This window comes from Dendrobates tinctorius, unplaced genomic scaffold, assembly GCF_039654945.1.
Source record: "Dendrobates tinctorius isolate UK_male_01 unplaced genomic scaffold, ASM3965494v1 ptg000004l, whole genome shotgun sequence".
Lineage (NCBI taxonomy): Eukaryota > Metazoa > Chordata > Amphibia > Anura > Dendrobatidae > Dendrobates > Dendrobates tinctorius.
This window is the reverse complement of record NW_027361672.1, coordinates 6065483-6353840: the sequence shown is the minus strand read 5'-3', so window position 1 is coordinate 6353840 and position 288358 is coordinate 6065483. Positions and strand designations below refer to the sequence as shown.

The 288358-nt window shown below is 45.7% G+C and overlaps 1 protein-coding gene and 1 long non-coding RNA gene across 2 annotated transcripts; one reads left to right on the top strand and one right to left on the bottom strand.

The window, feature by feature from the left end:
* Positions 1-114541: 114541 nt before the first annotated feature.
* On the bottom strand, positions 114542-118117 carry SOX4 (SRY-box transcription factor 4). Its single transcript, XM_073566118.1, has one exon. The coding sequence runs from the start codon at positions 117756-117758 to the stop codon at positions 116601-116603; it is 1158 nt and encodes a 385-aa protein (XP_073422219.1). The 5' UTR covers positions 117759-118117; the 3' UTR covers positions 114542-116600.
* A 3317-nt stretch (positions 118118-121434) lies between these two features.
* LOC141080736 (uncharacterized) lies at positions 121435-260400 on the top strand. The gene is made up of 3 exons (XR_012229045.1): positions 121435-121528; positions 212607-212672; positions 260180-260400. It is a non-coding gene; the product is annotated as an uncharacterized lncRNA (long non-coding RNA).
* The last annotated feature ends 27958 nt before the right edge of the window (positions 260401-288358 follow it).

The following is a 288358-nucleotide window of genomic DNA, read 5'->3' as shown; positions in this document are numbered from 1 at the left end:
TATCTTCTTGAGATAGTTATTCACCAGTCTAATGAAAATTAGTTCAAAGAGGTTGTGTGGTCTTAAGTTACAAGTCTGCAGTCACTTTTTGTAAAAGAAAAGAAGAGAGCAGATGTCTAAGTTGTAAAAAAAATTAAATTGTAATAAAATGTTTTGAGAAGTTATTAAAAATCTGTTCTCTATAAATGAATGGGTTGCGGCCTTTACATGTATTTTTGCAACAAATCTGGTAAACGTGAATATACCCTTATATATACTGCACAAAAAAATAAAGGGAACACTAAAATACCACATCCTATGTTACAGTGTTCCCTTTATTTTTTGAGCAGTATATATGCCAGTATTCTCTACATGCCATACAGAAGGATAAAGCTAATTATACTTTGTGAATGGGAAATTGGAAGATGAATAACAGACCCAACTTTAATCGTTTTTAATATGACCCTATTGCAGCAAAAATTGAGAAGCTCATGACCAAAATATATGGCAAACAGCAAGTACTGTAATATGCTGGTTATTCTGTAAGGCCAGGTTCACACAAGTGTATCACAAATAATCAGAGTTTCATCCAGAAAACTCAGAAGATTTTCTTCTCATTTGCCATCCATGTGCTGATCAGTCATATATGATCTTATACACTCTGAGACATATACTGCAGCCCGCACAGTCTTATTCTATTGTTCGGTTACTTGCTTTAGAATAAAAAATAATTACATTTCACTATTGTAAACTGTAATAAACATCCCAGTATCATCTTTAACTTTAAATTCACCTATGTTGCTGAATTGCAGCTCACCCTAAAAGCATAGTTCAGTAAGAAAAAATGCTATATATGTACTAAATTAGGCAACTTAAAATTCATCTGTGGAATGTACCCGAATCTCCAGTCCTAAGCCCCGGTATCTCCTCTTCTGGTATTTGTCCAACACAGGATATTCTTTCCAGTATCTGCAGGTAACTAGAGATGAATATAAAAGGCCTAGTTGTTTATTTCAATAGCCAAGCCAGCCCCCTTCTCTGTACATGACCATGTATACACAGAAATGAGCACTGGCTAACCTTAAGAAATGAGCAGTTAGCCCGCCCCTTTAACATACAACTCTGGTCGAGTATCAATGCAGGAAACACTGTCCTGTGCGGGGAACAAAACTGGAAGAAGACCTGCTGGGAAATAGGATTGGAGCTGAAAATCAGGGCACCATTCAGACATTCATTTTTAATATTAAGTTGTATAACTTAATAATCTTAGTACATTGAACTGCATCTTTCTATTAGCTGGACAGCCACTTTAAAAGGGAACCTGACAGCAGGATTTACCCCTAAGGCTAGTCTCACACTAGCGTTTATTTCACGCAGTGCACGGCGCCGCTAAGCCCCGCCCCCTGCCGGCTCCCTGCCCGCCCCATCCAGTCATCGCCGCCTACTATCGCACATGGACGCATGCGATCTGCGCACCCTATCTTTAGCATAGGGTGCGCAGATCGTGCGCTGGCCGTGCGCTAGTAGGATTTTAGCGTGTGCTGCGCACTTTTGAAGGTGCGCCCTTGTGCGCTGAACGCAGCATGTTGCATTTTGGCGCGCTCGGCGCACCTTCAAAAGTGCGCAGCGCATGCTAAAATCCTACTAGCGCACAGCCAGCGCACGATCTGCGCACCCTATGCTAAAGATAGGGTGCGCCGATCGCAGGCGCCGCTGTGCGCTAGGAGGCGGTGATGACCGGATGGGGTCAGGGAGCCGGCAGGGGGCTTAGCTTTGCCGTGCGCTGCATGGAATAAACGCTAGTGTGAAACTAGCCTAAGGCTGGAGTCACATTACCGTATAAGACGGCCGAGTGCTATGTGATAAGTACTCAGTGTTATTCTATAGGGCAGCCCAGGTCTGCGATTACTTTCTCATGCTGAATCGGCACGAGAAGACAATTGCTATTGGCAGCGAGACTCGGCTCACTTGCACCCATACAAGTCTATGGGTGCGAGTGAAACATCACACTGCACTTGAATATCACCCGAGTGCAGTGCAATATATGCCAACGCCGACAGCGAAGGAGATGGAGAAATTACTTTCTCTGTCTCCTCCGCAGCGGTGCTCCAATCCTGTCATGTGAGAGGATCGGGGTACAGAGCACTGACACTCGGCTCCCACTCGCAGCAGAACAGCATAACGCATCTGATGTTCTCGCATCCTATGCCATATGCTGGTGTGACTCCGGCATAGCAACAAATTACAGCGCTGTGCACACCAGCCTCACTATTCACACTAATTAGACCATGCGGTACCACAATAGATTGCTGAATGTAATAAAATACTGAATTTACAATTATACTGACAACTTTCACTTACTTGTAACATTGGGGTTGCTAGAAACCACCACTGCATGAGAAATACAGCCCTGTAATTAGCTAATAGAAGTAAATTAATCTTGCTGTCAGGTTCCCTTTAAGGCACATGGACAGGATCACTTTTTGGAAACTTTATAATAATAATAATAATAATAATCTTTATTTTTATATAGCGCTAACATATTCCGCAGTGCTTTACAGTTTGCACACATTTCATCACTGTCCCCGATGGGGCTCACAATCTGAATTCCCTATCAGTATGTCTTTGGAGTGTGGGAGGAAACCGGGGTGCCCGGAGGAAACCCACGCAAACACGGGGAGAACATACAAACTCCTTGCAGATGTTGTCCTTGGTGGGATTCGAACCCAGGACCCCAGCGCTGCAAGGCTGCAAGGCTGCAAGGCTGCAGCGCTAACCACTGAGCCACCGTGCTGCCCCACTTTCAGGGAAACTTTCAGGGAAAGCAGTAGTAAAGTTAGGAATATACAATAAAGGGGTTGTCCAGCCTTAGGCTATGTGCACACGTAGATTTTGGTCCTGCGGATTTTTCCGCGGAGATTTGGAATAATCCGCAGGTAAATTCTCAGGTCAAAAGACCTGCGGTTTACCTGCGGATTAGCCTGCGGATTAGCCTGCGGTTTCACACCTCTACAATGGAGAAGGTATGACACCACAGCGGAATCCGCACAAAGAATTGACATGCTGCGGATTTGAACTCGCAGCAAATCCGCGTGGAAAAATCTGCAGCATGTGCACAGCGTTACAGTTTACCATTGAAAACAATGGTACTGTACAACGCACCTAAATCTGCTGCGGACCCACAGAGCCTGAAACACTGCGGATCCGCAGCAGAATCTACACCGTGTGCACATAGCCTTAGTATAAAAGTCTGTAGTTACTCTTTGTGACTGTAGACTTGTTAATCCTCACTTTGTGCACACTGTGTACTGTGAGGATTTTCCGGTGTCGGCACCTGAAATGGGCAGTCATAAGACTGCAAGTATGTGATTTATATACTTCCAGACAGCCACATTACAACTAGACATGTCTGACCTCATTCAATACACTTGCATCAAGCGAGGCCCTATGCATCTAGTTGGCTTATGACTGCTTGTTTGTAAATCGCATGTTTGCGGTCACATGTTCTCTCACTACAGGTGCCAGCACCGGTAAAGTGCAGTACTGATGATGTGAGAATTCACAGGTCTGTTGTTGTGGCGCCCCTGAGGGTCCAGTCGCCACAGAGGTACTGCACCTCAGCCAGAGGTGTGGTACCCCCCTCTCAGGTAAGGAGGGGCACTACCCAGTACCCACACACTAGCATCCAACACCACACCACTCCAGGCCACGGGATCAGGGCAGACCCTATTTAGGGAGGGCCCCATCTCAGGCTGGAGGGGGAACTAGGTAGAGGGTGTGGGTGGAGGAAGTAGATAAGGGTAGGAGACCTGGAGAGAAAGTTGACAGTTGGTAATGGAGAGTTGTCATGGAAACGGGAGTCTGTTGGAGCAAGTGTCAAGAGAGGAGAGAGGAGTGATGTAGGGGTTGGAGAGGGGCTCCAGGGAGAGAGAAGGGGTCCTAGGGGCTGGGGAAGTGAAGAATCCACTTGTGGCACCCGAATCCACGCCGACCGTAGTCAGGTGGATGGACCAGGTCGCAGTGGGGACCGGCCCCAGACTAGTGGAGAGACTTTAGGACTTAGCTAGCTAACTGAGGCTGTAGTAGCTGTATGTGCGACAGCCAAATCAACACACATTCACTAAAAAGGCAGCCACATAGGATCAAAGGGACCAGGAGGCCATCGCCCGACAGGACCTGAGGCTGCTGGCTTGGGACTCTGTGTGTGAGGCGCAGGGCATGAGCCAGCGCAGAGAGAGATGACCTGAGAAGGTACACAAGAAGGGGGTCCCGTAAAGTGTACCCAAACTACCCAAGAGCTGGCTGGACCACCGACCTGGAGGACTCAGCACCTGGCTGGTGATTGTAACCTAAAGACTGTGAGTAAAGTGTGAAGATTGCACCCTGCTGTGTCCTCAGATTGAGTCATAATTTTTGTGATGCAACAGCGATCTCACCAGCGAGATCGCTGTATGTGACACTGACCAGCGACCAGCCCCCCTGCCGGTATCGCTGATCGTTGTTGGAATGCCCTGGACATTTCTTTGATCGCTGGTCTCCCGCTGGCCAGCACGCATCGCTGTGTGTGACAGGCGGGAGACCAGCGATCAGTGCGCTGGTAACTAAGGTAAACATCGGGTTTCTAAGCAGCATGCGTCACTTAGAAACCCGATGTGTACCTTAGTTACCAGCACGCTGATGCAGGGAGCTGGTAACCAAGGTACACATCGGGTTTCTAAGTGACGCGCGCTGCTTAGAAACCCGATGTGTACCTTAGTTACCAGCTCCCTGCATCAGGCGCTGGTAACTAATGTGCACAGCGATGCCGGGCGCTCGGCGTCACTGGTGCTGATCGCTGGTGAAGCTGTCTGTTTGACAGCCCACCAGCGATCATGTAGCAACTCACCAGCGATCCTGACAAGTTGATATCGTTGTCGGGATCGCTGGTGAGTCGCTATGTGTGACGGGGCCCTTACTGCGTCACCTGCCCTGTACTACAACAATTACCATTATCAAATTAACCCTATAACTGCCCTGGGGCCCGCTCTACCCGTGGAGAGCTGTAACATCTCTGCTGTGTCACCAACCGCCCCAGTGGACCTGAATCGCAGCGTCGGCCATCGGTTGTCAACCGCCATGGGTGGCGCCACGACTTAATCCCCTATAAACTTTCCCTCTTAGATTTTATTGGATGCCCTGGGCCACGGACCGGATCACTGCTGCCGTGACATCCCCTGAAGAACAGTCACATACAGTGACTGCGGACTTGTAGCCTATGGCTGGACAAGTTTTTTTTTATGGATTCCACTGATTTTGACAAAATCTGTTAATTGAACACCCATGGAGACAGTCCAATGTGACACATCAGGCTAACCATGTATCTCTCTTTCCAAACATGATTTTTTATGCGAGACCCTATTTATCCTGTTGGATGGTTGTAGGGGAGACAGCACTTTGTGAGAGCAGTGGGCTTATGTGCCTTTTATAACATTAGTTGAGCACATCCAGGAGGTGACTGGAGGACAAGGAAATGTCTTTGCTATTAGGCAATGTTTGTATTGCTTACTCATTAACCCTCTACAAGTGAGAGCAGTTTTTTTGTCTGGTGATTTGCACTTGATTTGTGATAGCTCCACTGAGCTTTTAAAAGCTTCTAAGGTGTCACTTTTATCTGGCAGCAATGAGTCACTGCAGAGTCTGCCTTCCATGTATTAATCACCAAATAATTATCAGATAGTGAGCAGAATCCTGTACTATATCTAGAGGACAAAGCTGAGAAAACGTATTTGTATAGTTGCCGGATCACTGGCGGTTATTACCTTCCTGTGACTGCCAGTATTATTTCATGAACCCATTACAGGATTTCTTTTTTTTTAACTTCCTTGCTAACAAATAAAGTTGCTACTTGGTGACCAGACACAATTGTATGTTGTAAACCTGTTCTTTTAGCTGCTCCAGCATTTACACTGAAGCCAGGCTTGCCAACTATTCAGATATTCTAGGACATTCCATAAAAATGGTCTGTTTTTTGCTGTATCCGTAAAAAAAATTGAAGTTGTCTGTGATTTTTTTGAAGCAGTTTTATTTGACGGTAATTCTTATCGTTTTTCATTTACAATGAATGCAGCTGATGTCTTCTTATCAAAATTATGGGCTGTAGATAGAGATCACTTATAATCATAATGATTTATTATGGTTTTCCAATGTGTCCATAAAAAGTATTGTCTGGTCATCATGAGTTTTTGATAAGCTGTCCAGAAAAAATAAACGGTCATACTGACAACCCTGACCCAAGCCTATGTTTTATTATGTATGAACTAATGGATCCATCATTGTGTCCCTGATCCTATTTTCACATAATTCTAAAAAGGGGTGGGTTTTATGCAAAACGCACCCAGAAGTGGTCATGTTGGCGTTGTGCCTAGCTCTTTTGGTAATGTTACAGGGATTTCTTGCAGTGGAGCTGAAATGTCTCAATATTGACCTGAGACATAGATTCTCTCTCCTGAGAGAAATGGGTAGATTATACTACTGACTCTCAGATCAAACTCAGATCAGAGTTCGATACAAGTGTCAGCATAGTGTGATCTATCTCTCTCAGATGAGAGAATGGTAGCACACTGTGAGGAGAAGATAGAGACCAAGATTTCTCCATCTTCCCCATTCTCTGAGTCTGCAGAAATCAAACTGCACTTTGATGTCATCTGAGTGCAGTTCAATGTTTTCAACGCACCCATAGACTTAAATGGGTGAGTGACATCAAAGTGAAATCGCAGCTTCCTGTGATGTTTTTCACTGACAGATTCTTTCAGTGAAAAGAATTCGGCATTAGCACTGCTGTATTGAATAAAATCGGTCCCAGTGCTATCCGATAAAACATCGGATAGAACTCATTCGATGTAAACGCTCGTGTGAGCGAGCTCTTAAAACATTTCTAGACATCAATGATATGTAAATCAGTAATGATATGGGCAATACCATAGTTTACCATAGTATTAGTCACTACTTATTGGTGATGGTGATCACTTGAGGCTTCCCATATCCTGTGCCAGAGGAACCTTTGGCACTCCAACTTGAGATGCAGATACATGTCCCACAGTATAGTGCTTACACCCCATAAAACACAGTTTCATACATTCTGCGCAGGGCCCAGACAGGGTATTTTGGTGCCCTACATAAAAACAGTAAAGTTTGTTCAGCTCACCCCTGGTCGGTTCCCATGGAACTCAGAAAACGAAGCACAGGATCGCGTCTTTGCCAGACGCCAAGAAGGACGGTTTCAAGTGAGGAGATCCAGCTTGGGTAAAAATAAAAATGCTTTATTTCCATCCACTAAAATGGTAACATCGCTGCAAAGACATACTCAGCCAGGGATACTGGAGGAAGAGTGCCACATAAGGAACTGAACACATTTTGAGGCAGCATGGTGGCTCATTGGTTAGCACTGCAGCCTTGCAGCGCTGGAGTCCTGGGTTAGAATCCCACCAAGGACAACATCTGCAAGGAGTTTGTATGGCCTCCCTGTGTTTGTGTGGGTTTCCTTCCAAAGACATACTGATAGGGAATTTAGATTGTGAGCCCCTTTGGGGTCAGTGATGATAATGTGTGCAAACTGTAAAGTGCTGCGGAATATGTTAGTGCTGTATAAAAATAAAGCTTATTATTAAGATTATTTCGAACACGCTATGGGTTGTTAGACTCAGTTTTGGTGTCCTAGGCAGAAGAAGCAGATGGAAACCCCCCACATGAACCCTCATCCCCCATTGTAAAGGAATGGGTCAGAGACTAACGCATCTGTCCCCTCCGATGGGTCAAGTAACAAGTTCTAACGACCACTGTTTCACAAAAAAAATACCAACAAAAGTAAAAAAAAAAATGTGGTGCACTTTAGAGGTGAGGCTCAAAAGGGTGTTTGTTTTCAAAGTTAGATATGGAATTATTCATTGCTTGCAGGCCATTTACACAATACCAGAGAAAAATAGTGATATTCATCCCTGACATCCTATACTTTAAATGTCAGAACCAAGGACAGTCATGGAAAGTAGTATTACTTAATTGTAATGGAGGCCATTTGGTTTCAATTAAGGTTGTGTTATTTGGTGGATGCCCCAATGGAAATTAAACAGACCCCACTATAAAGGGATACAAATGATGTTTTTATGTCCGTCATGCAACAAATACAGCACTTGTGCTATATTTCTGTATGGATAGTGGTTCTGGTGACATATTCATGTACTGATGGTGATTCCGGTCTCGTATTCCTGTACTAATGGCTGTCGTGGTGATATAGTGATATCTTCATGTGGTGATGGTTGTTCTAGTGCTGTATTCATGTACTATTGATGGCTCTGGTGATGTATTCACATAGAGATGATGGTTCTGGTGCTGTGTTCATTATCCGGAACCATCACTGCATGAATGTGAATCTAAAATCATCATCAGTACATGAATACATGACCAGAGCCATAAACAGTACATAAAAATAGCACCAGAACCTCATCAGTAAATTTATAGGACAATAGAACCACCATTAGTAGATAAATGCATCACCAGAACCACTGTCAGTACATTAATGCTTCACGAGAACCTCCATCAGTTCATGAATATCTCAAAAGAACCAACATCAGTAAAATGTACAACACCAGTACCATAATCAGTACATGAATATGTCACCAGAACCACCATCAGTACATGAATATATTGCCAAGGTTAATACAGCAATCAATTGTAATGTCAAGTAAGGCCCATATACATTTTGTATCTAATGAACCCACAACTCCCAGTATGTCCTTAACAGTATTAAAAATGTGCTGGGAGTTATTGTTATTATCAGACCATACAGAAACCACAATACTGATGAGAAGTAGTCAGTATCAACAAGTAAACATGTACATCCAAGTACCTTTTAGTGGACATTTTCTCTGATCAAGTAGTTTCTTTCTTTAGGTCTTCATCTTGTCCAGATGCTATGGTGACTTTTCACACCCACAGCTCTTTCCTGCACACTACCCTCTTCTCCGGTTTTCTGCAGCACATCCTGACACAGTGCCCTTTAAATAAGAGTGTTATTAAAATGCCCTCTGCATAAAAATATTTGTACATACTATGACCTAAATTAGCCTTCTAAGGTATATGACCTCCATACTGTCTGCCCTTATGAGGTACACCAATCACACTGTCCTCCTCAATGAGGTACGGTATAACCACTCCACTGTCTGACATTACCAACTATAACCACCCCACTGTGTGTCTTTATCTGCTAGAACCGCCACACCGTCTACCCCTATAAACCACAGCCTATACCATGGCTGTCCCCTCTCCGCTATTTTCCCCTACACTCTATATAGCTCCACACTGTCCCCCCGCCACGCTAACCTCTTTCCATACCATTCCCCATTTCATCCTGTGCCCTTTCCATATTCATACTGTGCCCCTTTTTCACATTATATCTTTATTCTGCCCACCACGTTGTCCTCTCCAAACTGTACCCCCTCCTTACACTGTCCTCCTCCACAGTATGATGGTCACCACAGCTGCCATACAGTATAATATCCACAACAGCCCCCAATATTCACTATGATGTCCATGACAGCACCCCATGCAAGTCTAGCCATGATTAAGGAGTGACTGCCCAAACATGTTGGTCCTGTTCACATCCATGGCCTGTCTTATATTCATACCTTTTTAATTCAAGGAATAAATGTGAAGTTTTAACAAATAAAAGGACTTCTATTTTGCTGGAAACTCTTTTCATCCTGTATCAGTAGCACTTATTTAGACAGACTGAGCACTTTGGGCTTATACAGTGAGTGAATCTAACAACCACCATAAACATATAAATCATGTGGATGCACCCTTCAATGTGCATTATAGTAAACAGTGGTAACGTTGATGGGACCTTTTCTAATGCTGAAACAGCACAGAAAGAGGACTTAAAAATCCTCCAATAATAGAAAACAGCAAAAGAGCAAAAAGGTTTACCCGTCCAGCCTCCAGACAAATGCACTATCAGGATGCAGTGGACCAATATAATTAAGATGGCAACACAGGTGCAACAACCGCTCACAGCCTACCAATACATGGAGGGGGGCGGTTGCCTGGTATATTAATGCACAATAAAAAACTTGTATGCGGTGCTGTTCACACTATGGCCATGCACAGCATCCAGGCCAGCCTAGTAGTGACACCCTTCTATTAGCTAACTACTAGGCTGGCCTGGACGCTGTGCATGGCCATAGTTGGAACAGTGCATTTGTCTGGAGGCCTGGACGGGTAAACCTTTTTGCTCTTTTGCTGACCTTTTCTAATGGCAGCTTAAAATAGAGCGATGTCTTCTTCTTGACCTCACAAGTCCTGTCGTGTAGGAATCTGAGGATACTGTGATGGGCTAGTCCAAACCTGATGGCAAACCCCATCTGATGTAACATGCCAAGATATTTATTGAGGCATACTGACACACATGAAGGACCAATACATGTATGTATGAAGCTATAATACAGGCTTTGGTATGAGGCCTCAAGTATTTCTTTCCTCCACAGGCTTATTTTTATGTGTTTATCTGAATGATCCTATTTGTGACTGTTTCTCCTCTAACCACTATCTGAGCTGTCAGCCTGACGATTTATTACAAAGCAGATCTGTCCATTGCAGGCTTTTTCTACACTAGGTCCTGTATGTAAATGATGTTGATGTCCAGGAATCAGATTTGAATACCTATTCTCATCTTGCAATTCTATTGCACAGTCAAGTCTATATCTTCAGCTTGTGCCTTTTGTACTGGTATATAAAAGTAAACATTTGCATCTATCCATTGCTTCTTATCAATGTGTCAAACACTTTCCTGCTAGATTTGTATAACGTTTTTTCTGAGCTTGTATGTTTATGCAAAGATCTTTTCGTGGTCAGAAGGTCTGAGCGTCAATGCATGTCTATGAACAAAATTACACTAGTCTCTGTAGTCTACATTTTTAGCTAATAAGATAGTTCTAAGGGCGCTTTCACATTGCGTTTAGGCACACACTCGGTGGCCCAGTAGGGGCATATGTCCCCTGCCAAACGGGATTCGGACACATGTGCCCAAGGGGCCATAGACTATAATGGTGCTGGCAGAGCTAACATGTGCTCTGCCGCACATCATTTTTAGGTGTGTAGCCTACCGGAGGCGAACTCTCAGATGCAGTCCAACTACAGTAGGCGAATACCCCAGAAAATGATGCATGGCAGAGCGCACGCTCCCTCTGTCCGCACCATTATAGTCTATAACCCTGTTGATGGATCGTCAGAATCCCGATTTGCATACATAAGCCCCGACTGGGTCATTGAGCGTGTGCCTAAACGCAATGTGAAAACGCTCTAAAATCTGCAAGAATGTAACCTTTAACCCCTTCACCCCCAAGGGTGGTTTGCACGTTCATGACCGGGCCAATTTTTACAATTCTGACCACTGTACCTTTATGAGGTCATAACTCTGGAACGCTTCCATGGATCCCGGTGATTATGACATTATTTTCTAGTGACATATTGTACTTCATGTTAGTGGTAAAATTTCATTCAAATAACTTGCGTTTATTTGTGAAAAAAACGGAAATTTGGCAAAAATTTTGAAAATTTCGCAATTTTCCAACTTTGAATTTTTATGCCCTTAAATCACAGAGATACGGCACACAAAAAACTTGATAACTAACATTTCCCACATGTTTACTTTACATCAGCACAATTTTGGAACCAAAATTTTTTTTTGTTAGGAAGTTATAAGGGTTAAAAGTTGACCAGCGATTTCTCATTTTTACAGCACCATTTTATTTTTAGGACCACATCACATTTGAAGCCACTTTGAGGGGTCTATATGATAGAAAATACCCAAAAGTGACACCATTCTAAAAACTGCACCCCTTAAGGTGCTCAAAACCACATTCAAGAAGTTTATTAACCCTTTAGGTGCGTCACAGGAATTTTTTTGAATATTTAAAAAAAAATGAACATCTAACTTTTTTTCATAAAAAAAAACATCAGGTTCAATTTTTTTTATTTTACCAAGGGTAACAGGAGAAATTGGACTGCAAAAGTTATTGTGCAATTTGTCCTGAGTACGCTGATACCTGACTTGTGGGGGGGAACGACTGTTTCGGCGCATGGCAGAGCTCAGAATGGAAGGAGCGCCGTTTGACTTTTTCAATGCAAAATTGGCTGGAATTCAGATCAGACGCCATGTCACATTTGGAGAGCCCCTGATGTGCCTAAACAGTGGAAACCCCCTACAAGTGACCCCATTTTGGAAACTAGACCCCCCAAGGAACTTATCTAGATATGTGGTGAGAACTTTGAACCCACAAGGGCTTTACAGAAGTTTATAACGTACAGCGGTACAATTAAAAAATCATATTTTTTCCACAAAAATGATCTTTTCACCCCAATTTTTATTTTCCCAAGGGTAACAGGACCCTAAAAGTTATTGTGCAATTTGTTCTGAGTACGCTGATACCCCACATGTGGGGGTAAACCACTATTTGGGCGCATGGCAGAGCTTGGAAGGGAAGCAGCGCCATTTGACGCTTTTGGCTGGAATTGAGATCAGACACCATGTCGCGATTGGAAAACCCCTGATGTACCAAAACAGTGGAAACCCCCCACAAATGACACCATTTTGGAAACTAGACCCCCTAAGGAACTTATCTAGATGTGTGGTGAGAACTTTGAACCCCCAAGGGCTTCACAGAAGTTTATAACATACAGCCGTACAATTAAAAAATCATATTTTTTCCACAAAAATGATCTTTTCACCCTCAATTCTTATTTTTCCAAGGGTAACAGGACCCTAAAAGTTATTGTGCAATTTGTCCTGAGTACGCTGATACCCCACATGTGGGGGTAAACCACTATTTGGGAGCATGGCAGAGCTCGGAAGGGAAGCAGCGCCATTTGACGTTTTTGGCTGGAATTGAGATCGGACACCATGTCGCGATTGGAAAACCCCTGATGTACCGAAACAGTGGAAACCCCCCACAAATGACACCATTTTGTAAACTAGACCCCCCAAGGAACTTATCTAGATGTGTGGTGAGCACTTTGAACCCCCCAGTGCGTCACAGAAGTTTATAACGCCCGGGCGTGAAAATAAAAAATTTGTATTTTTTCCACAAACATGATCTTTTAGTCACCATTTTTTTATTTTCCCAAGGGTAACAGGAGAAATTGGACCCCAAAAGTTGTTGTCCAATTTGTCCTGAGTATGCTGATACCCCATATGTGGGAGAAAACTACTGTATGAGCACACGTCGGGGCTCGGAAGGGAAGTAGTGACGTTTTGGAATGCAGACATTGATGGAATGGTCTGCGGGTGTCATGTTGCCTTTGGAGAGCCCCTAATGTACCTAAACAGTGGAAACCCCCCACAAATGACCCCATTTTGAAAACTAGACCCCCTAAGGAACTTATCTAGATGTGAGGTGAGCACTTTGAACCCCCAAGGGCTTCACAGAAGTTTATAATGCCAGGGCATGAAAATAAAAAAATCGTATTTTTTCCACAAACATGATCAATTAGTCCCCAATTTTTTTATTTTCCCAAGGGTAACAGGAGAAATTGAACCCCAAAAGTTGTTGTCCAATTTGTCCTGAGTACACTGACGCCCCACACGTGGGAGAAAACTACTGTATGGACACACGTCGGGGCTCGGAAGGGAAGCAGTGACGTTTTGGAATGCACACTTTGAGGGAATGTTCTGCGGGTGTCATGTTGCCTTTGGAGAGCCCCTAATGTACCTAAACAGTGGAAACCCCCCACAAATGACCCCATTTTGGAAACGAGACCCCCTAAGGAACTTATCTAGATGTGTGGTGAGCACTTTGAACCCCCAAGGGCTTCACAGAAGTTTATAATGCCCGGGCATGAAAATAAAAAAAATCGTATTTTTTCCACAAACATGATCAATTAGTCCCCAATTTTTTCATTTTCCCAAGGGTAACAGGAGAAATTGGACCCCAAAAGTTGTTGTCCAATTTGTCATGAGTACGCTGACACCCCATATGTGGGAGAAAACTACTGTATGGACACATGTCGGGGCTCGGAAGGGAAGCAGTGACTTTTTTTTTAATGCAGACTCTGATGGAATGGTCTGCGGGTGTCATGTGCGTTTGGAGAGCCCCTGATGTACCTAAACTATTGAAACTCCCCACAAGTGACCCCATTTTGAACACTAGACCCCCCACGGAACTTATCTAGATGTGTGGTGAGCACTTTGAACCCCCAAGTGCTTCACAGAAGTTTATAATGCTCGGACGTGAAAATAAAAAAATCATTTTTTTCCACAAAAATGATATTTTTGCCCCCAATTTTTTATTTTCCTAAGGGTAACAGGAGAAATTGGACCCCAAAAATTGTTTTGCAATTTGTCCTGAGTAGGCTGATACCCTACATGTGGGGGTAAAACACTGTTTGGGTGCATGGCAGAGCTTGGAAGGGAAGGAGCACCATTTGAATTTTTCAACTCAGAATTGGCTGGAATTGAGATCAGACGCAATGTTGCATTTGGAGAGCCCCTGATGTGCCCAAACAGTGGAAACCCCCAATTCTAACTCCAACCCGAACCCCAACACACCCCTAACTCTAATCTCAGCCCTAACCCTAGTCCTAACCCTAACCCTACCCCTAGCCCTAACGGAAAAATGGAAATAAATACATTTTTTTTATTTTATTATTTTTCCCTAACTAAGGGGGTGATAACGGGGGGTTTGATTTACTATTTATGGCGGTTTTTATGTTTGGCAGCTGTCGCACGCTAAAAGACGCCTTTTATTGTAAAAATAGTTTTTGCATCACCACATATTGAGAGCTATAATTTTTCCGTATTTTGACCCACCTAGTCATGTGAGGTCTTATTTTTTGCGGGGCGAGTTGACGTTTTTATTGGTACCATTTTAGGGCATGTGACATTTTTTGATCGCTTTTTATTCCGATTTTTGGGACGCAGAATGAACAAAAACCAGCGTTTCATGAATTTCTTTTGGGGGAGTGCGTTTACACCGTTCCGCGTGCGGTAAAATTGATAAAGCGGTTTTATTCTTCGGGTCAGTATGGTTACAGCGATACCTCATTTAGGTCATTTTTTTATGTTTTGTCGGTTTTATGCAATGAAAACTATTTTATATAAAAATAATTATTTTTGCATCGCTTTATTCTGCGAGCTATAACTTTTTTATTTTTTCGCTGATGATGCTGTGTGGCGGCTCGTTTTTTGCGGAACAAGATGACGTTTTCAGCGGTCTTTTTGATCGCGCGTTATTACACTTTTTGTTTGGCGGTATGATAATAAATCATTATTTTTTGCTTCGTTTTTTATTTTTTAAGGGGTTCGCTAAAGGGGTTAATGGGACAGTTTTATAGGGCGGGTCGTTACGGACGCGGCGATACCTAATATGTGTACTTTTATTGTTTTTTTTTTATTTAAAAAAATGGATTTATTTGGGGGAATATTTTTTTTTTTTCTAATTTATTTGGAGATTTTTTTTTTAATTATTTTAACAGTTTTTTTTATTTTTTTTAACTTTATTAAATAGTTCCAGGTGGGACATCACTGTCCTGTGACAGATCGCTGATCTGTCACATCACAGATCACTGTGACAGATCAGCAATCTGTCACAGGCATTGAAGACTTCCTCTTGCCTGCGCTTTGCAGGCACTGAGGAAGCCAGCTTCCTGCAGGCCCCTGAAGGCCCCCGTCGCCATCTTGGATTCGGGGGCCTGCAGGAAAGGAGCCCCCCGCAGCAGCGCTGCACATTGCGCTGCCGTGGGGGGCTCAGGGAAGCACGGAGGGAGCCCCCTCCCTGCCGATGCTTCCCTTTAACCCGCGGTACACCGCGATCGTGTTTGATCACGGTGTGCAAGGGGTTAACGTGTCGAGGCGGTCCATGACCACCCCTGACACATTGTGCTGGGTGTCAGCTGTGATAATCAGCTGACACCCGGCCGCGATCAGCGGCGCTCACCACGTGGGCGCCGCTGATCGCGGTAGACGTACTATCCCGTCCATGGGCATAGGGGCCCGGGTCCCATGGACGGGATAGTACGTCTGATGTCAGAAAGGGGTTAAGGCCATGTGCAAGGCCTTAACATGGCTATGTTATGTACAGAACCTTAAAGGGGTTTTATGGGCCCATAATATTGAAAAAAAAAAGCTAATGGTATAAAAAAACAAAAGGAATAATACTAACCTTACCAATCCTCTTCAGCTCCTTTGCCAGCATTTCAATTGTGCCAGACTATGATTAGGCTAGTTTCACACTAGCGTTTTGAGGCACAGCGCACGCTCGCCGTGAAGCTCCGCCCCCTGCCGTGCCTCCTCCGGTCAGCCAAACGCATCGTGTTACATTTTGGTGCGGCCGGCGCACCGTCAAAAGGACGCATGTGCCAGCAAAAGCATACCTGCGCACGGCTTGTGTACCCAATGCTAAAGATAGGGTACGCAGGTCGCATGCAGCGTCATGCGCCCATAGGCGGAGCTGACCAGAGGAGGAGCGGCAGGGGGAGGAGCTTCATGGCGAGCGTGGGCTGCACCTCAAAACGCTAGTGTGAAACTAGCCTTACCCAGTTTGGGGCAATGATGTAGTATGTTGATATGTGACCACTGCAACCAATCATTGACTGGCAGGAACCAACTAGAAAAAATATGGCACAGAGCAACACGGGATTGGAATTCTGAGTATGACTTTTTATTTTATACCATTGTACAGTGTTTGGAAAAGATTTAATGGGTCATGAATGCACGAGGCCTCTATATGACTCCGATTATATACATAGGCATTCAGCTATTTTCCTATCAGAATCTGTCATAAAAGAACATTACAGCCTGTTCCATCAGACTGTGTATGTAGTGTGGCATTTAGCAGAGTCTGGAGTGTGTGTGGCAGAGTCAGTGCTAAGGATCTCTAGAGGTTCTGCGCACAAGACACTGCAATATGCAGGAGCAATAATGGAAATATGCTATACACTACAGTATAAATGCTGCACGCCATGTATGTCTGTTTGGTACTGTAGAAGTTTGTAATGTGCAGAACTAGCATTTTCATTTCTTATCTCCTTTAACAAGGTGTACATATTTAATCAGTATGTTAATGTATACAATGTTTAGATGCCTGTTTTTTTTTTTGCTGCAGTGTTTGCATGTCTGAGTAAGTATGATTAAATAACCCTTATTAAGATCATGCAGCAACAATGTACATTGGGGGAAAATAAGTATTTGATCTCTTGCTGATTTTGTAAGTTTGCCCACTGACAAAGACGTGAACAGTCTATAATTTTAAGGGTAGGTTAATTTTAATATTGAGAGACAGACTATCAAAAATAAAATCAAGAAAATCGCATTGCATAAATTTTATATAAATGTATTTGCATTTTGCAGTGAGAAATAAGTATTTGATCCCTCTGGCAAACAAGACTTAATACTTGGTGTCAAAACCCTTGTTGGCAAGCACAGCAGTCAGACTTTTTGTAGCTGATGATGAGTTTTGCGCACATGTCAGGAGGAATTTTGGTCCACTCCTTTTTGCAGATCATCTCTAAATCATTAAGATTTTGAGGCTGTCGCTTGGCAACTCGGAGCTTCATCTCCCTCCATAAGTTTTCTATGGGATTAAGGTCTGGAGACTGGCTAGGCCACTCCATGACCTTAATTTGCTTCTTTTTGGCTAAATGTTTTGGGTCATAGTCTTGCTGGAAGACTCAGCCATGACCCATTTTTAATGTCCTGGCGGAGGGAAAGAGGTTGTCACTCAGGATTTTACAGTACATGGCTCCATCCATTCTCACATTGATGCGGTGAAGTAGTCCCGTGCCCTTAGCAGAGAAACACCCCCAAAACATAATGTTTCCTCCTCCATGCTTGACAGTGAGGACGGTGTTCTTTGGGTCATAGGCAGTATTTCTCTTCCTCCAAATACGGTGAGTTGAGTTAATGCCGAAGACCTCAATTTTAATCTCATCTGACCAGAGCACCTTCTCCCAATCACTCACAGAATCATCTAGGTGTTCATTGGCAAACTTCAGACGGGCCGGCACATGAGTTTCCTTGAGCAGGGGGACCTTTCGGGCACTGCAGGATTTTAAACCTTTACGGCATAATGTGTTACCAATGCTTTTCTTGGTGACTGTGGTCCCAGCTGCCTTAAGATCTTTAACAAGTTCCCCCCGTGTAATTTTAGGCTGATCTCTCACCTTCCTCATGATCAAGGATACCCCACGAGGTGAGATTTTCCATGGTGCCCCAGATCGATGTCAATTGACAGTCATTTTGAATTTCATACATTTTCTTACTATTGCACCAACAGTTGTCTCTTCTCAGCCATCATCTTACTTATGGTTTTGTAGTCCATTCCAGCTTTGTGCAGGTCTTTGATCTTGTCCCTGTCATCCTTATAAAGCTCTTTGGTCTTGCCCATGTGGAAGAGGTTAGAGTCTGACTGATTAATTGAGTCTGTGGACAGGAGGTTTTTATAAAAGTGACTATGTAAGACAGCTGCCTTTAATGCAGGTAATGATTAGGAGCATCTAAGGCTAGCTTCAGACTAGCGCATTTTACATGCAGCGCACGGTGCTGCTAAGCCCCGCCCCCTGCCCACCCTGTCCTGTCATTTCCTCCTACTATCGCACCCTATCTTTAGCATAGGGTGCGCAGACTGTGCGCTGGCCGTGCGCTAGTAGAATTTTTGCATGCGCTGCACACTTTTGAAGGTGCGCCGAACGCACCATGTTGCATTTTGGTGCGCTCGGCGCACCTTCAAAAGTGCGCAGCGCACGCAAAAATCCTACTACCGCATGGCCAGCGCACGGTCTGCGCACCCTATGCTAAAGATAGGGTTCGCAGATCGCATGCAGCCGTGTGTGATAGGATGAAATGACCGGACGGGGTGGGCAGGGGGCGGGGCTTAGAGGCGCTGTGCGCTGCATGTAAAATGCGGTAGTCTGAAGCTAGCCTAACTAGCCTGTAGGAGCCAGAACTCTTAATGGTTGGTAGGGGATCAAATACTTATTTCTCACTGCAAACTGAAAATAAATTTATATAATTTACACAATGTGATTTTCTGGATTTTATTTTTGATATTCTATCTCTCAATGTTAAAATTAGCCTGCCCTTAAAATTATAGACTGTTTATGTCTTTGTCAGTGGAAAATCTTACAAAATCATATACTTATTTCCCCCACTGTATATCCATAGTCTCATTGACTATTAATAGAGGTGCAGATTATTTTAATATAACTGTTGTTGTGCAGATAACTGTACATATTCTGAGTATCATTACTCCACAACATGATGTTACCAATTTTTTTTAGACTGACTGCATAGAGGAAGGGTTTCCCTGAGGAACCAAATATATTGCCCTGAAAAGCTTATAAAATGTTCTGAAAATATACAAACATACCTCCATTACTGCATGCCATGCAATCCATAGCATTAAAACTGAAGGACCTGTGGTGGAGGTTCTTGACTATTATGCATCTGCTTCAACTCCAAGGCCAGGCTCTGTTCCCTTCCCTTATGGTTTATGTTCTTTGCTGTGCCCTATGTTGGGCTTCACAGTTTACCAAACGAAGTCCTGTGACATCATCAACCATGACCGTTTAAGGTCCACTTAGACACAGGTGTCTGACCATTAATAAGTAAGCCTGATGTTTGTGACCTTCTGCCTTGAAGTCTGTCTTACTAGTTTACTCAGCAGGAATTCTCTTTTCAATCTCCTGTTTGCTTTTACAATATATATTTGCTTCCTGGTCAGACCTGTTGATTAACCCTTCGTCTGTTGTAGGCATAACAAAGTTCTCTCTAGAGACTGTTCACATTACTTTAGTCACTGCAACAGAGTATATCTTCTCCATAAACAAGTTTGCCTCCTCATCTCTGCTGCTAATGGCTATACATTGTTTCCTTATTAACCCCTTGTTGGCTGAAAGTATTACGAACTTACCTCTGGACAAGTTCACAAGTAATGCTGCTTTTATTCCTGGATTATTTATACATCTTCAGCTCCTCTGCTTGTCTTCAACCCTTGCTCTGTGTATTTTGATGTGTCTTGTTCCACTGCTTTGCCTTCTGTCTTGGTCCTCACTGTTCAACATGTATTCACGCGGCCTGACCTGTCACTTAGTGAATCCACATTACCTAACTAACATCTATATGGATAAAGGCTAAAGATAGTAGGGTATTTAATAAGTTCTAGGCTGGGTTCACATATGTCTGTTGCAACAGGCTCTGTTTTTTGAGCCTAATGCAACAGAACTGATGTAAAACATGCTGCAAAAATGCATCGGCTGCCATCAAGCTTTTTCACCATTTACTGCTGGTTCTGTGCCAGATCCCAACAGTATATAAAATATTGTGATCAGGCCCCCAGAACAGTACCCAAAACTGTGGGTATGATCATATTGCAAACAATGGGATCAATTGGTCCATTATTTTCCATACAGCATTTTTCTTAAACAATGGATGAGAACAACGACACAGTACCAGCCACGTGTGAACCCAACCATAAAATAGAATTGTAGCTGATAGATCAGACAGATTTCTGTCTGCACAGTTGATTTGTTCATGTGAAATATAGTTTTTACTCCTGGTTTTATGACTTTATATGCAAACTGAAGGTGATCTTGAGAAACCTACTGTGAATATGCAAAATACAGCAACAGTCTGTTCTGCTAGTAACTCAAAATAGGAAACAGTCATGTTCGCTCTGGAGTGGAAACACCTGTAAGGCATTCTGCATGAAAGCAGATGAGATAACTACATAAAGGGTAAATCATAAAGTACTTGGCTGCAAGTGAAAGTAATGATCTGCCTGTGTCTAACCGAAAACATTATTGAAGACAAAAATATGTCAGACAGGAACTCGTATCCTCCATTCTGAAAATCATCCCCAGCTCCAGCAGACAAAACTAATATACAGTTGTGGCCAAAAGTATTGACACCCCTGCAATTCTGTCAGATAATACTCAGTTTCTTCCTGAAAATGATTGCAAACACAAATTCTTTGGTATTATTATCTTCATTTAATTTGTCTTAAATGAAAAAACACAAAAAAGAATGAAGCAAAAAGCAAAACATTGATAATTTCACACAAAACTCCAAAAATGGGCCAGGCAAAAGTATTGGCACCCTCAGCCTAATACTTGGTTGCACATCCTTAAGTCAAAATAACTGCGACCAGCCGCTTCTGGTGACCATCAAGGAGTTTCTTACAATGCTGTGCTGGAATTTTAGACCTTTCTTCTTTGGCAAACTGCTCCAGGTCCCTGATATTTGAAGGGTGCCTTCTCCAAACTGCCATTTTTAGATCTCTCCACAGGTGTTCTATGGGATTCAGGTCTGGACTCATTGCTGGCCACCTTAGAAGTCTCCAGTGCTTTCTCTCAAACCTTTTTCTAGTGCTTTTTGAAGTATGTTTTGGGTCATTGTCCTGCTGGAAGACCCATGACCTCTGAGGGAGACCCAGCTTTCTCACACTGGGCCCTACATTATGTTGCAAAATTTGTTGGTAGTCTTCAGACTTCATAATGCCATGCACATGGTCAAGCAGTCCAGTGCCAGAGGCAGCAAAGCAACCCCAAAACATCAGGGAACCTCCGCAATGTTTGACTGTAGGGACCGTGTTCTTTTCTTTGAATGCCTCTTTTTTTCTCCTGTAAACTCTATGTTGATGCCTTTGCCCAAAAAGCTCTACTTTTGTCTCATCTGACCAGAGAACATTCTTCCAAAATGTTTTAGGCTTTTCAGGTAAGTTTTGGCAAACTCCAGCCTGGCTTTTTTATGTCTCGGGGTAAGAAGTGAGGACTTCCTGGGTCTCCTACCATACAGTCCCTTTTCACGCAGATGCCGACGGATAGTACGGGTTGACACTGTTGTACACTCGGACTGCAGGGCAGCTTGAACTTGTTTGGATGTTAGTCGAGGTTCTTTATCCAACATCCGCACAATCGTGCGTTGAAATCTCTTGTCAATTTTTCTTTTCCGTCCACATCTAGGGAGGTTAGCCACAGTGCCATGGGCTTTAAACTTCTTGATGACACTGCGCACGGTAGACACAGGAACATTCAGGTCTTTGGAGATGGACTTGTAGCCTTGAGATTGCTCATGCTTCATCACAATTTGGTTTCTCAAGTCCTCAGACAGTTCTTTGGTCTTCTTTCTTTTCTCCATGCTCAATGTGGTACACACAAGGACACAGGACAGAGGTTGAGTCAACTTTAATCCATGTCAACTGGCTGCAAGTGTGATTTAGTTATTGCCAACACCTGTTAGGTGCCACAGGTAAGTTACAGGTGCTGTTAATTACACAAATTAGAGAAGCATCACATGATTTTTCGAACAGTGCCAATACTTTTGTCCACTCTCTTTTTTATGTTTGGTGTGGAATTATATCCAATTTGGCTTTAGGACAATTCTTTTTGTGTTTTTTCATTTAAGACAAATTAAATGAAGATAATAATACCAAAGAATTTGTGTTTGCAATCATTTTCAGGAAGAAACTGAGTATTATCTGACAGAATTGCAGGGGTGTCAATACTTTTGGCCACAACTGTAACTACAATATTTTGAGGTCAAAATTTTATGTTTTCATGCAGATTTTGCTGTGGATGCTACAAATGGATAAATTTATGCCACAAACCCTAAAACAAAATATGTATGCATGTATTGGATCTGAAAATCTGCAGCATGTTCTCAAATTCATACATCACATTTGCATGTAATTTTATTTAAAATCTGATATCTAATGCTTTTAGCAATTGATGATGTGAATCCTTTACTATGGCTTCTAACAAGGGGCTAAGGATATGTTTCCACGGGGCGTAATCCCTGCGCTTTGGACGCAGCTGATACCCCGCTTCGCCCAAAGCGACGCCCCCTGTTGAACGCGCGGTGATCCCGGATGTGTTCATTAAACACATGTGGAATCACCGCATCCTATTGAAAGACTGGGTTATTTATCTTGTGTAGACGGAGTGTTTCCGCAAGATAAATAGACATGCTTCCGTCTATAAAGACTCGCCGCATGTCCGGTTATGCAGGGCCGCCGGATGCGGCCGTGCACGCATAGTGGAGACGGGATTTCATGAAATTCCCTCAACTATGCTCTAACATCTGGACGCTGCAGATTGGACGCTGTGGCTGTACGCAGCGTCCAATCCGCAGCAAATACTGATGTATTCCGGCCTGTGGAAACATACCCTAATAGCTGTGATATTGGCAACTTGCCAGACATTGCATTGTGTTCCCATAAGAAAAACTCCCATACTTCATAATGATCAGCTTAAAATCCAGGTGATCATTACCAGACTGGCTGATAAAGTGACTACAATGAAGGACTTCATAGATGGATCAATCAATTGTACACATGAAAATAAGAATCATTGCAATACAATGTATCCTATCAGAGAAATCTGCTTCTTTCTCCTCCTGGACTGATCATGCATTCTCAATATTCTCAGGTTACAGTTAAAATCCGTCTTTAGTCAGAACAGACTTTCCCATTACTGAAATCGGAAATGGCAGTTGCTGCCCACAACATTCTATGGAGAGTGGAGGAGGAGGGAGGATCTAGACATAGACACTCTGCTGCAAGTTCTCCTGAAACCTCAGCAACACTTAAAAGTGTATTTATTTCAAATTTCCATATATATAAGCATTGTTTAATTTTCTTAGATATTACATGAATACATGGACTACTACTTACTTATTACAGGGTATTTGCTCATTTTGTTTTTAACAAAAAGCATAAAAGCCATCCCACCAAGAGAAGGTGTATCCAATTGGGACAGTACCTAGCTGTTATACCTAACTTTTTTAACCCCTTCCTGACATTGGTTGTATTATTCCGTCCATGTGCCCTGGGACTTAATGGCCATGGACGGAATAGTACGTCATACGCGATCAGCTGCGCTCACGGGGGAACCCGGCTGATTGCGGCCAGGTGTCAGCTGATTCTCACAGCTGACACCCGGCACTAAGTGCCAGGAGCCGGACATGATCGCAGGGTTCCGGAGCTGGCAGAGGGGCTGACAGCCCCTCTGCCTTTGGATTGGGGACCCCGCGGGATGACGCAGAGTCCCAATCGCTCCCATGGTGAACTGATGTCATCATGACGACATCCGGATTACCAGAGCTGAGAGACTTCCTGTCATGCACAGTGCATGTCAGGAAGTCTCTGAGGTCAGTATGCACAAAGTGCAGTGCTGACAGCTTATATGGCATACAGATCTGAATGCCATATAAGCGATCAGCCTGCCCAAAATGAGTGTCCCATAGTGGGACACAGTGTGAAAGTAAGAATGAAAAAAAAAAAATTGAATTCATTTTAAAAATATTAAAAAAAATAATAATAAAAAATCAATATTTATTTTATCATTGACTCAATATTTGAATAAAAAAATCTCAACAATAAAAGTACGCATATTTAGTATCGCCGCGTCCGTAACGACCCCACCTATAAAACTAACCCACTAGTTAACCCCTTTAATGAATACCATTAAAACAATCTTACCACCGAACAAAAAGTGGAATAACATGCGATCAAAAAGACGGATATAAATAAACGTGGTACCACTGAAAACGTCATCTTGTCCTGCAAAAAAACAAGCCGCCATATAGCTCCATCACCGGAAAAATAGAAAAGTTGTAGCGATGCAAAAATAATTATTTTCTCTATAAAAGTTTTTATTGTATTAAAGTGCCAAAACATACAAAAAATTATATAAATGAGGCATCGCTGTAATCGTACTGACCCGATGAATAAAACTGCCTTATCGATTTTACCACACGGGGAGCGGTGTAAACGCCCCCCCCAAAAGAAATTCATGAATTGCTGTTTATTGTTCTTTCTGCCTCCCAAAAATCAGAATAAAAAGCAATCAAAATAAGTCATGTGCCCGAAAATGGTACCAATAAAAATGTCAACTCGTCCCACAAAAAACAAGACTTCACATGACTCTGAGCCAAAATATAGAAAAATTGTAGCTCTCAAAATGTGATGATGCAAAAACTATTTTTTGCAATACAAAGCATCTTTTAGTGTGTGACAGCTGCCAAACATAAAAACCCGCTATAAATAGTAAATCAAACCCCCCTTTATCACCCCCTTAGTTAGGGAAAAATAATAACATTAAAAAATGTATTTATTTCCATTTTCCCATTAGGGTTAGGGTTGGGGCTAAAGTTAGGGTTAGGGTTGGGGCTAAAATTAGGATTAGGGTTGGGATTAGGGTTAGGGTTGGGATTAGGGTTAGGGGTGTGTTGGGGATAGGTTTGTGGTTAGGGTTATGGTTCGGGTTGGGAATAGGGTTAGGGGTGTGTTGGGGTTAGGGTTGGAGTTAGAATTGGGAGGTTTCCACAGTTTAGGCACATCAAGGGCTCTCCAAACGTGACATGCGTCTGATCTCATTTCCAGACAATTCTGAGTTCAAAAAGTCAAACAGTGCTCCTTCCCTTCCGAGCTTTGCCATGCGCCCAAACAGTGTTTTACCCCACTTATGGGGTATCAGCATACTCAGGACAAATTGCACAACAACTTTTGGGGTCCAATTTCTCCTGTTACCCTTGGAAAAATGAAAAATTGGGGGCGAAAAAATAAGATTTTTTTATTTTTACAGCTCTACATTATAAGCTTCTGTGAAGCACTTGGGGGTTTAAAGTGCTCATCACACATCTAGATAAGTTCCTTAGGGGTCTACTTTTCAATATGGTGTAACTTGTGGGGGGTTTAAACTGTTTCGGCACATCAGGGGCTCTCCAAATGCAACATGGCATCCAATCTCAATTCCAGCCAATCTTGCATTGAAAAATCAAGCGACGCTCCTTCCCTTCTGAGCTCTGCCATGCGCCCAAACAGTGGTTCACCTGCAAATATGGGGTATCAGCATACTCAGGACAAATTGTACAACAACTTTTGGGGTCCAATTTCTCCTGTTACCCTTGGTAAAATAAAACAAATTGGATCTGAAGTAATTTTTTTGTTTAAAAAAGTTAAATGTTCATTTTTCTTTAAAACATTCTAAAAATTTCTGTGAAGCACCTGAAGGGTTAATACACTTCTTGAATATGGTTTTGAGTACCCTGAGGGGTGCAGTTTTCAGAATGGTGTCACTTTTGGGTATTTTCTATTATATAGACCCCTCAAAGTGACTTCAAATGTGATGTGGTCCCTAAAAAAAATGGTGTTGTAAAAATGAGAAATCGCTGGTCAACTTTTAACCCTTGTAACTTCCTAACAAAAAAAAAATTCTATGTTTTAAGTGAATGAAAATTCAGAGTCGGAAAATTGCAAAATTTTGGCCAAATTTTCTTTTTTTTTTTTTACACATAAACGCAAGTCATATCAAAATTTTTTTTGCTACTATCATGAAGTACAATATGTCACAAGAAAACAATGTCAAAATCACCAGGATCCATGGAAGCGTTCCAGAGTTATTACCTCATAAAGGGACAGTGATCTGAATAGTAAAAATTGGTCTGTCATTAACATGCAAACCACCCTTGGTGGTAAAGGGGTTAATTACATGTACTATTACTATCCACTTATAACAACATAGGCTCTGGCTCATTTTTTTGGTCTTCCCTTTTGGGCCGTCCATTTTATTAATATAGATTTCCACTGATGGGTGGCTGCACAGTTGGGGCCCAGCCCTTCTCTGCTTTTATCTATCTATTTGGACATCTGCTGACCCATAGTGAGGTAAACTACAATAATTATGTACCGTCCTGATTGGGTACACCTTATCGATGTGTGATGGCTTTTATGATTTTTTTAATCAAAATATTGTTGACTAAGTACCCTATTTTATTTACAAGCACTATTACAATTCACTTATTACAAGGTATTTGCTCATTTGGATTTTATCTTGGTTTCTGTCTGTGAAATTGCCACAGAGTGAATGCACACCTATGCATTGCACTTATTTGTAACATTTGTAAAAAAAAAATGTCATAATAAAGAACTCACAAAAGTTGAGTGTGGCACTAGAATAATACATCCTGTTGTAACAAGTCAGTGAAATTTCTTCCCTCCTGAAATTTCATGATTAACTATGAGTGGTATAATTAAACAGTGGAGGCAACTTAGCCAAGATGTTTCAGAACATATAAAGTTACATGGCACCGTCACAGAGTGCTGAGACCCATAGTGCAGAAAAGTTGCCATTGCTCTACTGATTCAATAACTGCAGAGTTTTAAACCTCCTCTGCCATCAACATCAGTACACAAACACTGCGCTGGGAGCTTCATGGCATGTATTTCAAGTTGCTTGCATGCCTTAGATCACCAAGCATCGATTGGAATGGTGTAAAGAAAGCTGCCATTGGACTTGTGTTCCTCACCTTTACAGGCACAAGCATCTGACCTGGTTCATGTCTCCTATGGCTGCCTACCTTTGCAGGATCATTATCATATATACTCATGTATAAGCCAAGTTTTTCAGCACTTTTCTGTGTGCTGAAAACGCCCCCCTCGGCTTATACACGAATCATTGTCCCAGAAGCCGGCGGGGGAGGGGGAGCGGCAGAGCAACGGGTCACATGAGGCAGGAGCCGGCAGCTGTGGATAAAGCCTGTGCCCGATGCTAAAGAGAAATGAATATTCACTGCACTGGTAATGAATATTAATTTCTCTTATAGCGCACACAGTTACAGCCTTAGTTGCCGGCTTCCAGCAGCTGTAAAAAAAAAACAAAAACCTCATACATACCTTCCTTGCGTGCCCTCGCGGCATCTTGTTCGGCTTCAAGCAGCTCCTGTGGCTGGGTAATCATGTGTCCCAGCTGAGTGGAGAGAGGTGAATATTCATTATTTTAATGAGCAAGGACATGTGATCATTTGGCCGCAGTAGTTGCTGGAAGCCGGAACAAGATGCCGCGAAGGCGCGCAGGGAAGATAAGTAGGATGTTTGTATTTTTGTTTTTTTTATGCTTTTCTCATGGGGGCCATGCATACAAGGATAGGGATGTGGAACCATGCATTCAACGTGTAAGGATTCCGAAGTTTCCTTTGTGCCTGCTCGCCCTTATCCAAGATGGAGTCTTGTATCTCGCCTTGTCATGGCATTTCCTGTCTGTTCTGATTATTTAAGTCTGGGCCGTGTGTTCCTCTTTGCCTGAGTATTTTGTTGCTGTTGGCTCCTGAGCTCCTGCCTGTCTACTGGTGGACTCCCTGCTGCTGCTGTTCATTACTCGGTACTCTGCCTCTCCACGTTATGCTGACTACAGTCTTCTGTGCATCTTCCTGATGCTGTCTGTGCTTAACTACTGTCTGGACTTCTAGTGTGTAACTATTCACCTCTGGATCTGCTGTGGCCTGTAAAGAATTCTGACATCACCATCTCTTCTAGGCCTGTGTTTGTTGGCCTGTGGTACTGGACTTGTGCCGGACTTTCAGCCTAAAAAGGTACATATAGTGATCATCTCCTGTTGATGCTACTCCCGTATAATGCTGGTCTTTTACATTTAAGTACCGTGTGCATTTCCACCCATATGATTGCTGGACTTATACACTTTAGTGTTGTGTGTGTGCTCATTCATAATATAGCTGGACTTCCTTATTAATCGCGGTGTGATTACTCTCATACTTACTGCTGGACTCCCATGTTTAGTGCCTTGTGCACAACTGCTAGAATATTGTTTTGGATTTTTTAATGCAGCCAGAAATAATATAGACGTTTCGGCCTCACTGGCCTTCATCAGTAACAGACTGCAGTATAGTAGTTAATTGCATTCAATGCGATAATAGAAGTGACACCATAGTCATTTTAAATGTGCCTGGTCATGCACTAGGCGCTGCGCATGGAGCCTGTATCAAATAGTACTTGGGTGGGTGGGGGCGCCGGCGTGCAGACATCAGCGACGCAGTATCCACTGCTGGTCTGAAGGCCAGTGAGGCCGAAACGTTTATATTATTTTCTGGCTGCATTAAAAAATCCCAAAAAATATTCTAGAAGTTGAGTGCCAAGTTTTCTTTATTTCCATGTGTGGTGTGAGGCCCTACTTGAGCACCTTCTGAAGTTGTGCCTACGGTGTTTTTCCTTGTGCACAACTGCGTCGTATTACTGTTGGACTGGTTTATATTAGAGGTCGCTCCCCGCTCTTCAATTACGCTGGACATTTACATATTGTGCTGTGCATTCGTTACTGTTGGAGGAAGTGCTCTGTTAGTTTTGCTTTACTTGCATCATTCTATATTGTACTGTGTTTTCGTTACTATTGCAGGAAGTGCCCTGTTAGTTTTGTTTAACTTGTTAATATTTGCATCAACTTTGGTCTCAGTTTCGTATTATCCCACGCAATCAGATTCTGTAGTACCCATATAATTGTTACACAATGATAGGATAAGGAGCCATGCATACAAGGATAGGAATGAGGAGCCAATCAGACAAGGATGGGGGTAAGGAGCCATGCATACCAGGATAGGGATGAGGAGCCATGCATACCAGGACAGGGATGAGGAGCTTTGCAGACAAGGACGGGAATAAGGAACCATGCATACAAGGATGGGGATAAGGAGCCATGCAAACCAGGACAGGGATGAGGAGCCATGCATACAAGGATAGGGATAAGGAGCCATGCATACCAGGACAGGGATGCGGAGCCATGCATACAAGGATAGGGATGAGGAACCATGCATACCAGGATGGGGATGCGAGGACAATGCATATTCGGCTTATATTCGAGTCAATACATTTTCCCAGTTTTTCGTGGTAAAATTAGGTGCCTTGGCTTATACACAGGTCGACTTATACACGAGTACATACAGTAAAAACAAATTAATCAGCTCACCAATCCACTGAAAGAAATACTTTGGTTTCCCTATAGTAGACTGCTATCCTGCAGGAACCATTTCCTCCCTACAAGTCCCAGTTTGCATACATTGCTGCTATTAACCATTTTGCCTGCAGACTGCATTTCTCTGATTAATTGAAACCCTGCTGGAAAATAACTGTTTCCAATACTCTCACTGTTTCCATTTGAATCGCCATACCTGGCTCTGCTGCATCTGTGCTACCTACTCATGTTTTATGTCTACTATCCTCAGCTTAGAGAACTCACCTCACAATGTGAGCCCTTAACGACTCTGGAGTAGTGTGAAACAAGTCCTATGAAGTGATGAATCTCAATTCTTTATTTGGAAGACTGATGAAAGAAATTGGGTTTGACAAATGCCAAGAACATTACCTGCCTAACTGCATTGTGCAAACTGTAAAGGAGTTACTTACACATAACAAGACATTTTGGAAAATTGTATGCTTCCAAGCCTTTTTCTGCTCCCACATGACTAGGCCCTAATGCACAGTCCATGGTGAGTTTGTTTGGGTTAGTCAAGTTATTGTACATCACAATCCTGTCCTGAACCCTGTCAAATACCTTTGGGATGAACTAGAATTTAGATTGTGAGCCAACATCCATCATCAGTGGAAGAGAAATGCTCTTCTAGATAAATGGGAAAAATAACCACCGACAAACTTCAAAATCCTGTAAAAAGCCTTTTCGAAAGCGTGGAACCTGTCATAGAATGCAAACGAGAGAGCTATTCCATATTAATGCCTGTGAATTTAAAAAGAAATATCACACAAACTGTAGTGTTATGTGCAGAAATCCCAATAGTTCTGCCCACGAAATGCACACGCTGTAGCTCCCACACATACGTAGATGCATCATAGCAAATGTAATCTTCTATAGAACTTATTCACACTTGTGTATGTTAGCTCCATAGTCTGTCTATGTGGAGTAGGTATTAGAAATTAATATTTCCCATACTTTATAATAGTCAGTATGTTCCATCAGATACCATAGACTGTACATTATGTTTTGCGCCTAAATATTTTGAGTGTGAAACTATAAATGGCAACCATAGATTTCTATAGATCTCTTCTATACCTGCTTCTAAGTCATTTAGAAATAATTTAAGGATTCTGTATGAATCTGACAGAAAAACAAAAAATGTGGAATGCAGCATGAAACCCCTCATTACAGAGCTATTTCTCATAAAAACTGATGGCTATGGTCTCTATAAAGGAAGAAATTAGCTACTTGTGAATGCTAAAGGTACTGTCACACTTAGCGATGCACTAGCATCCCGACCAGCGATATGACGCTGTCAGGATCGCTGGTACATCGCTAAGTGGTCGCTAGTGTGCTGCCACACAGGCAGATCTCACCAGCGACATCGCTGGGGACGGGGGTCGCTACTTACCTGTCACACCAGGCGATCCTGCGTCCTCCCGCCCGGCTCCACGTGTTGCTTGTTGTCACAGCAGGAAGCGCCGCAGGAAGCTGACAACGAGAAACAGTCCAGGACGTTCTCGCGCGATCAGCGATAAGCAGCGGGGGAGCGGGTTGTAGGTAAGTATCAGACACAGCGATATCGCTAGTAATATCGCTATAACGTCACAAGTTATAGCGATATTGCTAGCGATATTGCTTAGTGTGACATGCCCTTAAGACTGAGCGACCTGAGGACTATTGCCACCGGGACTACAAAGAGTGATGAAAGCATCCATAAAGATTACCTTTAATGCTCTATATGAGCCAGAACTTGGGACAGTGTCTCCTCTAATATCTTCCAATAGAGTTGGTGTAAATTGATTAGCATGTCCCATTCCATCATCTGTGAAAGTGGTCGGTAGCCGCTGCATGGGAGAGGGAGTACCGCCTCTATCATGCTGACATCCATGGCTCCTCTTTTGATTAGCCTTTGGTGTGACGTCATCATTGTAATGTGATGCACATGGGACAGGCCGGCTAGTCGAAAGAAGAGCTGCGGACGTCAGCAGGTAAGAGTCGGTACTCCATCTCTCATGCAACGGCCACAGACTACTGTCATAGATGATAGAAAGGAACATGCGAATAAATGGGCACCAACTCTGACACTGGTTTTTGAACGCTGTGTATGAGTTAACCCTTGGTCAGTTTCCAAAGTCTGTCTTCATAGGCTCAAATTGATTTTTTATGCGTATTCATAAAAAATGTAGTAATAAAGCACTGTGTGCAGAAGTCTTAAAGCAAAACCCATGTGTAGCAGACTTTTTCACTGTGGTTTTCACAACAAATATACAGGAAAACCTTCTTGAGTTACCTGCGGAATATCCATGAATTTTACAATTGCACAGGGTAAAATCCGCAGTGAAAATTTGCAACAAATCTCTAACAGCGTTAACACTAAATTGCAGCACCAAACATTTGCATGATGAGAATTCACCATGAGTTTAATCTGTTCCAACCCTTTACATGTAGTCATGTAATCTCCAAGAATAACACAGATATTTTATAGACACAGATAACATTTTACGGTAATCTTATTCTTATGTAGTATCACAAGACTTACAGAGATATAAATATTTACATTTCCCATTATACAAAATAAAAGTTAAATTATACTTTAGAATAAAAAGACGAACCATTTAATCTCTTTATATATGTACATAAAAAAAATACATAAAAACTGACACGTTCCCATCCTAGCAGAAGCATCTTCAATTATAGCAGCACTTCCTTGTGATCCCTCGATAGGGTATCCATGGAACTTTTGGTAGACTGAATCAATAATTACCTAAAGAGTAGACCTTAACCCTCCGCTCCCATCATCTCCATGGCAACCTGCAATTCAGAAATGCAAATGACTGGTTGTAAATATTTGAAACAAAAAAGAGGCCAGGTGTACAGATACGGCAATAATCACAGAGCTAAATCTGGAAATACTTAAGAGTTTCCGTTTCGAAATTTGGAAGTTTTATTTTAACTGATTGAATATTCCACATAATTTAGGAAAACACATTCCCGGGCATAATATGTGTATACAGCTGTAGAGTGAGGTAAAGCAGAATTTGTGGTATGAACAGAAATCAACACCTTTCTGTACGTAAGTTTTACAATTTTATCTCATCACTTAAATTGAATTTAGTGGCATAAGAAAACTGACCATTCTATCTAACAGAACATGTCCATGCCATGCAAATGTCGGGAGCTTCCAGGTTCCTCGACGCAGCGCATGATTCACAGATCGGGCACATCTGTGGGGCGCACAGGTGACACCTTGCCTTCCTGGCTAATCATAAGCCGAGACTGAGGTCCCTAAGGGTAAGGAAATGTGTGCAGTTTTTGTGAGAACAGGAGTGAGAACTGACCTGGACCATGCAAGATGGCGTAAAGGAATCCACTCATCTCCAATAGCCAAACCTCTCTTCTTCTTCTATACCCAAAGTTAAAACATGACATGAAATTATACATTTCTATGAATCTTTTTTGTGCATCTTATCAGACATTTTGATAACACCTTGCCAAGAGAGTAAACATTTTTAACCAGTTCAAGATCGAGCCATATTCCCCCATTCTTGTTAAGGAACATTTTTTTAGTTTTATGCACTTTTAACAGCTGTAAATGTTTTTCTTGTTCAGATATTGAAATAAATTGTTGCCTCTTTTTCCCTCGATACATGGATCATGATTTTTATGTCATTTTAATATATTTTTTCTTGCTGATATTGGGGAAAAATATAAAGAAAAATAGTCTACACATGTCTAATTTTCACACTTTTTTTCAAGCACAAAGGACAATTAAACAATGTTTTATATTGCATTCCCCTTTCTGTAAAAATCATTCTTTTATATTAGACATTTTTTGTACTAGGGCGTGGCTAGAAAAAGTGCTTTGGGCATGGAGTTTTGCAGTGAATTCTCTTTGCTTTACTTAATTTTTTTTTATTTTGCTATTTAATTTATCATTTATTTCACTTACTGTGCCCCCTCTCCATCCATGATAAGGGTTGCATGTGGCATTTGGACATATTAATACATACTTTTAATTGCTGATTTCTTCTGTAACTGGGGCCAGAGAAATTCAGCCTCTTGCTTAAATAGCAGAACTAACTGAGTCTCCTAGGACCTAGCAGCTAGACATGGTATTAAACCTCTCTGCCTTTTTGTGGGGAGTCAGCTGTGTCTGATAGCTTGCTCCCGATTTTGCACAATTGTATGCAAGCAGCTTACGCTGCAGTGATTTTTAGGGCTTCAGCTCAGAGTAAACGGTGGACCGACTAGATGTTTAAAGTCTAGCTGCAGTATTCGTAGTTCTGAAAGTAGTTAAAGTGTACTTATAAAGTTAAATTTGTATTACTAACCTTATTTCTTACAGTGATAGTGGGTCGCCCTCCCAGGGCTGTGGGGTACTCAGCACCGGGCCGGTCTCTCAGAGGGGATTGTCACAGCAGCGGTGACCCAGTCCATGGCCGTGGGCGCCCTTGTAAAAGGGGTTGAGTTGGGAATAAAGTTTATAAGTGATTCGTGACACCACCTGTGGTGTTTGGCAATAGAGATGTAAGCCGACGCTGCAGACAGATCCTCTGGGACAGATGGTGTGGTGCAGCAGTGATGTTATAGCCCTCCACAGACAGGGCTGTTGGTCCCAGGGCAGTGTAGCGGAATATTTAGGAAGAGGGTGCAGTGTTTGACACAGGGATGTAGCGGTGCTGAGGATGTTGCAGGAAGGAGGCAAGGACACAACAGGGTGCAGTTTCTTTACCTTTACTTGGCAAACGCAGTCCAGGGTCCTGGTTACAGATGGCACAGGAGCAGGCTATCCTGGAAGCAACTCAGGGATCTCTCTATCAGATGGGTTGTGTAGTCTCCTTCCTAGCGCTGGCTTGAGGCACATCCAGTACTATGTTACACTGAAGTTCCTCCTTCTTATCTTCTCTTAGAAGTACCTCATATGGCAGACAGCTGTAGCCCTCTATCTCTCTTGGCTCACCCGTTGCTGTTGTGCCTCCGAGTCTTAGTTGGGAATAGAGCATTTACAGCTTCCTATTCCTCTGGTTTCTGTTGCAGGACCTTCAGTATCCATACAACCGTGGAGACCAGGCTCCAGATCATGCGCTCTCACTGGGAGGGAGCTCTCTATCTTCAGCTCAACCTCCAGCTTCTCTCCACACGTCTACACTCGTTGCCCTCCTCACACTAACTGACTATTTCCCTTCCCGGCCCTCAGAGCGCGCTCCTCCCCCAATCCTGGTTCAGAGCTCCCTCTGCTGGCCTGGAGTGGGAACTGTGTTGCATGACATGGTTAACTTACTTAACGACCAAACCAATTTTTACAATTCGGACCGCTGTCACTTTATGAAGTTATAGTTCTAGAATGCTTCAAAGTATCCCACTGATTCTGAGATTTTTTTTTGTGACATTGTTCTTCATGTTAGGCTGGTTTCACATTAGCGCATTTTCAGCGCGCGCACGGCCGGGGGTAGCTCCGCCCCCGAGCCGGCTCTCTGCCCGGCGTGCCCGCCCCTTCCTTGTAGCGCCGCCTCCTAGCGGACAGCGGCGCCTGCGATCGGCGCACCCTATCTTTAGCATAGGGTGCGCCGATCGTGCGCAGGCCGTGCGCTAGTTGCGCTTTGACCTGCGCTGCGCACTTTTGACGGTGCGCCGTGCGCGCCAAAATCAAACTTTTCGGATTTTGGCGCGCACGGCGCACCGTCAAAAGTGCGCAGCGCAGGTCAAAGCGCAACTAGCGCACGGCCTGCGCACGATCGGCGCACCCTATGCTAAAGATAGGGTGCGCCGATCGCAGGCGCCGCTGTCCGCTAGGAGGCGGCGCTACAAGGAAGGGGCGGGCACGCCGGGCAGAGAGCCGGCTCGGGGGCGGAGCTACCCCCGGCCGTGCGCGCGCTGAAAATGCGCTAGTGTGAAACCGGCCTTAGTGGTAAAATTTCTTTGAAATGACTTGCGTTTATGAAAAAAAGAAATTTTGCAAAAAATTTTGCACCTTTAAATCAGAGAGTGGTGTCACACAAAATAGTTAATAAATAACATTTCCCACTTGTCAACTTTTCATCAGCACAATTTTGGAAACATTATTTTTTTGGTTAGGACATTATAAGAGTTAAAAGTTGACCAGCGATTTCTCATTTTTCCAACAAAATTTGCAAAAACATTTTTTTAGGGGCCACCTCACATTTGAAGTGAGTTTGGGGGGTCAATATAACAGAAAATACCCAAAAGTGACACCATTCTAAAAATTGCACCCCTCAAAGTGCGCAAAACCACATTCAAGAAGTTTATTAATCCTTCAGGTGCTTCGCGAGAACTAAAGCAATGTGGAAGGAAAAAATGAACATTTTACTTTTTTCACAAAAAATTGACTTTAGAACCAGTTGTTTTATTTTGACAAGGGTATCAGGAGAAAGTGGACCACCAAATTTGTTGTGCAATTTCTCCTGAGTATGCCGATACCCTATATGTGGGTGAAAACCACTGTTTGGGCGCATGGCAGGGCTCAGAAGGGAGGAAGCACCATTTGACTTTTTGAACGCAAAATTGTCTGGAATCAATGGTGGCACCATGTTGCATTTGGAGACCCCATGATGTACCTAAACAGTGGAACTCCCCCAATTCTAACTCCAACCCTAACTCCAACACACCCCTAACCCTAATCCCAACCCTAACCATAACCCTAACCCTAGCACACCCCAACCCTAATCCCAATTCTATCCAAAACCCTAACACTACCCAACCCTAAATTTAGCCCCAAACCTAACCCTAGCCCCAACCCTATTCTTAGCCCAACCCTAACCCTAGCCCAACCCTAGCCCAACCCTATCCCTAACTTTAGCCCAATCCTAACTTTAGCTCAACTCAAATGTAACCCTAGTAGAAAAATGGAAATAAATATTTTTTTAATTTTATTATTTTTACCAAAGGGGGTGGATAAAGGGGGGTGATTTAGTATTTTTTTATTTTGTTCACTGTGATAGGGTCTATCACATTGATCAAAATTAACAAATAGAAAGAATTTCTTATTGTTGCTGGGCGCCAACCAGCAGATCTCAGCAGGCACACTGCGCATGCACCCGCCATTTTCTTCCCAGAAGAAGACGCCGGCAGCAGAGGGACTTCACAGGGGGATACAGGGACTCCAGAGGTACCAGGAAGAATCACATCAGAGGAGAGAGAAATTAAATAGGAAACCGGACTATATTTTTTTTTGCAGTTGCTGTTATTCCATGAATAACGGCGATCGCAACACCGGGGTGGGTATTACTTCCTAGGGGGAAAATGTGGGCAATTTCTTCTAGGGCACTTGCATAGGGAATTAATATATTCTAAAGGTTTGTTTTATGATCTAGAGGGCACAAGGTACCACATAGTAGATGAAGTAATAGGGACACATATGGCAGCAGTGGCTCAGCATTGAGGTATCAGCTGGATGACCATCTGTCAGTTTAGGACAGACAGAAAATACAGGAAAAGAGAACGACTCCACCAGAAAGAACATCCTCTGTAAGTCACTATCTGTAACTGCAAAGTGTGAGATATGGGAAATTGATATCTAAGTGATATCATTTTGATTTCTGATGGAATTCACCATCAAGATACAGTTTGGCCCAAAATACTTGCTTCATACCATTCAGCCCCCCTCCCTTGGCATTCATTCCCCAGGATCAGTGTTTTTCTTTAATTAGACTCCAGGAACAAGCTTTTTGAAGCTCGGTGACTAACAATTAACACCAAGAAAAAGCTGCCTCTCATGGTAGACTGGTCAGTCGCCTGCGAGACCACTTTTCAAGTGCTCAAGACCATTTCCTCCAGTTTTCCAGTACTACAAGCTGCTGACTTTGCGCGGCCGTTTATAGTACAGACCAATGCCAGGGACTTTGGCCTCGGTGCCGTGCTCAGCCAGGTCGATACCGTGGGCCAGGAGCATCCCGTCCTGTACCAGAGCAGGAAGCTATTGGCAAGAAAGGTGGCCTACTCCACAATTGAAAAGGAGTGCCTGGCAATTGTGTGGGCCCTGTAGCATCTGCAGCCCGACTTGTACGGGCATCCCTTCATCGTGGAGATGGACCACAACCCCCTCAGTAGGTTGCACATGGTCTCCGGGATGAATGTGAGGTTGCTGCGTTGGAGCCTGGCGCTCCAGCAGTACCAATTCTCCATTCGCCACAAAAGGGGCATGAACATGGCAACGCTGATGGGCTATCCTGGCAAGCAGAGATTGCGAGCGTGCGCTTGAGGAAATACATGAATGTGATGTCCCCATGTCCCCTAGTGTCTTCTAAAGGGGGGAGGTGTGAGATATGGGAAAATGATATCTAAATAATATAATTTTGATTTCTAATGGAATTCCCCATCAAGATACAGTGTGGAGCGAAAATACTTGCTTCATAACACTCAGCCCCCCTCTCTTAGCATTCGTTCCCCAGGATCAATGTTTTTCAGTAATTAAACTCCAGGAACAAGCCTTTTGAAGCTGGCTGACTAGCAATTAGAACAAGGGTGTGAACTCTACCACAGCTACAGCAAATCTGGATTCCTTTGTCTAACTAAAGCACCACAGGTCACAGCAAGGCTGTGAGGTATTGAATCTGGAAAATGACCTATAATAACAGAATACAGTATTTCTGAGCCTAGCCGAGCACATTCTCAGAACCGGAATTCCTTCCCCCACACGTCCATGCCCAGGAGCCGCCTGTAGACCCCTGTGTTATGGAGTTATCAAACATAGCTTCCAGGAATTACATACAATAGGCATTTGGTCTCCCTGAGCAGATAAAATCCAACAGAATCCAGTGGCACCGCTGCCGATTCATTCAGACCTCTGGGCGGAAAGTTATGGGCCATCTACGGTTCTGCCAGGAAAATCATACTCTCAGATATGGGAGGAGGAAAGCAGCCCAGCCCAGGGGTGGGCACAGAGTGAGGAAGAGAACAGCCTAGGAGAAAAGAGGCAGTTCCTCATTTTGAGCTTAGTTTTCTACTGGCAGGAGGATCCATTAGCTGACACGGCCAGGAAAACCACATAACTAAGATTTGGACCTGTAATCCATCAGTGCCTCCCTGTGGTCGCATGCTACATAACACGATAATTGCAACCTATCCTTGTACTACACTCTTGACTGTATACCTGTATATTGTTCTTTAAATATATGCCTGTATACTTCTAGTGCGCCTTTCGGCGATTAAATATAAAATTAATCTTGGGCTGCTCTTTTATCTCGATACATGAAACCCTACGTCCACACTCTCTGCTGGTTATTATATGCTACCCGGGTTGGTTTCTGACCTGATATAAGCCTGCTGACGGACAGGGCTTATTTCGAACGAGGAACTGGTGGCAGCAGACCGTACTGTTTTAGTGAGGAACTCTGGCAGTGACGGCCATGAGATTTATATATATATCCCCAGCCTGGACTGGTGATATATATCCCCCCTCACTGGGAGCGCCTCAATAACTCGTACCTTTCCGGCGACTATTTGCCCTCAGTGCAGTTCCCTGACTGACCTGGGGCAAGTGATGGCGCCAGAGAACCGATCCCTGCTGGGTCCTTCTCTCCCCTCCCCCGAGGTGAACAAAATTGACATCCCCTTCCCCTGTGCGAGCACACACTGTATTCTCTATATGTTCTGCAGGACTGGTATCTACCACTATATGGTCACCATACGGCAGTAATATCAGTGTTGGTCATTGCATAAAGATTTTTGGAAGAGGTTCTCCTACATCCACTATTAAGGCTCGCTCACTCGAGTGTATAACACGGCCGAATGATATCTGATGTTTTATCGGATAGCACTAGGCCCAATGTTAGACGATGGGGCAGTGCAGATCAGCAATTATTTTCTCATGCCGAACTCTGATAGAGTGTCATTTGCATAATCGGCCCAATTCTCTCCCTTGAGAGAACAGACAGCCAAGTGACTCTAGCCATAGGGTGCGCCACGGTAGTTGTAATCAGGGTTACCTGGTTAGGGCCCCACTCAGAAGTTTCTCTCCCCTGAACAAACCCCTAGCTACCCCTCTGGGTCTGCAACAAAAACTTTTGCAGTCACAATTTTTATTTTCAAATCTGACTGATAGGCCATTGACACAAAAGTTTTGACATTGCTCTAGGATTCAAAAAAAGGCCTTGAGATTTACTCTAGTACTTAGTGGTTTTCCAAATATAGAACATGAGGAAGCTGAGAAAATCTGCAAAAATTTTCAAAATGCATATTTTGGCAAGGCGAACCAACTATTGTTAGTGTGTTTAATTTTTCCATGATAACAAAAAGAAATGCAAAGTGATCCATTTTTATCTATTGTTGACAGACTGGTATGGTACTGTTATTAAAAATGCAGCAGTAATCTAAATATTGTTAGTTCAGAATCACTGAGAGAGACAAGCTCCATGTGTGTGGTCTACATTGTATAAACAGTATATCACTTTATCATATAATTTGTGTTTAAATCCCGCTACATTTTTAGGAGATATTATTGCAGTCAATGAAAGAAAAAAGTTTAATGTCAACATATAGAGGCTACAGATCTATCCCAACCCATCCAAGTAATAATATACATACGTAGCTGTATCTGCCATTAGTTTAGGATAAGAGAAATATTTGTCTGCGCCAAATAAATGCCCAGGCCCATTTCAGTGGGTTATGACTAGTCAGGGCAAACACATGGGCATCCAACAGTGATCTTGAAAAATGTGAAGAATTGAGATGTAAAGGATATCACAGAGACGCAGAATTTTTCATTGTACACTTCTATATGATTAGGCAGCCCCTATATCAAGAATAAAAAAAAAGAATTAACTCAGCATATTTATAATTTTATTACCAATGATTGCTTAAAAAGGGTTTTGTGTTATTATAACACATCTGGTAAACTCTACTGTATATTCCAGCATGATAGGCTTTGGGGAGCACTGAGAGAGATAAGAGTACTGTATAACCTGATTAGGTTAATCTGGTCACTCTTTGATAAGTAAGAAGCTACAGTGCAAATCTGGTTTGGAATTACAAGATCAAAAAGGACACAAAACAAAGATGCATCCTCTCTCTTTTTATTTTTAACCTCTATGCCGAAGTAATCATGAGGAAGCTGGAAGATCAATCAAGTTTCGGAGTGAAAATAGGCAGAAGAGCCAAAAGCAGTCTGAGGTATGCAACCCTGCTGAGGAGAAATTTAGAAGAAGCTGATCCTGAAGCTGAAAGAAGAACTTGAGAAGATAAGACTTTATCTACACAACAAGACCCCAATCATAACTAACACCAATGAGGAAGTCTATATAAACATCAACAATGAAAAAATAGAGGTCCTTGACAACTTCGTTTTTCTTGGGTCCTTCATGGTAAGCAAGGAACAAATGCACGGACGTCTCAGTCACCATCAAACAAAGACTAATAACTGCAATGTATTCCCAACTGTGACTTATGACTGTGAGGTGTGAATACTCGGCGAAAGAAGACAGAAGAAAAATTGATGTCTTTGACTTGTGGTGTTGAAGGAGGCTTCTGCAAATTCCATGGTCAGCTAGGATCATCAGCAAAGATAAATTGGATTTGCAGATATTCTGACCTGCTGATATCCCATATAATAAATCCAGATCCAGACCGAAAGTACATGCCATCTTTCTTTATTCAGTCAACGCGTTTCAAAGTATTACAGAGTTCTTCATCAGGACTTCTTCATCTTGTCCTGATGAAGAAGTCTGTAGTACTTTGAAACGTGTTGACTGAATAAAGAGAAACCATATGTACTTTTGGTCTGGATTTGGACTTATTATATGGGATACCAGCAGTACAGAATATCCGCAAATGCTCATCTGTTTTTTCCCGTTCTGATGATCTGTTGGACATGCAGCCGCTTGATTTATAAGTGATTGAAATGTTGTGTATGCACAACTTAATCAGGTTAGTATAACCTTATTTAAAAACCTTTATCTCCCTTGATTAAAACCTTATTGCGCTGCCTTTTTCGTCCTAGTTTTATTAGGATCACCCAATAAACTATTCTTGAAAACATAAACCCAAAATTAAAACTGATCTATTTTGGATGTGATGAGGACAAATTCATTAGAAAAGGAGACAATCAGAATGGACAGTGGTAAAAGGACACAAGGAACACCAAAGACATGTTGGCTGAATACCATCAAGATTGACACAGAAGCATGGTGGGAATTAGCCTGCATGCGATCCAAGAGTCGGACACGTTTGAATGGATATAGTAACATAGTAACATAGTTAGTAAGGCAGAGAAAAGACATTAGTCCATCCAGTTCAGCCTATAAAATTCTGTCAGAATAAATCCCCAGATCTACGTCCTTCTAAAGAACCTAACAATAACTGTAAGATACAATATTGTTACGCTCCAAGAAGACATCCAGGCCTCTCTTGAACCCTTCGACTGTGATCGCCATCACCACCTCCTCAGGCAGGGAATTCCAGATTCTTACTGCCATAACAGTAAAGAATCCTCTTCTATGTTGGTGGAAAAACCTTTTCTCCTCCAGACGCAGAGAATGCCCCCTTGTGACCGTCACCTTCCTTGGCATAAACAGATCCTCGGAGAGATATTTGTATTGTCCCCTTATATACTTATTGTTAGGGCTGAAGGAACGCACCAAATTATAAAATAATAGTAGGTGCGCTCGCAGCCCGGGGTCCACCGTGCAGAGGTGGTACACTGCTGCTAGGCAATGGCGGAAGAATAGAGTGGTGTAAAAACAGTCACACGTGGGTTACGTCACCCAATGTGAACAGGTGCGAACTCTGTTAATGCACAGAGTCGCACAACCGTGGAACGTAGATGCCGGAGCCTGTTTAGCTCACAGAGCCCGGCTAAAAGAGCACACAGTGTACGACCACAGAACTCTACCCCAAGGACTCAGAGTTAGAGTCCTTCTAGGCCCACTGAGTGTGCAGCGTCGCTGCAGCGAGCGCCGCTATAGACGCTGACTATGAAGTGGAGCACGTGCACTGAGGCGTGCCGAGTCCCTGGTGAGGACTGATGCCTGACTCAACCTCTGTCCTACCTACACCTAAGCCTGGGTGCTAACAGGCTAGGCTGCACAACACATGCATACCAAGGGTAGGGGTTTCTTCATGAGTCATTCACCAGAGACATTCATACGTGCATACATCACTCACTCCACATAGTCTGTAAATACAGTCTATCCTAGCGCATAGCCGAGCGGCCATGCGAACCTTTAATAGCCACGAGCATCCGGGACCTTCCTGGCTTCTCGGATGGGCCAATCTGAACATGAGCAGGACCTGAGCACGTGACCTTCGATCTCCAATGGGAGATCACTCCACGTGCATGCTCAGTGGCCTGACATGGGGACGTAGTCCCTGGGGAATCTCACTGCTGAGCAGCATGTATTGCCATAGATGTGCCAGAGGTGGCAGCAGCAAGCAAACCCACGGAGCTGGTCTGGGCAGAGCGCCTGGACGGACGAGTTTGCTGAGCAGCCTCCTCTGCGGCTGGAGAGGAATGGGAGACCGCTGGAAGTAAGGCTCGAGATTCTCGCTGTGCAGCGTCAGAAATCCAATGCCTAACATTACCCCCCCTCCTAGGGCCCCGCCTCACTCCGCTCAAATTCCGCAATGAAAAGAGGAGCGTGGATGTTCTCCACTGGCTCTCAGGTCCAAGCCTCTGGACCATGACCCTTCCAATCCACCAAGTAAAACTTATTGCCCCGCATCATCTTGCATCCCACGATAGCATTGACCTCAAACTTGTCTGATGACAGGTCTGATGTCCCGGCAGATGGCTCAGAAAACCGGGACATGTGCACCGGCTTAAGGAGAGACACATGAAATGTGTCCGAAATAGCCAAGTGTGGTGGAAGAGCCAGGCGGTAGACCACAGGGTTGATCTGCTTGAGGACCTTGAAAGGGCCAATATAGCGTGGTGCAAACTTAGAGGATTCCACCCGCAGCCTGATGTTTCGAGCAGAGAGCCACACTAAGTCGCCAGGAGCGAAGGTCAGAGCCGAGTGCCAGCGGAGGACCTCATTCTCTCCTTGGAGGCCCGGATAGCATCCTGCGTGCGATCCCAAATGTCACGTACCTCCACCGTCCAGTCTGCCACCCTAGAGGCGGTGGACGACACGGGCATGGGCACAGGGATGCGCGGATGCTGGCCGTAATTTAAGAGGAATGGGGTCTGACCGGTGGAGTCGGCCACAGCATTGTTCAAGGCGAACTCCGCCCATGGCAGCAAGGGTGCCCAATCATCCTGCCTGGCCGAGACAAAATGTCGCAGATATGTCGCCAGGGTCTGGTTGGCTCTCTCAACCAACCCGTTCATCTCGGGATGATAGGCCGAGGAGAGATTTAGCTCTATGCTGAGCAGAGAACAGAGCTCTCTCCAGAACCGAGATGCAAACTGAGGACCCCGGTCGCTGACAATCTTATCCGGCATGCCGTGCAGGCGGAAAACATGTTCAATAAACAAAGCTGCCAGGTCCCGTGCCGAAGGTAGCCGAGAGAGTGGTACCAGATGCACCATCTTGGAGAAATGATCGGTGACCACCCAAATGACGGTGCTGCCACTGGACTTGGGCAGACCCACCACAAAGTCCATACCGACCATCTCCCAGGGCCTGTCAGCAACCGGCAGAGGGTAGAGTAACCGAGAGGGCTGATTCTGGGAGCAAGAGATGCACGCCCGTATATAGTCCCTGACGTAACGGGCCATATGCAGCCACCAGTACGTCCTCACCAGAAGCTCACAGGTACGTTTGGTCCCAAAATGTCCACCCAGCCTGGATGAATGAGCCCAAGAGAGGACCTCTGGTCGCAGATGGACAGGGACAAAAGTCTTGCCCGGAGGTACAGACTCGTGGGCGACAGGAGCCACGGTCCTCAGGCTCTCAGACGGGACTATCAGCCGAGGCTCCTCCTCCGATGACACCACGGATTGGGAGAGAGCATCGGCCCGGACGTTCCTCTCCCCAGAGAGAAAATGCAGGGTGAAGTGGAAATGGGAGAAGAACAAGGACCATCTGGCCTGGTGAGAATTCAGCCGCTGGGCTGTTTGTAAATAGACCAAATTCTTGTGGTCGGTGAACACCTGGAAAGGGTGGTGTGCCCCCTCCAGGAGGTGTCTCCACTCTGAAAAGGCCAACTTCATTGCTAGCAACTCCCTGTCCCCAATGGAATAATTCCTCTCCGCCAGTGTGAAGGTCTTGGAGAAGAAGAAGCATGGGTGCTTCCGACCTTGCGAGTCCTTCTGGAACAGGACCGCTCCAGCACCGACGGAAGAGGCATCCACCTCCAGAATGAAGGGCTTATCTACAACGGGGTGATGTAGAATGGGAGCGCTAGTGAAATGGGACTTATTGGAGAAGGCCTTGGAGACCTGTTCCGACCACAACTTGGGGTTTGCACCCTTCTTGGTGAGGGCTACCAAGGGTGCTACCAAAGTCGAGAAGTGGGGGATGAATTGGCGATAGTAATTTATGAACCTCATAAAGCGCTGCACCGCTTTGAGAGAATGAGGTTCCTGCCAATCCATCACCGCCTGTAGCTTGGCAGGATCCATGGCCAATCCCCGGGCGGAGATGATATAGCCTAGGAAAGGCAAGGACTCCTGCTCAAATACACACTTCTCCAACTTGGCATAGAGGGAGTTTGCCCGCAGGCGATCAAAAACTTTGCAAACATCTCTCCGGTGGGAGTCAATATCTGGTGAGTAGATGAGAATATCATCCAGATAGACTACAACCGAGGTGGTAAGCATATCCCGGAAGATATCGTTCACAAAGTCTTGGAAGACGGCCGGGGCATTACAGAGGCCGAAGGGCATCACCAGGTATTCATAGTGTCCATCCCTGGTGTTAAATGCCGTCTTCCATTCGTCCCCATCACGGATGTGAATCAGGTTGTAAGCCCCCCGCAGATCAGGTTTGGAAAACACTCTCGCTCCCCATAGCCTATCAAACAGCTCTGATATCAGGGCCAGAGGATACTTATTCTTAACGGTGATGGCGTTAAGACCCCTGTAATCAATGCAAGGATGTAGTTCCCCGCTCTTCTTCTGGACGAAGAAGAAGAATCCCGCCCCCGCTGGTGACACTGACTTCCTAATGAATCCTCTTGCCAGATTCTCCCAGATGTATTGAGACATGGCCTCTGTCTCCGGGAGAGATAGGGGATAGACTCGACCCTGGGGAGGCTCAGCACCAGGCAAGAGGTCAATAGGACAGTCATAGGGGTGATGCGGTGGAAGGGTCTCCGCCGCCTTTTTGGAGAACACGTCCGCATACTGTCGTTAGTGTTTGGGGAGCGAGGAGAGATCTGCGGGAACCTCGGTGGAGGCAACCTGAATGCACTCCATCAGACATCTACCCTCACATGATTTACTCCACCCAATAATCCTCCCTAAGGACCACTCTATATGGGGGGAGTGGTACCGCAACCAGGGGACCCCTAGAAGTATCTGGTCAATACCCTCGGGCATGACGAGGAGGGATATCATCTCCTGATGAGATGGAGCCACTGAGAGTAACAAGGGGGAGGTCTGGTGGGTTATCTGTGAGGGTAGAGTGGCGCCGTTCACCACTCTGACGGTGACTGGTGTAGACATCATAACCAGGGGTATAGCGTGCCGTTGAGCGAAGGCTGACGACATAAAATTGCCCTCTACCCCGGAATCCACGCAAACCTCCACCACCAGAGTGGATGAACCAAACCCAAGTGTCCCCTTAAAGGACAACTTGGAGGAAATCGCCGAGGATTCTAGTGAACCGCCTCCTACGGCCACTAGGGGCGAGCGTCTTCCCAGCCGCTGTGGGCACTGGTTGACAAAGTGACCGGACTGCTGGCAACCATGACAGACCACAGGGGCTCGAGCGGGCCAGGGCCTGGATCCCTCGCGGGAAGCCCCCTGACGCTCGGACGCCCGATCGGGAGATTCCAGAGGTTTAGCAAAACTAGGTGCCAACCTAAACCTCTGCCTACACTGGGTCCGCTCCAACCTTCGCTCGGCAAAGCGAAGGTCTATACGGGTGGAGATGGTGATAAGCTCCTCCAGTGTAGCAGGAATCTCCCTGGTGGCCAGAGCGTCTTTCACATGGCCAGCCAAATCTCTCCAGAATGCCGGAATGAGGACCTTATCTGGCCACTCTAACTCCGAGGCCAGCGTCTGGAACTGGATGGTAAAGTGGCTGACCATGGACGAACCCTGTGACAATGCCAGCAGCCAGAGCGCAGTGTCATGGGTGACTCGCGGTCCCTGGAAGACATGCTTCAGAATGTCCAGGAATCGAGAGACACTCTGCACCACATGATCACCATGCCCCCACAGCGGTGTGGCCCACTCCAAAGCCCTGCCCGACAAGAGGGAAATAATAAATCCCACTTTGGCCTGCTCAGAGGGGAATCGTGCTGCCAGCAGCTCCAGCTGTATCGAGCACTGGCTCACGAAACCTCTACAAGAGGCACTATCACCGTAGAACTTCTCGGGCAGTGGGAGGCGGGACAAAGTCGGGGCAGGGATGTCATTGGTCACATGGGAGACAACCTCTCTGGCTGCCTGAACAGCAACCGCAGTAACATCCGCAGCTGAGGCTGGACGCTCGAGAGCCGCCAACCTGCCCTGCAGCTGCCGGATGTACTGCAGCAGTCGCTGTTCGTCCGCCATTACTAGCCAGACCCTGGCGCTAGGATAATGTTAGAGCTGGCGGAACGCACCAAATTATAAAATAATAGTAGGTGCGTTCGCAGCCCGGGGTCCACCGTGCAGAGGTGGTACACTGCTGCTAGGCAATGGCAGAAGAATAGAGTGGTGTAAAAACAGTCACACGTGGGTTACGTCACCCAATGTGAACAGGTGCGAACTCTGTTAATGCACAGAGTCGCACAACCGTGGAACGTAGATGCCGGAGCCTGTTTAGCTCACAGAGCCCGGCTAAAAGAGCACACAGTGTACGGCCACAGAACTCTACCCCAAGGACTCGGGGTTAGGTCCTTCTAGGCCCACTGAGCGCGCGGCGTCGCTGCCGCGAGCACCGCTATAGACGCTGGCTATGAAGTGGAGCACATGCACTGAGGCGTGCCGAGTCCCTTGTGAGGACTGATGCCTGACTCAACCTCTGTCCTACCTACACCTAAGCCTGGGCACTAGCTGGCTAGGCTGCACAACACATGTGTACCAAGGGTAGGGGTTTCTTAATGAGTCATTCACCAGAGACATTCATACGGGCATACATCACTCACTCCACATAGTCTGTAAATACAGTCTATCCTAGCGCATGGCCAAGCGGCCATGCGAACCTTTTATAGCCGCGAGCGTCCAGGACCTTCCTGGCTTCTCGGATGGGCCAATCCGAACACGAGCAGGACCTGAGCACGTGATCTTCGATCTCCAATGAGAGATCACTCCATGGGCATGCTCAGTGGCCTGACATGGGGACTTAGTCCCTGGAAAATCTCGCTGCCGAGCAGCATGTATTGCCATAGATGTGCCAGAGGTGGCAGCAGCAAGCAAACCCACGGAGCTGGTCTGGGCAGAGCACCTGGACCGACGAGTTTGCTGAGCAACCTCCTCTGCGGCTGGAGAAGAATTGGAGACCGCTGGAAGTAAGGCTCGGGATTCTCGCTGTTTAGCAACAGAAATCCGACGCCTAACACTTATACATGGTTATTAGATCGCCACTCAGTCATCTTTTTTCTAGACTAAATAATCCTAATTTTGCTAATCTCTCTGGGTATTGTACTTTAGTTCCCTGATCCCCTTTATTAATTTTGTTGCCCTCCTTTGTACCCGCTCTAGTTGCATTATATCCTTCCTGAGCACCGATGCCCAAAACTGTACACAGTACTCCATGTGCGGTCTAACCAGAGATTTGTACAGAGGCAGTATAATGCTCTCATCATGTGTATCCAGACCTCTTTTAATGCACCCCATGATCCTGTTTGCCTTGGCAGCCGCTGCCTGTCACTGGCTGCTCCAGGTAAGTTTATCATTAACTAGGATCCCCAAGTCCTTCTCCATGTCAGATTTACCCAGTGGTTTACCGTTCAGTGTGTAATGGTGATATTGATTCCTTCTTCCCATTTGTATAACCTTACATTTATCATTGTAAAACTGCATCTGCCACCTTTCAGCCCAAGTTCCCAACTTATCCAGATCCATCTGTAGCAGAATACTATCTTCTCTTGTATTGACTGCTTTACATAGTTTTGTATCATCTGCAAATATCGATATTTTACTGTGCAAACCTTCTACCAGCTCGTTAAAAATATGTTGAAGAGAATGGGTCCCAACACCGACCCCTGCGGTACCCCACTGGTCACAGCGACCCAGTTAGAGAATATACCATTTATAACCCCCCTTTGCTTTCTATCACTAAGCCAGTTACTTACCCATTTACACACATTTTCCCCCAGACCCAGCATTCTCATTTTGTGTAGCAACCTCTTGTGTGGCATGGTATCAAACGCTTTGGAAAAATCAAGATATACCACATCCAATGACTCACGTTGGTCCAGTCTATAGCTTACCTCTTCATAAAAACTGATTAGATTGGTTTGACAGGAGCGATTCCTCATAAACCCATGCTGATATGGCGTTAATGGATAGAATCAGAAATCAGGTGGAGCTGTTTTTCAAAATGCTGAATTAAAAAACTAGATGACTAGTAAAAATAGATGGCATAACTAAATAATACAACTACCCAGGGCCGAGTATGGGGCACGATCAGCAGAGGGGGCCTGCATCGGGCCCCGTCACCTCTACCCATCGGGCCCCACTGCCACGCCCCCAGCGGCAGGATTCTGCCAATCAAGTAACTGAACCTGCGTCTAGGACACAGGTTCAGTTACTCTATTGCCGTGCAGGCCGACACGGCAATAGTTAAAACCGCCAGCCAATCAGAGGCTGGCAGCTGACGTTAGCGCACACGTCGCCGACGTCTGATGTCATTATCAGTCGCTGGCGGGTGTGCGCTTTCTGGTTGGGGTGAAGATCACTCGCCACTGGAGCGCGGCAAGGTAAGGAGAAAGTCGGCAGGATGGAGATGGGGCAGGATTGGAGACACTGGGGGCAGGATGAAGACACTGGGGGCAGGATTGGAGACACTCGGGGCAGGATTGGAGACACTGGGGGCATGACTGGAGACACAGGGGGCATGATTGCAGACACTGGGGGCATGATTGGAGACACAGTAGGCAAGATTGCAGATACAAGGGGCATGATTGGAGACACAGGGGGCATTATTGGAGACACTGGGAGCATGATTGGAGACACTGGGGGCATGATTGGGGACACTGGGAGCAGGATTGGAGACACGGGGCAGGATTGGAGATACAGGGGGCAGGATGGAGACATTGTGCAGGATGGAGACAGATGGGGCAGGATTGGAGACACGGGGGCAGGATTGGAGACACGGGGGCAGGAATGGAGACATGAGGGCAGGATGAACGACATGGGGGCAGGATTGGAGACAGGCCAGGATGGAGACATGGTGCGGGATGGAGACAGATGGGACAGGATCATGGGACAGGATGGAGACAGATGGTGCAGAATCATGGGGCAGGATTGGAGACACGGGGCAGGATGAAAGACATGGGAGCAGGATTGGAGACACCGGGGGCAGGGTTGGAGACAGATGGGGCAGGATTGGAGACAGATGGGGCAGGATTGGAGACAGATGGGGCAGGATTGGAGACACGGGGGCAGGATTGGAGACACAGGGGCAGGAATGGAGACATGAGGGCAGGATGAAAGACATGGGGGCAGGATTGGAGACAGGCACCAGGATGGAGACATGGTACGGGATGGAGACAGATGGGACAGGATAATGGGACAGGATGGAGACAGATGGTGCAGAATCATGGGGCAAGATTGGAGACACGGGGCAGGATGAAAGACATGGGAGCAGGATTGGAGACACCGGGGGCAGGGTTGGAGACAGATGGGGCAGGAATGGAGATAGATGGGGCAGGGTTGGAGACAGATGGGGCAGGATTGGAGACAGATGGGGCATGATTGGAGACAGATGGTGCAGGATCATGGGGCAGGAAGACAGATCATGCAGGATGGAGACAGATCATGCAGGATCATGGGGCAGGATACGATGGAGACACATCGGGCAGGATGGGGAGATCATATGGGGCAGAATGGATACTCATGAGGGCAGGATGGGAGAACATATGGCTGAAGCTGTTATGAGTGGCGGAAGACACTAAATAAAAAATAAAGTGCCTTCGCCTCTCGGGGTCCACCGTGCGGTGGATGGAATAACCGCTGCTAAATGAGGCAGAGCACTAAGGCGGTAATATGCACAGGGTTTTAGCTGCACCCAGAGCACTGAAGCAGAATCTGTTATATGCACAGAGCTGCAAACAAAAGCATAAATAACGCTGAGTGTTATGAATGAGTCACCGTAGGAGGCAAAAACAGAAATACTAGCTAAGTCCAGAAAACCAGAGAAGTTGGCAGCTATCGGATTGCAGACCCCTGAACCTAACAACAACAACTAGCAGTAGCCGTGGGGGGTTCCTACGGTGCCCTAGACCCCTCGATCACAGCCGAAGAACTAAATAGCCTAGAGACAGAAAGGGAAATCTAAACTGCCCCAGAGCAGACCCCAAAGCAAAAGGCAGCCCCCAACATATAATGACGGTGAAGCAAGATGAAAAAACACTCACACAGATAGAAAGATAGGCTGAGCAAATGATGGGGCCCAAGCTAACTAAATAGGACAGAATAGAAAAGCTGCTGTCTGCAATCCGCCAAAACCCTCTCAAAAACAAGAGCCAACAGACTGATAGGGAAAAAAGCCCTGAAGACGCTAGGCTTCAAAAAGACTATATCAGTACTCAGGTATTATCTGAAGACAGAGCAAAAAGGAATTCAGCTCACCCAGCAGGGAAAGGCAGAAATCCAGAAAAACAAGGCGAAACAAAAGCAAAACACAAATGCAAAAAGTAGAGCAGAAAACTTAGCTTTTGAGGAGCAGGAATCAGACTGGTCTCCAAGAATCCCTCAGAGTAATCACCCGCAAGGCAGAAGGGCGTCGGCTGCCTTATATCCAGTCAGCAATCCCAGTCACCCAGTCATCATCATTCTGCTCAGGTGCTTTGTAATCTGCCTCACTACCTTCCTTCACCAGAAGAGGGAGTTCATCAGACCTCAATGATGAAGGGGAAAATGAACTCACAACAGCTGAGTCTGTTAAGGGTCACAGACTTCCAGCGATGCAGATACGGTATTAAAGGTCACAGAAGTAGCCTTAAACACCAGGACTACTCCTTCTAGACCTACCGTAAAAATAGGATGCTGAACGTCGCAACTGCGAACGACCGACAGGCTGCAACCGCAGCGCGGCGTGAACTGAGCCGCAGAGAAAGCACCGCTATGCTGCAAGCGCGATGCAGGACGCTAGCTGCTGGCAAAGATGAAGCTTGTGCGCGCTGGCGCTGATACTGGCTGATGCCCAAACACTCACACAGACGTATTATCAGAGGGAAGGGGTTCTTAATAAGTCAGTCACCAGTCCAAGCATCCATCACCATACATACAGCAGCCGTATGAAAATACTAGCGCATGGCGGAACGGCCATGCGCACTTTTTATAGCGTACGGGACCTGCCGGAAATCTCCAGGTCTCCAAAAGGAGCCAATAGGATCTGGAGCAGGACCTGAGCACCTGACTCCTGAACTCCAATGGGAGCTCGTCCTGTGAGCATGCTCAGAAGATGGCACAAAGGACTTAGCCTCTGGAGATAAATGTGAGAATCTGGATTCCTGCATAGGCCTGGTAGAAACCAGATTCCTAACAGAAGCCAGGCATTAAACACACGAGAGTCAGGATGGGGGATATTATTACCATAGGGGCTAATTAAGGGATATTATTACTGCAGTGATGTATTTATTTTATTTTTTTGAGTATACTGTTCTAAATGGGGTTGGCGGTCCTGTTACTGTGCAGAGTGATACTATGTTGCCTTTTTTCTTCATGTGGTGTAATGTAGAAGTTGGGAAAAAAATAAGTAATGTGTTCTGCAAGCGGAGCTCTAGATAACTGTGTTATTTCCTGCAGAGACGAGCCCCGGCTTGAAGAAGTAATGGCGGTCTGTGCTGGATGAAAGATGAAAAGCAAAGATGAAGGTCTACACCTAGAGACGTCACTGGTGAGTCAGTGTGTTAGCTATACACAGACACTATACACTGTATACTATATACAGAGGTCCTGTGTATAATGTCACCAGTGATCACTGTATTACCTATACATTATATACAGAGGCCCTGTGTATAATGTCATGAGTGATCACTGTATTACCTATTGTAACAACCCTGCTGGCATCACTGCATGGCCTTCCATCCCCCACACACCAACTTACTCACTGCTCCAGGCCATGCTTTGAATTCTGTCTGCTGCTGGCTCCATGCTGTGTGCCTCTTGCTTCCTGCCTGCTCTCTGCATACTTCCTGGCAGTGTGCATAGGAGGGCGGCGCCGGCACTCTGGTTCTTATGGAATCAATGTGCACCTGCCTAATGTGTCCCTGGCCAATTACCAAGAGGCCTCTAGTATTTAGGGCAGCTTCACCCAGTGGAAGCTGCCTGAGCAATGCCTTTACTCAGTGTCTTGCTGCTGAGTTGCCATGTCCTGTCCTGTGTTTTGCCTTCTCTGTAGGCTTGATTCCTAATCTCTGTATCTTGTACCTGTCTGTCTGTCCTCCTGGTATCCTGGGCTCTGTGTCCTTGTTGCTAGCCTTGCCTTGTACCTGTCCATCCACCCTCCAGGAGGCAGAATATCCTTATCTCTGTGCTATTGCTCCTGACCTTGTTTCATACTTGTCCTTGCCACCCTCCAGGAGGCAGAATATCCTGGTCCCTGTGTCTTTGTTCCTGTTCCTTGTCTCGTACTGTTACCTTGTCTGAAATCAGTTCTACCTCTGTCTGTCAGTCTCCTTGTCTGTAGCTCCTTTCCCTGCTGTGTCTATCCTTGTGTCCTCGTCGTCTGCCTGTGCTCTGCAGTCTTGCGGCTCTGCTTGCTCTGTACTATTGCGGCTCTGCCTGTGCTCCGCACTCTTATGGTTCTGCTTGCTCTGTACTCTGGTGGCTCTGCCTGTGCTCCACACTCTTGCAGCTCTGCTTGCTCTGTACTCTCACGGCTCTGCCTGCGCTCCCCATTCTTGCGGCTCTGCTTGTGCTCTGCACTACTGCGGTTCTGCTTTGTTCTGCCTCTGCTGCTGCAGAACATCTTGCTGCTAACTGCAGCTACTCTCCATAGCCTTGCAGTTCTTCTCCAGTGTGAACAGGACCAAACCTGTTCCTTCATAACCTTCTATATTCCCATCCTTCCCGTACCAGTACCTGCACCTCCTGTGGGAACAAATCTTTACCTATTCCATAAACTACTCCATCCTGTCCATGTCCCTGTGTCTTCCCAGTCAGCCATGCCTGCCTGCCTGTGTCTCAGCCGTGCCCAGCCTGCCTGTGTCTCAGCCGTGCCCAGCCTGCCTGTGTCTCAGCCGTGCCCAGGCTGTCTGTGTCTCAGCCGTGCCCACCTGCCAATGTCTCAGCCATGCCCGCCTGCCAGTGTCTCAGCCGTGCCCACCTGCCAGTGTCTCAGCCGTGCCCACCTGCCTGTGTCTCAGCCGTGCCCGCCTGCCTGTTTCTCAGCCGTGCCCGCCTGCCAGTGTCTCAGCCGTGCCCGCTTGCCAGTGTCTCAGCCGTGCCCGCCTGCCAGTGTCTCAGTCATGCCCACCTGCCTGTGTCTCAGCTGTGCCTGCCTGCCAGTGTCTCAGCCGTGCCTGCCTGCCAGAGTACCAGCCGTGCCTGTCATGCTCGCCTGTCTGTCAGTCGCATCTGTCCTAGTGTTCTGTTCCCCAGTGGGATCAGTAGCCACAGCCAGACACCACCCTGGCAGCTACCTGCTGCACAAGCCTGATGTCACCATCAGAGGCTCCAGTGTTGTGAGTTCATTTTCCCCTTCACTACTGAGGCCCGAGGAACTCCCTCTTCTGGTGAAGAAAGGTAGTGAGCCTGATTGTCAAACACCTGGGGCTGATGATGATGACTGGCTGAGTGGAGTTAATGACTGGATATAAGGCTGCTGACGCCCTTCTGGCCTGCGGGTGATTTCTCTGTGGACTTCTAGGAAACCAGTCTGATTCCTGCTCATCTAAAGCTAAGATTTCTGCTTTGCCTTTTTGCATTAGTGTTTTGTTTTCCTTGCTTTTCTGGATTCTGCCATTCCCTGCTGGGGTGAGCTGAATCTCCTTTTGCCTGTTGCTCTGTCTTCAGAATATTCCTGAGTACTGACATAGCCTTTTTTGAAGCCTAGCATCTTCAGGGCCTTTTTTACTGTCAGTTTGTTGGCTCTTATTTTCATAGGGTTTTTTCACGGATTGCAGACAGCAGCCTTCCTGTCCTTTCCTATCTAAGCTAGCTTGGGCCCCATCTTTGCTCAGTCTATCTTTCTGTCTGTGTTTTTTTCTTTCTTCTTGCTTCACCGTCATTATACATGGGGGGCTGCCTTTTGCTTTGGGGTCTGCTCTGGGGCAGTTTAGATTTCCCTTTCTGTCTTTAGGCTATGTAGTCCTCCGGCTGTGATCGAGGGGCCTAGGGCATCGTAGGAGCCCCCCACGGCTACTGCTAGTTGTGTTGATAGGTTCAGGGGTCTGCAATCCGATAGCTGCCAACTTCTCTGGTTTTCTGGACTTAGCTAGCATTTCTATTTTTGCCTCCTACGGTGACTCAATCATAACACTCCAATGAAGACCGAGGTAGCTGCATTAGTTATGCCCCTTCCAGGGTAGTCTGGTTTGTGGCACAGTGGGTCCACAACCCCCTAGCTCGCGCCAACAGTGCCAAGGCACTTGCGTGACACCTATACATTATATACAGAGCTCCTTCATTGATCACTGTATTACCTGTACACAGACACTGCATGCTAAGTACAGATCTCCTGTGTATAATGGCACTTATGGTGATAGCATTGTGTTTTTTTATTACTGATCAGTATTGTAGTATTCAGTCATTATGTGTTGGCAATATGTGGTCTGGTCATGGTGCGGTGGTATTTATTCCTTGTCTTCCTCGGTCTACTGAACCACAGCAAGACCTGCTCTACCCTCTCCTACTGTATCCTCACCCATCCCTGTAGACTGTGAGCCCTCGCAGGCAGGGTCCCCTCTCCTTATGTACTTTTGTGTCCCTTGCCTTACACATGTTTATTATACTTGTCTATATTTCCCCTTTTCACATGTAAAGTGCCATGGAATAAATGGCGCTATATAAATGCATAATAATAATAATAATAATAATAATAATAATAATTATGATGTGATATTATTTGGTCACTGTGGTGGTAATATGTGGTCTGGACATGGTGTGTTTGCTAATGGTGCGGTGGTATTTGTCCCTTGTATGTGATATTATTGGTCATATTAAAAATTGAAAAATAAATAAAAATATACCTAAATTATACCTAAATTTTTGCCAGTGTATATATGCCGATACATCCATTGAGTGGATGAATGTCATCCGCTCAATGCCGACTTTTATTTCCCATTGACTTGCATTGGGGTCGGGTTTCGGACGAAACTCCGACTTTTTTTGCTCTAGTCGGACCAGTTTCATCTGAAACAAATTTTGTTTCATGAAACCCGATCCGACCAAAGTCGCTCAACTCTATTGAGCACCCCTGGTCAAAATTACTGTTCTTGTGAACAGTTAAGCAGGTTGATGGTGAAAGAACTCTAAAAGGCCTAAAGTTAAAGATAACACATTTCCTTTCCATTTTAGGCAAAATATATATACATTTTCAACTTTTGCATTTTAAAAATTACAAAAAGGAAAATGGGCCGCTGCAAAGGTTTGGGCACCCTGCATGGTTAGTACCCCCTTTTTAAAGTATCACAGCTTATAAATGCTTTTTGTAGCCAGCCAAGAGTTCTTCAATTATTTTTTGAGGGATTTTCATCAATTTCATCCTTGGAAAATTCTTCCAGTTCTGTCAGATTCCTGGGTCATCTTTCATATGCACTGCTATTTCAAGCTCTAGCCACAGATTTTCAATGATGTTCAGATCAGGGGACTGTGAAGGCCATTGTAAATTCTTCAGCTTGTGCCTTTTGACATAGCCTATTGTGGAGTTTAACTTGTGTTTAGGATCATTATCCATTTGAAGAAGACATCCTCTTTTCAACTTCAGCTTTATTACAGATTGTGTTATGTTTTGCATCAAGAATTTGTTGAAATTTCATTGAATTAATTCTTCCTTCTACCCATGAAATGTTCCTCATACCGTTGGCTGCAACGCAACCCCAAAGCATGATTGATCCACCCCCATGCTTATTGGTTGGTAAGATGTTGTTGTCCTGAAATTCTGTGCCCTTTTTCTCCACCCATACCTTTAATCATTGTGGCCAAAGAGTTCTATTTTAGCATCATCAGTCAACAGGACTTGTTTCCAAAATGCATCAGGTTTGTTTAGATGCTATTTTGCGTACTTTTTGATGCTAAATTTTATAGTGAGGATGCAGGAGAGGTTTTGTTCTGATGACTCTTCCATGAGGGCCATATTGGTGCAGGTGTCTCTGAACAGTAGAACAATGTACCACATTTCCAGAGTCTGCAAAATTTTTCTGAAGGTCTTTTGCAGTTAAGTGGGGGTTCTGGTTTGCCTCTCTAGCAATCAAATGAACAGCTCTCACTGAAATTTTGCTTGGCTTTCCACACATTATTTTGATCGACACTGTTCCTGACATTTCTCAAATACATTTCAAACTGAGGAAAGGGCAACTTGAAAACGCTTTGCTCTTTTGTTATAGTCTTCTCCTGCTTTGTGGGCATCCGCCATTTTCATTTTCAGAGTGCTAGGCAGCTGCTTAAATGAACCTATGGCTGCTATTTTTTTGGTACAAGTTAGAGGAATCTGGGTTTTTATAAAACTGGGAAATTTGCATCACTTGGCCTTTCCTTGATAGTGAATAAGCCAAAATCCTAACAGGCTAGGCTAAGGTATGAAACCTTGGTCAAACTTAACTGAACACACAAATCTCCAAAGGTGCCCAAACTTTTGCATGGGTCCATTTTTCTTTTTGTAATTTTTCAAATGAAAAAATAAGGACCATATATAATTTTTTTGGCCTAACATACAAAGGAAATGTGTCATCTCTAACTTTAGGCCTTTTAGAGATCATTTCATCTTCAACTTGCTTATCTGTTCACAATAACAGTTATTTTGAGCAGAGGTGCCAAATCTTTTACATGCCACTGTACTGTGTAGACATTGTCAGATTCTGTGCAGAAAATTCAAATAATGGATTTTTTCTTTTTTTTATAACTGTACATTCAGATTTATAAAGTTATTATCAGTATGTCAGTATTCTGGTGTTGAGAATAAACAGCACATTTATGAAAGCCCTGTGCCATTTTTTTCTGACACATGCAGCTGTGTTTGAAAAAGTGTGCAAGGTTTCAGATTTCCAGTAAATGCAATTAATTTATTAACAGACTCTGACATTGAATTATCTACATAACTTCACAACATTGAACAAAATAGTCCAGTGTTAATAAATTGGACAATTTCTGCATGGGGATAGGAGCTGGTTTTGATAAGTCACCCCCAATATGTTGGTGCTTTCTCTAGGTTTGTGCGACCTTGACTGAAAAGAAATGCCAATGCTTTTCTTTTACAATGAGGTCTGGGTATAATCTACCTTTGGACTGGAATGGATGACACACAAAGTATACTAAAAATACACTAACTCAAGACTGATGTCACCACTTAGCTCAATGATCACCCACTTTACTCACACTTCAGCATTCATTTCTGAATAAGTTACCTCTCTTACACATTATCACTAACACAGACTAGTTTTGCCTTGCTTCCTCTCTGATATTGAGTTACATTTTTTAAATGACTCTGGCTTAATATGAATAAAAAGTACCCATGAGGATATGTCTTGACTTCAAAAAATTAAAGGCATTTATGCGCCAGCACTATAACATTTGAGTTTGGGATTACACTATGGCTTATTTGTAAAATATGGAATGATAGTCCTCAGGGGTGCGCATAGTGCTGAGAGGGCACCAGAGCCAAGATAAAAAATGAAGTCTTCTCTTCTGATGCTGGTAAACATCACAGCAACTTAAACTACCTAAAAGAGAAGAAGCTATTGCTTCTTTGGTCTTATCTACTTTGTAGGATTACACATTGTTGTGCATATGGAGAAGGGATCTTTGCAAAAGCTTCTCATGCTCCTTTAAAATTAAAGATGCCAATCTTAGATGAGTGCATCCTCTCCACGGTCCCATAGTAGCTACATGGACTGCTTATATATTGTACATCTGCACCTGAGATTTTGAGGTGGGACATAATACTACAGTGATTATGAAGAAGCATTTATTGTACAAGAATAAAAAAAAGTATTTGCAGTTGTTATACTTGTTAAAGCTGTTATACATTCATGCTCCCCAAACCACAGACAGAATGGATCAGAGCATGGCTGCATGATTGCAGCCAGGTATCTTCTCTGAAACTCTCCGGAGTTTCAGAGAAAACCTAATTTAAAGTTTCGGACGGTGATCATAGGCAGAGATCAGACTTTGTGAGCACCATCTTTTGACGGATTCTCCCTGCATTGCTCTAGTTGGTTGACAGATCTCTCTCCATGTATACACATGGGAGAAACTGGTAACTCTGCTAGAGTGGTGTAGTGGGAAGCCATACAGAGGAGGTGCCACACTAATTTCATCTCTGCCTAGGGTCATTATCCAGAACTTTAGCTCTGAAGTAGCGCTTTAAGGCTAAGTGCCCAAGTTGCAGAAATGCTGCGGAAATGTCCACAGCATTTCCGCAACTCCCTGTCGCGGGTAAAACGCATGCGGAGTTTGCATACGTTTTCCCGCAAAACACAAGCATTTTGCAAGTGTTTTTAGCTTGCAGAATGCTTGTGCTTTTCCAAGCGATTTGAATCATTGCTTGGAAAAGTGATTGACAGGTTGGTCACATTTGTCAAGCATGGTGCTTGACAAGTGTGACCAACTTTTTACTACTGATGATGCCTATGCAGCATCAATAGTAAAAGACAGAGTTTTAAAAATAAGAAAAAAAAAAAATATGTATATACTCACCTTCTGGTGGCCCCCGGTCTCCTCAGCGGTGCACGCGGCGCTGACGGCAACTTCCATTCCCAGGGATGCATTGCGCAAATCACCCCAGATGACACAGCGGTCACACGACAGTGATGTCATCTGATGTGATTCTCGCAATACATCCCTGGGAACGGAAGTTGCCGGCAGCGCCGCGTGCACCTCTGAGGAGACCGGGGGCCGCCAGGTGATTATATCCATATTTTTTATTTTAATTCTATTTTTAACAGGTATATGGTATCCAGGGCATGGAGGAAAGTCTCCTCTCCTCCAGAGCCTGGGTACCATCCACACATGAAGCGTTCACTTCACGCATGGTGGGCATAGCCACGTGTGTAAAGTGAGCGTTTCAATGCAATCCTATTTCGGCGGAATCTACGCGATTCCGCAGAAATAAAGGACATGCTGCGGATTTTACCGCTATGCAATTCCACAGCGGAAAAATCCTCAGCATGGGCGCAGCAACTGTGAATCCCATAGGATTGCATGGGGATGCGTTTTTTAAGCATTTTTTATGCGTTTCCGCTGAGGCAAAAGTGCTGCAGAAATGCATAAAAAACCCAATGTGGTCACACAGCTTTAATGTAAGCTTCCTGTCCCTCGTCATATACTCACCCTCCGGCATCTTCACCATTTTTCGGAACAGCTCCATCTTGGTAGCGCAGCTTCTGACTGGCCGGAAGTCAGAAGTTACATCACTAGAGCTTAGTGCAAGTCTAGGAGAGTTAAACGAGGCTCTCGTAGACTTGTATTGAAAAGTGACCACAGCGCTGCTAAATGAAACACAGGTGCGACCGAAAGGTCGCATTTCACAGGAGACCGATGGGAGCGACACTAGAAAACGATATTGGCGGCGGGAGGTGAGTTTGAAATAGGGGGCAGGGGAATTATGTATAAAGCACCACTCCGGCGGTGCGATAAAAAAACAACTGGAGTGGTGCTTTAAGTATTAATAAAATATTTTATGAAGTATCCTAACCTATTGTGTAGTACTGTCATCTGTAATTGATTTTAATTCATTTCATTGTTTGAAAATTTAAATTACCAATAATACTAAAAAATCCAAAAACGTTATTTGAGGTTGTGAACCTAAGGCCTCTTTCACACTTCAGCTATTTGCATCAGTTACAATCCACCAAAAAGACAGACAAGCGGATCTGTTCTCAACTGATGTGAACGGATGGCACGGGATCCGTTTTTAGACGGATCCTGAAAATGAGGAAATTTAAAGGAATGTCTGGGAGAGAGAGAGAGAGAGACCCCCAGACAGAGTTTGGAAATCTTTGAGGATGTTGACGGACACTAACATCCTGGCGGATCCTCAAAACAACGGATGCAATGGACGGCAATCAGTCAGGATCCGCCAATAATGAAAGTCAATGGGGGAAAAAACGGATCCGCAAAAAAAATTGCGGATCCGTTTTTTTTCAAAATTGGGGGATCTTGACTGATTGTCAAAAACGGAAGTGTGAAAGAGGCCTAAGCTGGATAGCAGGCATTGCATTTCATCCATTATTATCACACAGTGGAAGCAATTGCTTTTTTACTTTATTGCATTTGTTTCCTGATGTGGATTGCCGATATGGCACGTTATCATATTAATGTTTATGTTGCTTGTATTCCGCGGACAATTTTGATAGTCTACCTATGTCAAACAATTAGTTCATTAAAATTCTGGCTGGGTTAAAAAATAAATCAATTTTCTCTCCCGGTCACTGAGTTATCTAAAATAAGCAAGACATCAGGCACTGATAGGTTCAGAGTTTGTTTGCTACACTGGCACTGTGTGACACATTCCCTTGTGTGAATAAAAATTGATTCAGAGGAGACAGGCAGCGTAAACATGTTTTCTACACTGGCTACAGTGGCTTCGAATCCATGATTATATATATATAATATCTTAACTTCAGCATTCTGAAAATGTTTGCATTTTGTATCATGGCCAAATAAAACAAATCTTTATTTTTTTCCGGAAAGCGATATATTTTCTCATTGAAAAAGAGAACTTTCCATATATTGAGTCCCAGCTTTTGGGCAATCGTTACTCAATAAATTATTTATTTCTTATACCTTTAATAGCACCAACATAATCTGCATTGGAAATACCAGTCTCTATATTTGATGATGTTCACAATCTAATCTTCCTGTTTCATACACTCTAAGGCTTTGTTCACACGTTGCGTTTTTGCTGCGTTCTCCTCTGCAGGCAAAACCTGCTCTCTTGGCAGTAAATAAGCTGCTTACAAAAAGCAGGTTTTGCTGCTTTTTTTTGCATAGTTTATGTTGTATCTTGTGCATGCTGATAACGTTTAGTGCCCCCCCCAAAAAAAATCTTGATGCAACATCCCTAACCCCTTAATGACCGCCGATACGCCTTTTAATAGTGGCAGTTAAGGGTACTTATTCCTCAACGTCGATTTTTAACGGTGTTGAGAAATAAGGTTATAGCACCCCTCATAAATAAACGCAAGTCACATCGAAGAAATTTTACCACTAACATGAAGTACAATATGTCATGAAAAAACAATGAATGCTGAAGAAGAAGTGACATGCTGCAGTTTGCAAAAACGCAGCAGTTTTCCAAATCAGTCAGGAAAAAAGCCCAGTGCATGTACATGAGATTCTTGAAATCTCATAGTTTTTGCCGGCACTGTAAAACGCAGCTTAAAATTTGCATTAAAAAACGCAGCAAAAATGCAATGTGTGAACATAGCCTAAGGGTGCGTTTATAGCACACAACCTGCAAATCAAAAACAATCACCAATCGGCTACATGTCTGCTGATTGGCAGTAGTTTAATAGCCTGTTTGGATATGTTGAACACATTTTCAAAGTGATTCTGTGCACAAAGGATGTACTTGTTAATGACCTACAGTGCTGTACCACAGGATGATGTGCTGCAGGGAACGGTGATTTTTAAGCACGCTTACAAATCAGTTCACCCAATGAAGGAGTATTTTGCTTGTTCATCAGGTGATAACTCCCTGCTTAAACTTCATGTGATTATTAGAAATTGAGCATTCGTAGGAGCACTCATTCCCAATAATTATGCAGTGTAAGAGTATTCCTAGGATTGTTCATTCCTAATAAGCCTCCACTATAAATGCACCCTAAATAGCAAGTAAGTTTTTTTTCTTTAGGGCTTTTGCCATGACAAATATAGATTCTTACCTTAGTTGTACCTTAGTTGTTTATGTAAAATTTAAAAAAAGACAACAAAACAGAGCTTGTGTAATATATTTAGACAAATTAAAACACAAAGCAGAGGTTCCCAAAGGTAAGGTGCTCAACATTCATAAGTGTGCATGACAGGATTGTCAACCAGCCAGAAATTCCTGGACAGTCCGTAAAAATAGGGCAATTTTTTTCAACTACCCATAAAAAAATTGATGCATTCATGATTTGAGGTTGGAGAAATCTGGACAGGTTACTATGACTGTAAGGCCGGGGTCATACTTGCGAGTGCAATGTGAGAAACTCACGCGAGTCTCTCGCATCAATTCCCGGCAGTCCCGCCGTCACTTGGGATCGGAGTGTGCGGCTGCATGTCTTTCTATGCAGCTGAACGCTCCAGTCCGAACTGCCTGCGGCACTGCTGGGTATTGATGTGAGAGACTCGTGCAAGTTTCTCGCATTGCACTAGCCCAAGTATCATCATTTAACAGTTCACAGTGAATGCAACTGATGTTTTTGTTTCAGATTTATGGTCTGCATATATGTATCTCTTATAATCTTAATGATTTATTTTGTTATTCCAATGTGTCTGTAAAAAAGGTTGACTGTCTGTAATTTTTGGATAACCTGCCCAAAATAAATAAAAAATCAAGTTGGCAACCCTGGTGTCTGACCATGTTACAGGTCCTCCCTGTCCTCTCCAACAGCTGCAGGAACCATTCCTTGCAACCAGAAAAAATGTAAAACCTGTCCATTTATAATGACCACGGACAAGATAAAGATCCCCAACTCACATCAGGACTACAAGATCCCAGGTATGTTCAGCTGCATCACATCTAATGTGGTGTACTTAATTATTTGCACTAAATGTCCTACTGGGGGTCTGTATGTGGGGGAGACCAGGCAAAAACTGAGAACAAGGATGAATTCTCATCGCCACACAATAAGAGAAAAAAGAATGGATCTACCTGTGGCAAAACATTTTTGTATCCCTGGTCACAGCATCATGGACATTAAATTACTTGTATTAAAAGGTTAACTTCAAGTCTCAGAGAGAGAGAAGAATCTCTGAGTACAAATTTATGAAAACCTTCGACACATTCAGTGCAGATATTAATGTGTCGCATGGATTTATGTCTTTTTACATCAATTAAGGAATTTGCCCCTCAGACCTTCTGGGGTCATCACAACACAGAACCAGACCGGCAATGAGAGGGCAATAAAACCTTCACACTGCTTATCTATGAACTGCTCCAATATTTATGCTTATCTCTCTCCCACAATGACTATTCCACTTCACATTCTTTGTCTTATCTATTGAGTTATTTATGTGCTGTCTTGTGTATAAATATGTTATTCTTCAGATGTTGTATTAGTCTAGCCTGATGAAGAGACCTGCGTAGTCTCGAAAGCTTGCAATTTGTTACCATCTTTTCAGTTAGCCATTAAAAGGTATCAACCACTGAGGACTCTCAATTCTAAATATTCTTCTAGCCATACAATAGTAAGACCATATGATTGCAAATATGGGATTTAATTCACCTTGCACTGTTATGGGTTGCTATATCACCTTACTATGGGGTGTGGTATTTTCTTGCATAAAAGCAGTATTGAGCAATTTTTCAATACCGGTTTCATATGTGGCTCTTTATCAAGCCACATCCTCGTTGATTGACTTACACTGTAGATTTTTGTACTTTAATCTGAATAACATTACCTTAAAATGTCCAAATATTTTAAAGATGTATATTTGTGACTGCATCCGTTGATAAATTTGTTCAACATGGACAAGTTAACTAAAAATATATGTCAAAAATCGCATTTTTCTGATGGGACTTACCTTCCCGTCATCTGCCTTACATGTATGGCGTGGTGATCACAAGGGCTCACTCCAATTGCTAGAACGATCAAAAGTGGGTGTCAGTGCTATATGGGAGATGACACCCTACGGCAACGCCCAACGATCAGTGCTAGCACAGATCGCGCACGATTAACCCCTCTGATGCTGCTGTCAATATATGCTGTGTGCCCAAATAGTAGTTTTTCACCACATATGGAATATCAGCGTACTCAGGAGAAATTGCACAACAAATTATACAATCCATTTTCTCCTGTTACCCTTATGAAAATGAAAAACTTGGAGATAAAGTAACAATTTTGTGGGAAAATTTCATTTTTTCATTTTCAATGCTCATCGTTATAAAATTTTGTGAATCACCTGTGGGTTAAAGGTGCTCATCACACCTAGGTAAATTCCTAGAGGTGTGTAGTTTGTAAAATGGCATTACATGTGGGGTTTTTCCACTGTTTAGGCACATCAGGGTCTCTGAAAATGTGACATTGTGTCAGCTATCTATTTCAGCTAATTTTGAGCTCCAAAAGTCAAATGGCGCTCCGTCACATCCGAGCCCTGCTACATGCCCAAACAGCAGTTTTCCTCCACATATGGAGTATCGGCATACTCCGGAGAAATTTCTCCTGTTACCCTTGTAAAAATGGAAAATTTGGTGCTAAATGAACATTCTTTTGAAAAAATGGCTTTAATTTCAGTGAAGCTCCTAAAGGGTTAAAACTTCCTGAATGTAGTTTTGATCACTTTGAGGGGTGCAGCTTTTAAAATGGTGTCACTTTTGGGTATTTTCTCTCATGTAGGTCCCTCAAAGTCCCTAAGAACTGCTTTGTAAATTTTGTTGGAAAAATGCAAAATTGCTAATAAACTTTTAACCCTTCTAACTCCCTAGAAATTATGTTTAAAAAAAAATGATGCTTATGTGAAGTAGACATATAGAAATGTTATTTATAAATTACTTTCTATAGTATAACTAACTGGCATAAAGATATAAAAATTAAAAGTTTGAAAATTGACAAATTTTCAAAATTTTCACTAAAATTCCGATATTTTCACAAATAAATGCAAAAAAATTCTACTTAAATTTACCAGTAACATAAAGTACAATGTTTCATGAAAAAAATAATTTCAGAATCACTGGGATTCATTGAAGAGTTCTAGAGTTATTACCACAAAGTGACAATGGTCAGAATTGTAAAATTTGGCCTGGTAAGGAAGGTGAAAACAAGCTTCAGGGCGAAGGGGTTAAATAATAGACTTTAGTTCTAGACATGCTTTAGAGAAGAATTTTCAAAATAAATCTCATGTAGTAGTCACTGAAGAGTGGAATAAAACTTTTTTTTGTTTTATTTTTTAAATTTCACCTTTATAGATATATTAGCAATCAAAGTATTTGGTACCTGACCTAATGCTTTCTGTTTTGTTAAATACAAGTGGTTGTTATCAGATATCAACTCATATAGCGAGAAGTACAAGCCCTAAGTGAAAAACATCTAATAACACCCACCTAAATTTAACTCAATAGGTGCCAAATAATTTGCTAATATCTCAACAACGGAGGAAAAAAAATAAATCCTGTGTCCAGTTCATCATGTAACATTTGGTGGAAGGTCCTCTTTAAGGTCTAACTGCCTTGCAACTGAAACCTGTTTTTTTCCCGTGACAAAATTGTCAAAATATAAAATGTGCCGTGACTCAGAGAAAACCGGTAATAATTTTGGACATCGGCCTTTCTTGGAAGAAGATTTTAATATTCTGAGTACTTAAATAGGGGTATTTTCTAACAACGGTGCAATACCCCAACTACAAAAAACAGGTTGTTAGCCAGGTGCCAAAAATCCCAGATTGCCCTGCTGAACCTTCAGTAAAATTGTTATAGTCACTGCCGGCTTACTGTATTCTTTCTGTATAGATCTGTATTAATCTTAGTACACAGGGCCTCCAAAAAAGGACCACTGTAGAAAAACAATTTTGTTGAGTGTGTTCCTGAGTATTTCTCTCAAAGTAAAATGTCTGCATCCTATTTAACTTGACAAAGATGTTTAACAGTAATTGCTTAGGAGAATATATTTTTGACTTGTCTAAATGGGACTAGAGCAACAGCCTAGAGTGCTTTCAGAGCACTTTTTACAAAGCTGGTCTAGATTTTAATACAAAATCTGCTCTTCTTGAAACATAACTGCCTAAGCTAAGTAGTTTTTCTTGAAGCCAGCTAAGGATTTTTTCAACCTCAAATAGGCACAGTCTGGCAATAATTATAGCTTCTTACCTTAAAGTAGCCTATTTAATACAGATAACTTTGTGGCAGACAGACGACACATCAGACAGCCTTATATTTCACAGATGAATGATAGAACATTCATCATCAATATAATATTTTGATGTTAAAAATAGATTGAAATAAGGTCTTGAAGTGCTTTATATTTCCTAGTGATGTTGTTTCTCATGTGAGCAAAAGTCTTTGAATATTTTTTAATATAAGAAGGACAGTTTGCAGAATTTAAAAATGCATTTTTTGTGCAGAAAAATATAATATTATACTATTAAATAATTGAAGTATAAAATACACAATGTAAAACATACAATGTACTATATACAGTAATGGCTAAAAGTGTTGGTACCCTTGACACTGTTCCAGAAAATTAAATATTTATCCCAGAAAATTATTGAAATTACACATGTTTTGTTATACACATGTTTATATCCTTTGTGTTTATTGGGACAACAAAAAAATGAGAGAAAATGGGCAAATTGGACATAATTTCTCACAAACCCCCAAAAATGAGCCGGACAAAATTGTTTGCACATTTCCAAAATTGTGGGTAAACAACTTTGTTTCAAGCATTTGATGCTCATTCAAATTCACCGGTGGTAAGAAACAGATGTGGGCAATATGAAAATCACACCTGATACCAGGTACAAAAAGGGAGAAGTTGACTCAATCTTTGCAATATGTGTCTGTGTGTGCCACTTTAAGCATGGAGAACAGAAAGAAAAGAAGAGAACTGTCTGAAGACTTGAGAACCAAAATTGTTAATAAAATATCAACAATCTCAGGGTTGCAAGTACATCTCCAGAGACCTTGATGTTCCCTTGTTCATGGTGCACAACATAATCAAGAAGTTTACAACCCATGGCACTGTAGATAATCTCCCTGGACGTAGCTGGCAGGAAAAAATTGATGAAGTGCTGCAACACAGAATAGTCCGGATTGTTGATAAGCAGCCCCAATCAGATTACAAAGAAACTCAAGCTGTCCTGCAGGCTCAGGGTGAACTGTGAACTATACGTCGACATTTTAATGAAATGAAACACTATGGTGTGAAGAATGGGGAAATTTAATGGCAACTTACAATCCTCCTTCAGCATGTGTAGCTGTAACAGAACAATTGGCTCTGCAAGTGGTCCAGCTACACCAGCTCCTATCCAAGCTCATACAAGATGTCCTCCTGTGGAGCCAAGCTGTGTAACTGATTTGTCTAGTCAGAGGGGAATTTCATGAAGAGATTGAAGATGAATATAGAGTTATCGTACATCCTAGCCACACACCAGCTACATTTTCAAGATCTCAGGAATGAGTTGAATGCCTTCCAGGGTCTCGATCTGTTCTAGCACCCCAGAGTGGGATGATATGCCCAACAGCTAGCAGAAGCCAGATAGACAAGCTGCGTTTGGTTTCCAAGTGTAACAGGGGCCCGGCCAGATCTGATGGTGCCAGAACTGTCAGCGACTGACCTTTCATTGGAAAGTTATGAATCTTCATAGGCTTTGAGAGTTTAGCTTCAAACACCCAGGGGAGGGAGATGAGACCCACCTGCCCATGCTTCCCTCTCCATGTCGGTGGGTGTGGGAACTTTGACTATGTCATCTCTGCAAACAACCAGGACACTTCAAAGCCAAGTGTCCCCAGCGCCTGAAGGACCCATCCCTGTACCAGAAACTGTCCACTGTTTTGTTTGTGAGAGGGGGTGGTGGGAGGTCCCTTGACAACTTTTAGCCCATCACCATAGGCCAGGCCATGGGACTGTGGAACATCGGCACTGAGATGACTCTAGTGTGGCCTGAGCTGGTGTCCCCACAGGACAGCTGGACAGCTGCAGAGAGGGAGCATGCAAGTGAGGGCAGGGCTGTCTCAAGAGAGGTAGGGTTCCTAAATAAGGCCTCATTGCAGGATTCCTCCAAAACTTGGATGTCAGAGGGCAAGATTAGTCAGTCTGGACTAGCATCTTGGTTGGAAGCAGTGGGGTAGTGGGCAATACCATCGGTGGTAAGGCTTCACCCCTTCTGACCAAGTGGATGCCAAGTCAGGGGGAATTCAGGAGACAGATCCCGGAGAACTGACAGAAGATGTGGCAGTCTCGTCTATTCTAGCCAAGTCGAGTCAAGGGTTTCAGGCGGTGTTGGAAACTGACAACAGCCTGATACCTCTAAAGGAGCAGGCAACACAGCCTCCTCACACTCAGATTTCGAGCGGGTGGTCTGGGACCAAGGGCGGTTGTATCTGGTAACAGTCCAGCAGGGTTCACTAGAGGTGTGGCCTAGGGACTGACAGTGGTACCAAATCCATTCAGGGAAGAGTTGTTGAGTATTGCACACATCTAGGCTGGACATCTAGGGATCACTAAGACAATAGCCATGCTAGCCCAGCATTTCTACTGGCCAGGGATGGGGGCCAATGTAGCTGCCTACTGCCATTCGTGCGACACCTGTCAGATGGTGGGGAAGGCGGGGTGGTGCCCCAAAGCCCCACTGGTAACTCTGCCCATTATTCAAGAGCCTTTCAAGAGAGTGGCTGTGGATATGGTTGGTTTGATGGCCACTCCCAGCAACTCTGGGAAACGCTTCTTACTGACAATAGTTGACTATGCCACCCAGTCCATTCAGGCCAACATGGTGTCTATCGCCTTACTGGAGATTTTCTCCCAAGAGGGTTTTCCCCAGGAAATGCTCACAGATCGGGGGACCCAGTTCATGTCACAGCTGATAGAGTTCCTCTATAAGCATTACTGGAGATTTTCTCCCGAGAGGGTTTTCTCCAGGAAATGCTCACAGATCGGTGGACTCAGTTGATGCTCAGCTGATGGAGTCCCTCTATAAGCAGATACAGGTGCGACATCATGGTGACCAGCCCATTGCACCCACAACGGCCTGTGCAAACGGTTTAATGGTGCACTGAAGCAGATGCCTAAAATGTTGGTTGACTCCCAGGGGCGTGACTGGGAATGGTACCTGTTACACCTGCTATTTACCTACTGAGAGGTTCCACAGGCCTCAACGGGGTTCTCCCCTTTGAGCTCCTGTTCGGATGACATGTGCGGGGGCCCATAGCTTTGATGAAAAGGTCTGAGAAGGAGACTTGGCCAACCCTGGAGGTCAGTCATTGAGTATGTCATGCGCTTCCGTGACAAGATGCAGGCCTTGTCGCAGCTGGTGCACGTAATATGATGTCACTTCAGACTGACCCGAAGCGATACGACCAGAATGCTTGTGAGGACCTACCACGTGGGTCAAAAGGTATGTGTACTGGTCCACGTACACCAAGGCAAGATTCATTTGACCAGGGAAAGCTACTACCTTGTGCACCAGCAGCTTAATGCCTTAGAGCACCTGGTCAACCTGGCTCACGACCAGGGAATGGAGAATGCAGAAGGCTTTCCATGTGAACATGATGAAGGCACATCATGAACAGGAGGCCTTCACCCTCCCCGTATGTAACCTGCCAGAAGAGGGAGAGGCAAATACCCTCCTGGATATGCTCGACCAGGCTAGGGAGAGTGGGACTATCAGGGATGTGGAGGTTTAGAGCTATGTCTAGTTGGACCAATGGTCCCAGCTGGGATTTGTTCAGCAACAAGCCCAGAAGGACAGAGTTGGTCGTCCATCATGTGGACACCAGGTATCACCCCAATCCGGCTTTCAGCATATCGGGTCTCCCTGGAGGTGCAGCAGCACATGAGCTAGGACATTGATAAGATACTGAAACTGGGGGTCATCTAAACGTCCAGCAGCACTTGGGCCTTGCCGATACTCCTCGTTCCAAAGACTAACCGAGCAACCCATTTCTGTGTGGACTAAAGGGGATCAACGCTGTCACGATCACTGATGGGACCCCCTTACCATGCATCGATGACTTGTTTGATCAGTTGGCCAGGGCCCAGTGCCTGACCATCATGGATCTGAGTGATGGATATTGGCAGATTCCTCTGACCGGCGAGGCACAGGAACGCTCTGCCTTTACCACCTCATTCGGACTGTACAAGTCCACAGTGAAGCCATTCAACATTAGGAATGCCCCTGCCACTTTTAATCGGATGGTCAACACGCTGCTCAATGGACTTGAAGGTTATGTGGCTGCATAGCTGAACAACATTGCCATCTTCAATCCCACCTGAGAGGATCAGCTAGAGCATCTGACACAGGTGCTCGGGGAGATCCACCAGGCAGGCTTGACCATTAAGCTAGAAAAGTGCCACCTGAGCAAGAGTGAGGTCCACTTCCTGGGATACCGAGTAGGCAGGGGGGCTCTGAAACCGTAGACCGGGAAATTGGATGCCATTGCATCCTGGCCCACTCCCAGGTCCAATAAACAGGTGATGTCCTTCTTGGGCACCTCTGAGTATTATAGGTAGTTCATCCGTCAGTATAGTAGCCTTGCGAAGCCCTTGATGGACCTCAGGAAGAAGCTGCCTTCCACAGTTATTTGAACAAACGACTGTAAGACAGCCTTCCAGGCACTGAAGACTGCACTGTCCAGCTTCAACTACAAGCAGCCGACTTCACAACTCGGTTTGTATGACAGACCGATGCCAGTGACCTTGGCCTCGGTGCTGTGCTCAGCCAGGTCAACTATGTGGGCCAAGAACACCTTGTTTTATACCTGAAAGCTCATGCTGAGGGAGATGGCCTAGTCGATGATGGAAAAGGAATGTCTGGTAATTGTGTTGGCCCTGCAGTGTCTGCAACCCTACTTGTACGGACGACAATTCTCCGTGGGAATAGACCACAACCTCCTGAGCTGGTTACACACCATAACCAGAATAAATGAGAGGTTGCTGTGCTGTAGCCTTGCACTCCAACAGTACCGCTTTGTCTTTTGCCACAAGAGGACAACGCTGATGGGTTATCCTGAAGTGGGAAGGTTGTGGATGGGCACGCGGGGGAACATCGGAAAGGGCTGCCCCTAAAGCTCTTTAAAGGGGAGGTCTGAAAAATGGGGGAATTTAATGGCCGCTTACAATTCTCCTTTAGAACGTGTAGCTGTAACAGGACGCCTGGCTCAGCAGGTGGTCCAGCTGCACCAGCTAGTATTCAAGCTCATAAAAGATACCCTCCTGCAGAGCCAATACTTTGTAACTGCTTTGTCCTGTCAGAGGAGTAGTTTCATTTCATGTAGATATGGAAGATAAATATGGAATTATTGAACGTCTTAGCCACATTATGACATTTTCGAGATCTCTGGAACAGGCCAAAAGACTTCCAGGGTCTCGATCTGTTTTAGCACCCCAGGGTGGAGAGATATGCAGAACACCTAGTAGAAGCCAGGTAATGAAGTCGTGTTTGGTCTCCAAGTGTAACAGGGGCCTGGTCGTATCCAATGGTGCCAGATCTGGTGACAACTGACCTTCCATTGGGAAATTATGACCCTTCATAGGTTTTGAGAGTTTACCTTCAAACACCCTGGGGAGGGAGATAAAGGCTCTCCCAGGGGCAAAAATGGGGTGGCCAACCAAGGGAATAAATGCTTGTGCAATAGCATGTGCTATCTCTCTGTCATGCTTTCTATTCACTTCTAAAGGGTGACACATTGTGTAAAGTGCTGAAAGGAACTGAATCAGCTGGCAGCCTCATGTGGCCCGGCACACATGGTCGAACATCAAACTGTTAATTGACATGATTCATCTGCTTATAAGTTTTGTACTATCACCTGTACTCACATATCTGACCATTGTATATGGATAATCATTGTGTATTGTTATGATAGAGTCACCGTAGGAGGCAGACACAAAGAAAGAAGCTACGTCCAGAAAACCAGAGAAGTTGGCAACTATCAGATTGCAGACCCCTGAACCTATCAACACAACTAAAAGTAGCCGTGGGGGGTTCCTACGGAGCCCTAGACCCCTCGATCACAGCCGGAGAGATAAATAGCCTAAAGACAGAAAAGGAAATCTAAACTGCCCCAGAGCAGACCCCAAAGCAAAAGGCAGCCCCCCACATATAATGACGGTGAAGCAAGAAGAAAGAACACAACACAGACAGAAAGATAGACTGAGCAAAGACGGGGCCCAAGCTAACTATATAGGAAAGGACAGGAAGGCTGCTGTCTGCAATCTGTGAAAAACCCTATGAAAATAAGAGCCAACAGACTGACAGTGAAAAAGGCCCTGAAGACGCTAGGCTTCAAAAAGCTATGTCAGTACTCAGGAATATTCTGAAGACAGAGCAACCGGCAAAAGGAGATTCAGCTCACCCCAGCAGGGAATGGCAGAATCCAGAAAAGCAAGGCAAACAAAAACAAAACACAAATGCTAAAAGGCAAAGCAGAAAACTTAACTTTAGAGGAGCAGGAATCAGACTGGTTTCCTAGAAGTCCACAGAGAAATCACCCGCAGGGCAGAAGGGCGTCGGCAGCCTTATATCCAGTCCGTGACTCCACTCAGCCAGTCATTATCATTAGACTCAGGTGCCTGATAATCAGGCTCACTACCTTCCTTCACCAGAATAGGGAGTTCACCAGACCTCAGTGACGAAGGGGAAAATGAACTCACAACAGTGTATATAGTGTATTGTCTAGTGTGCCCTTAAGGTGATTAAATATATCCTTTAACCATGGGCTGCATTTTTATCTCGATCCACGAATCCACACATCTGTGTTCTCAGTTCTAACTTTCAATGCATTAAAAGGTTTCTGGCCCTATATAATCTTGTTACCAAACAAAGGAAAAAATGAAGGCAGCACTCCATAGATATTAGTGAAAAAAATGTGGTTTTATTTCAAACCCACATGGCGTGACAATTTTTCAGCTCACACTGAGCCTTTCTTAAGCCTCATTACTAGATATCTAACAAGAAACTAGTGGCAGTACTATAGGGCTGATAAGGTTGAGTTCACTGATCCTCTCACTCCCCTTGCCACCTTGGGCCCTTTTGGACAGGGGATATTTGTATAAAATCATGCCGTCAGGGGCTGCCGAATGCAGTTTGGTGAAAGTGAGAAAACTGTACCACGTGAGCCCTCTGACGGAATAGTGAAACTGCAAGGTGCAGGTTAGTCACATGTGGTGGCAGCGGTGGGAATCTGCGTGATCTCTCCGGTGTCATCTTTCACAGCATGAGACCCAGGAGGACCCCACTGCTGACATAGAGACATAGAAATGCTAGACTGCAGTTTGCCAAAATGTATGTAAGCCAAAATCCTTCTGGGAAAGCATCTTGTGGACTAATGAGATCAAGAAAGAGCTTTTTGGTAAATCACATCAGTCTACTGTTTACCAAAAACAGAATGAGGCCTACAAAGAAAAGAACATAGTACCTACAGTTAAATATGGTGGAGGTTCAAATATGTTTTGGGGTTGTTTTGCTGTCTCTGGTAGTGGGTTCCATGGCTGTGCAAGGCATCATGAAATCTGAAGATTATGAAAAGATTTTGGGCTGCAATGTAGTGTACAGTGTCAGAAAGCTGGGTTTGCACCCTAGGTTTTGGGTCTTCCAGCAGGACAATGACCCAAAACATACTTCAGGAAGCACTCAGAAATGAATGGAAACAAAGTGCTGAAGAGTTCTGAAGTGGCCAGCAATGATTACAGATCTAAATTTCATTAAACACCTGTGGAGAGCTCTTAAAACTGTTGTTGGGAGAAGGCACCCTTCAGATATGAGAGACCTGGAGCAGTTTGCAAAAGAAGAGTGGTCAACAATTCCAGTTGAGTGTTGTAAAAAGGTTGTTGATGGTTCTAGGAAGCAATTGATTGCAGTTATTTATTCCAAAGGGTGTATAACCAAATACTAAGTTCAGGGTATCAACTATTTTGTCCGGACCATTGTTGTGGTTCTGGATGAAATTATGCCCAATTTGACCTTTTTCTCTGTTTTTTTTTGTGTTGTTCCAATACACATGAAGGAAAAAAAACATGTGTATAACAAGGCATGTGTAATTTCAGTAATTTTCTGGGAGAAATACTTCATTTTCTGGAACAATTTCAAGGGTGCCAAGTAGAGTTGAGCGAAACGGGTCAGTCAAATTCATAAGTCGCCGACTTTCGCTAAAGTCGGGTTTCATGAAACGAAACCCGACCATAGCGTGAGGTCGGCCAGGAGGTCGGCAACCAGAGCGCCAAAGTCGCGTTTCAAATGATGCTTCCAGCGCCCTTTTTCAGCCAATGATGGAGGATGCACACTGTGGGCAACACGATGACATGGGCAGCGGTCACCACCATCTTTGAGAAGGGCATGCAAGTGATTGGCTTGCTTTGTGTGGCATCACAGGGGCTATAAAAGGGTGTGCACGCCGACCGCCATCTTACTTCTGCCGATCTTAGCATAGGGAGAGGTTGCTGCTGCTGATTCAGAATAAGGGAGAGCGTTAGGCAGGGAAGAAGAAAAAAAACTGCTTCTACTGGTAGCGAATTTTCACTGTACAACACAACAGTTTGTGTGCAGTGACAGGGGAGGCTATATTTTTGTGCATCAGCTCTGTTGGTTATTAGGCTGCCTTATAAGGCTCCCTGATAGCTGCATTGCTGTTTGCACACTGCTGTGCAAACTGCTTTTTTCAAAGCAAAAATACTTTTCTTCCTCTTTTCTGCATAGTTACCAAGCGTTCATTTTTCCACACTTTTGTGTGCAGCAGTCCTGCTTATTAGGCTGCCTGCTGCCATACTTGGACTGAGAGCATCATTGTCAGCCTCCTAAAATCTCTAGGGAGATTCAAATTCTCCTCAATACTATATACACCTTGTACTTTCTCATACACCAGCCTATTTCAGCCTGTTACATTGAGGTGTAATCTATAGTGGGCCTGAGATAATTGTTCAGCCTCCTAAAATCTCTAGGGAGATTCAAATTCTCCCCAATACTATATACACCTTGTACCTTGTCATACACCAGCCTATTTCAGCCTGTTAAATTGAGGTGTAATCTATAGTGGGCCTGAGATAATTGTTCAGCCTCCTAAAATCTCTAGGGAGATTCAAATTCTCCCCAATACTATATACACCATGTACCTTGTTTTACAGTACCATATAGCTGGTGTTATTTTGGGTACATTTTCCCAAAAATGAGGAAGTATGATGGAAGAGGCCGTGAAAGTGGGCGGGGGTTGCCAGCTGGTACTGATGGTGGTGGTGGTGCATCTGCTGCTAGTGGCAAAAGCACAATACCACCTAAGGCAGGAGGTGTCGAGCCTGTGTCATCGTCTGGCTCCACCAGGCCTCGAAGGCTCCCTTTTCTGGGAGTAGGTAAACCACTTTTAAAGCCGGAGCTTCAGGAACAAGTTTTGGCTTACATTGCTGACACAGCCTCCAGCACTATCGCCTCCTCTTCTGAAGTTTCAACAAATAAAAGCACTGAGTCGTCAGTGGAGGCTCCTGGTCAGGAACAACACCTTTCCTTGTGTCCTTCACCCCTACCAAAAGTGAAGGATGCGGCAGGCCACACTACAGATTACTCCATGGAGCTCTTTTCACATACCATGCCTGGGTTATCAAGTCAAATCGTGAATTCCCCAGTCCAAGATGAATCTGACATGGAGTGCACTGATGCACAGCCAGTGCTAGATTTTTCTGCTGGTACATTCACTCAGAGCACTACATTGTCCTCGCAGTGTACTGAGCCAGAATATGACCCTGATGAAACTCAGGTGCCCCTTCCTGCATACTATACCACCTTACACGGTGACACAGAGGAAGGTGCAGATGAAAGTGCAGGTTCCTTGAGCAGGTGGGGGGAGCATACTCATGGGCGATGGCTCTGGCACAGGGCCCCTCATAGTATGCAAAAGTGTCTCTGCCGGTGGGAGGGCCCACCCGCCGTCAGACACACCGCCGTACTATGAGGGGCCCTGTGCCAGTGCCGTCGCCAAAGAGTGGGCCCCCCCCCCTGCTTGCTCAGGATCACAGCACTTGCAAAGTTGAAATACTTACATCTCCCTGCTCCACAACCGTGACGTCTTCCGCGTTTCCTGACAGTGACATTCTGGTCAGAGAGCACGATGACATCATGTCTGTACACCCTCTGCCTAAACAGTCTAAGTGCAGAGAGATGGAAGATGGGGGACGACGATGAGTCCAGAGTACAGGGATTCCCTAGCGAGGAGACTTATTTAATTGTTTTAAAGGTTGGGAGCAATTTTTGGGGAGCACTATACTCTGGAGAATGATATATGGGGCCCACCATACACTGGAGCATTCCAAAGGTAGACATCAGACACTGGAGCAGCATTTACAGGGCCCATTATACACTGGAGCATTAGAAATGGGGCCCATTATATATGGAGCATTATTTGGGCCCGTAAGACACTGGAGCATCATCCATGGGGCACACCATATACTCGAGCATTGTAAATGGGGAAGATTATATATGGAGCATTATTTGGACCAATCGTACACTAGAGCATCATCCGTGAGGCCCATCATATGCTGGAGCTTTCCAAATGGGGGACATCTGACACTGGAGCAGTATTTACAGGGCCCATTATACACTGGAGCATTAGAAATGGGGCCCATTATATACGGAGCATTATTTGGACCCATAAGACAGTGGAGCTTCATCCATGGGGACCAACATATACTGTAGCATTATGTGGAGCTCATCATATACTGTATCGAACATTATATGGGACCAGTGATTCTGTATGGAGAAATATATGGACCTCATTACTCTGTATGGTGCACTATGCGGTGGCCAAAATACTGTATGGAGTAATATACTGTCCGTTTTTGGAGTTATTGGAGAATTTAAAATGGATATCAGTCATGTGATGTAAGAAGTATTTTTCATTGTACTATACCGCTATTTCTCTGCCGTATCAGAGGATCATGAATTGTGGCATGTGTTAAAGGAACCCAGTGACACTCTTTGGCGCTGGGCCCACGAAAATCTGGAGCCAGCCCTACTCCCCCACAACTGTAGCCAAATAACCCCCAGTTTTCAATGCCTATTATTATAAAGTAAATTAAGGTTGACAAGCTTAAGTAATAAGAATTGATGTTTTTGGCATTAAAATGGGCACTGTAGGTGTGTTTCCTGTCCTCCACTCACTGCCAACTTTTCTTCCCCATTGACTTGCATTGGGTTTCGTGTCTCAATCGGCCTTCGACTTTTCGGCCAATTGCGTTCGACCCGACTTTTGTGAAAGTCAGGTTTCATGAAACCCGACTCAACCCGAAAAAAGGAAAAGTCGCTCATCTCTAGTGCCAAAATTTTCTATATGCATACATTGTGACAAAGTCACTGGTAATGTGCTGGAGGGGGAGATATATTTCACTATGCCTGATGGCATTAGTGATATAAAACCCAGAGTTTTTCCAAAAGCACACTAAGTGTTGGGAGAAGTTACCGTATATACTAGAGTATAAGCCGACCCGAGTATAAGCCGACTCCCCCTAGTTTTGCCACAATAAACTGGGAAAACTTACTGACTCGAGTATAAGCCTAGGGTGGAAAATGCAGGAGCTACTGGTAAATTTCAAAAATAAAAATGGATACCAATAAAAGTAAAATTATTTGAGACATCAGTAGGATAAATGTTTTTAAATAGCCATATTGACTCAGGAGTCCCATATATTGCTCCATACAGTTCATGATGACCCCATAAATGCTCCCTACAAAATACACCACATATAATGCTGCACAAAGGTTAATAATGGCCCCATTAGGCCTGTTTCACACTTCCGTTTTTTCAAATCCGTCAAAATCCGTTGGTTTCCGTAAAAAAACGGATCCGCCATTTTTTTGCAGGATCCGTTTTTTTTGTCCCATAGACTTCCATTAGTGGTTACCGCGGATCCGTCAAAAAAACGGATCCGTTTTTTTAAAAACGGATCCGTTTGCATCAGTTTCCGTCAAAAAAACGGAAACGGATCCGTTTGGCGGACACAAAAACGGAAGTGTGAAACAGGCCTAAGATGCTCCATAGAATAATATGTCCCATATGCTGCTCCATAAAGGTTATGGCCCCATAAGATGCTCCATAGATTATGCCCCATATGCTGCCCCATAAGATGCTCCATAGAATATGCTGCCCCATAAGATGCTCCATAGATTATGCCCCCATAAGATGCTCCATAGATTATGCCCCATATGCTGCTCCATTGATTATGCCCCCATATGCTGCCCCCATAAGATGCTCCATACATTATACCCCCATATGCTGCTCCATAGATTATGCTCCCATATGCTGCTCCATATATTATGCCCCCATATGCTGCCCCCACAAGATGCTCCATATATCATGCCCCCATATGCTGCTTCATGGTTTATCCCCCCATATGCTGCTCCATATATTATGCCCCCATATGTTGTCCCCATATGCTGCTCCACATATCATGCCCCCATATGCTGCTCCATATATCATGCCCCATATGCTGCCCCCATAAGATGCTCCATACATTATGCCCCATATGCTGCCGCTGCTGCTGCAAATAAAAATAAAAAAATGACATACTCACCTCTCCATCGCTGAGTGCCAGGTGCCGGTGTCGCTGCTGCCTCAGGACTCGGCACCTGAGACATTCACCTGTCCTGCGTCCATCGCTGCTCGCAGGCCGCCGCTGTCTGCCATGTCATCTGTCAGTGATGTTCAGGCAGCAGAGGGCACGGCACGCATTAGCCATGTCACCATGCCCTCTGATGTCTGATTGTCACTGACAACTGACAAGAGGACACATCAGACAGCAGCAAGCACCGTTGGACCGGGCACAGGTGAATTTTGCCTACTTACCCCGTCCTGGCTCGGTCTCTGCAGTCCCATTCTCCCACGGTCTCCCGTCCTGCCTTCAGCGGTCACGTGGTACCGCTCATTAAACTCATGAATATGCGCATATTCATGAGTTTAATGCGCGGTACCATGTGACCGTTGAAGGAAGGGAGACCGTGGAGAAGCAGGGGGCTGCAGAGACCGAGCCAGGACGGGGTAAGTATGATCTGTGACACCCGCTCCCCCTCCCCCGCAGACCCCCAGGTATATGACTCGAATATAAGCCGAGAGGGGGACTTTCAGCCCAAAAAAATGGGCTGAAAATCTTTGCTTATATTCGAGTATATACGGTAAGTTATTTTGCATAATGGGCTGGCTTTTATGTGGACATCCATAGAGCAGATGGGAGGATGTCCACCTTATTTCCACCCCAGGGTGTGGTCTGGGACTTAGGTAGCTGGCCTCCAAGGGCAGCAGTGTTCAGTTTCTAGAGAGGAATACTCCAGAGAAGTTGTGCTGGAACCAACCTGAACAGTGTGTGTTCTGCTAGCAGTGAACTAGAGGAACCCCGCTCTCAGGACTGTGCTTTCTGCTACCTTTTTTTCTTACCTGTTTTGCCCAGAGTGTTGTATTTGTTTTACTATACCTTTTATGCTGTCCATAATAAACCAAAGGAAGGTCTTAAAGCCGCAGTCTTCCCGTGTCTACCTCCCTGTACAGCCGAGTGAACCGTTCTACCACATTATATACATAAGGTATAATATATACAGTGTATGTATATATATATATATATATATATATATATATATATATATATATGGAAACATTTTAACGTTTCCATATCAGTAACATGACTATTAATTCTGTGATTTCCATACTTTGATGGCTTTCCCTTCTTGATGTTGCAATTACAACAATATGTTGAGGAGTGTGTGTATTTATATTGTACATAATTTTTACACGGTCAAATGGTTGTCCAGCCTTAAAAAGACATTCTCATGCTATTACATTGCTATAGTTAGTTAGACAGCATGAGTGTCAGGATCCTGTCAGCGCCGGCGTGCAGCCTCCGCTGAGCAGGGACTCACCCGCAATGTAGGGGGGCCCGGGGTCAGGTACAGCCGGAAAGTACAGATACACAGGACCTGTGGACGCTGAAGTTTAGCAAGCAGTCACAGGACCTACGGTCATATGACTGCAAGGGGGCGGGGCTTAGCATCCTGCTTTCAGAGATGGCAGGACACTATACAGAAATACTCAGAGTCAGGCAAAACGGAGGTCATACACAGAGATATCAGTAAAGTACCCGGGATGAGACAGAACGGATAGTCAGGGCCAAGCAGAAGTCAAAACCAAACAGACATAGAAGGTACCAAGCAGAATCCAAAGCAATATCCAGAAAACAGACCGAATCGTACACAGAGAATCAAGCAACCAGAACACAGCACAAGCACACTCAGGGGTCACCACACAATACCAAGGGTGAAAGTATAACTGACGGGATGGGAGCATCCTGAGGCTCTAAGAAGCCTCTCCTAGAACCAGGGAGAGGCTACAATCACAGCCCCAGGTGTGCAGATAAGCCTGCACTGGGATCACAGCCTTTAACCCCAGAAATGCCAGTCATCAGCACTGGTTCCAGACATTAACCCCATGTGTGCTAGTCAAACCTGCACTGAGATCATGACAGTACCCCCCTCTCAACGGGGGGCCTCTGGACCCCCAGGCTTGCCCGGGTACTTAGCATGGAAAGCCCGCACCAGGTGATCAGCATGCATCAACCGGACCGGTACCCAGGACCTGTCTTCCGGTCCATATCCCTTCCAATGAACCAGGTACTGTACCGACCGCCATACCAACCTGGAATCTACGATATGATCAACCTCGTACTCCACCTGCCGTCGACCAAAACAGGAGGAGCAGCGGACTCGGAGTCTCCCCGGACTGCTTCAAAAGGTTTCAGTAGAGATTTGTGGAAGACGTTAGGGATCTTGAAAGAGGGTGGAAGGCACAGCCTATACGCCACTGGATTGATTTTTTCCAAAATCTTGTATGGGCCAATGAATTTGGGCCCCAACTTGGCTGAAGGAACCTTCAACTTAATGTTTCGCGTGGAGAGCCAAACCTTGTCTCCAACCTGAAACGTGGGCCCTGGTGTTCATTTCCTGTCCACGAAAAACGTATACCTGCCCTGAGACCTAGATATAGTCCGCTGAACTTCTGCCCACGTATTCTGTAATCGCTGAACAGAGCCCTCAGCCCCGGGACACCCCAAATCCAGATGTGAAAACTCACCAAAATGAGGACTGAACCCATAATTGATCAAAAAAGGAGTCATACCCGTGGATTGACTCACCCGACTATTGAAGGCAAATTCAGCCAACGAAAGTGCATCGCACCAGTCATTCTGTCTAGCAGAGGTTAGACACCTGAGGATCTGTTCCAGGGACTGGTTAGTGCGCTCTGTCTGACCATTGTTCTCAGGATGGTATGCAGACGAAAAGGACAGAGACATCCCTAATTTTTTGCAGAAAGCACGCCAAAACTTAGCCACAAACTGCACACCATGATCAGACACCACATTCAGGGGTACCCCATGCAACCGGATCACATGCTGCACAAACAACCTGGACAACGTCTCAGCTGACAGTAGTGCGGACAGGGGTACAAAATGAGCCTGCTTAGAAAACCTGTCCACCACTACCCATACCACTGTAATACCCTTAGATGGAGGGAGATTGGTAACAAAATCCATGGATAAGTGAGTCTATGGTCTTTCAGGCATTGTCGAGGGCATCAGCTCCCCTGCCAGCTGGCTATGAGAGCTTTTAGAATGAGCGCAGACCCCACAACCAGCAATGAATTTTTTTATGTCCGAACCAAGGGTAGGCCACCAAAAGATCCTAGCCACCGCCAGACGCGTGGCTGAAATACCAGGGTGAGCACTCAGCTTGGATTCATGGAACTCCTGCAAGAGTTTCAGGCGAAGTTGCTCTGGGTCAAACAAATTCCCCTCCGGCTTGGCCGCCGGGGCCTGCGACTGGGCCCCCTGAATCTCCTGTTCCAATTCAGACGAGACCTCTGCTATCACAACCCCAGGGTGAAGAATGGAGGACGGTGGCTCAGGGGGCGACACCGGCTGAAAACTGCGCGATAAGGCGTCAGCCTTGACATTCTTAGACCCTGGATGAAATGTAATCGTAAACTGAAAACGGGGAAAAAAGTGACCAACGGGCCTGTCTGGGGGTTAGTCTTTTAGCAGACTCAATGTATGACAAATTTTTGTGATCCGAGATAACCGTAACCGGGTGACTGGCCCCCTCCAAAAAGTGCCTCCATTCTTCAAACGCCAATTTGACCGCAAGAAGCTCTCTATTGCCTACGTCGTAATTTCTTTCGCAGCAGAGTGTGACATCGGCGGCTATGTCCGCCGATGCCCCTTCTGTAGCAGCGCGCGCCGCAGCGTTTCCTCACCTGCGCGCTCCCGTCCGGGCGCGCGCCCGTCGTCCACTCTCCCTCACGGCGGCTCCTGTCTCCCGCTCCCTGTCTCGTGCACGCCTCCTCCCGCTCTCTCTCTCCAGCGGTGGGCGGCGCTGAGGGGCTGGACTGGGGGACGCACTTCCGGGGGTTGGTCTATTTCAGGCGTCCTCGCTGTTAGGAGGACGCCTGATGATTGTGTAGTTCTCTGCACCCTCTGGCCGCCACTGTTCTCCTGTACCTTACCTTTCTCTGCCTTATCTCCCTGCCGTCCTCAGTGTCGTTCCCTTGCTCTTCTCAATCTGCCCAGGCGCTGCTTCCTTTCCATTCCTGTGCCCGTCCTCTGTCTCCAGTTCGCCCTGGTCGTTTCCCTTGCCATTTCCATATTGTGTCTTTTCCTGTACTCCCCGTCCCTGCTTGTATATCAGTCCGCTGCCTCTCCAGGCCTTTTGTCCGTGGAGCCGTCCCTCTTGGTTCCGGCTGTCGCGCCTCCGTCCTCTGTGGTCCTGCCCCAAACGATCCCTGTATAGGGGTCGGTCATCACCTGGCGTGCTCGGCCCAGGGGCTCCGGATCCGCGATCCAGAGGGTCCACTCTCTGACTTAGTTTCTCGTCAGCATTACACAGAGAACTTTTTGGAAAAGAAAGCACATGGCCTGAGGTTGGATAGAGTGGCAGGCCCTTGGGACAATACCGCCCCCTCCCCCACCTCAGAGGCGTCCATTTCCATGACGAATGGTTTGGACGGATCTGGCTGTACTAACATGGGAGCAGACATAAAGCTTCTTTTCAGGGTCGCAAAGGCCCCTTTTGCGAGCGAGGACCAGTTTCTCACATCCGCACCTTTACAAGTAAGATTTGTGAGTGGTTTGACCACCTGTGAAAACCCCCGAATAAATTTACGGTAATAATTGGCGAACCCCAAGAAGCGCTGAAGACCCTTAAGGTCTCGGGGTTGCACCCAATCCGCAATGGCCTGCACCTTCTTGGGGTCCATGCGAAAACCCTCACAGGACACAATCCCAAAAAAGACAATTCTTGAGCAAAAAACACACATTTATCCAATCTGGCATACAGATGATTTTCCCTCAGTCTTTGGAGAACAGTTCGTACATGATTTAGATGAGATTGACTGTCGGGAGAGTATATCAGAATATCGTCTAAGTAAATGACAACAAAACGACCAATGAGATCCGAGAATACCACGTTGATGAAATTCTGAAATATGGCTGGGGCATTGGTAAGACCAAACGGCATGACTAAATTTTAGTCCCTCGGTCGTGAGGAACGCGGTTTTCCATTCATCCCCCTTGCGGACCCTTATCAAATTATATGCCCCCCGAAGATCCAGTTTGGAGAACCATTTTGCCCCTGAAAGTTGGTTACACAAATCGGGAATCAACGGAAGGGGGTACGTATTTCGTACAGTAATCTTGTTGAGCTCACGAAAATCGAGGCAGGGACGTAAACCACCATCTTTTTTCTTTACAAAAAAAAACCCTGCCGCCACAGGTTAGACTGAGGGACGTATGTGTCCTTTGCGAAGACACCCAGCAATGTAATCTTTCATGGCCAAGCGCTCAGGGCCAGATAAATTAAACAGACAGGCTTTAGGCAATTTAGCCCCGGGACTAACTCGATAGCGCAGTCAAAGGGTCTATGTGGCGGCAACGTCTCGGCCTCGCTTTCAGAGAACACATCTTCGAATTCTTTCAGGTACTCCGGAATACCTTCCAGCTTGACAGATGACACAGATACAGATTTAACAGGTTCAACCAATAGTGCAGACTTATCACATAACATCGAATCATTAAACCCCCACTGAACAATCTCCCCCGTTTTCCAGTTAATGACTGGGTTATGGCATTGTAACCAGGGCATGCCCAACACCAATCCTGCTGGTAGATTGTCCAGAGCCAAACAACTTAATTTTTCCACATGGGTAGCACCCACTTGGAGCGAAAACAAGTGAGACATAAAGAGAATTCCCTCTTTAGTGAGGGGGAGGAGTCAATGGCCACCACTTTGATCGGAACCTTAAGTCCAACTGTCCCTATCTTACAGTGTGTGACCAATTGGGAGTCAATGAGATTGATGGATGATCCGCAGTCCACGAAAGCTGTAGAGGGAAAACAACAATCCTCCACTAACAGTTCCACATGAAGCAACACCTAAGAAAACGAGGAAAAGGGTACCTGAGGGTCTGAGTAGTCTCCTCACTGACTACCCAGACCTAGTCATTTCCCGTCGACCGGGTTGAGGATGGACAATCAGGACACTCCCTTTTCCAATGTCCCGCTTTACCACAGTAGAAGCATAACTGCTTTTCTCTCCGGCATTGTCTCTCCCTTTCCTTTAGGGAGAGAGACCCTTCGTCCATGGGCACAGAAAGTCTCTTTTCCACTAGGGAACAATGGAGTCTCCGCCTGCATCACCCCCCTGGCCTGCAGCCTGCGGTCCATCCGGATGGCCTGGGTCATGGCATCGTCGAGTGAGTTTGGTGGGGGATGTAATGCCAAGGCATCCTGTAACCGCTCGGACAAGCCTCTGTGAAAGAGTCCTCGGAGTGCAGCGTCGTCCCAAGAGACCTCTACGGCCCAGCGGCGGAATTCTGTACAAAACCACTCAGCCGAGTGTTTCCCCTGACAGACACTCATCACCATGTCCTCTGCCAATCGCACTCGGTCCGGCTTATCATATATGTGCCCGAGGGCCTCAAAAAATGCATTCACAGACACTCTCTCAGGGGCAGTGGGAGGAAGGGAGAAAGCCCAAGCTTGTGGGGACCCTCTTAGCAGAGACATAATGACCCCAACCTTCTGACTTTCATCCCCAGAGGAACATGGCCTCAAGCTAAAGAAGAGTTTGCACCCCCCCCATGAAGACCCTGAACTCCTTTTTGTACCCAGAAAAGAAATCAGGCAGTTTAACAGGTGGTTCTGGGGACACCAAAACAACATCACTCGCCCCAGCCCCCAGAGACCCAGCAGCTAAAGCCCCCCGCACTGTCTCAGAAACCTGCTGCTGAGAACGAGCCAGAGCTTGCTGCTCCAGAGATAAACCCTGAAACATCTGACTCAGATTTTTCATTTTTTCATTTGCTCAGCAAGAGATTGTATGGGATCCATACTTCTCAGCAGAGAAAGAAAAAAAAACCCCAAAAACTTAACGGTCAGTTATAATGTCAGGATCCTGTCAGCGCCGGCGTGCAGCCTCCGCTGAGCAGGGACTCACCCGCAATGTAGGGGGGCCGGGGTCAGGTACAGCCGGAAAGTACAGATACACAGGACCTGTGGACGCTGAAGTTTAGCAAGCAGTCAGAGGACCTACAGTCATATGACTGCAAGGGGGTGGGGCTTAGCATCCTGCTTTCAGAGATGGGAGGACACTATACAGAAATACTCAGAGTCAGGCAAAACGGAGGTCATACACAGAGATATCAGTAAAGTACCAGGGATGAGACAGAACGGATAGTCAGGGCCAAGCAGAAGTCAAAACCAAACAGACATAGAAGGTACCAAGCAGAATCCAAAGCAATATCCAGAGAACAGACCGAGTTGTACACAGAATCAAACAACCAGAACACAGCACAAACACACTCAGGGGTCACCACACAATGCCAAGGGCGAAAGTATAACTGACGGGGATGGGAGCGTCCTGAGGCTATAAGAAGCCTCACCCAGAACCAGGGAGAGGCCACAATCACAGCCCCAGGTGTGCAGGTAAGCCTGCGCTGGGATCACAACCTTTAACCCCAAAAATGCCAGTCATCAGCACTGGTTCCAGACATTAACCCCACGTGTGCGAGTCAAACCGGCACTGAGATCATGACAATGAGAATAAGCCACTTTGCAAATGACTTGCTTTTTTATCTGCTTTCAATCTATTGCTGTGAGACCTTTTATCTTACATAGTGTACAACTTGTTGGTAAGTACAATATATTGATCATCAAAGCCTGGCTGAGTGTGCACAGTAGTTACATTTCAGGACTTATCTCCTGAGATCCCAGTCAGCTCTCGGCATCCCAATGATTTCTATACAGCAGTTAGCTGCTTACCTCCTTGACCCGCCCTCACCCTCCCTCTCAGCTTCTGACTTGTATCAGTTCATATGCTTGTTCAAAGTACTGGTTACTCTATATGCAAATATAGTGATAACTATGTACACTTCTGAACAAACACAGACCTGAGTGTTTTTCAGTAGCAGAAAAAGCTGAGCATTAAGATGAAGCTACTGGACCAGAAATATGACTCAAGGAGGATTGTCAGCCCCCATCCTAAAATAAGAAAGTCAAAGGCTATGTAGCACTGTAAAGCAGAACACACAAGTTAAAAATAAACTTTTTATGAAAACTCTACTTGGGAGCTTAGAAATACCCTAATGACGCATATGCACATGTTGTTGCCCTTCTGGATCTATAAAAGGCTTCTTGGGTGAGTTTTCCTGGGATTTGAATTGGATAGCCTATCCTTAGGCCATGTGCAGAACAGAGGTGTCGTCTCACAGCTTAGCCCTCAGGCCTAAAAAGTGCAAAGGTACATTAGTAAGATGTCTTAATTTTTTTTCAATATTTCACAGCTTTGACAACAAAATATTCTTAGTTGAAAGCCAACTATCAAATTCTTGCTTCATATCACTGATAATACGAAAGTATCTATGTAGTAGTCTAATCGCCAATAAAATGGAGTATGCTGCAATACCAAGCACTGCCACATATGTCTCAATGATACTGAGTCAGAGATGACAGCAAAGTGGTTTTTATGCTTCATTAGCCTCATCAACCTCAGGTTGTCCTTTGTAAATTGCAAGAAGAAGCTATTGTCATCTCAAGGAAATCCTTCATAGATTGGAAAGACTTCTCAATTGGAGACATGTTCCAGGAGACATCTGGATTTCACACTGCAGTCATTGCTCGAGCTTCTTGTCTGTCCAGGCAAAGCTAGAGTGAAAGGAAAAAAGAGAAATGGTGCTCCAAGTGTGTTACCCCAATATAAGACACAACAAGCAAGGGATTTTTTTATGGTCACCTGCTTCGATTGTGACCTGGCAAAACTCTGTACTTCTTAGGGTCCCGTTTCACATAGTGATGCACCAGCAATCCCGACAATGATACGACCTGGTAAAGATCGCTGGTGCGTTGTCACACAGCAGCTATTCTGAACGATTCCAGCCTGCGTCCCTGAGTTCTGCATCGCCAAGAGGTCGTTCGTCAGCGTCAAACACAGAGATGCGCGCTGGCCAGCAGGACGCCGACAATGGAAAAATGGCCGAGGACATTTGAGCACGATCAGCGATATCCAGTGGGGGGGGCGGTCGCCGCTGTTATGATGAGTCACCATAGGAGGCAAAAACAGAAATACTAGCTAAGTCCAGAAAACCAGAGAAGTTGGCAGCTATCGGATTGCAGACCCCTGAACCTATCAACTAAAACTAGCAGTAGCCGTGGGGGGGTTCCTACGGTGCCCTAGACCCCTCGATCACAGCTGGAGAGCTAAATAGCCTAAAGACAGAAAGGGAAATCTAAACTGCCCCAGAGCAGACTCCAAAGCAAAAGGCAGCCCCCAACAAATAATGACGGTGAAGCAAGATGAAAAACACTCACACAGATAGAAAGATAGGCTGAGCAAATGATGGGGCCCAAGCTAACTAAATAGGACAGGATAGAAAAGCTGCTGTCTGCAATCTGCCAAAACCCTATCAAAACAAGAGCCAACAGACTGATAGGGAAAAAAGCCCTGAAGACGCTAGGCTTCAAAAAGACTATATCAGTAATAAGGTATTTTCTGAAGACAGAGCAAAAAGGAATTCAGCTCACCCCAGCAGGGAATGGCAGAAATCCAGAAAAACAAGGCAAAACAAAACCAAAACACAAATGCAAAAAGCAGAGCAGAAAACTTATCTTTTGAGGAGCAGGAATCAGACTGGTCTCCTAGAATCCCTCTGAGAAATCACCAGCAAGGCAGAAGGGCGTCGGCTGCCTTATATCCAGTCAGCAATTCCAGTCACCCAGTCATCATCATGGTGCTCAGGTGCTTGGTAATCAGCCTCACTACCTTCCTTCACCAGAAGAGGGAGTTCATCAGACCTCAATGGTGAAGGGGAAAATGAACTCACAACAGTACTTCCCCCTTGAGGAGGGGTCACCGAACCCTCATCCACGCCACCAGGGCGATCAGGGTGAGCCCGATGAAAGGCACGCACCAATCTTTTGGCATGAATATCAGAGGCAGAGGCCCAGGAATTATCCTCCTGACCATAACCCTTCCACTTAACCAAATACTGGAGTCTCCGTCTAGCCAGACAGGAATCCAGTATCTTCTCTACCTCATATTCCATGTTACCTTCAACCAATACAGGGTCCGGAGGTCCCACCCCAGGAACAACTGGTTCAACAAACCTCTTCAACAAAGACTTATGAAACACATTATGGATTTTAAATGTGACAGGAAGAGCCAAACGAAAAGAGACCGGATTAATAATCTCCAAAATCTTGTAAGGTCCAATAAATCTAGGCTTAAACTTAGGAGAAGCCACCTTCATAGCGATATTTTTTGATGACAACCAAACCATATCACCAACCTTAAACTGGGGGCCAATGGTCCTATGTCGGTTGGAAAACTGCTGGGCCTTTTCCTGGGAGAGAGATAACTTATCCACCACTTGGTCCCAGATCTGGTGCATTCTCTCCACCACAGTGTCAACACCTGGGCAGGCAGAAGGCTCCACCTGCCCTGAAGAAAATCGAGGATGAAACCCAAAGTTACACAAAAAAGGTGACATCAAAGTGGCAGAACTAGCTCTATTATTTAAAGCAAATTTGGCCAAGGGCAAAAATGAAACCCAATCATCCTGATCAGCGGAAATAAAACATCTCAAATACGACTCCAAGGTCTGGTTTGTTCTCTCCGTCTGCCCATTGGTCTGAGGGTGAAAAGCAGAGGAGAAGGACAACTGAATTCCCAGCTTGGAACAGAAAGTCCTCCAAAATCTAGACACAAACTGATCTCCTCTGTCAGATACAATGTTCTCAGGAATCCCGTGCAAGCGAACCACCTGTTGCAAAAACAGGGGCACCAACTCAGAGGAAGATGGCAACTTAGGGAGTGGTACAAGATGAACCATCTTAGAGAACCTATCACAAATCACCCAAATAACAGTCATTCTCTGAGAGACAGGCATATCAGAGATGAAATCCATTGAAATATGGGTCCATGGCCTCCTGGGAACCGGCAAAGGCATCAACAACCCACTAGAGCGAGAACAAGGTTTAGACCGGGAGCAAGTCCCGCAGGACTGCACAAAATTCCTGACATCACGAGACAAGGCGGGCCACCAAAAAGACCGACTCACCAGATCTCTAGTACCAAAAATACCTGGATGACCAGCCAAAGCAGAGCAATGAACTTCAGACATCACTCTCTTCTTCCACTGGTCAGGAACATACAACTTTCCACTGGGACAACGCTCAGGTTTGTCCTCCTGAACTCTTTCAGAGCATGTCTCAAATCGGGCGAGAGATGGCAGAAAGAACTACCCCTTCGCCTAAGATGGTAGCAGGCTTGGTCACCACAGGAGAATCAGCAAAGAAGCTCCTAGAGAGAGCGTCAGCCTTGACATTCTTAGTGCCAGGAAGAAAAGAGACCACAAAATCAAAACGTGTAAAAAACAAGGCCCACCTAGCCTGTCTAGGGTTCAAGCATTTGGCCGACTCCAGGTAAATCAAATTCTTGTGGTCAGTGAGGACCACGACTTGATGTTTAGCTCCCTCCAACCAATGTCTCCACTCCTCAAATGCCCATTTCATGGCTAACAGTTCCCGATTCCCCACATCATAGTTACGTTCAGATGGAGAGAACTTTCGGGAAAAGAAAGCACAGGGATTCATTTTAGATGTTACAGGATCCTTTTGGGACAAAAGAGCTCCTGCACCAATCTCAGAAGCGTCCACCTCTACCTGGAACGGGAGTGAGACATCAGGTTGCCGCAAAACCGGGGCAGAAGTGAATCTTCGCTTCAGCTCCTGAAAGGAAGAAACAGCCTCCGGAGACCAATTCAACACATCAGCACCCTTCTTAGTCAGATCAGTCAATGGCTTGGCAATACTAGAAAATTTTGCTATAAATTTCCGATAAAAATTAGCAAAACCGAAAAACTTCTGGAGGGCCTTCAAAGAAGTGGGCTGAACCCAATCATAAATGGCCTGTACCTTGGCCGGGTCCATTTCAATAGTTGACGGAGACAAAATAAATCCCAAAAATGAAATCCTCTGTACCCCAAAAAGGCATTTCGATCCTTTGACATACAGGGAATTCTCCCTCAAGATCCGGAACACAGTCCGAACATGTTCCACATGAGAATCCCAATCCTTGGAGAAGATCAAAATATCATCCAGATAGATAATCAAAAATGTATCCACAAAGTCTCGGAAAATGTCGTTCATGAAGCACTGGAAGACAGAAGGGGCATTAGTGAGCCCAAAAGGAATCACCAGGTACTCAAAATGTCCCTCCGGAGTATTAAACGCCATTTTCCATTCATCCCCATGCTTAATGCGGATAAGATTATACGCCCCCCTGAGGTCAAGCTTGGTAAACCAGCAAGCACCTTTAACTCTGGAGAATAGATCCGAAATCAGGGGTAACGGATACTGATATTTAATAGTAATTTTGTTGAGGGCACGATAATCAATACAAGGCCTTAATGAACCATCCTTTTTGGCCACGAAAAAAAAAAACGGCACCTAAGGGTGAAGAGGATGGTCTAATATGACCCTTCTCCAACGCCTCCTTAATATAGGATCGCATAGCCTCGTGCTCGGGTACAGATAAATTGAAGAGCCGACCCTTGGGAAATTTACACCCCGGGCTCAGTTCAATTGCACAGTCATAACTCCTATGAGGAGGCAAAGACACAGACTCATTCTCACTAAATACATCATAAAAGTCCGCCAAATAGTCAGGAACATCATGCGACTGAGGAGAGGTGGAAAAAACCGGAGCCTCACTAAGGGCACACCGACAACCCCAACTCACCACAGACACAGATTTCCAATCCAAAACTGGATTATGAATTTGCAACCAGGGAAACCCCAGAACAATGGTATCATGCAAATTATGCAACACCAAAAATCTGCAATTTTCTTGATGGTCTGGGGCGACCCGCATTACCACCTGGGTCCAAAACTGAGGTTTATTTTTCACCAAAGGAGTAGCATCAATCCCCCTTAAAGGGATAGGCGTCCGCAGAGGTGTCATCGGAAATCCACAACGTTTAGCAAAATCCAAGTCCATTAGGTTCAGGGTTGCTCCCGAATCCACAAAAGCCTTGGCGGAAAATGTGGACAGGGAGCAGATCAGAGTAATTGCCAGAAGAAACTTAGGTTGAACACCACCCACAGAAAACGTGTGTGCAAAACATTTCTCTCGTTTAGGACAGACAGAAATAATATGCGAGGCAGCTCCACAAAAAAAACACAGCTTATTACGCCTTCTGAACTCCTGACGTTGCTCCCTGGACAAAACTCTATCACATTGCATAGGTTCAGACACTTGTTCAACAGGTGGCAACACCTCTCGTGCAGTCCTGCGTTCACGTAAACGCCGATCAACCTGAATGGCTAATGATATAGAATCGTCAAGACCAGAGGGAACAGGAAATCCCACCATAGTATCTTTTACGGCTTCTGACAAACCCTTCCGAAAGAGAGCTGCCAAGGCATTATCATTCCAGGTAGTAAGGACCGCCCACTTTCGGAATTTTTGACAGTATAATTCTGCAGAATCTCGACCCTGGCTCAATGCCAACAGGGTCTTTTCAGCCTGATCAATAGCATTAGGTTCGTCATACAACAACCCCAAGGCTTGAAAAAATGCGTTCACATTAGTCAGAATAGGATCATCTGGTTTCAAAGAAAGCGCCCAATCCTGGGGATCGCCACGCAGCAAAGAGATGACAATTTTAACCCGCTGCGCGGAGCTCCCTGACAAGTTAGGCTTTAAGGCAAAAAATAATTTACAATTATTTTTGAAATTCAAAAATTTAGACCGATCCCCAAAAAACACATCAGGAGTAGTGATCTTTGGTTCAGCAGCATGTGAATGAGCAAGGTAGGCGGAAATTCCCCGCACTTCCGCAGCGAGCTGCTCCACACGATCAGACAATTGCTTTATCTCCATTGAGAGAAAAAAAAATTCCCCCTACGGCCTCAGAGATATAGAGGAAAAAATATACACACTCTTTTTTTTTTTTTTACAATTCTTTCCTGCTATAGAGTACCATAGGATCGGCGGTATGGCTGGTGATTCTGTTATGAATGAGTCACCGTAGGAGGCAAAAACAGAAATACTAGCTAAGTCCAGAAAACCAGAGAAGTTGGCAGCTATCGGATTGCAGACCCCTGAACCTATCAACAACAAGTAGCAGTAGCCATGGGGGTTCCTACGGTGCCCTAGACCCCTCGATCACAGCCGGAGAACTAAATAGCCTAAAGACAGAAAGGGAAATCTAAACTGCCCCAGAGCAGACCCCAAAGCAAAAGGCAGCCCCCAACAAATAATGACAGTGAAGCAAGATGAAAAACACTCACACAGATAGAAAGATAGGCTGAGCAAATGATGGGGCCCAAGCTAACTAAACAGGACAGGATAGAAAAGCTGCTGTCTGCAATCTGCCAAAACCCTATCAAAACAAGAGCCAATAGACTGATAGGGAAAAAAGCCCTGAAGACGCTAGGCTTCAAAAAGACTATATCAGTACTAAGGTATTTTCTGAAGACAGAGCAAAAAGGAATTCAGCTCACCCCAGCAGGGAATGGCAGAAATCCAGAAAAACAAGGCAAAACAAAACCAAAACACAAATGCAAAAAGCAGAGCAGAAAACTTAGCTTTTGAGGAGCAGGAATCAGACTGGTCTCCTAGAATCCCTCTGAGAAATCACCAGCAAGGCAGAAGGGCGTCGGCTGCCTTATATCCAGTCAGCAATTCCAGTCACCCAGTCATCATCCTGCTCAGGTGCTTGGTAATCAGCCTCACTACCTTCCTTCACCAGAAGAGGGAGTTCATCAGACCTCAATGGTGAAGGGGAAAATGAACTCACAACACGCCGCTATGTGTCACATGTAGCGAGATCGCTGGTGAGATCGCTGTTGCGTCACAAAATCGGTGACGCATCAGCGATCTCGGTAGCAATCTCGCTATGTGAAACGGGGCCTTTAGAATCAAGGGCTGCTTCTCTGATCTCTGACTCACACACAGGTGGAAGAAACATATTCAAACCAAACAGAAAAAAGAGCGATGATATCAAAATCGGGTTGACTCGTCCATCAGGTATTGAAATCTTACGTCTGTGGGGAATCAGAATACATTTTTGGAATCACTTTTGAAGAATTCACCAGGCAGGCATCATTGCACCCTATCCTGACTGCTTTGCCGAATCTGACCAAGAATGATGTTAAAAAATTCAGTGACTTTTCAAAGTGTTTTACGACAGAAATATGAGGTTACCTTGGGACTTTTAAACACTTTGCTCTTGGAGTGATCTAAAGTATGCTGGCTGACCACTGCTAGGGAAGGTAATATTAGTCTTGAATTTCCTCAAAATGTGCACAATCTGTCTGATTGTGGATTAGTAGAGTCCAAACATTTTAGAGAAGGTTTTGTAACCTTTCTAACAAGATAGGTATCAACAATTCTTCTGAGAAATCACAGAAATCTCCTTTGTTCCTGCCCTGGTACACTTCTGAAAAAATGTGCTTTGAAGATCAGACTTTGATAGTTTCCTATTCTTTACATAAACCAGGTAAGGTACACACATCTGATTGTTATCCAAGTTATTGAAAATACCCGGCTTAAGGCTGGAATCACACTACCGTGTGTGATGCGAGAAACTCGCACAAGTCTCTCGCATCAACACTCGGTGCTACATGCAGGCGCAGCCTCGGTCCTGAGTGCCGGCAGCAGCGCCAGGTGTTGATGCGAGAGACACGTGCAAGTCAATCACATCCCACACGGTAGTGTGATCCCGACCTAAGTTTCACCTACAAATTATGTGCTAATCCAAAAGTTTCACATACCATATGTACTTCGAGTATAAGCCGACCCGAGTATAAGCCAAGGCATCTAATGTTGCCATGGAAAACTGGGTAAGCTTATGGACTCGAATATAAGCCAGGTATGCATTGTCCCTTCATCCCTGTCCTGGTATGTGTGGCACCCCCATCTTGTTGTCCCCTCCTCCCTGTCCTGGTATGTGTGGCTCCCCCATCTTGTTGTCCCCTCATCCCTGTCCTGGTATGTGTGGCTCCCCCTGTCGTATGCATGGTTCCTCCAGTCCCCTCATTGTATGCATGGCTGGCTGGGCTCACACACACACCCTCATAATTGTATTGGCTGACACACCATCATTGTCCCCCATCATTGTATTGTGTGGCTCGCTGGCTGGCTCACCCCCTCCCAGCCATCCTACTCACCCTCCTTGCGCTGTCCCTGGTCCCTGCATCTCTGATGGTAGCGGCCATCTTCTTCCTGTACAGAGAGGTCACGTGATACCACTCATTAAGGTAATGAATATGCCTATGGGAGTATTCATTACCATGAGCGGTACCACGTGACAGCTCGGCACAGGAAGAAGATGCCAGTGCCGAGACCATCTGAGATGCAGGGACCGGACAAGGAGGGTGAGTATGATGTCTTCAAGAAGCCAGCAGCTGTAGCTGCAGCTGTCTTTGTGCCACAGCCACCGGCTCCTGCCACTGCTCTGCAGCTCGCCCTAAGTATATAAGTCGGGGGGGGGGGGGCATTTTCAGCACAAAAAAGGTGCTGAAAATCTCGGCTTATACATGAGTATATACAGTACTTTTGTTACAGAAGTGTGATATTGGATCATTTTTCCCATTTTAGAAAATGACAAAGTCTTATGTTTTTGACTCATATGTTTTATTTGGTTCTCGTCAGAAACTATGGAAGAGTACCAAAAACGAATACTATAACAAAATCAAATAAAAAAAACTGTGTGAAAAAAAATCCACTTTATATGCAAGTATAACTTTTTATCACTATAATAATAATAATAATAATCTTTATTCTTATAAAGCGCTAACATATTCCGCAGCACTTTACAGTTTGCACACATTATCACTACACTACATGAACCCTTTTCTTCTTTGCAGTTGTTTTTTTTATTTCTGAATATTGTCCCCTACATAAAGAGATGTTTTTCTATGGACCCATCATCTACAGCTCATGCTGATGGCAGCCATGTGGGTAATTGCAGTTTTATGCTGCCAGCCCCAACAGGATCAAATAGGACTGGCAGCAGGAAATCAAAGACAATTTGGTAAAAGCGCTATATTACAAAATGCCTTTGTTTTCTTCAAGAAATACTAGCTTAAATTGAATGATCGCTTTAAATGTTACTACTATCTTGTTTGCAAGTAGCCTCTCTATGTTCTTGTAGACTAGAGTTGTGAAACACCCAATAAAATACAATCTGTTTACTTCGTTATAAGGTAATTACTTTGTTAGCTTTCTATTTATTTTTCCTTTAATAAAATGTAAATAATTATGGAGTAAAATGAAAGCGATTGGACTACAGCAAAAGCATGCACAATACCTGGTAATGTTAAAAAGGATGTATCATAAGTAATGGCATTGTAAGTGAGCTATATGGCGAGTACAATGACAATCTGCCATATCTTTTCTTAAGAATGCTGCACTTACACTATCATATTCTATAACTATTTTGTCTCAATTCTGTGAAAAGTGAAAAAGAAAAAAAAAATCAATTTTCTGGACTAAGGAATATATTACGATCACTTTCAGCACATGAAAAAATGTTCTCATTTTCTTTAGTCAGATGTAGCTGTAATGCCAAACAACAAAGATAGTCTATTACTTCCACATGCAAAGCAGAAATGTTTCAAATTGGTGTATTGACAGTTATGGCTGGTGATGGGCTTACAGAAAAAGGGAAGAAAAGCACTTTATATACATTCAGTGTGGAATTTCTACATTTTGCAATGTGCACTTGTCATGCAGGATGAGTAAAAACAACACACACATTGAAAATGTCAGTGCCTTTATTGATCGAGCAGCGGCACTTACACATTTTACACATACATTACACTACAGTGAAATGAGACTAGTTAAAGGGTTATTCTGCAAATCACAATGTTGTCTTATATGAATGTACACATATATTTATTCATTCCCTGCTAACCAAAATCCCACAATGTCTGTCCGCTATTTCATCCTTCTTCTCCGCTAGATTTCTAAAACTTAATATACAGGGTGGGCCAGTTATATGGATACACCTAAATAAAATGGGAATGGTTGGTGATATCAACTTCCTGTTTGTGGCACATTAGTATATGGGAGGGGGGGAAATTTTCCAGATGGGTGGTGACCATGGCGGCCATTTTGAAGTCGGGCATTTTGGATCCAACTTTAATTTTCCCAATGGGAAGAGGGTCATGTGACACATCAAACCTATTGAGAATATCACAAGAAAAACAATGGTGTGCTTGGGTTTAATGTAACTTTATTCTTTCATGAGTTATTTAAAAGTTAATGACCACTTATAAAATGTGTTCAAAGTGCTGCCCATTGTGTTGTATTGTCAATGCAACCCTCTTCTCCCACTCTTGACACACTGATAGCAACACCGCAGTAGAAATGCTAGTCTAAGAGGGTCAGATTCCTTGTAGGAATGCTCGACCTGACACCCATAATGTGGTGGTGCACCATCTTGCTGGAGAAACTCAGGGAACGTGCCATATTCAGTGCATAAAGAGGGCAACACATCATCATGTAGCAATTTCAGATATCCAGTGGCATTGAGGTTTCCATTGATGAAGAATGGCCCCACTATCTTTCTACCCCATATACCACACCATACCATCAATTATGGGTGTTAGGTCTCAACATTCCTACATGAACAGTTTCCTGGAAAGTGGATTGGTCATCGTGGGCCAGTTGAATGGCCAGCAAGGTCTCCTGATCTGACCCCCTTAGACTTTTATCTTTGGGGGTCATGTTATGAATGAGTCACCGTAGGAGGCAAAAGCAGAAATACAAGCTAAGTCCAGAAAACCAGAGAAGTTGGCAACTATCAGATTGCAGACCCCTGAACCTATCAACACAACTAGCAGTAGCCGTGGGGGGTTCCTACGATGCCCTAGACCCCTCGATCACAGCCGGAGAATTACATAGGCCTAAAGAAAGAAAGGGGAAATCTAAACTGCCCCAGAGCAGACCCCAAAGCAATAGGCAGCCCCCAACATATAATGACGGTGAAGCAAGATGAAAATACTAACACAGACAGAAAGATAGACTGAGCAAAGACGGGGCCCAAAACTACCTAGATAGGAAAGGAAAGGAAGGCTGCTGTCTGCAATCTGCCAAAACCCTATCAAAGACATAAGCCAACAAGCTGATATGAAAAAGGCCCTGAAGCAGCTAGGCTTCAAAAACTAAATCAGCACTCAGGTATTTTCAGAAGACAGAGCTAAATGAATTCAGCACACCCAGCAGGGAATGGCAGAAATCCAGAAAAACAAAGCAAAACAAAGTCAAAGCACAAAGCAAAAGGCCGAGCAGCAAACTTAGCTTTAGAGGAGAAGGAATTCAGACTGGTCTCCAAGGATCCCACAGAGAAATCACCCGCAGGGCAGAAGGGCGTCGGCAGCCTTATATCCAGTCAGTAACTCCACTCAGCCAGTCATCATCATCAGCCTCAGGTGTTTGATAATCAGGCTCACTAACTTTCTTTACCAGAAGAGGGAGTTCCTCCGGCCTCAGTAATGAAGGGGAAAATGAACTCACAACAGGGTCATCTGACAGCAATTGTCTATGCTGTGAAGATACGACATGTGCAGCATCTGATACTGGAAGCCTGTGCTAGCATTTCTTTTGCGGTGTTGCTATCAGTGTGTCAAGAGTGGGAGAAGAGGGTTGCATGACAATCCAAAACAATGGGCAGCACTTTGAACACATTTAAGTGGCCATAAACTTATAAATAACTCATGAAAGAATAAAGTTATGTTAAAACCAAGCACACCATTGTTTTTCTTGTGTCACATGACCCTCTTCCCATTGATAAAAATAAAGTTGGATCCAAAATGTCAAACTTCAAAATGGCTGCCATGGTCATCACTCATCTTGAAAATTTCCCCCCTCCCATATACTAATGTGCCACAAACAGGAAGTTGATATCACCAACCATTCCCATTTTATTTAGGTGTATCCATATAAATAGCCCACCCTGTAGACAAAACAGAATTCATCATCTTTCCCCCATCTCACACAACCCCCCCAACAGACCTATCCATTAAAGTAAGCGGCTGCTCACTTTCCCCAGTCCAACAAGCTCGCTGGCTTGGGGCAATCCTTGACTCTGATCTCTCTTTCAAACCACATAACAAAGCCCTTTCCACTTCTTGCTGACTTCAACTCAAAAATATTTTCCGGATCCATACATTCCTGCAACCTCCTACTTTGTGGCCTCCCTTCTAACTCTCTCCAGTCTATTCTAAACTCTGCTGCCCAAGTAATCCACATACCACTGCTATTCCCCGGCCTTTCCCCTCTGTCACTCTCTTTACTGGCTTCCCATTACCCAGAGACTCCAGTTCAAAACCCTAGCCATGGCATGCAAAGCTATCCACAACCTGTGTCCTCCATACATCTGTGACCTCATGTCCCGGTACTTACCTGCATGCAAACTCCGATCCTCACAAGATCTCCTTCTCTTCTCTCCTCTTATCTCCTCTTCCACAATCGCATACAATATTTCTCCCATGTATCTCCCCTACTCTGAAATTCTCTACCCCAACATATCAGACTCTTGCCTACAGTGGAAACCTTCCAAAGGAACCTGAAGACCCATCTCTTCCAACAAGCCTAAAACCTGCAGTAACCACCAAACCACTACATGACCAGCTCTGCCCTCACCTACTGTATCCTCACCCATCCCTTATAGATTGTGAGCCCTTGCGGGCAGGGTCCTCTCTCATCCTGTACTAGTCGTGACTTGTATTGTTTAAGATTATTGCACTTGTTTTTTATTATGTACACGCCTTTTCACATGTAAAGCGTCATAGAATAAATGGAGCTACAATAATAAAAATAGTAATTTGTATCAATTGGACTCATTTTTTAAGTCTGCTTGGTTTTGCACACATCACCCCTGTGTATGACTCTCCAGGCTCCATTTGGCATCCAGTTGCCATTAGAAGTTTCCTATAGCAGTTCCAGTGTTCACAGTAAATTATGTGCAGTACAGTGTTTCTCATCTTGATTCCTGCCAACATAGCTGTGGTCTGAGATGTGTCTAGAGCATGCAATGATTAAGGACATAGCTCTCAAACGTGTTTGCAACTTTTAATTTTTGGATGATTTATTCCATACTGTTTTGATAATTTATAGTAAATAAGATGCATTTTAACAAATATTGACTACTTCTGCTGGATCTTATCTTATCACTTAGAACAGAGCTTTTCCTGTGAGGGATGAGGCCCTGGAAAAAGGCAGAGAACCCAGATTACAGTCCAGAGCTCATACCGGGAAACAGCGGTGTGCCTGTAACTAAATGGAGTTCTGCAAGATGGGGCTGTGTCCAGGGGGCAGAAAGGAATGATATACTGAGAGATGGGGCTCTCTATATAAGGACTGAAAAGAGAAATATATAACAGGATGGGGCTCTGTGTAGAAGAACTGAATGGAGAGATACATTGTAGGTTGGGGCACTGTATAGAAGCACTAAAAGGAGAGATATACTGCAGTATAAAGAGGCTTTGATTAGTTGATCTGTGTTTGTTGTCTGCTACTGAGAATCCAGTGATGTAGCAAATGCAGCTCTATTGATGCATACGACAGAGGATTTTCTTTTCTTTGATGCATCAATAGAGCTGCTTTTTCAGTTTCACAAAACTGATCTGTCAGCAGCAGCCAACAAACGAAGCTCTGCACTGCCGTTATGGAATAGGGTTGAAGAATTGAGCTTTGTTAGAACCAGTTAATGATGCAAAACTTCACTGACAGCCATACTGATGTACACGGCAGAAGACAAAAATGGTCAGACATGGTACTGTACAGGAGTAGAAAGTGCATGGAAGCATAACGTAAGTTCTACATTTAGATTAGCTTGAACTCAGAAGTGGAGCTTATTAGGAGTAAACCAGAGAGGGCAGGAGGTGTCTTTATTGCTGAGAAGTAAGGTGCTGCTGGGAAATGTAATTTTAGCATATTAGAATAGGACCACCAATTTAGTTATGTGAAGCTGGATGCACCGAGGGCCAGAAAGAGATAAAAAAAGACACAAAGGTACAATTTATGCATATGTATATTACCAATAAATATGTATTTACTGTGATCTGTAAAAAGTAATGGAATTTTGGGAATGACCTTTTAAAGGGGTTTTCTCATTTTAGAAAGTATTGGTATATTGTTGAAATATGCCATTACTTTGTGATTAGTGGAGATTCTACTTTTTGGATCCTCATAGATCATAAGACTGTATTATTTTGCCACATATACACTTGTGCTCAAAAGTTTACATACCCCAGCAGAATTTTTGCTTTCTTGGCCTTTTTTCAGAGAATGTGAATGATAACATGTTATGTTCCAACATGACAACAATCCAAACCACAAGGCCAAATCGACCTGTCATTGGCTAGGTTTTGGGTGGCCATCTCAGTCTCCTGACCTCAATATCATTGAGCCACTCTAGGGAGATCTCAAGTGCGCAGTTCATGCTAGACAGCCCAGGAATTTACAGGAACCGGAGGCTTTTTGCCAAGAAGAGTGGGCAGCTTTACCATCTGAGAAAATAAAGAACCTCATCCAAAACTACTACAAAAGACTTCAAGCTGTCATTGATGTTAGAGGGGCAATACATGGTATTAAGAAATGGGGTATGTAAACTTTTGATCAGGGTCATTTAGATGTTTTGGGTTGTCATTATGGTTTAAAAAGAGAAAACACAGTAGTCTTACAATAAATGGCTTCACCCAACCACTAACCATGAGTGGAGAAAAAGTTTTGATGTTATCATTCATATTCTCTGAAAAAAGGCCAAGAAAGCAAAAATTCTGTCGGGGTATGTAAACTTTTGAGCACAACTGTACAGCTTTTACAAACTGTAAAATGGTGATGGTGGTTGGTCAGTTTTCCAGCACCTTTTGCAGCTGTCCCATCAGCGTATTCTTCACATTATTGGGAAGATAAATACATTTCTGAATGATAGTTATTTCACTATTTCTTTTATGTGTCCTTATTTCCATGGCTTATTAACACTGCCCTCTTTTTAGGAGCATTCTTGGATGGCTAGTGGACATCACAAAGATAAACCACAGCCATCTGTCACCTATATTTAGTATGTAATTGTATGACCAAGTTTTGGCAAAACTATCTTACCGTATAACTGCCTTTTTTCCCCATACCAATTTGGCACACCTTGTCGCAGTGGGATGGCTTTTACTCTTTTTTGATAAAAATAGTACCCTATGTTATTTACATGTACTATTACCATTTATTTACCTACTACAGAATATATGCTCATTTTGTTTTTATCTTGGGTGTAATCAGAGACAGCTTTACCGCATATTTTCATAAATCTGCCATAATATATCTAACATATGTTGACACCGATAAGGAAATAGCCATCATAGAGATTTTTTTTCTATGTGTAAGTTACCAGTATTCTACAGTGTGTAGTTTGTGTAGTAACCTCCTTAGAGGGAATCTGTCAGCAGATTTTCACACCCAAACTATTTATATGTGCATGTAGCACTTTCAAAGACACCCCCAGCAATACCGTTACATGGTCAGGTTGTTCCTCAGTTAATGCGAATCACCATTTGAGTTCCTATGCAAATTAGGATTTAGATCTGAAGCCTCTGTCACTCCAGCTCTGATCCCTGCAAAGCTAGGGTCGGGGGGCTCGGTCCAGACCTCAGTCAGTTCTTCAGGGGTTTAGTCACGGCAGCAGTGACCCGGTCCGTGGCCCTGGGCGTCCAATCTATTAATGATCGGAAAGTTAGTTGAAATAAAGTCCTAACGCCACCTGTGGTATTCGGCAATAAGGACATAGTCGACGCTGCTTAAGGAGGCCGCTGGGACTGTTAGTGATGCAGCAGAGTTGATACAGCTCTCCACGGGTGGAGCTATGCCCCAGGGCAGTTATGGTGTTAAAGATGTTGGTTTTGGTTGTAGTGCAGGGCAGATGACGCAGTAAATAATCTGAGGACACAGCGTAGTGCGGTCTTCACACTTTTACTCACAGTTCTTCCAGTTACAATCCCCAGCTGGGGTGCTGTGTCCTCTGGGTTGGTGGTCAAGCCAGCTCTCAGGTAGTTTGAGGTCCACTGTACTAGCACCCCCTTTCTAATGTTCCTTTCCTGGCCATCTCTCTGCGCTGGCTCCCACCTCTCCTACCCTGCACCTTCACACAGTGTCCCAAGCCAGCAACCTCGGATCCTGTTGGGCGACGTTCTCTAGGTCACCTTGATCCTATGTGGCTACCTTTTCAGCGAATCTGTATGGAGTTGGCTGTAGTGCACATACAGTCGCTACAGCCTCCGGTTTGCTAGCTGAGTCCTTAGTTTCTTCACTAGTCTGGGGTCTGTCCCCTACTGCGACCTGGTCCCTCCACACAACTATAGTCGGCGTGGATTTGGGCGCCACGGGTGGATTCCTCACTTCCCGTGCCCCTAGGACCCCTTCTTTCTCTCCTTTCCTTCACGCTGCGCTAGTTCAGGGATATGTTCCTCTCTCCTTCAGTCTCCTGCACCAACTCACTTCTCCTCTTCCTGACTCCTCCTTCAACTGACTCCTGTTACCATGATAACTCTGCACTCCCAACTGTCAGCTTTCTCTGCAGCTGTCCTTCCCTTATTTACTTCCTCCACCCACACCCTCTACCTATTTCCTCCCGGGCCTGGAGAGGTCTAGTGCTGGGTCCTAGTGTGTGGGTCCTGGGTAATGCCCCCTCCTTACCCGAGAGCGGGGTACCACACCTCTGGCTGAGGTGCAGTATCTCTGTGGTGACTGGACCCTCAGGGGTGCCACAACTGCCTCCTCCTGCTTTACAGACAGCCTTTGCTGTGTGAATTTAGGCAAAAAACTTGTCCATCAAGCAGGAAGAGGCTGTGCTGAGTGATGAATAGAACTGGAGTGACAGAGTGTGCAGATGTACAAATAGATCATAGGTTGATATCTCCATAATGGAGGAATGGACTGGTCATGTAAAGGTATTATCTTCAAAAGTCCTACACACCGCGGCTTGAGAAAGTGTTCATCCTCTTGTCTTTTTACCTGTTTTGTTACATTACAACCTATGTTAAAATATTTTTGCAATCCAATTTGTGTGTGATGTATCAGCACTAACTAGTCTAAGCTGCTGAAGTGAAGCGAAAAAAATTAAAGGCATAAATTAAATGTATGGGATCAAACAACTAAAAATTGGCATGTACATATGTTTTCCCCTTTTGCTGTGAAGCTCCTAAAAATGTATTGTGCAAGCAATTACCTTCATAAGTCACATGCTTACTGTAAGGAAGTCCACCTGTGTGCAGTCTAAGTGTCACATGGTCTGTCAGTATCTACACACCTTTTCTGGAAGGCCACAGAGGCTGCAACACCAAGAAGCAAGAGGCAACACTAACCAAACAATATCATGAAGACCCAAGTAGATCTCCAAACAAGTCAGGGACAAAGTTGTTTAGAAGTACAAGTCAGGGTTGGGTTATAAAACATATCTCAATCTCAGATGATCCCTCGGACAACTATCAAATCCATTATCATCAAATGGAAAGAACATGTTACCACAACAAACCTGCCAAGAGATGGTTCCCACCAAAACTCTCAGCCCAGTCAAGGAGGGCATTAATCAGTGAGGCAGCACAGAGACCAAATGTAACCCTGAAAGAGCTGCAGAGTTCCCAAGCAGAGACTAGAGTATCTGTCCATACAACTACATTAAGCTATATACTTCATAAACATGGCCTTTATGTAAGAGTGGGCAGAAAAAATACACATAAAAATGATAAGGCTCATTTGAATTTGCCAAAAGGCATGTGGAAGACTCCCCAAATGTATGGAGGAAGGTGTTGTGGTCAGATGAGACCAGAATTGAACTTTTTGGCCACCAATGTAAACGCTATATCTGGCTCCAAATCCATCACAAGAACACCAAACACACAGTGAAACATGGTGGTGTCAGCATCATGCTGTGTGGATATTTTTCGACAGCAGGGACTGTAAAAAGGTCCAAATTGAGGTGAAGTTGGATGGTGCAAAATAAAGGGATATTCTTGAGCAAAACCTGTTTCAATGTATCAGTGATTTGAGACTGGAACGGAGGTTCACCTTCAAACAAGACAATAACCCAAAGCATATTGCTAAAGTAATACTTCAGTGGGGGAAACGTGTAAATGTTTTGGGGTGACCTAGTCAAAGCCCAGACCTTAATCCATTTCAGAATCTGTGCTCAGACTTGAGGATTGCTGTTCATCAGAGTAAACCATCTAACTTGAAGGAGCTGGAGTAGTTTTGCTTTGAGGAATGTGCAAAAATCCCAGTGGCAAGATGTGGAAAGCTCATAGAAACTTATCCAAACTGACTTGCAGTTGTAATTGATGCATAAGGAGGCTCTATAAAGTACTGACTTTTGGGGATGAATAGTTATGCGCCCTGAAGAATTCAGTTATTTTGTCATATTTGTTGTTTGCTTCACAATAAAAAGAAAACCAAAATGTTCACATTTTAGGTATGTTCTTTATATGAACTGATGCAAACCCTCAAAAAAAACAGTGAAATTCCAGGTTGTGAGGTAGCAAAACACGAAGAATGGCATGCGGGGTGAATACATTCGCAAGTCACTGCACACATATGAATAGTTTGGGGCGAATGAAATTCGGCTGATAGATTCTGTTTAAAGATTTTCTCCAATCAAAAAAATAGGAGCTGAACTTCAGTACCATGCAATGACCTCTATACATGGAAAGGAGCTGTGTAGTGCCAGTATCTATACCTGTAGTAGCTCTAGAGCACTATATGTGACAAGTGCTGCTCGCACACTGCAGCTCTCCTCCTCCCCTGGCGGTGTTATGACCCTAAGTGACAAGAGTGAGGAGTTGCCAGCATGATAAAGTGAGACAAGTCTAAACAGATCATGAAGAGCACCCTTCTGACATTTTCTGGGGGCGGTTTCTTTTTTTTTCCCCTAAGACGCTGCCTCCTTATGACTGAGTAATGCCATGCAGGGACTAAAAGTAAACGCCTCCATAGAAGAATCTCTGGTAAAGCTATTTGGTTGAAGGGGAAGTTATTTGATCAACTTCAAAAGCCTAATCTCTGCAATACTATGGAGAAACCAATGTTTAATTCAATTCTCTACCCTTTTTACTTATAAATACAGTTTTAATTAAAAAAAAAATTGAAAGATCCTCTTTGAAGCAGTCAAACATTGTACTAATACAAAAATGTAACTGTACCCAAAAATGACAAAAACAAATTTGCATTGCCTGATTTGTGAAATGTGGTTAGTCCTTACTAGAGATTGGAGGCTGGATTTTTAAATCTCATACGACAGAGGAGTATTGTTAAGATATGTCTGTCTGTGTTCTGTGTACACAGCTATAAACATCCAGGGGATAATATTTACTTCTGCAGACCGCCTGTACAATTTTACTGTCACTTTAGTCGAAGTTTAGGAATATAAGTTGAGTAAATTATTTATTTAAAAGAGAAGACTTTTCTATGGAGTACGGTAACTAGAAAAAAATTCTACTTTTTATTATTTCCCTATTTTTTTGCCTTTACTATAACAACATAGATTAAAAAGAGAAAAGATATTTGGGAAAAACAGAAACTATTGAAAGAACTGATCATGAAATGTTTGTGCTGACTTATCCTCCACGCTTTCAGAAAATCTGTACAGGCCTCTGTTTATAGGAGACACTCCAGTGACATTGGGAATGCTTCTCGTAGCCTTATTACTTTCCGAATTAGATTTCCCAATGCTCTGGCGAGGTGACGCGTGTACAAAGCTGTAGTTGTGGTCGCTTATGTTTTAGATGTATTTAATGACCAATTTTATTTCTTCTGACTGCTGAGATCCAGTTCTGTTTTCTTTCAAAATCAAATCAGATGGAAATATGGAGCATGAAGGCAGCCATAAACATGACCCCAATAACACAGGATCTATGTGCACTAGTGATCAGCGGCACAATCCTATGGAATTTAGAGTGGTAGTTCAATGTTGCAGCAGACATACCGCAATGCACACTAACAGATATTGGAAGAGCAATGTGTATGTCTAGGCCATCCATTTTTATCTTGTTTTGCTCATTCTTATGGTGATTTGTGCCTGGGATGAGCACTGCCAGCTGTTGGCCAGGCATATTTAAGGGTCCCGTTTCACATAGCGATGCACCAGCGATCCCGACAACGATACGACCTGGTAAGGATCGCTGGTGCGTCGCTACATGGTCGCTAGTAAGCTGCCAAACAGGCAGATCTCTTCAACGACGAACCAGCGATCCGGCGATCCGTATAACAACCTCGGCGATCATTGGTACCTTGTCACACAGCAGCTATTCTGACAATTCACCCCTGCGTACCTGAGTTCTGCGTCGCCAACACAGCGATGCATGCTGGCCAGCGGGACGCCAACGATGAAAAAATGGCCCAGAACATTCGAGCACTATCAGCAATATCCAGCAGGAAGGGCCGATCGCCGCTGCGTGTCACATGTAACAAGATCGCTGGCGAGGTCGCTGTTGCGTCACATAATCGGTGATGCTTCAGCAATCTCGCTATGTGAGACGGGGGCTTAAGGCACTGCAATTACCACAGCCTCAATTACATATATGCAAGCTCGGACTGGGCCATAGGGTAACAAGGGAATTCCCAGGTGGGCCTCTCTGCAGATCTGGGCCCCCCAACCCCACTATATGGGCAGTACTTGGAATATTTCACTTGATTCACGCTGTACAAATAAAAAGCTGCATCTCATCATTAACTAACCCAACTACCCACTTTATTATTGTATATTGATATAGGTAAATTTGTGAACAAGGGTAGTGTAATATTTGTATCCAGGTGAAAAGTGCTCCCTCCCAAAGTCAATGTTGCTGGTAGGCCCTTATCACCCCAGTGTGACACTGCATATATCTATGCATCCACTGGGAAAACTTTAAGGCTGTATAGTAAAAATATCAAATCTATATCATGACATAACTACTGGTAAAGAAAACATAGAAAATGTATCTTATATATCCTAATCTAGCCAAAGAAAATGTATGTTGTATACAGCGAGCTAGTCCTTCCTGAAGATAGGTCACATGCCCATTTGGGAGTTCCAGTTCTCTGTTCAATTTTAGGAACATACAAGCAAAACTTATTCTCAAAATGTCTCCGTTTTCTTACCCGTGCAAACAGAACCAGGGGGACAACATAAAATATCAAGGGTCTGTCTGATTTCTGTTTGATGTCAGATTTTAAAATGGAAGGAAAAACACAGACTGCATGAATTTTTCTTCTGTTTAAAAAAAAAAAAAAAAAAAAATGACATCACACAATAAACAGATAGATCCCAAAATAATTAATGGGGCTCATGTGCTTCCGTTTGTATCCGTTAGCAAATTACTCCAGTTTGGAGAATTTCATTTGTATGTTCCAAGAACCGGATAGTATGAAATAGTCATGTGAACAAAGACTGAAAGTTTTCCAAACAACACGAAAAGCATATACAACATTATTTAGAACACTAGCTTTCTACTCAAATAAATTAGAATTAAATTATCAATAGCATACATAGGCTAATACCATATACTGTACATGGTGTATTTTGCCTCCTCGGGAATCCTAGGGATTTCATATAACCATATATATTATTGTACAGATCTGGTATCACGTTAATGGTCCAACAGAATCTGTATTTTATAATAAGTAAGGGTGTGTGCACACGTTGCGGATTCTGCTGCGGTTCCGCAGCAGATTTGGCCCTGCGGGTCCGCAGAAGTTTTTGCTGCGGTGTACAGTACCATGATTCCCTATGGGAATAAAAAGCCGCAGTGTAGACGGTGCGGATTTTTCCGTGCGGTTTTCCTGCGGTTTTGAAACCGCAGAAAGAATTCACATGTAAATTCTTTCTGCGGAATCCGCAGCGGTTTGCCATCTCCTCCATTGTGGAGATGAAAAACCACAGGGCAAAACCGCAGAGCAATCCGCAGGTCTTTTGACCTGCAGATTTACCTGCGGATTTTACAAAATCTGCGCAGCCAAATCCGCACCCCAATCCGCAGCGTGTGCACATACCCTAAATCTACACCAAATAGCATATAACTTCAACTCTGTTAAAAAATAACAAGTCCCACTAGTCTCTGCAAAAGAAATATGAAAACACCTACACAATAATATGTATATAATTATATATAATTTGGACCTAATAATAATAAAATTCCTACCATGTTTAGTAACCTTGGGTGAAGGTTTCGCGGAAAAGCTATGTACAATGCAAATGTTATACGTGCACAGGCGTGCAAAGACAACTCATCGGTCAGGTTTCACTCACTATTACTGGGCTTATAATGAAGTAAATAATATATCTCTGCCATGATATCTGCAGATGTGTGACTGTCATGAGCTCAGCTCTGAGCACTCTGCACAGCTCAGGACAATGCAGCTTCCCCTTTAATTAGATTCCAAGCTCGGTGCGGAGGAGTACCAGCTCCCCATCTCTGTACTCATTAGGGGCAGTAGGCTTTCAAGGCAAGAAGCTCCTCTGTCGGATGGGACCACGTGTGGCTCCTCGCTATTATTTACAGACCCTAACATAACATAACCAGCTACTATATTTCGGCTATCTCTTACAATTGTAGGTAGTAGGTATACTGGGGGTCTATGAATTTCCTCATTATCTTGTCTGGTTTATCAATTGGGCTGTGAAGAAGCTGAATCACATTCCCGTGTTCCTCGGTAAAACCACAGGGTGTCCACATATACTGTACATAAGGCTGGCTGTATGTAAGAACTGCGTTGGTTCTTTTTTCTATGCACGACTTCTTGACTCTTGTGGGGCAATTTCCGTTTTACTCACAAACCCGTATTTTAACAGAAAACCTTTACAACATTATCAGTACCCTAATGATGACTTTGTCTTCTATATTTTTCTATTTATAGGATATGACCTAAGAGGAAGGGGAAATGCGGGAGCGCTATCTAAGCGTAGTATTAAGCTGTGTGCCCACGTTGCGTCTTTTATGGGTTTCCGCCGTGTTTTTTCCACAGCGGAAACGCTTAAAAACCGCTAAGAAAACGCATGCCCATGCAATTTTATGGGATTCCGCAGTTGCTGTGCCCATGCTGCAGATTTTTCCGCTGTTGAATCGCATAGCGGTAAAATCCGCAGCATGTTCATTATTTCTGCGGAATCACGACAATTCCGCCGCCATAGGATGGCATTGAAACGCTCACTTTACGCATGTGGCTATGTCCACCATGCGTAAAGTGAGCGCTTCATGTACGGATGGTACCCAGGGTCTGGAGTAGAGGAGACACTCCTCCATGCCCTGGGTACCATACTCCTATAAAAAATAGAATTAAAATAAAAAAGAGGGTCATACTTACCCCCTGATGGTCCCCAGAGTCCTCCCGCCTCTCAGCCACGGTGCCAGCATCTTCCTTTCCCAGGGATGCATTGCACGAATCACCTCTGTTGACGTAGCGGTCTCGCACCGTGCCACTCCATTCATTGGGTGTAAGATCAAATAATTTTGACCCATCCACTGGATAGGCGATAATTCCTGGAGACTGGATTACTCCTTTAATTTCATATTACTTCATCAAGAGTGGTTAGGTTGAATACTCAATGTATCTGACCTGTATTCCTACCTGGATAGCCTGGGTTCTACCCACAATAATACCAGCAGCAAATGGTAAAACATTTAGGAGCAATTATGGTATTAACAGAAAATAACCTTCAGCATGTTTAATAAGAAATCTACAGTGTGGTTTTTGGTTGTGAAAACCACGGCAGTGTCACCGAAGGCCGTAAGAAATCCATCCCAAGTGCAGTGTCTGATTGAAATGTCTTTACAGTGATAAAAAGTAACATTCCCCATTAAATGCAGATTGGCAGCTATGAACGCTGACATTTATAGACCGGGTTATGATGTCCAGCTAAGATCAAATTGCCCACTGTTCAGAATTTCACATTCTGCTTGGGAAAATGTGAATGTTGGTTCAGGATACTTTCTATATGTCTAATACTCAGCATTAGCTGCCACATATTTAGCTTATAGCTTCAGATTCTACCTAGAAGGCCTAGGAGTCCCCGTTGTTACTTCCCGTTTATTCCGCCTTCTTCTTCATGTGATCTTTCTTTTATCACCGCAGAAGGACTACAGCTGGTGGTGCGGCTGGAAGCATTTATGGCACCTTCTGACCTCTCGTCTATTAATCTCTTTGTGGTCCTCGCTTTCTTTGGGTTCATTAGAATCAAAGTAATCTTCAGTTTTTTCCTTTACCATCACAACGGTATAACTAGATGTGTAATTAAAGGCCACATATTCTCTTAGAACTCTAAATGCTTCACTAATACAAGGTATGTAGTCATAAAATGCTCAGTTACATGGTAATAAAGAAATGTGTTTCCTTCTTGTGTATCTCCCGCTAATGTATACACGTAACATGGTACATGAGCATATTTTAGTACACTAATACTTACAAATATACATTCAGACCAGGAAAATAGGGCAAAAGATATAAAAATCTGGTACTCACAAATATTATATACGTTTTACAACTCCTGGGCTATGGTGCAGATTTTTAAGCCAAAATCAGGAGTGGATGCAGAAAAAAAATGCTAATTCTGATTTCAGCCGCTAATGATGAATTTTCCCACTGCAGATTTGTTGCAAACATTTTCTAAGGCTATGGCCACACTATCAGTATTTGTTCAGTATTGTTTCTCAGCATTTGTAAACCAAAACCAGGTGAGGAACAATCAGAGGACAAGGTATAATAGAAACACGTCACCACATCTGCATGTTTGACCCACTCCGGGTTTGGGCTTACAAATACTGATAGTGGGGCCGTAACCAGACTGAAAATCAGTGTTACTCATCTAAATGAAGCAGTTTGGGCATGGGCATGGATGTCTGCAAGCATTCAGAATAACAGGACAGATGTAAAAGTGCCTGCAACATAGCTGCCATAGAGTGAGGTAACTAGCAGAGGCAGGGCCCAGGATCTTTCATAATCCCCCCCCCCGACCCACTGTCCCTTCCATCACTACCGGGTTCCCTGGACTTCCCCCCACTCTTGTAACATATACACACACACAGAAGGATGCAGCGTGGGAAGGTCTGGGGGTGACGAGTGGGGAGTGTCACAGAGGGCACAATGCAGGATTGCCCTGACGTGATAAGCGAGAGGGTGTCACAGTGGGTGACACTGCACGAGTACCCAGCAGTGATTAGCATTTTTTTGCCCCTGCAATTGTTGGCTTCATGGCAGCCTCTAGACCTATAGATCAGCCCCTGCTGTCGCATGTAGACATGCCCTAACGCTACATGCATCTAGATAGTGTGCTGTGTGCCCAACAAGACTGCACACTGACCAATGGAGACGATTTTCAACTGTGTGGGGGGGGGGGGGAAGTAAATTGCACTAGTCTCCTCCATTTTAACTAAATACCACTATTTGTAATTGCCGATATCCCTTGCGTCTGTCTGCGATGTGGAAGAACACATGGAGCTGTAGCTTCCGGACGTGACCGGTCCAAGAAACTGGGCCTAAGGCCACGTTCAGTATTTGGTCAGTATTTTCCATCAGTATTTGTAAGCCAAAACCAGGAGTGGGTGATAAACCCAGAAGTGGTGACGGGTTTCTATTCTACTTTTCCTCTGATTGTTCCTCACCTGGTTTTGGCTTACAAATACTGAGGTAAAATACTGACCAAATACTAATAATGTCAACGTGGCCTTAAAGTGGTTGTCTCATCAGGACAAGACCTTCTCTAAACAGTAGCCCAGAAACTGTATGATTAGCATATCAGGGAAAGTTTCATCTAGCATTCTTTGTAGCAACTGCTGCACAGAAAATGCTGTATCACACGGTACCAGAATGTGAGTCCCACTTACTAAGCCATTATCTTCTTGGGCTTACAGAACAGTAGGACATCCATATTCACTAATAAGGCATTCTATGTGGTTGCGGTTTGGATAACAGGCTTTTCCAAGACTAGTGGTATTCTCGTTTATTTCTCCTGTTAGCAGCCAGGTGATATAACGGGGTGACTATGAAGAATCTGATATACCCTTGCCAGTCATGTTCTTGATTTGGGTCACACCGTTTGCCAATGTGAATGATTTAACAGTGAAACTATTTTGCAGCATTTTTTATTAGATCAACCTCCAAACAGGGGGCAGAGAGGAATTCTGGGAAATCAAGACATGACGCTCGTGTGTGTGTCTCAAACACAGCTTACACAGACGCAGTGCACAAACCTGGGCTGGGAGGACTTCTAGGAAAATGAAGAGCACTGAATTTCAGCTGTAGACACCAAGGTCAGATCTGGAAGACAATCAGTTTCTTCAGCTTTAGAGCAAAAAGCCGGATGGTGTATTCCTTGTAAGGCACGCCACATGTTCACACATAGGGATACAATGTCACTTAGCCTTACCTTCCAAACCTACATCCAAACACCTTGCTTGGCACTTGTCTGTAGTCCAAGATGTCATACACCGGAGCGGCAGGACCTTACAGTACCATCAATCCGGATTTTACACTTATACTATCTCTCCATCAAACCCTTAATGAACGGTAATGATAGCTCTGAATTGGCTCTATGGGGTGCTAAATCCCATCAAAAAGACAAAACAATAATAATCTGTTAATATAAATAATTTCCTTTCCTGACTTTTTTTCAATTATGTTTTTCTCCGATAATTTGTTTTACCCTACACTCTAATTTTCCAGGAGAAACAAAGAGGTTATCAGTCTGCGTACAGGATTCCTCGAAATTTCCTAGACAGAACAAGCTGTGACACTTACTCATTACTTGAAAGAATGGCCTGCCAAGATTTTATTTCCCTACTTGCGCTGTACGTGTTCAGAATAGAAGTCGTGGTGTTACATTTTGGATTTTTTTTTTTTCCTCCCAAGCGCCGCGACCAATGCAGTTGAATTTCAGTCCCTGGCGCCTCCCCTGCAACAGTCCCAGCTCTGGGAAGACTGAGCATCCTCCACATAGGAACACACAATAAAAGGCAAAACCAATCAGATTTAAGGGTTCAGTTCCAGCTGATTTTATTTCCTTTAAAAAAAAAGTTATTTACAGAAGAATATCAACAATCTGACAGGCAGTGAAATAACCATGGTTAGCTGGCATCAAGGTATGCCCCAAATCTTTGTATTGTGGACTGATGGTTAGACAAAAGTATTTTACACGGCATATTGCACAGGATGAATTACAAAAAAAAAAAAAAAAAATGTAAAAAAAAAAAAAATCAGGTTAAAAACAGAGCTGCCTGCTCCGGCAGAAGTCCTAGTGCCTGTCATGTAATACATACATAAAACACACAATCTTTTTTTTTTTTGTCATTTTTTTTGCTTATTATAATAGACTTAAAGTACAAAGATGTTTTCACTTTCTTGGTTTTTTTTTTGTTTTTTTTATATCTTAAAACACAATAGCTAGAAACCTGAATACATATGCTATCATCATGCCCAAAGGAGACTAAAACAATCATAGTTTAGCGACAAGTAGAAAGGATTAAATAGTCAAATACGAGAATGAAAATGCAGTACATAGTGTCGCGAACTCAAATCGGCATTTAGATAGGTCCAGTGGTTTAAACGGCACGGTTTTGTTTTTTTATTTTTTTTGTATTATAAAAAAAGTGCAAATATGTGGTCTAGAAGTTAAAGCTACAGGATCCCTTTTTTTTTTTTTTTGCTTAGAATGTGCACTGGTTGCTTTAAAGCATTGACTACAGACTTGGCTCGCCTCTTTAAAGGGTAAAAAAATAATAAAAAAAAAAAACCCCTCTGGTAATAATAGACGTTCTAAGAAAAAAAAAAAAAAAAAAAAAAAACAAGCGTGTGGCTCAATGTTCTACCCCTGCGTTTACCTACTGGAAACAGGCAACTAACATTATCCCTCTCCTCCTTGAAGCGTTAACAGTGCCAAAACCCAACGTGCTGCCAACTATTCCGCAGAGGAGATGATGGCGGCACAGTAAGAAAAAAAGAAACCCCTCTGAAGTGGAGTTAGAAAGAGCTATATAAATACTACACAAGACTATTCATACAAAGAGTCCTTTTGTTTTTTAAGTTTTCAACCGATCTACAGTGTATGAGGAATATTCCGGAGGTGTGACCGAGTGCACGCGGCTGGAAGGGATGCTGTGACTTTAAGAAGCCTGCAGACTGGTGTGTAAACATGGAGTACAAGGCTGGTGGGATTTGCTTATTATTACTGTTTGGTGGAGATCTCCGCCAGCCTCCCTGTTTGTAGTATCGACAGGTCATTCAAAACTGCAATCGAAACCGGTGAAAACACCCCCTTTATAGATTTTTTACAAAAATACACTGAGAAAATAATCAAACGTTTGTTTTGTTTGTTTTTTTCATCTTTTCTTTGTTTGTTTTTTTATGTTTTCTTTTAAAAGTGTCAAAAGTCTACATTTAAATATAAAAAATTAAAAGTTAAAACTCTAGCCCTTCAGTGAAGGAGACATAAAAAAATGGTGTGGAGAAGGGGAAAAAAAAAAAAAAAGGAAACATAAAAAAGGAGAAGTTTGGCCAGTATAAATAGGTCCACGTAGAAAATGGGAGCTGAAGTACATATCCAAGAAAGGGGGCAACAAGATGGGCCACCGATGGGAGAGGGGACCCAAGAACACACACATACTCTGAGGAGAAGACATTTGGTCCTGAATCATTAGAGAAGTCCAGCACAGATTTGAGTTGCGTTTGAATCCTTAAGAAAGAGTTAATGAGAAAAAAGCTGGTGATTTTCTGAGGAATCAAACAGAGCGCCACCTATCGGCTGTAATTATCCTAACACTAAAACTGCTCAACAGTCTTACAGAAACCGGAAAGATAGACAGGAGAACATGCTATAGTATTACCCCACCAGTGACACCGCCACGATCCGACACACACAGAGCCCCCCAGTACCACAGAAATATGTAACAACGCCGCTCCTGCGTGTCAGTGTCCAGCTCTCGCCATGGATGGGTGGGAGGCCGCTCCTTGCGCTCCTGCCAGTCCTCCTCCGCCGGGCTCGCAGCTGCCCCCTAAGTGCCATGTTCCCGCCAGGCTGCACGCCCGCTCAGTAGGTGAACACCAGGTTGGAGATGCTGGACTCCAGCCAGTCCCCGGAGATCATCTCGCTCACCTCCGGCGTGCAGTAGTCCGGGAACTCGAAGTGCGAGCCGGAGCCCGCCTCAAAGTTAAAGTCCAGGTCTCTGTCCAGGGCGGCGGCGCTGAAGCTGCCCAGGGACATGCTCTCGAAGCCCGGGCTGGGGTTCAGCTCCAGCAGCTCGTCCTCCAGCTCCTCGTCCGAGGAGGAAGAAGAAGAGGAGGAGGAGGATGCGGAGGAGGGGGAGGACGCCGCCGAGGAGGAGGAGGAGTGCGAGGAGGACGGGGCCGGCGAGGACGGGGCCGGGGAGGACGCCCTCGGGTAGCCGTCGTGCTCGGATGGGGAGTCCGGGGAGTTGTGCATGGAGCCGGCCCCGTCATCGTACAGGCTGAGCGGGTCACTGGCCTCGCCGGAGCTGCAGCTGAGCGTGGGGCTGGCGGGCACGGCCATGGGGGACGAGCCGGGGGCGCCGAAGATGTAGAGCCGGTGCTTGGGCTTCTTGCTGTCCGGGGCGGCGGGCCGGCTGCCGGCGCTCCGGGACTTGTACAGGGAGTGGTGGTCCAGGATGCCGCCCAGGAGCAGCTTGGAGTGCGGCTTGCTGCTCAGCTTGGCGCCGCTGCTGCTCTTCTTCACCGGGGGCTTGGAGGAGCCGCAGCTGCCCGGGGTCCCGCTCCCCGCGCCGGGGCTGCCGCAGCTCTTCTCGCCGGGCTTGGACGCCCCGGACTTGACCTTCTTTCGGGGCCGGTACTTGTAGTCCGGGTAGTCGGCCATGTGCTTGAGCCGCAGCCGCTCGGCCTCCCGGATGAAGGGGATCTTGTCGCTGTCCTTCAGCTCCTTCCAGCGCTTGCCCAGGCGCTTGGAGATCTCGGCGTTGTGCATGTCCGGGGACTGCTCCATGATCTTCCTGCGCTCGATCTGCGACCACACCATGAAGGCGTTCATCGGTCTCTTGATGTGGCCGCTGGGGGTCTTGCACCAGCTCGGGTCGTCAGCTTTGCCCCCGGTGGAGGCGGTGGAGCCCGGGGTGGGAGAAGATGCCATATCCAGCTCGATGCCCTCCCCGGACTCCGTGCTCTCTCCTGCCAGCAGTGCCTCCGTGTTCTCCGCGCTGCTGCTCTGCTGCACCATGGCGACGAGGGGAGCGTCCCGGCTGCTGTGTCCCGGCACACTGATCCAGGCGCTGGAGCATCCAACACACTGAGGAGGCGGCTCCCGATCACTGGCAGCCCCGGCAGCCGCTGGCAGGCATCGCTCTGGCTTTAGGACTTGTGATCAGTGGACTTAGTTGTGATTAGTTTGTACGGCTCCAGTCCAGCAGTGGCGAGAATCCCAGGCAGGCAGGAGAGGTGTGTGCCCTGAGTGTGAGGAGAGCGGGGGCTACACACACTGGCGCTCAGGAGACATGGACTATGGCACAGAGCAGCCGCTCTCCATACAGCTCACACAGCTCGGCTCTATCAAGCTCCGCGTCCCTTTATCCCTTCACCGGGCTCTCTGCAGCCAATCGCGGGCTGTTTCTAACGTTTCCTCGTGCCAAACCCCGCCCCCTCACCGCCCATTGGCTGGGAACGCGATGCAATAATAATCACCGCGTGCAATGAGAAGCTCCAGAGCTGACCTCATTCCGATTCACACTGCAAAGTTTCCTGCGAAGCCGGGGAGACAGCCCCGCGTCTGGCCGGCCGCACTGCATGCATGTGGGTGCACACCTCCACTGCTGTGTCTGTACACACGGAGATACACATGGACATGACATCACTGGCTAAATATAGTGCACAGGAGCACTACCTGTGTAGCCACACTGTGCCTGTGTCACACCGTGTTATTCTGCCACTGGGTGCGTATACATACACACGGCACAGGTCACCAGTGCCAGACTAGCCCTCTGTACATCTGGACTGCACGCATCCCTGCACGGCTGTGCGTGTCGTATAGCAGTGCACAGCTGTGCGTGTCGTATACATACGCGTGCACATATGCGTGGCGTGCAGTGCACGGCTGTGCGTGTCGTATATATATGCGTGGCGTGCAGTGCACAGCTGTGCGTGTCGTATACATATGCGTGGCGTGCAGTGCACGGCTGTGCGTGTCGTGTATATATATGCGTGGCGTGCAGTGCACGGCTGTGCGTGTCGTATACATATGCGTGGCGTGCAGTGCACGGCTGTGCGTGTCGTATACATATGCGCGACGTGCAGCGCACAGCTGTGCGTGTCGTGTATATATATGCGTGGCGTGCAGTGTATATATGCGTGGCGTGCAGTGCACGGCTGTGCGTGTCGTATACATATGCGTGACGTGCAGTGCACAGCTGTGCGTGTCGTGTATATATATGCGTGGCGTGCAGTGTATATATGCGTGGCGTGCAGTGCACGGCTGTGCGTGTCGTATACATATGCGTGGCGTGCAGGGCACGGCTGTGCGTGTCGCATACATATGCGTGGCGTGCAGTGCACGGCTGTGCGTGTCATATACATATGCGTGGCGTGCAGTGCACGGCTGTGCGTGTCGTACCTGAATATTTTTATAGACTCAATGCTTTCTATGTTGTGTATTGTACAGTGCAGATGTAGGGGTGTGAGCATGTGTGTACATGTAATGGCAGGTGCATGTGTGTGTACATGTAGGGGCGGACGCATGTGTGTGCACATGTAGGGGTGAGCGCATGTATGTGTACATGTAAGGGTGTGCGCATGTGTGTGTGCATGTATGTTTACATGTAGGGATGTGCGCATGTATGTGCGCATGTATGTTTACATGTATGGGTGGGCGCATGTATGTGTACATGTAGGGATGTGCGCATGTATGTGTACATGTAGGGATGTGCGCATGTATGTGTACATGTAGGGATGTGCGCATGTATGTGTACATGTAGGGATGTGCGCATGTGTGTACATGTAGGGATGTGCGCATGTATGTGTACATGTAGGGGTGGGCACATGTATGTGTACATGTATGGGTGGGCGCATGTATGTGTACATGTAGGGATGTGCGCATGTATGTGTACATGTAGGGATGTGCGCATGTATGTGTACATGTAGGGATGTGCGCATGTATGTGTACATGTATGGGTGGGCACATGTGTGTGTACATGTGTGTATGTGTAGGAGTGTGCGCATGTGTGTACATGTAGGGATGTGCGCATGTATGTTTACATGTATGGGTGGACGCATGTATGTGTACATGTAGGGGTGGGCGCACGTATGTGTACATGTAGGGGTGGGCACATGTATGTGTACATGTAGGGGTGGGCACATGTGTGTATATACACACTAGGCATGCTGTACATTTTCATGTCTGCCACAGTTTTTTCATAACCTACACACCCCCACTGTCTGTCAGACCACAGTATCCATGGTATTATCACCCTTTGAGTGTCTGCACACCAACACCACTCTACATACATAGCCATACACTGCCTGTATATACTACCGGTATATACACTGCACCACATTACCCTTCTATAGATTTACACACATGTACAGGTGTATCTCCAGTACACACATATTGTACACACACTTTGCCTTCTGACCTCTGTGGTAATAACAGGTATTGATACTTGTCCCCTTGGGTCCCTGCCCTGTGGTAATCCTTATCCCCAGAGTTAAACCTTGTCCCACTGCGCTCCTGCCCTGTGGTAATCCTTGTCCCCCTGGGTTCCTGCCCTGAGGTAATCTATGTGCTTCTGCCCTGTGGTAATCCTTGCCCCCACCCTGAGGTAATCCTTGCCCCTCTGGGTCCCCGCCCTGAGGTAATCCTTGCCCCTCTGGGTCCCCGCCCTGAGGTAATCCTTGCCACTCTGGGTCCCTGCCCTGAGGTAATCCTTGCCCCCACCCTGAGGTAATCCTTGCCCCTCTGGGTCCCCGCCCTGAGGTAATCCTTGCCCCTCTGGGTCCCCGCCCTGAGGTAATCCTTGCCCCTCTGGGTCCCCGCCCTGAGGTAATCCTTGCCCCTCTGGGTCCCCGCCCTGAGGTAATCCTTGCCACTCTGGGTCCCCGCCCTGAGGTAATCCTTGCCACTCTGGGTCCCCGCCCTGAGGTAATCCTTGCCACTCTGGGTCCCCGCCCTGAGGTAATCCTTGCCCCTCTGGGTCCCCGCCCTGAGGTAATCCTTGCCCCTCTGGGTCCCCGCCCTGAGGTAATCCTTGCCCCTCTGGGTCCCCGCCCTGAGGTAATCCTTGCCCCTCTGGGTCCCCGCCCTGAGGTAATCCTTGCCACTCTGGGTCCCCGCCCTGAGGTAATCCTTGCCCCTCTGGGTCCCCGCCCTGAGGTAATCCTTGCCCCTCTCGGTCCCTGCCCTGAGGTAATCCTTGCCCCTCTCGGTCCCTGCCCTGAGGTAATCCTTGCCCCTCTCGGTCCCTGCCCTGAGGTAATCCTTGCCCCTATGCCCTCGCACCTCACATAGCCGTACAGGTGTCAGGCTGAGGCTATCACAACGTAATGATGCTGAGGAGAGCAGCCCGGGCAGCAGACAAGCCTGTGCCATGCAGTCACGCCCCCTCTACATTGAGCCTTCCGCACGGCCCTCAGCATGTGAGCACCTTATTCGGCAGTGACACGGTTACTTGTACGGGGCTCCATTATAGCCTGGCAGCGGGCACGGCCAGCACACGTGCTGTGCGAGTGAGGCGCCCCCAGGCCAGCTAGTGTGATGAGGGGGCAGGAAGGAGGCGGCAAGGAGCGACAGCAGCACGGGGAGAGCGCAAGCGCACGAGGTGACATGGGCGGCGCTTGTGTCGTCTCGTGTAGCAGGCTGCGGGCGGGGCGGACAGGCCGGCCTTGTTTACACACTAAGGCCACGCCCCCTCCAGGAGCGGGGGGGTGTGCGCCGTCTGGCTGGCTGGCTGTCTGCGGCGGGGGATGGGAGGAGAGGCTGCTGCTGAACCCGAGGCGGCTGAGGTCAGCGCACTGATTGCACGGGCTCCTTGTCACTATTATTCAGGGCACGCTGCTCGCTGTCTGGGAGGAGGGCTGACTCCACATTAACCCCTGCCGTGCCGCACCGCGCTCTGCCTGTCACAGCCCCAAATGTTTCCTGGGGGAGCAGCTACAGAGCCTGGCAACACCCGCCCAGCGTCTGCTCGGAGACAGCCCGATGATTTGCTGCGCCTGTATCCAGGTGCGGGGCCGGGACAGTGTCACCGGGCCGGCGCTCCACGTCCTCACCGCTCGTCCCGCGCTGTCCTGGTCGGGGTGAGGGTTCAGCCGAGGTTTCTGCACGGTGTCAGGCTGCCAGCAGAGGACGCTGGGGGGCAGCGCTGAGCCTCCTATACACCGGATGGGCCAGGCAGTGGCAGGCGTGTGCCCCCTGCCAGCCGGGACAGGCGCGCTCATGGTGGGCTTCCTGACAGCCTTTCTGATCGCACTAGATGGATTTACTTATGGACTCACACACCAGTATTCATGGGGGTTGTCTTATGGAATCATTTTGGAGGGGCCACAGCCTGATGGGCCCCCATATTTTATCTCCTCCATCCTGGTGTATATATATATGTGCCTTTATCCTGGGCCCCATGCTGGTATATGTCCCTCAGGCCACGTTCACAAACAGTATGTGTTCAGTATTTCACATCAGTATGTGTAAGCCAAAACCAGGAGAGGGACAATCAGAGGAAAAGTAGAATAGAAACACGTCCCCACTTCTGGTTTTGGCTTACACATACTGATGTGAAATACCATCACCAAATTCTGAGTGTGTGATCATGGCCTCATTCTGGTGTATATCCCCCATTACGCTGCTGTTCTTCAATGTATATATATAAAAAAAAACATACCAGGTGCATACATTGACGTCATGAGGCCATAATACCAGCAGTATAATGCACACCTCATAGTCCTCCAAATCATATAACACATCCCTATAGTCATTCATATGGAATAATGCAACCCCCCATAGTCCTCCATATAGCATAATGCAACCCCTATGATCCTCCGTAAAGTGTAACCCATCCCATATTTCTCCATATAGTATTATATATCCCATAGTCCTGTTTAGTAAAATGCATCCCCATAGGCATTTGTATAGAATAAACCATTTTATAGTCCTCCATATAGTATAAAGCTTCCCATAGTCCTCTATATGGTGTAAAGCATCCCATAGTCCTCTATATAGTATAATGCAGCCCATAGTCCTCCATATACTGTAAAATACACCCCAGTCTAGTGCTCTTTAATGTATATATACAAAAAAAATATACTCTATACCAGGGTTCCCCAACTCCAGTCTGCAAGGCCCACCAACATCTTGTTTTCAGGATTTCATTTGTATTGCACAGTATAATGCACCGCTCATTGTCCTTCATATAGTATGACGTACCCCCAAAGTCCTCCATACAGTAAAACGCATCCCCATCATAGTCCTTCATATAGAATGCACCCACTATAGTCCTCCATATAGTATAACGTACCCCCATAGTTCTCCATACCATAATCCTCCATATAGTATGATGCACCCCATAGTCCTCCATTTAGTATGATGCACCCCATAGTCCTCCATTTAGTATGATGCACCCTGTAGTCCTCCATAGTATAATTCTCCCCATAGTCCTCCATATAGTATAATGCATCCCATAATCCTCCATATAGTATAATACACCCCATACTGCCCATATAGTATAGTGCATCCCATCAAATTGTCCTTCATATAGTATAACACGCCCCCATAGTCCTCCATACAGTAAAGCACATCCCCATAGTCCTTCATATAGAATAATGCACCCCCATAATCCTCCATAGGCCAAGGTCAGACTTGCGAGAAACTCGCACGTCAATATCTGGCACTGCCGCCAGCACTCAGATCGGAGCGTTCAGCTGCAAGTATTTCTGTGCAGCTGAGAGCTCCTGTCCGAGTGCAAGCAGCAGTGCCAGGTATTGACGTGCGAGACTCGTGTGAGTTTCTCACAAGCCTGACTTCGGCCATATAGTATAATACACCACATAGTCTCCATATAGTATAATGCATCCCATAGTTTTTCATATAGTACAGCTCTGGCAAAAATTAAGAGACCACCACATCAAAACCCTGTCATGGGCAGCCCATTCTCCAGACCTGAACTTCATTGAAAACCTCTGGAATGTAATCACGAGGATGATGGAGAGTCACAAGCCATCAAACAAAGAACTTAAATTTTTGCGCCAGAAGCAGTGTGAAAGACTGGTGGCAAGCATGCCAAGTCGCATGAAAGCTGTTTGTAAAAATCATGGTTATTCCACAAAATATTGATTTCGGAACTCTTCCCGAGTTAAAACATTAGTATTGTTGTTTCTAAATGATTATGACCTCGGTTTTTTTGCATTATTTGAGGTCTGAAACCACAGGGGGGTTTTTTTTTTTTTGTTTATTTTGACCATTTCTCCTTTTCAGAAAAAAAAAAAAATTATTGCTTGGAAATTCAGAGACATGTTGTCAGAAGTTTATAGACTGAGGCTACGTTCACACGTAGCGAAACTCTTGCGGAAGTTACCGCGAGAATTCCGGAATTCCATTCCACGGGAAAATCGCATTTTAAGGCTGTGTTCACACACAGCGTTTTTTTGCGTTTTTTCCCGCGGATTTGCCAAAAAATCAGCGGGAAAACCGCAAAAAAAGAAGCTTCCCATTCATTTCTATGCATTTTGCACTTTTTGTACACATTGATGCGTTTTTTACCGCGAGAAAAACGCATCGCGGTAAAAACCGCAGCTCATTAATTTTGCGGTTTTTTTCCGCGTTTCTGATTAGTTCAATGCGTTTGGAAAACGTGCAAAAAAAGTGGCAAAAACGCGCAAAAAAAGCGGCAAAAACGCGCAGAAAAAACCGCGTGGTTTCTGGGAAGGGAGTCCTGTTTTCAAGCAGAAATTTTCTGCTACGTGTGCACTTAGCCTTAATTCCTGCGGAAAAACTAGCGATTAGCAAGCGTAATTAGCTTGCAGAATGCTAGCGTTTTCCAAGCGATCTGGAGCATTGCTTGGAGAACTGATTTACAGGTTGGTCACACTCGTCAAACAGTGTTTGACAAGTGTGACCAACTTTTTACTACTGATGCTGCCTATGCAGCATCAGTAGTAAAAAAATAAAATGTAAAAAATAATAAAAAAAATAAATACATTGTGCTCACCTTCCGGCGTCCGGCGCAGCCTTCCCGCCTTTCTCCACGCTCCCGGTTCCAGTAATCCTTTGTGCGAATAACCGCGAGATCGCTACGTCATCGCGGTCATTCTCGCAAAGGATTACTGGAAACAGGAGTGTGGAGAGAGGCGGGAAGGCTGCACGGGATGCCTGAAGGTGAGAATAACAATATTTTTTATATTGATTCTATTTTTTACAGGGATATAGTACCCAGGCCCTGGAGGAGAGTTTCTCTCCTCCACCCCCCTGGGTATCATCAGCAAATTTTCTGCTTACTTTTCGCATGGTGTGCACAGCCACATGTGGAAAGTAAGCAGAACAATGCATTCCTATGTAGGCGGAATCGCCGCGATTCCGCTAAATTAATGAGCATGCTGCGGTTTTTTTTACCACGAAGCCATCACGCCGCGGAAAAAACCACAGCATTAGCACAGTATTGTGGCATCCCATAGGATTGCATGGGATGCTTATTTTTCGCGGCAAAATCGCGCGTTTAAAACCGCGATGTGTGAGCAATTTACGTTTTACTCAAACATATATCTATAAAAAGAAAAATCAGGTAAACTGAACTTGTGGAAGTAGTCTCTTAATTTTTGCCAGAGCTGTATAATACACTCCATAGTCCTCCATATAGCAAAATACAACCTATAGTCCTCCATATAATATAATGCACCCTCCATATATAATGCACAGCCCATAGTCCTCCATATATTATAATGCAGAGCAGATAGTCCTTCATATAATGCACCCTCCTCCACAGTACTCCTTATATATGCACCTTCATATATAATGCACAGCTCATAATCTTCCATGTTAATATAATACACAGCCCATATCCTTCATATAATATAATGCACAGCTCACAGTCCTTCATATAGTATAAAGCACAGCCCATAGTCCTTCATATTAGCATACTGCAACCCATAGTTTTAATGCACTCACCATAACCCTCCATATAGTATAATACACAGCCCATATCCTTCATATTGCATAATGCACAGCCCATAGTCATCCATGTAGTAGCATGGTCACAGTGTAGATTTAAAAAAAAAAAAAAAAAAAAATCGCCCCCTATCGTTTTCTGAAGCCAGCAGCTGTGCAAGCAATGGGAGAGTATGACGTCACTGCTATGCACACCCAGTCACTTGCACACCAACTTCAGCTGTTGGCCTGATTGTCTGGCAGTGTATACAGCAGTGCACAGACCTGGCTGGTCTGTGCGCTGCTATACACTTCAGCTGAATATGCATGTGAGGACACACATACAGCTGAAGTATTTGGCGTCGGCAGATCCTCAGCTGCTGGTCGCGGTGGCAACCTCAGTAGTTACGCCCCTGCCCATAGGTGAACACAAGAATAAAATGACAATGATTCACCCTTCCCAAGTTCAGCACTACGCTCAGTGATTGGTTCCAGCAGTGACTTGCACTATAGACGTGAAATTACCACTGTAGACAAACAGCAAAGACTGCTGCAGCACTCAGCTTGCTGGAAGGCCTAGCGGTCAGACCTCTAGCGAGCAGCATGTTATCCCCCATTCTATGGATAAGTAATAACCATTTTCTTTTCTGGAGAATAACCTTTCAATGAGATAATACAGTTTGCTCTGGGCATCCTGCAATAATGGTTGCACAGCCATCTCTCTTTGCTTTTTAGGGGTGACTATAGCGGGCGCCTGACTGAACTGCATGATTCCCAGAATATGTCAGCCTTTACGGACCACTTTCGGAGCACTTACTAGAATGACACAGTAATTTTCTCGCCAAAGTGGTTGTGTCCAATCTTAATCAGAATCTGTTAGTAGGATAAACAATACTAAGCCGTATACTAGAGAATAAAACATCAGATCGCAGATATCAAGGTGTAATTTTATTCAGCTTCCTGTTACCTGCATAACCATATAGTTGATCCTACTGATAGATTCCCTTTAAATGCTTGACCAACATAACATAAATAGCCCCATAAACTTATCTCCACACTGACACCGCTTCTGTGATGTCAAGGGTCATGTGGCCACTGCACCTAATCCGCACCCGCTGATCAGCTGCAACACTCACAGTTGTGTCAGACGAAAGTCAGGCTAATAGCGAGCATTGATAGGGTGCAAAACAATGCCACATGATTGTCAGGAATAGCACCTGTCTGGGATGTAAGTATAAGATGTTTTATGTTATGTGGGGGACTTAAAGGGAACCTGTCATCAGTTTTGTCCGATATAAGTTATGGCCATCACCCTTCAGGGCTGATATTAAGCATTCTATAATGCTGTATATCTGCCCCCAACCTGTTAGAGATGAAAAATAATTTATTATACTCGCCTGCGGTGCGGTTCTGTCTGAGGGTTATCGCTTTTCTTGGTCCGGTGCCTCCAATCTTTTTGTGATGCCCTCCTCCTGCTTGCTTTGTATCGTGCTCCTGCACAGGTGTACAGGTCCTGTTTAAGCATTTAAGAAAGGGTTAACCAGTAGTGTACAAGCCACTTTAATGCTTCTAAAACAGTACAGTCAGGTATATAAACACCTCCACAACTGTATCTACAGCTGCCAACAGCTTTCCAGGGTCAGAACTTTAAAGGACGTTTCCAGACTTTTGATATTGACAACTAGATCAGATCAGGGAGGTTCCGACACTCTGAGCCCCACCGATCAGCTTTTATCCTTTCCGGTGGATGCCGGATGTAATCAGTGAGTGCAGAGAATAGGACCGGATCTGCAGTATACGAGAATGGCCTCTACATGGTGCTGTGCTGTGATAGGTCACCAATATGAAAACCCATATAATTCTCATTACCTCTCTTCATTCTTGAGAGAATCCAGTCAGCAACTGATTGCAAGTATGCCAAGCGCTCTGGGAATATACAGGAGAGTATATATAGATAAACTCAAGGTATAAATCTATATTAGTTCATTATGCCTGTAATAAAGAAACATACAATTTAGAAAAAATCCTCTACTAAGCAGTGTTGTCTACTATTGAGGTTCTGAATATGAACACAGCTGAAAACCACACTTCAAGAAAAGCAAATAACTTAGTAACCAGGAGACAGACACCAAGGGCCCCTCACTCCATGTCCGGAGACAGCAAAGTAAAAAGAAACAACACATCCACAACATGCCCTGCCAACGAATCTGCTGCCCATGGGATCTGTCTGCTGTTATATTGTCTGTCTACTGTATACCATATATTTTTTAATCAATAGGTTGTTGGACATTTGGGACTTGGTCTATTTGGTGAGCATAGAAACAACCAAGCATTTAAAGGGGAACTTGTCACCATAATAATGCAGTCCAATTGTAAGCATCATGTTATAGAACAGGGGGAGATGAGCAGATTGTTTTATAGTTTTGTGTGAAAAACAAAATCAGTATTACCTGTGTATTAATAATTTAACCCCATCACAACCTTGGGGTTAAAGGTTGGGAAAAAAAGTCAAAGTGCTGTGAAATTGCAAAAAAAAAAAAAAAACAATTTCATATTTTTTTTTTTTTTACCATGTTCACTAAATGCTAAAACTGACCTGCGATTATAATTCTCCATGTCATTAAGAATTCACAGATACCAAACATGTATTGGTTCTTCTTTTATTTCAGTGGTGAGAAAAAAAAATTGAACTGTTTGCAAAAAAAAAAAAAAACACGCCATTTTCTGAGACCCATAGCTTCTTCATTTTTCGGAATCTAGGGATGGGTGAGGGCTTATTTTTTGTGCCCCTGAGCTGATGTTTTATTGATACCATTTTGAGGTAGGTATGATCTTTTGGTCGCCCGTTATTGCATATTATTGCAATGTTGCAGTGACAAAAAAAAAAAAAATGTAATTCTATAGTTTTAATTTTTTTTCTCGTTACACCATTTACAGATCGGATTCACTTCTTTGTTTTATATTTTGATAGATTGGGAGTTTCTGAAGGCAGTGATACCAAATATGTGTATTTTTGGATTTTTTTTAAATGGTTTTATTTTGAATGGGGCGAAAGAGGGGAGATTTTAACGTTTGTTTTTAAAAAATGTAAAAAAAATTTTTTTAAACTTTTTACTTGCTTCAAAAATCTACATGGGAGACTTAGGCTATGTGCACACGTAGCAGAAGTTACCACAAGAATTCCGGAATTCCATTCCGCGGGAAAATCGCATTTTAAATTCCCGCGGAAAAACTAGCGATTTGCAAGTGTAATTAGCTTGCAGAATGCTAGCGTTTTCCAAGCGATCTGTAGCATCCCTTGGAGAACTGATTGACAGGTTGGTCACACTCGTCAAACATAGTGTTTGACGAGTGTGACCAACGTTTTACTATTGAGGCTGCCTATGCGGCATCAATAGTAAAAGATATGTTAAAAATAATGGGGAAAAAAAAAAAAAAGGTGTTATATTCACCTTCCGGCGTCCCGCGCAGCCTTCCTGGGCCTTAGCGATGCTCCCGTTCCCAGTAATGCCTTGCGATACCTTTAATGACGTCGCAGTCTCGCGATACTGTAGCGATCTCGTGAGGAATAGGGACCGCTACAATATCGCGAGACCACGACGTCATCAAAGGTCTCGCAAGGCATTACTGGGAACGGAAGCATCGCTGAGGCCCGGGAAGGCTGCGCGGGACGCCGGAAGGTGAATAGAACACCATTTTTTATTCTATTTTTTACAGGGATATGGTACCCACAGCCCGGAGGACAGTCTCCTCTCCTCCGGACCGTGGGTACCATCCGCAATTGTTCTGCTTACTTTTCACATGGTGGGCACAGCCACATGCGGGAAATAAGCGGAACAATGCAATCCTATGGGTGCGGGATCACCGCGATTCCGCAAAATAATGAGCATGCTGCGGATTTTGCGGTATCACCGCGATTTCGCAAAATAATGAGCATGCTGCGGATTTTTTCGCGATGCAATTCCGCCACGGGAATATCCGCAGCATTAGCACAGCATTGCGGAATCCCATAGGATTGCACGGGATGCTGGTTTTTTTTTCGTTTTCGCGGCAAAATTGCGTGTTAAAAAAGCCGCAAAAACGCAACGTGTGAACGCAGCCTGAGAGTTGCGATCATGTGATCGCTTTTGTTAGGCCACATTCAGTATTTGGTCAGTATTTTGGATCAGTATTTGGAAGCCATAACCAGGAGTGGGTGATAAATCCAAAAGTGGTGACGTGTTTCTGTTAAGCTTTTCCTCTGATTATTCCACTCCTGGTTTTGGCTTACAAATACTGAGGTAAAATAATGACAAAATACTGAACTTGTGGCCTTAAGGCCCCGTCTCACATAGCGAGATCGCTGATCGCTAATGTGTCACCGATTTTGTGATACAACAGCGATCTCGCTACATGTGACACGCAGCGGCGACCGGCCCCCCTGCTGGATATCGCTGATCGTGCAGGAATGTCCTGGGCCATTTTTTCGTCATCGGCGTCCCTCTGGCCAGCGCGCATCGCTGTGTTTGATCGCTGGATCGTTGCTCCGTCGCTGACGAGATCTGCCTGTTTGGCAGCTTACTAGCGATCATTTAGCGATGCACCAGCGATCCTCACCAGGTCGCATCGTTGTCGGGATCGCTGGTGCGCCGCTAAGTGAAACGGGACCCTTACACATAGCAGGGCTTCAGCCATGCTGTTTGTAGCTAGAATGATCTGCTATGAGCCCTGACCACAGGGCGGCACTCATAGGAGATTGGCAGTGACAACAACATTGGCGCCCAGTGGTCATGTGATATGAGCGCAAATGGGTGGGATTAGTGACGCACCTCCGGCGCGGCCATGTTACTTGCAACACTGTTGGAGACTTACACCTGTGGCTGTTAGGGGAGGAAGCAAAACACTGTGCAGACAGGACAGTCTAGTATCACAGCTGATTCTTTCTTTGAGGGAAAACATTGCGTAAAACAGGCAGTGAAATGTTTTACCTCACAAGAATCCGCTGCAATCCCCTGCAGTAATGTCTGTATACTCCTTTGTTTCCTCCTCCCTGCCCAGGAGCTGCGCAATGATCAGACCATGTCCCTGTACAGTCACACACAGCCATTAGGTGCACATTTATAAGATTATCTCAGCACAGGAACATTTTCAACACATCCAATTGTGGAAATCATTATTATTCCAAGATCTATTGATTACAATATACTTTTATTAGTGGGAAAACCCCTTTAAGTTGCTTAAAATATAACTCACAGCTGTTCCCCCTCCCATAAATATGCAAGCAACAAAGTAGTTATTCTATAATGCCAGCTGTGAAACAATGCCTACTCATAAAAGTGTGAGATAAATTATTGGTAACATTTTTAACTACACAGTACCCCCCTTCCATAGTAATATCAGCCACACAGTATCCTCCATAACAGCACCAGACACTGAGTTCACTGTTGGCATTTCTCTAACCAGGTCGGGGAACATCCAGCCCCCTTGCAGATTCCCAGGGACCACAATACTCTGGCTGGCCACTGTATTTTACCAGCAGCCGGCCCTTGCTTACACGGCAAGCAAGTGCACGCAGCAAGTGAATGCTTCGGTGCATCTAATGAAGGGCGGAGTCACCCTGTGCACTGTAATCCGACAACGATGACAGCAGCGTCTCCTGTGATGTATATGCCCCAGCATATAAATGCACGATGCATCAGCACACTACGACTAATACCTGATCTCCGATATTGCTGGAAAACGGTAAAAACGTAGAGGCACTTGGCGCAAAAGTTATCCAACCACATCAAGGTGTAGCTTTTTAACTCCTTAACGACAGCTGATACTATTTTAACGGTGGCATTTAAGGGTACTTATTCCTCAGCCTCTTTTTTACAGCGCTGAGAAATAAGTGTATAGCACCCTCAGCGCCAGAAAATCCCCAGAGTCTCTGCTACCGGGGTTAGCTGAGACCTTGGAGAACATGATTCGGTTCAATTTTTACCACGCCCAGTGTTGCGACAGCCGTTATTTAGCGAATAATGGCAACCGCAAAAAAAAAAAAGGTCCAGTTTCTCATTTATTTCTCTCTCCTCTGATATGACCTAGCACATCAGAGGAGAGAGAAATGGGTTCCCCTGGGCCCCTGCCGGTACCTATGATGTCCCCCGATCCCTTCGGCTCTGTCCCCGGCATCTTCTTCCAGGAAGAAAATGGCGGGCACATGCGCAGTGTGCCCGCCGATATCAGCCGGCCGGTACCAATAGATTTTTCCTGTTGTCTCATTTTGAGCACTGTTATAGATCCTATCACAGTGATCAAAATAAAGAATAGTAAATTAAACCCCGCTTTAGTTACCGTATATACTCGAGTATAAGCCGACCCGAGTATAAGCCGACCCCCCTAATTTTGCCACAAAAAACTGGGAAAACTTATTGACTCGAGTATAAGCCTAGGGTGGGAAATGCTCCATAGATTATTCCCCCATATGCTGCCCCCATAAGAAGCTCCATAGATTATTCCCCCTTATACTGCCCCCATAAGAAGCTCCATATTGTACCCCCATATGCTGCCCCCATTAGAAGCTCCATATTGTTCCCCCATATGCTGCCCCCATTAGAAGCTCCATATTGTTCCCCCATATGCTGCCCCCCATTAGAAGCTCCATATTGTACCCCCATATGCTGCCCCCATTAGAAGCTCCATATTGTACCCCCATATACTGCCCCCATTAGAAGCTCCATATTGTTCCCCCATATACTGCCCCCATTAGAAGCTCCTTAAGATTATTCCCCCATATGCTGCCGCTGCTGCAGCATGTAAAAATAAAAAAAATGACATACTCACCTCTCCGTCGCTGGGTGTCAGATTCTCACCTGTCCTGCGTCCATGGCTACTCACCGCTATCTGCCACGTCATCAGTCAGTGACGTCCAGACTGCAGGGGGCGCGGCGCGCACTAATCACGTCACCGCGCCCTCTGCTGTCTCAAGTCACTGACCGATGACAGACAGCAGCAAGCAGCCATGGGCGCAGGAGGTGAGTATCGCTGTACTTACCCGTCCTGACGCTGTGTCTTGAGCCCCCAGCTTCTCCGCGCTCTCTCTTCCTGCCTTCAGCGGTCACGTGGTGCCGCTCATTAAAACTCATGATATGCGCATATTCATGAGTTTTAATGAGCGGCACCACGTGACCGCTGAAGGCAGGAAGAGAGAGCACGGGGAGAAGCTGGGGGCTCAAGACACAGCGTCAGGACAGGTAAGTATGACCTGACACCCCCGCCCCCCTCCCCCTCTGACCCCCCGGTGTATATGACTCGAATATAAGCCGAGAGGGGGACTTTCAGCCCAAAAAAACGGGCTGAAAATCTCGGCTTATATTCGAGTATATACGGTAGGTAAAAAAAAAAAAAAAAAAAAATGTATTTCCATTAGGGTTAGGGTTGAAGCTACTGTTTGGGCTAGGGTTGGGATTAGGGTTGTATTGGGGTTATGGTTATGGTTGGGATTACGGTTAGGATTGGAATTATGTTTAGGGGTGTGTTAGGGTTGTGTTCAGGTTGGAGTTAGAAATGGGGGGGGGGGGGGTTACACTGTTTAGGTACAGCAAGGGGTCTCCAAACGCGACATGGCGCCCACCATTGATTCCAGCTAATTTTGCGTTTAAAAATTTAAACGGTGCTCCTTCCCTTCTGAGCCCTGCCATATGCCCAAACAGTGGCTTTTCCCCACATACAGGGTATTGGTGTTCTCAGGAGAAATTGTACAACAAATTTTTTGTTCCATTTTCTCCTTATACTCTTGTGAAAATAAAGTTTGGTTCCAAAGTAATTTTTTTTGTGAAAAAAGTAAAATGTTAATTTTTTCCTTCCACATTGCTTTAGTTCGCGTGAAACGTGAAAGGTTAATAAACTTATTGAATGTGTTTTTTGCACACCTTGAGGGGTGCAGTTTTTAGAATTGTGTCACTTTTGGGTATTTTCTAACACATAGACCCCTCAAAGTCACTATAAATGTGAGGTGGTCCCTAATAAAAATCGTTTTGTAAATTCTGTTGGAAAAATGAGAAATTGCTGGTCAACTTTTAACCCTTATAATGTCCTAACAACAAAAAAAAATATGTTTCCAAAATTTTGTTGATGTAAAGTAGGCATGTGGGAAATGTTATTTATTAACTATTTTGTGTGACATAAGTCTCTGATTTAAGGGTACAAAAATTAAAAGTTTGAAAATTGCAAAATTTCAATTTTTTTCATAAATAAACGCCAAGTTATATCGAAGAAATTTTACCACGAACATGAAGTACAATATGTCACAAAAAAAAACCCAAACATTCTCAGAAACAGTGGGATACGTTGAAGCGTTCCAGAGCTATAACTTCATAAAGTGACAGCGGGCAGAATTGTAAAAATTGGCTTGGTCATTAAGTACCAAATTGGCTCTGTCACTAAGGGGTTAATATGGATGGTTCCTAGTCAACAAATGTCTTACCTATCCATGTGTGAAAACAGCCTCATGTGAATGGGAAATGATGGGTGGATAATGGTGCTGAGCCCTGGAAGGGGCCACACACCCCAATATGTACTACTCCAGGGGTCTTAAACTCGACAGAGTAAATGGGCCGCACATAAAAAAAAATTTAAGCTGGCGGGCAGCATTCCTTTCAAACTTAATACAGTCACAATTGATAGCGGTATCTAAGGGGTTAAACGGCCGCGATCGGTGCAAATATCGATAGTGGCCGTTCAAATAGGTTGTCATCTGCGATTTACAGCTTACCTCAGTGGATAATAGTGTCGGCTCTGCATGTGAGCCAGCACTATCATCTCGCAGTACATGCACAGTCACCTGCAAAATCCAGCTATGGAGGGAAAGTCATGGCTCCACTCTCTGCGCGCTGGCGTGATGTCATTATGCAGGGCCACAGCCACTACGGAGCGGCGCACTCCTCTCTTCTAGCGTGAGCAGTGGCGTAACTACAAAGTTATGGGCCCTGGTGCGAACTTTCAAATGGGGCCCACCTCATGCCAAAATACACACACATCTCCGCTCAGCACACCTCGTACACGTTCAGCTCCATACACACACGACTCCGCTCCCTACACCTCGGTCCTTGTACACACGCGGCTCCGCTTCGTACACACACGGCTCCGCTCCGTACACCTCGTACACACGCGGCTCCGCTCCGTACACCTAATACACACAGTTTTGCTACATCCACCCTGTAAACCCCTCCTGACCCCACACAGAAACTTACCCAGCACCAAGACAACCAGTACAGACAAAGCAGCATTCTGCACACACTGAGGCCCCTGATCATGTGACCCCCCCTGACTCCTCCCCCTCTTGTGACCTCATCACAGGTCCTGTGCACACAGAACACAGCCATCGCGCACTCCTGGATGGCTGCGTGCCTTCCTTCCCCCTTCTACCTGCCTCAGGGGGTGAGACATGTGGTGCACTGCGGGCCGCAAATGGCGGCCCGCGTGTATGAGACCTCTATACTACTCAAAAAAATAATAGGGCCCGTACATTAGTCTTAGGCCGGCGTCACACTATTATAGAATACGGCCAAGTGCTATGGGAGTAAGCATCGTATAGCACTCGGCCCAGTGGTAATCTATGGGGCAGCTCACATTACTGTTTATTTTCTCGGACGTATTCAGCGTGCGTGTAAAGTTGCAGCGTGCTGCAACTGTCACAGAGACTCGCCAATGCAAACCTATGGATCCGAGAAAAAAAAAATTAATTACACAGCACTCGGACCATGCGAGTGCGGACCAATTTTTACGCACCGGTGTCCTTTTAAAAGCCGGCAATTCATGTGCTGGATACAGTAATATCACAGAGCGACAGGTTAGAATAGAACAGATATATACACATAGAATACACATATATAGATGACAGTGACACATATACATATATATATATATATACAGTCATATGTTAAAGTATGGGCACCCCTATTAATGTTAACTTTTCTTTATAACAGTTTTGGTTTTTGCAACAGCTATTTGTTTCATATATCTAATAACTGATGGACTCAGTTATATTTCTGGATTCAAATGAGGTTTATTGTACTAACAGAAAATGTGCAATCTGCATTTAAACAAAATTTGACTGGTGCAAAAGTATGGGCACCTCAACATAAAAGTGACATTAATATTTCGTAGATCCTCCTTTTGCAAAAATAACAGCCTCTAGTCGCTTCCTGTAGCTATTAATGAGTTCCTGGATCCTGGATGAAGGTATTTGTGACCATTCCTGTTTACAAAACAATTCCAGTTCAGTAAAGTTTTATTGTCGCCGAGCATGGACAGCCAGCTTCAAGTCATCCCACAGATGTTCAATGATATTCAGGTCTGGGGACTGGGATGGCCATTCCAGAACATTGTAATTGTTCCTCTGCATGAATGCCTGAGTAGATTTGGAGCGGTGTTTTGGATCATTGTCTTGCTGAAATATCCATCCCCTGCGTAACTTCAAATTCGTCACTGATTCTTGCACATTATTGTCAAGAATCTGCTGATACTGAGTTGAATCCATGGGACCCTCAACTTTAACAAGATTCCCGGAGCCGGCATTAGCCACACAGCCCCAAAGCATGATGGAACCTCCACCAAATTTTACTGTGGGTAGCAAGTGTTTTTCTTGGAATGCTGTGTTTTTTAGCCTCCATGCATAAAGCCTTTTTGTATGACCAAACAACTCAATCTTTGTTTCATCAGTCCACAGGACCTTCTTCCAAAATGTAACTGGCTTGTCCAAATGTGCTTTTGCATACCTCAGGCGACTCTGTTTGTGGTGTGCTTGCAGAAACGACTTCTTTCGCATCACTCTCCCATACAGCTTCTCCTTGTGCAAAGTGCGCTGTATTGTTGACCGATGCACAGAGACACCATCTGCAGCAAGATGATGCTGCAGGTCTTTGGAGGTGGTCTGTGGATTGTCCTTGACTGGTCACACCATTCTTCTTCTCTGCCTTTCTGATATTTTTCTTGGCCTGCCACTTCTGGGCTTAACAAGAACTGTACCTGTGTTCTTCCATTTCCTTACTATGTTCCGCACAGTGGAAACTGACAGGTTAAATCTCTGAGACAACTTTTTGTATCCTTCCCCTGAAAAGCTATGTTGAATAATCTTTGTTTTCAGATCATTTGAGAGTTGTTTTGGAGGAGCCCATGATGCCACTCTTCATAGGAGAATCAAATAGGAGAACTACTTGCAAGTGGCCACCTTAAATACCTTTTCTCATGATTTGATACACCTGGCTATGAAGTTCAAAGCTCAATGAGGTTACAAAACCAATTTAGTGCTTCAGGAAGTCAGTAAAAAGTACCGTATATACTCGAATATAAGCCGAGATTTTCAGCCCGTTTTTTTGGGCTGAAAGTCCCCCTCTCGGCTTATATTCGAGTCATATACACCGGGGGGTCAGAGGGGGAGAGGGGGCGGGGGTGTCAGGTCATACTTACCCGTCCTGACGCTGTCTCTTGAGCCCCCAGCTTCTCCGCGCTCTCTGTTCCTGCCTTCAGCGGTCACGTGGTACCGCTCATTAAAACTCATGAATATGCGCATATTCATGAGTTTTAATGAGCGGTATCACGTGACCGCTGAATGCAGGGAGAGCGCGGAGAAGCTTGGGGCTCAAGCGACAGCGTCAGGACGGGTAAGTATAGCGATACTCACCTGTCCTGCGTCCATGGCTGCTTGCTGCTGTCTGTCATCGGTCAGTGACTTGAGACAGCAGAGGGCGCGGTGACATGATTAGTGCGCGCCGCGCCCCCTGCAGTCTGAACGTCACTGACTGATGACGTTGCAGATAGCAGTGAGCAGCCATGGATGCAGGACAGGTGAGAATCTGACACCCAGCGACGGAGAGGTGAGTATGTCATTTTTTTTATTTTTACATGCTGCAGCAGCAGCGGCAGCACATGGGGGAATAATCTTAAGGAGCTTCTAATGGGGGCAGTATATGGGGGAACAATCTATGGAGCTTCTTCTGGGGACACCATATGGGGGAATAATCTATGGAGCATTTCCCACCCTAGGCTTATACTCGAGTCAATAAGTTTTCCCAGTTTTTTGTGGCAAAATTAGGGGGGTCGGCTTATTCTCGAGTATATACGGTAGTTAGGAGTGTTCAAATCAAGAAAATAAGGGTGCCCATACTTTTGCACCTGTCAAATTTTGTTTAAACGCAGATTGCACATTTTCTGTTAGTACAATAAACCTCATTTGAATCCAGAAATAGAACTGAGTCCATCAGTTATTAGATATATGAAACTGAAATAGCTGTTGCAAAAGCCAAAATTGTTATAAAGAAAAAAGGTTAACATTAAAAGAGGTGCCCAAACTTTAACATATGACTATATATATATATATATATATATATATATATATATCACATATATACACACACACATACATATATACACACACAAAGGGTGGTCCAAAAGTAGGTGGACAGTATGTGTAATAGGGATATGAATGGGGAGATTTATCAAACATGGTGTTTTTGGACCACTTTTTTCTTTATGGAACAGTCACAGGAGATAAGTAGATAAGTATCCGAAATTCTAAGAATCAAGTTGTTCCCCAGATACAGCAACAGCCTAATTCAAATGACCTTTATTTCCAACAAGATGGGGCCTCTCCACATTATTCAAGAGTAGTCCGCGAGTATCTTGATGAAACATTTCCTAATAAATGGATTGGCCGAAGAGACCCACTTGATTAGCCTGCACGTTCACCAGACTTGACCCCAATGGATTTTTTCTTTTGGGGAGTACTCAAGGACAAAGTTATAGTCAAAAACCAAAAAGTGTCAGTGATTTGAAAAATTACATAAGAGATGCATTTCAGGAAATTAATACCCAAAAAGATTTGTGCAAACATGTTTGTCGAAGCGTAAGAGGCAGACTTCAAAGCTGTGCAAATTGTGATGGAAAACAGTTTGAGCACCTGCGTTGATAAAATTTAAGGACTTTTATATTATCGATATATATAAAACTGAATGCATGTATGTTTGTATCACCAACCAATCACAAAGCATCTTTTATTTTGCCAGAGCTGTTCAAAAGAAGCTGAGCTGTGATTGGTTGCTATGAGCAACAGTTTTCCTTGCAACCAATCACTAAGCATCTCATTTCACCAGAGCTGGTTAAAAGAAGCTGAGCTGTGATTGGTTGCTATGACCAACAGTTTTCCCACTTGACAACACCTCAGCAGACACTGACTAGGTGGGAGAAATCTGGCATCCCTTGGAACATAAGCTCCCAGCCATTGTCTGCCCCACAGAAAGGAGCACTTTGGTTTTGACCCCAGGCCGCCCTTAAAGGGATCCCCAGTATGGAAGTTAAAACCGTTCCACTCAGTTCTGTGGTTCTGACCCCAGGGTCTCTTAAATGGATCATTGGTATGGAAGTTAAGGCAAATCCACTCTGTGCTTTGGTACTGACCCCAGGCCTTAAAGGGATCTCCAGTATGGAAGTCAGAGCAAATCTATCCAGTGTTTTGGTTCTGACCCCAGACCTCTCTTAAAGGGATCCCCGGTATGGAAGTCAGGGCAATTGCCTTCAAATGCTCTGGTACTGACCCCAGGCTCTCTTAAAGGAGCCTCCTGTATGCAAGTCAGGGCAAATCCATCCAGCGCTTTGGTACTGACCCCAGGCTCTCTTAAAGGGATCTCCTGTATGCAAGTCAGGGCAAATCCACTCAGTGCTCTGGTTCTGATCCCAGGCTCTCTTAAAGGGATCCCCGGTATTGAAGTCAGGGCAGATCCACTCTGCGCTTTGGTACTGACCCCAGGCCTCTCTTAAAGGGATCCCTGGTATGGAAGTTAGGACCGTTCCACTCAGCTCTCTGGTTCTGACATGGAAAAAGGTTGTCCAGCTCCACGATGTAGTGAAAACAAATTTCTTTTATTCACTTCAATCGATACAGGATAGAGGTTAAAATGCCAGCATAGAAGATATAGATGCTTGCGTTCTCAATGCGTTTCTGGTGTCTTAGTTACTATGCCCGGGCAGCGCCGGGCTCTTCAGCTAGTTGTTCAGAATAAAATTGAATTGTCAATGTTATGCTTGTGTTAGTAAATATAATTTTATATATAAATCAAAATAAATGTTATTATTTTCTGTCCACCTACTTTGGGACCACCCTGTATATTACACAGATGCATAGAAGAAAAGCCAGCAATTCATCTACCATGTTCTGTAAAATCAAAGCAGGAGCTGACAGGATAGAAAAGATGGATTACATACAGTAAATACATATAGAATAGGTACATACAGTGGGGAAAAAAGTATTTAGTCAGCCACCAATTGTGCAAGTGATCCTACAGAAAAAGGTGAGAGGCCTGTAATTGACATCATAGGTAGATCACAGCTATGAGAGTCAAAATGAGAAAACAATTCCAGAAAATCACCTTGTCTGATTTTCCCCCACAGTATATATCTATCTATTCTATGTGTATATATCTGTTCTATCCTAACCTGTCAATTTGTGATTTTACTGTACGCGTCACATGAATTGCCAGCTTTTCTTCTATCTAACAGATGTGTTTTGATGAATATTTCCTTTGAAAATGATGTGTAAATGAGAGAAAATTGCTAAATGTAAAAGCTCATGTTCAAACCGCAATGCAATCGGATAGCAATCGCACTGCATTCGGATGCAAATCGGATGGCTAGGTGTGAAAAATCGGATTGTACTCGCATTACACTCCTGCGACTCTCGGCAGGGAGACTTGGACAGATTTTCCATAAAAAATATAAAAGTTTAAATCACCCCCCTTTCGCCCCACTCAAAATAAAACAAACATACACATATTTAGTATCCCCGTGTTCAGAGTCGCCTGATCTATCAATGAAAAAAAAGGATTAATCTGATTGCTAAATGGTGTAGCAAGAAAAAAAATTAAAAAACACCATAATTACAGTCGTTGGTCACCGCGACATTGCATTAAAATGCAATAAGGGGCGATTAAAAGATCGTATCTGCACCGAAATGTTATCACTAAAAAAGTCAGCTTGGCACGCAAAAAATAAGCCCTCAACCGACCCAAGATCACGAAAAATGGAGACGCTACGGGTAGATAAAAAAGAACCTAGACATGTTAGGCGTCTATGAACTTGTAATAACCTGGGGAATCATAATGGCAGGTCAGTTTTAGCATTTAGTGAACATGGTAAAAAAGCAAAACAAACAAGTGTGGAATTGCACTTTTTTTGCAATTTCACTGCACTTTGATTTTTTTTCTCGGTTTCCAGTACACGATATGGCAAAACCAATGTTATTCAAAAGAACAAATCGTCCCACAAAAAACATGCCCACATATGGCCATATTGACCAACAAATAAAAAAAAGATATGGCTCTGGAAAGAAGGGGAGCAAAAAACGGAAACTCAAAAATGGAAAAACCCAAGGTCACGAAGGGGTTCATGAGCAATGCATGGGCCCAGCCATCTGGTCCATGAAGAGTCACTCATCTCGCTTCAACCTTTGTGTCTTGTTCAGTGGTGTTTGGATTTCAGTCTTCCTAACCTTGGCCACGACCCCGAACACTGAACACCTTGTACTTCTGGACTCTGCAAGGAGATAGCAGTTCTAGAATATGACAGCACTGGAGGATAATGGCTCCCTAGTCCACATGCTTGATTTTTCTAAAATTTTTGGCAATTAAAGGGAATCTGTCACTTCAATTTGGCAGGCTATTTAAATGCCTTGTGTCCGGTCCGATGGGCGGTGTTTAGTCTCCTTTCATCCACCCCATCCTTGGCCGCCATACGCAATATTTTCGGGAATTTGAGTTGTCCTCCATAGTCGGCGCGTGCGCAATACAATCTTGCAGTATGCTTTGCCCAACTGCGGGCAAAGCCGAAAAGCATTACTGCGCATGCGCCGGTGAACCATGTCCAGAAACACAGCAAAATACTTCCGGACACAAGGCATTTAAATAGCCCACCAAATTGAGGTGACAGATTCCCTTTAATGTGCACCTTTTTTCACCACTCTTTTCCAACCCTGTTAAAGGGAACCTGTCACCTACCCCTGGCGTTTTTAAGTAAAAGAGCCACCTTGTGCACTAATGCTGCATTCTGTCAAGGTGGCTCTTTTATTTAGGGTACCTTCCACCCAAGAAATAATCGTTTATAAAACTGGTCAGACATACCTGATATTTGACAGGGGGGCAGGTCTTTCCCCATCTGACAGACGCCTCACATCCGTCACTCATGTCTTCCTGCATTTTTGGATCCGCCTCCACATCGCTCTTTTCAAATTCTGGCGCCTGAGCTGTCCTATTTATTCTTGGGCATGTGCAGTTACCGCTGCCCGTCCTCTCTCATGACTTCCTGGCCTTCCTATTGCGCCTGTGTGGATGCGTGGCCAGAGATCCCACCCCGCAGTTGCTTATGGATTATTCACACTGCGTGACTGGGAATCTCGGGCATGTGCAGTAGTTATCTGCGGCTCTCAGACTCCATGAAATCCCTCCTCCTCTTTCCTACATTGCAGCGTCATTGGTGGGAGAAGCTGACGATTCCACCGATTCTGAAAAAGAATCTGTCATCAGGTTTATGCACACCTAACTGAATGCAGCTTTTTGCCACTACTATCACATTTCTGAGGGTACAAGCTCATATTAAAGAAATCCAGCTGGTATATTGAGACTTAGTCACGGGCATTGTTTTATGGGGAAAAAGGTATGTAAATGAGCTTTCATCCAGAAAGATGAACACTATACGAGTTAATTTTCTTCATTCTAGTGATTATATTTGCATGAGACTATTATACAAGCATAACAATACCATAGATATCAATAAAAAGGTTGTAAGTTGTGTTTTGCTTAGGCTGGTTTCACATTTGCGTTTTTTTGCGCTGGAAAAAACCGCATACGTGCGCATGCGTTTTTTCCCCTATATTTAACATGGGTGCGCATACCTGCGCGCTGGCATGCGCACGTATGCGATTTTCATGCGCTGCGTTTTTTTGGGGTGTGCGTTTGTATTTTCCAGACGCAGCATGTTGCATTTTTTGGCCCTGCAAAAAAGCGTATGCACACGTTTTGCGCTAAAAATGGCCATTATAGCCTATGGATGCGCATACGTGCGCATTGGCATGCTTATGTATGCATTTTTTTGCACATGCGTTTTTTTTTTAACATTAGTTTAGACAATGGAATTTAGGGGTTTGGGTTAGAGTTAGGGTTAGTTAAGGGGTTTAGGGTTAGGGTCAGGGTTAGGATCAGGGTATGGTTTGGTTAAGGGTTAGGGTCAGGGTCAGGGTTAGGGTTAGGATCAGGGTATGGTTTGGTTAAGGGTTAGGGTCAGGGTTAGGGTTAGGGTATGGTTTGGTTAAGGGTTAGGGTCAGGGTATGGTTTGGTTAAGGGTTAGGGTTAGGGTATGGTTTGGTTAAGGGTTAGGGTATGGTTTGGTTAAGGGTTAGGGTATGGTTTGGTTAAGGGTTAGGGTTAGGGTATGGTTTGGTTAAGGGTTAGGGTCAGGGTTAGGGTCAGGGTTAGGGTAGGGTTTGGTTAAGGGTTAGGGTTAGGGTATGGTTTGGTTAAGGGTTAGGGTTTGGGTTAGGGTCAGGGTTAGGGTTAGGGTATGGTTTGGTTAAGGGTTAGGGTTAGTAAAGTCATGGTTTGGGTTAGTGTGAGGGGCCACCTAATGTTTGGAAAAACGCAAACGCGGTAAAAACGCACTAAAAACGCATAAAAACGCTGCGTTTTTTTCATGCATGCTCATAAAAATGCTTGAAAAAAACGCAGCAGTTGTATGCTTTTGTATGCGTTTTTTCAATGCGTTTTTTTGCGGGAAAAACGCGCTGCAAAAAAAAGCAAGTGTGAAACTAGCCTTAATACTGTTTTTCAGATTTACATTTTTTATATTGCTAAATGTATTTTCGTAAGTACTTGGTTGAGATATGTCATATGCAGAAAGTATGTAATTTTGAAGTTCATTATTAATATGAGAATATTGGGATTTGTGACCGATCAATGCAATACTGTGCATATGGCCATGCTTGGTTGGAAAAATTCCATAAACAATAGACAGCTTTTAAGATAGAAAATGTTTTTGATTTTTAACTCAACCACCTATGAATCTGCTACTGTTTGTTTAGCCTAGATCATGATGTGTACAACTAGGGTGTATTGTCACTTAACAGGTGTTTGAACATATGGTTGTACAGTCATATAAGATGTGAACTCGGTCAGCTAGACGATAACAAAAATTGCCCAGTATGCTACTTGCATTATTATCCTATCGATACCAATTATACATTTAATTATTACATCTATAATAACTGCACCCCATAAGGTTTTCTCCCTGATGTACTTGTTATTTTAGTTGTGTTCCCCATTTCCTCAGTTTTTATGCTACCCAGTGCTTTTATTATGCCCGCATCAAAAGTAGATTTTATTGTTATATAGGCAAAGCTATGGCAAGAGTTTATAATTATACATTTTGCTAGAATTTTTACCTGGAATTTAAAGGGGTTGTCCACTACTAGGACAACCCATTCTTGATCAAAATGTTTGGACCCGATAACATAATAAAGCCTGAACTCACCTCCCATACCGACACTGTTCCCATGATGTCGGCACTCGCTCTCCCCGGGGCTCCCGTGCGGTATTGTGACACTGGTGCCCAGAGCTGGCGTCACTGTCTCCGTCTTCGCACAAATCGAACATGAAGAGGAAGTCCCGGCTGCAGCTGATCCCCGTCTTCCTCTTCCGTTCGATTTGTCCGAAGGCAGGGACAGTGACGCCAGCTCTGATTGGGCGCCGGTGTCATGTGTCACAACACCGCACGAGAGCCCCGGACGGAGGGAGTGCTGACACTGCAGGAACAGTGCCTGCACTGGAGGCGAGTATGGGCTTTATAATATTATCGTGGCCAAGGGAGGTGTATGAGACGTTGTCTAAGTAGTGACCAACTTCTTTAAACCTTTGCACTAAAAAGGTTGAATCTCGTCCTATTAATCAGCAGCATTTTAGGAGACTGTTCTAAATTTTTCACAGATTTTTTTTTCCACTACATGTGTATTGAGCCTTTTAAAATTATATCAACATTTATTTTACTATAAACTGATAGACTTTGGTAACAAAAAAGAATGTAACTCTTTATTTGAAGTGCAGTCCAAAAAATAATAACGTTTTGGTCTTAAAAGTCAGTCCTCCATCCGACTGATTACTATCATAGAGAGACAGCTAAATCTAGAGCTGTGTGAGGGTGGTTTCACACGTCCAGATAATTCGTGGTACCTCCGTGTGGCAACCGTGTGCCGCATCATGACCACACGGACGGCGCTGGGAAGAAGCGCTACAGTAAGCGCTGTTCCTGGCGGCTGGTGATGACTGCGGCTGTAATTCTGCTCTCCTGCTCTGCCAGCAGGAGAGCAGAATGAATGAAAACCGGACCTGGGGTTTCCCTCATTTTCATAACCAACCAGACGAAGCCTACAGCTGGGGGCTGCATCCCTCAGCTGTCGGCTTCAGCCAGGTTGGTTGTGAATAGAGAGGTCCCCACGCTATTTTTTAATTTAAATTAAAAAAAGCGGCGTGGGGTCCCCCCTATTTTTGACAACCAACCTGACTAAAGCCGACAGCTGAGGGCTGATATTCTCAGGCTCGTAAGGGGCCATTGATCTTGGCCTCTCAGCCTAAAAACAGCAGCCCCCAGCTGCCCAGAAAAGGCGCATCTATTAGATGCGCCTAATCTGGAGCTTTGCCCGGTTCTTCCCACTTGCCCTGTAGCAGTGGCAAGTGGGGTAATAAGGGGTTAACGGCACCTTTCGATTATATGATGCCATTAAGCCCGGATTAGTAATGGAAAGGTGTCAATAAGACACCGATCCATTACTAATCCTACAGTAAAGGGTTAAATAATCACAATAAGAATAAATTATTTTAATGAAAAAATACAACACACATTTTTATTATCTTTATAAAACTGGTAATTCCTTAGCGAAGCCATCGATGTTCTGAAAAAAAGTTGAAGATAAAACAAATCTATACATTACCTGTCGAGCGCTCAGTCACGTCCCACGGCGTAAATCTCCGGGGTTAATATATTTACAGTCGGAGCGCTGCTAATACAACCGCTCACGACTGTAAGTGACTGGGGAATGAATGGAACAGAGCCAGTCTCAGTGGTGAGCGGTGACGTCACTGCTAGTTACTGAGCAGGCGCCGGCTGCTCCAATCATTCCCCAGTCATTTACAGTCAGGAGCGGATGTATTAGCAGCGCTCTGACTGTAAATATATATGTTTAGCCATGCTGGGGCTGTGATCATTGTTGTGATCATTTTTAAGTGAAAACTCTGCTATATGGCTAGTACAATTTCTCAGACCCTCGGGGGTCTGATTTGGTGGGCGGGGCCCCTCGGGGGTCCGATTTGGTGGGCGGGGCCCCTCGGAGTCTGATTTGGAGGCCAGGGCCCCTCGGGGGTCCGATTTGGTGGGCGGGGCCCCACGGGGTCCGATTTGGAGGCCGGGGCCCCTCAAACTACAAATCCGATTGACACGAAAAACACTTAGCACACCACTCATGGACGCTGGCTTCGAAACGACACCTCAACGGAGTCTGTGCGTGTAGCGGTTCGGGCCACATTAATTGCGGAAATCAACTGAATAACTAGATGTGTATTTCCTGAAGGAAGTACAGATAGTGCTTTGAAATGGAGCCCGGGCTGCCCCTTTAAGAGAGACTTGCCTGCTGCCACTGCAAGACTTTCAACTCAGGATCCGATTTAACTGTGGGTGCCTCTCGGTCTGATTTGGTGGGTTGGGCCCCTCAGGGCTTGAATTGGTGGACGGGATCCCTCGGGGTCCGATTTGGTGGGCGTGGTGGGCTCAGCCTCCTTTTTGTAGGCCAAGGTCGATCAGCCTCCGATTTGGAGCCTGGGGTCACTCAGCTTTCGATTTGGCGCACAGGCCCTTTAAGACTCATTTTGGTGTGCCGGCCCTTTAAGAATCACTTAGGCGCGTCGGCCCTTTAAGAGCTAGTTTGGCTCACATTCTCTCTCAGGGGCATGCGTCATGTGATGAAGCTAGATTTGCAATTGTGCTGTGGGTTTCGCTTTAAGAGCTAATATCTGCCAGAAACTGTGTCCTGGGGGCGTCATGTGACGTTTGTAGGCGTTGGCATAGTAACTGGGTGTGCCTGTGCATATCAATGAGCTTAACTGCCATTTGAATCGCCTCAGGGCATGTTTTACCTTCCCATTGAAAAGCATTGAGACAGTACATTCCAATGACGGGAAAAAAAGAATTTCAAACGCAAATTGCGCAAAAAATACAAATCCGATTGACACGAAAAATACTTAGCACACCTCTCGTGGACGCTGGCTTTGAAACGATACCTCAACGGAGTCTGTGCCTGTAGCGGTTCGGTCCGCATTAATTGCGGAAATCAACTGAATAATAATAACTAGATGTGTATTTCCTGAAGGAAGTACAGATAGTGGTTTGAAATGGTGCCCGGGCTGCCCCTTTAAGAGACTTGCCTGCTGCCCCTGCAAGACTTTCAACTCAGGATCCGTTTTAACTGTATGTGCCTCTCAGGGGCCACTTTGGCCTCAGGGTCTGATTTGGTGAGTGGGGCCCCTCAGGATCTGATTCCTTGGTCTGGGCTCCTCAGGGCTTGAATTGTTGGCCGGGATCCCTCAGGCTCCTATTTTGTGGGTGTGGCCCCTCAGGGTCCGATTTTGTGAGTGTGTCCCCTCAGGATCTGATTTTGTGGGTGTGGCCCATCAGGGTCCGATTTTGTGGGTGTGGCCCATCAGGGTCCGATTTTGTGGGTGTGGCCCATCAGGGTCCGATTTTGTGGGTGTGGCCCATCAGGGTCCGATTTTGTGGCCGGATCCCCTCAGTGTCCGATTTTGTGGGTGGGGCCCAACAGGGTCTGATTTTGTGGCCGGGGCCCCTCAGGGTCCAATTTTGTGGGTGGGGCCCTTCAGGGCGCGATTTTGTGGCCGGGGCTCCTCAGGGTCCGATTTTGTGGTTGGATCCCCTCAGGTTCCAATTTTCTGGGTGGGGCCACTCTGGGTCTGATTTGGTGACTGGGGCCCATCAGGGTCCGATTTTGTGACCGAGGCCCCTCAGGGTCCGATTTTGTGGCCGGGATCCCTCAGGGTCCGATTTGGTGGGTGGGGCCCCTCAGGGTCTGATTTGGTGGCCGGGGCCCCTCAGGGTCTGATTTGGTGGGTGGGGCCCCTCAGGGTCTGATTTTGTTGGGGCCTCTCAGGGTCTGATTTTTTGGCCGGGGCCCCTCAGGGTCCGATTTTGTGGGTAGGGCCCCTTAGGGTCTGATTTTGTGGACGGAGCCCCTCTGAGTCCAATTTGGTGGGCGGGACCACTCTGGGTCCGTTTTGGTGGGCGGGACCACCCTGGGTCCAATTTGGTGGGCGGGACCACTCTGGGTCCGTTTTGGTGGGCGGGACCACCCTGGGTCCAATTTGGTGGGCGGGGCCACTCGGGTGCCGATTTGGTGGGCGGGGTCACTTGGGGGCCAATTTGGTGGGCGGGGTCACTTGGGGGCCGATTTGGTGGGCGGGGCCACTCGGGGGTCGATTTGGTGGGCGGGGCCACTCGGTGGTCGATTTGGTGGCCACTCGGGGGCCGATATGGTGGGCGGGGCCACTCGGGGCCCGATATGGTGGGCGGGGCCACTCGGGGGCCGATTTGGTGGGCGGGGCCACTCGGGGCCCGATATGGTGGGCGGGGCCACTCGGGGCCCGATATGGTGGGCGGGGCCACTCGGGGCCCGATATGGTGGGCGGGGCCACTCGGGGCCCTGTATGGTGGGCGGGGCCACTCGGGGGCCGATTAGGTGGGCGGGGCCACTCGGGGGCCGATTAGGTGGGCGGGGCCACTCGGAGGGCCAATTTGGTTGGCGGGGCCACTCGGGGGCCGATTAGATGGGCGGGGCCACTTGGGGGCCGATTTGGTGGGCGGGGCCACTCGGGGGCCGATTTGGTTGGCGGGGCCACTCGAGGGCCGATTAGATGGGCGGGGCCACTTGGGGGCCGATTTGGTGGGCGGGGCCACTCGGGGGCCGATTTGGTGGGTGGGGCTACTCTGGGTCCGATTTGCTGGGCGGGGCCACTCTGGGTCTGATTTGGTGAGCGGATCCCCTCTGGGTCCGATTTCTTGAGCGGGGCCACGCTGGGTCCGATTTGGAGGCCAGGGTCGATCAGCCTCCAATTTGGAGGCCGGGGTGGCTAAGCCTCCGATTTGAAGCCTGGGGTCACTCAGTTTTCGATTTGGCGCGCTGGCCCTTTAAGAATCACTTTGGCGCATCGGCTGTTTTAGAGACAGGGTGGCTCACTGGGCTTCTAAATCCACTTTGGCGCACATTCTCTCTCAGGGGCATGCGTCATGTGATGAGGCTAGATTTGCATTTGTGCTGTGGGTTTCGCTTTAAGAGCTGATATGTGCCAGAAGCTCTGTCCTGGGGGCGTCATGTGACGTTTGTAGGCGTTGGCATAGTAAATGGGTGTGCATGCGCATATCAATGAGCTTTACTGCCATTTGAATTGCCTCAGGGCACATTTTAAGTTGCCCATTGAAAAGCATTGAGACATGCATTCCAATGACGGGAAAAAAAATTTTCAAATGCAAATTGCGCAAAAACTACAAATCCAATCGCCACGAAAAATACTTAGCACACCTCTCGTGGACGCTGGCTTCGAAACAACACCTCAATGGAGTCTGTGCGTGTAGCGGTTCGGGCCACATTAATTGCGGAAATCAACTGAATAAAAAGAAAAAGTTAGCAGCGTTCGGATTACAACATTAATATTACAATATAGTGGTTTTTTCAAACCACTATAACTAGATGTGTATTTCCTGAAGGAAGTACAGATAGTGGTTTGAAATGCTGCCCAGGCTGCCCCTTTAAGAGAGACTTGCCTGCTGCACCTGCAAGACTTTCAACTCAGGATCCGTTTTAACTGTGGGTGCCTCTCAGGGGCCACTTTGGCCTCAGGGTCCGATTTTGTGGGTGGGGCCCTCGGGGCCCGATTTTGTGGGTGGGGCCCCTCAGGGTCCGATTTGGTGGGTGGGATCCCTCGGGGTTCGATTTGGTGGGCGGGGCCCCTCAGGGTCCAATTTGGTGGGTGGGGCCCCTCAGGGTCCAATTTGGTGGGTGGGGCCCCTCAGGGTCCAATTTGGTGGATGGGGCCCTTCAGGGACCAATTTGGTGGGCGGGGACACTGAGTCTGATTTTGTGGGTTGGGCCCCTCAGGGTCCGATTTTGTGGCCGGGGCCCCTCAGGGTCCGATTTTGTGTCCGGGGCCCCTCAGGGTCCGATTTTGTAGCCGGTGCCTCTCAGGGTCCGATTTTGCGGTTGGGGCCCCTCAGGGTCGGATTTTGTGGGTGGGGCCCCTTAGGGTCTGATTTTGTGGGTTGAGCCCCCTGGGTCCATTTTGGTGGGCGGTGCCCTCATGGTCCGATTTAGTGGGCGGTGCCCCTCATGGTCTGATTTGGTGGGCGGGGCCCCTCATGGTCCGATTTGGTGGGCGGGGCCCTTCAGGGTCCGATTTGGTGGGCGGGGCACCTCTGGGTCCGATTTGGTGGGCGGGGCCCTTCAGGGTCTGATTTGGTGGGCGGGGTCAATCTTGGTCCGATTTGGTGGGCGGGGCTCCTTGGGGTCCGATTTGGTGGGCGGGGTCAATCTGGGTCCGATTTGGTGGGCGGGGCTCCTCAGGTTACGATTTGGTGGGCGGGGCCCCTCAGGTTACGATTTGGTGGGCGGGGCCCCTCAGGGTCCGATTTGGTGGGCGGGGCCACTCTGGGTCCGATTTGATCTGCAGGGCCCTTCAGGGTTCGATTTGGTGGGCGGGGCTTCTCAGGGTCTGATTTGGTGGGCGGGGCTCCTCAGGGTCCGATTTGGTGGACGGGGCCCCTCAGGGTCCGATTTGGTGGGCGGGGCCACTCAGGATCCGATTTGGTGGGCTGTGCTACTCTGGGTCTGATTTTTTGAGCGGGGCCACACTGGGTCCGATTTGGAGGCCAGGGTGGCTCAACCTCCGATTTAGAGGCCGGGGTGGTTCAGCCTCCGATTTGGAGGCCGGGGTGGCTCAGCCTCCGATTTGGAGGCCGGGGTGGCTCAGCCTCCGATTTGGAGGCCGGGGTGGCTCAGCCTCCGATTTGGCGCGCCGGCCCTTTAAGACTCATTTCGGTGCGCTGGCCCTTTAAGAATCACTGTGGCACGTCGGCTCTTTAAGAGCCAGGGTGGCTCAATGGGTTTCTAAATCCACTTTGTCGCACATTCTATCTCAGGGGCATGTGTCATGTGATGAAGCTAGATTTGCATTTGTGCTGTGGGTTTCACTTTAAGAGCTGATATTATGTGGCAGAATCTCTGTCCTTGGGATGTCATGTGACGTTCGTAGGCGTTGGCATAGTAACTGCGTGTGCCTGCGCATATCAATGAGCTCAACTGCCATTTCAATCGCCTCAGGGCATGTTTTAAGCTTCCCATTGAAAAGCATTGAGACAGTGCATTCCAATGACGGGAAAAAAAATTTTCAAACGCAAATTGCGCAAAAACTACAAATCCGATCGACACGAAAAATACTTAGCACACCTCTCGTGGACGCTGTCTTCGAAACAACACCTCAACGGCGTCTGTGCGTGTAGCGGTTCGGGCTGTATTAATTGCGGAAATCAACTTAATAATAAGAAGAATAAGTTAGCAGCGTTCGGATTACAATATAGTGGTTTTTTCAAACCACTATAACTAGATGTGTATTTCCTGAAGGAAGTACAGATAGTGGTTTGAAATGGTGCCCGGGCTGCCCCTTTGAGAGACTTGCCTGCTGCCCCTGCAAGACTTTCAACTCAGGATACGATTTAACTGTGGGTGCCTCTCAGGGGCCACTTTGGCCTCATGGTCTGATTTTGTGGGTGGGGCCCCTCAGGGCCCGATTTTGTGGGTGGGGCCCCTCAGGGTCCGATTTTGTGGTTGGGTCCCCTCAGGGTCCGATTTTGTGGTTGGGTCCCCTCAGGGTCCGATTTTGTGGCAGGGGCCACTCTGGGTCCAGTTTGGTGGGCGGGACCACTCTGGGTCCAGTTTGGTGGGCGGGACCACTCTGGGTCCAGTTTGGTGGGCGGGACCACTCTGGGTCCAGTTTGGTGGGCGGGACCACTCTGGGTCCAGTTTGGTGGGCGGGACCACTCTGGGTCCAGTTTGGTGGGCGGGACCACTCTGGGTCCAGTTTGGTGGGCGGGGCCCCACAGGGTCCGATTTGGTGGGCGGGGCCACTCTGGGTAAGATTTGGAGGCTGGGGTCGCTCAGCCTCCAATTTGGAGGCCGGGGTCGTTGAGCTTCCGATTTGGAGGCCGAGGTCAAAGAGCCTCTGATTTGGAGGCCGGGGTCGATGAACTTCCGATTTGGAGGCCGGGGTCGATGAGCCTCCGATTTGGAGGCCGGGGTGGCTCAGCCTCCGATTTGGAGGCCGGGGTCGATGAACTTCCGATTTGGAGGCCGGGGTGGCTCAGCCTCCGATTTGGAGGCCGGGGTGGCTCAGCCTCCGATTTGGAGGCCGAGGTCAAAGAGCCTCCGATTTGGAGGCCGGGGTCGATGAACTTCCGATTTGGAGGCCGGGGTGGCTCAGCCTCCGATTTGGAGGCCGGGGTGGCTCAGCCTCCGATTTGGAGGCCGGGGTGGCTCAGCCTCCGATTTGGAGGCCGGGGTGGCTCAGCCTCCGATTTGGAGGCCGGGGTGGCTCAGCCTCCGATTTGGAGGCCGGGGTGGCTCAGCCTCCGATTTGGTGTGTCGGCCCTTTAAGACTCATTTGGGTGCGCTGGCCCTTTAACAATCACTTTGGCGCGTTGGCCCTTTAAGAGCTAGTTTGGCTGACTGGGCTTCTTTTAAATCCACTTTGGCGCACACATTCTCTCTCAGGGGCATGTGTCATGTGATGAAGCTAGATTTGCATTTGTGCTGTGGGTTTCGCTTTAAGAGCTGATATGTGGCAGAGGCTCTGTGCTGGGGTTCAAGTGAAGTTCGTAGGCGTTGGCATAGTAACTGGGTCTGCCTGCGCATATCAATGAGCTCAACTGTCATTTCAATCGCCTCAGGGCACGTTTTGCCATTTCCTATTGAAAAGCATGGGAGACAGTGCATTCCAATGACGGGAAAAAAAAATTTCAAACGCAAATTGCGCAAAAACTACAAATCCGATCGACACGGAAAATACTTAGCACACCTCTCATGGACGCTGGCTTCGAAACGACACCTCAACGGAGTCTGTGCGTGTAGCGGTTCGGGCCGCATTAATTGCGGAAATCAACTTAATAATAAGAAGAAATAAGTTAGCAGCGTTCGGATTACAATATAGTGGTTTTTTCAAACCACTATAACTAGATATGTATTTCCTGAAGGAAGTACAGATAGTGGTTTGAAATGGTCCCTGGGCTGCCCCTGCAAGACTTTCAAGTCAGGATCCATTTTAACTGTGGGTGCCTCTCATGGGCCACTTTGGCCTCAGGGTCTGATTTGGTGGGCGGGTCCCCTCAGGGTCCGAATTGGTGGGCGGAGCCCCTCAGGGTCTGAATTGGTGGGCGGGGCCCCTCTGGGTCCAATTTGGTGGGCAGGGCCACTCTGGGTCTGATTTGGTGGGCGGAGCCCTTCAGGGTCCGATTTGGTGGGCAGGGCCACTCTGGGTCTGATTTGGTGGGTGGGGCTCCTCAGGGTCCGATTTGGTGGGCGGGGCACCTCAGGGTATGATTTGGTGGGCGGGGCCACTCTGGGTCCGATTTGGAGGCCAGGGTGGCTCAGTCTCTGTTTTGTAGGCCAGGGTCGATCAGCCTCCGATTTGTAGGCCAGGGTCAATTAGCCTCCGATTTGGAGCCTGGGGTCACTCAGCTTTCGATTTGGCGCGCCGGCCCTTTAAGACTCATTTTGGTGCGCCGGACCTTTAAGAATCACTTAGTCGCGTCGGCCGTTTAAGAGCCAATTTGGCGCACATTCTCTCTTAGGGGTATGCGTCATGTGTTGAAGCTAGATTTGCATTTGTGCTTTGGGTTTCGCTTTAAGAGCTGATATTATCTGCCAGAAACTGTCTTGGAGGGGTCATGAAAAGTTTGTAGGCGTTGGCATGGTAACTGGGTGTGCCTGCGCATATCAATGAGCTTAACTGCTATTTGAATTGCCTCACGACTGCCCCATGTTTTCCCTATGGCAAAATTTTCCATTTGAAATGCATTGAGACAGTGCATTCCAAAGACAGGAAAATGTTTTTTCAAACGCAAATTGCGCAAAAACTATAAATCTGATCAACATGAAAAATACTTAGCACACCTCTCGTGGACGCTGGCTTCGAAACAACACCTCAACGGAGTCTGTGCGTGTAGCGGTTCGTGCAGCATTAATTGCGGAAATCAACTGAATAGTAATAATAATACTAGATATGTATTTCCTGAAGGAAGTACAGATAGTGGTTTGAAATGGTGCCCGGGCTGCCCCTTTAAGAGAGACTTGCCTGCTGACCCTGCAAGACTTTCAACTCAGGATCCGTTTTAACTGTGGGTGCCTCTCAGGGGCCACTTTGGCCTCAGGGTCTGATTTGGTGGGTGGGGCCCCTCAGGATCCGATTCGGTGGCCTTGGCTCCTCAGGGCTTGAATTGGTGGCCGGGATCCCTCAGGGTCCGACTTTGTGGGCGGAGCCCCTCTGGGTCCGACTTTGTGGGCGGGGCCCCTCTGGGTCCGACTTTGTGGGCGGGGCCCCTCTGGGTCCGACTTTGTGGGCGGGGCCCCTCTGGGTCCGACTTTGTGGGCGGGGCCCCTCTGGGTCCGACTTTGTGGGCGGGGCCCCTCTGGGTCCGACTTTGTGGGCGGGGCCCCTCTGGGTCCGACTTTGTGGGCGGGGCCCCTCTGGGTCCGACTTTGTGGGCGGGGCCCCTCTGGGTCCGACTTTGTGGGCGGGGCCCCTCTGGGTCCGACTTTGTGGGCGGGGCCGGCTCAGCCTCGGATTTGGTGTGTCGGCCCTTTAAGACTCATTTCGGTGCGCCGGCCCTTTAACAGTCACTTTTGCACTTCGGCCCTTTAAGAGCCAGTTTGGCTCACTGGGCTTCTAAATACACTTTGGCGCACATTCTCTCTCAGGGGCCTGTGTCATGTGATGAAGCTAGATTTGCATTTGTGCTGTGGGTGTCGCTTTAAGAGCTGATATTATGTGGCCGAAGCTCTGTTCTGGAGATGTCATGTGACGTTCGTAGGCGTTGGCATAGTAACTGGTTCTGCCTGCGCATATCAATGAGCTCAACTGCCATTTCAATCGCCTCAGGGCACGTTTTGCCATTTCCCATTCAAATGCATTGGAGACAGTGCATTCCAATGACGGGAAAAAAAATTTTCGAACGCAAATTGCGCAAAAACTACAAATCTGATCGACACGAAAAATACTTAGCACACCTCTCATGGGCGCTGGCTTCGAAACGACACCTCAACGGAGTATGTGCGTGTAGCGGTTCGGGCTGTATTAATTGCGGAAATCAACTTAATAATAACTAGATGTGTATTTTCTGAAGGAAGTACAGATAGTGGTTTGAAATGGTGCCCGAGCTGCCCCTTTAAGAGAGACTTGCCTGCTGCCCCTGCAAGACTTTCAACTCAGGATCTGTTTTAACTGTGGGTGCCTCTCAGGGGCCACTTTGGCCTCAGGGTCTGATTTGGTGGGTGGGGCCCCTCAGGATCCGATTCGGTGGCCTGGGCTCCTCAGGGCTTGAATTGCTGGCCGGGATTCCTCAGGGTCCGATTTTGTGGGTGTGGCCTCTCTGGGTCCGATTTTGTGGGTGGGGCCCCTCAGGGTCCGATTTTGTTGCCGGGGACCCTCAGGGTGCAATTTTGTGGCCGGAGACCCTCAGGGTCCGATTTTGCGGCTGGGGCCCCTCAGGGTCCAATTTTGTGGATGGGGCCCCTCAGGGTCCGATTTTGTGGGTGGGGCCCCTCAGGGTCCGATTTTGTGGCCGAGGCCCTTCAGGGTCTGATTTTGTGGCCGGGGCCCCTCAGGGTCTGATTTTGTGGCCGAGGCCCTTCAGGGTCTGATTTTGTGGCCGGGGCCCCTCAGGGTCTGATTTTGTGGCCGGGGCCCCTCAGGGTCTGATTTTGTGGCCGGGGCCCCTCAGGGTCCGATTTTGTGGGTGGGGCCCCTCAGGGTCTGATTTTGTGGCCGGGGCCCCTCAGAGTCCGATTTTGTGGCCGGGTCCACTCAGGGTCCGATTTTGTGGATGGGGCCCCCTAGGGTCTGATTTTGTGGGCGGAGCACCCTGGGTCCATTTTGGTGGGCGGGGCCACTCTGGGTCCGATTTGGTGGGCGGGGCCCCTCAGGGTCCAATTTGGTGGGCGGGGCCCCTCGGGGTCTGATTTGGTGGGCGGGGCTCCCCAGGGTCCTATTTGGTGGGCGGGGCCACTCTCGGTCCGATTTAGTGTGCGGTGCCCCTTGGGGTCCGATTTGGTGGGCGGGGCCACTCTCGGTCCGATTTAGTGGGCGGTGCCCCTCAGGGTCTGATTTGGTGGGCGGGGCCCCTCAGAGTCCGATTTAGTAGGCGGGGCCACTCTGGGTCCGATATGGTGGGCGGGGCCTTTAAGTGTCCGATTTGGTGGGCTGGGTCACTGGGTCCGATTTGGTGGGCGGGGCCCCTCAGGGTCCGATTTGGTGGGCGGGGCCCCTCAGGGTCCGATTTGGTGGGCGGGGCCACTCAGGGTCTGATTTTTTTAAGCGGGGCCACGCTGGGTCCGATTTGGAGGCCAGGGTGGCTCAGCTTCCGATTTGGAGGCCGGGGTGGCTCAGCCTCCGATTTGGAGCCTGGGGTCACTCAGGTTTCGATTTTGGCGCGCCGGCCCTTTAAGACTCATTTCGGTGCGCCGGCCCTTTAAGAATCACTTTGGCGCGTCGGCCCTTTAAGAGCCAGTTTGGCTCACTGGGCTTCTAAATACACTTTCGCGCACATTCTCTCTCAGGGGCATGCGTCATGTGATGAAGCTACATTTGCATTTGTGCTGTGGGTTTCGCTTTAAGAGCTGAAATTATCTGCCAGAAACTCTGTCCTGGAGAGGTCATGTGATGTTCGTAGGCATTGGCATAGTAACTGGGTGAGCCTGCGCATATCAATGAGCTTTACTGCCACCTCACGACTGTCCCATGTTTTCCCTATGGCAACATTTTCCCATTGAAATGCGTTGAGGAAAGTGTTTTTTCAAACGCAAATTGCGCAAAAACTACAAATCCGATCGACACGAAAAATACTTAGCACACCACTCGTGGATGCTGGCTTCGAAACGAGTCCTCAACGGAGTCTGTGCGTGTAGCGGTTCGGGCCGCATTAATTGCGGAAATCAACTGAATAGTAATAATAATACTAGATGTGTATTTCCTGAAGGAAGTACAGATAGTGGTTTGAAATGGTGCCCGGGCTGCCCCTTTAAGAGAGACTTGCCTGCTGCCCCTGCAAGACTTTCAACTCAGGATCCGTTTTAACTGTGGGTGCCGCTTAGGGGCCACTTTGACCTGCGGGGCCCCTCAGGGTCTGAGTTGGTGGGTGGGGCCACTGAGGATCCGATTCGGTGGCCTGGGCTCCCCAGGGCTTGAATTGGTGGAAGGGATCACTCAGGGTGCGATTTGGTGAGCGGGGCCCCTCAGGGTGCGATTTGGTGGGCGGGGGCCACTCTGGGTCCGATTTGGTGGGCGGGGGCCACTCTGGGTCCGATTTGGTGGGCGGGGGCCACTCTGGGTCCGATTTGGTGGGCGGGGGCCACTCTGGGTCCGATTTGGTGGGCGGGGGCCACTCTGGGTCCGATTTGGTGGGCGGGGGCCACTCTGGGTCCGATTTGGTGGGCGGGGGCCACTCTGGGTCCGATTTGGTGGGCGGGGGCCACTCTGGGTCCGATTTGGTGGGCGGGGGCCACTCTGGGTCCGATTTGGTGGGCGGGGGCCACTCTGGGTCCGATTTGGTGGGCGGGGGCCACTCTGGGTCCGATTTGGTGGGCGGGGGCCACTCTGGGTCCGATTTGGTGGGCGGGGGCCACTCTGGGTCCGATTTGGTGGGCGGGGGCCACCCTGGGTCCGATTTGGTGGGCGGGGGCCACCCTGGGTCCGATTTGGTGGGCGGGGGCCACCCTGGGTCCGATTTGGTGGGCGGGGGCCACCCTGGGTCCGATTTGGTGGGCGGGGGCCACCCTGGGTCCGATTTGGTGGGCGGGGGCCACCCTGGGTCCGATTTGGTGGGCGGGGGCCACCCTGGGTCCGATTTGGTGGGCGGGGCCCACCCTGGGTCCGATTTGGTGGGCGGGGCCCACCCTGGGTCCGATTTGGTGGGCGGGGCCCACCCTGGGTCCGATTTGGTGGGCGGGGCCCACCCTGGGTCCGATTTGGTGAGCGGGGCCACTCTGGGTCCGATTTGGAGGCCAGGGTGGCTCAGCCTCCGATTTGTAGGCCAGGGTGGATCAGCCTCCGATTTGGAGCCTGGGGTCACTCAGCTTTCGATTTGGCTCTCCGGCCCTTTAAGGCTCATTTTGGTGCGCCGGCCCTTTAAGAATCACTTAGGCGCGTCGGCCGTTTAAGAGCTGGTTTGGCGCACTGGGCTTCTAAATCCACTTTGGCATACATTCTCTCTCAGGGGCATGCGTCATGTGATGAAGCTAGATTTGCATTTGTGCTGTGGGTTTCGCTTTAAGAGCTGATATTATCTGCCAGAAACTGTGTCCTGGGGGCGTCATGTAAAGTTCGTAGGCGTTGGCATAGTAACTGGGTCTGCCTGCACATATCAATCAGCTTAACTTCCTTTTGAATCGCCTCAGGGCATGTTTTCTCTATGACAAAATTTCCAAATTGAAAAGCATTGAGACAATACTTTCCAATGACTGGAAAATAAATTTTCTAACGCAAATTGCACAAAAACTACAAATCCGATCGAAACGAAAATTACTTAGCACACCTCTCGTGGACGCTGGCTTCGAAACGACACCTCAACGGAGTCTGTGCATGAAGCGGTTCGGCCCGCATTAAATGCGGAAATCAACTGAATAATAAGAATAAGTTAGCAACTTTCGGATTACAACATTAATACTAGATGTGTATTTCCTGAAGGAAGTACAGATAGTGGTTTGAAATGGTGCCCGGGCTGCCCCTTTAAGAGAGACTTGTCTGCTGCCCCTGCAAGACTTTCAACTCAGGATCCGTTTTAACTGTGGGTGCCTCTCAGGGGCCACTTTGGCCTCAGGGCCCGATTTTGTGGGTGGGGCCCCTCAGGGCCCGATTTTGTGGGTGGGGCCCCTCAGGGCCCGATTTTGTGGGTGGGGCCCCTCAGGGCCCGATTTTGTGGGTGGGGCCCCTCAGGGCCCGATTTTGTGGGTGGGGCCCCTCAGGGCCCGATTTGGTGGCCGGGGCACCTCAGGGTCCGATTTGGTGGGCGGGGCGGCTCAGCCTCCGATTTGGTGGGCGGGGCGGCTCAGCCTCCGATTTGGTGGGCGGGGCGGCTCAGCCTCCGATTTGGTGGGCGGGGCGGCTCAGCCTCCGATTTGGTGGGCGGGGCGGCTCAGCCTCCGATTTGGTGGGCGGGGCGGCTCAGCCTCCGATTTGGTGGGCGGGGCGGCTCAGCCTCCGATTTGGTGGGCGGGGCGGCTCAGCCTCCGATTTGGTGGGCGGGGCGGCTCAGCCTCCGATTTGGTGGGCGGGGCGGCTCAGCCTCCGATTTGGTGGGCGGGGCGGCTCAGCCTCCGATTTGGTGGGCGGGGCGGCTCAGCCTCCGATTTGGTGGGCGGGGCGGCTCAGCCTCCGATTTGGTGGGCGGGGCGGCTCAGCCTCCGATTTGGTGGGCGGGGCGGCTCAGCCTCCGATTTGGTGGGCGGGGCGGCTCAGCCTCCGATTTGGTGGGCGGGGCGGCTCAGCCTCCGATTTGGTGGGCGGGGCGGCTCAGCCTCCAATTTGGTGGGCGGGGCGGCTCAGCCTCCAATTTGGTGGGCGGGGCGGCTCAGCCTCCAATTTGGTGGGCGGGGCGGCTCAGCCTCCAATTTGGTGGGCGGGGCGGCTCAGCCTCCAATTTGGTGGGCGGGGCGGCTCAGCCTCCAATTTGGTGGGCGGGGCGGCTCAGCCTCCAATTTGGTGGGCGGGGCGGCTCAGCCTCCAATTTGGTGGGCGGGGCGGCTCAGCCTCCAATTTGGTGGGCGGGGCGGCTCAGCCTCCAATTTGGTGGGCGGGGCGGCTCAGCCTCCAATTTGGTGGGCGGGGCGGCTCAGCCTCCAATTTGGTGGGCGGGGCGGCTCAGCCTCCAATTTGGTGGGCGGGGCGGCTCAGCCTCCAATTTGGTGGGCGGGGCGGCTCAGCCTCCAATTTGGTGGGCGGGGCGGCTCAGCCTCCAATTTGGTGGGCGGGGCGGCTCAGCCTCCAATTTGGTGGGCGGGGCGGCTCAGCCTCCAATTTGGTGGGCGGGGCGGCTCAGCCTCCAATTTGGTGGGCGGGGCGGCTCAGCCTCCAATTTGGTGGGCGGGGCGGCTCAGCCTCCAATTTGGTGGGCGGGGCGGCTCAGCCTCCAATTTGGTGGGCGGGGCGGCTCAGCCTCCAATTTGGTGGGCGGGGCGGCTCAGCCTCCAATTTGGTGGGCGGGGCGGCTCAGCCTCCAATTTGGTGGGCGGGGCGGCTCAGCCTCCAATTTGGTGGGCGGGGCGGCTCAGCCTCCAATTTGGTGGGCGGGGCGGCTCAGCCTCCAATTTGGTGGGCGGGGCGGCTCAGCCTCCAATTTGGTGGGCGGGGCGGCTCAGCCTCCAATTTGGTGGGCGGGGCGGCTCAGCCTCCAATTTGGTGGGCGGGGCGGCTCAGCCTCCAATTTGGTGGGCGGGGCGGCTCAGCCTCCAATTTGGTGGGCGGGGCGGCTCAGCCTCCAATTTGGTGGGCGGGGCGGCTCAGCCTCCAATTTGGTGGGCGGGGCGGCTCAGCCTCCAATTTGGTGGGCGGGGCGGCTCAGCCTCCAATTTGGTGGGCGGGGCGGCTCAGCCTCCAATTTGGTGGGCGGGGCGGCTCAGCCTCCAATTTGGTGGGCGGGGCGGCTCAGCCTCCAATTTGGTGGGCGGGGCGGCTCAGCCTCCAATTTGGTGGGCGGGGCGGCTCAGCCTCCAATTTGGTGGGCGGGGCGGCTCAGCCTCCAATTTGGTGGGCGGGGCGGCTCAGCCTCCAATTTGGTGGGCGGGGCGGCTCAGCCTCCAATTTGGTGGGCGGGGCGGCTCAGCCTCCAATTTGGTGGGCGGGGCGGCTCAGCCTCCAATTTGGTGGGCGGGGCGGCTCAGCCTCCAATTTGGTGGGCGGGGCGGCTCAGCCTCCAATTTGGTGGGCGGGGCGGCTCAGCCTCCAATTTGGTGGGCGGGGCGGCTCAGCCTCCAATTTGGTGGGCGGGGCGGCTCAGCCTCCAATTTGGTGGGCGGGGCGGCTCAGCCTCCAATTTGGTGGGCGGGGCGGCTCAGCCTCCAATTTGGTGGGCGGGGCGGCTCAGCCTCCAATTTGGTGGGCGGGGCGGCTCAGCCTCCAATTTGGTGGGCGGGGCGGCTCAGCCTCCAATTTGGTGGGCGGGGCGGCTCAGCCTCCAATTTGGTGGGCGGGGCGGCTCAGCCTCCAATTTGGTGGGCGGGGCGGCTCAGCCTCCAATTTGGTGGGCGGGGCGGCTCAGCCTCCAATTTGGTGGGCGGGGCGGCTCAGCCTCCAATTTGGTGGGCGGGGCGGCTCAGCCTCCAATTTGGTGGGCGGGGCGGCTCAGCCTCCAATTTGGTGGGCGGGGCGGCTCAGCCTCCAATTTGGTGGGCGGGGCGGCTCAGCCTCCAATTTGGTGGGCGGGGCGGCTCAGCCTCCAATTTGGTGGGCGGGGCGGCTCAGCCTCCAATTTGGTGGGCGGGGCGGCTCAGCCTCCAATTTGGTGGGCGGGGCGGCTCAGCCTCCAATTTGGTGGGCGGGGCGGCTCAGCCTCCAATTTGGTGGGCGGGGCGGCTCAGCCTCCAATTTGGTGGGCGGGGCGGCTCAGCCTCCAATTTGGTGGCCGGGGCGGCTCAGCCTCCAATTTGGAGGCCGGGGCGGCTCAGCCTCCAATTTGGTGGGCGGGGCGGCTCAGCCTCCAATTTGGTGGGCGGGGCGGCTCAGCCTCCCATTTGGAGGCCGGGGCGGCTCAGCCTCCCATTTGGAGGCCGGGGCGGCTCAGCCTCCCATTTGGAGGCCGGGGCGGCTCAGCCTCCCATTTGGAGGCCGGGGCGGCTCAGCCTCCCATTTGGAGGCCGGGGCGGCTCAGCCTCCCATTTGGAGGCCGGGGCGGCTCAGCCTCCCATTTGGAGGCCGGGGTGGCTCAGCCTCCAATTTGGAGGCCGGGGTGGCTCAGCCTCCAATTTGGAGGCCGGGGTGGCTCAGCCTCCAATTTGGAGGCCGGGGTGGCTCAGCCTCCAATTTGGAGGCCGGGGTGGCTCAGCCTCCAATTTGGAGGCCGGGGTGGCTCAGCCTCCAATTTGGAGGCCGGGGTGGCTCAGCCTCCAATTTGGCGCGCCGGCCCTTTAAGACTCATTTCGGTGCGCCGGCCCTTTAAGAATCACTGTGGCACGTCGGCCCTTTAAGAGCCAGGGTGGCTCACTGGGTTTCTAAATCCACTTTGTCGCACATTCTATCTCAGGGGCATGTGTCATGTGATGAAGCTAGATTTGCATTTGTGCTGTGGGTTTCACTTTAAGAGCTGATATTATGTGGCAGAATCTCTGTCCTTGGGATGTCATGTGACGTTCGTAGGCGTTGGCATAGTAACTGGGTCTGCCTGCGCATATCAATGAGCTCAACTGCCATTTCAATCGCCTCAGGGCACGTTTTGCCATTACCCATTGAAAAGCATTGGAGCCAGTGCATTCCAATGACGGGAAAAAAAAATTTCAAACGCAAATTGCGCAAAAACTACAAATCCGATCGACACGAAAAGTACTTAGCACACCTCTCATGGACGCTGGCTTCGAAACAACACCTCAACGGCGTCTGTGCGTGTAGCGGTTCGGGCTGTATTAATTGCGGAAATCAACTTAATAATAATAATAAGAAGAACTAGATGTGTATTTCCTGAAGGAAGTACAGATAGTGGTTTGAAATGGTGCCCGGGCTGCCCCTTTAAGAGAGACTTGCCTGCTGCCCCTGCAAGACTTTCAACTCAGGATCTGTTTTAACTGTGGGTGCCTCTCAGGGGACACTTTTGGCCTCAGGGTCTGATTTGGTAGGTGGGGCCCCTCAGGATCCGATTCGGTGGCCTGGGCTCCTCAGGGCTTGAATTGGTGGCCGGGATCCCTCAGGGTCCGATTTTGAGGCCGGGGCCCCTCAGGGTCTGATTTTGTGGGCGGCGTCACTCAGGGTCCAATTTGGTGGGTGGGCCCCTCTGGGTCTGATTTGGTGGACGGGGCCCCTCAGGGTTCGATTTTGTGAACGGGCCCCCTCAGGGTCCGATTTGGAGAGCTGGGCCCCTCAGGGTCCGATTTGGTGGGCGGGGACCCTCAGGGTCCGATTTGGTGAGTGGGGCCCCTCAGGGTCCGATTTGGTGATCGGGGCCCCCTAGGGTCCGATTTGGTGGGCGGGCCACTCAGGGTCCGATTTGGTGAGCGGGGCACCTCAGAGTTCCATTTGGTGAGCAGGGCCCCTCAGGGTCCGATTTGGAAGGCGGGGCCACTCAGAATCCGATTTGGTGGGCGGGGCCCCTCAGGGTCTGATTTGGTCAGCGGGGCCCCTCAGGGTCCGATTTGGTCAGCGGGGCCCCTCAGGGTCCGATTTGGTCAGCGGGGCCCCTCAGGGTCCGATTTGGTCAGCGGGGCCCCTCAGGGTCCGATTTGGTCAGCGGGGCCCCTCAGGGTCCGATTTGGTCAGCGGGGCCCCTCAGGGTCCGATTTGGTCGGCGGGGCCCCTCAGGGTCCGATTTGGTGGGCGGGGCCCCTCAGGGTCCGATTTGGTGGGCGGGGCCCCTCAGGGTCCGATTTGGTGGGCGGGGCCCATCAGGGTCAGATTTTGTGATTGGGGCCCATCAGGGTCCGATTTTGTGGCTGGGGCCTTTCAGAATCCGATTTGGTGGGTGGGGCCCCTCAGAGTTCATTTTGGTGAGCAGGGCCCCTCAGGGTCTGATTTGGTGAGCGGGGCCACTCAGGGTCTGATTTGGTGAGCGGGGCACCTCAGAGTTCCTTTTGGTGAGCGGGGCCCCTCAGGGTCCGATTTGGTGAGCGGGGACCCTCAGGGTCCGATTTGTAGGCCAGGGTCGATCAGCAACAGATTTGGTGCGCCGGCCCTTTAAGACTCATTTTGGTGCACCGATCCTTTAAGAATCACTTAGGCGCGTCGGCATTTTAAGAGCCAGTTTGGCGCACTGGGCTTCTAAATCCATTTTGGCGCACATTCTCTCTCAGGGTCATGCATCATGTGATGAAGCTAGATTTGCATTTGTGCTCTGGGTTTCGCTTTAAGAGCTAATATTATCTGCCAGAAACTCTGTCCTGGAGGGGTCATGAAAAGTTCGTAGGCGTTGGCATAGTAACTGGGTGTGCTGGATGTGCCTGCGCATATCAGTCGCCTCACGACTGCCCCATGTTTTCCCTATGGCAAAATTTTCCAATCGAAATGCATTGAGACAGTGCATTCCAATGACAGGAAAATGTTTTTTTAAACGCAAATTGCGCAAAAACTATAAATCTGATCGACATGAAAAATACTTAGCACACCTCTCGTGGACGCTGGCTTCGAAACGACACCTCAACGGAGTCTGTGCGTGTAGCGTTTCGGGCCGCATTAATTGCCGAAATCAACTGAATAGTAATAATAATAATACTAGATGTGTATTTCCTGAAGGAAGTACAGATAGTGGTTTGAAATGGTGCCCGGGCTGCCCCTTTAAGAGAGACTTGCCTGCTGCCCCTGCAAGACTTTCAACTCAGGATACGATTTAACTGTGGGTGCCTCTCAGGGGCCACTTTGGCCTCATGGTCTGATTTTGTGGGTGGGGCCCCTCAGGGCCTGATTTTGTGGGTGGGGCCCCTCAGGGCCTGATTTTGTGGGTGGGGCCCCTCAGGGCCTGATTTTGTGGGTGGGGCCCCTCAGGGCCTGATTTTGTGGCCGCGGCCCCTCAGGGTCCGATTTTGTGGCCGCGGCCCCTCAGGGTCCGATTTTGTGGCCGCGGCCCCTCAGGGTCCGATTTTGTGGCCGCGGCCCCTCAGGGTCCGATTTTGTGGCCGCGGCCCCTCAGGGTCCGATTTTGTGGCCGCGGCCCCTCAGGGTCCGATTTTGTGGCCGCGGCCCCTCAGGGTCCGATTTTGTGGCCGCGGCCCCTCAGGGTCCGATTTTGTGGCCGCGGCCCCTCAGGGTCCGATTTTGTGGGTGGGGCCCCTCTGGGTCCAATTTTGTGGGTGGGGCCCCTCTGGGTCCAATTTTGTGGGTGGGGCCCCTCTGGGTAAGATTTGGTGGGCGGGACCACTCTGGGTAAGATTTGGAGGCCGGGGTGGCTCAGCCTCCTATTTGGAGGCCGGGGTGGCTCAGCCTCCTATTTGGAGGCCGGGGTGGCTCAGCCTCCTATTTGGAGGCCGGGGTGGCTCAGCCTCCTATTTGGAGGCCGGGGTGGCTCAGCCTCCTATTTGGAGGCCGGGGTGGCTCAGCCTCCTATTTGGAGGCCGGGGTGGCTCAGCCTCCTATTTGGAGGCCGGGGTGGCTCAGCCTCCTATTTGGAGGCCGGGGTGGCTCAGCCTCCTATTTGGAGGCCGGGGTGGCTCAGCCTCCTATTTGGAGGCCGGGGTGGCTCAGCCTCCTATTTGGAGGCCGGGGTGGCTCAGCCTCCTATTTGGAGGCCGGGGTGGCTCAGCCTCCTATTTGGAGGCCGGGGTGGCTCAGCCTCCTATTTGGAGGCCGGGGTGGCTCAGCCTCCTATTTGGAGGCCGGGGTGGCTCAGCCTCCTATTTGGAGGCCGGGGTGGCTCAGCCTCCCATTTGGAGGCCGGGGTGGCTCAGCCTCCCATTTGGAGGCCGGGGTGGCTCAGCCTCCCATTTGGAGGCCGGGGTGGCTCAGCCTCCCATTTGGAGGCCGGGGTGGCTCAGCCTCCCATTTGGAGGCCGGGGTGGCTCAGCCTCCCATTTGGAGGCCGGGGTGGCTCAGTCTCCGATTTGGTGTGTCGGCCCTTTAAGAGCTAGTTTGGCTGACTGGGCTTCTTTTAAATCCACTTTGGCGCACACATTCTCTCTCAGGGGCATGTGTCATGTGATGAAGCTAGATTTGCATTTGTGCTGTGGGTTTCGCTTTAAGAGCTGATATTATGTGGCAGAGGCTCTGTGCTGGGGTTCAAGTGAAGTTCGTAGGCGTTGGCATAGTAACTGGGTCTGCCTGCGCATATCAATGAGCTCAACTGTCATTTCAATCGCCTCAGGGCACGTTTTGCCATTTCCTATTGAAAAGCATTGGAGACAGTGCATTCCAATGACGGGAAAAAAAATTTTCAAACGCAAATTGCGCAAAAACTACAAATCCGATCGACACAAAAAATACTTAGCACACCTCTCATGGACGCTGGCTTCGAAACGACACCTCAACGGAGTCTGTGCGTGTAGCGGTTCGGGCCGCATTAATTGCGGAAATCAACTTAATAATAATAATAAGAAGAAGAAGAATAAGTTAGCAGCGTTCGGATTACAATATAGTGGTTTTTTCAAACCACTATAACTAGATGTGTATTTCCTGAAGGAAGTACAGATAGTGGTTTGAAATGGTGCCCGGGCTGCCCCTTTAAGAGAGACTTGCCTGCTGCCCCTGCAAGACTTTCAACTCAGGATCCGTTTTAACTGTGGGTGCCTCTCAGGGGCCACTTTGGCCTGTGGGGCCCCTCAGGGTCTGATTTGGTGGGTGGGGCCCCTCAGGATCCGATTTGGTGGGCGGGGCCACTCTGGGTCCGATTTGGAGGCCAGGGTGGCTCAGCCTCCGATTTGTAGGCCAGGGTCGATCAGCCTCCGATTTGGAGCGTGGGGTCACTCAGCTTTCGATTTGGCGCGCCGGCCCTTTAAGACTCATTTCGGTGCGTCAGCCCTATAAGAATCACTTAGGCGCGTCGGCCCTTTAAAAGCTAGTTTGGCGCACTGGGCTTCTAAATCCACTTTGGCGGACATTCTCTCTCAGGGGCATGCGTCATGTGATGAAGCTAGATTTGCATTTGTGCTTTGGTTTTCGCTTTAAGAGCTGATATTATCTGGCAGAAACTGTGTCCTGCTGGGGTCATGTAAAGTTCGTATTCGTTGGCATAGTAACTGGGTGTGCCTGCGCCAGGGCAGACTCCAGGTTTTTGAGGGCCCCGGGCGAAAAAGTCTCAGTGGGCCCCCCCTTAACACATACCACGACTCATGCCGTGTGACATCCGTGGTGACCGCCAAAAACGGACTTGTCTCCGCGTGGATCACACGGACACGCATGTGATCCACACAGACACTCGCTCTGTGGCAAAACACGTTCATGTGAAGGAGGCTACTGATTAGTAGTGTACGCATGAAAGAAAGAAGAGAGAGAGAGAAAGAACAGAGAGAGAACAGAAAGAAAGAAAGAGGGGAAATAAAGAACAGAGAAAGAAAGAGAGAAAGAATGGAAGGAAGAACAGAGAGAGAAAGATACAGAGAGCGAGAGAAAGAAAGAAAGAACATAGAAAGAACGAACAGAGAAAGAAAGAAAATAAAGAACAAAGAGAAAGAAAGGAAGAACAGAGAGAGAAAGAGAAAGAAAAGAACAGAGAGAAAGAGAAAGAAAGAGGGTAAAGAAAGAAAGAACAGATAGAGAGTGGAAAGAAAGAACAGAGAGAAGGAAAAAAGAAAGAAAAAGAACAAAGAGAAAGAAAGAGTGGACAGAAAAAAAGAACAGAGAGAGAAAGAAAGAAAGTAAGAGGGGAGAAAAGAACAGAGAGGGAGAGAGTAAAAAAGAGGGGAAGAAAGAACGGAGAGAGAAAGAACACAGAGAAAAAGCGTCAACAGAAAAAAAGAACGGAGAGAGAGAAAGAAGGAGGGGAAAGAAAGAAAGAACAGAGAGGTAGAGAGAAAAAGAAAGAGGGGAAAGAACAGATAGAAAGAGGGGAAAGAAAGATCAGAGAGAGAAAGAAAAAGAGGAAAGAGAGAACAGAGAGAGAGAGAGAGAAAGAACAGAGAAAGAAAGAAGGAAAGAAAGAAAGAGAACAGAGAGAGAGAAAAAAAGATTATAGAGAAAGAACAGAGAGAGAAAGAAACAGAGAAAGAAAAATTCTATAAAGATACTATAGCAGCCCAGCTCCCATTGTAGTGCCCACCTGAGCCTCCTGGTGCAGGACATATCATGATCCGCTCACATGCCCGACATGCCCGATTCCAAGGCGATCCCGCTGTCCGCTCTGTCAGAGGAGGACACGGTGATGGATCTGAAGCATTCCCTGAAGTGCCTCCATGGTTCCGTCACAATCTCCTACTGAAATTACCTCATTTCTGGTCAGCTTCCAGCACATCACTTCCGGCAGAACGTTACGTGCAAGTTTTAAATTGCTCCTTGGGGCTCCACTGTGTACTCCTGTGTCCCGCGGGGAAAGTATGCTCCCGGCTGGGGCACTCTCTCTCTCAAAATCAGGACTGTCTCGCTGAATCCGGGACGGTTGGGACTCGGGAGGTATAAATGCTCCCCACCATACACCTCGTACACACACGGCTCCGCTCCGTACACCCCCGGCTCTGCTCCGCTTCATAAACACACGGCTCAGCTCCGTACACACAGGGCTCTGTTCCGTACATCTCGTACACACACGGCTTCGCTCCGTACACATCGTACACACACGGCTCTGCTCCGTACACCTCGTACACACACGGCTCTGCTCCGTACACCTTGTAAACCCCTCCTGACCCCACCAAACAACACACACGGCTCTGCTACATCCACCTTGTAAAACCTCTCCTGACCCCACACAAGTACACACACGGCTCTGCTACATCTACCTTGCAAAACACCTCCTGACCCCACACAAAGTACACACATGGATCTGCTACATCCACCTTGTAAACCCTTCCTGACCCCACACAAGTACAAACACGGCTCTGCTACATCCACCTTGTAAAACCCCCTCCTGACCCCACACAAGTACACACACGGCTCTGCTACGTCCACCTTGTAAACCCCTCCTGACCCCACAGAAGTACACACACGGCTCTGCTACATCCACCATGTAAAACCCCTCCTGACCCCACACAAGTACACACACGGCTCTGCTACATACACCTTGTTAAACCCCTCCTGACCCCACACAAGTACAAACACAGCTCTGCTACATCCACCTTGTAAAACCCCCTCCTCCTGACCTCACACAAGTACACACACTGCTCTGCTACGTCCACCTTGTAAACCCCTCCTGACCCCACACAAGTACACACACGGCTCTGCTACATCCACCTTGTAAACCCCTACTGACCCCACACAAAGTACACACACGGCTCTGCTACATCCACCTTGTAAAACCCCTCCTGACCCCACACAAGTACACACACGGCACTGCTACATCCACCTTGTAAAACCCCTCCCTGACCCCACACAAGTACACACACGGCTCTGCTACATCACCTTGTAAAACACCTCCTGACCCCACACAAGTACACACACGGCTCTGCTACATCCACCTTGTAAACCCCTCCTGACCCCACACAAGTACACACACGGCTCTGCTACATCCACCTTGTAAACCCCTCCTGACCCCACACAAGTACACACACGGCTCTGCTACATCCACCTTGTAAACCCCTCCTGACCCCACACAAGTACACACACGGCTCTGCTACATCCACCTTGTAAACCCCTCCTGACCCCACACAAGTACACACACGGCTCTGCTACATCCACCATGTAAAACCCCTCCTGACCCCACACAAGTACACACACGGCACTGCTACATCCACCTTGTAAAACCCCTCCCTGACCCCACACAAGTACACACACGGCACTGCTACATCCACCTTGTAAACCCCTTCTGACCCCACACAAGTACACAAACAGCTCTGCTACATCCACCTTGTTAAACCCCTCCCTGAGCCCACCATCCCACACATAAACGTTACCTTATCCATCCAGACCAGCACCATAATGACAAGCGACCAGCACAACAGAGTGCTGCAGCCACCCTGATCATGTGACCCCTGACTCCTCCCCTCCTGTGACCTCATCACAGGTCCTGTGTCAACACCGCACACAAGATTACAGCCAAAGGAAGCGATGATCATTGCTGGCAGTAAGGCCATGTGCACACGATGCGGATATCCAGTGGATCCGCAGCTGATTTTACCGCGCAGAAACGTTGCATATCCGCATTGTGATGTACAGTAGCCTTAAAATCAATGAAAAAAAAAAAAAACGCTGTGCAGACGCTGCGGATTTTTCCGCGAGGTTTTCCTGCGGTACAAAATCCGCAGCATGTTACTTCTTTTGTGCGGTTTTCCATCTCCCCTGTCTCCAAATCCGCAGGGGGAAAACCGTACAAAAACCGCAATAAAACCGCAGGAAAAATGGAAGAAATCCGCAGGAAAAATGCAGGTCATTTGACCAGTGGATTTATTCCATTCTGAGCTGAAAAATCCGCAGGGCCAAAAAGTCGTCTGCACTCAGCCTAAGGGGCTGCGTCACTGCGTGGGTCCCTCGCGGAGGGCGCAGGTTGGGGTCAGTACATGGGGCATGGCGGCGGCCGGCGGGTATCCCAGACAGCGTGAGTGGGCCCTCCCATTTCGCCAGGGCCCTGGCATTTGCCCGGGTGCTGACGCCGACCCTGGCCTACGCATATCAATGAGCATAACTGCCACCTCACGACTGCACCGTGTTTTCACTATGGCAACATTTTCCCATTAAAATGCATTGGAGACAGTGCATTCCAATGACAGGAAAATGTTTTTTAAAACGCAAATTGCGCAAAAACTACAAATCTGATCGACACGAAAAATACTTAGCACACCACTCGTGGACGCTGGCTTCGAAACGACACCTCAACGGAGTCTGTGCGTGTAGCGGTTCGGGTCGCATTAATTGCGGAAATCAACTGAATAGTAATAATAATATTACAATATAGTGGTTTTTTCAAACCACTATAACTAGATGTGTATTTCCTGAAGGAAGTACAGATAGTGGTTTGAAATGGTGCCCGGGCTGCCCCTTTAAGAGAGACTTGCCTGCTGCCCCTGCAAGACTTTTAACTCAGGATCTGTTTTAACTGTGGGTGCCTCTCAGGGGCCACTTTGGCCTCAGGGTCTGATTTGGTGGGTGGGGCCCCTCAGGATCCGATTCGGTGGCCTGGGCTTCTCAGGGCTTGAATTGCTGGCCGGGATTCCTCAGGGTCCGATTTTGTGGGTGTGGCCTCTCTGGGTCCGATTTTGTGGGTGGGGCCCCTCAGGGTCCGATTTTGTGGCCGGGGACCCTCAGGGTCCGATTTTGCGGCTGGGGCCCCTCAGGGTCCGATTTTGTGGATGGGGCCCCTCAGGGTCCGATTTTGTGGATGGGGCCCCTCAGGGTCTGATTTTGTGGATGGGGCCCCTCAGGGTCCGATTTTGTGGGTGGGGCCCCTCAGGGTCCGATTTTGTGGCCGAGGCCCTTCAGGGTCTGATTTTGTGGCCGGGGCCCCTCAGGGTCTGATTTTGTGGCCGGGGCCCTTCAGGGTCTGATTTTGTGGCCGGGGCCCCTCAGGGTCCGATTTTGTGGCCGGGGCCCCTCAGGGTCCGATTTTGTGGCCGGGGCCCCTCAGGGTCCGATTTTGTGGCCGGGGCCCCTCAGGGTCCGATTTTGTGGCCGGGGCCCCTCAGGGTTCGATTTTGTGGGTGGGACCCCTCAGGGTCTGATTTTGTGGCCGGGGCCCCTCAGGGTCTGATTTTGTGGCCGGGTCCACTCAGGGTCCAATTTTGTGGATGGGGCCCCCTAGGGTCTGATTTTGTGGGCGGAGCACCCTGGGTCCATTTTGGTGGGCGGGGCCACTCTGGGTAAATTTTGGTGGGCGGTGCCACTCAGGGTCTGATTTGGTGGGCTGTGCCATTCTGGGTCCTTTTTGGTGGGCAGGGCCACTCAGGGTCTGATTTTTTGAGCGGGGCCACGCTGGGTCCGATTTGGAGGCCAGGGTGGCTCAGCTTCCGATTTGGAGGCAGGGGTGGCTCAGCCTCCGATTTGGAGCCTGGGGTCACACAGCTTTCGATTTGGCGCGCTGGCCCTTTAAGACTCATTTCGGTGCGCCGGCCCTTTAAGAATCACTTTGGCGCGTCGGCCCTTTAAGAGCCAGTTTGGCTCACTGGGCTTCTAAATCCACTTTTGCGCACATTCTCTCTCAGGGGCATGCGTCATGTGATGAAGCTACATTTGCATTTGTGCTGTGGGTTTCGCTTTAAGAGCTGAAATTATCTGCCAGAAACTCTGTCCTGGAGAGGTCATGTGAAGTTCGTAGGCATTGGCGTAGTAACTGGGTGAGCCTGCGCATATCAATGAGCTTTACTGCCACCTCACGACTGTCCCATGTTTTCCTTATGGCAACATTTTCCCATTGAAATGCGTTGAGGAAAGTGTTTTTTCAAACGCAAATTGCGCAAAAACTACAAATCCGATCGACACGAAAAATACTTAGCACACCACTCGTGGATGCTGCCTTCGAAACGAGGCCTCAACGGAGTCTGTGCGTGTAGCGGTTCGGGCCGCATTAATTGCGGAAATCAACTGAATAGTAATAATAATACTAGATGTGTATTTCCTGAAGGAAGTACAGATAGTGGTTTGAAATGGTGCCCGAGCTGCCCCTTTAAGAGAGACTTGCCTGCTGCCCCTGCAAAACTTTCAACTCAGGATCTGTTTTAACTGTGGGTGCCTCTCAGGGGCCACTTTGGCCTCAGGGTCTGATTTGGTGGGTGGGACCCCTCAGGATCCGATTCGGTGGCCTGGGCTCCTCAGGGCTTGAATTGATGGCCGGGATTCCTCAGGGTCCGATTTTGTGGGTGTGGCCTCTCTGGGTCCGATTTTGTGGGTGGGGCCCCTCAGGGTCCGATTTTGTTGCCGGGGACCCTCAGGGTGCAATTTTGTGGCCGGGGACCCTCAGGGTGCAATTTTGCGGCTGGGGCCCCTCAGGGTCCAATTTTGCGGCTGGGGCCCCTCAGGGTCCAATTTTGTGGTTGGGGCCCCTCAGGGTCTGACTTTGTGGATGGGGCCCCTCAGGGTCCGACTTTGTGGATGGGGCCCCTCAGGGTCCGATTTTGTGGCAGAGGCCCTTCAGGGTCTGATTTTGTGGCCGGGGCCCCTCAGGGTCTGATTTTGTGGCCGGGGCCCTTCAGGGTCTGATTTTGTGGCCGGGGCCCCTCAGGGTCTGATTTTGTGGCCGGGGCCCCTCAGGGTCTGATTTTGTGGCCGGGGCCCCTCAGGGTCTGATTTTGTGGCCGGGGCCCCTCAGGGTCTGATTTTGTGGCCGGGGCCCCTCAGGGTCTGATTTTGTGGCCGGGGCCCCTCAGGGTCCGATTTTGTGGCCGGGGCCCCTCAGAGTCCGATTTTGTGGATGGGGCCCCCTAGGGTCTGATTTTGTGGGCGGAGCACCCTGGGTCCATTTTGGTGGGCGGGGCCACTCTGGGTCCGATTTGGTGGGCGGGGCCCCTCAGGGTCCAATTTGGTGGGCGGGGCCCCTCAGGGTCCAATTTGGTGGGCGGGGCCCCTCAGGGTCCAATTTGGTGGGCGGGGCTCCCCAGGGTCCGATTTGGTGGGCGGGGCCACTCTCGGTCCGATTTAGTGTGCGGTGCCCCTTGGGGTCCGATTTGGTGGGCGGGGCCACTCTCGGTCCAATTTAGTGGGCGGGGCCCCTCAGGGTCTGATTTGGTGGGCGGGGCCCCTCAGAGTCCGATTTAGTAGGCGGGGCCACTCTGGGTCCGATATGGTGGGCGGGGCCTTTAAGTGTCCGATTTGGTGGGCTGGGTCACTGGGTCCGATTTGGTGGGCGGGGCCCCTCAGGGTCCGATTTGGTGGGCTGTGCCATTCTGGGTCGTTTTTGGTGGGCGGGGCCACTCAGGGTCTGATTTTTTTAAGCGGGGCCACGCTGGGTCCGATTTGGAGGCCAGGGTGGCTCAGCTTCCGATTTGGAGGCCGGGGTGGCTCAGCCTCCGATTTGGAGCCTGGGGTCACTCAGCTTTCGATTTTGGCGCGCCGGCCCTTTAAGACTCATTTCTGTGCGCCGGCCCTTTAAGAATCACTTTGGCGCGTCGGCCCTTTAAGAGCCAGTTTGGCTCACTGGGCTTCTAAATCCACTTTCGTGCACATTCTCTCTCAGGGGCATGCGTCATGTGATGAAGCTACATTTGCATTTGTGCTGTGGGTTTCGCTTTAAGAGCTGAAATTATCTGCCAGAAACTCTGTCCTGGAGAGGTCATGTGATGTTCGTAGGCATTGGCATAGTAACTGGGTGAGCCTGCGCATATCAATGAGCTTTACTGCCACCTCACGACTGTCCCATGTTTTCCCTATGGCAACATTTTCCCATTGAAATGCGTTGAGGAAAGTGTTTTTTCAAACGCAAATTGCGCAAAAACTACAAATCCGATCGACACGAAAAATACTTAGCACACCACTCGTGGATGCTGGCTTCGAAACGAGTCCTCAACGGAGTCTGTGCGTGTAGCGGTTCGGGCCGCATTAATTGCGGAAATCAACTGAATAGTAATAATAATACTAGATGTGTATTTCCTGAAGGAAGTACAGATAGTGGTTTGAAATGCTGCCCAGGCTGCCCCTTTAAGAGAGACTTGCCTGCTGCACCTGCAAGACTTTCAACTCAGGATCCGTTTTAACTGTGGGTGCCTCTCAGGGGCCACTTTGGCCTCAGGGTCCGATTTTGTGGGTGGGGCCCTCGGGGCCCGATTTTGTGGGTGGGGCCCCTCAGGGTCCGATTTGGTGGCCGGGGCCCCTCAGGGTCCAATCTTGTGGGTGGGGCCCCTCAGGGTCCAATTTTGTGGGCGGGGCCCCTCAGGGTCCAATTTGGTGGGCGGGGCCCCTCAGGGTCCAATTTGGTGGGCGGGGCCCCTCAGGGTCCAATTTGGTGAGCGGGGCCCCTCAGGGTCCAATTTGGTGAGCGGGGCCCCTCAGGGTCCAATTTGGTGAGCGGGGCCCCTCAGGGTCCGATTTGGTGAGCGGGGCCCCTCAGGGTCCGATTTGGTGAGCGGGGCCCCTCAGGGTCCGATTTGGTGAGCGGGGCCCCTCTGGGTCCGATTTGGTGGGCGGGGACCCTCTGGGTCCGATTTGGTGGGCGGGGACCCTCTGGGTCCGATTTGGTGGGCGGGGACCCTCTGGGTCCGATTTGGTGGGCGGGGACCCTCTGGGTCCGATTTGGTGGGCGGGGCTCCCCAGGTTCAGATTTGGTGGGCGGGGCCCCTCAGGGTCCGATTTGGTGGGCGGGGCCCCTCAGGGTCCGATTTGGTGGGCGGGGCCCCTCAGGGTCCGATTTGGTGGGCGGGGCCCCTCAGGGTCCGATTTTGTGGGCGGGGCCCCTCAGGGTCCGATTTTGTGGGTGGGGCCCCTCAGGGTCCGATTTTGTGGGTGGGGCCCCTCAGGGTCCGATTTTGTGGCCGGGGCCCGTCATGGTCCGATTTTGCGGCCGGGGCCCGTCAGGGTCCGATTTTGTGGTTGGGGCCCGTCAGGGTCCGATTTCGTGACCTGGGCCCCTTAGGGTCTGATTTTGTGACTGGGGCCCCTCTGGATTCGATTTTGTGGCTGGGGCCCCTCTGGGTCCGATTTGGTGGGCGGGGCCCCTCTGGGTCCGATTTGGTGGGCGGGGCCCCTCTGGGTCCGATTTGGTGGGCGGGGCCCCTCTGGGTCCGATTTGGTGGGCGGGGCCCCTCTGGGTCCGATTTGGTGGGCGGGGCCCCTCTGGGTCCGATTTGGTGGGCGGGGCCCCTCTGGGTCCGATTTGGTGGGCGGGGCCCCTCTGGGTCCGATTTGGTGGGCTGGGCTCCTCAGGGTCTGATTTGGTGGGCTGGGCCCTTCAGGGTCCGATTTGGTGGGCGGGGCCCTTCAGGGTCCGATTTGGTGGGCGGGGCCCCTCAGGATCCGATTTGGTGGGCTGTGCTACTCTGGGTCTGATTTTTTGAGCGGGGCCACACGGGGTCCGATTTGGAGGCCAGGGTGGCTCAGCCTCCGATTTGGAGGCCGGGGTGGTTCAGCCTCCGATTTGGAGGCCGGGGTGGTTCAGCCTCCGATTTGGAGGCCGGGGTGGTTCAGCCTCCGATTTGGAGGCCGGGGTGGCTCAGCCTACGATTTGGAGGCCGGGGTGGCTCAGCTTTCGATTTGGCGCGCCGGCCCTTTAAGACTCATTTCGGTGCGCTGGCCCTTTAAGAATCACTGTGGCACGTCGGCCCTTTAAGAGCCAGGGTGGCTCACAGGGCTTCTGAATCCACTTTGGCGCACATTCTCTCTCAGGGGCATGTGTTATGTGATGAAGCTAGATTTGCATTTGTGCTGTGGGTTTCACTTTAAGAGCTGATATTATGTGGAAGAAGCTCTGTCCTTGGGATGTCATGTGACGTTCGTAGGCGTTGGCATAGTAACTGGGTCTGCCTGCGCATATCAATGAGCTCAACTGCCATTTCAATCGCCTCAGGGCACGTTTTGCCATTACCCATTGAAAAGCATTGGAGACAGTGCATTCCAATGACGGGAAAAAAAAATTTCAAACGCAAATTGCGCAAAAACTACAAATCCGATCGACACGAAAAATACTTAGCACACCTCTCATGGACGCTGGCTTCGAAACAACACCTCAACGGCGTCTGTGCGTGTAGCGGTTCGGGCTGTATTAATTGCGGAAATCAACTTAATAAGAAGAAGAATAAGTTAGCAGCGTTCGGATTACAATATAGTGGTTTTTTCAAACCACTATAACTAGATGTGTATTTCCTGAAGGAAGTACAGATAGTGGTTTGAAATGGTGCCTGGGTTGCCCCTTTAAGAGAGACGTGCCTGCTGCCCCTGCAAGACTTTCAACTCAGGATCCGTTTTAAATGTGGGTGCCTCTCAGAGGCCACTTTGGCCTCAGGGTCTGATTTGGTGGGTGGGGCACCTCAGGATCCGATTCGGTGGCCTGGGCTCCTCAGGATTTGAATTAGTGGCCGGGGCCCCTCAGGGTCCGATTTTGTGGCCGGGGCCCCTCAGGGTCCGATTTTGTGGCCGGGGCCCCTCAGGGTCCGATTTTGTGGCCGGGGCCCCTCAGGGTCCGATTTTGTGGCCGGGGCCCCTCAGGGTCCGATTTTGTGGCCGGGGCCCCTCAGGGTCCGATTTTGTGGCCGGGGCCCCTCAGGGTCCGATTTTGTGGCCGGGGCCCCTCAGGGTCCGATTTTGTGGCCGGGGCCCCTCAGGGTCCGATTTTGTGGCCGGGGCCCCTCAGGGTCCGATTTTGTGGCCGGGGCCCCTCAGGGTCCGATTTTGTGGCCGGGGCCCCTCAGGGTCCGATTTTGTGGCCGGGGCCCCTCAGGGTCCGATTTTGTGGCCGGGGCCCCTCAGGGTCCGATTTTGTGGCCGGGGCCCCTCAGGGTCCGATTTTGTGGCCGGGGCCCCTCAGGGTCCGATTTTGTGGCCGGGGCCCCTCAGGGTCCGATTTTGTGGCCGGGGCCCCTCAGGGTCCGATTTTGTGGCCGGGGCCCCTCAGGGTCCGATTTTGTGGTTGGGCCCCCTCAGGGTCCGATTTTGTGGCCGGGGCCCCTCAGGGTCTGATTTTGTGGTTAGGCCCCCTCAGGGTCTGATTTTGTGGTTAGGCCCCCTCAGGGTCTGATTTTGTGGTTAGGCCCCCTCAGGGTCTGATTTTGTGGCCGGGTCCACTCAGGGTCCGATTTTGTGGTTGGGCCCCCTCAGGGTCCGATTTTGTGGCCGGGGCCCCTCAGGGTCCGATTTTGTGGTTGGGCCCCCTCAGGGTCCGATTTTGTGGCCGGGGCCCCTCAGGGTCTGATTTTGTGGTTAGGCCCCCTCAGGGTCTGATTTTGTGGTTAGGCCCCCTCAGGGTCTGATTTTGTGGCCGGGTCCACTCAGGGTCCGATTTTGTGGGTGGGGCCCCTTAGGGTCTGATTTTGTGGGTGGAGCCCCCTGGGTCCATTTTGGTGGGCGAGGCCCCTCAGGGTCTGATTTGGTGGGCGGGGCCCCTCGGGGTCTGATTTGGTGGGCGGGGCCTCTGTCCGATTTGGAGCCTGGGGTCACTCAGCTTTCAATTTGGCGCGTCGGCCCTTTAAGAATCACTTTGGCGCTTCGGCCCTTTAAGAGCCAGTTTGGCTCACTGGGCTTCTAAATACACTTTGGCGCACATTCTCTTTCAGGGGCATGCGTCATGTGATGAAGCTAGATTTGCATTTGTGCTGTGGGTTTCGCTTTAAGAGCTGATATTATGTGGCAGAAGCTCTCTCCTGGGGGCGTCATGTAACGTTCGTAGGCGTTGGCATAGTAACTGGGTCTGCCTGTGCATATCAATGAGCTCAACTGCCATTTCAATCGCCTCAGGGCATGTTTTACCTTCCCATTGAAAAGCATTGAGACAGTGCATTCCAATGACGGGAAAAAAAATTTTCAAACGCAAATTGCGCAAAAACTACAAATCCGATCGACACGAAAAATACTTAGCACACCTCTCATGGACGCTGGCTTCGAAACGACACCTCAACGGAGTCTGTGCGTGTAGCGGTTCGGGCTGTATTAATTGCGGAAATCAACTGAATAATAAGAATAAGTTAGCAGCGTTCAGATTACAATATAGTGGTTTTTTCAAACCACTATAATAAGAAGAAGAATAAGTTAGCAGCGTTCGGATTACAATATAGTGCTTTTTTAAAGCACTATAACTAGATGTGTGTTTCCTGACGGAAGTACAGATAGTGCTTTGAAATGGTGCCTGGGCTGCCCCTTTAAGAGAGACTTTCAACTCAGGATCCGTTTTAACTGTGGGTGCCTCTCAGGGTCCGATTCGGTGGGTGGGGCTCCTCAGGGTCCGATTCGGTGGCCTGGGCTCCTCAGGGGCCGATTTGGAGGCCGGGGCCCCTCAGGGGCCGATTTGGAGCCTGGGGTCACTCAGCTTTCGATTTGGCGCGCCGGCCCTTTAACAGCCAGTTTGGCTCACTGGGCTTCTAGATCCATTTTGGCGCACATTCTCTCTCAGGGGCATGCGTCATATGATGAAGCTAGATTTGCATTTGTGCTGTGGGTTTCGCTTTAAGAGCTGATATTATCTGCCAGAAACTCTGTCCTGGGGGGGTCATGTACAGTTCGTAGGCGTTGGCATAGTAACTGGGTGTGCCTGCGCATATCAATCAGCTTAACTGCCATTTGAACCGCCTCAGGGCACGTTTTCCCTGTGGCAACATTTTCCCATTGAAGAAAATGTTTTTTCAGACGCAAATTGCGCAAAAACTACAAATCCGATCGACACGAAAATTACTTAGCACACCACTCATGGACGCTGGCTTTGAAACGACACCTCATTGCGGAAAATCAGCTGAATAATAATAATAATAAGCAGCAGAAGAAGAATAAGGCTACTTTCACACATCAGGTTTTCGGCGTCAGGCGCGTTTCGGCGTCGTGCCGGAACGCCGGATCCGGCAAATGTTTAGTAAAACCGGATGTGATGGATCCGGTTTTCTGCCGGATCAGTCTTGCGCTTGACAGCCAAAACCGGATCCGTCTCATCCGTTTTTCGACGGAGTACGCCGGATCCGGTTTTTAAAATCGCCCCTTGTGGCCTTCCGAAGGGGATTGGCTACTGAAAAACTATATATAGCGTGTTCCTACAGCCCTTCTTTGACAGGTTGTAGAGGAGAAAGTGCAGGTTGGAGAGAAGAGCAAGTGACTGGCGAAGATGGATGTTGTGATTGGAAATATTTTGAAGAATTTGGCGGATTTTACAGCGGAGGCAAATCGTTTGAGGGTGATTGTTCTGGAGAAGGAGAGAGCGAGACAGCAGCGCATCAGGCATCGTAGACGACGTTTGTGGATCCACCCCATCACCGCCAAGAGAATGACGCGTGGGGTCTATTCTACACTCTGCATGGACCTTAGATGAAACCCGGAGAAATTTTTTGGATATGTTCGGATGAAAATGGAGAATTTTGATTACTTGGTGGAGCGCATTGCACACCTCATAAGAAAATCAGACACCTATTGCCGCTTCTCTGTTTCACCCGCCTCTAGAGCGTCTGATGGTGACTTTAAGGTAAGCCACATTTATTGGATATGCTCGCATCAGAGCACACTTTCACTGCAATCTTGTTGGTGGTAGTTTGCAGCTCCAAGTGTTATAGCTGACTTTTGGTATGTAATGCTGTGATTTTAAACTAATTGATTGTTTTTTAATTCCCCACAGATTTCTTGCAACTGGAGAATCCCTTTCGTCACTGCATTTCCAGTACACATGCCGTGCACTGTGGGACTCCTTAGGCCTCTTTCACACTTCCGTTTTTTACAATCAGTCACAATCCGCCAGGTTTTGAAAAAAAAACGGATCCTCAATTTTTTTTTGAGGATCCGTTTTTTTCCCATTGACTTGCATTAATGGCGGATTGTGACGGATTGCTATCCGTTTTTTGTGAGGATCCGCCAAAAGTTGCTGTCCGTCACCATCCTCAAAGATTTCAAAACGGAGCTTGTAACGTTTTTTTCTCTGGCGGATCCTCCAGACACTCATTTAACCCGAAATTCTTTCTGGGTGCCGGACAAAAAAAAAAAATTCTCTCTCTCTCTCTCTCTCTCTCTCTCTCTCTCTCTCTCTCTCTCTCCAGCGATTTCTTCATTTTCAGGATCCGTCTGAAAACGGATCCTGTGCCATCCGTTGAGAACGGATCCGCTTGTCCGCCTTTTTGGCGGATTATAACGGATGCAAAAAACTGAAGTGTGAAAGAGGCCTTAGCTGAAGAGTTTTTACCAGAGCCCAAAACAGAGAGGTGGATTGAAATTTCAGAAAAGTTTCAACAGCTATGTCAGTTTCCGAACTGCTTGGGCGCTGTGGACGGGAAACATATCCGCATTGTAAAGCCAGCCGGATCGGGATCGGAATATTTCAATTACAAGAAATATTTTTCAATTGTCCTCATGGCCATCGCTGACGCGGAATACAAATTTATTGCTGTTGATATTGGGGCCTATGGCCGCTCCAATGACTCTCAAGTTTTCAAACTGTCTGCCATGGGGCGTAAACTGTATGGAAACACCTTCCAGTTCCCACCCCCTAGACCGCTGCCGCAAACATCTGGTCCACCTATGCCATTTGTCTGTGTAGGGGATGAAGCCTTCCAGCTGTCAGAACACCTTTTGAAACCGTACGGTAGCAGAGGATTGTTAAGAACAAAACGCATTTATAATTACCGCCTCACAAGAGCAAGAAGAATGGTTGAATGTACCTTTGGTATTCTGACAGTCAAATGGCGGGTCCTATTGACTGCGATCAACCTCAAGACAGAAACTGTGGACGAGGTGATCAAAGCGTGCGTGGTACTCCACAATTTTGTTACCTGCAAGGAACCCATTTCCATTGAGGACACCTCTGAAGAAACCACCTTGCAAGATTACCATGACATTACTACTAGAAGTTCTGTGACGGTTTCAGTAATGAGGGACAATTTTGCACTATACTTTATGTCACCTCAAGGCAGAGTACACTGGCAGGATGACAGAGTGTGAAAGATTTGTGCCCTTAACCAAACTTGTGTACCTTCTGTAGCAACAGTATATACCTTTGCCAACCAAAGTTGGCTATCTTGTCATGGTCTCTATTTTTTGCTTTAGGCCACAGGTGTGTACCTGGTTGTGTTTTATGCAAAGTATTTCACCTTTTAACAAAAGTTGTGTACATTGTTAGGAAATCACCAACAATAAACACAACTTTTTAGGTGAAATACTTTGCTTCAAACACAACCAGGAACACAACTGTGGCAAAAAGCTAAAATTTACCCACAGTTATATACCTGGTTTTGAATACCTTTTTACCTTTGAAATACCCTGTATTTAACCTTTTTTTTTTTTTTTTTTTTTAAACATAGTTCACCGCAGAAAGAAATGACAGACAACCATTGTAAATCGATAATTTAACTTTTATTTAAAATATTTTTTTTTTGTAAAATGTTTTTAAAGTGAAAAAAACTTTTTTAATAAATGTTTTAAACCAAATGACCATTTTTATTTAAAAAAACACATTATAAATCTGTGTAGTGTGGGGTGCAAATACTGCTGGAGGGGCTGCGGGACACTTCGACACTGGGAGTGTGGAGAGAGGACTGGGATCGTGGTGGGGAAGGAACAGTTAGAGGTGAAGGTGTGGAAAAAGCTACAGAATGGGTGGACATGTGGGAGACAGAAGAGGTAGTGGGCGGTGGAGTGGAGGAGCAGATGATGTTGATGGCAAGTTGTACGGGGAAGGAGTTTGGTACGGGGAAGGAGTTTGGTACGGGGAAGGAGTTTGGTACGGGGAAGGAGTTTGGTACGGGGAAGGAGTTTGGTACGGGGAAGGAGTTTGGTACGGGGAAGGAGTTTGGTACGGGGAAGGAGTTTGGTACGGGGAAGGAGTTTGGTACGGGGAAGGAGTTTGGTACGGGGAAGGAGTTTGGTACGGGGAAGGAGTTTGGTACGGGGAAGGAGTTTGGTACGGGGAAGGAGTTTGGTACGGGGAAGGAGTTTGGTACGGGGAAGGAGTTTGGTACGGGGAAGGTTGCTGGAAGTGGGGAGATGGCTGGTACTGGGGAGGGGTTGCTGGTACTGGGGAGGGGGAGGATGGAAAGTGGCTGGAGGGGGTGCAGGTGGAGGAACTACTGGGGTGGGAGGAGGAGGTTGGGAGGTAACGTGCTGGAGAGCACCGTGGCATGAATGCATTACATGCATCTGCTGGGTAGGAGAGAGCGTTTCCATGCGCTCCACAATAGACCTGAAAAAGGTGTGGTTTGGCGAAGATCTTGCTTCTGAATGCATGGTTTGCAGAAGTGTCTTCACCTCCAGAATGCTGGAGTTGATCTGCTGAAAGCCTGCGGAGATTTGCTCTGACAAGACTTTTAGACAGTTCTGGAAAGATGCATTCAGATGCAAGAACTCTGGCGCATAAGTCTTTTCCTGACCCCTCTGCCACCCAGTACCCGCAGGTGTACTAGAGGTGGCAGGGGCAGAAGGGTGGGGTAAAGGGAAAGCGATCTCCTCACCAGCAGCTTCATGTAATGTAGGCGGCCACGATGCTCCTGTGCTGGTGGATGGGACAGATGGGTCGAATGTGTGGGAAGGTGCAGATGTACCGGGCGGTCGAAGTGTTCCTCGGTGCCGGTCTCCTCAGGGATCGCCTCAGAAGGGTCCAATCGTGCAGGCTCCCGAGTGCTGCTCACCGTGCTGTGGAATAAAGAGAAATAAAATAATGACATGGCATGGCCCTGGCTGAAAAAAAATTGTTACATCTAGACATTTTTTTTTTCACATGTGGTGTGTAATATTTACCTTCTGGTGACCATTGTATCCCGGAGGAACGACAGGGCTCGTGCGTACTTGTACTTGCTCCTGCGTCCTCCAGATCCACTCGGGGCCCGCATCTCTTTATTGAACTCCTTCTTGAAACGATCCCTCACAGACCGCCACCGTTTCACAATTCTGTCCCCTGAAACGAGAAAGGACAAAGTGGTTAGTATACAACATCAGTGTTTCCCAAACTCCAGTCCTCATGGTCCCCAGGGGTCAGGTTTTCAGGATTTCCATAGTAAATAGAAATCCTGAACACATGATCCGTGGGGACCACGAGGACTGGAGTTCGGGAAACACTGGTTTACATCAAGCAACCGGTACTGTATATACTTACGCTCTTTAATCTGGGCCCGAGCATCGAGGTCCTCCCAGCGGGCCACAAGGAGCGAACAGATTTCCTCCCAGAGTCGTCGGGTAACGATCAGGTCAGCATGGCGGCGGTCAGCCATATTCCAGAGCGGCTCCCTTTCTCTGACGAGATCGATGAGGTGGTCAACATCAATTCCTCCATCCTCGCCGTCTGAGTCGGGAGCACGCTGTGAAGGCTGTTAAAGTAAAATAGAAAAATAGCAAAATTAGTCACCACACTTAAGATATGAAATAAAAAGTGTACCAAAATTTCACTTAAATATTATACTTACACGCTGGTGACCGCCGCGTTGCTGTCGCCGACGACCCTGGGAGGCACTGCGAGGACCTCTTGGCCGAGCACCAGATTGGGAAGACTAGAGAAGAAAAAAAAAAAATGTATGTGTTTGGATGTTGGCATTTGTTTGCTGTGTGTGGTCTGCAGAACATTGTTTTCTATGTGTTGTGTGTAGTGTGATGTTGTGTTTCTGCGTTTGATGCAAAAAACTTACCAATTGTGAGCCCACTCCAGGTGTCTGTCCACCCCTTCCTTCTTCTGAGAGCTCCTCTTCAGCTTGTGATTCCTGTTTTGAAATAAAAGGCAATGAATAGACATATATTACAGAGATGATGGATTTTGGAAATAAAAACTTACCGTCAAACGCTGACGATGCGAGGGAGGGCTCCCAGAAGATGTGCTGTCCTCTTGCTGGCCAGACTCCATGGCTGTGGGTAGTGCTGTTGCTGCTGCCAGTGCTGCCACTGCTGCATCTCTTGGGCGGCTGTTGAATAAAGAGAAACAAAGGGCCAATGAATATCTTGATATTCCATGGCCCTAGTTTTGAGGAATGGGGGATTTGATAATTACCGTCTCTCATCTGCTGCTGGACTCCCCTCCCGTTGTTCAGCATGTTCTCTTTGCTGCTCCATTTGGGGTGGTGGTGGTGCTGATGGTGCTGCAGTGGTCTCCTGCGCCTGGTTGCTGTCTTGGGTGGCATGTTGGGTGTGGCTGAGGGTCCCACTGTCATGCTTTTATATATGTGTCTTGTGGGCAGAGCTACTGAGCATGCTCAGACCCAAAAAAATCGGATCCGGCCACCATTGCGGCGCTCATAGGCTTTCATTGTGTGAAAAAGCCGGACACGCCGGATCCGGCTTTTTCGCCGGAGACAAAAAACGTTACAGTAGCAGTTTTTTCCAGACGCCGGATTGCGACACATTGCCGGATCCGGCGAAAACCGGATGAAACGCATGGCCATCCGGCCCGATCCGGCGCAAATGCAAGTCAATGGGGGGGGGGAACCGGATCCGGCATTGCATTTCGCCGGATCCGGTTTTTGTCAAAAGTGCCGGATCGCGCCTGATGGCGAAAACCTGATGTGTGAAAGAGGCCTAAGTTAGCAGCGTTCGGATTACAAGATAGTGCTTTCTTCAAAGCACTATAAATACTCGTGATTATATGCATACTGTCTGATTCTAGACTTTATTATTGTTTTTATATAAAATTAACTTTGATTTTAGTAGATCACTTATGTAATGTCAAAATCTCAGTCTAACAGGTTAACTTTGCTGCGATGCATGGGGTTGCTGGCTTGTAAGGGTATGTTCACATAGAGTTTCTTTTTACATACTTTTGAAGTGGATACACTTCAACATCCAAGTCAAATTGCATTTAAAAGGAATCTGTCTCAAGGTTTCTGCTGCCCCATCTCAGAGGAGCATGATTTAGGGGCAGAGACCCTAATTTCTGCATTGTATCATGGGCTGCTTTTTCCAGTTTTGACCAAACCACTGTTATTTACTTGAGATCTACTAGTTCTAGGGTTGGAACTGCTTAAAAATCCACATCAAATACTGTGTGAACATATCCCTATAACTGGATTAACAATTTTTGATTCATGTCTCACAGACTAGCCGTGGGTGACCTGAATCTAACTCAAAAGCTTCATAGGAATGTATGAGTCTGTTGCATTCAAGCCAGGAGACATGCGACCGGCTGTGCATCACGATTTGTACGTTGACCACTACAAACAGATGTGTGAATGCAGCCTAACTTTGATCATCTGGCTTCTAGTCTAGCATGAAATTTCTCTATCCTGACTTAAAATAATTAGGTAAATTCACATATTTTTTGATCTGCATAGTTGAACACAAGTTATTCACAGAACCTTAAGGTCGGGTGCCCACAATCGGGAACTAGAAGCGCTTTGGACGGACGCAGCGCATGTTTGGACGCAGGTGAATCCACATGTGTTCACTAAACAGTATTGATTCACAGCGTTCAATACATTCTATGTGTGAAACTGACATAATGCAGTCTGGAGATACACGCCACATGGCCGTCTCCGCAGGTGAGCCTCGGGCGTCTGTGGACGCATAGTGCACATGGGATTTCTTGAAATTCCATCCACTATGCTGTAACATCTGGCAGCTGCGGGTTTGACGCTGCGTATTTATACAGCAATTACTGATCGTGGGCACATACTCTAAATATCAGGCAGTGCTTCAATAGGAAGTGCAGTTATGTACCCCACAAAAACAATGCTCACATTATATATAGTTGACATGTCCACTATATGGTTACGGTCTTGTTAAATGTGTGATCAAGATACTTAAGGCTGGATCTTCTGTACTGTCCACTGAAGGAAAACAAACATGTTCAAAATCTAGTTGTAAAATAATTATCCGCAGTTAGTGTTTGAAAACTGATATGTTATGTTGTTTGTGCAATATCATTATATTTAATGGAAATGGTGAAAAGGCAATGTGATACATACTTTTATAGCCTGCATAATCACCATTGTCTTCTCTATTATGGCGTTCTCCCCTGGGGATGAGTGCTGGGTCACAGTGAAAACTGAAACATTGAAAACTAAAACCAGTAGAAACCAATCTGGTGTTTTCTCTTTTTGAGAAAATAAGAATATTGCATGCTGTCAGGATCAAAGCACCTGTTGATGGTTTCAGGTTTTTGCTTGTTTCTACAGGGTAAGGAGGAGATAGGCCAGCTGGCAGGTGGGAGAGTGAGCAAGCAGACAGCTTTCACAGTAGTTGCTGGAGGCACATGCTGCAACAAGCGAGTTTCAAAGCTATGCCTGACTTCGCTATTACTGAAGATGGATGTGATCAAAGATCGGTTCATTTCTCTCTTTTTATTAGTTTCATTTACTTATTGCCTTTACAAACTTTAGCTTTGTAGCCACATGTGTATAAACCACATCAATATCATTATTTATCTTTAAAAGAAACACTCCATGTGAAAGGGTTTGGAGGTTTTGTACAGGTGCTTAGATAAGATATTTTAATTAATGCTTAAAGGGGTTGTCTACTACAACTATAAAACTCCTTATAAATGCCCACAGATTGCTGCATAAAATAAAAAGTATAGTTGCCTTAAGGCCCCGTCACACATGACGATTTACCAGCGATCCCGACAACGATATCAACGTGTCAGGATCGCTGGTAAGTCGCTATGTGATTGCTGGTGAGCTGTCAAACAGACAGCTTCACCAGCGATTAGCGCAGCATCGCTGTGTTCTGTTAGTTACCAGCACGCTGATGCAGGCAGCTGGTAACTAACGTACACATCGGGTATCCAAGGGACGTGCGTCCCTTGGATACCCGATGTGTACGTTAGTTACCAGGTACCTGCATCAGCGCGCTTGGTAACTAACTGAACGATCCTCCCACAATCCTCCGTGCACTGCAGGGGGCGTAACCAAAAGATCACGGGGAAATTCAGAGGCCCATTTGCGTCGCTGCGCCCGGTACCATGGCAACTACCAGCACAACCGGGGCCCCCAGGGTCCGGCCGCGCGCCCGTTGCAGGCGTCCATTCCCGGGGGTGGGGGTGTATAGCACAGGCTGGTGATATACACCCGAGGGAGCAGAAGTCACAGCCTGCCCACCAGGCCTGCATCAGCGCGCTTGGTAACTAATGTACACATCGGGTATCCAAGGGACGCACGTCCCTTGGATACCCGATGTGTACATTAGTTACTAGCTGGTCGCTGGGCTCCCGCCGGTCACACGCAGCGATGCGTGCTGGCCAGCGGGAGCCCAGCGACCAAAGAAATGTCCAGGGCATTCCTGCAGCGATCAGCGATACCGGCAGGGGGGCCGGTCGCTGATCGTTGTCACACACAGCGATCTCGCTGTTGTGTCACAAAACTTGTGACTCAGCAGCGATCTCGCTAGCGAGATAGCTATGTGTGACTGGGCTTTTAGACCGGTGGTGTTCCTCTGAGCCCTGTCACCCCACCAGCTTTGTGACATAATCAGTGTTACGTAACTACTACAGTCAATCCGTGGCCACTGACTGGATGCAGCCTTCCAACTTCTGTTAGAACAGAGAAGGTCCTGCCATTGCTGGAATTGTGAAGGCTGTTATTCACCTCTCCCAGATCCAGCACTAGATCATCTGCCTTGCTCTGGTCACTGCCGGCATTCTCTGTTCTGCATATTAGGCTTACTTCACACGTCAGTATTTTTGATCAGTATTTCATCAGTATTTGTGTGCCAAGACCAGGAGTGTCTCCAAAACAGAGAACTTGTGTCACTCTTTCAGTTATAGGTTTTTCCTGCAAGTTCCACTCCTGGTTTTGGTATACAAACAATGATGCAAAAATACTGACGTGTGAATGAGGCCTTAGACAGATTAGTAACTCATCACACTCTTGTGACATCATGTTCTTGTATAATCCAGCTCAGGACGCTGCTTGAGTATTCAGGTAGATGATTTTCGCTGCTACCCCAGACTGCTTTCCAATCCCAATGTAAACTACGGTATTGAGGAAAGGGAAATCATGACCCATGAAAAATGTTTTTGGCTTGTTTTATGCAACATTGTTTTATGCAACATTTTATCTAATGACTTCTATATGGTCTACAGTAAAATGATAGTATTCTACAACATCAATGAGCCTGTACTTTTATCACATTTGAAGCTTACTCTGGTGTGGATCCCTAGGCTATCCTGGATAGCAAGGGTTGGTGAGGTCTGTCCCACCCCCACTAGTACTGTGAGTTTATATTACCATTTGATCATATATACATATTCAGTTCGGTATATCATCATTATTGTTCTTTTCTTGAGTGTTGTCCAGTCCATGTATATTGTGATTACTAAATTCTGTTATCACCTGTGTATAGATGTGTTAGGTCATGTGCACACTATCAGTACTTTACATCAAAATTTGTAAGCCAAAACCAGGTGAGGAACAATCAGAGGAAAAGTATAATAGAAACACGTCACCACTTCTGTATTTATCACCCACTCCTGGTTTTGGCTTAAAAATACTGATGTGAAATGCTGCAGTAAAAAAACTCACCAATTGCTCAATGTGTGCACATGGCCTTACTTACATTGTAATCCTGGCCCTGTTGATAAGGAGCCCTCCTGAAAATCCTTCCTAAGGGTGCTTTAACATTGTGTTTTGGCACCTGTTCAGTGGTCCCATCAGGGTTTATGTCCGAACCCCCAGCAAAATGGAATTTAGAATTATGCATGAAGGGTGCCATAGACTATAATGGTGCCCAACAGCGAACATGTGCTATAATGTTTATCATTTTCCGGCGCATATGCCTCCTGGAGGCAGACACTGCAACGTAGTACACTGTGTGTGGGTGTCCGCCTCCAGTAGGTGTACACGCCTGAAAATGATGCACGACAGAGTGCACGTTCGTTCTGTCAGCATCATTATAGTCTATGGCCCTGTGTGTGCAAACATGTCTGAATCCCTTTCTGTGTATATTGTCTATTGACAGTAAGCAGCTTATCAGAGGAGTGTGCGTGGTTGGTCTAGCAGGCACAAGACCTAGTCCTGGCAGTGATAATGTTCTGGTGATAAAACCTTCATTGTATGTAAACAGCACACTGCCTAATAAGTGACAAGTCACTGAATTCAGTGTTTTAACCAATAGATCACCCTGTCCTAAGATAACATTGCCAAAAACCGCTGACAGATTCCTTTTAAACATGTAATTTTCTGATAAAAGGCCGCTAGCAGGAACCTCATACCAAGACTCATGGGTCCATTTAAAGTGACTGAGTAAATCGTCACATTCCGATTAAAACTACTCCCTACACTTAAAGTTCCTTAGCGCTTCCAAGTTTTTCTACTTCGTCCTCAGATTTTTTTTACTGCAATCAAGCTTTTTTCTGTCTCCACATAAGAACCTAATATTAATTATGAAATTAATAAGATCTTGGATTGTAAGAGCGATTACGGGAAGCTTTCCTAATTAACAGATAGGAAAGCAAACGGTGCTGGAGAGAGGAAATTGGGGTTCTGAAGAGGTCATTAATGCCCAGGTTTGCTTAAGGAATTTCACACTAATTGTCTTATATTTTCTGTTGGACCAGACTATGAGGGACTCTAAATTCGGGGGGAGTTGTTACCTCTTCTATATCCGAACCAGGCTCTCAGACCTCCTCCTGCTGTAATCAACTACATTCCCTGTTAACATGATAGCCCTATACGTTTCTGTGACATTACACTCTCTGGCTTTATAGACTCTCAGGCAGCAGGATGCCCAAATAACTTAGCTAGTATTCACTACTGCAGATTGCTTCCAAAGTTCTGCCTCATGGCAAACCAAGCTGTTACATTGCTGGGTAACTCCGCAAATCTGCTGTCAGCTCTGCATAATACCCTGTGACACAGTAAACCCTGCTATCACTGACTCAACTTTGCCATACCGCCGCCAGCTCTGCACTGGACTCTGGAAAAACTCATGTCTACTTCAGACTCTATGCCAAACTCAGCTCTACTGTTTCTCTGAATCATCTCCATTATACTGGTTTCACACTGGCGACTCTCGCTACGCTCATTTTCCCTTCCTATTTTTTTTCTAGCGTTGTTACATCTGGATCTTACTGCTGTACTGTCATTCTCAACTCTAAGGCTCACCCCAACACGTGAGATCTAACATGCTGCAGCCAATCACCTGACGCCAATTGTAAGCAGTAGTCAAGTGATAGTGTCATGAGATGGGCTCAGAGTACAGTAGTGACACTGGTTGGGAAATATATACACAAGTTTTATTTTATGCAGCACTCTGTAGCCATTCAGAAGGGTTGTCCAGTAGTGGACAAATCCTTTATTGCAGATTGACATACAGTGCTGTGCAAATTAATTGGGACAAAGCATTTTTTTAAATAAAATCGTAACCAGTCAGTGATTAAAACCAGTTCTAACTGCTTTGAACATGTGCGAGTGCCTGTTCAAAGCAGTTAAAACTGGTTTGAATCACTGACTGGTAAGGCCTCTTTCACACTTCCGTTTTTGACAATCAGTCAAGATCCACCGATTTGGAAAAAAAACGGATCCGCCATTTTTCTATGCGGATCCGTTTTTTTACCCCATTGACTTTCATTATTGGCGGATCTTGACGGATTGCCGTCCGTTGCATCCGTTTTTGTGCGGATCCACCAAAATGTTGCTGTCCGTCAACATCCTCAAAGGCTTCCAAACGGAGCTTGCAACGTTTTTTTGGCCGGCGGATCCTCCAGACACTGATTTAACCCGAAATTCTGTCTGGGTGCCGGACAAAAAAAAAATCTCTCTCTCTCTGTCTCTCTCTCCTTTTCCAGGCTGCGATTCCTTTAACATTCTTCATTTGGCGGATCCGTAAAAAAACGGACGGGTGGCATCCGTTGTCATCAGTACTAAAACGGATCCGCTATCCGTCCTTTTGGCGGATTTTAACTGACACAAAAAACTGAAGTGTGAAAGAGGCCTAACCAACTTACGATTTTACTTAAAAAAAAAAAATGCTTTGTCCCAATTAATTTGCACAGCACATATATATATTTTTTTTTTTTAACGTTTTCATTCAGTTCCTAATTAGATCAGTTAAATAGATTGTGAGGCACACTTTTGTCATAAGTTCCATTTTATTTGAAACCTACTTAATATATTGAAATAAATCAATACTTGGGTCTCTCAAAGATACAAGCTGATAGGCCAAGATCTTACATTTAAAAGTTAGAAAAGAGCTATTGAAGATATAAATCACAAGTAACAGAGGGGAGCGGGAGTTTCCTAAGGGTCATGTGCAGTACACAGTGTACCAGAAAAAAAATGGAGTGCCCTCTTCTGGAGTCCAGTTTTTCCTGGCACAGGTAAAGAGCAGTACAAAACAATACTGCACTGTAGAGAGTGGCTCTAGACAGCCAATCGGTGCATTCCGTGGAATAGACAACTGATGCATGCATAAGGGTATGTTTCCACTTTCCGTATTGCTGGCGCTTTGGACGCTGCGGAAACCCCGCTCCACCCAAAGTGCCCCCCCCACTAAGCGCGGTGATACCGCATGTGTTCATTGAACACATGTGGCATCACTGCATTGTATCCATAGACTGTGTAATTTATCTTGTGTAGACTGAGCGTCTCCGCAAGATAAATAGACATGCTGCGGTCTATAATTTCGGGTGTGTAATCCGCGTTCTTGCACGTATGGTGAAGACAGGATTTCATAAAATCCCCTCCACTAGGCTGTAACATCTGGCCGCTGCGGATTCCAATCCACAGCAAATCCTGATGTAATCCTGGAAAAATACCCTAATAGTGCAGGAACCAGCCCAGCTCCTGAAACGGATGTCACTGATGATGCCTTGCTTCAGGGAGGGGGCAGAAGCCGCCCCAGTGACCGCAGCCTCTGCCCCCTGATGACGCCTTGTTGGTGTAATCCCAGCATATGCAGTGGGAATCTCAATCAGTGTCATCCAAGAGGAAGCAGATCAGTGAGGGAAGGATAGGGAATATTATTATTTCTATAGCGCCATTAACGCCATGGTGCTGTACATGAGAAGATTTCATTTAAGTATTTAGAACAGAGATTAGATTATGGAATTACATAGACGGCCAGGTCAATAGCAGGCAGTATTTGCCCTAATTTATTCCTACTGCTCCATAGTATTCGTTGTTTTTTAATTTCACCATTTGGTTCCTTAGATTTGGGCTTTATTTTTTATTTAGTGGCAATTGTTATTGTTTTCCATGGGGGAAATAGGCTGTGCAGCTTATTACCTTGTAAGGCCTCTTTCACACTTCAGTTTTTTGCATCAGTCAAAATCCGCCAAAAGGACGGATGCTGGATCCGTTTTAGAACTGATGACAAAGGATGCCAGCCATCCGTTTTTTTGACGGATCCGCAAAATGTAGAATTTTAAAGGCATTGCAGCCTGGAAAAGGAGAGAGAGAGGGAATTTCGGGTTAAATGAGTGTCTGGAGGATCCGCCAGAGAAAAAAACGTTGCAAGCTCCGTTTTCAAATCTTTGAGGATGGTGACGGACAGCAACTTTTGGCGGATCCTCAAAAAAAACGGATGCAACGGACGGCAATCCGTCACAATCCGCCATTAATGGAAGTCAATGGGGAAAAAACGGATCCTCAAAAGAAAATTGAGGATCCGTTTTTTTTCAAAACCTGGCGGATTGTGACTGATTGTAAAAAAATGAAGTGTGAAAGAGGCCTAAGCCACAAGATCAAAAGAAGTAGCACTAAATAAAAAGACCCCTATCTCCGGAAGTGTATGGTGGATTAAAAAAGCGGAATACTCAGGGACGTAGGGGGAGTAAAAGTTGCCCACTATTGACTTGGTGACAGGTCCTCTTTCAAGGGGACAAGCATAGGGACCACCCTTAGAGCCATAGAATAGGGCCCAACATAGGGACGACCCTAAGGGCCATAGGCGCCAGTGCCTCTCTGCTCATGCCCTTACGCGGTCGCTGACCGTCCGTCGTTCTGACATACCGGGGCTCACTGACGATTCGGCCATTTTGGCGCAGGCACCTGAGGTGACTATAGGCCAGTATCAGCGGCCCTGCGTTCTCCAGACATGTCAAGGCAGAACTTCTGTTATTTCACCACTCCTTTCCTCTTGCAAACCTGGCAGGTTTTATACCCTCTGTAAATATGAAAACATCATAGCTCTAAAACAAAGCGTGAACCTGGTAGATGAGCGCCATTTTCCTAATAACAATATGCAGCACTATGTTTTACCTAAGTTTGAGGGCATCCCAGTGTTGGGAATGCTCGCGCTGCTGAGATGAGGACCAAAGCAGTCACTTCCTGAAGTTGTGGAACTACTAGTACCAGCACGGCAGTGCACAGAGCGGAGCACGTGTAGGCGCGCGGCTCCCGCCTCATCTGCTTCACGTGTGGAAGTTGCAGCAGACGTCTCCTCTTTTGCCGGCATAGCGCTGCCACGCGACGGTTGCCATGGAGAAGGCTAAGCAGCGTGTGGTGACGTCACAGTGCAGAGCGCGGGAGAATTTGGCGGCCAGTGTAGCGCGCTGTCAGCAGTACGCCGGCGGGTGAGCTCTCACCTCAGCTCCCTGGTGAGGAGATTAGTGCAATCACCTGAGGTGGAAATGAGAGCTCAATACAAACAGTACAGGCAGTGCTCGATCCATGAAGGAGGCACAGCTGTGTCCAGGCGGAGGGGTCACCGTACTGGAGCAGATAATTGTTCTGTCAGGGAGGCACAATGCTTTTCCCCACATGGCACAAATTGCAATACATTGTTTAGTACCTCTATTATCACATTTGGGCACTAAACCTAAGTTCCCTGATGCAGGGATGACACTGACTGTGTCATAAAGTTATTGAGGCTTCATATGAGAAATTAAGAATGGCATTAATGACCCCATAGTTCTAGCTTTCCAAACACTGAGGGGACAGTGACACGTGTATTGGTGTGTGCGATAAAAGATCACCGCAATTCTGAGAAATTGGATGAGATCTAAGGGTTATGGTAACCTGACTGCAGTAATGTTCTGGCAAGGTGCGTGGCGCCGGTAAGAGGCATTGAGTTCCTTTAGAAGTGAATTTGGTGCCTCCTATTCCTGCACGCTCCTCATTATTAGTGGATGTTTGAGTCTGGAAGGTTCGTGGGAACATCTAAAACAAAATGTTCAGTTTGGCTACCAGAACAGTACCAAGACCCCCAATGAGATGAATGGGGGGCCTGAACATCCCTTGTTTGCCACGCTGCCTTCTGCATGACTGAGAGAAACACTGCCTCATCGGTGGTAAGATCATTACTGCCAGTCAGAGAGCTGCGGTGAGTCAGCAGCTGTGACCGACGGTAAATAGTTTACCTCTGGTCACCGGCGTCGGCCGATAAGAGAATACTACCATCAGCCTACACATGCTTCCACTGATAACAGCGAGAGTAGGCGCCACTGATGGGGTTATTCATCAGCCAGCGCCTGCACTATAAATAAAAAATGACAAAGGGTCATCAACCCCACAAATATTACCCCACTTGCCACAGCACAATAGCCGGGCAAAGCGCCAGAATTGGCTCATCTGATAGATTTTGTGGGAAGGCTGCGGGCTGCTATTTTTATGCTGGGGGCCAATATCCATGGCCCCTTACCAGCCTGAGAACAGCAGCCCCCAGCTGTCTGCTTGAGCTTGGTTGGTTGTCAAAAATGGGGAAACGCCACGCCATTATATTAGTTAAATAATTTTAAAAAATGCCATGAGGAGCCCTCTATTCTTGATAACCAGCCATGACAAAGCCGACAGCTGAGGTTTGCAACCCACAGCTGTCAGTTTTCCCTACACTGGTTATCAAAATTAGAAGTGACCCCATGTCATAATTTTAATTTTTTTATCAGCGACCGCAAGCGTAGGCTGATGGGTGTAGTACTCTCTCATCAGCCGACACATGTGACCAAACATAACCTTTTTACTGCCGGTCACAGCTGCTTGCTCACAGCTGTTATCTGACAGCGTGGGAACTGCAGCTCTCTGACCGGCAGTAATCATCTTTGCACGAATCAGAGCCTCCAGTGTTTCTCGTGCTGTCATGCAGATGACAGCGTGGGAAACACCCGATGTTCTGGGTGACGAATAGTAAGGCCGGAGTCCCACTTGCGAGTGCAATGCGAGAAACACGAGTCTCTCGCATCAATACCTGGCATGACCACCAGCACTCGGACCAGAGCATTCAGCTGCTTAGAAATACATGCAGCCGCACACTCCGGTCCAGAGTGCTGACGGCAGTGCTGGCTATTGAGGCGAGAGACGCGAGTTTCTCGCATTGCACTCGCAAGTCTGACCCAGGCCTAACACAGACGTCCTGTAGAAATCCGTGCTCAGGATCCTGAACTTTACTGTTCAGGTTTGCCCATCGCTGCTCATTACAACTGGCGTAACAAATACCTTAGGCCTCATTCAGAAGTCTGTGTTTCCCATACGTGTACAATCCAGGATTTTCATGATTAGAACACCTACCAAATATAGTCTATAGACAGTAGGTTCACATAGATGTTTTTTTTGGGGGGGTCCGATGTCTGCCAGTAAACAGGGACATATGTTTTTGACCCAATTAGTGGATCAAACTTACCCATCCAAGTGATTTGGTCCGTGAAAAAATGTCTGGTACTCAGATAACATCTCTGTCTCCCTATTTAACTACTTAGTTGAAGAAGCTTCCAATTTTGGTAAAAACAAACCAACCATAAATGAATGGAAATTGGATGCGGCACGCTGTTGAAAAATAGTTTTTTTCTCATGCACAAGAAAACAAAGAACAATAAAAACAATGTCTGACTAAGATCAGGGTGCTGAGCGTTTCCAAAGACACCATTCGTGGCATGAGTCCTAGTGATGATATGGCTGCCACAGAGCTCTGATCTCAAAATTCTTAAGTCTGTGAGCTTTCATAAAGAAACAGAAGGATTTCCGTAAGGCTACTTTCACACATCAGGTTTTCGCCGTCAGGCGCGTTCTGGCGTCGTGCCGGAGCGCCGGATCCAGCAAATGTTTTGTAAAACCGGATGTGACGGATCCGGTTTTCTGCCAGATCCGTCTTGCGCATGACAGCCAAAACCAGATCCGTCTCATCCGGTTCATCCGTTTTTCGATCCGTTTTTCGACGGATTACGCCGGATCCAGTTTTTAAAAAGGCCCCTTGTGGCCTTCCGAACGGGATTGGCTACTGAAAAACTATATATACCGTGTTCCTACAGCCCTTCTTTGACAGGTTGTAGAGGAGAAAGTGCAGGTTGGAGAGAAGAGCAAGTGACTGGCGAAGATGGATGTTTAGATTGGAAATATTTTGATGAATTTCGCGGATTTTACAGCACAGGCGAATCGTTTGAGGGTGATTGTTCTGGAGAAGGAGAGAGCGAGACAGCAGCGCATCAGGCATCGTAGACAACATTTGTGGATCCACCCCATCACAGCCAAGAGAATGACGCGTGGGGTCTATTCTACACTCTGCATGGACCTTAGACGAAACCCGGAGAATTTTTTGGATATGTTCGGATGAAAATGGAGAATTTTGATTACTTGGTGGAGCGCATTGCACACCTCATAAGAAAATCGGACACCTATTGCCGCTTCTCTGTTTCACCCGCAGAGTGTCTGATGGTGACTTTAAGGTAAGCTACATTTATTGGATATGCTCGCATTAGAGCACACTTTCACTGCAATCTTGTTGGTGGTAGTTTGTATCTCCAAGTGTTATAGCTGAGTTTTGGTATGTAATGCTGTGATTTTAAACTAATTGTTTTTTAATTCCCCACAGATTTCTTGCAACTGGAGAATCCCTTTCGTCACTGCATTTCCAGTACAGACTCGGGATTTCCACCATATCTGGAATAGTGAAGCACACATGCCGTGCACTGTGGGACTCCTTAGCTGAAGAGTTTTTACCAGAGCCCACAACAGAGAGGTGGATTGAAATTTCTGAAAAGTTTCTACAGATATGTCAGTTTCCGAACTGCTTGGGCGCTGTGGACGGGAAACATCCGCATTGTGAAGCCAGCAGGATCGGGATCGGAATATTTCAATTACAAGAAATATTTTTCAATTGTCCTCATGGCCATCGCTGACGCAGAATACAAATTTATTGCTGTTGATATTGGGGCCTATGGCCGCTCAAATGACTCTCAAATTTTCAAACTGTGTACCTTCTGTACCAACAGTATATACCTTTGCCAACCAAAGTTGGCTATCTTGTCATGGTTTAACTATTTTTACCTTTAGGCCACAGGTGTGTACCTGGTTGTGTTTTATGCAAAGTATTTCACCTTTTAACAAAAGTTGTGTACATTGTTAGGAAATCACCAACAAGATACACAACTTTTTAGGTGAAATACTTTGCTTCAAACACAGCCAGGAACACAACGGTGGCAAAAAGGTAAAATTTATTTACCTTCTACCCACAGTTATATACCTGGTTTTGAAAACCTTTTTACCTTTTAAATACCCTGTATTTAACCTTTTTTTTGTACCATATATGTCACCGCAGAAAGAAATGACAGACAACCAGTGTAAAACAATAATTAAACTTTTATTGAAAAAAAAATTTTTTTATAAAACTTTTTTGAAATTTAAATAAACTTTTTTTAATAAACCTTTGAAACCATAAAATTGGTCATTTATTTAATACACACATTTTTATAAATTTGTGTAGTGTGGGGTGGAAATACTGCTGGAGGGGCTGCGGGACACTTCGACACTGGGAGTGTGGAGAGAGGACTGGGATCGTGGTGGGGAAGGAACAGTTAGAGGTGAAGGTGTGGGAAAAGCTAGAGAATGGGTGGACATGTGGGAGGCAGAAGAGGTGGTGGGTGGTGGAGTGGAGGGTTGGGCAGGGACTGTAGGAGCAGATGATGTGGATGGAAAGTGGTATGGGGAATGAGTTTGGCACAGGGAAAGAGTGGTATGGGGCAGGTTGCTGGAAGTGGGGAGATGTCTGGTAATGGGGAGGTTGCTGGTCCTGGGGAGGTTGCTGGTACTGGGGAGGTGGCTGGTATGTAATAGGAGGGGGAGGAGGGAAAGTGGCTGGAGGGGGTGCAGGTGGAGGAACTACTGGGGTGGGAGGAGGAGGTTGGGAGGTAATGTGCTGGAGAGCACGGTGGCACGAATGCATTACATGCATCTGCTGGCTAGGAGAGAGCGTTTTCATGCGCTCCACAACAGACCTGAAAAAGGTGTGGTTTGGCGAAGATCTTGCTTCTGAATGCATGGTTTGCAGAAGTGTCTTCACCTCCAGAAGGCTGGAGTTGATCTGCTGAAAGCCTGCGGAGATTTGCTCTGACAAGACTTTTAGACAGTTCTGGAAAGATGCATTCAGATGCAAGAACTCTGGCGCTTAAGTCTTTTCCTGACTCCTCTGCCGCTGCCGCCCAGTACCCGCAGGTGTACTAGAGGTGGCAGGGGCAGAAGGGTGGGGTAAAGGGAAAGCGATCCCCTCACCAGCAGCTCCATGTAATGTTGTCGGCCACGATGCTCCTGCGCTGGTGGATGGGACAGATGGGTCGAATGTGTGGGAAGGCTGGGAAGGTGCAGATGAACCAGGGGGGTCGAAGTGTCCCTCGGTGCCGGTCTCCTCAGGGATCGCCTCAGAAGAGTTCAACCGTGCAGGCTCCCGAGTGCTGCTCACCGTGCTGTGGAATAAAGAGAAAAATAAACAATTAAAATAGTGACATGGCATGGCCCTGGCTGAAAAAAAAATGTTACATCTAAACATTTTTTTTTTACATGTGGTGTGTAATATTTACCTTCTGGTGACCATTGTATCCCGGAGGAAAGACAGGGCTCGTGCGTACTTGTACTTGCTCCTGCGTCCTCCAGATCCACTCGGGGCCCGCATCTCCTTCTTGAACTCCTTCTTGAAACAATCCCTCACAGACCGCCACCGCTTCACAATTCTCTCCCCTTAAACGAGAAAGGACAAAGTGGTTAGTATACAACATCAGTGTTTCCCAAACTCCAGTCCTCGTGGTCCCCAGGGGTCATGTTTTCATGATTTCCATAGTAAATAGAAATCCTGAACACATGATCCGTGGGGACCACGAGGACTGGAGTTCGGGAAACACTGGTTTACATCAAGCGGTACTGTATATACTTACGCTCTTTAATCTGGGCCGGAGCATCGAGGTCCTCCCAGCGGTCCACAAGGAGCGAACAGATTTCCTCCCAGAGCCGTCGGGTAACTATCAGGTCAGAATGGCGGCGGTCAGCCATATTCCATAGCGGCTCCCTTTCTCTGACGAGATCGATTAGCTGGTCAACATCAATTCCTCCATCCTCACCGTCAGAGTCGGGAGAACGCTGTGAAGGCTGTTAAAGTAAAATAGAAAAATAGCAAAATTAGGCACCACACTTTAAGACATGAAATAAAAAGTGTACCAAAATTTAACTTAAATATTATACTTACACGCTGGTGACCGCCGCGTTGCTGTCGCTGACGACCCTGGGAGGCACTGCGAGGACCTCTTGGCCGAGCACCAGATTGGGAAGACTAGAGAAGAAAAGAAAAAAAATTTATGTGTTTGGATGTTGGCATTTGTTTGCTGTGTGATGTCTGCGGTACATTGTTTTCTATGTGTTGTGTGTAGTGTGATGTTGTGTTTCTGCGTTTGATGAAAAAAACTTACCAATTATGAGCCCACTCCAGGTGTCTGTCCACCCCTTCCTTCTTCTTCTGGGAGCCCCTCTTCAGCTTGTGATTCCTGTTTTGAAATAAAAGCCAGTGAATAGACATATGTTACAGAGATGATGGATTTTTGAAATAAAAACTTACCGTCAAACGCTGACGATGCGAGGGAGGGCTCCCAGAAGAAGATGTGGTGTCCTCCTGCTGGCCAGGCTCCACTCCTGTAGGTGGTGCTGCTGCTGCTGCCAGTGCTGCTGCTGCTGCATCTCTTGGGCGGCTGTTGAATAAAGAGAAACAAAGGGCCAATGAATATCTTGATATTCCATGGCCCTAGTTTTGAGGAATGGGGTATTTGATAATTACCGTCTGTCATCGGCTGGTGGACTCCCTTTCGGTTGTTCTGCATGGTCGCTTTGCTCCATTTGGGGTGGTGGTGCTGATGGTGGTGAAGTTGTCTCCTGCCTTCTCCTGCGGCTGGTTCCTGTCTTGGGTGGCATGTTGGGTGTGGCTGAGGGTCCCACTGTCATGGTTTTATATATGTGTGCTGTGGGCAGAGCTACTGAGCATGCTCAGACCCAAAAAAACGGATCCGGCCACCGGATCCAGCTTTCGCCGGATCAGGCACATTGCGGCGCTCATAGACTTTCATTGTGTGAAAAAGCCGGACGCGCCGGATCCAGCGGGTCAGGCTTTTTCGCCGGAGACAAAAAACGTTACAGTAGCCGTTTTTTCCAGACGCCGGATTGCGACACATTGCCGGATCCGGCGAAAGCCGGACGAAACGCATGGCCATCCGGCGCGATCCGGCGCTAATGCAAGTCAATTGGGGGGAAACCGGATCCTGCATTGCATTTTGCCAGATCCGTTTTTTGTCAAAAGAGCCGGATCGTGCCTGACGGCGAAAACCTGATGTGTGAAAGAGGCCTAAGCCTACATCCACAGAATATCTGTGGTTAGTTCTTCAACTAATAATCTCCCTGTTGAGTTCCTTCAAAAACTGCGTGCAAGTGTACTTGAGATAATTGACATCTCTAGAGGAGATCTGCATGGAGGAATGGGTCAACATACCACCAACAGTGTGTGCCAACCTTGTTAAGACTTACAGAAAACGTTTGACCTCTGTCATTGCCAACAAAGGATATATAACAAAATATCGAGATGAACTTTTGTTAATGACCAAATATCGTATTTGTTACTTTATAAGACGCTCCGCATTATAAGACGCACCCCAAGTTTTGAGGAGAAAAATAGGATTTTTTTTTAAATAAAATGGTGGTGCATCTTATAATCCATGCTTTTTATTGCTTTCTGGGGGTTCTGGCTGCGGTGAAGCGGGGTCCCAGGGTCGTTGCTGGAGGAGGCAGGAGTGGGGTGATGCTGCAGGCCGCAGGCTGGGATGAGGGGGTGTCTGATGTGCAGTGTGCTGCAGGTGTCCCCAGCTCTGCTGCCCGGGGTGTGCAGCTCTGCTGCCCAGGATGTGCGACTCTGCTGCCCAGGGTGTGCGACTCTGCTGCCTGGGATGTGCAATTCTGCTTCCTGGGGTGTGCGACGCTCCTGCCCGAGGTGTCCCTGGGTCTGCTACGGGTGTATGTAGCTCTGCTCGGGGTGTCTGGTGCTGCGGGGGGTTCTGCCGACATTTCGAGAAAGTCCAGAGCCCCCCCGCAGTTCTTCCATGGTTTCCTCTGTGCGGTGGAATCCGGGAATATGGCCACCTGGGGGCGGCACATGCGCAGATGGAGATCTCGGCATCAAGATGTCGCTGAAATCTCATCTCTTGCGATCTTGGTCCCGAGATCACCATCTGCGCATGCGCCGCCCCCGGCGGCAGCCATATTCCCAGAATCCACAGCACAGGGAACCATGGAAGTGCCGGGGCTCTGGCCTGTCAGAAAATATTGGTAGAGCCCCGGGCAAGCGCCGCACATCCATGCAGCACCGTTGGACACCGGAGACACCCGCAGCACCGGCCAGCAACCACCGGGCACCCGGACACCCCCTCATCCCAGCCTGCGGCCTAGACCAACCGTATCGGTAAGTCATTTACGCTTTGTAAGACGCACCCCCATTTTCCCCCCAAACTTTGGGGAAAAAGTGCGTCTTATCAAACGAAAAATACGGTACTTATTTTCCAAAATAATTTGCAAAATAAATTTTGCCAAATCAGACAAGGTGATTTTCTGGATTTGTTTTCTCATTTTGTCTCTCATAGTTGTGGTCTACCTATGGTGTCAATTACAGGCCTCTCTCATCTTGATAAGTGGGAGAACTTGCACAATTGGTGACTGACTAAATACTTTTTTCCCCACTGTATTCTATTTTGATGTTTCTGTGATTTTCCTGTACTTGGCTGATAAAATGTCAGGTTTCATTTGAGATGTGTGCATAAAAAACTCACCGTGCAAGCATGGTCTGTGTGCCACGCAATTTTTTTCACGCACCCATTGACTTGCGTTGGCGAGTGCAATCTGATTCTCGCAGGCAGAAAATCATGATTTTTTTTTTCCTCAGTCCGTTCTGAGGAAAACTTGCAAGATGAGCACGGACTCGTACTAACATTGATCAGAATGCAATGTGATGTTTTCTTGCATTGCACTCGTCCAATTTATACAGTATGTTTGTGTGAGCCTTTAGTGTTTCATTTTCCACTGATTGAAAAAAAAAAACTGCAAAACTTCTCCTATCCGTTAAAATGTTAATCACCTACAGCAAATGGATGACATGTTTGTGCTGTCCGTGATTTTCTCTGACCGATAGACTCGTATGGGTAATTTTGATTTGATACTCAGTTCGAAACGGACATGTGAACAGCCCCACAGACTATTATTGGTATGAGCTCTATCTGTGAAAAATAGTGACACAACATATACGCGACTCATGGACGTCTGATTAAGGCCATGTTTGCTATTTTCTGGAATGAAACACCAGACCTCATTCTGCCAATATATGGTGGTCCCATAGTTGTTGATTCCTCCTTCAGCGATACACACCACTCTTCTTACTGAAGCGATGTATTCTCTTAAAGTCAGTGGACTTACAGGCTTTAGTTTAAAATGTCACAAAAATATTAATTTTTCAAGCATATCCAATCACAACTGTAACCTAGAATTGTTTGTGCTCCAGCAGACAGTTATCGTGGTGTAGCTTACATACTGATATAGAGTCAGACTGTACTGGCAGGTCCTCTCATGTCTGGATTATTATGAGAAATAAAGTAGTACAGAACATCCTAATCATGCAGGCCCGCTGATAAACATAATGTTGACTGATGTACTCATGTGCTAGTTAATGGTAATTCAGCTACTAACTAGTATATGAAAAGGCTTTGTGCTTTACAATACTGAATAAAACAGGTTGCTGTTATGTTGAAGGACATTTTATTACTGTTTTAATAAACTCTGGTTGGCAAAGATTTTTTTTTACAGTACTGTTTGAAGATGGCAAGGTCGACATTACCTTTATACAGAATCTGTCAGCACAATCCTACCTGCACAATTGTTTATACGGCCAAAGCAATTAAGTGATTTGGCCATTTGTTTAAATGGAATCTGTCAGAGGTATTTAACCTCCCAAACTATTTATATGGTCATGTTACTCTCACACATATATTTACTGATGCAGTGTATTGCTGCATGACTGATAAATCGCTGTTATAATTCATATGCAAATGAGGCAAAGGCTACGGGAGTGTCAAAGCACTTCCCAAGCTTCTACCACCCTTGCTCTATTCTTCATCCAGTCCACCTTCTTCTGCCTGGGAGCTCACTGGCATGACCAGACATCCAGTTAGCTGTCAGCCAAACAGAGGAAGGATGGACAGAGCCTTGCATTCAATGGGAAGGTAAAGGCTTGGAAAGTGCTCTGATCACACCTACAGCACTTAAGCCTCATTTGCATAAACAATATAACATCTATTTTTTTCCATCGGGAAGAAACAGATTACATAGTTAAAAGTATGAATGGTATTATCTGTCAGAGAGCAACATGTCCATATAACAAGTTTATTGGGTTGGATTGTTCTGACATCCCGCTTAGGCTACTTTCACACATCCGTTTTTTTAAATCCGGCACGATGCGGCGAAAATTGTGAAAACCGGATCCGTTTTTTTCACATAGAATGTAATGATCGCCGCATCGTGCCGGATGGACATGCGGCGCCTCCGGGTTTTGCCGGAAATGGCAAACATGCGCCGTCCGGCGTCTGCAAAAAACGTTGGCTGCAACGTTTTTTTGCAGCGCCGGACCGGCTTTTTCAACAGCGCATGCCCGGGCACTATGAGTTTTAACCCCACAAGTGCCTGGCGCGCATCTCTCTCTCCCCCTCCCTTTCTCTCTCTCCCTCTCTCTCTCTCCATACGCTCCATACCTTTCTTTGGCTGGCTCTCTCGTCCCCCGCTGTCTCTCTGGCTGCTCTCTCGTCCCCCGCTGTCTCTCTGGCTGCTCTCTCGTTCCCCGCTCTCTCTTTGGCTGCTCTCTCGTCCCCCCGTCTCTCTGACTGCTCTCTCGTCCCCCACTCTCTCTTTGGCTGCTCTCTCGTCCCCCGCCGTCTCTCTGGCTGCTCTCTCGCCTCCTGATCTCTCTCCGGCTGGCTCTCTCGACGCCCGGTGCTGCGGCTCCTTTAAATGTCCTCCAAGCCGCATCAGGCGCCGCATATACATCCGGTGTCACCGCTGCAGGCCGGATCCGGCGGCCCGGCTTTTCGCCGCACGCCGCCGGACCCCTGACACCGGATGTGTGAAAGAGGCCTTATACTTTCTCGCTCAGCATCCTCCAGGACACTAGTTTTACTTTGTTGCTTTTTCAAGAATATGAGTAATTGCTAAAGTGATGATGATGATGAGAAAAAGTGATGGCTGGGTGGTCCCAATGCTGTGACCTCCAATGATAATGAGAAAGTTGGATGTGTTCTTGTTTAAATGGCGCCACCGTTGTGCTTGCTTGCTGCTGCATTATTTATTCTCTGTATGCTAGGCAGTCAGACACATAACTTTTCTTGTGGATTGGTGATAAGTTGCTGGATTACCTCTTTAGCGCTCCTGGTTCTTTATGAAGGCAAGAAATTGATCAATCTAGCTTTTCTGCTCTCTAGACATCTGATGGTTCCTCTTCAGTCATATAAATGTCATTTTAAATTTATAGAGCAGAACGGTAAATCATCTATTGATGAAAACACAAGTGAATCAGCAATTTTTTTTTTAAATGTAAACTTGTTCATACTTACACAATTATATATTTTTCAATTGTATACAAAAAAAATGCTAAATGGTTCAGGCCTTGGTTTTGTGGGCATTGTTATAAAAATAGTAATAAACTAGTACTATTATATTTCCCAGTGCTACATTTTTTGTAACAGTTTTGTGCATCTGTTCATGATGACTAACTATTCAGCACTATGAATGGTAATAACGTGCACTGAGTACTTCAAGATTTTCATTGGTACAATTCATGAAAAAAGTCTTGTTCTAGTGACAAAATTGATGCAGCTAGAGAGAATGATTACTTCAGTGCTACATGTGATGAGGTGGCTAATATAGAGTGAAGGGTATCTTGAGAAAGTAACAGGATAGCCTGAAAGAACAAAACTGATTCTTAAAGGGGTTGGCCAAGCTTGGAATTTTCACTCTATGTTACTGCAGACTTGTAAAAGTGCACAGTGCGCGCTGTCACGATTCTCCGGTAGTGAATGGTCATGTGACTGCATGAATGTGACTTGCATATTTCCAGCCACATTCAGACTAGACGTGTCCGGCTTCACATCCAGTCCAGTCACAGACAGGACTGGATTCGGAGACTGATTTTAGAAGTCTGGATATACGAGGTACACGTCCAGACATGGCCGCACAAGGACCAGGGGAGCAGTTTCAGACTCTAGCCACACATGGACCAGAGGATGAGGTTCAGGCGTGGCCACACACCAATCAGGAAACGAGGTTCAGGAACTGGCCACACACAGACCAGGGGATGAGGTTCAGTCACTGGTCACACACAGACCTAGCGTTCGGATTCAGGACCTAGCTACACAAGGACCAGAGACCAAACAACTCACTAGTAGCACACTTCACTCACAAATGATTCAGTTGCTGAGGCAACTCCCTATTGGGAGGGGGAGCCTTTTGTGCAGGATGCCTCCTAGCTATTGACTGGGGCATTTTACCATGTGCGTGTGCTACCCCTTTAAGAGCAGCGGAGCGAGCCACCAGAAAGTGCGGCGCTCACAGACACAGGAAGCAGGCCAAGGATCATGCCGAGCAGCCAGTGCGGTGAGTATGCCAGCATCCCTGCATGGAGGGGGAAGTGGAACCATTCAGGGGCGACAGCATTAGCATTACAGTACCCCTCCTTACATCCCCTCTTTGTCAAGCCCGCAAGGAATTGGGACCTGACTCATCTTCATGGGCTCCCACCTCATCTCTTCAGGGAAATGATCTCTCCAGTCCGCTAGAAGAAAAGTTATGACTTTGAAACCATCTTCACGACTAAGATGCTTCTCTCCATAAAACAATCCTCCGTGTAGGATGAAACAGGAGTAGTACCAGGAACATTGCATGTGCTCTGGTTGGTTAATTGTGCAGACTTGGAAGATGCCACCTCCTTGACGTTCTCGTAAACCAACCACCTAGAAACCGAAGATACCTCCTCTGGGTCTATCTTCAGCCTGGTCTCCAAGACGACAGGTCCTCAAGGCGGGAGGAACAGATCATTGCCTCCTCATCACTTCCTTCACAGACGCCAGCACACATTGAGTTGGCGACTAGCAGACCTGGAGGAGAAGATGGCAACACTCTTGAGTGAACAGGAAGTTTAGAGACCATACACCTCTTGTGACTCCACTGTCCCTAACAAAGCACTTCTCGGGGTCTCAAGACTACAACAGACACTTGCGTTCTCCGCACCGGACGACCTAAGAAAAGTGGATGGAATAAACCAGACAGCACATAGAAGGCAATCTTCTCCGTATGCAATGCTTGTATCATCAGCTCTAGTTGTTCAGAAATGACTTGAATGCTTTTGGGTAGGGCCTGTCCTTCACCTGACAACACCCCAACAGGATTCTCGAGCTTCTGACATCGATTCTCCATGGCTCGCAGCAAGAGCTTTCCTGCTGAACCAAAGCCTCTACTTGCCACTGATACAGTCACAGTCATAGGCACAGAGGGAACGCTCACACCAAGGGCAGCCTCTCCTGCCAACCCAAGGCTTTGGAATGTTACAGACTACTCAGGACAAAGACGGCCGGGATATTCCACACAACCGCAGCAATACCACAATTATTTCATATGACAAAAGTCCGGATGCTGCTCAGCCTGCCAATCACTATCGACCTCCATGAATTCCAAATGACCCGCCGTCTGCAGAGGCTGGGGAACAGGTGGTTTCTGGAACGACAGAGCCAGACATGACAGTATCCTCACATGCGTTTGGTCTGCTCCTGAAAGCTGGAAAGGGAAGTTGTCGCAGAAAATTTGAGGTTCGGCTCATCAAAGACCTTTTCGGAAAGGCCCCCAGGAAAGCTTGCAGCTCTGAAGTCACTGGATCCTCTCTCCCCTAGGGGAATAAGCCATGTTTGGGCATCTCCTGCTAGGTAGGACATACGGAATCCCATCTTAGCCCAATCGGAAAGAAAATGGTGACCCACAAATTCATAGTGCTGCATGCACTGCTCTAAGAACCCACAGCACTGCTTCAGATCCTTATTGGACTGTAGCAGATCAAATGGGACGGATTCCACTACAGGAGCGTAAGTTGCAGGTTAAAGAGGCATGGCCGCTGGGGCTGTAACTTGGGCTGGTGCAGCAAATGTTAGGGCTTCTAATCAGGCATCTAGCTTTGTAGGTGTAACAATTTCTTTTCCTGTTACTCAGGCTGACAATACAACTGTTATAGCTCCAAGTGCGAAAGGCCAGTGGGCATCAGCGGGGTCAATGGCCTAAGCAAACTGTCAAACACGCAGGTGGCGCATGTGGTTTGTGGACATGGAGTCACAGACAGGAGTAGATTTGGATACTGGTTTATATACGGCATACACATTCAGACTTTGGCCACACAAGGAACAGGGGACGAGGTTAGGGCACAGGCCGATCTGGTTAATTAAGTACGTATTTTAAAAAATCAAACTTTTATGAATGTGGTGATACAATATATGTTTGTTTCTTTTTTTCTTTTTATTTCAAGGGGGGAAAATAGGGTGAGTTGAAGTTTTATATTAAAAAAATATATAGTCATGGCCGGAAGTGTTGGCATCCTTGAAGTTGTCCCAGAAAATTAAGTTTTTCTACTAGAAAATTCTTACAATTACACATGTTTTATTATAAACATGTTCATTTCCTTTGTGTGTATTGGAACAACACAAAAAACAGACACTAAAACGGCAAATTGGACGTCACTTCACACAAAACACCCAAAATGGGCCCGACAAAATTGTTGGCACCCTCAAATTATTATTTTGTTGCACACCCTTTGGAATAAATAGCTGCAATCAATTGCTTCCTATAAACATCAACAAGCTTTTTACACCCCTCAACTGTTATTTTGGACCACTCTTCTTTTGAAAACTGCTCCAGGTCTCATATTTGAATTGTGCCTTCTCCCTACAGCAATTTTAAGATCTCAGGTGTTCAATGGAATTTAAATCCATACTCATTGCTGGCCTCTTGAGAACGCTATAGCGCTTTGTTTCCATTCATTTATGGGTGTTTCTTGAAGTATGTTTGGGGTCATTGTCCTGTTGGAAGACATATGACTTAGGATGCAAACCCAGCTTTTTGACACTGGGCACTACATTGCGACCCAAATTCCTTTGGTAATCTTCAGATTTCATAATACCTTGCACACAGTCAAAACCTAGTGCTGGAGGAAGCAAAGCAAACCCAAAGCATCTTTGAATGTCCACCATATTTGTCTGTAGGTACTGTGTTATTTTCTTTGTAGGACTCATTCTGTTTTTGGTAAACAGTAGAATCATGTGCTTTGCCAAAAAGCACTATCTTGGTCTCATCTGTGCACAAGACGCTTTCCCAGAAGGATTTTGACTTAAGCCCCCGTTACACACTGCGATATCGCTAGCAATATCGCTGTAAAGTCACCGATTTTGTGACGTTACAGCGATATTGCTAGCGATATCGCTGCATGTGATACTTACCTCCGAACGGCTCCCCCGCTGGTAATCGCTGATCGTGCGAGAAGCTGCTGGACCATTCCTCGTCGTCCACTTCCTGCGGCGCTTCCTGCTGTGACAACGAGCAGCGCGTGGAGCCGGGCAGGAGGACGCAGGATCGCCACGTCTGACAGGTAAGTAGCGATCCCCGTCCCCAGCGATGTCGCTGGTCGGGATCGCTGGTGCATCGCTAGGTGTAACGGTACCCTTACTTATATTTTGACAAACTGCAGTCTAGCTTTTTTATGGCTCTGTCAACAATAGGGTCCTTCTGGATCTCCTGCCACAGTGTTTCATTTGATTCAAATGTTGCTGGATAGTTCACACTGACACTGATGCACGCTGAGCCTGCAGGATAGCTTGAATGTATTTGGAACTTGACCTGGGCTGCTTATCCACCATCCAGACTATCCTGCGTTACAACCTTTCATCAATTTTTCTCTGTCATCCACGTGCAGGGAGATTAGATACAGTGCCATGGTTTGTAAACGTCTTGATTATGTTGCGCATTGTTGACAAAGGAACATCAAGATCTCTGGAGATGGACTTGTAACCTTGAGATTGTTGATGTTTTTCAACATTTTGTTTCTCAAGTCCTCAGACAGTTCACAATGCAATGATTCAGTCAACGTCTCTGAATGTTTGAACGAGCATCACATTCTTGAAACAAAGTTGTTTACACACATTTTTTGAAAGGTGCCAACAATTTTGTCCGGCCCATGTTTGGAGTTTTGTGTGACATTATATCCACTTTACCTTTTTTTTTTTGCAGTTGTTTGTTTTTTTTGGTGTTGGTCCAATACACACAAAGGAAATGCACATGTTTAACAAAATATGTATAATTGCAATAATGATATTGGTGAAGTACTTCATTTTCTGAAACAGTTTCAAGGGTGCCAACACTTTTGGCTATGACTGCATTTTTTTAAAAAAACCTTTTTTTTCCTTGAGTGAAAAAAGTCTAAGGCTGAGCTTCACATGAGACTGCGATGAGGGGGGGGGGGTTCTTCAACAGATTCCCGGCTGCCATAGTTACCTATTGGTGCCTCGCAATTGTGTTGCAGGGGGTTGATAAGAGATGATGGGTGTGGGCATCGGTCTGTGTCCATTTAAATGCTGCTATCAGGGATTGACAACGGTATTTAAACTTGGCACATATAGACCCCTTTCCAGGATGTTAATTTAGGTCCTTGTAGCCAGTTTGGGCATTTATGAAAAACCTGTTTTTCTTTTCTTTCTTTATTGTCTCTTTCCAGGAGCCATAACTACTTTCATTTTATCAGCAACATATAGTCATATGAGGGCTACTTTTTTGACTTGCATTTGTCAAATGCACCATTTTGGAGTGTATATAACCTAATAGCAAAATTATTTTTTTAACTCGTATGAAAAAGAGTAAAAACAAAAACAGTAATTCTGACACTGTTTATAAAATGTACACTATTCACCATGCTACACAAATAAAGTGTTAACTTTCTTGTATAGTCATCCCAGTTATGGCAATATCACATTTCTATGGCTTTATTTATTTTTTATTACTTTTGCACAAAAAATACAATGATCGCCTCCATGCCACGCCGCATTGACGCAGTAATTGATGCTAAAGGAGCCCCGACCAAGTATTGAGTGCATTTACTGAACATACATTTCAGTGGGCCAACATTTCAGATTTTAAAATCATTTTTCAAGCTGGTGTTATAAATTATTCTAATTTACTGAGATAATGACTTCTGGGTTTTCATTGGCTGTAAGCCATAATCATCAACATAAACAGAAATACACACTTGAAATAGATCACTCTGTTTGTAATGACTCTATATAATACATGGGTTTCAGTTTTTGTATTGAAGATCTGAAATAAATTACCCTTTTGATGATATTCTAATTTTGTGAGAAGCACCTGTATTTTTCTAAACTTTATAACAAGGTAATATGTGCATTATAGGGGAAACACACTTCTGAGATAGGGTACAAAAATATCACCTGAATGCCTTTTATTACCGTGCATATAAATAAATGCATACTACTATATATCAACTCTAGTAACTAATTGCCATATCTTTTAATAGATGCTCAAATTCAGAAGATATACAAATAAGATTGGTTTCCATACATACTTGTCCCTAGGTATGCACCAAATAACACAACTGACTGCTCTTGCACTAGTTGAGGTAGATCGGTTATTAATTCTATATTGTGCAGTGACAAGTTGGTATGTGCATTACAAGGAAATCACACATCTGCAAGTTTAATGAGGCCAATGGGCAACTGCATACATTAGTGTTTTTTTATAGGGGAAACACACTTGTGACATAGGGTAATAATATTAATAATGAAATACTTTTATTTGTAGTGGGTATAGATAAATTCACGTTATTATATACCACTCTAATAACCAATTGTCGTATCTATTAAGAGATACCCAGGTTAAAGAGATACACAAATTAGGATTAGTTGCCATTCATAATTGTTCCTAGACATGCATTAATTAAAGTAACTGAGTGCACTTGCCCTAGATGAGATATTTAAGTTATTAATGCTATATTATCCAGTGACAAGATGGTGTGTCCGTTATAAAGAAATTATCCATGTGCAAGTTATATATCCCTATTGATATCAATGGGCAAATGCACACAATAGTGTATCTCTAATATAATCAGGTTCAGTTGCCATATATAGTTTATATGTAGCAAACAGATACCAGTTTTTTCAAACTTTTGCCACCTGTGGTTGTTACCACCTGTTGTCTGCTGTAGTAAATAAAAGGGCAAAATTCAGTATATGTCCAGTATGGTGAGCATATATGTAGTCCCTCTCTACCATTTGTTGCTATAGGCAACCTTATTGGTTACTGGTACTATCTAATCAGTATACTCCTATTGCAAGGTAAGTACCTTATGGTTCACCCTAGATTCCAATAATACTTGGATTAGAGTCCTGTCCATGCTCTCAGTATGGCAGCCACCTGGCAGGCAGTGCCCCGGCAGAATGCTTGGGCCTGGAGAAGGAACTGTTCAGCAAGCAGGCGGTGAGTATATTCTGCTGTCAGACTGCCGTGTAGCGTGATGTCACATTTCCAGTACAGATCGCAGTGTAGGCCAAACTTCTAACCAATGCGTTTCAGGAAACGGCGGTTTCCTTCTTCAGGGTTGATTGCAGTAGGTGAGTTCAGTCATTATATAGTTCCAGCAGTATGACAACACATGCATGTGCTCTGGTTGTTAAGTATTTGTTATAATGCAAATAGCTCATTTTCACTAATTAACTCCTTAGGTTTCAAAGTATCTAATTAAAAAATCCATTGGCTCTCAACCCTTGACATATGTTTAATGTAATTGTCCTCTCACCAACTTTCTTGTACCTTTTGTATTACTCATATTTGTGTACCATAAGATGAGTCCCCATGTTGGTCAGCATAATGTTTTGATAGGGCCAAGTAATGGGATTTCTTTTTTATATTGCGCAAATGTTCACCTATTCATTTTGTCATGGGGCATTTTATCCAACCTAGATATCTTTCATTGCGTGGACATTCTATACAGAATAAGTAGTGCTGTATGTTATGTATTCCCAAATAATAACTTTGTCATCTCCTTTATGAAATTCTTTTTTAGGGGCGCAATTGGTGGCCACCTTTACATTCATTGAACGGATAAAACCCAGCGCTGAATGGGAATAAGGTATTATGCTTTATATTTATGAGGGGTTCCTGTATAGTTGTAGAAACCAAATTTCCAGTATTTATAGCTTTCCTATAAATAAATTTAGGGTAGGCTGCTAGATATTCAGCTGTAATTTTATCTTCTCTCAGTGTATTCCAGTATTTTGAGACAATCTATCTCAATATATTTGAGTTGGCATTATACTGCGAGATTATCGGTATATACACTTTTGTTTGTTTCTTCTCTATGTTTTTGTTGGAAATCTCTTAAAAGGTCCGAACATGAAAGAGTTTTGATGTTTTATTGGACCTTGTATAGAAACACCGGGTCATAACCCTTCTCATTAAATTTCTTAGTCAGATCCTGAGCCTCAATATCATATCAAGATTGCCAACCAGTGGTTGTTTAATTGCTTTGTAGACAGGCAGATGTCACAGGCTGATTAGCAATAGATCATTCTGTGTCCATATACTGTCATTGTTTACACAGGATAATATGCTACCATGAAACGTTAGGGCCCCGTCACACATAGCGACGCACCAGCGATCCCGACAACAATATGACTTTGTCAGGATCGCTGGTGTGTCGCTACATGATCGCTGGTGAGCTGCCAAACAGGCAGCTTCACCAGCAATCAGCACCAGCGACAGGAGGGTAACAAGCGACGCACGTCGCTTAGTTACCCACTGTGTACCTTAGTTACCAGCGCGCTGGTGCAGGGAGCTGGTAACCAAGGTACACATCGGGTTTCTAAGCAGCGCGTGGCACTTAGAAACCCGATGTGTACCTTGGTTACCAGCTCCCTGCACCAGCGCGCTGGTAACTAAGGTACACATCGGGTTTCTAAGCGCTGCGCACCGCTTAGAGACCCGACGTTTACCTTAGTTACCGCGCGCTGATCGCTGGTCTCCCGCCTGTCACACGCAGCGATGTGTGCTGGCCAGTGGGAGACCAGCGATCAAAAAAATGTCCTGGCCATTCCAGGACGATCAGCGATAACCGGCAGGGGGGTCGGTCGCTGAGAAGTGTCACACACAATGATCTCGCTGGTGAGATCGCTGTTGCGTCACAAAGCTTGTGACTCAGCAGCGATCTCGCTAGCGAGATCGCTATGTGTGACGGGGGCTTTAGTTTCCAAATAATCGTGTAGTGTAAATAAGTGTGAATGCATTTTAAGTGTCCAGGACAATACTCTGATGGAACAGTATCATTCAACTTGCAATTCTTTTTGTCAGAGAATTTGTTGTAGTATTTGGAAAGCTTCTGATCAATAAGTAGTAACTTATCTGAGCTCTGTGTTATGACTATCTATAAAGAACACCCTTTAAGAATTGTCTTTTAATGTTTAACCATTACTATAGTATAAGATTGTTTGTTAACCAATAAAAAAATGATTGTCTTTTAAGCTATAAATCCATAAAAAATATGAAAAAGAAAAGGTATGCAAAACCTAAACACACATATATTAATCTATTTTTCATTTAACTAAACAAATATATATTTAGTATGGTTGAAAAAAGACATGTCTATCAAGTTCAACCGAGGGATAACTGGATAATTGACATACGTTTAAGTTTAAAGACACATGAATCAATACAGTATATGTGACTAGTATTTAACATGAAAATTTAATTCATTGACATTCTGTCATGTACTACAGACTACATTTTTGCAGAGATCATTTTGTGGAGCAATGGAAAGACATAATTAAAATAAAACAACTGTTCAGATATTTGAAGAGTTCAGGTCTTCATACACATTAGAGAGAAGTTTTCTGATCCTGTCAAAATCTGCAGGTTTGGACAACTTTTATCTAATGGGTCAGAGGACTTCACGGCTCTCCCTGTTCATTTTCCACTCCAATCCTTTTATTTGACAATGATATAAGTATCTTCCAAAAGTCAAGCTGAGCATTCCTGTATATGAAGGTGTCAGGAGAGTTAGCCATCAGCCGAGCAGGTGCTTAATATCTATGGGGAGGTTTACATATGAAAACTGATGAATTTGTTAAAGTTGTTGTCCGGGACTAAAATATTGGTGATGTATCCTCAGATATCAGTTGATTGGTGGTGGTGCTGCCGATGGGATCTTCTCTGACTTCATGTTTAGTTTAAGATCATGAGATAGAACATTCAAAAATAAAAAAACCTGATTTAAGGGGAATGTTACTAGAAAATGACCTACTGCTTAGTAGGTCCCAGGAAACCCTCTTACATTATTATTTTTTCCATTTTTGGACCAGATTTTGTTTAAATCCTTTTAACCAATCTTTGATGGAATCAAAGTTTCCAAGTTGACAAGTACACAGCAGACAAGTCTAAAATCACTGGGTCTATTATGAGATTGAGCTTTTTTTGTCATTAAAAATCACAAAAACTTGTACCACTTTTGTGTTGTGGCATTCTGAAACACATAACTTTCTATTTCTTTACTAACACAGATAAGAGGACTTGTTTTTGTGATATGAGCATTATTTTTCAGTGGCAATGTTTTAGTCCAAATATAGTTTATTAACTCCAAACAGGATGATGGCACAGGATGCCTATCCTGTCACATCCTGTTGCCATAGGCTTGTATTGTAAAAAAAAAGGACAGACTGAGGCAGTCTCTGTTTGTCCTATTACAAAAAGGCCCCAAACTGTACTTTTTTTTGCATGATCAGGCTATTTTCACACTGCATTTTTTCCTCTAAATACATATGCTTGGAAAACATTCAACATATACACTTTACAGTAGAATTCATTGGAACATTACACATCCTGACTATTTTGAGTACATTCTATTCACATTTCCAGAACATCTGCTAAGTACTAGTTATTTATATTTTAGTGCATAAAGAAGCAGTGAACATACATTTATCAGAAAATTAAACAAAACTTTTCTACACCAAGATTTATTAACCAGTTCATGACCTATGACCAGTTCACAATCTATGTCATAGATTGTGTATCCCCCTTTGATGTTCATCTTTTCTGGAACATGACAGCTGATTTTCATGTGGAATCGCGATCCACACTCGGCTGTTAACATGTTAAATGCTGCTGTCAATCTCTAACAGCAGCATTTAACATGATCACGCCAGAAGTGCGTCATAAACCCCGCCCATTGGCGCTTCTGTTTTGATTGCGGGGAGCCAATGGGTTGGCATGACAACCAAGGGGTCTGCAGAAGACTCCTGTGCTTGTCACTGTTGATCTGCTATGAACATGGTCGGCGTTCGTAGCAAATAATGATTTTAGCAATATAAAGCAGGGAGCCCTGCTATGTGTAGCACAAGTGATCAGATGATCGCACCTTCAGATCTCCTGGGGAGACTATTGAAGCAAGTAAAAAGTAGAAAAAAATGCTTTTAAAAATATTTTAAAAAATGTTTGAAAATATAAAAGTTCAAACCACCCTGTTTTAAATCCGCAGGTAATAAAATGACATGCGTTTTGCCTGCGGATTTAGTGCAGATTTTGTGCGAATTTTGCCTGCATTTTTACACCTGTGGATTTCTTTAATGGAGCAGGTGTAAAAACGCTGCGGATTCCGCACAAAGAATTGACATGCTGCAGATTCAAATCCGCAGCAAATCTGCGCAGCGGTTTTCATTTTACATAGACTTTAACCCCTTCACTACCATGGGTGGTTTGCACGTTAACTCCCAGGCCAATTTTTACAATTCTGACCACTGTCCCTTTATGAGGTAATAACTCTGAAATGCTTCCATGGATCCCGGTGATTCTGACACTGTTTTCTCGTGACATATTGTACTTCATGTTAGTGGTAAAATTTCATTCAAATAGCTTGCGTTTATTTGTGAAAAAAATGGAAATTTGGCGAAAATTTTTAAAATTTCGCAATTTTCCAACTTTGAATTTTTATGCCCTTAAATCACAGAGATGCGGCACAAAAAAAACTTAATAAATAACATTTCCCACATGTTTACTTTACATCAGCACAATTTTTGAACCAAAATTTTTTTTTGTTAGGAAGTTATAAGGTTAAAAGTTGACCAGCGATTTCTCATTTTTGCAACACCATTTTATTTTTACAGACCACATCACATTAGAAGCCACTTTGAGGGGTCTATATGATAGAAAATACCCAAAAGTGACACCATTCTAAAAACTGCACCCCTTAAGGTGCTCAAAACCACATTCAAGAAGTTTATTAACCCTTCAGGTGCGTCACAGGAAATTTTTTTCGAATATTTAAAAAAAAATGAACATTTAACTTTTTTTCACAAAAAAAATACTTCAGGTTCAATTTTATTTATTTTACCAAGGGTAACAGGAGAAATTGGACGCAAAAGTTATTGTGCAGTTTGTCCTGAGTACGCCGATACCTGATATGTGGGGGGACCACTTTTTCGGCGCATGGCAGAGCTCAGAATGGAAGGAGCGCCGTTTGACTTTTTCAATGCAAAATTGGCTGGAATTTTGATCGGACGCCATGTCATGTTTGGAGAGCCCCTGATGTATCTAAACAGTGGAAACCCCCCACAAATGACACCATTTTGGAAACTAGACCCCCCAAGGAACTTATCTAGATGTGTGGTGAGAACTTTGAACCCCCAAGGGCTTCACAGAAGTTTATAACGTACAGCCGTACAATTAAAAAATCATATTTTTCCACAAAAATGATCTTTTCACCCTCAATTCCTATTTTTCCAAGGGTAACAGGACCCTAAAAGTTATTGTGCAATTTGTCCTGAGTACGCTGATACCCCACATGTAGGGGTAAACCACTATTTGGGCGCATGGCAGAGCTCGGAAGGGAAGCAGCGCCATTTGACGTTTTTGGCTGGAATTGAGATCGGACACCATGTCGCGTTTGGAAAGCCCCTAATGTACCAAAACAGTGAAAACCCCCCACAAATAACACTATTTTGGAAACTAGACCCCCCACGGAACTTATCTAGATGTGTGGTGAGAACTTTGAACCCCCAAGCGCTTCACAGAAGTTTATAATGCCCGGGCATGAAAATAAAAAAGTCTTATTTTTTCTACAAACATGATCTTTTAGTCACCAATTTTTTATTTTCCCAAGGGTACCAGGAGAAATTGGACCCCAAAAGTTGTTGTCCAATTTGTCCTGAGTACGCTGATATCCCATATGTGGGAGAAAACTACTGTATGGGTACACGTCGGGGCTCGGAAGGGAAGTAGTGACGTTTTGGAATGCAGACTTTGATGGAATGGTCTGCGGGTGTCATGTTGCTTTTGGAGAGCCCCTGATGTACCTAAACAGTGGAAACCCCCCACAAGTTACCCCATTTTGGAAACTAGACCCCCCCATGGAACTTATCTAGATGTGTGGTGAGCACTTTGAACCCCCAAGTGCTTCACAGAAGTTTATAACGCCCGGGCGTGAAAATAAAAAAATCATTTTTTCCACAAAAATGATATTTTTGCCCCAATTTTTTTATTTTCCCAAGAGTAACAGGAGAAATTGGACCCCAAAAGTTGTTTTACAATTTGTCCTGAGTAGGCTGATACCCTATATGTGGAGGTAAAACACTGTTTGGGCGCATGGCAGAGCTTGGAAGGGAAGGAGCACCATTTGACTTTTTCAACGCAGAATTGGCTGGAATTGAGATCAGATGCCATGCTGCATTTGGAGAGCACCTGATGTGCCCAAACAGTGGAAATCCCCCAATTATAACTCCAACCCTAACCCCAACACACCCCTAACCCTAATCTCAGCCCTAACCCTAGCCCTAACCCTAACCCTAATGGGAAGATGAAAATAAATACATTTTTTTAATTTTATTATTTTTCCCTAACTAAGGGGGTGATAACGGGGGGTTTGATTTACTATTTATGGCGGTTTTTATATTTGGCAGCTGTCACACGCTAAAAGACGCTTTTTATTGTAAAAATAGTTTTTACATCACCACATGTTGAGAGCTATAATTTTTCCATATTTTGACCCACCGAGTCATGTGAGGTCTTATTTTTTGCGGGACGAGTTGATGTTTTTATTGATAAAATTTTCGGGCATGTGACATCTTTTGATCGCTTTTTATTCCGATTTTTGGGAAGCAGAATGAGCAAAAACCAGCGTTTCATGAATATCTTTTGGGGGGTGCGTTTACACCGTTCCGCCTGCGGTAAAATTGATAAAGCGCTTTTATTCTTAGGGTCAGTACAGTTACAGCGATACCTCAGTTAGGTCTTTTTTTATGTTTTGGCGCTTTTATGAAATGAAAACAATTTTATGTAAAAAATAATTATTTTTGCATCGCTTTATTCTGTGAGCTATAACTTTTTTATTTTTTTGCTGATGATGCTGTGTGCCAGCTCATTTTTTGCGGGACAAGATGACGTTTTCAGCGGTACCATGCATATTTATATGCGTCTTTTTGATCGCGCGTTATTGCACTTTTTGTTCGGCGGTATGATAATAAATCATTATTTTTTGCTTCGTTTTTTATTTTTTAAGGGGTTCTCTAAAGGGGTTAACTAATGGGACAGTTTTATAGGGCGGGTCGTTACGGACGCGGCGATACCAAATATGTGTACTTTTATTGTTTTGGGGTTTTTTTATTTCCAAAAAATGAATTTATTAAGGAATATTTTTTTTTTTATTATTTTTTTTTACATTTATTTAGCGTTTTTTTTTTAAATTAATTTTACACTTTTTTTAACTTTATTACATTGTCCCAGGGGGGACATAACTGTCATGTGACAGATCGCTGTTTTTTTGGTTGCCACAACAGTGTAATAACATGCAATAACAGGCAATCAAAACATTGTATCAATACCAAAATGGTATCAATAAAAATGTCAGCTTGGCATGCAAAAATAAGCCGTCACCGAGCCCAGATCCCAAAAAATGGAGACGCTACGGGTCTCATAAAATGGCTCCATTTTATTATCTTTCATTTTATTTTACTACATAAGGTAAATAAAAAAGAACCTCTACATGTTTGGTATTTGTGAACTCCTAATGACCTGAAGAATCATAATAGCGGGTCAGTTTTACTATATAGTGAACATGGTAAAAAAAAAAAAAAAGTTTGGAATTTCACTTTGCAAATTCACCGCACTTAGAATTTTTTTCCTGTTTTCCTTTAAGCTATGTAAAATCAATTATCTCAATCAAAATTACAACTTGTTCCTCAAAAAACAAGCCCTTACACTACCATTTTGACAGAAAAATAAAAAAGTTATGCCCTTGGAAAGAAGGGGAGCAAAAAATGAAAACAACTGTAGCTGTAGCTGATCAAAGTTTATTGCCTATATACAGTACATAGTAAAATTATTTGTCATCTCCCCAATTTTGTCAATGGTTTAGTCACATTTGAATGTTTTAGCTCAACAGACTGTTTTATTATTAGACACAGATATCTCAAGTATACATAAAATGCTGTTTTTCACTGATATGTACATGAATATATGTGTTTATGTACATGCTGATATGGTAGTTTCGATCACCTGTTATATTTTTTCTATCCTCTTGTAAAGATAAAAGTTGTGTGGACAGTGGCAAATTTTCGTATTCAGGCATCCTTCTTTTGGAGTGTGGCTGGACATCTATTGAGGCTTGATGTGAAGTAGTTGATCCAAAGTCTGTGTAAGCAACTCCAAATGTGAGTAGGGTCACTTTCAACATCCTCTGTGTTCAGTTAGAGTTTTTGTGCCACTGCAAAATAAACAATTTGTTAAATATATTTTGTCAGTACCATAGAAAATCCTCCGTATGGGAAGAAACTGGGGGTGCGTCTTATAATGCAAAGGTAGCTTACCGGGAGGGAGGAGCGGCTGGGGTCTCAGATGTTGGTGGCGTCAGGAGCGGGGCAATGCTGTGGGCCCCGGGCTGGGAGAAGGAGGTGTCCCAGCGATTCAAGGCTACGGGCCTAGACCTTTCATAATATGTTGGCGGTGAGCGTAGTCCCCTTTGCATTTATTTCCCTGCGGTGGGCATTGGGAAAATGGCCACTAGAGGTGGCACATGCGCAGATTGAGATCTTGGGAGACACAGGACCCGCAGCATCACCTCATTCCTGCCGCCGCCAGTCTCCTGCAGCAGCGACCCTGTCTCCTGGGACCCCTCTAAAAAAATTACGGTATGTATTTACTTTTTTTTGTAATTATAGTGGTTTGAAAAAACCACTATATTGTAATCCGAACGCTGCTAACTTATTCTTCTTCTTCTTCTTATTATTAAGTTGATTTCCGCAATTAATACAGCCCGAACCGCTACACGCACAGACTCCGTTGAGGTGTCGTTTCGAAGCCAGCGTCCATGAGAGGTGTGCTAAGTATTTTTCGTGTCGATCAGATTTGTAGTTTTTGCGCAATTTGCGTTAGAAATTTTTTTTTCCCGTCATTGGATTGCACTGTCTCCAATGCATTTGAATGGGGAAATGGCAAAACGTGCCCTGAGGCGATTGAAATGGCAGTTGAGCTCATTGATATGCGCAGGCAGAACCAGTTACTATGCCAACGCCTACGAACGTCACATGACATCTCCAGAACAGAGCTTCTGCCACATAATATCAGCTCTTAAAGCGAAACCCACAGCACAAATGCAAATCTAGCTTCATCACATGACACATGCCCCTGAGAGAGAATGTGCGCCAAAATGTATTTAGAAGCCCAGTGAGCCAAACTGGCTCTTAAAGGGCCGAAGCGCCAAAGTGATTCTTAAAGGGCCGCCGCACCGAAATGAGTCTTAAAGGGCCGACGCGCCAAATCGAAAGCTGAGTGACCCCAGGCTCCAAATCGGAGGCTGAGCCACCCCGGCCTTAAAATTGGAGGCTGAGCCACCCTGGCCTCCAAATCGGACCCAGAGTGGCCCCGCCCACCAAAAACGGGCCCAGAGTGGCACAGCCCACCAAATCGGACACTGAGGGCCCCCGCCCACCAAATCAGACTCAGAGTGGCCCCACCCACCAAATCGGACACTGAAGGGCCCCGCCCACCAAATCGGACCCAGAGGGGCCCTGCCCACCAAATCGGACCCTGAGGAGCTCCGTCCACCAAATCGGACCCAGAGTGACCCCGCCCACTAAATCGGATCCTGAGGGGCCCCGCCAACCAAATCGGAATCTGAGGGGCCCCACCCACAAAATCGGACCCTGAGGGGCCCGGCCACAAAATCGGACCCTGAGAGACCCCGGCCACAAAATCGAACCCAGAGGGGCCCCACCCACAAAATTGGACCCTGGGGGCCCCGCCCACCAAATCGGACCCTGAGGGGCCCCGCCCACAAAATTGGACCCTGAGGGGCCCCGCCCTCAAAATCGGACCCTGAGTAGACCCGGCCACAAAATCAGACCCTGAGGGGCCCCAACCACAAAATCGGACCCTGTGGGGCCCCGGCCACCAAATCGGACCATGAGGGGCCCCACCCTCAAAATCGGATCCTGAGGGGCCCAACCAACAAAATCGGACCCTGAGGGGCCCCAGCCACAAAATCGGACCCTGAGGGGCCCCACCCACAAAATCGGACCCTGAGGGGTCTCGGCCACAAAATCGGACCCTGAGGGGCCTCTGCCACGAAATCGGAACCTGAGGGGCCCCGGCCACGAAATCGGATCCTGAGGGGCGCTGGCCACAAAATCGGACCCTGAGGGGCCCCAACCACAAAATCGGACCCTGTGGGGCCCCGGCCACAAATTCGGACCATGAGGGGCCCCACCCTCAAAATCGGATCCTGAGGGGCCCAACCAACAAAATCGGACCCTGAGGGGCCCCAGCCACAAAATCGGACCCAGAGGGGTCCCGGCCACAAAATCGAACCCTGAGGAGCCCCGGCCACGAAATCGGACCCTGAGGGGCCCCGGCCACGAAATTGGACCCTGAGGGGCCCCGCCCACCAAATCGGACCCTCAGGGGCCCCGCCCACAAAATCGGACCCTGAGGGGCCCCGCACTCAAAATCGGACCCTGAGAGGCCCCGCCCACCAAATTGGACCCTGAGGGGCCCCGCCAACCAAATCGGACTCTGAGGGGCCCCACCCGCAAAATCGGACCCTGAGGGCCCCCAATCACAAAATCGGACCCTGAGGGGCCCAAACCACAAAATCGGACCCTGAGGGCCCCGCCCACCAAATCGGACCCTGAGGGGCCCCGCCCACAAAATCAGACCCTGAGGGGCCCCGCCCTCAAAATCGGACCCTGAGTAGACCCGGCCACAAAATCAGACCCTGAGGGGCCCCGGCCACAAAATCGGACCCTGAGGGGCCCCGGCCACAAAATCGGACCCTGAGGGGCCCCACCCTCAAAATCGGATCCTGAGGGGCCCAACCAACAAAATCGGACCCTGAGGGGCCCCAGCCACAAAATCGGACCCTGAGGGGCCCCGCCAACTAAATCGGACTCTGAGGGGCCCCACCCACAAAATCGGACCCTGAGGGCCCCCAACCACAAAACCGGACCCTAAGGGGCCCCGGCCACAAAATCGAACCCAGAGGGGCCCCGCCCACCAAATCGGACCCTCAGGGGCCCCGCCCACAAAATCGGACCCTGAGGGGCCCCGCCCTCAAAATCAGACCCTGAGAGGCCCCGGCCACTAAATCGGACCCTGAGGGGTCCCGCCAACCAAATCGAACTCTGAGGGGCCCCACCCACAAAATCGGACCCTGAGGGGCCCCACCCACAAAATCGGACCCTGAGGGGCCCCGGCCACAAAATCGGACCCTCACGGGCCCCAGCCACAAAATCGGACCCTAAGGGGCCCCGGCCACAAAATCGGACCCTGAGGGGCCCCGGCCACAAAATCGGACCCTCACGGGCCCCGGCCACAAAATCGGACCCTGTGGGGCCCCGGCCACAAAATCGGACCCTGAGGGGCCCCGCCTACAAAATTGAACCCTGAGGGGCCCCAACCACAAAATCAGATCCTGAGGGGCCCCACCCACAAAATCGGATCCTGAGGGGCCCCACCCACAATATCGGACCCTGAGGGGCCCCACCCACAAAATCAGACCCTGAGGGCCCCGGTCACAAAATTGGATCCTGAGGGGCCCCAACCACAAAATCGATCCCTGAGGGGCCCCAACCACAAAATCGGACCCTGAGGGGCCCCACCCACAAAATTGGACCCTGAGGGGCCCCACCCACAAAATTGGACCCTGAGGGGCCCCACCCACAAAATTGGACCCTGAGGGGCCCCGGCCACAAAATCGGACCCTGAGGGACCCCAGCCACAAAATCGGACCCTGAGGGGCCCCACCCACAAAATCGGACCCTGAGGGGATCCGGCCACAAAATCAGACCCTGAGGGGCCCCAAACACAAAATCGGACCCTGAGGGGCCCCGGCCACAAAATCGGACCCTCACGGGCCCCGGCCACAAAATCGGACCCTGAGGGGCCCCGGCCACAAAATCGGACCCTGAGGGGCCCCGTCTACAAAATTGAACCCTGAGGGGCCCCAACCACAAAATCAGATCCTGAGGGGCCCCACCCACAATATCGGACCCTGAGGGGCCCCACCCACAAAATCAGACCCTGAGGGCCCCGGTCACAAAATTGGATCCTGAAGGGCCCCAACCAAAAAATCGATCCCTGAGTTGCCCCAACCACAAAATCGGACCCTGAGGGGCCCCACCCACAAAATTGGACCCTGAGGGGCCCCACCCACAAAATTGAACCCTGAGGGGCCCCACCCACAAAATTGGACCCTGAGGGGCCCCGGCCACAAAATCGGACCCTGAGGGACTCCGACCACAAAATCGGATCCTGAGGGGCCCCAACCACAAAATCGGACCCTGAGAGGCTCCGGACACAAAATCGGACCCTGAGGGGCCCCAACCACAAAATCGGACCCTGAGAGGCACCGGCCACAAAATCGGACCCTGAGGGGCCCCGGACACAAAATCGGACCCTGAGGGGCCCAACCCACAAAATCGGACCCTATGGGGCCCAACCCACCAAATCGGATCCTGAGGGGCCCCGCCCACCAATTCAGACCCAGAGGGGCCCCGCCCACTAAATCAGATTCTGAAAGGCCCCAACCACAAAATCGGACCCTGAGGGGCCCCACCCACAAAATCGGACCCTGAGGGGCCTCGCTGACCAAATTGAACTCTGAGGGGCCCCACTCACCAAATCGGACCCTGAGTGGCCCCGCCCACCAAATCAGACCCTGAGTGGCCCCATCCACCAAATCGGACCCTAAGGGGCCCCACCCACAAAATCGGACCATGAGGTGCCCCGGCCACAAAATCGGACCCAGAGGGGCCCCACCCACAAAATCGGGCCCTGAGGGGTCCCACCCACAAAAGCGGACCCTGAGGCCAAAGTGGCCCCTGAGAGGCACCCACAGTTAAAATGGATCCTGAGTTGAAAGTCTTGCAGGGGCAGCAGGCAAGTCTCTCTTAAAGGGGCAGCCCGGGCACCATTTCAAACCACTATCTGTACTTCCTTTAGGAAATACACATCTAGTTTTTATTTATTAACCTCTTAACCCTGAAGCCTGTTTTTACCTTACTGACAAGGCCAATTTTTTCAATTCTGACCAGTGTTATTTTATGAGGTAGTATCCCAGGAATTCTTTATCAGATCCCACAGATTTTGTTTTCTCGTGATATATTGTACATCATAATAGTGGTAAAATTTGTTCGATATTTTTTGCATTTATTTGTTAAAATATAGGAAATTTGGTGAAATTTTGAAAATTTAGCATTTTCATAGTCATGCCCTTAAACCAGAGGTATGTCACACACAATACTTAACAAATAACATTTCCCACATGTCTACTTTACATGAGAACAATTTTCTCACCATAATCTTTTTTTGTTAGGGCATTAGATGGGTTAAAAGATGACTAGTGATTTCTCATTTTTCCAGCGAAAATTACAAAACCATTTTTTCAGGGACCACATCACATTTAAAGTGACTTTGAAGGATCTATATGACAGAAAATGCCCAAAAGTGACACCACTCTAAAAACTTTACCCCTTAAGGTGCTCAAACCACATTCAAGAAGTTTATTAAACCCTGAGGTGCTTCAAAGGAGCTGAAGCAATCTGGAATGAAAAAATGAACATTTAACTTTTTTCACAAAAAGTTTACTTTTTTATTTTCACCAGAGTAACAGGAGAAAATGAACCCCAAAATTTGTTCTGAAATTTCTCCTGAGTACACCGATACCCCATTTGTGAGGGAAAACCACTGTTTGGGTGCACAGCGGGCTCGGAAGGGATGGAGCACAGTTTGACCTTTTTGAATGCAAAATTGGCTGGAATTGAGAGCGGACACCATGTCACGTTTGGAGAAGTCCTAATGTAGCTAAACAGTAGAAACCCCCACAAGTGACCCAAGTTTAGAAACTAGACCCCTTAAGGTACTTATCTAGATGTGTGGTGAGCACCTTGAACCCCGAGGTGCTTCACAGAACCTTATAATGTTCAGCCGTGAAAATAAAAAAATCACTTTTTTTCCACAAAAATGTTTGTTAGCCCCCAAATAAATCACAAGGGTAACAGGAGAGCATGGACCCAAAAATTGTTGGGCAATTTTCCCTGAGTATGCCGATATGCAATATCTAGTGGAAAACTACTGTTTGGGTACACGGTTAGGCTCAGAAGGAAAGGAGTGACGGTTTGGATTACAGTTTTTGATGAAATGGTCTGCATGCATGTTTTTTACCCCTAAATTTTTCAGTTTCATAAGGGTAACATGAGAAATTGTGCTATAAAATTTGTATTGTAATTTCTCTTGAGTACGCCAATACCCCCTATTTGCGGAGAAAACTACTATGTGGGCACACAGCAGGGCTTGGAAGGGAAGGAGTGCCATTTGATTCTTTGAATTCAAAATTTGCTGGAATACTTAGTGGATGCCATATCACATTTGGAGAGCCCTTGATCTGCCTAAATCCCCCACAAGTGACCCCATTTAGGAAACTACAACCCTCAAGGAATTATCTAGAGCATAGTTATAGTAATGATAATAATGCTTTTGGTTTTACTGATGTATGCATTTATAATGTGGTGGTATGTGTAAGTCTTGCAGAATTACACACGTGGTCAAAATTGTTGGCACCCCTCGTGTAATGACAGAAAAACCCACAATGGTCACAGAAATAACTTGAATTTGACAAAAGTAATAATAAATAAAAATCTAAGATAATGAACAAATGTACGTCAGACATTGCTTGTCAACCATGCATCCACAGAATAAAAAAAAATAAAACTTATGAAATAGGCCTGGACAGAAATGATGGTACCCATGAAAATAATGTGACAAAAGGGACAAGTTAAATAACGGTGTGTCCACTAATTAGCATCACAGGTGCCAACATTTTTGGAATCAGTGAGTGAGTCTGCATAGAAGGCTACAGATACTCACTGTGCTGTTTGGTGACATGGTGTGTATCACACTCAACATGGACCAGAGGAAGCGAAGGAAAGAGTTGTCCCAGGAACTTAGAAAAAAAAATATAGACAAACATGTGAAAGGTAAAAGTTATAAGACCATCTCCAAGCAGCTTGATGTTCCTGTAACTACAGTTGCATATATTATTAAGAAATTTAAGATCCATGGGACTGTAGCCAACCTCCCTGGACTTGGCCGCAGGAGGAAAATTGTTGACAAATCAAAGAGACGGATAATACGAATGGTAACAAAAGAGCCCAGAAAAACTTCTAAACAGATTAAAGGTGAACTTCAAGCTCAAGGAACATCAGTGTCAGATCGCATCATCCATCGTTGTATGAGCCAAAGTAGACTTCATGGGAGATTACCAAGGAGGACACCCTTAACTTAATATTTGGTGCACAACCTTTTGAGGCAATCACTGCAATCAAATGATTCCTGTAACTGTCAATGTGACTTCTGTACCTCTTGACAGGTATTTTGCTGCTGGAAAATGTTGACCTGGTACGATATGGGCACCATCAATTTCAGTACTGGGACCCTCACCTTCCTGAGTGCCAAACATTAGGGCCTTGATGACTACCTCTTGAAACTGAAAGAAGGTCCCCTTATACCCGTATTGCCTGCAGATCAAAACTGTACAAAAACATTGTACAGTACCATCTGTACAATGTGCACAGCCAATTTTTTCTACCATACTTTAGCTTTTCGCATAGCACTGTATGGTTTAAGGACCTAATTTGAGAGACCTACACCCTCCATGTACTTATAATCCAAGATACAATCTGGCTTTGGGACTAGTATTATGGTATCTCGGACAGTGACATGGGAGCATTGTCACAGTGTATGGCGGTCAAGATAAGGAAAACCCCTCTTGCCCTTATACTTAACCACCAGCATTTTGTCACTGCATTGGGCTCTGCTTTCACCCTTCCTCAGCAGTTGCCCAATTAGCAGCTTAGGGAGGCCTTTCTGATTTTTTTTCGCATGGTGCCGCTTTCAACTGTACTTCTGTCAGAGAGGGTCTTGAAGAGTGGGATGCTGGTGTAAAAGTTACCTATGTAGAGGTAATAACCCTTATCCAGGAGCGTTTGCAGCAATTCCCACACAATTTTCTCACTTACCCCCAGGACAGGAGGGCATTCATGGGAGTCAATCTGGGTGTCCTTGCATTCATAGACCCTAAATCTGTGGGTATACCCTGAGGTACTCTTGCACAGCTTGTACAGATTATTTCCAGACCTGGCCCTCTTACTGGGAATTAATTGTTGGAATTTTAGCCTCTCTTTGAAATGAACCAGAGATTCATCTGTACAGATGTCCCGTTGAGGGTTGTATGCCTCAGCAAATTTCCTGCTGGTGTGTTTAACTACTGGCCTGAATTTTATATAGACTATCAAAGTTAGGATCATCCAGCGGAGGACACTCTGCATTATCACTTTAATGCAAACATTTTTGGATCTCTTCAAATCGTGTCCTTGTCATGGCCATATGGAATACATGTGTGCTGTAGAGTATATCAGTACTCCTGTATTACCGAAGCTCTGGGTTTCTGACTATGCCCACATGCAGAACAATGTCCCAAAATGTCATCATTTCTGCTGCATTTATAGGGGTCTATCTGGCTTATGATGATGTAGGATTTTGGGTGGGCATACAAATTTGCCTGGGCCACCATAAGATTTATTATTTCCTCGCTGAAAAGAATTTGAAAAAGTCAATTTCAGTGAGGCCTGTAATGTCAAATTGGATTCTAGTGCTGTTGATGAAATACGGAATAACAGGCTGATAATTTCCGTTCGGGGTCCTAGTGCGCCTTAGGCCTCCTTCACACTTCAGTTTTTTGTGTCAGTTAAAATCCGCCAAAAAGGCGGACAAGCGGATCCGTCCTTAACTGATGTGAACGGATGCCACAGGATCCGTTTATTGACGGATCCGCAAAATGAGGAAATTTAAAGGAACTGCTGGCCGGGAGAGAGAGAGAGAGAGAGACCCAGACAGAGAGAGAGAGAGACCCAGACAGAATTTCAGGTTAAATCAGTGTCTGGAGGATCCGCCCTGGCCAAAAAAACGTTGCAAGCTCCGTTTGGAAATCTTTGAGGATGTTGACGGACAGCAACATTATGGCGGATCCGCACAAAAACGGATGCAACGGACGGCAATCCGTCAAGATCCGCTAATAATGAAAGTCAATGGGGAAAAAAACAGATCCACAAAAAAAATTGCGGATCCGTCTTTTTCAAAAGCTGGCAGATTTTGACTGATTGTAAAAAACGGAAGTGAGAAAGAGGCCTTACTGGAGGTCACTCCTCACTAGATGAGAAGGAAGAGAAAAAAAGGAATGTGGTATCTTCCTCACTGCTTGCTTCCGTGTCTGAGGCTAGGAAAGCGTATGACTCCTTGGACGAATGGGCCATTTTTATTTTATTCTTCAAAACACTGGGGATGTGTGTGTAAGTGATGCTTTTATACCTGTATTGTGTGGGGCTTGTGTAAAGGGTACTTATTGTAAAAAGTAGAGAGGAAAAAGGAAAAATTTAGAAGAAAAAAATGAAAAGAAAAATCAGTAGATATAAAAAAAAAAAGGTTTGAATAAAAACAATTACGGTGAGGTTCTCCACACTAATGCCCTACCTATAAAGTTACTTCGCGCTATTAACATAGTAACATAGTTAGTAAGGCCGAAAAAAGACATTAGTCCTTCTAGTTCAGCCTATAAAATTCTGTCAGAATAAATCCCCAGATCTACGTCCTTCTAAAGAACCTAACATTAACTGTAAGATACAATATTGTTATGCTCCAAGAAGACATCCAGGCCTCTCTTGAACCCTTCGACTGAGTTCGCCATCACCACCTCCTCAGGCAGGGAATTCCAGATTCTTACTGCCCTAACAGTAAAGAATCCTCTTCTATGTTGGTGGAAAAACCTTTTCCTTCTAAAGAACCTAACAATAACTGTAAGATACAGTATTCTTTTTTTGACATCACTAGCACTGTGACGTACACTCCCCTAATGCACTAGCTAAATATTTACTCTGTCCTGACTATTCATTTTTTTGCAAAAGAAAAACGGACGTCAGTAACACTGCAACGTACACTCCCCTAATGCACTAGTTAAGAAATTACCCGGCGATGACAATTCTTTTTTTTTTGCAAAAGAAAAACTACCTCCCTACCTATAAAGCTACTCTGTACTAACTATAATTTTTGTTATAATATTTTAACCCCTTCACGACCCAGCCTATTTTGACCTTAATGACCTGGACATTTTTTGCTATTCTGACCAGTGTCCCTTTATGAGGTAATAACTCAGGAAAGCTTCAACGGATCCTAGCGATTCTGAGACTGTTTTTTCATGACTTATTGGGCTTCATGTTAGTGGTAAATTTAGGTCAATAATTTTTGCATTTATTTGTGAAAAAATCAGAAATTTGGCGAAAATTTTGAAAATTTTGCAATTTTCACATTTTGAATTTTTATTCTGTTAAACCAGAGAGTTATGTGACACAAAATAGTTAATAAATAACATTTCCCACATGTCTACTTTACATCAGCACAATTTTGGGAGAAAAAAAAGTTTTGTTAGGAAGTTATAAGGGTTCAAAGTTTATCAGCAATTTCTCATTTTTCCAGCAAAGTTTACAAAACCATTTTTTTTTAGTGACAACATCACATTTGACGTTCCTTTGAGGGGCCTACATGACAGAAAACACCCCAAAGTGACACCATTCCAAAAACTGCACTCCTCAAGCTACTCAAAACTACATTCAAGAAGATTATTAACTCTTCAGGTGCTTCACAGGAACTAAAGCAACATGGAAAGAAAAAATGGACATTTTAATTTTTCCAGCAAAAATGTTTGTTTAGCCTCATTTTTGTCATTTTCACATGGGCAACAGGATAAAATGGATCGTAACATTTTTTGGGCAATTTCTCCTGAGTACACCTATACCTCATATGTGGTCATAAACCACTATTTGGGCGCACGGCAGGGCTCAGAAGGGAAGGAGCGCCATTTGCCTTTTTGAATGGAAAATTAGCTCCAATCGTTAGCGGACACCATGTCACATATGGAGAGCCTAAACATTGGAGCTCTCCCACAAGTGACCCCATTTTGCAAACTAGAACCCTAAGGAACTTATCTAGATGCAAAGTGAGCACTTTGAACCCCCAGGTGCTTCACAAATTGATCTGTATAATTGAAAAAGTACTTTTTTTCACACAAAATTTCTTTTAGCCTCAATTTTTTCATTTTCACATGGGCAACAGGAAAAATTGGATCCTACAATTTGTTGGGCAATTTCTCCTGAGTACACTGATACCTCATATGTCGTCATAAACCACTGTCTGGGCGCACGGCAGGGCTCAGAAGGGAAGGAGCGCCATTTGACTTTTTGAATGGAAAATTAGCTCCAATCGTTAGCGGATGCCATGTCGCGTATGCAGAGCCCATGTGTGCCTAAACATTGGAGCTCCCCCACAAGAGACCCCACTTTGGGAACTAGACCACCCAGGGAACTTATCTAGATGTGTGGTGAGCACTTTGAACCCCCAAGTGCTTCACAGAAGTTTATAACGCAGAGCCGTGAAAATAAAAAATCATTTTTTTTCCTCAAAAAAGAATTTTTAGCTGCAATTTTTTATTTTCCCAAGGGTAACAGGAGAAATTGGACCCCAAAAATTGTTGTCCAGTTTATCCTGAGTACACTGGTACCCCATATGTGGGGAGGAACCACTGTTTGGGCACACGTCGGGGCTCGGACGGGAAATAGTGATGTTTTGAAATGTAGACTTGGATGGAATGGTCTGCAGGCGTCATGTTTCATTTGCAGAGCCCCTGATGTGCCTAAACAGTAGAAACCCCCCACAAGTGACCCCATTTTAGAAACTAGACGCCCCATGGAACTTATCTAATTGTGTGGTAAGCACTTTCAACCCTCAAGTGCTTCACAGAAGTTTATAACGCAGCGGGCATTTAAATGCACTTCTGAATGCCGGTCCAGAAATACGCGCAGCGACGACCCCCGTCACGTGATCGCGGGTCGGAGGTCATCGTTGCGTTGCCATCACAACCAGAGGTCTCCTCGAGACCTCTATGGTTGTTGATGACAGATTGCTATGAGCGCCACCCTATGGTCGGCGCTCATTGCAAACCTGTAATTCTGCTAAATAGAGTTGATCTGAGAATTAAAATGCAATAAAAGGCAATCAAAAGAACGTATCTGCACAAAAATGGTGTCATTAAAAATGTCAGCTCGGCACGCAAAAAATAAGCCCACACCCAACCCGAGATCATGAAAAATGGAGACGCTACGGGTTTCGGAAAATGGCGCAATTTTTTTTTTTTAGCAAAGTTTGGAATTTTTTTTCACCACATAGATAAAAGAGAACCTAGACATATTTGGTGTCTATGAACTCATAATGACCTGGAGAATTGTAATAGCAGGTCAGTTTTAGCATTTAGTGAACCTAGCAAAAAAAGCCAAACAAAAAAAGTGTGGGATTGCACTTATTTTGCAATTTCAACGCACTCACTTGGAATTTTTTTCCCATTTTTGAGTACACGACATGGTAAAACCAATGGTGTTGTTCAAAAGTACAACTCGTCCCACAAAAAATAAGCCCTCATACGGCCATATTGACAGAAAAATAAAAAAGTTATGGCTCTGGAAAGAAGGGGAGCAAAAAATGAAAACGAAAAATCGAAAAAAGTTCCAGTCATGAAGGGGTTAAAAACCTTATATGACACAGACTTTTGGAGCACTTATTCATGCTCAGCTTATCAAAATCTATAAGATACAATAACATTTTCTCAGAGGACAAGAACTTCCCTGAAATTTGTTGCGCAGTGTATTTGTTGATCCTTGTTAACTAACTCAAAGTGGAAAAAAAAACTTGAAAAATTAAATTTATAGAATCATAGAATCATAGAATCGTAGAGTTGGAAGGGACCTCCTGGGCCATCTGGTCCAACCCCCTGCTCAAAGCAGGATTCGCTAAATCATCCCAGTCAGATGTCTGTCCAGCCTCTGTTTGAAGACTTCCATTGAAGGAGAACTCACCACTTCTCGTGGCAGCCTGTTCCACTCATTGATCACTCTAACTGTCAAAAAGTTTTTTCTAATATCTAATCTGTGTCTCCTCCCATTCAGTTTCATCCCATTGCTTCTAGTCTTTCCTTGTGCAAATGAGAATAAAGTTGATCCTTCTACAATGTGACAGCCCTTTAGATATTTGTAGACAGCTATTAAGTCTCCTCTCAGTCTTCTCTTTTGCAAACTAAACATTCCTAAATCCTGCAACCTTTCCTCATAAGACAGGGTTTGCAGACCGGTCACCATTCTGGTCGCTCTTTTCTGAACTTGCTCCAGTTTGTTGATGTCTTTTTTAAAATGTGGTGCCCAAAACTGGACACAATATTCCAGATGAGGTCTGACCAAAGAGGAGTAGAGGGAAATAATGACTTCACGTGATCTAGACTGTATGCTTCTGTTAATACATCCTAGAATTGCATTTGCCTTTTTTGCTGCTGCATCACACTGTTGACTCATATTCAGTCTGTGATCTATTAGTATACCCAAGTCTTTTTCACATGTGCTGTCACTTAGCCCTATTCCTGCCATTCTATATATGCTTTTTTCATTTTTATTGCCCAGATGTAGTACTTTGCATTTCTCCCTGTTAAAAACCATTCTGTTAGTTGCTGCCCACTTCTCCAGTTTATTTAAATCTTTTTGAATCCTCTCTCTCTCTTCTCTAGTATTAGCTATCCCTCCTAGCTTTGTGTCATCAGCAAATTTAATCAGTTTACCCTCAATTCCTTCATCTAAATCGTTGATAAAGATGTTGAACAATACAGGGCCCAGGACAGAGCCCTGTGGTACCCCACTTAAGACATTCTTCCAACTGGATGTGCAGCCATTTATGACCACTCTTTGGGTCCGATCACTAAGCCAGTTATGAATCCACCTAACAGTTGCCTTGTCCATTCCATACTTAGTCATTTTTTCAATAAGGATTGTATGAGAGACTTTGTCAAATGCTTTGCTGAAGTCAAGATATACTATATCTACAGCATTTCCTTGATCCACCCAATCAGTGATACCGTCATAGAAGGAAATTAAGTTAGTCTGACATGACTTATTAGTTACAAACCCATGTTGACTCTGTTTAATCACTTCATTCTTATCCAGGTATTGACATACATGTTGTTTAATAATTTGTTCAAAGATCTTTCCTGGTATAGAAGTCAGACTCACCGGCCTATAGTTGCCTGGGTCCACCTTCTTCCCCTTTTTGAAGATAGGAACAACATTTGCTCTTCTCCAGTCTTCTGGTACTTCTCCTGTTCTCCAAGAATTTTCAAAGATTATGGAGAGGGGTTCAAAAATTTCTTCTGCTATCTCCTTCAGTACTCTGGGGTGTAATTCATCTGGACCTGGAGACTTGAATTCATTTAGGTTAGCTAAGTGTTTCCTCACTATCTTTCTGTTTATAGATATCCTGGATTCTTCTATTCCCTTAATAGGACAATGAATAACAGTTGATGTTACATTTCCTTTCTGAGAGAAAACAGATGCAAAATAGGAATTTAAAAGTTCAGCCTTCTCAACATCCTGTCTTACCATTTCATCATTTTCATCCTGTAAAAATCCTATAGCATCTTTGACTTTTCTTTTACTTTTGACATATCCCCAAAATCCTTTATTATTGCTTTTGACATCTCTTGCAAGCCTCAATTCATTTTCAGCTTTAGATAATCTGATTTGTGCCCTGCAGGTTCTGCAGACAGCATTATATTCTTCTTTAGATATGCCTCCCTCTTTCCATTTTATAAACATTCTTTTCTTCCTTTTTAGCATGTGCTTAAGTTCTGTGTTCATCCATCCTGGTTTCCTTAAATGCTTCCTATTCTTCCCTCTTTTCGGAATTGTTAACAACTGTGCTTTGAGAATTTCATTTTTCAAGATTTCCCATCCTTCCTGGACATTTTTGTCTTTAAGGATATCCAGCCATTGGATCCCTCCAATTCTCTTTCTGAATCCCTTAAAATCTGCCTTTCTGAAATCTAACCTTGACGTCTGAGTCTTCACAGGTCTTCCGCCTCTAGTTATCCAAAATTCTAAAATAGCATGGTCGCTACCTCCTAGGGTCCCAGCCACTATTACCTCCTCAACCATTTCCTCCCTGTTTATAAGGATTAGATCCAAGGTAGCAGTTCCCCTTGTTTTCTCCCTTACCTTTTGGAAGATAAAGTTGTCAGCAAGAGAGGATAAGAATTTCCTTGACCTGTTAGTTTTGCCTGAGAGAGATTCCCAACAAATGTCTGGATAGTTGAAATCTCCCATGACAACTATGTCATATTTTTTGGAGAACTTGGCCATTTGATGCATAAAGAGTTCATCCATATCTTCAGCTTGCACAGGCGGCCTGTAGTAAATGCCTACAATGGTGTCCTTTCCATTGTTCTGTCCTTGTATTCTTACCCAAACAGTTTCCACAGAACTCCCAGTCTCTGAAGCTTCAATCTCTGTGCAGATATATGCGTTTCTAATATACAATGCGACACCCCCTCCTCGTTTATCAAGTCTGTTTCTTGCAAATAAGTTGTATCCTTCTAGTCTTGTATTCCAATCATGTGTATTGTCCCACCAAGTTATTCAATTAACATGTTGATTTAACCTCAAATTTTTCATTTTCACAATGAGTAATACGAGAAAATAGACCTCACATTTTGTTATTCAATGTCTTCTGAATCTGGCAATGTTTCCATATGTGGTCGAAAACTACTGTTTGGGAACCCAGCAGAGCATAGAAAGTAAGGAGTGCTAATTGACTTTTGGAGCATAACTTTGGCTGGCTGTAATGGACTGTGGACACAATGTCATATTTACAGAACCCCTAAGGTGCCAAATCAGAAGAACCCCCCAAAATGACCTCACTTTACAAACTAAAAACTTCAATGAGTTCATCTAAGGGAGCAGTTAGAATTTTGAGCCCACAGATAATTCACAGAATTTTACATTAGGGAGTGAAGCTGAAAAAAAATCTGCATTTTATAAGGACACACCACTTGTCCTTATACTTGAATACTTGCTATATTGGGATCTGCCTTCACTTTTTCTGAGTAGTTGCTCTAATTGCAGACAAATGAAAGCAGATAGAAAAATCAAGTTAAATGAAAACGTTCATGCTTTCTAATTAAAGCAATGTAATGACTTGAGAATTCTGCTTTAAATCCTGTAAGTTGTGAAGGTGGGGGGGGTATCCATGGATCGGACTTGTTTATCCAGCATGTATTTTAGATGCTTTATGTACCTCACGAAAGAGAAACTTGAAGAGTGGAATGCTGATATAGGGGTGGTGCACCTTGCCCACCAATACACACAATATTTTCCACTCCTGGGTCATGCGAGTAAATTGGGGTGTCTATTCCTTGGTAAACATTAAATCTGTGTGTGCACTTTGAGGTACTCTGGCACAGTTTATACATTTTTACATGTGGTAAGTTGGAGCTCTATAAAATATCCCCACTCCAATACTACTAACCTTTAACTTCTATATATATATATATATATATATATATATATATATATATAGATATAGCACAAAGCCTCAAAACTTCATTTCCACGAGATAGACAGGTGATTAGACAGTCTAATTATTGCATGGTGTAGTGGGGTTTTATGCTAAAATCAGCTGGCAAAAAAAATCTTCTAGGACACTATGAAATTTACAAAATCCTCATGAAAAGTCTTTGAAAAAGTCAACTTCTGTGGGGCCTGCAGAATCTATCACATTGGATTCCTGAGCTGTGCAAAAAATTAGGAATCTGAAGCTCATCATTACTAAAGAACAAAAAAAAAACAACACTGTAACTGTTTAAAAACTAGCTAAGGCCTCTTTCACACATCCGTTTTTTTTAATCCGGCACGATGCGGCGAAAAGTGTGAAAACCGGATCCGGAATTGGATCCGGTTTTGGCACATAGAATGTAATGATTGCCGCATCGTGCCGGATGAACATACGGCACCTCCGGTTTTTGCCGGAAACGGCAAACCTGCGCCGTCCGGCGTCAGCTAAAAACGTTGGCTGCAGCGTTTTTTTGCAGCGCCGGACCGGCTTTTTCAACAGCGCATGCGCGGGCACTGTGAGTTTTAACCCCACAAGTGCCCGGCGCAGTGCGCGCTCTCTCCCCCCCCTCCGTACATACCGGCTTCCCCAGTGCTAGCTTCCCCGGTGCTGCCTCTCTCGCTTGCTCCCTCTGTGGCTCCTTTACCGGCTTCCCCAGTGCTGGCTTCCCCGGTGCTGCCTCTCTCTCCTCCATACATACCGGCTTCCCCGGTGCTGGCTTCCCTGGTGCTGCCTCTCTCGCTTGCTCCCGCTGCGGCTCCTTTAATACCGGCTTCCCCGGTGCTGCCTCTCTCTCCTCCGTACATACCGGCTTCCCCGGTGCTGCCTCTCTCGCTTGCTCCCACTGCGGCTCCTTTAAATGTTTTACAAGCCGGATCAGGCGCCGCACCTGCATCCGTTGTCACCGCTGCACGCCTGATCCGGCGGTCCGGCTTTCCGCCGCACCCCGCCGGCGCAATCACACCTGATGTGTGAAAGTAGCCTTACCATACAAAAAAAATCAATTCTAGTTATACCATTTAGGTTCATCAGATGTCAATGGTGTCTGCTACGTAAGAAATTTTGAGCTGACTTTTTTGTCTCTTTTTGGTTTCCTGTCCTAAGCAGCAGAGTACTGTAAATATGAGTGCAAGTGAAATTATAAAATATCGTTTCTCATTGTAGACTGTCATTGGCAAATAATTCCGCTTTTTGGAATAGCCACTGCAACATTATTATAGCAGTCAATGGGGCTCACAGTGGATAGCCCTCTTCAGATTGGTTATTCCTGGGACATCATCAATATTCCATCAACACCTTTAGGCATAAACCTCCCTTCATTGGTTGGAAATATTGCATAAAGTTCAAGTTCATGCTGTGTTTTCTTTTCAAAAATTGTCAATCAGCCAAAGCCAGGTCATGCCTGGAGTATGAGTGTCTGACGAATCAAAGCTTAATGCAACAAGACTGCAGGTAGATAACCACTTTGGCAAGTTACCTCTTCCACAACCGTTTCTGTGCTTAGGTTACTAAATCACATAAACTGAGCTACACAGTGTTTATAGAGGGCCAGGTGCAAGCGACGTAATCTTATCTGCCATTTGTTTTAGGCAGCTGCAACTGTTGTTATCTGTTAATAAGTTACTATATTCCGTTTTAATGTTTGATTTTTGTATTTTCTTTGACATTTATCTTTCCTGAGAGCTATATTAATAATTTGCAAGATGACATTATTTACTCCAGCTAACTGTAGATATGTGCAACCTCTGGGGTGGCATCAAATCTCTGTATAGGAGCATATGTTCTAATCATTTAAACTATTCTTTTTATTACAAATCTGTCAGTTACAGCACAACTTACTGAACTTGTGACTGATAAAGCCATATGTTTCATTATGCCACAGAAAATGCTCTTCAAAAGATACGTCCTGTATGTTACAAGAAATTACACTTCATGAGCGTTATTACCTAGTAAAGGTTAAAGGTTTATGGTAAGAAGAATAAATAATAAAGAGAAATAAAATCATAGCTTTAGACACTGAACCATTAATTTTATTCTCCTATTTTTTAGTTCAGCAATATACACTACATGAATAAAAGTATTGGGAGTGTGTTGAGTCTGTTACCTGCCTGATTGCATTGTGCCAGATGAAAATTGTTGGTGAAAGGCTAATGCTGTGGGTTGTTTTTCAGGTGTGTTGGTTTAAGCCCCTTAATCCCAGTGGTGAAGGGAAGACTTAATGCTTCGGCATACCAAGACATTTTGGACAACTGTATGCTGCAAACTCTGTGGGAACAATATTGGGAAGGTTCTTTCATGTTCCAGCATGACTGTGCTCCAGTGCACATAGCAAGGTTCATAAAGTCATGATTAAGTTAGTTTGGAGTGGAAGAACTTAATTGACCAACACAGAGCCTTAAGGGGAACCTGTCAGCAGGATTGTGCACAATAACCTACAGACAATGTCGGGTCGTCGCCGTTATACTGATTAAATGATACCGTGGTTGATGAAATCCATTTTGTGATTGTTTAATCTTTATTTTCAGTTTCCAGTTAATGATATCCTCGCTCTCCTGGGCGGCCTGTGCGGAGGTCTTCATGTGGTGCTCTGATTAGCTATTCATAATGCAGACTGCTGACAGGTCACTGATCCCTCAGTGATCTGCCCTCTAGTTTGCATAATACCTGTATATACTGAATAAAAAAAACCCTGCAGGCAGGTGCCAGCTGTGGCATCTGCACTGCAGCATAATCACATTTAGTCTTCTAGTAATCACTGTTCTTGATGTTTTTGAGCAAGTACAAAAAAATCAATTTAAAAATGGCGCCCATCGCGCTTGCGTAATAGCAGCTATCGGTGTGTATAGAGATCCGATAGCTGCTATTGTGCAGGTCTTGCTGGAGAAGAAAAAAAATTTCTCCAAGATGGCGCCACCACAGTAGCAGCTCTCGGAGATCTCCTTTGGGATGAATTACAAATTACAATGACTACGATCCAGATCCTCTCATCCAACATTAAGCATCCAAGACAAACACTTTTCTGGATAAATAAGGAACAATTCCTATAAACACACTCCAAAATGTTGTAGAAAATGTTTCCAGAAGAGAGGAAGCAAATTTACCTGCAAAGGGGGACCAACTCCATATTAATGCCTGTGGGTTTAGAATGTTGTGTCGTAAAAGATCCTATACTGTTCATGTCCCAATAAAATTGTCCATATATTGTATATTACATACATGACTGGTTTGATGCTAAATGCTAGATCAATGGGTTTCAAGCCCTGGACTTCTACAAAGTGTCAGAATTCCTGTCTTCTGTTCTAAAACCGCTGCTATGCAGAATTTTAATGGAGCAGAAGTTGTGAATGCTCCCTGACATTCCATTCAACTGTGTATGGAACTGATGGAACCAGATGACCACTAGATACTGAATCACCAGTCCATCCTTCTAGCCATGTATTTACAATAACCCAGTGAATATGTGATAAATGCCTTTGCCTGGATTTCTCCTTTAAATGTTATGCATGAACAGTGCATGTTTGATAGATCTTTAAAGGGCTGTTCTCAAGTTGTCTCTTGAGCATCTCTCAATTCTGCAGTCTCTTTCACTTCCTGGCTTCTGGTGGGGCGGGCACGCACTGCCCCTTGAACGACAGCTCTGGTGAGTTGCAGAGCTGTAGTATTAGTAAAACATTACTCACCACAAATTCTACTGTAACACATTCAGGTATCAGTGGCTTGATGTGAAATCTGCATTGTTATCACTACATTTATATAGAGAGATAACAGGGCATTTGAAGAGCACACAACTCTCTGAGAACAATGAGAACTGTAATTCTGAGTGCTGTAGGTTTGTGAATATGCAGGACTGATAAGAGCCCTATCAGGAGCTGAGATGGGGAGGGATGGAGGTAGTCAGCTAACTTCTGTATAGAAATCAATGAGTTGGAGAGAGGTGGCTGGTATCTTAGGAGTTAACTCCTCTCCTCTCCTGGAACATAACTACTGCTTACACTCAGCCAGGGTTTGTGCAAGCACTAGTGGTCTAGCTCCATTGAAACCAGTTGTACACTATGCAAGATAAAAGTTCTAATTTCAGATGAAAAAAAGCAGATAGAAAAAGCAAGTAAATTGAAAACTTGTTGATTTTCATATTTTCTTTCTAATTAAAGCATTTAGTAACTTGAGAATACCGATTTAAATCCTGTAAGCTGTGAAGGGGAGCACATTCATGAATCAGGCTCGTTTATCCAGCATTGATTTTAGATGCTTACTGTTTTGTTTGTTAATAATGCCAGATCTATCTGACTGTTATTTATCCCCCACTCTTCATTGAACGAAACATGAATGGCTATAGGATAGCTATATTTATGTTTATAGCTGGCTTAACATGATTCAGACAATATAATTCGACAGTTAAGTCACTAAGATCTTAGGGGGCCGTTATACACAACGATATTGTGAACGATATCATTGCAACGTCACCAGTTTGGTGACGTTGCTCTCGAAACAACATCGTTGAGTGTGGCATGTAGCAACGATCAACGATCAGATGGCTCATCGCTGGGTAGCACACAACGCTGCCTGTGACAGCGACAGACCAACGATCAGCGACGCTGGGAGCTGGTGTCCAAGATAAACAGCGGGTAACTAAGAGTCGCGCTACTCTTAGTTGCCCGCTGTTTACCCTGGATACCAGCGTGCACAGCGGGTAACTAAGAGCCGTGCTGCTCTTAGTTGCCCGCTGTTTACCCTGGATACCAGCGTGCACAACGGGTAACTAAGAGCCTTGGCTCTTAGATACCCGCTGGTTACCCTGGATACCAACATGCTGGTATCCAGGATAAACAGTAGGTATCTAAGAGCCGCACGGCTCTTAGTTACCCGCTGTGCATGCTGGTATCAGGGGAAACAGCAGGTAAGAGCCGCGCGGCTCTTAGTTACCCGCTGTTTACCTTGGATACCAGCTTGCTCGCTGGTCCTGATCGCTGGTGAGTCTGTCTATGTGACAGCTCACCTGCGATTAGCTAACTATGTCCCAGCGATCTCATCCACGTCGGATCGTTGGTGGGATCGCTGGGACAATGAAGCGTGTAACGGGACCCTAAGGCAAGGAGTCACAGACCAGGTACAAGGGCAGTAGCAGAGGTTAGCATTTTAACTAGAAACTCCTTGCTATAATCATATGATGAACCATATATGGGCGTCCAGTCAAATACTATTGAGGCATCTGCAGAAAATATACTAGTGACAGTGAAGGCCGAGCATGGACACGAAGACTGCTTGTTATCTGGTATAGATGAAAACACTCAACATTTGAAGGGCAAACTACTTAAATGGATTTTCCTAACCTGCAGTGAATTTGTACATTCACTTTACATGATTGCAAGATATGAAATCCTAACAGTGTCCATCACCCACACTCTTAAGGCTCCTTTACATTTAGCGATGCACCAGCAATCCCGACAACGATACGACCCGGTCAGGATCGCTGGTGCATCGCTAAATGGTCGTTAGTGAGCTGCCACACAGGCAGATCTCACAGCGACATAGCAGCGATCTAGCGGACGATACTTACCTTTCAGACGCGGCGATCCAGACGTCCTCCCATCCGCGTCCACGCATCGCTCGTCGGCGCCAGCAGGAAGCGCCCGACAAGAAATGGAGCTGCACGATCAGCGATGGACAGCGGGGGAGCCGGTTGGAGGTAAGTATCACATATAGCGATATCGCTAGCGATATCGCTGCTGCGTCACCAAATCGGTGATGCATTAGCGATAATGTTAGCGATATCGCTATGTGTAAAACCCCCTTTAGGATTGATTCCCTTCTCTTCAAATGCCCATTTGCCAGATCAAGCTGGCTGGCAAAAGACTACGATTATGGGATACTGGTGGCCACATGGCGAGTAGATTCTCATCTGCTTCTATCCATAAAAATAACAGAACTAGATTTTCATCCGCTTATCTCAGTTTTCTTTTGAAAGAAGCGTATGAGAATTTAGTATACTGATCTCATACTGGCAGTCACGTTAATACCCACTCAATCTGGCAATTGAGGGCATTCCTGACAGTGTGCATACTGTCTGGATTCATCTCTCAGAAATCACAGAGTGACGGCAGAAATTGACCTCAAGCCCGGAAAACCCACTTAATATGCCAGTGTAAAGGAATTCACCAATTAGTCTGGCTTATTTTAGAAAGAGGTAAATGTAACAAAATTAATATATCTTAAGAGTCTTAGGAAACTAAATTCTATCTGATTGGTCACATGAAAAAATAGTGTAATTGAAATGACAGTATTTGAAGAAAGTACATTTGTACTTGTATCTATAAAGGAAAAACGTTAGACATGGTATTAATTGACTGAGTAACTATGAAATGCGCTAATCAGCAATACAGAATTAGTAGAAAGGTATTGACCTAGTACTACCATCATTAACTCTCAAAGAGCAAGGTGAGAACATCCCAATACTTAGTTGTCAATATCCAGTTGTCACAGTCACGTGTGTCTGGACGCAGCGAGTACCGCAAGGCGAACCCATGACACGCGTGACCCTGGATACACCGCCTCCAGTAGGGCGAATTTAAATAATTAAACGTGCATCTGGATACACCGCCTCCAACTGGCGAATTTAGGTAATACACATTATATATACAGTAGTCTGGAAACCTCGCCACAAGTAAGGCGAATTTAAATAATAAAGGGGAAACCTGGATAACAATAACAATGGTTGGCCCTGCGATAGGGAATAGGGACGTGGAGACCTCCTGTACTCCCCTGAGCCAGTGTCCCTGCACTCCTAACGTTCCCTATGCTGGTTCCGCATCGTGCGACGCATACGTACCTTGAACCCTGACTCGCCCTGCACCTAAACCCTCACTAGGGAATTGGTCGGTGCGGAAACTAATCCCACCACTGCACTAAACACACATAAGGGAAAATGACAATACAGGGGGAACACCACTTAGCTTTGCTCTGTTGCGTACGCTCTGAGCAACAGAGCCCACCACCTGCGTGCATCTTCTCCAACCGGATCCATCACCATAACCGGATCCATCACCCTAGTGCAGCCTTGGAGCAGAGTCCACCACCAGTTGCAGCTGCCCAGTAAACAGAGTCCCAAAGATGAGTCCAGCTTCTGCCAAAAAGTCCAGCATGCTTGAGTCCAACTTTTCTGCCAATAAGTCCAGCATGCTTGAGTCCAGGTTTCAGCAACCAAGTCCAGCATGCTGAGTGCAACTCTCACCATAGTCGCCACTCCACCAAGCCATGCAAGCACTTCCTGCTGACACCATAAACTTCGACTCCACCACGCCATGCCAGCCCTTCTTGCAGACCCCATCGTTGGACTCCACCAATCCATGCCAGCACTCCCTGCAGACTCCATAACTGACTCAACCCCTCTGGCTGGGCTGCCCAGGACTCTCATTCAGCTCCTTCATCACCCAGGCTTGCTTCCCAAATGACGAACTATCAATATCACCAATGATCATCAAACACACCTGAAACTCTTTTACTGGAGGCGGGGTTTCCAGAATACTGTATATATAACGTGTATTACCTAAATTCGCCAGTTGGAGGCGGTGTATCCAGCTGCACGTTTTATTATTTAAATTCGCCCTACTGGAGGCGGTGTATCCAGGGTCACGCGTGTCATGGGTTCGCGTTGCGGTACTCGCTGCGTCCAGACACACGTGACCATGACACCAGTGAGTTGAGTAGCATTCATTATATCTATGCATTTCCCATTGCTTATGTAGTGGTAACATCTAGCATCACTACGGTGTGTAACATAAATCTGCAATGTAGAGTTCAAAGATATTTTGTAGTATGCAACTGTCTTAGGCTGGTTTCACATTTGCGTTTTTTAGCGCTGGAAAAAAACGCATATGTGCGCATGCGTTTTTTCCCCTATATTTAACATGGGTGCGCATACCTGCGCGCTTGTAAGCGCATGTATGCGATTTTCATGCGCTGCGTTTTTTTGGGGTGTGCGTTTGTATTTTCCAGACGCAGCATGTTGCATTTTTTGGCCCTGCAAAAAAGCGCATGCGCACATATGCGCACGTTTTGCGCTAAAATGGCCATTATAGCCTATGGATGCGCATATGTGCGCACTGGCATGCTCATGTATGCGTTTTTTTGCATATGCGTTTTTTTTTTTTAACCATGGAATTTAGGGGTTTGGGTTAGAGTTAGGGTTAGTTAAGGGGGTTTAGGGTTAGGGTCAGGGTTAGGGTTGGGGTTTGGGTCAGGGTTAGGGTTAAGTATGGTTTGGTTAAGGGTCAGGGTTAGGGTCAGGATTAGGGTTAAGTATGGTTTTGTTAAGGGTTAGGGTCAGGGTTAGGGTTAGGGTCAGGGTTAGGGTCAGGGTTAGGGTCAGGGTTAGGGTTAAGTATGGTTTTGTTAAGGATTAGGGTCAGGGTTAGGGTCAGGATTAGGGTTAAGTATGGTTTGGTTAAGAGTTAGGGTCAGGGTTAGGGTTAGGGTTAGGGTCAGGGTTAGGGTTAGGGTCAGGGTTAGGGTTAAGTATGGTTTTGTTAAGGGTTAGGGTCAGGGTTAGGGTTAGGGTCAGGGTTAGGGTTAGGGTCAGGGTTAGGGTCAGGGTTAGGGTTAGTTAGGGTTTAGGGTTTGGGTTAGGGTTAAGTATGATTTGGTTAAGGGTTAGGGTCAGGGTTAGGGTTAGGGTTAGGGTCAGGGTTAGGGTTAGTAAAGTCATGGTTTGGGTAGTGTGAGGGGCCACCTAAAAATGTTGGAAAAAAACGCAAACGCGGTAAAAACGCACTAAAAACGCATACAAACGCATAAAAACGCTGCATTTTTTTCATGCATGCTCATAAAAATGCTTGAAAAAAACGCAGCAGTTGTATGCTTTTGTATGCGTTTTTTCAATGCGTTTTTTTGCGGGAAAAACGCGCTGCAAAAAAAAGCAAATGTGAAACTAGCCTTACCACTATAAACTTGCTGGGTCTAGGGGACTAAATAAGTGAACAAATAGCATGCATAATTTTATAATGATTGTCCAATCTTTTGATAAAAGTCTGCAACCACATAAAGTTACTCGAGAATTCCACAAGAAAACCAGAAACCTGTTTTAAGATAGTGTATCTTTTATATTTCGTTAAAATAAAACTCCCAAAGGTTACAAGAATATTGAATTGACTATCTTGCTGAATGCTTTGGTCTACAAAAATGATTCAAATTAACTTTCTCCTATGTCATCTTATGTAAATATGCAACATTTTGTGCTAAATAAATGAGGCACATTTCCCATTTGACTTATAATGAGAAGTTTAAGTAGTTTTTGCATCAATATACAGGTGCTTCAAACAAAATTAGAATAGCATCAAAAAGTTCTTCAATACAAAAAGTGAAACTCATATATTAGAAAGAGTCATTACAAACAGAGTGATCTATTTCTAAGTGTTTATTTCTGTTAATGATTATTATTATTATGGCTTACCGTCAATGAAAACCCAAAAGTCATTATCTCAGTAAATTAGAATACTTTATAACACCAGCTTGAAAAATGATTTTAAAATCCAAAATGTTGGCCTACTGAAATGTATTAATCACAACAAATCCGAAAAAATGATGTAGGCACTTCAATGGACTTATCACACACAAAATGAACTGCAATCACCATATGAAAAAGAGTCCAATTCTACGAAGAGAGCCATCATAAAAATACTTTATTACTTCAAAAATTATATTAAAGCTTATTCACAAACAGAATGTCATGTCGGGGACGCTGTTTCCAGAGGACAGTTATTATTTACATAGTCTATTATTATGGTAAGGGAAATAAATAAATAAATTTATACACAAATTAAAGTCCAAATACTGTGCAATGATAATTTGTGTTTTAATCCTGGCACTAGAATGATGTTTTGTGTGTAACTTGCTATAGTTCCTAGTTTTCTGAAATATATATTTGCTGGCCAATCAAGCACAGTGATACTGTTGTTTGTGTCACGCTCGTGCCTTGGCTGATTGGCGTGAGCCGGGGGGTTGTGGCCCCACTGTGCCACAGACCAGACTACCCTGGAAGGGGCGTGACTAAGACAGCTGCCTTGGTCTTCTCTGGAGCCTCCAATGGTGAGGTCAGGTTGTGCGGCAGGCAGCTGCCAGGTGCCACTCCAGGGTGGTGTCTGGCTGTGACTGCTGATCCCACTCGGGACAGGACACCTGGTCAGGTGCGAGTGACAGGCAGGCTGAGACACAGGGCAAGGAGGAACGGCTTGGAGACACTGGGCAAGCAGTCACGGGTTGGAGACACTGGGCAAGCGGGCACGGCTTGGAGACAGGGCAAGCGGGCACGGCTTGGAGACACAGGGCAAGCGGGCACGGCTTGGAGACACAGGGCAAGCGGGCACGGCTTGAGACACAGCACAGGTGGGCTTGCATGGTATGAGAAGAAACAGGTAGGGACCTGTTCACACAGCAGGTGCAGGTATCGGTGTAGACAGGAAGAAGTGGAACATGAAGGAACAGGTTTGGACCTGTTCAAACAGCGGGTGCAGGTATGGATACAGGTAGGAAGGAGTAGAATGTGAAGGAACAGGTTTTGGACCTGTTCACACAGGAGGTGTAGGTATGGATACAGGCAGGAGTACGGAGTAGACGGAGCCGCAGGAGTAAAGCTGAACCACAAGATCTGTGGAGAGAAGCTGCAACAAGAGGTTCTGCAGCAGCAGGAGCAGAGCAAAGCTGAACCACAAGGTCAGTGGAGAGAAGCTGCAGCAAGAGGTTCTACAGCAGCGGAGCAAAGCTGAACCACAAGGTCTGTGGAAAGAAGCTGCAGCAAGAGGTTCTGCAGCAGCAGGAGCAGAGCAGGGAGAGCTGCAAGGGTGCAGAGCAAGGATGGGGAGGACACAGGGAAGGGCACAGCAGGGAAGGAAGCCAAAGACAAGAAGGCAGGGGAAGGACAGAGTTCAGACAAGGTACAGGGGCAAAGACTCAAGGACCAGGATATTCTGCCTCCTGGCAGGCGGAAGGACAAGTAAACACAAAGCTAGGACCAAGACAGAGACCAGGATATGCAGCCTCCTGGAGGGCAGACAAAGAACACAAAGCAAGGCTAAGAGTATTCCTACAGAGAAGGAAATACACAGAACAGGGCCTGGCTTCCTTAGCAGCAAAACACTAACTGAGTATAGACATTGCACAGGCAATGTTCCAGTGGGTGTGCCGGACCTAAATAGTCGAAGGCACTAGGTAATTGGTCAGGGACAGATTAGACAGGTGCACCCTGACTGTATAAGAACCAGAGAGTTCTGGCGCCGCCCCCTATACACACATAGCCAGGAAGCATGCAGGTGAGCAGAGGAACAGAGCATAGGACTGGCAGCAAACAGAGTTCACAGCATGACCCGGAGCAGTGAGTAAGTTGGTGTGCGGGAGATGGGATGCCATGCAATGATGCCAGCAGGGTTGTTACAGTTTGTAAACCAGCTATTGGTACTTTTGGCAATGTGGACAGGTGCCAAGTCCTGCTGGAGAATGAAATTTCCATCTCCAAAAAGCTTGTCAGCAGAGGGAAGCATGAAGTGCTCTAAAATTTCCTGGTGGATGGCTACGCTGACTTTGGTCTTGATAAAACACAGTGTACCTATACCAGCAGATGACATGGCTCCCCAAACCATCACTGGTTGTGGAAACTTCACACCAGACCTCCAGCAGCTTGGATTGTGGCCTCTCCACTCTTCTTCCAGACTCTGTGACCTTGATTTCCAAGGTCTAGTGTGAAGTATCCACAATCAATGATGGTTTGTGGAGCCATGTCATCTTCTAGTGTAGGTACACTGTGTTTATCAAGACCAAAGTCAGCGTAGCCGTCTACCAGGAAATTTTAAAGCACTTCATGCTTTCCTCTGCCCCTCCAAGCTTTTTGGATAAGGAAATTTCATTCTCCAGCAGTACTTGGCACCTGTCCACACTGCCAAAAGTACCAATTCCTGGTTTGAAAACAACAATATCACTGTGATTGGCCAGCAAACTCGCTTGACCTTATAATATATGAATTTCACTTTTTGTACTGAAGAACTGAAATAAATTAACTTTTTGATGATATTCTAATTTTGTGAGAAGCACTTGTATATTTGTAGCTTCATTGAGAAATTGCTCTTCCGTTTGAAGCTATGTCAGCATTACTGTAAAATATCGCAACTTATCGTGCATTATAGAAACATAGATTTTACACTCTTAAAAGGGAATCTGTCAGTAAGTTCAACCCTCCCCAAACCACAAAAATGGGCATACAGGTCTTTCAGTGACAACTTTATATCTTTTACCTGCTACTGCATTCCTGGATAAGTATATTCATTCATATGCAAAAGATATGTTAAGTGCTCTGGGCGTGGCACAGCCACTGCTTCCCAAGCTTATTTCCCACCAAGAACCAGTCCCTTTAGCCTTGAATGATAGCTCACTGATTTCCTTACCAGGCACCTGACATTATACAAGCAGAGTGCTATCAATGAGGCTAAAATGCAGGTGCTGAGCGGGAAAACAAGATCGGGAGACAGTGGCTTGTAAAGTGCTCTACCACATCCAAAGCACTTAAATACTCATTTGCATATGAATGATAGTACTAATTATTCGGGAATGCAGCAACAGATAGAAGATGTAAAGATGTCAATGAATTTACAACTCAGAGACCTGCATGTTAACATATGCAGTATAGGGAGGTTGATCTTTCCTTCAGATTCTCATTAAGTTTTTAAGATATAGTTCCAGATGTCTTTAGGTTTTGTCGTCTTAGAGGTTAGTATCTTCTACTAACATATCCATTTATAGTATGTAGTTGATTTATCCCAGCTTTGTTATACTCTGTGACAGCTGCTCAGCATAAAATAAATGACTGTTATTATAGTAACATTTTGCGGCGTTAAATAGTGACCTTGTTAAATTTAATTCTATTATCTTTCAATAGACAAGAATGCACATGAAATAGCACTGTGGAATGCAGTGTTTTCATGCGAAAGAAATACACACGAATGACGTGTAATCCAAGTGGCTGCAGACAGCACGGGTCACTGCAGTCGGAGTGCTATTCAATAACGATCCGGCAAAATTTCACTACAAATCCAACCACTTCATATTGAGAGTTGCACATTAATTCTTTTACTTTGTGCGTTTTAATGTGATGGGTTCAGACAGCAGTCTCTTTCACTAGATATGCCTCAGCGTAGTCAAAACTTTAATGACAGTCCTGAGATGTAAATGGGATGGAATTGTCAGCATAATTGGCTAAAAGCATGAAACATCCTTTGCTTTCAGCTTAAAACAACAGTTGAGAAAACATACCAACATTAACAGAAAGGAACAGAAGGAAAAGAGGACACTGATATATGTCAACTGTTCTTACTGTAATGATTTCCTAAATCAAATACAACCTACCATCCTATTTTGTATTCATTTGGCATATGGGATGGCAAGAATAGAATGACTTCTGTATCGTAGCCCATATGATCAAAGTCATAAACTGCGATCTTATTCTAATTATAAACTGGAAATCTTGACATTTGTCAAGATGCAGGTAATATCTCAAGAATATATTCAATTCACTTGAGAAATAAGCTCATTTTGACCATGCATCATTATTACCATCAGTACATTTATACATGATTTAAAGCAAGCATTAACGTCATATTGAGGACCTTTTTATCACATGAATAACTGAATATTGATGTACTTTGAGTTCTCTCAATCTGCAGTAAACAATAAAAATGTGCTACATTTTTTTTTAGTCGACTAGAGTGAGTAAAACATTGGTTGATTGACAAATAAGTTATCATTTAGAGGTGAATGATTAGCCGCTTGTCAAAAAATGGAAAAAAAACTAATAAATAAAATGTATATGTATGTTTTTGTCATGCACTAAAATGTCCTGTGCGAGTGTTCATGTTATACTGATTATTTCTCAGAAAAATATAGTTTGTTTTTTTTTTGCATAAATTGTATCCACAGTGAACACTCAGACCCCTAGTCATCACACAGTTTTCTCCAGACTTATAGAATAAATATTGATTGACAATTTTGGAATATTTGCTTAAATTATTGTCAATTTTTTGTGCTTCTCCGATGGATGATCTGCGGGTATCCAAAACTGGAATTATGAACCTTTGACTGAGCTCAACCACATGGCAGTCATGCGCTCTGCCACTTGTCAAAGTGTATAGCAATGGCTGAAGTATATAACAAGTTTTCTTATTTTTCTGGAATGATCCTCCATGCTGTTCAATACCAACTGAAAGACGTAAGGCTACGTATAGTCTATCACCACAACATTTGATTTCATTCTGCCTTGTGTTATGATGGCATTGTACCCCAATAATAGGGATTAGGACAAAAAAATGTTTATTGTAGAGTTGAGCGAAACGAGTCGGTCAATTTCAAAAGTCGCCAACTTTCGCAAAAGTTGGGTTTCATGAAACGAAACCCGACCATAGCGAGAGGGGGATGATTATTTAGGGGAGGAGGATGCTTCTCGTGGGGCAAGAGAAAATGTTGGCGTGGCAAGGTCTGGTACAGGGTTTGTGCGTGACTGGAGGGATGTGGATTTGCCAGAGAGTGCTCCTCCACCCAGCACTCGCAGTGCATCATTGACACCTGGAACATTGGCCCACATGTCAGATTATGCCTTGCAGATCCTAAAATGTGACCCCCGCATTGCCAAAATGATGGACGATGACGACTACTGGTTGGCCAGAATCCTGGATACACGCTATAAAGGCAAATTCCAAAACATGCCACAGGAGAACCTTGACCTAATATTGGCTAACAAACAAGCAACTCTGGTAAACCGTTAGTTTGAGGCATTCCCAGCACACAGCAGCGGTGATGGTTCTCCAACGAGCCGTAGGGGGAAACATGGAAGAGGTGTTCGTGGTGCACACATCAGAAGTGGCGTTGGAGACAGGGGTTTCACGACCATGTTGTAGACTGATTTTTCAAGTCCCGCTCACACGACTGCTAATACTGCATCGATTGAAAGTGACAGGAGACAGCAGTTGTCAACTATGGTTGCAAACTACTCCCATATCGATGTTCTCCTTCACAGGTCATTCCCCTTTCACTATTGTGCCTTTAAACTGGACGCCTGGCCTGAATTGGCACAATATGTCTTACAGGAGCTCGCTTGCCCTGCTGCTAGTGTGCTATCGGAAAGAGTCTTCAGTGCTGCTGGTTCAATTTTGACAGAAAAAAGGACCCGTCTGTTGACCCAAAATATTGATGATCTAACCTTCATTAAAATGACCCATGCATGGGTTTCAAAGGATTTTGCCCCACCTTCCCCTGATGACACATAGGTTGCCAAAAAAATGGCTCCCTTTTGTCCTCCTCTTCCTCGGACTTCTCCAATTCCTCCATTTGCAGCTGCTGAATGTCCAACATCAACATATGCCATTTTTTAAACCTCCCTAACTGGGCTGCCTCCCCCCCATGGCCGGGGTCACCACCTAGCGCATGCAACCGTGCGAGTGCCATTGCCCTGGACAGGTGGGTGGGCCGTCTCTTGGGCGCCGGCACTGGCACGGGGGCCCTCATAGTGCAATCAAGTGTCTCTGATGGTGGGGGTGCACACCCGCCGTCTGACACACCGGCGTACTAGAAGTGGCCCAGTGCCAGTACCTACGCCCACGAGTGGGCCCCCCTTGCTTGGGCGGGGCCCCAGCATTTGCAATATTTACCTCTCCCTGCTCCTCCGCTGTGTAGTCTGGGCTGTCAAATCCTTCCCTGGGACTGCCACTACAAATTTGGTGAACTGAGAGATGATGGTTAGGACGTAGCTATGCCCTGTCCTGCTAGCCGGGCTCTAGCTTCAGATGATCAATGGCTTCCATTTCTTATGGACATCAACTCACAATGAGATGCAGTGGTGGTTTATCATCAGCTTTCACAGTTTTCCTACTCACAGACGTGTGACATTCCGGCGCACATTTTTAAATGTGCCCTCATGCCAATCCAATAGAATCGCCTACAAAGTTACCTGACAGATCATGATAGGCAGTGAGGACCATGTCTACATCTCTCCCTGTGATCAAAATTTGATGGAGATGAGTAACGGTGATGGGATCAACGGTACTGTGATACAGCAACCCTTTCTTCACAAAGAACTGTTTTCGCTGTCTCCACACACAAAGCAATTGAGGGTCAGCATCGCCTCTGAGAATTCTCCTGGGAGTTTTTCCCGTGATTAGTAATTCCTAAATTTCTGCAATCACTTGACTTTATGTCTGTACTTTTATCCATCTCGTTTCCTCTTGCGGAGAGTCTGGACTGTCTTACTGAGACAGAAATATATATGAAGATTTAAAAATACCCCAACAGTGTATACTGGTGTACGCTTCAAAAACATTTCCTTTTTTCTACTTTTTAGATTGTTGTCTAATCCATACTGAGGCTGTGAGTGTCTTTGTCGGACTCCGGAAATAAACACGGAGATTTTAAATGTTTAAACTATGCTATATATACCTGTTATCTGGTGATACTGTACCCTTTCTCAACTTTCTGCAATCTTGGCGAATCCATACTGTGCCTGAGACCGTCTGAGTCTGCCTCCTAATTACAGATGAGTGGTGTTTGAGTGGAACTGTTGGCCAAGTTCAAATTCTAGCTGTTTTGGGCGGTGTTAGAGCCGTTCGTCGAACTACAACACTTTGATTAAAATTTGGCTGTTCGAGTTTCCATTCAAGAACGTTTCGTTAAACAAAAGCGTATCTTTTTTTTCACATTAATAATAGTTTTCAATGATAATAGACAGTTTTAGGGCATAGTAGCGGTGTCTGGTAGCCAGCGGTGTAGTACACCTGTGAAGGAGCTACACCGTGTGTGTTTCTAATAATTTTTTACCGCATATTGTCCTGAAAATCCTTTTGGGCCTAGTAACTGTGTCTGCTACTCAGAAGAGGAGCCCACACGTGAACCGAGCTATGCCGCCTGTTTATGAAAGAACCAGGTTTTGACTGCATTTACACCACTTAATACTTTGGGCCTAGTAACTGTGTATGCTACTCAGCAGAGTTGGCCACCCGTGAACCAAGCTATGCCACCTGTTTATGTAAGAACTGTGTGCTACTCAGCAGAGGAGCCCAGCTGTTAAGCAAGCTGCAGCACCTGTGGTTTGGACACTTAATTTTTTCACATTCTTTCTGGAATGCCGTTTAGATTTTATGGAATCATTATGAAATTTTATGGAAATACATGTTCACTAAAGTCAGGAAAATTTGCTTGAAAATGTCCACTGACAATGACCTGCTGGTCTCAGACTCCACCACTACCTTTTGGGATACCTCCGATATGATCCTAAAAGCTTGCATATGTGTATACCTTCATGAATGCCACTTACAGCAATAGTGGAATAATTTTGATTTATTGATGCTATTTGTCTAAATTTGCATGCAGGTAAAATATAAGTAGTTAAAGGGGATCTGTCACCAGGTTGTTACCACATAATAGGAAAGCAGCATATTGTAGAAACAGAGTCCATAATTCAACTGATATGTAGCTTACTGGGCTACTTGCTGTACTTTTGATAAAATCACTGTTTTATCATCAGGAGATGATCACAATAGAACTATTAAACCTGCTATTAAAATCCATGTAAAGCAGATTTCTGTCTATGCACAGTGTATGCACAAAGCAGCCAATCAGTGCTGTGGGCGGGGTTATACAGAGCTAAGCATTTAGAGAACTGGTAGAGCTGCACAAATATAACAATGATTTTATCAAAACTCCAGCAATCAGCCCAGTAAGTGATACATTGCTGAAATCAGCATCTCTACCCCTACATTACGCTGGTCTCAGAGGGGGGTAGGAAAAACCAGATCACAAATTCCCTTTATCGGGTATGTCCAGTCCATTTAAGTGTCTGATCAAAAGCTTACCACCACTGTTTCTCCCATGCCACCACCATCACTGGCAAAAGCGGTGACCTTTGTGTAGGGATCACACTTGTCACGTCAGGACTCTTATTAACAAAAAAAGGCAGGTTATCCGAGAAGTAATGACACAAAATGGTAAAATAAGTGTTACTCAGTTTGTTGTATGATATTGCAAGCAGAGATGAGCAAACATGCTCAGATAACATCTTATCCAACAAGCATGGGTGGATCAAGGAAATGCTGTAGATATAGTATATCTTGACTTCAGCAAAGCATTTGACAAAGTATCTCATACAATCCTCATTGAAAAAATGACTAAGTATGGAATGGACAAGGCAACTGTTAGGTGGATTCATAACTGGCTTAGTGATCGGACCCAAAGAGTGATCGTAAATATCTGCACATCCAGTTGGGAGAATGTCTCAAGTGGGGTACCACAGGGCTCTGTCCTGGGCCCTGTATTGTTCAACATATTTATCAACGATTTAGATGAAGGAATTGAGGGTAAACTGATTATATTTGCTGATGACACAAAGCTAGGGGGGATAGCTAATACTAGAGAAGAGAGAGAGAGGATTCAAAAAGATATAAATAAACTGGAGCAGTGGGCAGCAACTAACAGAATGGTTTTTTAACAGGGAAAAATGCAAAGTGCTACATCTGGGCAATAAAAATGAAAAAAGCATATACAGAATGGGAGGAATAGGCCTAAGTAACAGCACATGTGAAAAAGACTTGGGTATACTAATAGATCACAGACTGAATATGAGTCAACAGTGTGATGCAGCAGCAAAAAAGGCAAATGCAATTCTAGGATGTATTAACAGAAGCATACAGTCTAGATCACGTGAAGTCATTATTTCCCTCTACTCCTCTTTGGTCAGACCTCATCTGGAATATTGTGTCCAGTTTTGGGCACCACATTTTAAAAAAGACATCAACAAACTGGAGCAAGTTCAGAAAAGTGCGACCAGAATGGTGACCGGTCTGCAAACCCTGTCTTATGAGGAAAGGTTGCAGGATTTGGGAATGTTTAGTTTGCAAAAGAGAAGACTGAGAGGAGACTTAATAGCTGTCTACAAATATCTAAAGGGTTGTCACATTGTAGAAGGATCATCTTTATTCTCATTTGCACAAGGAAAGACTAGAGCAATGGGATGAAACTGAATGGGAGGAGACACAGATTAGATATTAGAAAAAACTTTTTGACAGAGTGATCAATGAGTGGAACAGGCTGCCACGAGAAGTGGTGAGTTCTTCAATGGAAGTCTTCAAACAGAGGCTGGACAGACATCTGACTGGGATGATTTAGCGAATCTTGCTTTGAGCAGGGGGTTGGACCAGATGGCCCAGGAGGTCCCTTCCAAATCTACGATTCTGTGATTCTATGCTCGGGTGTTTATCAGAGCATCTGGGTGTCTTCGTATATTATGTTCTAGTCCCTGCAGCTGCATGATTTGTGGCTGTTAGACAGTCTCAGCACATGTGGGGATTGTCTGTTTGTTAGTGAATCCCCACGTGTGCTGAGGCTGTCTAACAGCCACATATCATGCAGCCGCGGGGACTGGAACATAATATACGAGCACTCCTGCTTGGATATGATATTATCCGAGCATGTTCGCTCATAACTAATGCAAGCTTTTGGAAATTAAAAAAAAACATTTCAATGATCTGGACACCATGAAATCCACCAAGTAGCCTGTAAATTCTTGGTTATGTTTTTAGATGCTGTTTCTTATAATATTGTGTTTCCGCCAGGATTATCATAGCTCTGTTGACAAGCTGTTTTTAATATATTTTTAACTCGTGATTTATGCATGCAAGTTTTTATGATGCTTGTAAACAAGCAGCATGTAAGACTTCAAAAATGCAAAAAATCAAATGTAAAGCTATATAATATTAAATATGTAACATTGTCATTTGATACTTAATGTCAAGAATAGTCCAGTTTGCTTTACTATTGAGTCTTGTGAAAACTAATATAATAAGGTAAATCTGATGGAAAGCTGACACATCCATAAAAAGTTAATAGGATCCTTTTTAAAAGATACATTATGTTATTATGTTATGACTCTGTTAACGGAAGTTATAATGTTGATATGAACAGCACATTAAAGGGATTTCTTCACTACATTTGTAGAATGGAAGTCAGTGGAAAGGTCCATACATCACCATATTGTGGCTAATGAAGCTCTAGTACACCATGCTCTAAATTTTTATGCAAATGCTATTTTTTCTAGTTTTTTTATTAAGTGTAGCTCAAAAAATAAAGGGAACACTAAAATACCACATCCTAGATATCTCTGAATGAAATATTCCAGTTGCAAATTTTTATTCATTGCATAGTGGAATGTGTTCAGAACAATAAAACATAACAATCAATGTAAATCAAAATGAATATCCCTTGGAGGTCTGGATTTGGAATGATACTCAAAATCAAAGTGGAAAATCAAATTACAGGCTGATCCAACTTCAGTGGAAATGCCTCATGACAAGGAAAAGATGCTTAACAGTGATGAGCGAGTATACTCGTTGCTCGGGTTTTCCCAAGCATGCTCGGGTGTCCTCCAAGTATTTTGGCGTGCTCGGAGATTTAGTTTTCGCCGTCTCAGCTGCACGATTTGTGACTGCTAGACAGTTTGAATGCATATGTGGAATGCCTGTTTGTTGCGGAATTCCCACATGTATTCAGCCTGTCTAAAAATCGCAAATCATGCAGCTGAGACGACGAAAACTAAATCTCTGAGCACGCCAAAATACTCAGAGGACACCCCAGCATGCTCCTGAAAACCTGAGCATCGAGTATACTCACTCATTACTAATGCTCAGTATTGTGTGTCGCCTCCACGTGCCTGTGTGGCCTCCCTACTGTACAATGCATGGGCATGCTCCTGATGAGGTGGCGGATGGTCTCCTGATGGATCTCCTCCCAGACCTGGACTAAAGCATCTGCCAACTCCTGGACAGTCTGTGGTGCAATGTGACGTTGGTGGATGGAGTGAGGCATGATGTCCTAGATGTGTTCAATCGGATTCAGGTCTGGGGAATGGGTGGGCCAGTCCATAGCTTCAATGCCTTCATCTTGCAGGAACTGCTGACACACTCCAGTCACATGAGGTCTGGCATTGTCCTGCATTAGGAGGAACCCAGGGCCAACCGCACTAGCATATGGTCTCACAAGGGGTCTGAGGATCTCATCTCGGTACCTAATGGCAGTCAGGCTACCTCTGGCAAGCACATGGAGGGCTGTGCAGCCCTCCAAAGAAATTCCACCCCACACCGTTACTGACCCACTGCCAAACCAGTCATGCTGAAGGATGTTGCAGGCAGCAGATCGCTCTCCACGGCATCTCCAGACTCTGTCACGTCTGTCACATGTTCTCAGTGTGAACCTGCTTTCATCTGTGAAGAGCTCAGGGCGCCAGTGGCGAATTTGCCAATCCTGGTGTTCTGTGGGAAATGCCAAGCGTCCTGCACGGTGATGGGCTGTGAGCACAACCCCAGTCTGTGGACGTCGGGCCCTCAGACCATACTCACGGTTTCTAACCGTTTGTGCAGACACATGCACATTTGTGGCCTGCTGGAGGTCATTTTGCAGGGCTCTGGCAGTACTCCTCCTGTTCCTCTTTGCACAAAAGCGGAGGTAGCGGTCCTGCTGCTTGGTTGTTACCCTCCTACAGTCCCCTCCACATCTCCTGGTGTGCTGGCCTGTCTCCTGGTAGCGCCTCCAGCCTCTGGACACTACGCTGACAGACTCAGCAAACTTTCTTGCCACAGTTCGCATTGATGTGCCATCCTGGATGAGCAGCACTACCTGAGCCACTTGTTTGAGTTGTAGAGTCCGTCTCATGCTACCACGAGTGCAAAAGCACAACCAACATTCAAAAGTAACCAAAACATCAGCCAGAAACATTGGTACTGAGGTCCCCACCTGCAGAACCACTCCTTTATTGAGGGTGTCTTGATAATTGCCAATAATTTCCATCTGTTGTCTATTCCATTTGCACAACAGCATGTGAAATTGATTGTCAATCAGTGTTGCTTCCTAAGTGGACAGTTTGATTTCACACAAGTTTGATTTACTTGGAGTTATATTCTGTTGTTTAAGTGATCCCTTTATTTTTTTGAGCAGTGTATTTTATTTTTAATTAATGCTGGTTCCTACCTGCCCATTAAATTTATAGACTCATAGGCAGGGAGTGGCATGTTTGATAAATATTAGGTTTATGGTCCCATCAAAGAAAGATCACCTTGCCATGGTTGATGCACATGCATGAATTGGCAAATTTATGCTCTAAGTACCTTCGTTTTTTTGTAAGTGTATTCTATGTATCAGTAATGCAGTTAAAATCTCTTGTATTCAATGATTGCATACATCTTAGCGCTTACAGAGTGCTGCTGTTTTCTTGTTTGTATATTATACAGTCGTAGCAGCTTGCACCTTTTCACCCTAGTCTTATTCTGTTCAGAGGTACTGATCAGTTTTTTGCAACCTCCTTGTTGATGTCTCCGCCTTGTTGGGACATGGTGGCCATCCACCAACCATCCACTACTCCATCCATCTGGACCACTCAGGATTACACTGCACTCATACGTAGTAAATAAAAGTTTTTAAAATTGGTCTTCATGTTTGTCTCAGCTCACTGCAACCACTTCAGTTTGTAAGCACTATTTAGGGGTGGCTGAATAGTGGGTTTATGCACAACAACCAGCCTCTAAAGGATCCTAAACCATGAGGTTTGCATGGCTTTAGAGGCACCAGCAGCTTCAGTTACTGGTTTACATCTTTGAAATGGTATTTTAGCAGTTGATCTCTTAATCCGATGAATTTGTCTGGCAGAAACCTTCCTCATTATTCCTTTATCTGCACAAACCCATCTGTGCTGTGTGTCAGCCACAAATTTCTTCACAATATGATAATCACGTTTAAGTTTTCTTTAAATATTTTGCATATTCATACCTTGTCCAATGCATTGCACTATTTAAAGTTTTCTGCAGCAAAGAGATCCTTTTTCTTTCCCATATTGCTTGAAACCTTGTACCTTCTTAATAATGTGGAACATCCGTCTAAGTAGTTTTCCTTTAATTGGGCTTATCTGGCAAACTAGTTATCACAGTTATTTGAGATTGATTTAGGTCATCCAAAGAACCCTAAGACACAATACCATCTATGAGTTTAATTTTAAAACAAAAAATTACATCTTTATGACACACATAGTCCATCACCCAGCTTTGCACATAGACTTGCCTCTGCACCTAGCATTCACATGGTATGTTCATCCACCCAGCTCTCCTGCTCTCCTGCTGTCTGTCTATGAAGAGCACATAGTCCATCACCCAGCTTTGCACATAGACTTGCCTCTGCACCTAGCATTCACATGGTATGCCTTTCAGCTAACCCCAGCTTACCCCAGAGTTATTTATGACCTTGTTTACTCTGGCTTGATCATATGCATCTGGTCCACTCTTAATGGTGCGACCAAGATGAGCAGAGACCACTCCTCTCTGCTTCACACCTGACTGCACTTAGTTGTACATATATTGCATAGCTCAAGTCTGCATAGACTCCAGTCTGCAGTGATTCCTATAAGTGTGTCCTAGAAGTGTGAAGATAAATTTTAGAATTAAAACCAGAAGGATGTATACAGACTGTGCCCTGCTACCTGCCACCATCGCACTCTAACAAGCATCTCTATTCTTCCGACAGGTATGTTCATCCACCCAGCTCTCCTGCTGTCTGTCTATGAAGAGCACATAGTCCATCACCCAGCTTTGCACATAGACTTGCCTCTGCACCTAGCATTCACATGGTATGTTCATCCACCCAGCTCTCCTGCTCTCCTGCTGTCTGTCTATGAAGAGCACATAGTCCATCACCCAGCTTTGCACATAGACTTGCCTCTGCACCTAGCATTCACATGGTATGTTCATCCACCCAGCTCTCCTGCTCTCCTGCTGTCTGTCTATGAAGAGCACATAGTCCATCACCCAGCTTTGCACATAGACTTGCCTCTGCACCTAGCATTCACATGGTATGTTCATCCACCCAGCTCTCCTGCTCTCCTGCTGTCTGTCTATGAAGAGCACATAGTCCATCACCCAGCTTTGCACATAGACTTGCCTCTGCACCTAGCATTCACATGGTATGTTCATCCACCCAGCTCTCCTGCTCTCCTGCTGTCTGTCTATGAAGAGCACATAGTCCATCACCCAGCTTTGCACATAGACTTGCCTCTGCTCCTAGCATTCACATGGTATGTTCATCCACCCAGCTCTCCTGCTCTCCTGCTGTCTGTCTATGAAGAGCACATAGTCCATCACCCAGCTTTGCACATAGACTTGCCTCTGCACCTAGCATTCACATGGTATGCCTTTCAGCTAACCCCAGCTTACCCCAGAGTTATTTATGACCTTGTTTACTCTGGCTTGATCATATGCATCTGGTCCACTCTTAATGGTGCGACCAAGATGAGCAGAGACCACTCCTCTCTGCTTCACACCTGACTGCACTTAGTTGTACATATATTGCATAGCTCAAGTCTGCATAGACTCCAGTCTGCAGTGATTCCTATAAGTGTGTCCTAGAAGTGTGAAGATAAATTTTAGAATTAAAAACAGAATTGAACCAGAAGGGAACTGAAGGTAACTGTACACAGTCATTGTAAACAATGTTTCTGTTTGTTTTCACTTTCACCCCAATAATCCTTCACTTTCTGAAAATTCCCCTAATCCCTACTCCTAGTAAGGAACTGTTCATCTCTTCTTCCATCCTCCCCATTCACCTCGCCTCCTCCTCAAAACTGTTCCTTAACATACAATCCTCTGTCTCCAAACACAGACAGCCCCCTCATGCCCTCTCCTCCCACCTGCTAACACTTTCTCTGCTCCTTCTCACTGCTGGTGATATCTCTCCAAATCCTGGTCCTCCTCACCACATTCCCACAGTCATTTCTACCTCCCATCCACGCTCTATCACAACCTTCCGTAACCACTCCAACCTTATACCCATTCACCCAGCCCCCGCTTCCCCAGTCCCACTAACAGGAGCTCTGTGGAACGCTCTGTCTGCAACAAACTTTCCTACATTCATGATCTTTTTGTTACTACCAAACTTTCCTTCCTCGCCATCACCGAAACCTGGCTCACCCCTTCTGACACAGCCTCTCCTGCTGCACTGTCATATGGTGGCTTCCACCTTTCTCACACCCCCCGCCCCACCAGCAAACATGGCGGAGGAGTTGGTCTTCTCCTGTCAGATACCTGCTCCTTCACCCCAATCCCACTGCCACCCTCTGTTACCCTCCCTCCCTTTGAGGTGCACTCTATGCGCATCTACTCCCCCTCCAACCTCCAACTGGCTGTCATCTACCGGCCCCCAGGGCCTGCCACCACCTTCTTTGACCACTTCACCACCTGGCTACTTCATTTCCTTTCGGCGGACATCCCTACTATCATCATGGGCGACTTCAACATCCCCATTGACACTTCCCTCTCAGCTTCCACTAAACTTCTATCTCTCACTTCCTCCTTCGGCCTCACTCAATGGTCTTCTACAGCCACCCACAAAGACGGCCACACACTGGACCTCATCTTCACCCGCCTCTGCTCCCTATCTAACCTCTCTAACTCACCTCTTCCTCTCTCTGAACACACCTTCTCACATTCTCTTCCCTCTCCACTCCATGTCTACAATCCCCACCCCACAAACTTTCACACCCTCGCAGAAATCTTAAACACCTTGACCTACACTCATTCTCTGAATCCCTCCTCCCTCTCACAGATATAAGTTCCTTACACAATGCGGATGACGCTGCTGCTCTATATAACACCACAATAGCTGTAGCTTTGGAATCTGCTGCCCCACTTACCCATACCAAAGCTCGCAAAATCAACAGACAGCCCTGGCACACCAGCCTGACCAAAGAACTGAGGCGAGCTTCCAGGGCTGCTGAGCGCAGATGGAAAAGATCCCACTCCAACGAGCACTTCATCGCATTCAAACAGTCTCTCACTACTTTCAAGACCACACTCGCCACAGCTAAACAAACCTACTTCTCATCGCTCATATCCGCCCTGTCTCACAACCCTAAACAGTTATTCAACACCTTCAATTCTCTCCTCCGTCCCCCAGCACCTCCTCCCTCCCCACTCATCTCAGCTGAAGACTTTGCCTCATTTTTCAAGCAGAAGATTGATAACATCAGAGACAGTTTTGGTCAACAACCCCCAGAGCCCCTTCTCCCGACTTCCCAGCCCTCCACCTCCAAAACCAACTTCTCCACCATTACAGAAGATCGACTCTCCACTCTACTCTCAAGATCACATCTCACCACTTGTGCACTTGACCCGATCCCTTCCCACTTCATCCCAAACCTCACCACAGTCTTCATCCCAACCCTAACCCATCTCTTCAACCTATCACTAACAACTGGTGTTTTCCCCTCAAGCTTTAAACATGCCTCAATCACACCTATCCTCAAAAAGCCCTCTCTTGACCCATCCTCTGTATCTAGCTATCGCCCTATATCACTTCTCCCCTATGCCTCCAAGCTACTGGAACAACACGTCTACCTTGAACTGTCCTCCCATCTCTCTTCTTGCTCCCTCTTCGACCGCTTACAATCTGGCTTCCGGTCACACCACTCCACCGAAACTGCCCTTACTAAGGTCACCAATGACCTCTTAACCGCCAAGAGCAAGCGACACTACTCTGTCCTCCTCCTCCTGGACCTGTCGGCTGCCTTTGACACAGTGGACCATTCCCTACTATTACAGACCCTCTCATGCCTTGGCATCACAGACTTGGCCTTGTCCTGGATCTCATCATACCTAACAGACCGGACATTCAGCGTCTCCCACTCACACACCACCTCCTCACCTCACCCCCTATCTGTCGGAGTCCCACAAGGTTCAGTCCTAGGACCCCTGCTCTTCTCCATTTACACCTTTGGCCTGGGACAGCTTATAGAATCTCATGGCTTCCAGTATCATCTCTATGCTGATGACACACAGATCTACATCTCTGGACCAGATATCACCTCCCTGCTAACCAGAATCCCTCAATGTCTGTCCACTATTTCATCCTTCTTCTCTACCAGATTTCTGAAACTTAACATGGACAAAACAGAATTCATCATCTTTCCCCCATCTCACGTGACCCCCCCAACGAACCTATCCATTACAGTAAATGGCTGCCCACTCTCCCCAGTCCCACAAGCTCGCTGCCTCGGGGTAATCCTTGATGCTGATCTCTCCTTCAAACCACATATCCAAGCCCTTTCCACTTCCTGCCGACTTCAACTCAAAAATATTTCACGAATCCGTTCATTCCTCAACCAAGAATCTGCAAAAACCCTAGTCCATGCCCTCATTATCTCTCGCCTTGACTACTGCAACCTCCTGCTCACTGGCCTCCCCTCGAACACTCTCGCACCCCTCCAATCTATTCTAAACTCCGCTGCCCGACTAATACACCTGTCCCCCCGCTATTCCCCAGCTTCTCCCCTCTGTCAGTCCCTTCACTGGCTCCCCATTGCCCAGAGACTCCAGTACAAAACCCTAACCATGACATACAAAGCCATCCACAACCTGTCTCCTCCATACATCTGTGACCTTGTCTCCCGGTACTTTCCTGCACGCAACCTCCGATCCTCACAAGATCTCCTTCTCTACTCCCCTCTTATCTCCTCTTCCCACAATCGCATACAAGATTTCTCTCGCGCATCACCCCTACTCTGGAACTCTCTACCACAACATATCAGACTCTCACCTACCATCGAAACCTTCAAAAAGAGCCTGAAGACCCACCTCTTCCGACAAGCCTATAACCTGCAGTAACCACCGATCGACCAAACCGCTGCATGACCAGCTCTACCCTCGCCTACTGTATTTTCACCCATCCCTTGTAGATTGTGAGCCTTCGCGGGCAGGGTCCTCTCTCCTCCTGTACCAGTTATGACTTGTATTGTTCAACATTATTGTACTTGTTTTCATGTATACCCCTCCCTACATGTAAAGCGCCATGGAATAAATGGCGCTATAACAATAAATAATAATAATAAATAATAATAACACTTAAATCCAATTTGCATAATAAATTGGAGTGTGGTGTAGACGAAGATTTAGAGGTCATGCTGTAGTGTGTTGGTAATGACTGTGTATAACTGGCATCAAAAAGTATTTATTATTAAGCAGCGTATTTAATCCTCTTATCAACAGCAGAAACATCTTTATGCAAAGTTATTATGCTAACAATGTTAAACTCTGTTCTATTTTTATTTTGTATGAAATAGCATCTATGATAATCATGTAGGATAATCTTGATTCTATTTTATGAATCCCATCCTACATAATGATCTGCAAACAAAAAGCAATGTTGGACAACAGAAGCATGTATACAGTATACAGTATATTGTAATGGAAGGATTTCTAGCTTACCACTCTTGTAAGATAAGAGTCCACGGGAGGATAAAACCAAAGGGTGCCATGTCCCTGACTGGTGTAGCACAGTGGAAGTAAAAAATGGAGGAAAGAGAACGGCACTTCCAGTGGATAAATAAAAGCGATGACTATTCTTTAAGCTATAAAAACAACAGACAAGGATAAAAAAATGGACTCATTTCTAGCGTCTTACATGTCCTTTATTATAGTAACTATCCATACTACAGCACACTGATTAAGGGCATGTAAGTCACCAGAATGCGTCAGTTTTTTAGCTTTTGACTCCATTTTATATAGTACTGTATATCGATCAACTTACAAAAACTTGAAACCAGACTAAAATGCATTGTCCTCCTTCAAAACTACCAAGTAAGTTAACCTGGTCTTTGGGTTCATATATAACAATATAGTATACGTAATAGAATTGTCATTATGAAACTGTTAAGATTATGTTAATGAATATTTTGGCATCTAACATAGTAACATAGTTTTGAAGGCTGAAGGAAGACCTTATGTCCATCTAGTTCAGCCTAATTTTTAGTGCAGCTGTTCTGCACTGTTGATCCTGGGGGAGGCAAAAAACCCACAGAGTAGAAGCCAATTTTCTCCATAGGGAAAAAAATTCCTTCCCCTAAGCTGTGTCAACCATCTACCTCTAATATTCTGTTATTCGTAACCTTCTATACTGTTACTCACAAGAAAAGCATCCATTCCTTTCTTAACCCTCCTTCAGGAACAATGGATCTGACAGGCGCAGCTCTTCTACTTTTATTTCTCCCTTCTCACCAGATTTTCAGGAAACCCCCTCCCTCTAGATAGTCTCCTGGCTCTAGCTGCTGTGTGAAACTTGATACCACAGTTGGTCTGCAGAGCTTCAGGAAGGAAGATATAGCTGTGCTGGCTTCTCAGGCTCATTGGTCCCGAACACATCACACTTTATAAGGTTGGTATGTAATGTTTTTAGCCATTACTATTGTTTATTTAGCTTGTTTTATGAATGGATAGAGAAAGGTTTGTGGATATTTCATATAAATAAGGCGGATTTTCTTACAAATGAAAGTGTACTTCTCAGGAGTTTTCAAATTTGTGTATATCAAAGTTATTACTTTTATGTTGAGTAAATGGGTTTGTTTTGCACCTGATAATGTGTAGTCTCTTTTATTACATCCCTTTGAAGGTCTCTGATCACTTTTAGATCACTGAAATTGAGAAAATTAGATATTCTAGGCATTTTTCTAGCCTGCTCTTGACAGGCACATTGTTCCATTACGAGTTAGTGCGAATATTGTTCCTGACGGAGGGTTAAATTCTTTCAGTGAGTTGGCCATCACCACTTCCTCAGGAAGAGAATTACAGAGCCTCACTGCTCTTATCGTGAAGAACCCTCTTCTATGCTGGTGCAGAAATTGTCTTTCCTCCAAACGAAGAGAATGCCCCCTTGTTCTTGTCACAGTCCTTGGTACAAACGGTTCATTGGAGAGATCTCTGTATTGCCCTCTGATATACTTGTACATATATATTAGGTCTCCCCTAAGTCTTCTCTTTTCTAGAGTAAATAGACCTAATTTTGATAACCTTTCTGGGTATTGTAGTGAACCAACTCCATTTATCATTTTAGTAGCCCGCCTTTGAACCCTTTCAAGTTCAGTAATGTCTTTCTTGAGCACCAGCGTCCAAAATTGCACACAATACTCCAAGTGTGGTCTGACGAGTGATTTGTACAGAGGGAGAATTATGTTTTCATCTCGTGTCCCCAGACCTCTTCTAGTGCATCCCATGACCCTATTTGCTTTGGTGGCAGCTGCCTGACACTGGGCACTCCAATTTAGCTTCTTATTGACTAAGATGCCTAAGTCTTTTTCCATGTCTGATTTCCCCAGCAGTTTCCCATTTAGTAAGTAATTGTAGCATCTGTTTCTCCTTCCCATGTGCATAACCTTACACTTATCTGTGTTAAACCTCATTTGCCATTTTTCAGCCCAATTCTCCAATTTACTCCAATCTGTCTGTAGTTGCAAACTGTCCTCCTTTGTGTTAATTACCTCACATAGTTTTGTATAATCTGCAAATACTGATATTTTACTGTGTAAGCCATCCACTAGATCATTAATAAATATATTAAATAGGGGGCCAATACAGAACCCTGTGGTACCCCACTAGTAACCCTGGCCCAATCTGAGTATGCGCCATTAATAACCACTCTTTGTTTTCTATCACTAAGCCAGCTACCTACCCATCTACACACATTTTCCCCTAGCCCAAGCTTTCTCATCTTACTTACCAATCTTTTATGAGGGACAGTGTCAAATGCTTTAGAGAAGTCGAGATAAATGACATCCAATGATTCTCCTTGGTCCATTTGAGAGCTTACATCCTCATAAAAGCTGATCAGGTTAGTTTGACAGGATCTAGTGACTTTAACGTTTTAAAGTTTTTGTTATTTAGCTTTTCCTGAATAATTTGTCTTAAAGTGTTTTTTTTTTAATATACGCATACTATAAACCACTAGAGACTGAGGAGGTAGATCATTTTAATTTTTCCTACTGTTCAGATTACTGCCATACCTACAGTTAATTGAAATCTTATATCTGTTTCTTGGATCATTAGAAGCTGAGCATTTTCTTTCCAGAGATAGAAGGTGGAATTGGAGCTTTGTGAAATTGACTGTTTCATTACTTGGATACCCTATATTATAAGAGAAAGCATTGACAATCATATCAGGTAGCGGTATCTCTTCCCCTACAAAATGCATACAATTTCACTTTGTTTTCATGAGATAGTTTACAGAAAGCTTATACTTACTGACTTTTCAATGGTTTTAATATCCGAAAGCAAAATGCTTTTAAAAGACTATGGGGCCATGAAGGCAATAAATTAGTATAATGTTACTTAAAGGGAATCTGTCACCAGTTTTTGAGCCTATGAACAAAGGCCATTACCTTTAACTGCTCCTGTGCTGCGTTCCACAAATGTATCTGTCAGCTCCTGACTCCCCCCTGTATGCCCCCAAAAATACCATCTGATATGCTCCCGTGCTGTATGTAAATAAGAGTAGTCCGGTCCGATGGGCGAACCTCGTCTCTGCTCCTAATCGCGTCCTCCTGCCTTGATTAATGTGATGCATCATCCTCATAATGAACTGACGCTGGCGCAGTAGCCTCACAGGACCACACAGGCGCACTCTGCTCTGCCCTACTGTGAGCAGAGCATTAAACAGCACTGTGCAAGCATTGCATTGCGACATCATTTGAATGAGGCTACTGCACAGGCGCAAGATCTCGGTTCACCATTCACATCAATCACAACTATGCGCTTGCACATTGCTATTTTATGCTCTGTTCACAGTAGGGCAGAGCATAGTGCGCCTGCGCGGTCCTGCGAGGCTACTGTGCAGGCGAGAGCTATAGGCTTGCTATTTGGATGATGCATCATATCAATCAAAGCAGGAGGACGTGATTAGGAGCAGAGAGGAGGGATGTAATAGACCACTCTTATTTACATACAATGCGGGAGCAAATCAATTGGTATTTTTGGGTGCATACAGGGGGAGTCAGGAGCTGACAGACACTTTTTTGGAATGCAGCACAGGACCAGTTAAAGGTGATGGCATTTGTTCATAGCCTCAAACACTGGTGACAGGTTCCCTTTAAAAACTATTAGGTTATGTACACATGTTCAGTATTTTCTGCAGAAATTTCTGCACCATTTACCTTGTTTAAATATTTTTGTAATTCAGATGTTTCCTTGCAATGGTTTATGCCATAGTTCAACTAAACTATGCCTGATAATGCACATAGATCTTTAACTACAGCATAACAGTTGTTAAATGGGTCATCTGGGACTTTTCTGTGAAGTCAACGGTGAGTCACTGTGACATATTGTGGAGGGATTGCAGGGCACAGGACTCCGGGGCCATAACTGACGTGCATGGGAGGAGGGTAGTTTTACACTGGGCAGGAGACAGGGATTTCTTCCAGGTACTGCATGCCCCGAAGCCTGGAAGACATCATTAACATAATGAAATAATATAACATTTCTCAGTTACAAGACTGTTAATATAAGGCATACAGGTAGGACTAGTGTAACATTTCTATTACTTGCATGCCCATATTAATAGGTCATATACATCTAGGAGGTGACAGATTCCCTTTATACACTGATGCTGATGCTGCAATTGGGCGAAGGAGCAAGCATTTGTGTAGCATGTGCATGATGCACTGGGTTGTGGCCATAAACATTTGGAGCATCAACATCTTCAACTAATGAAGACAAGGAGTTTACCAGTCTACAAGGATTGTGGCACTGGTGGTGGGGAAGTTCAGATGTTGATAAAGGTGCTTGATTAGTAGTAGTTGGATGATATATATATTTCTGATCCCAACAACATTGTCACTTATGGGGGTAATTGGGCGTGACGACTCATAAGTGTCCAAAAAAGTAAATAAAACTGATATAAAAGACAGTTCCTTATCTCGGCATTTCTCTAATTCTGCTGGCCACTATGTACCAAAATGGTCAAACTCCTCCTCAGTCTGAGCTTTTCTTATTAGACTGCCTCAAATGAAAGACAGTCAAAGTTTAACTGCATCTGTGGGTTATTAGACCTTTTTTGTTACTTTTTTTTGTTTTGTCCTTTACTGCTTCAAGAATATCTCTTTGCCTCACGATAGGCTGCATGGAACATGACGGATTCACAGCTGGTTCCAAAAATGGGGCAGGACCATCAACATTGTCACCCTCCCCTTCGTTGGCTTCATACTGTGTTGTTTGTACAGTATATGGTTTGTACTATGTGAAAGCAATAAGAAATTAATTAGTAGAAAATAAATACTTATATTGAGAAATATATATCAACAAAGTTAAAAATTTACATCTGTAATTCTCGGCTGGTGATTGTGATTTGTAACTCCGTGTAAAATTGACATTTTTTAGTGGCAGGTGAGGATCCACTCCTGGTTTCATTCATTAAAAATGTATTAAAGCTGTCAAGGACAGATCACCAACGTTTACGGACATCACAATCTATAATGAAAAAAAACAGAAACAAACATTTTTTGTGTTTTTGAACATAATTGTAGGTAATTCCAGTCCACATGTCACTGAAAATACCACTATATTGTGGTTTTCTTGAAGAAGCCTGCACAACTTTGAAACCCATCATGGTTAAACCATGTACTACTATACCACGTATTCTGGATTTCTTATTTCGACCAGCAGCGCAGCAGCATCCTTCTATCCTCCTGGTTATCTTGCTAAGTCTATTAAGAGTTGTGTTTCTCACATCCCTCTCAGGTGAGCAAATATCGCACCTAAGACATATGTAATATGGATAATACACTATGTGCGCTCTCTGTCCGTTTTTCTTCAATATGTATTTCTTGAAATAAAATTTATAGTTATCAATTTCTCACTATAGTTGATCATCTTATTCATCCCTCCATAGTTACAAATTGCTGTTCATCCGTTGTTTCTGTTATGGTGGTCATTGCAACTTCTGCCATAGAGTCCCTAAACTGTGACCCAGCCTCTACCTTCAATACGTAACAATGTAATAATTATACATCATGCGCACGTGGTCAAAATTGTTGGTACCCCTTGTTTAATCACAGAAAAACCCAAAATGGTCATAGAAATAACTTGAATCTGACAAAAGTAATAATAAATAAAAAATCTATGAAAATGAACAAATGAAAGTCAGACATTGCTTTTCAACCATGCTACCACAGAATTAAAAAAAAAACTCATGAAATAGGACTGGACAGAAATGATGGTACCCCTGAAAATAATGTTGATTAAGACCTGAGACGTCGAAACGCGTTGTTCTGCAGTCATCCGACTGATATGCTGTACCTGCTGGAATTTTAATATGCATTGGCACAATAAAATGGATTTTTAATTTTCCATTTCTGGCGCTGGAATTTTTCTTTCTTTTTTCCTTTCTATTATTGATTGACTGCCTAGTCAGATCCGTGCGCAGGATTTGGATTCTACCAGCAAGGCAGTACGGTGAGCTGGATTATTTTCTCCTTTTTTATTTCATGGACAGAAATGATGGTACCCCTGAAAACAATGTGACAAAAGGGACATGTTAAATCAAAGTGTGTCCACTAATTAGCATCACAGGTGTCTACAATTTTGGAATCAGTGAGTGGGCCTGTATAGAGGTCTACAGATACTCACTGTGCTAAAATGTAAGCTTTATGGGACTGTAGCCAACCTCCCTGGACGTGGCCGCAGGAGGAAAATTGATGACAAATCAAAGAGACAGATAATACAAATGGTAAAAAAGAGCCCAGAAAAACTTTTAAACAGAATAAAGGTGAACTTCAAGCTCAAGGAACATCAGTATCAGATCACACCATCCATCGTTGTATGAGCCAAAGTGGACTTCATGGGAGACGACTAAGGAGGACACCATTGTTGAAAAAAATCATAAAAAAGCAAGACTGGAATTTGCCAAACTACATGTTGACAGGCCACAAAGCTTCTGGGAGTATGTCATATGGACAGATAAGACAAAAATGGAACTTTTTGGCAAGGCACATCAGCTCTATGTTCACAGACGGGAAAATGAAGCATATCAAGAAAACAACGATGTCCCTACTATGAAACATGGAGGAGGCTCTGTTATGTTCTGGGGCTGCTTTGCTGCATCTGGCCCAGGGTGTTTAGAATCTGTGCGGGGTGCAATGAAATCTCAAGACTATCAAAGTCAAGGGATTCTAGAAAGAAATGTGCTGCCCAGTGTCAGAAAGCTTGGTCTCATTCGCAGGTCATGGGTCTTGCAACAGGACAATGACCCAAAACACACAGCTAAAAATACCCAAGAATGGCTAAGAGGAAGACATTGGACTATTCTGAAGTGGCCTTCCATGAGTCCCAACATAAATCCTATGGATCATCTTTGGAAAGAGCTGAAACATGCCATCTGAAAAAGGCAACCTTCAAACACAAGACAATTTGCTCTTGAGGAGTGGGCCAAAATACCTGTTGAGAGGTGCTGAAGTCTCTTTGACAGTTACAGGAATCTTTTGATTGCAGTGATTTCCTCAAACTGTTGTGCAACTAAATATTAAGTTAAGGGTACCATCATTTCTGTCCAGGCCTAGTTCATGAGTTTTATTTTTTTTTTTTTTAATTCTGTGGAAGCATGTCTGAAAAGCAATGTCTGACTTTCATTTGCTCATTTTCATAGATTTTTAATTTATTATTTATTTTGTCAGATTCAAGTTATTTCTGTCACCATTGTGGGTTTTTCTGTCATTAAACGAGGGGTACCAACAATTTTGACCACGTGTGTATGTACAAAAAATAAAATATAGTATACACAAACACAGACAGACTTAAAGGTGAATATATAGTTAAGTATAGGCGAATGTATAGTTGTTTGTATACAGATACATAGACAAAAAATAAATATATACAGAAATATATTGGATTTTAAGATCATTTTTTTCAAGCTGGTGTTATAAATTTTTCTAATTTACTGAGATAATGACTTTTGGGTTTTCATTGGCTGTAAGCCATAATCATCAACATTAACAGAAATAAACACTTGAAATAAATCACTCTGTTTGTAATGACTCTATATAATATATGAGTTTCACTTTCTGTACTGAAGAACTGAAATAAATTATTTTTACCATCATCATGATTTTATATGCACTAATGAGCTTTTGGGAATTGACTGGGTAGAATTTCTCGGGTAAGACTGTAAGTAGGATTGGCCCCTGCACAGGACTGGATACAAAAGGTGAACATTTATTTAAGAAAAAAAAAAAAAAAAAATCATGTATTTTCATGACTACAATTTTTTTTACCATCCTCATTTTTGGTAAAAAATCAGTGTTTTTTGTTCTTCGACTAGGGTAAATTTCCTTGTTAGGATCTAGCACAGGATTGCGGCCTTACACAGTGCTGAGCTCAAAAGGCAATTTTTTTTCAAACATTATCATCATCCTAATTTTTTCAAAAAATGGAGATCTTTGTCTTGTGTGAATTCCCCTGGTGTAGTATTGTGCAGGTTTCAGACCCTGACCAGGACTTGCAACATGAAAGGCTGTTGAAGTCTAATTTTTCATCATTAACTCACATAGTTGGAGAGGGTAATCAAACCAGGAAACGAACTCTGAATTTATGTTTCTGGACACCAATGTATCATCTGTTCATATGGTAACGTTACAATGACATAAGGCTGTATTTGTATTAAAAAGATTGAAAAGTGTTTGGATAGGTACGGACCTAGGAGACCTCAAAGCCTTACACACGTCTTTTCAGAGTGTGTAATAAGGCTTTGCCAACTCATGGTGAAATGACTCACTGAAATCAATTTTTTTGGCAAAAGTCAATGAAACTGGTTAATACGAATTTCAAAAAATTCTGTCATCTCTATTGTTAAGCCATTGCTTCACAGGAATCAATGTAAAGGGATTTGAAAAAATGTTTAAAACATTTTTTTCATGAAGATATTCTTTTGTCCCCAAATTTTACATTTTCACAAGGAATAATAGGAGACTAAGCACCCCACAATTTGTTAACCAAACTCTCGAGTACAGCTGACTTGTACAATGCTGTTAAGCACGCTGTAAAGGGCATGTCACATTAAGAGATATCGCTAGCAATATCGCTATAACTTGTGACGATATAGTGATATTGCTAGCGATATCGCTATGTCTGATACTTACCTCCGACCGGCTCCCCCGCTGGTTATCGCTGATCGCGCGAGAACAAGCTGGACCGTTTCTCGTCGTCAGCTTCCTGCGGCGCTTCCTGCTGTGACGACGAGCGACGGGTGGAGCCGGGCGGGAGGACGCAGGATCGCCTAGTGTGACAGGTAAGTAGCGACCCCCGTCCCCAGCGATGTCGCTGGTGAGATCTGCCTGTGTGGCAGCTCACTAGCGACCACTTAGCGATGCACCAGCGATCCTGACCACGTCATATCGCTGGTCGGGATCGCTGGTACATCACTAAGTGTGACAGTACCCTAAGGCTCAAGAGAGCAGATGTCCTAAAGATTCTAATCAGCAATAACCCCCCCAAAAGTGATTCCATTTTCTAAACTACACTGCCTAAGATATTTATCTAGGGGTATAGGGAGCACTTTGACCCTACGGGAGTTTTAAATTCCTCTACCAATAAGTTGTGAAAGTGAAAAATTAGGATCTCTAATATATACTGTATGTACAGTTGTTTGAAAAAGTGTTTTCCCTCTTCTTAATTTCCTTTTATTTTGCATGTTTGTCACACTTAAAATGTTTCAGGTCACCAAACAAATTTAAATATTATACAAAGACTATACAAATAAACACAAAATGTAGTTTATAAATAAATATGTTTATTATTAAGGGAAAAAGAAATTCAAAACCTACAGGGCCCTGTGTGAAAAAGCCAAATCCCCCTAAACCTAGTAATTAGTTGGGCCATCTTAGCAGCAACAACTGTAATCAAGTGTTTGCTATAACTGGCAATGAGCCTTTTACAACGTTCTGGTGGAATTTTGGCCCACTCATCATTGCAGAAATGTTGTAACTGGAGGATTTCAGAGCATGAACCACCTTTTTAACATCATGCCTCAGCAACTCAATCGGATTAAGGTCAGAACTTTGACTAGGCCACTCCAAAGTCTTAATTTTTTTAAGCTATTCAGAGGTGGATTTGTTGGTGTGTTTTTGATCATTGTCCTGCTGTGTGCATCAGCTTGAGGTCACTAAAGATGACCGGACATTCTCATTCAGGATTTTTTGGTAGACAGCAGAATTAATTGTTTCATTTACAACGGCAGTTCTTCCAGGTTCTGAAGCAGCAAAACAGCCGCAGACCATCAGACTACCACCACCATATTTTACTTTTGGTATGATGTTCCTTTTCTGAAATGCTATGTTACTTCTACGCCAGATGTAATGGGACGTACACCTTCCAAAAATTTCAACTGTTTCGTCAGTTGACTGAGTAATCTCCCAAACATCTTTGGGATCATTAAGATGTTTTCTGGTAAAACTGAGATGAGACTTTATGTTTTTATTGCAGTGGTTTTCATCATGGAACCCTGCCATGCAGGCCATTTTTGCCCAGTCTCTTTCTTATGGTGGAGTCATGAACACTGACCTTAACTGAGGCAAGTGAGGCCTACAGTTCTTTGGATGTTGTTATGGGGTCTTTTATGACCTCTTGAATGAGTTGTTGCTTGCTGCGCTCATGGGGTAATTTTGGTCAGCTGCTCACCCCTGGGAAGGTTCACCACTGTTCCATGTTTTTGCCATTTGTGGATAATGGGTCTCACTGTGGTTTGCTGAGTCCGAAAGCTTTAGAAATGGCTTTATAACCTTTTCCAGGCTCATAGATCTCAATTACTTTGTTTCTCATTTGTTCCAAAATTTACTGTCGGTAGGGAAAATATTCAGACCCATTTAAATTTTTCACTCTTTGTTTCATTGCAGTCATTTGGTAAATTCATAAAAGTTCATTTTTTTCTCATTAATGTACACTCTGCACCCCATCTTAACGGAAAAAAATAGAAATGTAGAAATTTTTGAAAATTTATTAAAAAAGAAAAACTGAAATCACATGGTCATAAGTACTCAGACCCTTTGCTCAGTATTGAGTAGAAGCACCCTTTGGACCTAGTACAGCCATGAATCTTCTTTGGAATGATGCAACAAGTTTTTCATACCTGGTTTTGTGAATCCTCTGCCATTCTTCCTTGCAGATCCTCTCCAGTTCTGTCAGGTTGGATGGTGAACGTTGGTGGACAGCCATTTTCAGGTCTCTCCAGAGATGCTCAATTGGGTTTAGGTCAGTGCTCTGGCTGGGCCAGTCAAGAATGGTCACAGAGTTGTTCTGAAGCCAATCCTTTGTTATTTTAGCTGTGTGCTTAGGGTCATTGTCTTATGGTAAGGTGAACCCTCAGCCAAGTCTGAGGTCCAGAGCACTCTGGAAGATGTTTTCATCCAGGATATCTCTGTACTTAGCCGCATTCATGTTTTCTTCAATTGCAACCAGTCATCATGTCCCTGCAACTGAAAAACACCCCTATAGCATGATGCTGCCACCATCATGTTTCACTGTTGGGATTGTATTGGGCAGGTGATGAGCAGTGCCTGGTTTTCTCCACACATACCACTTAGAATTATCACCAGAAAGTTCTATCTTCATCTCAACAGACCAGAGAATCTTATTTATCATAGTCTGGGAGTCCTTCATGTGTTTTTTAGCAAACTCTATGCGGGCTTTCAAATGTCTTGCATTGAGGAGAGGCTTCCGTCGGGCTACTCTGCCATAAAAGCCCAACTGGTGGACGTCTACAGTGATAGTTTACTTTATGGAACTTTCTCCCATCTAATTACTGCATCTTTGGAGTTCTGCCACAGTGATCTTGGGGTTCTTCTTTACCTCTATCACCAAGGCTCTTCTCCCATGATTGCTCAGTTTGGCTGGATAGCCATATCTAGGAAAACTTCTGGTTTTCCCAAACGTCTTCCATTTAAGGATTATGGAGGCCACTGTGCTCTTAGGATCCTTGAGTACCGCAGAAATTATTTTGTAACCTTGGCCAGATGTGTGCCTTACCACAATTCTGTTTCTGAGCTGTTTGGTCAGTTCCTGTGACCTCATGATTCTCATTTGGTCTGACATGCACTGTGAGCTGTGAGGTCTTATATAGACTGGTGTGTGCCATTACAAATCAAGTCCTATCATAGTAACATAGTAATTAAGGTTGAAGGAAGACTTTAAGTCCATCTAGTTTAACACATATCTTATCCTAACCTTCCCTAACATGTTGATCCAGTGGAAGGCAAAAAGTAAAAAAAAAAACCTCATGTGGCAATCAGTAAGCTTCACATTGGGGAAAAAAATTCCTTCCCGACTCCACCTACTTCAATCAGACTAGCTCCCTGGATCAAAGCAATATCAAGGAATCTAGTTTATATAACCTCTAATATTATACTTTTCAAGAAAAGCATCCAGTCCCTTGATAAATTTTAGTAGAGAATCACTTATTACAACATCATATAGCAGAGAGTTCCATAGTCTCACTGCTCTTACAGTAAAGAATCTGCATCTGTGATTATTCTTAAAATTTCTAAGACGGTAGTCCATTACAACAAGGTCAAGCAGCAGACATTGGGGATAACAAAGCTACAGACCGGCAGAGGGCAAAAACGACTCTCCATTGACCAGGATGACCGTCATCTTATTTGAATGTCATTCGGCAACCGCAGGATGACATCTAGTGACCTACAAAAGGAATGGCAAATGGCAGCTGGGGTGAAGTGCACGGCAAGGCAAGGCTAGAGTCATGTAAAGCAAGAAAAAACCTTTCATCAATGAGAAGCAAGGGAGAGCCAGGTTGAAGTTTGCTAAAGACCATAAGGATTGGACCATAGAGGACTGGAGTAAGGTAATCTTCTCTGATGAGTCTAATTTTAAGCTTTGCCCAACACCTGGTCATCTAATGGTTAGACAGAGACCTGGAGAGGTGTACAAAGCACAGTGTCTTGCACCCACTGTGAAATTTGGTGGGGAATCGGTGATGATCTGGGGATGCTTCAGCAAGGTTGGAATTGGGCAGGTTAATCTTTGCGAAGGTCATATGAATCAAGCCACATACAAGGTTATCCTGGAAAAACAACTGATTCCTTAGGCTCAGGCAATATTCCCCAACTCTGAGGACTTTTTTTTTCCAGCAGGATAATGCACCATGCCACACAGCTAGGTCAATCAATGTGTGGATGAAGGACCACCACAACAAATCCCTGTCATGGCTAGCCCAATCTCCAGACCTGAACCCCATTGAAAACCTCTGGAATGTAATCAAGAGGAAGATAGATAGTCACAAGCCATCAAAAAAAGAAGAACTGCTTAAATTTTTGTACCAGGAGTGGCATAAGGTCATCCAAAAACAGTGTGAAAGACTGGTGGAAAACATGAGAAGATGCATGAAAGTTGTGATTTAAAATCATGGTTATTCCACAAAATATTGATTTCTGAACTCTTCCTGAGTTAAAACATTAGTATTGTTGTTTCTAAATGGTTATAAACTTGTTTTCTTAGCATTATTTGAGGTCTTCAAGCACTGCATTTTTTTGTTATTTTGACCATTTCTCATTTTCCGAAATAAATACAAAATTTAGTGCTTGGAAATTCGAAGACATGTTGTCAGTAGTCTGTAGAATAAAATATATACCTAAAAAGAGAAAAATCAGACAAACAGAAAATTTTGCAGTGGTCTCTTAATTTTTGCCAGAGCTGTATATTTACTGATAAAATTGGTGATGTGTACAATAATGTACTTATTTCACTCACTGCGTATATATATATACAGTCATATGTAAAAGTTTGGGCACCCCTATTAATGTTAACCTTTTTTCTTTATAACAATTTTGGTTTTTGCAACAGCTATTTCAGTTTTATATATCTAATAACTGATGGACTCAGTTATATTTCTGGATTCAAATGTGGTTTATTGTACTAACAGAAAATGTGCAATCTGCATTTAAACAAAATTTGACCAGTGCAAAAGTATGGGCACCCTTATCATTTTCTTGATTTGAACACTCCTAACTACTTTTTACTGACTTCCTGAAGCACTAAATTGGTTTTGTAACCTTATTGAGCTTTGAACTTCATAGCCAGGTGTATCAAATCATGAGAAAAGGTATTTAAAGTGGCCACTTGCAAGTAGTTCTCCTATTTGATTCTCCTATGAAGAGTGGCATCATGGGCTCCTCAAAACAACTCTCAAATGATCTGAAAACAAAGATTATTCAACATAGCTTTTCAGGGGAAGGATACAAAAAGTTGTCTCAGAGATTTAACCTGTCAGTTTCCACTGTGAGGAACATAGTAAGGAAATGGAAGAACACAGGTACAGTTCTTGTTAAGCCCAGAAGTGGCAGGCCAAGAAAAATATCAGAAAGGCAGAGAAGAAGAATGGTGAGAACAGTCAAGGACAATCCACAGACCACCTCCAAAGACCTGCAGCATCATCTTGCTGCAGATGGTGTCACTGTGCATCGGTCAACAATACAGCGCATGCATAACGCCTTTTTGTATGACCAAACAACTCAATCTTTGTTTCATCAGTCCACAGGACCTTCTTCCAAAATGTAACTGGCTTGTCCAAATGTGCTTTTGCATACCTCAGGCGACTCTGTTTGTGGCGTGCTTGCAGAAACGGCTTCTTTCGCATCACTCTCCCATACAGCTTCTCCTTGTGCAAAGTGCGCTGTATTGTTGACCGATGCACAGTGACACCATCTGCAGCAAGATGATGCTGCAGGTCTTTGGAGGTGGTCTGTGGATTGTCCTTGACTGTTCTCACCATTCTTCTTCTCTGCCTTTCTGATATTTTTCTTGGCCTGCCACTTCTGGGCTTAACAAGAACTGTACCTGTGTTCTTCCATTTTCTTACTATGTTCCTCACAGTGGAAACTGACAGGTTAAATCTCTGAGACAACTTTTTGTATCCTTCCCCTGAAAAGCTATGTTGAATAATCTTTGTTTTCAGATCATTTGAGAATTGTTTTGAGAAGCCCATGATGCCACTCTTCATAGGAGAATCAAATAGGAGAAGTACTTGCAAGTGGCCACTTTAAATACCTTTTCTCATGATTTGATACACCTGGCTATGAAGATCAAAGCTCAATGAGGTTACAAAACCAATTTAGTGCTTCAGGAAGTCAGTAAAAAGTAGTTAGGAGTGTTCAAATTAAGAAAATGATAAGGGTGCCCATACTTTTGCACCGGTGAAATTTTGTTTAAATGCAGATTGCACATTTTCTGTTAGTACAATAAACCTCATTTGAATCCAGAAATATAACTGAGTCCATCAGTTATTAGATATATGAAACTGAAATACCTGTTGCAAAAACCAAAATTGTTATAAAGAAAAAAGGTTAACATTAATAGGGGTGCCCAAACTTTTACATATGACTGTATACACTCACTGGCCACTTTATTAGGTACACCTGTCCAACTGTGTGTTAAGACTTAATTTCTAATCAGCCAATCACATGGCGGCAACTCAGTGCATTTAGGCATGTAGACATGGTCAAGACAATCTCCTGCAGTTCAAACCGAGCATCAGTATGAGGAAGAAAGGTGATTTGAGTGCCTTTGAACGTGGCATGATTGTTGGTGCCAGAAGGGCTGGTCTGAGTATTTCAGAAACTGCTGATCTACTGGGATTTTCACGCACAACCATCTCTAGGGTTTACAGAGAATGGTCCGAAAAAGAAAAAAAATCCAGTGAGCGGCAGTTCTGTGGCCGGAAATGCCTTGTTGATGCCAGAGGTCAGAGGAGAATGGGCAGACTGGTTCGAGCTGATAGAAAGGCAACAGTGACTCAAATTGCCACCCGTTACAACCAAGGTAGGCTGAAGAGCATCTCTGAACGCACAGTGCATCGAACTTTGAGGCAGATGGGCTACAGCAGCAGAAGACCACACTGGGTACCACTCCTCTCAGCTAAGAACAGGAAACTGAGGCTACAATTTGCACAAGCTCATCGAAATTGGACAGTAGAAGATTGGAAAAACGTTGCCTGGTCTGATGAGTCTCGATTTCTGCTGCGACATTCGGATGGTAGGGTCAGAATTTGGCGTAAACAACATGAAAGCATGGATCCATCCTGCCTTGTATCAACGGTTCAGGCTGGTGGTGGTGGTGTCATGGTGTGGGGAATTTTTTCTTGGCACTCTTTGGGCCCCTTGGTACCAATTGAGCATCGTTGCAACGCCACAGCCTACCTGAGTATTGTTGCTGACCATGTCCATCCCTTTATGACCACAATGTACCCAACATCTGATGGCTACTTTCAGCAGGAAAATGCGCCATGTCATAAAGCTCGAATCATCTCAGATTGGTTTCTTGAACATGACAATGAGTTCACTGTACTCAAATGGCCTCCTCAGTCACCAGATCTCAATCCAATAGAGCATCTTTGGGATGTGGTGGAACGGGAGATTCGCATCAGGGATGTGCAGCCGACAAATCTGCGCCAACTGTGTGATGCCATCATGTCAATATGGTCCAAAATCTCTGAGGAATGCTTCCAGCACCTTGTTGAATCTCTGCCACGAAGAATTGAGGCAGTTCTGAAGGCAAAAGGGGGTCCAACCCCTTACTAGCATGGTGTACCTAATAAAGTGGCCAGTGAGTGTATATATATATATATATATATATACACACTGTATATATATATATATATATATATATTCAAATACCAATCCAATAACAAATTCCAAACACTTACTCCTGTTGAGAAAATGAAAGGATAACTGTAATTTTATAAACATTCGTATATATCTTAGGCGCTGCATAGTGTATAATAATAAATTTTATTTCTATAGCGCCGACATATTCCGCAGCACTATACTTTTCAAAGGAGACTTGTACAGACAATAGACATTACAGCATAACAATAATCACATAGATTATAACAAATACCAAGAGGAATGAGGGCCCTGCTCGCAAGCTTACAATCTATGAGGAGAAAAGGGGAGACACGAAAGGTGGGTGGTAACAGTTGCCCTGATTGTATGGACCAGCCATAATGTTAAGTGTGTAACAGTACAGACACAGAGGGCTAATGGATGCATAAAGCATGTGGGAACATGATGCGGGGAACCTGGTTATGGCAAAACTTTTGGCTGTGCCACACAGGGATAGATTAGGTTAATGTGTTGAGGCGATAGGCCAGTCTGAATAAATGCGTTTTCAGGGCACGCTCAAACTTGTAGGGATTGGGGACTACTCGTATTGACCTGAAAGTGCATTCCAATGAATTGGTGCAGCACGTGTATAGTCTTGGAGACGGGAGTGGGAGGTTCTGATTATTGAGGATGCTAACCTCAGGTCATCAGCAGAACGGAGGGCGCGGGTAGGATGGTATACTGAAACAAGGGAGGAGATGTAGGGTGGTGCTGAGCCATGGAGAGCTTTGTGGGTGAGGGTAATAAGTTTGTACTGGATTCTGGAGTGGATGGGTAGCCAGTGTAATGATTGGCACAAGGTAGAGGCATCGGTGTAACGATGGGCGAGGAATATGATCCTGGCAGCAGCATTCAAGGCAGATAGGAGGGGGAGAGTTTGGTAAGAGGGAGACCGATTAGAAGGGAGTTACAATAGTCGAGACGAGAATGAATAAGAGAAGCAGTCAGAGTTTTTGCGGAGTCAAAAGTAAGAAAAGGTCGAATTCTAGAAATGTTTTTGAGGTGCAAATAACAAGAGCGAGCCAGTGATCGTATGTGGGGGACAAAGGAAAGCTCGGAGTCAAGTATGACCCCAAGACAGCGGGCATGTTGCTGGGGAGTAATAGTGGAACCACACACGGAAATGGAAATGTTGGGTATAGGTACATTAGTAGCGGGAGGAAACACAAGGAGTTCAGTCTTTGACAAGTTAATTTTCAGATATAGTGAGGACATGATGTTAGACACAGCGTTTAGACAATCGCCGGTGTTTTCTAGAAAGGCTGGCGTGATGTCAGGAGAAGAAGCGTATAATTGGGTGTCGTCAGCATAGAGATGGCACTGGAAACCAAATCTACTGATTGTTTAACCAATAGGGGCAGTATACAAAGAGAAGAGGAGGGGGCCTAGGACTGATCCTTGAGGAACCCCAACAGTAAGGGGAAGGTGAGAGGAGGAGGAGCCAGCAAAAGATACAGTAAAGGAGCGGTCAGAGAGATAGGAGGAGAACCAGGAGAGAACGGTGTCCTTGAGGCCAATGGAATGGAGCATAGTGAGGAGGAGCTGATGATCCACAGTGTCGAATGCTGCAGAGAGATCCAAGAGAATTAGCATGGAGTAATGACCATTTGATTTAGCTGTTAGTAGATCATTAGAGACTTTAGTGAGGGCTGTTTCAGTAGAGTGTAAAGAGCGGAAACCAGATTGGAGAGGGTCGAGAAGAGAGTTATCAAAGAGATAGCGGATAAGACGGGAATGTACCCGGCGTTCCAGGAGTTTAGAGATGAAGGGAAGATTAGAGACAGGTCTATAGTTAGCGGCACAGTTTTGGACGAGGGATGGTTTTTTAAGTAGTGGATGTATGACGGCATGCTTAAATGAGGAGGGAAAGATACCAGAAGAGAGAGAGAGGTTATATATTTTAGTTAGGTGAGGGGTGACAGCAGGGGAAAGGGGCTGGAGTAGATGTGACGGAAATGGGTCACTGGTGCAAGTGGTTGGGCGAGAAGATGCAAGGAGCCTGCTTATTTCTTCTGTGACTGGTTCAAAATCAGAGAGTGAGCTAGATGCAGTGGGGGAGGGGAGGACAGTGCATGGTATGAGGGGATTGGGAGAAAATTTCCTGTCGGATCTGGTCAATTTTTTCTTTGAAGTAATTGGTCAGATCGTCAGCTCGAAGCTCCGTGGTTGGGTCCTGTACTCTTGGGTTGAGTAGAGAATGAAAAGTGTCAAAGAGACGTTTAGGGTTATTGGACAGTGAAGTGATGAGGGTGTTGAAATAGGTTTGTTTTGAGAGGTGAAGGGCTGTGTTGTATGTTCGAAGCATAAACTTATAATGGATGAAATCTTGGGGTAGGTTGGATTTTCTCCAGACGTTCGGCGTACCTGGAGCACCGCTGCAGGAAACGTGTTTACAGGGTGTGCCAGGGTTGTCGCCGTCTGTGTTGTGGTGTTCTATGTATAGGAGGAGCAAATTCATCCAGGGCACTTTGAAGTGTTTCATTGTAATGCTTCAATGCAGAATCAGGACATGAGAGGGAGGAGATAGGGGACAATGAAGACTGCAAGTTCTTCATAAGTTTCTGGGTGTTAATGGCCTGTATGTTTCTATAAATATGGACAGTGGGGGTGACCTGAGCAGCCTGGCAGTTCTTGATAGAGAATGAAAGAAGTTTGTGATCAGAGAGCGGGAGAGGGGAGTTTGCAAAATCATCCACTACACAAAGCCGAGAGAAGACCAAGTCGAGGGAGTTTCCGTCTTCATGCGTTGGAGAATTAGTAAGCTGCAAAAGGTCAAATGAGGAGGTTAGAGATAAAAAGTGAGTAGCAGATGGGGAGAGGGGAAGAGCAATGGGGATGTTGAAATCGCCCATGATGAGGGTAGGGATGTCACAGGAGAGAAAATATGGAAGCCAAGTGGCAAAGTGATCCAGGAACTGATGGGAGGGGCCGGTAGGGTTCTAAGCCCTGAGACCCCTATAAATTAGTCACTGCTCTGAAGTCTGCAGCCCCTGCATGAACTGTGTGGACAGATGGGTTTACAGGCTCAATAGTTAGTCTATGAGTCTTTACAGTCACTATCACATAGCTGTGTACAGACTCATACACCTACTATTGAGCCTGAACAATGCATCTGTGTAGCTCTTGCAGGAGCTGCAGACTTTCATTCTGTCAGGATGTCAAGAAATAAAGAACTTTTCGCCACAAATCTTTACCCTGTCAAGGACTGGGGAAAGGATCCCCACAGCTGACCATGAATTAGAAGCGCTGTGGCATTATGCTCAAGACGCACCCCTGTTTCCCCGCGGAACAGGCATGAAAATTCCAAAAGTCAGCATTATGCGCAACTTCACTTTGTGTAAAGTTTAGCAACTTTTCAAAGTGATTTACTTCGAAATTCTGGCATAAGCACGTTGATGAATCTGTGTCTATATGTCTATTCTCTGACTAGGCTGTGTTTTGCTGAGGGCACAACACCTCAACAGGCATCTAATATATAAAGATCAAAGTGTGTATGTATGTGTGTATGTATGTGTGTGTGTATGTCTGGGATAGGCATCTGCACCGTCGCAGCTACAGCCACAAAATTTGGCACAGTCATACGTCTGGACCTCGAGAGCGTCCTAAGCTATGTTGTGAGGCGAAATTTTAACCCCGCGCGTTCCAATTCACCAAACAATTTTGCCCCTATCTACATACTGGGGAAAAAGTGTGTGCGTGTCAAGCCCCGCCCCTCATTGTGATGTCATAATGCCCCTATTTGCATACTGGGGAAGCAGTGTGTGCGTATCAAGCCCCGCCCCTCATTATGATGTCACAACGGTTACCATGGCGACGCTGAGGTCATCATAGGTCGCAAGCCCCGCGCCGCTCATTATGATGTCATAATGGTTGACTATGGGATGGAGGATGTGTGATGGGTATATGGGCACTGGACTATGGGATGGAGGATATGTATGACGGGTATATGGGCACGGGACTATGGGATGGCGGATATGTATATGGGCACGGGACTATAGGATGGAGGATATGTGATGGGTATATGGGCATTGGACTATGGGATGGAGGATATGTATGACGGGTATATGGGCACGGGACTATGAGATGGCGGATATGTATGATGGGTATATGGGCACGGGACTATGGAATGGAGGATATGTATGATGGGTATATGGGCATGGGACTATGAGATGAAGGATGTGTGATGGGTATATGGGCACTCGACTATGGGATGGCGAATATGTATGATGGTTATATGGGCATGGGACTATGGGATGGAGAATATGTATGATGAGTATATGGGCATGGGACTATGGGATGGAGAATATGTATGATGGGTATATGGGCATGGGACTATGGGATGTAGGATGTGTTATGGGTATATGGGAATTGGACTATGGGATGGAGGATATGTATGATGGGTATATGGGCACGGGACTATGGAATGGAGGATATGTATGATGGGTATATGGGCATGGGAGTATGAGATGAAGGATGTGTGATGGGTATATGGGCACTCGACTATGGGATGGCGAATATGTATGATGGGTATATGGGCATGGGACTATGGGATGGAGAATATGTATGATGGGTATATGGGCACGGGACTATGGGATGGAGAATATGTATGATGGGTATATGGGCATGGGACTATGGGATGGAGGATGTGTGATGGGTTTATGGGCATTGGACTATGGGATGGAGGATATGTATGATGGGTATATGGGCATGGGCCTATGGGATGGCGGATATGTATGATGGGTATATGGGCACTCGACTATGGGATGGCGAATATGTATGATGGGTGTATGGGCATGGGACTATGGGATGGAGGATGTGTGATGGGTATATGGGCATGGGACTATGGGATGGAGGATGTGTGATGGGTATATGGGCACGGGACTATGGGATGGAGGATGTGTGATGGGTATATGGGCACGGGACTATGGGATGGAGGATAATTATAATTTGCTACAACTAACCACAGTTAGTTACTATGCCCGGGCAGCGCCGGGCTCTTCAGCTAGTTATCAATAAATGTTGGTCTCCCAACTCTTGTTGTTTCCAGATTTGGTTCAGCTCAAATCAGTTTGGGTGTTTACGGTAATTGAAATAAGCAAATATTCTGTTACAATGGATGCAGATTTGTGTCAGAAAGGTTTTGTAGTAATATGATAGCCAGAGATAATCATTGGTTTAGTAACAAATAACAAACAATGAAACATACTATGTATTCCGATTCTTAGACTTCCATTTCTGAAAAGGATGAATGATTAAGATTGAAGTATAAGAATCGAAGCCTGTTGCATTTTCCACTCTTTATTACTTAGATTTTGTAACTTGGCAAAGTTGGATGATTACTTAAGGCTCAGCTCCCATTGTATCCAGATGTCTACTTATTTCGATTACTCCAAAAAATTAAGAGAAGACTTAAGCATAACAGTATAACCCCAAGTCAATTAAATTTCAGGCATATCAGTCCATCCAGTTATCAATTATGTTATTGTGAATCAATTTGGTGCCAATGAAAGTGATGAGGTGAAATGAGATGTAACATCAATACAACCACCACTGATGGTCACTGACAATTTTTTGCTCTCTCCTTTCCTTAGTTACTGATTCTTCTCTAGTTTTGGACTTTGCTACTGTTCTTGTTACTACTGGTAGCATGAGGCATTAACTATAGCCTGTTTAGGTTGCACAGGTAGTCTAGCTCTTCCACTATAACACTTACATATTGCAGGAAGGTTTGGTGTATTTCCCAGTACTGTCTCTAGAGCACGTATCAGAAACTAGGACATGAGCCATTATACTAGCAGAGCGGGATAGGGCCTTAGAAGGGCATCATGCCACTAGCAGGGACGGTATCTGCTCTTTTGTATGAGAAGAAAAAGGAGAAGCACTGCAGAACCCTTAAAAATTACTCCCACCAGGTTTCTAGTGTGCTCTTTCTTACCATGAGGTACTGTTATGAGACCTGTGCTCTTAACAAAGAACTGTGCAGCTCACCAGTATTATCAGGTCCACCATTGGCGCCATGTTCTTTTCACAGATGAGAGCAGGTTCACACTTGGAATTGGTGACAGACATGAATGTTCTGATTACCATGTTTTGTTACTATGGTGAATATTATGCTGTTTGCAGTTAGGCGATGGGTCAGTGATGGTCTGGGAAAGCATATCCTTGGAGGGTCACTGAAATCTCCATGTGATAGCGAATGATACCTTGACTGCTATTAAGAACATGAGCAAAACGCTCACAGCCTTTATCAAATGTAATGCTGGTACAGTGGACTGTGAGTTCCTCCTGGTACAGGACAATGCCTGGACTCGTCTGTTCACAGTGTACAGGCAGTTGCTGGATGAAAAAGGCATTAATTGCATATATTGTCACTCATATTCCCCAGACCTGTATCTAAGTGAGAATCTCCTAAACATTATGTGTCAGTGGATCCTATGGTACCAAGTACAGTTAGGTCCATACATATTTGGACAGAGACAACGTTTTTCTAATTTTAGTTCTATACATTACCACAATGAATTTTATACAAAACAATTCAGATGCAGTTGAAGTTCAGACTTTCAGCTTTCATTTGAGGGTATCCACATTAAAATTGGATGAAGGGTTTAGGAGTTTCAGCTCCTTAACATGTGCCACCCTGTTTTTAAAGGGACCAAAAGTAATTGGACAATTGACTCCAAGGCTATTTCATTGACAGGTGTGGGCAATCCCTTCGTTATGTCATTCTCAATTAAGCAGATAAAAGGCCTGGAGTTGATTTGAGGTGTGGTGCTTGCATTTGAAAGGTTTTGCTGTGAAGGAAACATGCGGTCAAAGGAGCTCTCCATGCAGGTGAAACAAGCCATCCTTAAGCTGCAAAAACAGAAAAAACCCATCCGAGAAATTGCTACAACATTAGGAGTGGCAAAATCTACAGTTTGGTACATCCCGAGAAAGAAAGAAAGCACTGGTGAACTCATCAATGCAAAAAGACCTGGGCGCCCAAGGAAGACAACAGTGGTGGATGATCGCAGAATAATCTCCATGGTGAAGAGAAACCCCTTCACAACAGCCAACCAAGTGAACAACACTCTCCAGGAGGTAGGCGTATCAATATCCAAATCTACCATAAAGAGAAGACTGCATGAAAGTAAATACAGAGGGTTCACTGCACGGTGCAAGCAACTCATAAGCATCAAGAATCAAAAGGCTTGACTGGACTTTGCTAAAAAAGCATCTAAAAAAGCCAGCACAGT

Bases quoted from the DNA above. Each gene is read 5' to 3' on its own strand.
- SOX4 (XM_073566118.1), bottom strand. From the start codon at position 117,758: ATGGTGCAGCAGAGCAGCAGCGCGGAGAACACGGAGGCACTGCTGGCA.